This window comes from Anomaloglossus baeobatrachus, chromosome 8, assembly GCF_048569485.1.
Source record: "Anomaloglossus baeobatrachus isolate aAnoBae1 chromosome 8, aAnoBae1.hap1, whole genome shotgun sequence".
Lineage (NCBI taxonomy): Eukaryota > Metazoa > Chordata > Amphibia > Anura > Aromobatidae > Anomaloglossus > Anomaloglossus baeobatrachus.
In genome coordinates, this window is record NC_134360.1 from 246,584,745 (window position 1) to 246,873,102 (window position 288,358).

The 288,358-nt window shown below is 48.2% G+C and overlaps 3 protein-coding genes and 1 long non-coding RNA gene across 8 annotated transcripts; 1 reads left to right on the forward strand and 3 right to left on the reverse strand.

Annotated features, from left to right (window-relative positions):
• Window positions 1–6,792: 6,792 nt before the first annotated feature.
• MCOLN3 (mucolipin TRP cation channel 3) lies at window positions 6,793–47,085 on the reverse strand. The gene is made up of 14 exons (XM_075320513.1): window positions 46,830–47,085; window positions 37,353–37,582; window positions 33,842–34,009; window positions 31,710–31,863; window positions 29,012–29,096; window positions 28,837–28,933; window positions 23,989–24,088; window positions 23,718–23,830; window positions 20,883–21,032; window positions 15,270–15,371; window positions 13,334–13,456; window positions 12,975–13,181; window positions 10,394–10,524; window positions 6,793–7,578 (listed from the first exon to the last, which is right to left on the reverse strand). Exons 2-14 carry the CDS (start codon window positions 37,578–37,580, stop codon window positions 7,575–7,577), a joined length of 1,662 nt encoding a protein of 553 aa, XP_075176628.1. The 5' UTR covers window positions 37,581–37,582; window positions 46,830–47,085; the 3' UTR covers window positions 6,793–7,574.
• Window positions 47,086–47,270: 185 nt separating this feature from the next.
• Window positions 47,271–179,889, forward strand: DNAI3 (dynein axonemal intermediate chain 3). 4 transcript variants are annotated; one of them, XR_012724973.1, is made up of 27 exons: window positions 47,271–47,350; window positions 76,485–76,589; window positions 79,518–79,622; window positions 82,372–82,410; window positions 88,760–88,944; window positions 89,030–89,134; window positions 93,395–93,538; window positions 94,678–94,877; window positions 95,114–95,230; window positions 95,654–95,844; window positions 100,573–100,697; window positions 105,208–105,297; window positions 106,002–106,079; window positions 110,827–110,949; window positions 116,731–116,804; window positions 137,293–137,440; window positions 141,207–141,294; window positions 144,324–144,454; window positions 150,649–150,712; window positions 150,963–151,093; window positions 158,376–158,580; window positions 159,225–159,316; window positions 160,837–160,959; window positions 161,153–161,335; window positions 175,185–175,660; window positions 178,635–178,747; window positions 179,056–179,889. XR_012724973.1 is itself a non-coding variant. In XM_075320515.1 (25 exons), exons 2-24 carry the CDS (start codon window positions 76,487–76,489, stop codon window positions 161,294–161,296), a joined length of 2,805 nt encoding a protein of 934 aa, XP_075176630.1. In that variant the 5' UTR covers window positions 47,271–47,350; window positions 76,485–76,486; the 3' UTR covers window positions 161,297–161,335; window positions 179,056–179,889. The 4 variants fall into 4 exon arrangements, 2 of the variants coding, with proteins under 2 accessions (XP_075176630.1, XP_075176629.1); XR_012724972.1 differs by having other exon boundaries at window positions 178,635–178,751; window positions 179,056–179,888; XM_075320515.1 differs by lacking the exons at window positions 175,185–175,660; window positions 178,635–178,747.
• LOC142248989 (uncharacterized) lies at window positions 159,168–172,405 on the reverse strand. Its single transcript, XR_012724974.1, has 3 exons — window positions 172,292–172,405; window positions 163,257–163,393; window positions 159,168–161,251 (listed from the first exon to the last, which is right to left on the reverse strand). It is a non-coding gene; the product is annotated as an uncharacterized LOC142248989 (long non-coding RNA).
• A 61,447-nt stretch (window positions 179,890–241,336) lies between the features above and the next one.
• On the reverse strand, window positions 241,337–282,557 carry SYDE2 (synapse defective Rho GTPase homolog 2). Of its 2 annotated transcripts, none has more exons than XM_075320517.1 (7): window positions 282,229–282,557; window positions 267,271–267,891; window positions 258,986–260,079; window positions 256,483–256,609; window positions 248,207–248,388; window positions 247,830–248,061; window positions 241,337–245,045 (listed from the first exon to the last, which is right to left on the reverse strand). In XM_075320517.1, the coding sequence occupies exons 1-7, from the start codon at window positions 282,314–282,316 to the stop codon at window positions 244,585–244,587; spliced, it is 2,805 nt and encodes a 934-aa protein (XP_075176632.1). In that variant the 5' UTR covers window positions 282,317–282,557; the 3' UTR covers window positions 241,337–244,584. The 2 variants fall into 2 exon arrangements, with proteins under 2 accessions (XP_075176632.1, XP_075176631.1); XM_075320516.1 differs by lacking the exon at window positions 282,229–282,557 and adding an exon at window positions 279,979–281,434.
• Between the last annotated feature and the right edge of the window lie 5,801 nt (window positions 282,558–288,358).

Genomic DNA, 288,358 nt, shown 5'->3' on the forward strand with positions numbered 1-288,358 from the left:
AATAGGGGGCACATGTGCAATACCCGGGCGTGTTCACTATCCAGTTGATGGAGCAGCTATGTAACTGAGCACTTTCAGCGAGTAGCGGTAACAGCTTATCGGCGACGGTGCCGGGTGTCAGACCCCCACCAAAAAGATATTGATGATAACATATCCTAAGGATGGGTCAAAGTACCAGGCAACTGCCTCAAATAAGGGGATGTGATGGGACGATGGAGCTCGTGTGGTGTAAATGTGAAATGATGACGTTTTGGCATATTACTGATTTCATTTTTGAAGTGTTTGGGAAAAGCTATTGCTCCAGGGAGGAAGGAGATGAACTCTAGCGCTACCTATTGGAAGTAGCAATCCTAAAAGTCAAAAGTGGCCCTTTAATGAGCCTTTTCATATAACTAAGGATTTATAGCAGATCAGAACCCTAATTGAACCCCTGGGAAAAGATGGGAATCCATGTATAAATCACATAAACTTTGCATTATCAGGGAGGTTTTTGGTTGCTGTTTTTTGTAGCGTAGAACCCTGCTCGAAATCTGTGAGAAGTGACTGCCCCCTTGTGGTGACAGCAGGGTGCTACCAGGAGCCACACAAATGTCACAGATATCTGACCTAAACAATGTGTGAATAAAACTGAATTAAAAATTGCTTATATTGCTGTTGGAAAAAAATATTATAATATTCAAATGGATTTTCTGTCATTTCATTAGATTAACACATTCGCACTTTGTCACGGTATGATGGAAAGGTAGGGATTTAGGCCCAGAGTTATCATTTTTGTTTCTTTTTGTTGGGTTTTTTTTTAGGTGTGGCGGAGGATTTTTATTTTTTTTTGCCAAATTCATCCAAATGGACCAAATTTGTGCATGGTTTGATTTTATTTATTTTTTTTTTCATGGAACCGGTTGGTGTGGAGAGTCGTCCATGTGTACCGACACACTGGCTATAATGGGTCACTGGTGGAATGGTTATATACTCGTGTGAACGAGCCCTTATTCTGGATTGGGAAGTGATGCGTCTCGCCGCAGGTGAGTTTGCAAATCAGAGACAGGAAGGTGAGACCACGCGATCTGATGAATGTCTCTTGTGCTAATACATGAAATCTCGGGCAAGAATGAAGGACAATTGATGGGGGGGAGGAAGAGGGGAGGGGAAACAAGCAAAAAAAAACAAAACCCAAAAAACTAACAGAAATGCACAAAAGAAAACAACCAAACAGTATTTTTAAACAAAGAATGAATAAATAAAAAAAAAAGAAAAAGAGGAAAAAAAGTGAAAAAAAATTACAAAAACAATTACAATTTTACCTAATGATGAAACACAAAAGTAAGAGAAATGATGGAAATATTTATCTTCACAGTAAAGAAGCTGCAGGTCCTTATGGATTTTGCATATTTTAATTTGAAGGTTCAGGGTTTTAATTTAAACTTGTCTTAAGACAATCCCTGTGGAGATGCTGCGTCTCAAACTGATGAGCGGATATCATGGGGCGCCCTCTGTTGGCAGCCATGGCAGCTGTTTTGGGGCACTCACAAACACATCTGTGTACCACAGAACTATGTGCTGACCCCTAAATGCCTTAAAAGGGGATTCTTCACTACCGTTTTAGGATCTTGACATGGCTAACTGCTGTGGACCAACCACCCCTAAAAATAAAGGGGCCCCCCACGTCTTTGTAGTATGTGATCCTAATTTTAAGAATAAAAACCAAGCAAATGTGCAACCACGATCTTAATACATGAGAAATGGAGGCCGAGCGCTTACTATTGAGGGTAATGACGGCAAACAAATCTCATTCAACTGTAGAAAGAAGGCCTCATTCAGACGGACATTTTTCATATACGTGTGTCCTATCCCTGGCTTTCACAGGTAGATCACATACCCATTATATTCTATTGGGCTGGGCCCATGTCCATGTGATTTTGCAGAACAAGTGTCCCAAAAAAATAAGAAAATAAAAAAAATATTTTTTTATCAGAGGTGCGGAGCTGTGTGAGATGCCGAGTTGTATGGGCCTCCCTGCAGAGCTGTATGTGCCCTCCCCAAGAGCTGTGTGCATTACCACCAGAGCTGTATGTACCCCCTCAGAGCTGTATATGCCCCCTCAGAGCTTTATGGGCTCCCACCCCCAGATCTGTATGTTCGGCCCTCCAGAGCTGTATGCTTCTCCAGCAATATGTAATACATACCCCACAGTAACGTATATGCCCCCGCGATGTAAATACTGTAGCCCCCAGCCACTCCTATGATGTTAATACTGTAGTCAAAGCCCCTCCTGTGATGTATATGCTGTAGCCTCCAGCCCCATCCTGTAATGTATATACTGTAGCCCCCACCCCTTTTGTGATGAATATATACTGTAGTCCCCACCCCTCTTGTGATGTGTATATATACTGTAGCCCCCAGCCTCCCGTGATGTATATGTTGCAGTCCTCAGCCTCCCCTGTGATGTATATGCTGTAGCCTCCAGCCCCTCCTGTGATGTATATGCTGTAGCCCCCACCCCTCTTGTGTGTATATATTGTAGCCCCCAGCCCCTCCTGTGATGTATATGCTGCAGCCTCCAGCCCCTCCTATGATGTATATACAGCAGTGTCAGTGTGCACTGTGCACGGCCACGTCTGTTAGTGACGGCCATCATGCAGCACAGCTACATGCCGAGGAGGAGTTATATGGAGACAAGCGAGGAGGTGAGTGAGTCTGCTGCCGGCTTCCCTGTATTAAAAATATCTTTAATGTTTCTGTGTGTGCATGTATGATGTGTATCTATGTAGGTCAGTGTGTATGGTTGTGTGTATATTTATCCGTTTATATGTATTTTTGTGAATTTGTCTTCATATATGTATATGTGTATGTGTATATGTATCTGTATCAGTGTATGTGGATGGAGCCTACTAAGACTCTTTTGCTCAGGGCCCACGAAAACCTGGAGCCGGCCCTGATCTGTAATCTCGGACTCCTAACAATTACCAAAATTTTGCAGTTTGGTTCCAATGGAGACAATGGGCCTAGGCTGCAATACGACATACAACTTATGGACAGGGGGGTGCTGTTTCTTGGGAAATAGAGCAGCAACATCTTTTCGGTTTTCCCATAATGGGATAGGTAATTTTGATGTTTGTTTTTTTACATCACTGGAGCCGATTTATTAAGATTGGTGCTGGAGAAAGATGCTCTTAAAATTAATTAAGAGGCATGCAATTCTTTACGGTCTTGGCACATCCTTCAGCTGTCTTATGCCAATTCAAGAAATTAACTCCTGTCATGGACTGCTGTACAGTTCCATCCCAATTTAGGATATTTGATGAATATGTCAGGGTGCACTCAATCACATCTTATTGCACTAAATTCTGCCCAATTTTTCAAAGAAAAAAAAATTACAAAAAAATGTACACATCAAACCACCCCTCCCCCCCGAGGAAGTCAAATTACGACGAAACGCGCGTTGGGCCGCAGGCACGCAGATTTAACAGACCCTTGGTAGTACAGGTGATTACAACATTAACTCTTTCTAATGCAAATATGCTATTTTGGTCACAGGACTACTATTTACATTGACGGTTTTATACTTTAAAGGCATCACATGAATTTCCAAGACCGATCTTATACACTAAGGTTCTATTGGCAGCTTCATACTATTTAATGTGGTTCCTGTATTGGTTATTGATTACTATAATGTGATTCCTGTATTGGTTATAGATTACCTACAATGGTCCTTTATTTTCCATCAATTTCTGCTATTGCCATTTGAGAAACACTGTCCTTAATTACATTGACCCTAGACACTGTATTATTACTTGAGAAATATTTTAAATTTTTTATTGTATTTAATAAAATATGTATTTTAATATCCCTTTGTGTTCGCGGTGGTGTTTTGACCTACATGCTTAGCATTTGCCTATTGCTATTACATGGAAGGTATTTTTTATATATTTGGTCTTTGCATGACACCTAAATTAGAGATTTTTTGATTCTACACTGTGTCCACCCATATCCTGTATACACTGCACCTATATACAGTGTGTCCACCCATATCCTGTATACACTGCACCTATATACAGTGTGTCCACCCATATCCTGTATACACCGCACCTATATACAGTGTGTCCACCCATATCCTGTATACACCGCACCTATATACAGTGTGTCCACCCATATCCTGTATACACCGCACCTCTATACAGTGTGTCCACCCATATCCTGTATACACCGCACCTATATACAGTGTGTCCACCCATATCCTGTATACACTGCACCTATATACAGTGTGTCCACCCATATCCTGTATACACTGCACCTATATACAGTGTGTCCACCCATATCCTGTATACACCGCACCTATATACAGTGTGTCCACCCATATCCTGTATACACCGCACCTATATACAGTGTGTCCACCCATATCCTGTATACACCGCACCTCTATACAGTGTGTCCACCCATATCCTGTATACACCGCACCTCTATACAGTGTGTCCACCCATATCCTGTATACACCGCACCTATATACAGTGTGTCCACCCATATCCTGTATACACTGCACCTATATACAGTGTGTCCACCCATATCCTGTATACACTGCACCTATATACAGTGCGTCCACCCATATCCTGTCCACCGCCATTAACTTGAGAACGGCGGCAGCTATAGGCATAGAAGTGGTGTCTAGGTATAGTAAAGTATCCATGCGCTACGCAGTGAAGCCACCTATAGCGCCACCTGGTGGAAAACAACGGAGTTAGTATTTTAATCTCAAAAATAGAACGAGATAGAGAAAAAAAGTGAATTACAAAGTTGTCGGGCATCATCAATTCAATACGAATCGACACCTTGCATACAGAAATGCTATGATTAGAACGTGTAAACCTCACAAGGCTGCGGACGTGAAGCGATACCTCATGGAGACCTTCCTACAAGTCATTGGGTATGGTGGCTGTGTGGAGCGGCCTCCGCTCACCTGACCTGACCCCATTGGACTTCTTTCTGTGAGGTCACATCAAACAGCAGGTGTATGCGACCCCTCCACCAACATTGCAGGACCTACGACCACGTATCACAGATGCTTGTGCAAACGTGTCACCTACCATATTGCACACCGCGCAGCAAGATACAGTATGCTGTGCAGAGGCCAGATGTGCATTGCAGCAAGATACAGTATGCTGTGCAGAGGCCAGATGTGCATTGCAGCTGACGGGGGACACTAATGAGCGCCATATGCGTGACCAGCATTCAATGTTTTGGTGGGGTCATGGGTTTCATATCATAGCATTTCTGTATGCAAGGTATCGATTCGTATTGAATTGATGATGCCCTACATTTTTTTTAATTCACTTTTTTTCTGTCTCATTCCGTTCGAGATAAAAATGCTAACTCCGTTGTTTTCCACCAGGTGGCGCTATAGGTGGCTTCATTGCGTAGCTCATGGCTACTTTACTATACCTAGACACCACTTCTATGCCTATAGCTGCCGCCGTTCTCAAGTTATTGGCGGTGGACAGGATATGGGTGGACATGTGCCGCCCCCGTGCCAGCAGCCGACGCTACTCGGATCCGGGCCTTCAGGGGTGGTGGCTTGAGGGTCTCCGGACCCGGGGGTCTCGCGGACACGCCAAATAAATGGGGGGACGTATATGTACGGGCTGGGCCGTATTAAATTCGTGACGCCACCCACGGTGTGTGGTGAGGTGGGACACCACTGCTGCAGTTACAGGGCACCGGGGGAAGATGTTGTGCAGCAAGTTGTTAACCCCTCCGTGGACAGGGATAGTGGCCCCGGGACCTGGTTGGTGCGTGCAGGGGATGGTGACCGCAGGGGGTGCTGGTGTAATCACAGTTAGTAAAACACACAAGTCTCTGGTAAACCAAGGAGATGGTGGCCGGTGCCGCGGCCGGTTGTGTTCTGGTCCCCCATCTGGCTGGTGGTCTCTATCCTTTTCCTTCACTGCTGTATGTAAGATGGACTTTTCTACTGTGAAACTCAGAAGTCCGCTCCCGGCTGGATGTGGCCTAAGGAGCCGTGCCCGCAGATGCTGGCCCGTGGGATCTATGGGCCCTGGCGGTAACCTCTTATCCCTAATCGGTGAGCTGTTGCCTTCTATGAGGGACTTTGGGTGGGACAGGACCTCTAGTCCTGGCCTCAATTGGTTAATTAACCAGCTCCAGTTGGTTTTGGTCCTGGCTTCAGGGTCCGAGTACCCCCCTTTGTGCTATGGTTTCCGGGTCGGTTCCCTGTGTCGGTACCGGCGGGCTACAACCCTGTCCCGGTCCACCTCGGTTCCACCGAGCCGTCTTCCCGTCTCCTGTTGACGGAGACCATCTGCCTCTTAGCCAAAGACACCAGGGCTCCTATCCTGGTACCGTTCAACTTGGACTTCACTGCTGGAGCTACCCCTAGCTCCAGCCCACACTGTTCTCCAAACTGAACTTCAGACTGATCTGCTCCTAACTGACTGTTTTCCCGCCCTGGGCTGTCTGGACCCCTGGGTGGGCGTGTTCCAACCGCCTGGTCACGCCCACTGGTGTGTCTATCTGTCCCTAAGGGGGGGGTGACTAGGGTTTCTGGTTGGCTGTGTGTTTCCTAGTGAGGGAAGGTGTTATGCAGGGGCCTATCTGTGACTACCTGGTTTTGCCAGGGCGTCACAGACACACTGTATAATTTTTCAAAAAGTTGGCATAAAAAGACCTCAATCCTCCTGGATCTCCCCTGCACAGTCTTGTCCGCTGCCTATATTTGCCACTTGTGGTTGTCACGCATGCGCGGGATGCCTAGACAGTTTACTAAGCAAAAAGAGTAAAAAATGTAGTCATGCGCCAAATTTATTATGTGCTTTTCGACACGTTACACCGACCTCAACAGTTCTGTAAAGTTTGAAGAGAAAGGTTGGATAGTAACAGGATACACCATATTTTTCACGCAAATTACTGGTACAGATGTTCAACAGTCATGAGGCGGTATAAGCGAGAGATGTGCGTCTAACATGACCAACGAGCTGCAGCATTGTGACACATTTGGTGCCATTTGTGCCATGTTTGCCAACCTGGACATTACAGCGTCATTAATAGAGCTCCCCATTATTCAGAGTTACTCAATAAAAGACCGAGGTTCGTGCAATAGGCATTGCTGAAGGCTCCCCCACATCGAAGAGCTTATGCCGCCATACTGTACACATGCCGTACAATCAGGTTTGATCCTCGGACATGACACTGGGTTTACACTACTTTTTCATAAAAACAATGCCCATTGGAAACTGTGTGCTGACACCAGGGACTCCAAACTTTAGAGTCTATTTGTTGTGCAGTTGAATACAAGCTATCCTTCTCTGGTATCAGCCATCTGAGGTTTCACAGAGAATGACTGTAGCGTTCTTCAATGAGATGAATGCCAGAAAGTCTGGAAAAGTCCCTGCGTCCCTATTCACCGCTTTAGGTCCCTATTCTCCAGTTCTGAAAAAGTTGCAGCGGCTCCTCTCTTTAGGATGCACTTCAGGGTGAAACCTCCTTTTAACACATTTTTCTGATCTTGAAGCTAGAGATATTCTACAGATGGAGGCGGACAACAATCGTCATCTTCGGAGTTACTTCTACCTACAAAGATAAAGCAAAAATACATACAGATTTGAGACTATTGGAATTAAAATGATCTACTTTATTTTTGAGTGCCACTTCTTTCCATACCAAATATGTGTATTTTTTTAAGTTTTATAAAAGGAGGAAAAAGTGGGTGTTTCAAACTTTTAGATTTGTTTATTTTTTACTATTTAGCCCATGTAAGAGAAGAGAGAGTCTTCATTTTTATGCTGACCACTTTGGAAGGAGCCAGTCTCTGGAAGAAGCTGAGGAGTCATGAAAATTGCAGCTGGGGTGTTTAGATGCATTGGAGGAGCTTGGAGTGTTTTCCTTTAATGTCAATTTTCCCCCTGTCCGTCTCTCTTCCCTTGTGTTGTATTATTGCAGTGATGAACTCAGTGTGGAAACGTAAGCTAAGGCACTTGAACTGGTGATCGTTTGATTGCTTATTCTATATGCGTTAGGCCCCTTTCACACGTCAGTGATTCTGGTACGTTTGTGCTTTTTTTTAAACGTACCAGAATCACTGACATACGCAGACCCATTATAATGAATGGGTCTGCTCACACATCAGTGATTTGTCACTGCACGTGTCTCCGTGCGGCGACCCGCGTGTGCGTGATTGCCGCACAGAGACACGTTCATTTTTTTCTGGCATCACTGATGTCCCACGGACCACGCAGTGGTGTGGTCCGTGAAACACGTGCCGGAAAAAAACGTGCTTTTAAAATAAAAATCATTTTTACTCACCCGGCTTCAGCGGCGCTCTCTGCAGCCCGTTCTCCCTGCTGCTTCTGAGCCGGCTCATTACTGTCGCGCATATTCATGATGCACGACACAGCCGACCCGGAAGCAGCTGCTGCAGGGGTCAGGGCCAGCCGGATGCTGCACCGCGGGAGCGATCAGCACCATGGAGAGCGGGAGCGCGCACAGGTGAGATGATTACTGAGTGCAATCACGGGCCACGGATAACGGAGCCCGGATTGCACTTAGACAACCCACGTGTGCCGTGATTCACGGCACACGGAGGGACATGTGCGTGTTTTACACACCAGTGAAAAACGTCAGTGTTTTTCACTGACGTGTGAAAAAGGAATTATATAGAGAAAACCGCGTCCTCCTACGAGGCTGAACTTGTGGTTGGCCAGATTGTGGCATTTAAATGGTTAAGCAGTAATTGGCGCTTACTCCGGTGGATGCCGTTACAGACAGATGATGGCTGCATAACCCAGCCGCTATCTTACCAGGTATGTTGCAGTCTCAGCTTGAGCCTATTTGTCCGAACCTCATGTAGAACATACCATCAGGGCCTATATGAGTAAGATTTTTTTTGTTTTTAAAAAAAGGGGTAAATAAGTGGTTTGGATGAAAAAAAAAAAAAAAATGGACATGTCAATTCCTTTCTGCGTTTTTCACCCATGCAATGCATTGGAAAAACGCAGTGATCAAAAACGCAGCAAACCGCAGCCAAAAATGCATCAAAACGCGGTAAAAACGCATGCGTGTTTTTTACTGGTGCATTTTTGCCGTGGGTGTGTTTTTTTGCGGACAAAAACGCAGCGTCAAAAAAACGCTGTGTGCGCACATAGCCTTACAGTGCACACACTGCTCGCTGTGAGGATTCACCGGTGTCAGTCACGTAACCTCAGGTATGAGATTTGATTACTTCCAGCCACATTCCCACTAGACATGTTAAAATCACTTGCATTGAGCAAAGCCGTGGATGTCTAGTTGGCATGTGACCACATGTATGCAAATTGCTGGAGAATCCTCACAGCGTGCAGTGCGCGCACTGTGAGGGTTCACAATCTGCAGTCACATCGAGTCCCTGCAGACTTGTATCCTAAAGCCAGACAACACCCTTTAATAGTAAACAATGGCTCACAAGATATATTGTATTGCCCTTATTTTGAGAAAATGTCCTGCCATGTAAAGGCCCCGTTACACGCAACGACATCGTTAACGAGATATCGTTGGGGTTATGGAATTCGTGGCGCACGTCCGGCCTCGTTAGTGATGTCGTTGCGTGTGACACGTACGAGCGATGTAAAATACTCACCAAATCGTTGATCGTTGACACGTCATCCATTTCCCAAATATCGTTGCTGGTGCAGGACGCAGGTTGTTTGTCGTTCCTGAGGCAGCACACATCGCTACGTGTGATACCCCGGGAACGATGAACACTGTACCTGCGTCCTCCAGCAACAAGGTGGGCGTGACTTTCTGCGGCTGCTCTCCGCCCCTCCGCTTCTATTGGACGGCTGCCGTGTGACGTCGTTGTGACGCCGCACAAACTGCCCCCTTAGAAAAGAGGCTGTTCGCTGGCCAGAAAACAGCCTCTTTTCTAAGGGGGCGGTTCGTGCGGCGTCACAGCGACGTCGCTAGAAAGGTAAGTACGTGTGACGGCTCCCAGCCATATTGTGCGCCACGGGCAGCGATTTGCCGGTGACGCACAACCGACGGGGGCGGGTGCTTTCACCAGCGACATCGATGGCGCTGCGTGTAAAGCCCCCTTTAGGCTGGAGCTAGATGGTCACAACACAGGTTGGGCGGTCAGTTTCCTCCGTGCTGCTGCTACGTCACTGTGTTATGCAGAATTGCAACCTACACGGTACTGCGCCAAAACACAAAAAAAAAATCCAACTGGTTCTGACTTCTTGTGACTCGCCGGTCGCAGTGGCGGTTCCTTGTGGATCGCAATGGTGCATCATTCATCGTCATTGCACAACAAAGTAGCAGCTTCGATTTTTGGTCGCGTGACTCTAAACACGAATCTGATTGGTAATTTAAGGATGTATTTATCCCCCTTCTCCCCAGTAAATATAACACTCACCGTTCACAGCAACACAGCAGCGACGTGGACATGTCCTCCACTTCTCTGTAGCGTCCGGACGTCGGTAAGTCCTTACACTCCGACACAAAAGAGTGAAGCTCGGACTGCGGAAAGCCGCCTATCTGGTAATTCTAAGGCACATCAAATGGACATTATATGAGCATTGTTTGTGAAAGATAAAGTTCTACTCAGATACAAATTGTACAGATCTACATTGAAAATTTGGTTGTGGCTCCATTTAGATCCATCATGGAAATATTCCGCCGCGCCCGGACCAAACTCTAACGTTGTGACATCGCAAGACGATGCTAGCGATGCCGAGCGCGATAGTCCCCGCCCCCCGTCGCACATGTGACATCTTGTGATAGCAGCCATAGTGAACATTATCGCTACGGCAGCTTCACACGCACTTACCTGCTCTGCGTCGTCGCTCTGGCCGGTGACCCGCCTCCTTCCTAAGGGGGCGGGTCGTGCGGCATCACAGCAACGTCACGCAGCAGGCGGCCATTAGAAGCAGAGGGGCGGAGATGAGTGGGACGTAACATCCCGCCCACCTTCTCCCTTCCGCATTGCCGGTGGGGGCAGGTAAGGAGATGTTCCTCGCTCCTGCGGCTTCACACACAGCGATGTGTGCTGCCGCAGGAACGAGGAAGAACATCGTAACATCGGTCTTTCCCAATTTATGGAAATGACCGACGCTACACAGATCGCCGATTTTCGACGCTTTTGCGATCGTTTATCGGTGCATCTAGGCTTTACACGTTGCGACGTCGTTACCGGCGCCGGATGTGCGTCACTTTCGATTTGACCCCGACGATATCGCAGTAGCGTTGTCGCAACGTGCAAAGTACCCCTAAGGAATGTTCACACTGTGGAGGTCAAACACTAATAATTTTTCAAGTGGAAAGAAGAAAACAACACCAGTTTGTGTTTTTGTTAAGGATAAATACAAAAATAAAGTTTTGGGTTTTTTTTAGCTTTGTTCAGGTTGATGTTATTTTTTTGTAATCCATTAAGCAATAAAAGGCTACTTTTTTTTTTGGTGGTGGGGGGGGTAAAAAAGCTTTCAAAATTACCTAAAGATGCCCAGAGATCTGGCGAGGTTTTATTTTTTTCATGCTTGCCATTGACTTGTACTGTCAGGCCTCTTTCACACATCCGTGTAAAAAACACACACACACACACACACACACACGTGTTTCACAGTCCGTGGTGTAGGTGCGTGTGTCCATGTGTATGTTCTACGTGTGCTGTCCCTGTGCTATCCATGTGACATGCGGATAGCACACGGATAGCATGAGCTGGTATTAGACGCTGTTCAGACTACAGGCTCTGACATGCCACATTATGCTTTCTCTGGTGTTTCTGAGTTGCACAGACAGGATCGGGCGTCAAGCAGCTGTGTGCTGATTCATGATTGGACTAGCAGGAGTTAATTTCTGCTAGCCTGCTGGTTACCATTTGGATCACATGTTGTGGCAGACCTATCACAGGTACTCCCCGCCTTTTTAAGATGGGGGAATCCGTTTTCCCCTGCCGACTACAGCTTTCAATTACCCAGTCTGTGTGCTGTTGTTGTGGTCCTGTTGCTGGTGATTTATTGCATGCTACTTGGTGTGCTGTGGAAATCCTCTTGTCATTTGGATATTTCCTCCCTGCTCTTTATTTCCTCCTGATCACTTATTGTCTGATATCTCAGTGTGTGCTAGCTGTGTGGTCGAGTTTTGGTTTCCTCCTTTGTTCATATCTGTGGGTTCACCACTCCTGTCCTGGTCCTCCTCTGGGATGGCTGAGATTGGGTATTAAATTGGGGTTGGTCAGGAGTAGGGTAAGGAAGGAGGCTCAGACATAGTCACCATTAGGGTACGGTTCCACTTATGCACAGTTGCCAATGCGAAACCTTCGGAAGTGATATGCTAATGACCCTCTGCTGCGAGTGTGATCCGAGGGTCATGCGACTATGATGCGATCTTGCGATCGTATCACAGCTGTGGAGGAGAGGAAGGGAGCACTTGCTCCCCATCTCCTCCGCTGTCTGTCTCTTCATATATCACACTGCGGTTGGATGACATGCGAGTGCAGTGCGATGTTTCACATGCTCTCATAGATTTGTATGGGGGTGCATGAGCCGAGAATCACTGCCAAATGCAGCATGCCGCTATGCCATGAGAAATCAATCTCAGATGAACACTGCCCCATAGTTTTGTACTAGAGTGACAGGAATCTGATGTTTTATCAGATTGCACTCGTCTGTGCAAAACGCAAGTGTAACCGAACCCTTAGATATCTCTCTGGGAGTACGGACAGCTAAGGCTCCTTATCCTGAGGGCCAGTCTAGGAGCCCCCTGTTATCCCCTGTCACCCCGTGACACAACCAATTGATTTGAATAGGTCTTGTGTAATACCTCATTTGTCCTGCGGAGGCGCTGCAGAGAAAATAAAAACTTACTACCCCCGTTTCCTCACAGATTACAGAAAGTCCCGCTTTGGACATTTTGGACAATTCCAACATTTTAGAACGATCACAAAGTCTGAGATCCCCTTTAACCACGACAGCAGAGAAATCCAGAATGGCACCCACCTTAATAGTTTCATAGGTGTCAGTGATGAGGGCGATGAACAGGCTGAGGACCATGTAGATGAACAGACTGATGAAGGAGTACAGATACACCCGGCTGAATAACCACACCAAGTAGCTCTTCTGCTGCATGATGGAGAACGTGGTGAACATGTCGTCTCCATTAATGAGGGAGAACAGACACTCGGAGACCATGTTCAGGGACCTAAACTGAAGAAGGAGAAGAGCACAGATCACCGGCGAGCAGCGGACGGGCCGGACGAGGACGGACGGGCCGGACGAGGACGGACGGGCCGGACGAGGACGGACGGGCCGGACGAGGATGGACGTGCCGGACGAGGATGGACGTGCCGGGAACTTACCTTGGTGTGATACGGCCCCAGCACAATCCAGCCGCAGAAGCAGTAACCCAGATAGATCATGGCCACGCAGCAACAGAACCGAATCACGTTAGGAAGAGCCGCCCGCAGCGTCAGGATCAGAATCTGGAGGAGATGGAGGAAAGCAATAATCACGGCTTATCTAATTTATCATCTGACCAAATACTAGAATTTAAGGGTTTTAATGAAGATCTAAAAGGTTTTTGAAAAAAATAAAAAAAAAAAACACATAAATCATTATTTTTTTTTTACATGGGTACTGAGATGAATAGCTGTTGGATGGCATCCGTTATAAGCATCAGTCACATAAAAAAAAAACATATGTTACAGTGCATCTGTCACAATATTTTGCAATACAAAGATCATGGAGACCTGATGAGGCTGGTTTGCTTACATTACAAATTATGTATAATTCTTTGTCAAAGTTTTTCTGCTTATTCTAGTGGTGGACAACAACTTCTGATTCCAAGTTTCCTCCATGTAAACTAATAAAGACTATACTCTCCTCCCGTTCCTGTCCCATTCCAGCGGTGTCCGATACCGCAATGCCGGGGCTCATGTGGGGTTGTGACGTCACGCAAGCCTCGCATCCAATCTGTGCCGGCGTCAGTCAGAAGGGGTTGTCCTAGTAGTGGACAGCCACTTTCATACAAAAATGAGCATTTTATGAACCCTCTAGCTGTACTGAATTGAGCCCTTTCATTTGTGCATTATGCAACCATTCTGATGTGGATTATCAAAGTAAGCACACCAGCCCCATCCGGTGCGCACCGTTTGGTAAGTGAAGATGACTTCTCTAGTTTTAGGCTATGTGCGCACGCTGCGGATTTGCGGCAAAAAATGTTTCTAACATTGCTGCAGTCATTCCCCAGCAAAACCTATGGGTATAAAAAAATGTTGTGCGCACACTGCGTTTTTTTTATACCTGCAGATTTAACCGCGGAATTTCCATTGCAGGATTAAAGAAGTTGTCCAGTTACCAAAACTGATTTTTTTTCTTCTCATAAATCTTGCTAATATGTGCCTCTCCACACATCTATTATGTTATTTCAGCAATATTACCTTTTATCGTGCTCTAGCAGCACATCCTCATTGCTGGCTCCAGCTCTGATGGGGTTAATCTCTCTTCTGACTTCCTGGGTTCAGTTACTACAACATGTCACTTCTTTTCCGCAGGTACCTGCGATTTTTTTGCCATAATGGTAAAAATCCGCAGGGAAAACCGCGGCAAATCCGCACCAAAACCACACCAAAACTGCATGCGGATTTCATTGCGGTTTTGGTGCGTTTTTTTACCGCAGATGCGGTATTCTATCAGAGGGTCCAGATTTTCCCTAAGAAAAAGTCAATTTCTAGTGCGCACATGGCCTTAAAGGGGATCTATCAACAGAATTCATAATAAAACATTATACATAATAAAATAGATTGCGTAGACCTGATGGGGCTGATGCACTTACTAGTTGGATAAAGCTTTATGAAAGTTTTCCTACTTGAAATTGAATTGAACATTTTAAAAAGGTCCATATAGAGGTTGTCTTAATATCAGGATTATTCAACTGTTTAGACATGGATTTTAAAAGGTAAGTACATCAGCCTCATCAGGTCTAAAATGTATTTAATAATGTATGTAGTTTACATCGAGAAATTTAGCGACAGGTCCCTTTTAATAGGATTCAGTTTAGAAGGATTGACACATTATATATATACACACACACATGTATGTGTATATATATATATATATATATTTTTTTTTTTTCTTCTTCTGAAGCTCTTCTGTATCAGACAAAGAAAACTGAAGCTATCTAAGCTGAAATCAGACATCGGGAGGGGGCAGCTGACACCCATAGACATCAGATTGTTAAAAATACTTGCAAAACCTCATAGGGATTTTAATCTTTTAGAACAATCGGGCTCTTACGTTGTATTTCTGGAAAAACCCTAAATAGCGAATAACGCCGAGCCAGACCAGCATGGTCGACGTTCCCAGGAGAATGCTGCACACGTCATAACTCGTCAGACTCTGTTGGAGAGAAATATACTCATTATTAATGTACATAGTATATAAGTTGACAAACAATATCGAATATTGAAAATGTTAAAATATGTGGTATATATACCGGTATATATACCGGTATATATAAAATATTTTCTTTATATATATATATATATATATATATATATATATTTATATATTTATTTATATATATATATATATATATATATATATATATATATATATATATATATATATATAAATAAATATATAAATATATATATATATATATATATATATATATATATAAATAAATATGTGTATATATATATATATGTTTTCCTCACCAAGTAATCTGATATCATCCACCAAACAAGCGATTTGCACAGGCTGATATTGACAGCAAACATTTGCTGATTCTTGTCTTTTTTACGTGCTCACATTTCCAGAGATCACCCGCTGACTTTACCTAGGATTCCTCAAAAGCTCCTGCCAAGCAACGATTCCCGAGTGGCATATATATGCATTAGAGTCTGTATTGGAAACACTGTTTCTATGGCAGTAGGAATATATCATATACAAAGGCCCAGCATAGATACAGACTAAGCTTAGGCAAGGTGACAAATGAAATTAAAAACATTAGGGACATATATGAAGTAATCGTGCCAGGTATAAACAGAATTCTAGATTGTTCACCGTATAATCCCTGTTCTCAAAATGCACCTGACCTGATTTGTTCCCACGGTCCCTAATAACATTGCATCACCATGGCAACCCCCTTTTTAGACTGAAGTCAGCATTAGAGTAGCTGATTTTTCTTATGGAGATCAGCTACATAGTCCCTGTTCTCAAAATGTATCTGAGCTGATTTGTGCCCATGTCAATTTCACCTTAAAAAAACAGAAAATAAAAATAAATAACAACTAGTGCAGCAACAGGTGACAGATGGAGCAAATAAAAAAATGTCTTGTGACAATTTTTATATAAACAGGGGTCTATACGGTGCCCATCACGGTCCCTAATAACATTGCATCACCATAGCAACCCTCTTTTTAGATTGAAGCCAGCATTAGAGTAGCTGATTTTTCTTATGGAGATCAGCTATGCCTGGGGTTTATTGGTAAAGCTTCACAGGAAAAAGAATGCAAATGATCTCTATCCCTTAGAGAAGGAATACTATATTGGAAGAGATGAACTAGCTATCCTATAAGTGATAATACTGTAGCTACCTCAAAAGAAGGGTACTAGAGAGAATTGTATTTTTTCATTAAAGGAGCCAGCTAATTTGCCTAGATTAAAGCTAAACTATCAGCTGCTTGCAAGGAGTCTAAATGCAAAAACCGCCAGAGATAGAATTTGGGCTCAATGGGAAAACTTGTGGGGCCTTACGATTACTTTGCAGTGGCCTGTACAGTGCAAGTGTATTATTACCTGCCACCATTCAAGTGGCCAAGTATGCAATACATAGGATAGGTTTACTGCAGCCACTCTTTACAGTGGTTCAAAGGGGAAAGTCTCTATCATGGGATCATCCTTTATAATGTGTAATACTAGCGGTGTGGCCCCATTGCACTACGGACTGGGCTTACCCTGGAGGGGCGTTAATACGTGCCTACTGGGTTTTTACCAGAGCCTCTGATGGTGAAGTTGGGCTGGGCTTCCGGTACACACCAGGTACCACTCCAGGTCAGTCCCTTGTACTGCAGCAGCTGACCCAAAGTTCAGGGACGCAGGTATAGAGGGCAGGCAAGACGGAGAGGATAGTGGAGGCTGACTGGGCGAAGTACGTATAAGAGACAGGCTGGATGGTCAGGTACTAGAAGAAGGCAGGTCGTGATCATAGACACGTACATGCAGGACGGATTCAGTAACACGGACAGGCAGGTTGGATAAAAAAGGTACTGAAGACGGGCTGGCAGGACGGATTCCAGATCACAGAACGGATTCCAGAAGACGGGATGGGTTCCGGATCACAGGAGTATGGGTTCAGATACACAGAGGCCAGACAATGTTACTAGCAGGCAAAGAAACTAACTACGAATTAAATAAACTTGTTCAGGCACCTTACTACATGGGAGGGTGCCTTAAATAGTGTCTGCCTCAGAACCACAGGCTCCCAGAGTGTGCACGCTGCCCCTTTTAGAAGCAAGGATTGCACACATCCTAAGCAACTGTGCAGGCCCTGGGAGCCGGGACAGGAGGAACACGAGGGCGGTCGCAGTGGTGAGTGTGTCAGCATCCCTCTCAGAAGAGGGAAGTGGGGCAGTGCAGGGACCGCTGCGCTACATAAAATGTTTCTATGCCCCACCAAGGGTATATGGTTCATCAAATGCCTGAGAATGTTCATGCCAATCAGCACATCAGCTCAGCATTGTGTCTTCATAAATATGGTAGTGCCTGAGCAGATGGTCGCTGCTAAAAAACGAAATGACGAAATGCTTGGAAAACATGAAATTAGGTCAGGCAACAGCAGATGAGTGTAATGGTGAGAGCCAGGATCAGAGTATAGAGCAGGTGGTGGAAGGAGGTAATTCTGGTAATGGGCACTATGGACAGATATTAGAGTCGCTGATGCAGGGAGCGGGGTACAATAATGGATAATAACAGCTAACAGAGCTAGTCGTGCGGAGACTCGTGCTGATAATGCCAGTCATTAACAGTCATCAGGTGTCCCGCCGTCTCATCACACAGGCACAACGGGTACAAAATCCGCTGCGGAAGTCACCGCTTTACAAATAAAAAGGAGAAAAGACGTTCTGCAATTTTAAACAGGCATTTCTGCAAAAATAATATTTTTTTGTATATGGTCTAAGTGCATGACAACTGGAATAAATGCAGGATGGAGCCAGCAATGGCTGCAAATGTTACCCCAAACTGATCAGAAATCTGTCCACAGGAGGCCGGGGCACCAGGAGGAACCCGTGCCCACTGCTCCAGCGTGAGGTCTCACAACGGCTCTGAAGAGTTGATCCTGGTGGTTAGGGTAAAATTGACTACAAAGTAGATGTTTTCATGACCCTCCAAGGATATGCCTGCCCAGACCATCACTAACCGATGGCCGGACCGATCATGCTGCATGAGGTTACAGGCATAATGATGTTCATCCCACTGTCTCCGGCTTAGTGGGAATTTGCTTACGTCTGTGAAGCGAACAAGGTGCCAATGGTGGACCTGACAATTCTGGTGGCTCTCCTTATGTCATGGTGTCTGCTCCATGTTCTTCGAGATTGTGCTAGGAGACAATGCAAAGCTTGTGACGGCACGTATGGACGTGCCACCCTGGAAGATCGGTGCTACCTGGATGGGCTAAATCAGTGGTTCCCAAACTCCAGTCCTCTCGACCCCCAACAGGTCATGTTTTCAGGATTTCCTTACTATAGCACAGGTGATGCCTTGATAATGATCCCATCACCTGTTCAATAGTAAGGAAATCCTGAAGACATGACCTGTCGGGGGTCGTGAGGACTGGAGTTTGGGAAACACTGGGCTAAATGGTACCGCCTCATACAACCAGTAGTAACAAGGACAAAAGAAAAACTAATGAAGAACCAATCAAGAAGAATAAGAAGAGAGGCACGGTCTGTGGCCACCACAGGACAAAAACAACCATTCTCTTTTTGGGTGTTTTCTTGTTGTTTTCCATGCCCCTGTTATCCCTTTCATATGCACTAAAGCCGGTGACATTAATTCACAATCACTTCTGCTTCCTAAATGAAAAGTGAGATCTCTGAAGCTTAAAGGGAATCTGTCACCAGGTTTTTGCCGCCTAATCTGAGAGCAGCAGAATGTAGAGGCAGAGATCCTGATTTCAGCGATGTGTCACTTACTGGGCTGCTTAGTGTAGTTTTGATAAAATCACTTGTTAATCAGTAGGAGATTATCATTACCGGACTACTTGGACTGCTGTAGGTAGTCCAGCATATTAAACTAAGAAAAAGACTGATGACACATCCTACCTTTCTAATGTGAACAGCTGCAAACTGAACATGAAACATAGCAACAAAAAGGAAAGAGGTCCAGCATATTCCTGAGCTCTGTATTAATGCTAGATCTGCAGCAGAGAAAACATTGATTTTATAAAAAAAACAGCAAACAGCTCAGTAAGTGACACATCGCTGGAATCAGGGTCTCGGTCTCTACATTATGCTGCTCTCAGATGGCAAAAACCTGGTGACAGATGCCCTTTAACCCTAGAACGCGCAACCATAGAAATCTACCATAGAAAACAAATAACATAGCAGGCCTGCGAGGCCCCAGGTATGCGTTCTAGGGTTAATTCTCTTGAGTTACGCTATGATGTGCACCCTTTTTGAGCAGTGAGTGTACGGTAGTAGTATTATTTAGAATTTAAAGGATTGTATAATATGGGAACTATATGGTGGTATAATGTCACTACTCATGACAATCTCATGACTCATTCAATGACTAAGGCCACAAGAAGGATCGAAACGCGTAAGATCGCTGCATTGTATTGTCTGTTCTACATGTGTTTATATGAACTAAAAAAGAAGGTCTTTTAAAGGGAATCTGTCAGCAGGTTTTTGCTACATCATCTGTGAGCAGGATAATGTAGGCAAAGAGATTCAGAATCCAACTATGTATCACTTAGATTAATGGGTGCAGCCGTTCTGACACAATCAGATTTTTTAGATTTAGTCATGTAGCAGAGCTGAGAGAGCTGCTCCCGCCCGCACCAGGCTCTCTATAGACATTGTACATTAACAGTGAGGTGTCAATCAGAAAAGGAGTGCACGTGACTTTGTATTCCATGCAATGATAAGTCCTTTTGCTTAAACAAGAATAGCAAATTAATAACAGATTGGACCTTGACAAGACAGGCATCCCTGAGTTTTGTGTAAACTGTTGCAGCATGCTGGCTTCAGCTTACATAGCAAAAACCTGCTGGCAGATTCCCTTTAAGTATTACCTAATGTAAGCAGAATAAGGCAGTAGTATTTTGTTACGTTATGGGCAGTATATAGCAGAAGTATCCATTCATTATAAGGCAGTAATAAGTTGGCACTAAATGGCAGTATTATTTGTGAAGTACTTGGTAGCATTAACTAATATGGCAGTATTATAAAGACAGAATAAGGCAGTATTATTTTGGTATATTATGGGCAGTATATGGCAGATGTATAAGGCAATAATAAGTTGGCAGTATTATGTGTGCAGTACTTGGCAGCATTATCTAATATGGCACTATTGTGGAAACGGTATAAAGCAGCATTATATTGGCACTCTACTGTATTATGAAGGCAGAATATGACAGTTTTTCCTGTAATTTCAGCCTACACAATACTGTGTAAATTGGATCAGATTTAAAATAAAATGGTTAAACGTCTGCAGAATTTTTGTAGGTTCCAGTATCTGGGTCCAAACCAATCGGAATTTATCAAATTTATATTTGGGACATATTTTAGCCATAAAACCAAACAATGCAGTCCCTCTGCAGTAGTACATGATGTCCCCCAGATCCTTCACCCTATACACGCTTTCTCTCTATATACAGTATATACAGTGTGCGCTGACACTCACCTTCGCCTGGATTTCCATCTTGAGAATGGAGCCCACGATGGACAGGATATCGCTCACAATAATTAGGATGTACCAGCCATTGACAAACTCCATCTGGTCTGACCACGGCACGCTCTTGGAGAATCGTTGATGGACAAAGCCTACGTATTCCTTAGGATAATAAAGAGGGATTTCCCACCATTACATATCAAATCATCTGTGTAGATTATTAAAAAATAAATAAATATTTATAAAATTTATAATATATACAAGATATATATATCTATAATTGCCTTATTCTGTCTGTCTGTCTGTCTTGCTCCAAAATTGTGTCCTTACGGTGACAAACAGCGGATTGGCCGCTAGGCTTGACATGGCCCCCCCCCCCGCACGGATTGGCCGCTCGCCTCGCCTCCTCCCCCCCGCACGGATTGGCCGCTCGCCTCGGCTCCATCCCCCCCCCCTCGCACGGATTGGCCATGTCCTTACGGTGACAAACAGCGGATTGGCCGCTGGGCTCGCCATGGCCCCGCCCCCCCGCACGGATTGGCTGCTCGCCTCACCTCTGCCCCCACACACGGATTGGCCGCTCGCCCAGGCTCCGCCCCCCCCACACGGAATGGTCTCTGAGCGCATGATGAGCGCATCAAGGTCCTGCAGCGGCGGAACACACACACACGCACACACATAAGAACAGACACACACACATCAGATCGCATCCACACACTCACAACATCCCGTGATATCGCTTGCTTCTCGGCGGCGATACTGTGCAGTGACCTTCCAGGACCTGCCGGAGGATCACATGGCCGGAAGCATGTGGTATCTCAGGATGTTGTGATTGTGTGAGCGCGTATGTGCGATATCGTCAGTGTGTGTGTGTGTGTGTGTGAGTGTATGCGATCGGATGTGTGTGAGTGTGTTCTGATGTGTGAGTGTGTGTATGTGAGTGTATGCGATCGGATCTGTGAGTGTCGGCAGAGGAGCACGGCGTGCAGCACAGCTGCTGGGACCGCCCACCGATGGGCACAGGGAGAAGTGGGGTGTGTGTGTGAGTGTATGCGATCAGATGTGTGCGTGTATACTGTCTGATGTGTGACTGTGGAGCACGATGGGGGGTGCACAGCATGGGGGATGGAGCACGATGGGGAGTGCGCAGCATGGGGGATGGAGCACGATGGGGGGTGCGCAGCATGGGGGATGGAGCACGATGGGGAGTGTGCAGCATGGGGGATGGAGCACGATGGGGGGTTCGCAGCATGGGGGATGGAGCACGATGGGGGGTTCGCAGCATGGGGGATGGAGCACGATGGGGAGTGCGCAGCATGGGGGATGGAGCACGTTTGGGAGTGCGCAGCATGGGGGATGGAGCACGATGGGGAGTGCGCAGCATGGGGGATGGAGCACGTTTGGGAGTGCGCAGCATGGTGGATGGAGCACTAAGGGGGGTGCGCAGCATGGGGGATGGAGCACGATGGGGGGTGCGCAGCATGGGGGATGGAGCACGATGGGGGGTGCGCAGCATGGGGGATGGAGCACGATGGGGAGTGCACAGCATGGGGGATGGAGCACGATGGGGGGTGCGCAGCATGGGGGATGGAGCACGATGGGGGGTGCACACCTCCCCCCAAAACACACACACACCGCCACACACGCACTGCACAACACACCACACACACACTGGGAACCACAAACACCGCCCTACACAGACACCCACACACAGACAACGCCGCACACACACACAACACCCAACACACAAACACCGCAGCACACACAAATATACGCACATACCGCACAACACACACATTGCACAAAACATACCTCCCACCAAAACACACACACACACACCCCACACCCACACAAACCGCGCAACACACACACACAACGCTACAGACACACAGCGCTCCACAAACAACGCAACACACACAACGCAACACACAAACAACACCGCTCTCACCCCCCGCCACACCCAGAACATGTACAGCGCCCTACACAAACACTTGGTAACTACACACAACAACATCTATATATATAACAAAAATCATACATTAACTACACAATACGTAAATTCTAGAATACCCGATGCGTAGAATCGGGCCACCTTCTAGTATATATATATATATATATATATATATACGCAAAAACAATATTTTCCATCACATGCTGTTAATAAAATGATCCAATGAGGAGTTCTGACATTTTCTTATACGCTATAGCACCAACTTGTGTTCATAGTGTATATCAATGTGTACGTCCAGCTAATGACCGAGTGCTGGTGGTCGCACATGCTCAGTTGCTCTCCCCACGGTCTGATCACTGCAGGGTAGCCAATAAAAATTGCTTCCTGCTTTACTTCCCTTTTCTATTGTCTAATCTACAAGGATCATATTGCCTCAAATAAGGGATCTAGAATTTGATCTCCATGATGGATACAGATTTATATTGCAAATATTTATATAGCAAACATGAAACAAAAGAACACTTTGGGATCCTTGCATATTCTTAAAGGGAATGTACCATCAGAAAATTATTTTTTTTTGTGCTAAATATATGTTTTAAAACATTTTTTCAACTGAACTCTTGCAATTTTTGTTTTTTAAAAAAATATATTTAAAACATAAATACGTGATCTAAGCAGTAAGTCTGACTGCATTGCCTTTAAGTTACTTGCAGTTCCATTTCTAACCACATCAATGGACTGGTTATTTCCATAGACAACAATGCAACAGCGCCACCACCAGTGTATAGCTCAAAATAAACAAGCTGACCTTCCTATTTTCACGCAGGGTGAATATTGTTTTCTTCCATGGGATATAAACTGAAATGGTAAATGAATGATTTTATCCAAAGACTTACTCTCTGAAGGTGAATGCCTCGAACCACTGATCGTATGCAAAGACTTATGGAAGATATACAAGTGACGATTATGACGGCATCAAAAATCATCATGTAGTGAGTATTCTTCTGTACTAAAAATCACAACAAACACAACACTATTATTTTTTATTGAAGGCGTATGTATTTTTTTTCCCAAATTTATATACTGGAAAGTGACTGAATCGTACTGGGAAATCCTACAAAAATTGTGGTCAGGGAAATGGCTCGACTTCAATAGTCATTAACTTACTTGACCCGGACACGTGCCAGTCTCTGCATTCCTGGATGCCAACATCATTATCTAGGCGTATTTTAATACGGCCACTGTGTGCTTTATTATCAAAGGTGATCTGCAAAAAACAAAGCAAAGCAGGGGCCCCAATTACACCTTCTTATAGTGCACAGACATCACATCCAGCCTATATTACTGGGAGAGACACACAGAGCTCACATCCAGCCTATATTACTGGGAGAGACACACAGAGCTCACATCCAGCCTATATTACTGGGAGAGACACACAGAGCTCACATCCAGTCTATATTACTGGGAGAGACACACAGAGCCCACATCCAGCCTATATTACTGGGAGAGACACACAGAGCTCACATCCAGCCTATATTACTGGGAGAGACACACAGAGCCCACATCCAGCCTATATTACTGGGAGAGACACACAGAGCCCACATCCAGCCTATATTACTGGGAGAGACACACAGAGCCCACATCCAGCCTATATTACTGGGAGAGACACACAGAGCCCACATCCAGCCTATATTACTGGGAGAGACACACAGAGCTCACATCCAGCCTATATTACTGGGAGAGACACACAGAGCTCACATCCAGCCTATATTACTGGGAGAGACACACAGAGCTCACATCCAGCCTATATTACTGGGAGAGACACACAGAGCTCACATCCAGCCTATATTACTGGGAGAGACACACAGAGCTCACATCCAGTCTATACTACTGGGAGAGACACACAGAGCTCACATCCAGCCTATATTACTGGGAGAGACACACAGAGCTCACATCCAGCCTATATTACTGGGAGAGACACACAGAGCTCACATCCAGCCTATATTACTGGGAGAGACACACAGAGCCCACATCCAGCCTATATTACTGGGAGAGACACACAGAGCCCACATCCAGCCTATATTACTGGGAGAGACACACAGAGCCCACATCCAGCCTATATTACTGGGAGAGACACACAGAGCCCACATCCAGCCTATATTACTGGGAGAGACACACAGAGCTCACATCCAGTCTATACTACTGGGAGAGACACACAGAGCTCACATCCAGCCTATATTACTGGGAGAGACACACAGAGCTCACATGCAGTCTATACTACTGGGAGAGACACACAGACCTCACATCCAGCCTATATTACTGGGAGAGACACACAGAGCTCACATCCAGCCTATATTACTGGGAGAGACACACAGAGCTCACATCCAGTCTATATTACTGGGAGAGACGCACAGACCTCACATCCAGCCTATATTACTGGGAGAGACACACAGAGCTTACATCCAGCCTGTATTACTGGATGAGACACACAGAGCTCACATCCAGCCTGTATTACTGGGAGAGACACACAGAGCTCACATCCAGCTTATATTACTGGGAGAGACACACAGAGCTCACATCCAGCCTATATTACTGGGAGAGACACACAGACCTCACATCCAGCCTGTATTACTGGAAGAGACACACAGAGCTCACATCCAGCCTATATTACTGGGAGCGACACACAGACCTCACATTCAGCCTGTATTACTGGGAGAGACACACAAAGCTCATATGCAGCCTATATTACTGGGAGAGACACACAGAGCTCACATCCAGCCTATATTACTGGGAGAGACACACAGAGCTCACATGCAGCCTATATTACTGGGAGACACACACAGACCTCACATCCAGCCTATATTACTGGGAGAGACACACGAAGCTCATATCAAGCCTAAATTACTGGGAGAGACACACAGAGCTCACATCCAGCCTAAATTACTGGGAGACACACAGACCTCACATCCAGCCTATATTACTGGGAGAGACACACAGAGCCCACATCCAGCCTGTATTACTGGGAGACACACAGACCTCACATCCAGCCTATATTACTGGGAGAGACACAGAGCTCACATCTAGCCTATATTACTGGGAGAGACACACAGAGCTCATATCCAGCCTAAATTACTGGGAGAGACACACAGAGCTCACATCCAGCCTATATTACTGGGAGAGACACACAGAGCCCACATCCAGCCTATATTACTGGGAGAGACACACAGAGCCCACATCCAGCCTATATTACTGGGAGAGACACACAGAGCCCACATCCAGCCTATATTACTGGGAGAGACACACAGAGCTCACATCCAGCCTATATTACTGGGAGAGACACACAGAGCTCACATCCAGCCTATATTACTGGGAGAGACACACAGAGCTCACATCCAGCCTATATTACTGGGAGAGACACACAGAGCTCACATCCAGCCTATATTACTGGGAGAGACACACAGAGCTCACATCCAGTCTATACTACTGGGAGAGACACACAGAGCTCACATCCAGCCTATATTACTGGGAGAGACACACAGAGCTCACATCCAGCCTATATTACTGGGAGAGACACACAGAGCTCACATCCAGCCTATATTACTGGGAGAGACACACAGAGCCCACATCCAGCCTATATTACTGGGAGAGACACACAGAGCCCACATCCAGCCTATATTACTGGGAGAGACACACAGAGCCCACATCCAGCCTATATTACTGGGAGAGACACACAGAGCCCACATCCAGCCTATATTACTGGGAGAGACACACAGAGCTCACATCCAGTCTATACTACTGGGAGAGACACACAGAGCTCACATCCAGCCTATATTACTGGGAGAGACACACAGAGCTCACATGCAGTCTATACTACTGGGAGAGACACACAGACCTCACATCCAGCCTATATTACTGGGAGAGACACACAGAGCTCACATCCAGCCTATATTACTGGGAGAGACACACAGAGCTCACATCCAGTCTATATTACTGGGAGAGACGCACAGACCTCACATCCAGCCTATATTACTGGGAGAGACACACAGAGCTTACATCCAGCCTGTATTACTGGATGAGACACACAGAGCTCACATCCAGCCTGTATTACTGGGAGAGACACACAGAGCTCACATCCAGCTTATATTACTGGGAGAGACACACAGAGCTCACATCCAGCCTATATTACTGGGAGAGACACACAGACCTCACATCCAGCCTGTATTACTGGAAGAGACACACAGAGCTCACATCCAGCCTATATTACTGGGAGCGACACACAGACCTCACATTCAGCCTGTATTACTGGGAGAGACACACAAAGCTCATATGCAGCCTATATTACTGGGAGAGACACACAGAGCTCACATCCAGCCTATATTACTGGGAGAGACACACAGAGCTCACATGCAGCCTATATTACTGGGAGACACACACAGACCTCACATCCAGCCTATATTACTGGGAGAGACACACGGAGCTCATATCAAGCCTAAATTACTGGGAGAGACACACAGAGCTCACATCCAGCCTAAATTACTGGGAGACACACAGACCTCACATCCAGCCTATATTACTGGGAGAGACACACAGAGCCCACATCCAGCCTGTATTACTGGGAGACACACAGACCTCACATCCAGCCTATATTACTGGGAGAGACACAGAGCTCACATCTAGCCTATATTACTGGGAGAGACACACAGAGCTCATATCCAGCCTAAATTACTGGGAGAGACACACAGAGCTCACATCCAGCCTAAATTACTGGGAGACACACAGACCTCACATCCAGCTTATATTACTGGGAGAGACACACAGAGCTCACATCCAGCCTATATTACTGGGAGAGACACACAGAGCTCACATCCAGCCTATATTACTGGGAGAGACACACAGAGCTCACATCCAGCCTATATTACTGGGAGATACACACAGAGCTCACATCCAGCCTATATTACTAGGAGATACACACAGAGCGCACATCCAGCCTATATTACTGGGAGAGACACACAGACCTCACATCCAGCCTATATTACTGGTAGAGAGACACACAGACCTCACATCCAGCCTATATTACTGGGAGATACACACAGAGCTCACATCCAGCCTATATTACTGGGAGAGACACACAGAGCTCACATCCAGCCTATATTACTGGGAGACACACAGAGCTTACATCCAGCCTATATTACTGGGAGAGACACACAGAGCTCACATCCAGCCTATATTACTGGGAGATACACACAGAGCTCACATCCAGCCTATATTACTGGGAGATACACATAGACCTCACATCCAGCCTATATTACTGGGAGATACACACAGACCTCACATCCAGCCTATATTACTGGGAGAGACACACAGAGCTCACATCCAGCCTATATTACTGGGAGATACACACAGACCTCACATCCAGCCTATATTACTGGGAGACACACACAGAGCTCACATCCAGCCTATATTACTGGGAGATACACACAGACCTCACATCCAGCCTATATTACTGGGAGAGACACACAGAGCTCACATCCAGCCTATATTACTGGGAGAGACACACAGAGCTCACATCCAGCCTATATTACTGGGAGACACACACAGAGCTCACATCCAGCCTATATTACTGGGAGAGACACACAGAGCTCACATCCAGCCTATATTACTGGGAGAGACACACAGACCTCACATCCAGCCTATATTACTGGGAGAGACACACAGACCTCACATCCAGCCTATATTACTGGGAGAGACACACAGAGCTCACATCCAGCCTATATTACTGGGAGAGACACACAGACCTCACATCCAGCCTATATTACTGGGAGAGACACACAGAGCTCACATTTGCTTGCAGTCCATTGGAAAAAAATGAAATGCAATACAAACAATGCATTTTTTGTCTTCAGCAGTTGTTTATCATATTTAACATATTAATGTTGCCTGCAGGTGGAGCAGAGACAGTGTAAATGTCCGGTGTGTTTCCGCTGAATGTTGCGGACGCACACGGCCCGTACTCACTGTGACGGTGAAGTCGTAGCAGTCCGGCAGCTCATGGTGACGGATGGTCTGTAGATTGATCGCCTTCAGCTTAAACATGATCTCCACCGAGACGAGCCTGGGGGAGTAAATAATTCACATGAAAAGCCACATGACCTGGGGTAACTGGGACGCTGCCTGTGACGCTGGCACTCACCGGTAGAAGTCCAGTGTCATGTTCCAGAACTTGTCGTCCAGGGAGAGATCACTTATCGGGGTCATTGGCTCCACACTGAAGCATTCTAGAAGGAGAGAGGCTCTTACCAGCTGTTTCCATCCTCTAATATCCCCCTGTATCACGTTATTACCCCACATGTCACGAGTCTACAGCAATGATCGCACTCAACAAACAATACTGCTATATAGAAGTCAATATATTACTATGAGAGAGGGACATTTAGCAACTAGAGAGATGTATTTAGGGACAAGAGAGGGGCGTTTTTTTCATGGGAAATACCCCCCACATAGATGGAGATGAGGCATAGGTGGGTTATAGGAGAAGAACTATAAGTGATGCTTTAGAGGAAGAGTAACATAATTTTATTTTTACCACTTACTCTACATACTAAAAAAATAAAAAAGGAGGAGTGGACATGGTTTGGGGGTTCACTGATGTTCTGTATGGTACAGAAATTTGTTTCATGTAAGATGGAAATCGTGACACTAAGGTTCATGGTAATATCAAGGTGCCCCAGGCAGAATTGTGCACAAGTGATGAGCGGGCACTACCATGCTCAGGTGCTCAGTACTGGTAACTAGTGATGAGCCGGCACTACCATGCTCAGGTGCTCAGTACTGGTAACTAGTGATGATTGGGCACTACCATGCTCAGGTGCTCAGTACTGGTAACTAGTGATGAGCGGGCACTACCATGCTCGGGTGCTCGGTACTGGTAACTAGTGATGAGCGGGCACTACCATGCTCAGGTGCTCAGTACTGGTAACTAGTGATGAGCGGGCACTACCATGCTCGGGTGCTCAGTACTGGTAACTAGTGATGAGCGGGCACTACCATACTCAGGTGCTCAGTACTCGTAACTAGTGATGAGCGGGCACTACCATGCTCGGGTGCTCAGTACTGGTAACTAGTGATGAGCGGGCACTACCATGCTCAGGTGCTCAGTACTGGTAACTAGTGATGAGCGGGCACTACCATGCTCGGGTGCTCAGTACTGGTAACTAGTGATGAGCGGGCACTACCATGCTCAGGTGCTCAGTACTGGTAACTAGTGATGAGCGGGCACTACCATGCTCAGGTGCTCAGTACTGGTAACTAGTGATGAGCGGGCACTACCATGCTCAGGTGCTCAGTACTGGTAACTAGTGATGAGCGGGCACTACCATGCTCGGGTGCTCAGTACTCGTAACTAGTGATGAGCAGGCACTACCATGCTCGGATGCTCTGTACTGGTAACTAGTGATGAGCGGGCACTACCATGCTCAGGTGCTCAGTACTGGTAACTAGTGATGAGCGGGCACTACCATGCTCAGGTGCTCAGTACTGGTAACTAGTGATGAGCGGGCACTACCATGCTCGGGGGCTCAGTACTGGTAACTAGTGATGAGTGGGCACTACCATGCTCGGGTGCTCTGTACTCGTAACTAGTGATGAGCGGGCACTACCATGCTCGGGTGCTCAGTACTGGTAACTAGTGATGAGCGGGCACTACCATGCTCGGGTGCTCAGTACTGGTAACTAGTGATGAGCGGGCACTACCATGCTCGGGTGCTCAGTACTGGTAACTAGTGATGAGCGGGCACTACCATGCTCGGGTGCTCTGTACTGGTAACTAGTGATGAGCGGGCACTACCATGCTCGGGTGCTCTGTACTGGTAACTAGTGATGAGCGGGCACTACCATGCTCGGGTGCTCAGTACTGGTAACTAGTGATGAGCGGGCACTACCATGCTTGGGTGCTCAGTACTGGTAACTAGTGATGAGTGGGCACTACCATGCTCGGGTGCTCAGTATTCATAACTAGTGATGAGCGGGCACTACCATGCTCGGGTGCTCAGTACTGGTAACTAGTGATGAGCGGGCACTACCATGCTCGGGGGCTCAGTACTGGTAACTAGTGATGAGTGGGCACTACCATGCACAGGTGCTCAGTACTCGTAACTAGTGATGAGTGGGCACTACCATGCTCAATTACCGAGCACCCGAGCATGGTAGTGCCCGCTCACTAGTGCACAGTCCTGCAACAGGAAACCTATCAGTGGATACGTGGTCAATGCTCAGGACAGACTATTAGACCGGTGCGTGCCTGGCCTGGTGTGGTCCTAGTGGGCACAGTTTTGCAGCCGGTGCAGGCACGGTCCACATGAACCCACCTTTTTAACTTTTGCCAACTACAATTTATTCTTGTGCATCATATTTTCGTGGAGGAGACATGGACCCGCAGATCTCGCAGTCATCCTTCTCTGTCCGGTTATTACGACCACTTGCTCACCTCCATTTCCAGAAAAGATCATCGACAACTAATGTTTAATGACAAATCTGTCACTTAGGGCATGTTCCCGCGATGGTAAAGCCACTTTTTTTTATTGTTTAGTATGAATCCATGTAGTAGTAAAATTGGAAAAAAGTGGAAAAAAAATTAAAAAAAAATTAAGCTGTCACTTCTTGAGGTGGATCTCGGGGCAGGCAGCCATGCATTGGCCTTGTGAACTATAATAATAATATAATATAATAATAATATTTATTCATTTATATAGCACTGTTAATTCCACAGCGCTTTACATACATTGGCAACTCTGTCCCCATTGGAGCTCACAATCTAGGTAAAGCTAATCCATAAACAGATCGGTGCAAACTACAGATCCAGCACCCGATATTTCCCCTTCGGGTTACATTACCTGTCTCAATTTTAGGATCAATATCAAAGGTTTCATTTCCAGGAAAGATGCTGCCCTGTTTGTAGAAGTACTTGCAGACCGTCATCCCATGCTGCCCCCCTGCCATCCGCTCATAGGCGTGATTCCCCACGGACACATTTCTGAGCTCCAGGTACTGTGGAAACGAGATTAAAGAATCATCACGCCCTTAAAGCGATTGTAGTAAGTTAATCAGGGGTAATGATTTGATTACTGGAATTTTTATTTTTTTTAATTAAAATTAAAAAAAAAAAATGCTCTTAAAACCCTTCACGATGTAGGATGTACCAAGTTTCCCAGAAAGTAAGACAAGGTCTTATTTTATTATTAAAGTTAATTATTATTAAGGTCTTTTTTTATTTACTAATTATTTTTAACTCTAAAAAATGCGCTAGAGCTTATTTTTAGGGGGATGTCTTATATTTTATATTGGCGTCAGTGATTGGGTCGCCTGTTATTGAAAAATGAATATTCACTCCCCTCCCCTGCCAATAATACTGCCCACTCCTCTGTTCTGCCATCAGTGATTGGATGGTGTTAATTGCAAATGAATATTCACCACTTCCCCCGCACATAATCCCACCCACTCCTCTGCCAGCATCAGTGATAAGAACTTGTGTTAATGGAAAAATGAATATTCACCCCCTTCTTCCGCCCACTCCTCTGCACAACGTCAGTCATTTTCCATAATACTGCCCCAGGATCGCAGCACAATGCTCGCACTGACCGGCGAATCTTCTGACCTGAGCATGTCACCGCGTATTACTATGCAGCGGTCACGCTCAGATTGTGCTGCGACCCTCATGCACTAATAAGTCTGACTGAATCACTAATACCAATACAAAAGGAGTGGACGGGGGAAGGGGTGAATATTCATTTTTCTTTTACACAAGTTCTAATCACTGACGCCGGCAAGGGGGTGGGTGAGGTTATAGGCGGGGGAAGGGGTGAATATTTATTTGCAATTAACACAGTCCAATCACTGATGCTGGCGCAAAGGGATGTGCGGGATTATTAGCGGGGGAAGGGGTGAATATTTATTTTTTCAGTAACAATCACTGATGCTGGCAGAGGAGTGGGCAGGATTATGGGTGGGATTTTCTATGGGAGCCGGTAGCTCCAGTCACTGCCATCTTGGTTCTCCAATAAAGCCTAGTTAATTGAAGGTACTAGACCCCCTAGCAAGACTAAAAAATAAGGGAACAAATAACAATAAATGCTTAAAAAAAAAAATGTATGTATATATGTATATATATACACACACATACATACACACATATATATACCGTACATATATATATAATTTTTTATATAGATAGATAGATATATATATACACATACATGTACATATATATATATAATTTTTTATATAGATTATATATATATATATATATATGGATATATATATATATATATATATATATATATATATATATATATATATATATAAAAATATATAATATGTAGCAGTTTGAATTATATATCTTTTTAGCAGTTTAACCCCTCCATGACCTACTGGTACCGCAACTCTGGAATTGCAACTAAATAGAAAAAAAAAAGCACATTTGTGCATACCGCAAAATTGTATTTATAAAAACATTAGCTACCGCACGACAAACAAATAAGCCCACATAAAGGTCCACTGATTGATTGTGTTAAAAAAAAAAAAAAAAAGGAAAAAAAAAATTTGTTTGTTTTGCCATTTTTTTTTTTTTTTTTTTTTTTTTTTAAGAGACGCAATTTTTTTTTATTTTTATTTTTAATATTATAACCCACTTGGAGCTTTTTTCAGTACAAATTATGGTAAAGCAAACGGTGTCATTTAAAACAACAACTTGTTTTGCAAAATACAAGCTCCGGAGAGAGATGTCGACTGAAGAATAAGAAGAGTTACTCTTTTAGGGAAAAAAAAATAATAAAGCAAAAATGAAAATTAAAAAAAATATATATATAATATAAAAAATTAAAATAAAAAAAAAACAAAACAAAAAAAAAAAAAAAAAAAAAAATCGCCCGATCTTTAACGAGTTACTTCCAAAATCTGCGGTTTCCCCTGTGTATCCCGAGAATAAAAGCGGAAAGTCAAGAACTGTGAAATTACCCTTTGAACGTACCCGCTGAATTGTGAAGGTGATGTGGTCATAGACGTCCTCCTGCCGGTAGACGGCGTACGTATCGTCCCGTGCGTCCTTGTAGCCCTTCAGAAACAAGTGTTTGAAGGCCACCGTGTTCTCCTCCTTGAAGCTGACGACCATCTCATTGCTGAGCCCGAATAACACCAGCTGCGGGAGACACGCACACACAATGCCGGCATTCACCGTGACCGCAGCTCAGGACAACAATGGCTTTGTTATTCCCGGGTGAAATAAACTTTGCTTAATTCCCTGAATGTGCACTTTTGTCCGGTAATGCGGAGGACATATTGGCTTTTCAAACACCCCCCTCCCGAATCGGGGATTTACTAATAAGAGATTTCGGGGGTTGTCTGAAAGAATAAGAAATTAAATGATCTGCAGCTGATAAGTCCCTGCTGGTCCAGTGCTGATATCTGGTGCCCCGACCGGTCTTTGTTTTTTTCCTAGTGAGCATACCTTTCAGTTATACATTGCCTAAAAATTGGTGCTCCGGCGCTTCTTACTTCTGCATCGGGGGGTGAGCGGCACGCATGATGTCCTGTCTGCAGGTGTACATGGCCGGCAGGTATCGTACATGCATCCTATGCTATGCACAATACCCGGCAGCCTAACACACGTCATGGCAGGACAACAGTGACGCTCACTTTCCGATGTGACAAAGCAACCCTTTACGCCATATTTTTGGATGTGGCCCTAAATCAATCATTGCAGTTTTCAATACCGTTTTAAAGGGAACCTGTCAGGTGCAATATGCACTCAGAGCCACGAGCAGTTCTGGGTGCATATTGCTATTCCCTGCCTGACCCTCCCTGTATACACTAGCATAGATAAAGAGATGATCTTTAGAAAAAGTATTTCAAAAGATACTTTATGACATGCTAATGAGCGTGGGGACTAGCCCAGGAACTAACGCCCTTGTGACTAGTCCCCACGCTCATTAGCATATCATAAAGGATCTTTAGAAATACTTTTTCTAAAGATCCCTTAATCTATGCTAGTGTATACAGGGAGGGTTAGGGGCACTTTGCACACTACAACATCGCAAGCCGATGCTGCGATGTCGAGCGCGATAGTCCCCGCCCCCGTCGCAGGTGCGATATCTAGTGATAGCTGCTGTAGCGAACATTATCGCAACGGTAGCTTCACACGGCACATACCTGTTCTGTGACGTCACTCTGGCCAGCGACCTACCTCCTTCCTAAGGGGGCGGGTCGTGCGGCGTCACAGCGACGTCACACGGCAAGCGGCCAATTGAAGCGGAGGGGCGGAAATGAGCGGGACGTAAAAATCCCGCCCACCTCCTTCCTTCCGCATTGCAGCCGGGACGCAGGTAGTAGATGTTCCTCGCTCCTGCGGCTTCACACACAGCGATGTCTGCTGCCGCAGGAACGAGGAACAACATCGTACCTGTCGCTGCAGGAAATTCATTAAAATGACCGACGCTGCACCGATCAACCGATTGTGATGTTTTTGCGATCGGTGTATCTAGGCTTTACACGCTGCGACATCATTACCGGCGCCAGATGTGCGTCACTTTCAATTTGACCCCAACGAGATCGCAGGTGCGATGTCGCAGCGTGCAAAGTGCCCCTTAGGCAGGGATTAGTAATATGCACCCAGAACTGCCCATGGTTCTCACTGCATATTGCACCTGACAGGTTCCCTTTAGGGTTTGTCTCATGATTTCAAGAATTACCATAAGCAACTATGAGGCAAACAGACTGCATTTCATCTGCAGCATTGGAGGAGCGCAGGCACAATGAAGCTGCGTGGATTCAGCAATTAGGCAACTTTCAGAGCAGCGCTCGTAAGCTTTATAACAAAGTGCTTGTAAGCGCTGCCCTCCTTGCCTAGGAGACTGGCCACTGCAGAGGTGGGCGGTTACCTAGACAACGAACTATAACATTAAAAATCTTCTTGTTCTTAAGAATGCAAAGAACTTTTAATAAGAAATATATTTAAAAGTTGCCAGTCTTTACATGCACTTTGCAACTTCATCCATTAAATAGTTCTTAAAAAGGTCCAATGTCTAAATTTTTCTGCAGTTTTTCATGCAACATCTCGTTTTATGGCAAAAAATACAAAACAAAACTCAGCAACAAACCCATGGGGGAGAATTGTCAATGGTGCGGTCAGTTACAGGCAGGTACACGCTGCCAAAAGTGGATCTAATTGTGCCAAAATAGTGCACGTATCACCTGGCACATGTAGCATTCACACTGCTCACACCTTTGCTCCTCGCTGACAGATTTGTACAAACCCTTTTAGTCAAACCCCTTTTACAAAACTGTCCAGGTAGTAAAATATCAAAGTCACATAAGGAACTTGGGGTGCACTCAGTGACGTAGCAACTGCTTTTGCCGCCCGGGGCAGTCGTCAAATATTCCGTCCCCCTCTGTTTGCCATCGATAATCCAGAATATATATAACTTGGGTATCTTGGGTATTGGGTGACAGATGGAGGGGGCAGCGGCTGATGGGGAGAGCGGTGGCGGATGCAGGGGGGCAGCGGCTGATGGGGAGAGCGGTGGCGGATGGAGGGGGGGCAGCAAATGGAGGAGGGCGGTGGCAGATCGGAGGGAGTAGCGGCGGTGGATCAGGGGCGGTGACTACTCCTGCTGCGGCGGTGGCACAGCTGAAAGGGGCAGTGGCGGGTGCAGCGGTGGATCGGGGGCACCGGTGGATCGGGGGCTGATCGAGGGCAGCGGTGGATCGGGGCGGTGACTACTGCTGCTACGGCTGAAAGGGGGCAGTGGCAGGGGCAGCGGTGGATCGGGGGCATTTACCAAATGGCACTTGCAGGGATCACTCTCCTCAGCTTTCACAGATGAAGCGAAGCTGAGGGTAGTGGTCACCTACAGGTCACTGGCCCCAGATCCAAGGTGATTGGAGAGATCGATCACAAGGCCGATCTCTCCAATCAGAGCTGGGGGCGGGTGAAACAAAGTTCACCCAGCTCCAGCCAGTGATCAGGGCTATAGCTGCACTGATCAAGGCTGGATTTCAATGTTTCAGCCATTTTCAATGGCTGAAATATCACAGTGGCTGTGATTGGCTGAGCGGCGTTCGTCAGCCAATCACAGCCTCCGTAGGTCCGGGGGGGGGGGAGACACCACCCCTCCTGAGGTCAGGCAGAGGTCCCCTCTTCCCCGAATCTAAGGTTTTTGCACACCCATCGCAGCCACCAAGGCTCCGGGGCCGCAATTTCGCCATGACGTACTGGGTACGTCATGGGTCGTTAAGTACCAGGTCACCATGACGTACCCAGTATGTCATGGGTCGTTAAGAGGTTAATAAACAATTATTATTTCTTCTGTTTTTCTATTTTTTATTTTTTACCCCCCAAATGCCACCCCCCTGACACATAACACCTGGAGCGGACCGCCCCCTCCGCCCCCCCCTTTGCTACGCCACTGGGTGCACTCCAAAAATAGAAGGAAACCCCCCACCGCAATGGACACAGAGCCTTCTTTACTCATTTCTGCGCTCACCTGGATGGTCACCAATGCGATCTTTAAGATCTGAATACAAAGCTTCCACGGCTTGCGACCACGAGCTCGAAATTTTTCACAGGGATTCATAAAATAAAATTTTAGCTTCCTCTTCAGCATGTCTTCTAGGAGCAGCTCCTCGGTTATGGAGCAGGTCTTACTCAGGTAGGGGCTTTCATGCTCATCCGGGGAAGGGGACGGCTTCACCGTTACATCTGGGGTCTCCATTACTTTAGGGGAGAAGGAAACAAAAGCAAAACAGAAGAGTTGTGTTACAATGTGTAAAATCAACAGAAGGTTTGATGGAAATTTCATTTTTAACTAGAAAATATAACATAATGGTAGATATTTAAACTATAATGATACCGCTGCTCAGGGGCGGGATTCAGCTCCTTAGGGGTGGGGCTTAAATATTAGGAGGTATTTAATAGGACCTGCTCATGTATAAGTAACACTTCAGTAGTTACTAAAATTGAAGAAGAAAAAAACTCACTATTTTTGAGAGACAAGTCACCACTTTTTTATCCTTATGAAATCAACATTTACAGTCATGATCAAAAGTGTTGGCACCCTTGAAATTGTTCCAGAAAATGAAGTATCTCTCCCAGAAAATTATCACAGTTACACATGTTTTGTTATAGATATGTTTAAAGTGGCATGTAAAAGTCTGGGCACCCCTGGTCAAAGTTGAAGATGAAATGATCTCTAAAAGGCATACAGTTATAGATGACACATTTCCTTTGTTTTGGGAGAAAAAGTATAAAAAAGTATATCTTACATTTTAAATGTAACAAAAAAGAAAACTGGGCTGATGCAAAAAAGAGTTGGCACCCTGCAAGGTTAGTACCTAGTAGCACCCCCTTTTGGCAAGTATCACAGCTTGTAAATGCTTTTGTAGCAGCCAAGAGGCTTTCAATTCTTGTTTCAGGGATTTTCATCCATTCTTACTTGGAGACGTCTTCCAGTTCTGTGAGATTCCTGGCTCGTCTTGCATGCACTGCTCTTCCTTGGAGATGTCTTCCAGTTCTGTGAGATTCTTGGCTCGTCTTGCATGCACTGCTGTTCCTTGGAGTTGTCTTCCAGTTCTGTGAGATTCTTGGCTTGTCTTGCATGCACTGCTCTTCCTTGGAGACATCTTCCAATTCTGTGAGATTTTTGGCTCGTCTTGTATGCACTGCTCTTCCTTGGAGACGTCTTCCAGTTCTGTGAGATTTTTGGCTCGTCTTGCATGCACTGCCCTTCCTTGGAGACGTCTTCCAGTTCTGTGAGATTCCTGGCTCGTCTTGTATGCACTGCTCTTCCTTGGAGACTTCTTCCAGTTCTGTGAGATTCCTGGCTCGTCTTGTATGCACTGCTCTTCCTTGGAGACGTCTTCCAGTTCTGTGAGATTCCTGGCTCGTCTTGTATGCACTGCTCTTCCTTGGAGACGTCTTCCAGTTCTGTGAGATTCCTGGCTCGTCTTGCATGCACTGCTCTTCCTTGGAGACGTCTTCCAGTTCTGTGAGATTCCTGGCTCGTCTTGCATGCACTGTTCTTTTGAGGTCTAGCCACAGATATTCAATGATGGCCAGATGAGGCTACTGTGAGGGCCATTGTAAAACCTTCAGCTTGCGCCTTTTGAGGTTGTCTATTGTGGATTTTAAAGTGTGTTTTGGATCATTATCCATTTGTAGAAGCCATCCTCTTTCCTCCTCTTTTCTCCTCCTTTCAACTTCAGCTTTTTACAGATGGTGTTATGTTTGCATCAAGAATTTGTTGAAACATCATTGAATCCATTCTTCCCTCTACCTGTGAAATATTTCCTGAGCCACTGGCTGCAACACAACCCCAAAGCTTGATTGATCCACCCCTGTTGTGAATGTCATCCGAGTGGGTGCTGGTGTGGAGCTCCCTCTGGTGGCCAGGAGTGGTAATTAGGCTGAGTCTGAATCTGTGACTCAGACAGGTGTTGCAGTCAATTGGGAATTTAGGAAGTCATATTGCAGATCAGCCTAGTGTATTTAGAAGAGCATTTTCTGCCTGGCGGTCGCCGGTGATACATGTTTTCTGCCTGCTTCTGAAGATGGCTGGGAGTTTTCCCTTCAGTTTCTCCCATTTCTCCTGTGCCTGAATCTACTCCAGATAGGTTTGCTATTTTCTGTGCTTAATTGCTGAAATTGCACTTAAGGTTGTTTCTGCTTATTCCATTTGGTTCTGTGTTTGGTTTCTTGTATATGAGGATCTGTCTTTCTGCTTTTGTGAGCAGGGTAGCTCCTCCAGCAAGAAAGGCAGCTTGCTCCATGTTCATGTTTGGATTATTTGCACTTTAGAATATTGTTTGTTCTGGGATTTTGTTTCTTCCCATTATATCTGCAGTTCACTTTAAAGTGTCTGGCACAAGAGTACCTGATATAGTGGGGAAAGACCCAGTGGTCTTAGTATTTTTGTCCTGCTGGAACACCCATTACCTAGGACACAGACCAAACTTTGTGACACTGGGCACCACATTGTGCCCCAAAATTCTTTTGGTAATCTTTAGATTTCATGATGCTTTGCACACAGTCAAGGCCCCCAGTGCCAGAGGCAGCAAAACAACCCCAAAACTATCTGTGACCCTCCACCATATGTGACTGTAGGTCCTGTGTTCTTTTCTTTGTTCGCCTTATTCCACTTTTTGTAAACAGCAGAATGATGTGCTTTACCATCATCTGTCCACAAGAGGCTTCCCAGAAGGATTTTGGTTACTCATATAAATTTTGGCAACCTGCAGTCTCAGTGTCAGCAGTGGGGCCTCCTGGGTCTCCGCCATAGCGTTTCATTTTATTCAGATGTGGAAAGACAGTTTTCGCTGACACTGATGCACCTTGAGACTGCGTGACAGCTTGAATTTCATTGGAACTAGATTGCGGTGGCTTATCCACCATCCAAACTATCCTGCGTTGCAATCTTTCATCAGTTTTTCTCTGCCGTCCACATCCAGGTAGATTAGTTACAGTGCCATGGGTTGTAATCTTCTTGATTATGTTGCGCACCATGGACAAAAGAACATCAAAATCTCTGGAGATGGCCTTGAAACCTTGATATTTTTCAACAATTTTGTCTGTCAATCTTTAGACAGTGCTCTTCTCTTTCAGTTATTAATTTTTAATGTGGCACAAACAGACATATAATGCAAAGATTAAGTCAACTTCTCCCCTTTTTATGTGGTTTTAGGTGTGATTTTCATATTGCCCACACCACAGGTGAGTTTGAATGAGCATCACATGCTTGTAACAAAGTTGTTTACCCACAATTTTGGAAAACTGCTAACAATCTTGTCTGGCCCATTTTTGGGGTTGAGTGTGAAATTATGTCCAATTTACCTTTTTTCTGTTTGTTTTGTTTGTTTTTTTTTACAAAAGAAATAAAAATATGTATAACAAAACGTGTAAATAAACAAACAAAACGAAAAATAGATCTTTGGCGCTACTCACATGCACGATGTAGCACAATTAAAGGACACCCCGTGGAGTTGCAGGATGTTAGTGGTGCTCAACCACAAAGAAGTCTTGAAAAATTCAGGCAGAGATGAAAAAATGTAAGTGCCACTCACCGTCCTAAAATATGTTACTTTATTGGATTTTTCTTAAAATCCTGCTTGTGCGAGACGCAGGGACAACATGGACGACAGCTGTTTCGTGTTCACAGGTTACACTTCAGCAGGTCCATCCTATATCATGTGTAATTGCAATATTTTCAGGGAGCAATACTTCATTTTCTGGAATAATATCAAGGGTGCAAACACTAGAAATTATTGATATTTTTCAGCACTTTTGGTTCTCCAGTCCTCAGACTGTTCTCTTCTCTTCTTGTTTTCCATGCTTTGTGTGGCACATACAGACACTTCTAAGCCAAAACAATCAGCCAGAGAAAACACTGCCGGGAGCCAACAAAGGCGCTCAACACAGTGAAATCTTAGGTGCATTGCCCCCTGGGAAGTATGCAAATCAAAATCAAATTTCAAAGCTGCACAGATCTTTTTTGATTTGCATACAGACACATTTGCTTGCAGATGGGAGAGTGCACAGTTCACACCAACGATGGTCCGAACTGTCTATCTTCAGGAGTACACCATCTGGAAAAGGAGGAGGCCTTCCATGTGCACAAAGAACAAAATAGGTGCACCGCATGAATAAGGCTGCTTTCACACATCCGGTTTTTGCTGAGCGGCACAATACGGCGCTTTGCAGAAAAAAGCAACCTTTTTTTTTTGCCGCCGGCTGCGTTTTTTCCTGCATAGACTTGCATTAGCGCCGTATTGTGCCGCATGGCCTTGCGTTGCGTCCGTTTTTTGCCGGATGCGGCATATTTAGCCCATTAGGAGGCGGGATGGAACGTTGCCTAGCATGTTTTTTTGTACGGCGAAAAAAGACACATCGCGCCGGATCCGGCGTGATTTACAGTGCTAGCCTATGGACGACGGAGGTGGCGTCCAGCGGCAAAAACCGCATCTGGCGGCCGGATGCGTTTTTTTGCACTGCGCATGCTCAGTATCAAGCCGCATCCGTCAAAAACGGACGGGCAGCATGGAAAAACTTATGCAACGGATCCGTTTTTTTCGCCGCATCTCCTGCATAGGTTTTTGAGCCGGATTGAGCCGCACTGCAAAAACCGGAGGTGTGAAAGCAGCCTAAGGGGATATTGCAGGTGCTCGACCAATGCGGATGGCTTATGCTTGTACCAGTATATACACTCTTTTCTCTTGTATACTGACCAACTCCATTCATTGTCTATGGGACTGGCAGAAACAGCAGTGTACAGTGCTCAGCTCTGGCATTCCCATTGAGAATGAATGGAGTTGCACATGCTCCACCCCAAGGGTCTGTTCAGAGGGGGCTATTCCGAGGCTCATTTTTGGGATCAGTGGGGTCCCCAGATTTTGAACCACCAACAATTGGAGACTTATCCTTTTTCCTATGGATAGGAGATAACTTTCAAACTTGGCACAAACTCTTTAACCTTTCAGCGTCCATAACACCCATCACTTGCTGGTAATGATACTGTCATGGGGTGGGAACAGGTATGTAATCTGCCCTATGCTTATTTTAATAAAAACCAGAGGACACTGTATGCATTATACAAGCCTGCCCTGTGCAGAATATGTGCCAGCACCTGCAGTCTCTCTGCATAAAGCAAAGGAGATAGTGGGAGTCCGACCACCGGGACCAGCACTAAATGACAGAACGGGAACTAGAGAGGAGTGACGCTGCGCACGCTCACCCACCGCTGCATTCACTCCCTATGCTGCTGCGCTCAGCATTTTCCGGCAACTCCATACAGAATGAATACAGCAGCGGTCAATTGTCCGACCTGTGGCTTCACTTTGGAAGTGGGATAAAGGTTTCCCGTTCTGCCGATCGGTCGGATTCCCACTGATCAGTAAGTTAATATCCGTCCACACAAAAAGTGATAAACCTCTCCAGACAACCCCTTCAAAGAAACATTTGCACAACACTGATACATGATACATATTTAAATGTAACATTAAAAAGTGGCACCGCACAATCCAGCTGCATCTCTTAAGGGTTAATATCTTCTCCATTCTCCATCTCTTAAATCATTGGGTTGGGAAAACTTTTTTTTTTTTTTTTTTTTAATAAACCCTGCGGCCGGGGACAATGAAGCTCTTGTAGTTCTATCTACGAAGCGTCCACTCTTCTGCGGCTGACCCCAGAGTCCTCGTAATAATAGAACACGTCTCTCAGTTATTGGAAGTTATCAAACGGAACTTTTGCAACTTTTTGGAACTTTTTATTTTGTATAGTTAATAATCACAGAAACTTTTTCATTAACGGAATTAAAGGGGTGGGCTCTGGTCGCGATGTGAAGTTATACATGTCTGACTTACATAAGTCATATTCCTGGAGTGCTGCCCCCTATGGAGCGAGCAGTCTCTGCCGCCATATTCCTCTTATGGCTGCCTGCACAGTATATGGGGTATGAAGCTTTATTCTGCCTTCTATTTACTATGTGACGCTGACATTTCGAAGGCCAAGTGCACACACTGCATTTTCTATGCGTTTTTGGGTGCAGATTTGTCACAAGTCTCCATGCCTATCTTTATGCCAGCAAGTCAATGAGAATTTTGAAGCGCTGTGCACATGCTGCTTTTATTTTCCCTACAAGACTCGGTGCAGAAAATAATCTGCAGCGTCACCTCTAGGTGCTTTTTTACCTGCGATTTTCAGGCCTTACACCCATTGCCTTAATTATGAAAACGCAGAAAAAGTGCACAGCGTTTTTGGTGTATTTTTCTGCCAGAAGATGCAGAAAATTTCTGCACCAACTAGCGTGCCTTAAAGGGAACCTGTCAGTAGATTTGGGGCCTATAAGCTGCGGCCACCACCACCGGGCTCTTATATACAGCATTCTAATGGAGATGAGCGGGACGTAACATCCCGCCCACCTCCTTCCTTCCGCATTGCCGGTGGACGCAGGTAAGGAGATGTTCCTCGCTCCTGCGGTGTCACACATAGCGATGTATGCTGCTGCAGGAACGACTAACAACATTGTACCGGTGGCAGCAGCGATATTAAGGAAATGAACGACGTGTCAACGAGCACCGTTTTTGAACGATTTTTCTATCGTTGATTGTTAAAAAACTTGCTCTGTATGGGTTTTTTTAACTGCAGGTGAGGTTACACATAGGTTAGGGACTCCAAAAATAAAGATTACCTTGGCGTTTGGTTTTAGGGCTCCTTTGCATTGATCAATACAATGGCTAATCATCTCTCATTCCTATTATTCATAGCAGTTATGCATGTTCTATTTTCAGGTTTTTCACTTTTTTCAGATAGTTCATTGTATTTTTCAGTCTGGTATTCCCATAGCAGCTCTGCTTTTCAGTATTTCCCTATACATTGTGACTGGTGTGCAACTCTTTATCCTATTGTTTAGTTGTATATTTTTGAGTCTTGCACCTTGTTCACACCATGGTGTTCCAGACGTATATTCTTTAATTGCCATCCATAGATTCTGTCAGTTACTTGATCTGTTTACGGTCAACATTGCGTGCAGCAGCCACCACAGCCTCCAGACACTGCTCCCAGAGGTGGACTGTTTTCCCTCCCTGTAGAGCTCACATTTTATGAGGGACCACAGGTTCTCTATGGGGTTCAGATCAGGGGAACAAGGGGGCCATGTCATTATTTTTTCATCTTTTAGACCTTTACTGGCCAGCCACGCTGTGGAGTAGTTGGATGCATGTGATGGAGCACTATCCTGCATGAAAATCATGTTTTTCTTGAACGATACCGACGTCTTCCTGTACCACTGCTTGAAGAAGTTGTCTTCCAGAAACTGGCAGTAGGTCTGGGTGTTGAGCTTCACTCCATCCTCAACCCGAAAAGGTCCCACAAGTTCATCTTTGATGATCCCAGCCCATACCAGTGCCCACCTCCACTTTGCTGGCGTCTGAGTCGGAGTGGAGCTCTCTGCCCTTTACTGATCCAGCCTCTGGCCCATCCATCTGCCCATCAAGAGTCACTCTCATTTCATCAGTCTATAAAACCTGTGAAAAATCAGTCTTAAGACATTTCTTGGCCCAGTCTTTAGGTTTTATCTTCTGTTTCTTGGTCAGAGGTGGTGGTTTTCAGCCTTCCTTACCTTGGTCATGTCCCGGAGTATGGCACACCTTGTGCTTTTTGATACTCCAGTAACGTTGCAGCTCTGAAATATGGCCAAACTGGTGGCAAATGGCATCTTGGCAGCTTCACGCTTGATTTTCCTCAATTCATGGGCAGTTATTTTGCGCCTTTTTTTGCCCAGCACGCTTCTTGCGACCCTGTTGGCTATTTGCCATGAAACGCTTGATTGTTCGGTGATCACGCTTCAAAAGTTTGGCAATTTCAAGACTGCTGCATCCCTCTGCAAGACATCTCACAATATGGACTCTTCAGAGCCCGTCACATCTCTCTTCTGACCCATTCTGCCAAAGGAAAGGAAGTTGCCTAATAATTAAGCACCCCTTATATAGGACATATGTCATTACACCGCACCCCTCCTCATTACAGAGATGCACAGCACCGGATTTACTTCATTGGTAGTTGTCTCTCAGCCTATACAGCTTGGAGTAGGACGACATGTATAAAAAGTGTCAGGTTATCAAAATACTCATTTGCCTAATAAGTCTTCACACGGTGTATTAGTGATGAGCGGGCACTACCATGCTCGCGTGCTCTGTACTCATAACCAGCAGTTGGACACTCAGATGGGTGAGAATCGAATACCGGAGTATAATGGAAGTCAATGGGGAACTCACGCATTTTTTCTTAAAATTTTTCGGAAAAATGCTCGGGTTCCCCATTGACGAGTACACAAGTCGTGCCCATCCGAGAATGAAATATATAAGTATATATATATATACACACACATACATACACACATATATATATACACATACATACATACATACATACATACACACACACACACATACATACATACATACATACATACATATATATATATATATATATATACACATACACACACACACACACACACATATACATACATACATACATACATACATACATATATATATATGTATATATATATATATATATATATTACAGCAGGCACCGTTTTCTTCTCTTGAATCTTCCCAATTTAAGTTTATGCATAAAAATAAATAAATAAAACGGATCACATAAGGATTTTTTCTGGATACATTTCTATTGTAACCTTTAGAAACTGTATCTGGTCACATACATTTTTTTTAATGTAGTTTTATGAAAATGGACATATGGATGACAATTGCAGGAAAGTTGACCAAGTTTTCTGGATGAACATTGGACGATATTTCACATGTTCATCTGCAGCTGCCCTAAAAGATACAGGAGATACAGGACTATTATAACACAGCCGGACTGTGGTTCGGGCAAGAACATGAATCTAATGACCGGCTCCGTTTTTAAAAATAGTTCGAAAATCGAAAAGAAGTTTATAAAAAAAATCTGGGTCTGTACCTGTGTAATTACACAGATACAGCGATATTCCACAATGATCGTTTTCGTTGGCTGTTTTCGGACCATTATTACATCTGCGGCCGAATATTATACCTTATAGATCTCGCGTTCTTCTTGAAGGCCTATTCTGAGGAAGCAGTGGTGAATTACTTCGAAACGCGTCAACGCGCCCTTGCTTTTATACTACAGATTGAACCATCATCTTAATCATCTTGTTTTGCCAGGTTCTTGTTTGCTTTGATGCAGATGTGGTAAATTTGCACCACAGTCTCCAAAATAATAAAATATTTATATATATATATATATATATATATATATATATATATATATATATATATATATATATAATAAATAATAATAATAAATAATAATAATGCATAAGCAAGAAAAATATAAACAAATATAATTAAATACAACGATATATAAATAACATAAAGAATAATATAACATGTGATGCATATAAGCAGGAATGCATAGGATGGACGCTCACCTGTAATGAGAGATGCCTTTGTCCCAGGATCCTCCTATTCTATCTCCTCTCCAGCCTCATTTTTGTGGCCTCCAGTGTGCAGCCTCCAGTGCGCAGCCTCCAGTGTGCTCAGCCTCCAGTGCGCAGCCTCCAGTGCGCAGCCTCCAGTGCGCAGCCGGCGCTGTGCTCCTCCGGTGACCGGCTTCCCCTCGGTCCGGCTTCCCTTCTGCCAGTCTCCCCCTCTCTCTGCGCATCTCTGTCAAATTCTCCGTCACGTGACCTGCGCCGCTGCTGCTGCAACCAGAGGGCGTGTTCAAACGAGAAAGAAAAGCCGCCTCCCCAAATTCATTGGCTCGTACCTCTGTCAATCATTTGGTGGCTCTGCCCATCAGGCAGCAGGGTCGTCTATTGGTCGGGGAGTGTATCGTGCTCATCACGTGGCTTAGTAACAATTACTAGGGACGCTGGAGGACAACACTTACCCCCGTGTCTCTCCGAGGACCTCCTGAGTCGGGAGAAGAGCCCCCCGCAATAAGACTGAGGTATTTCTGTTCAGGTGGTCTGAGATAAAGGATAAAGAGAGAAAAAGAGAGAAAGTGTAATGTTAGCTGCACACATAAGGTATGGGACAGACTCTTATTTAAAGGGGTTTTCCACTAGTGGACAACCCAAGTGTTTTTGCGTATATATCCCCCCAAAAATTAAAAAAAGATATAATTATGGCGGTGCTCCTGCGATGGCGGAGCTTTGTGATCTTGTTATATCACATGACCGCTGCAGACAATCAGTGGCAGTCTTCACTATTCCGTCAGAGCCGCACAAGATAATAATATTTATTAATTTATATAGCACTGTTAATTCCGCAGCGCTTTATATACATTGCAAACACTGTCCCCATTGGGGCTCACAATCTAGGTTCCCTATCTGTAAGTCTTTGGAGTGTGGGAGGAAACCGGAGTACCTGGAGGAAACCCACGCAAACACAGGGAGAACATACAAACTCCTTCCAGATGGTGTCCATGGTGGGATTTGAACCCAGGACCCCAGCGCTGCAAGACTGCAGTGCTAACCACTGAGCCACCACAAGACTGTAGTGCTAACCACTGAGCCACCACAAAGACTTCAGTGCTAACCACTGAGCCACTACAAGACTGCAGTGCTAACCACTGAGCCACCCTCTGCTACAGTGCTAACCACTGAACCACTACATGACTGAAGTGCTAACCACTGAGCCACCACAAGACTGCGGTGCTAACCACTGAGCCACCACAAGACTACAGTGCTAACCACTGAGCCACCACAAGACTAGAGTGCTAATCACTGGGCCACCGTGCCCCAAATTGTGTGAATCTATTGCACATTTCTTGCACAAAAAAAAGCAGATTTGCAAAACAGTGAAATCCCAACAAAACCAAATTCCAAACTACCTTAAAAATTCTATAAACTTTATTAAATATATATGCCACAACACAATTGTACATACAACACTTAATAAAATAAATTAGAAGGAAAGGAAAATAAAGGGGGGATACGATGGATACTATCCCTTTACTTTCCCTTCCTGACGATAACGACGCCCCCGTTCAACGACGACTGTTCCCTACTAGTTCCCTCCCTTACTCTAGACACCAGTGCTCCTTTATAGCAGTGAGAAAAGTGTTTCACCAATGGAGCCCAGAGACAGTAAGTGCACAGTCTACAGCGGGTCAGTGTATATTGCAACTGAATACCTAAGCTGCAATGCCCTGCACATGAGGTAAGAGACATGGCTAATCAGTAGAACTATACTACATTTCTAATTGGAGATACAGTATTTGCTAATATTTATAGTATTACACCTACTACATATTGGGACAGGATCTTGCAGATTGGAATACCCCTTTAAGATGAATTTTTATACTACAGGAGCATCCCTTTAAAAGGAAATCTGTCAGCAGGTTTTTGCTGTGCAATCTGAAGACAGCAGGAAATAGAGGCTGACACAGAGTCAATGATGTGTCATTTATTATCCTGTGTGATGTTGTTTATTTATAGGGAAGGTTTTATCACCTGAGATTATCATTGCCTTGACTATACTAGTCCAGACCACCCCCTCCATATCTGATTAGCACCTCACTGTCTATAAACATTGTACATAGAGAGCCTGGTGTGGGCAGGATTAGGTGTGGTGTGGGCAGGATTAGGTGTGGTGTGGGCAGGGTCAGCTGGGGTGTGCGCAGGGTCAGCTGGGGTGTGCGCAGGGTCAGCTGGGGTGTGCGCAGGGTCAGCGGGGGTGTGCGCAGGGTCAGCTAGGGTGTGCGCAGGGTCAGCTGGGGTGTGGGCAGGATTAGTTGGGGTGTGGGCAGGATTAGTTGGGGTGTGGGCAGGATTAGGTGTGGTGTGGGCAGGATTAGGTGTGGTGTGGGCAGGGTCAGCTGTGGTATGCGAAGGGTCAGCTGGGGTATGCGAAGGGTCAGCTGGGGTGTGCGCAGGGTCAGCTGGGGTGTGCGCAGGGTCAGCTGGGATGTGCGCAGGGTCAGCTGGGGTGTGCACAGGGTCAGCTGGGGTGTGCGCAGGGTCAGCTGGGGTGTGCGCAGGGTCAGCTAGGGTGTGCGCAGGGTCAGCTGGGGTGTGCGCAGGGTCAGCTGGGGTGTGCGCAGGGTCAACTAGGGTGTGTGCAGGGTCAACTAGGGTGTGTGCAGGGTCAGCTGAGGTGTGCGCAGGGTCAGCTGGGGTGTGCGCAGGGTTAGCTGCAGTTTGGCAGGATTAGCTGTGGTGTGGGCAGGTTCAGCTGGGGTATGCGCAGGGTCAGCTAGGGTGTGCGCAGGGTCAGCTAGGGTGTGCGCAGGGTCAGCTGGGGTGTGCGCAGGGTCAGCTGGGGTGTGTGCAGGGTCAGCTGGGGTGTGCGCAGGGTTAGCTGCAGTTTGGCAGGATTAGCTGTGGTGTGGGCAGGGTCAGCTGGGGTATGCGCAGGGTCAGCTGGGGTTTGTGCAGGGTTAGCTGCGGTATGCGCAAAGTCAGCTAGGGTGTGCGCAGGGTCAGCTGGGGTGTGGGCAGGATTAGTTGGGGTGTGGGCAGGATTAGGTGTGGTGTGGGCAGGATTAGGTGTGGTGTGGGCAGGGTCAGCTGTGGTATGCGAAGGGTCAGCTGGGGTATGCGAAGGGTCAGCTGGGGTGTGCGCAGGGTCAGCTGGGGTGTGCGCAGGGTCAGCTGGGGTGTGCGCAGGGTCAGCTGGGATGTGCGCAGGGTCAGCTGGGGTGTGCACAGGGTCAGCTGGGGTATGCGCAGGGTCAGCTGGGGTGTGCGCAGGGTCAGCTAGGGTGTGCGCAGGGTCAGCTGGGGTGTGCGCAGGGTCAGCTGGGGTGTGCGCAGGGTCAGCTGGGGTGTGCGCAGGGTCAGCTAGGGTGTGCGCAGGGTCAGCTGGGGTGTGCGCAGGGTCAGCTGGGGTGTGCGCAGGGTTAGCTGCAGTTTGGCAGGATTAGCTGTGGTGTGGGCAGGTTCAGCTGGGGTATGCGCAGGGTCAGCTAGGGTGTGCGCAGGGTCAGCTAGGGTGTGCGCAGGGTCAGCTGGGGTGTGCGCAGGGTCAGCTGGGGTGTGTGCAGGGTCAGCTGGGGTGTGTGCAGGGTCAGCTGGGGTGTGCGCAGGGTTAGCTGCAGTGTGGCAGGATTAGCTGTGGTGTGGGCAGGGTCAGCTGGGGTATGCGCAGGGTCAGCTGGGGTTTGTGCAGGGTCAGCTGGGGTGTGCGTAAGGTTAGCTGGGGTGTGCGCAGGGTCAGCTGGGGTGTGCGGAGGGTTAGCTGGGGTGTGCGCAGGGTCAGCTGGGGTGTGCCGAGAGTTAGCTGGGGTGTGGGTGGGGGCACCTGGGGTATGCGCAGGGTTAGCTGGGGTGTGCGCAGGGTTAGCTGGGGTGTGCGCAGGGTCAGCTAGGGTGTGCGCAGGGTCAGCTAGGGTGTGCGCAGGGTCAGCTGTGGTGTGGGCAGGATTAGTTGGGGTGTGGGCAGGATTAGGTGGGGTGTGGGCAGGATTAGGTGTGGTGTGGGCAGGGTCAGCTGGGGTATGCGAAGGGTCAGCTGGGGTGTGCGCAGGGTCAGCTAGGGTGTGCGCAGGGTCAGCTGGGGTGTGCGCAGGGTCAGCTGGGGTGTGTGCAGGGTCAGCTAGGGTGCGAGCAGGGTTAGCTGCAGTTTGACAGATTAGCTGTGGTGTGCGCAGGGTCAGCTGGGGTGTGCGTAAGGTTAGCTGGAGTGTGCGCAGGGTCAACTGGGGTGTGCGCAGGGTCAGCTGGGGTGTGTGGAAGGTTAGCTGGGGTGTGGGTGGGGGCAGCTGGGGTATGCGCAGGGTTAGCTGGGGTGTGCGCAGGGTTAGCTGGGGTGTGCGCAGGGTCAGCTGGGGTGTGCGTAAGGTTAGCTGGGGTGTGCGCAGGGTCAGCTGGGGTGTGCGCAGGGTCAGCTGGGGTGTGCGCAGGGTTAGCTGGGGTGTGCGGATGGTTAGCTGGGGTGTGGGTGGGGGCACCTGGGGTATGCGCAGGGTTAGCTGGGGTGTGCGCAGGGTTAGCTGGGGTGTGCGCAGGGTCAGCTAGGGTGTGCGCAGGGTCAGCTAGGGTGTGCGCAGGGTCAGCTAGGGTGTGCGCAGGGTCAGCTGTGGTGTGGGCAGGATTAGTTGGGGTGTGGGCAGGATTAGGTGGGGTGTGGGCAGGATTAGGTGTGGTGTGGGCAGGGTCAGCTGGGGTATGCGAAGGGTCAGCTGGGGTGTGCGCAGGGTCAGCTAGGGTGTGCGCAGGGTCAGCTGGGGTGTGCGCAGGGTCAGCTGGGGTGTGTGCAGGGTCAGCTAGGGTGCGAGCAGGGTTAGCTGCAGTTTGGCAGGATTAGCTGTGGTGTGCGTAGGGTCAGCTGGGGTGTGCGTAAGGTTAGCTGGAGTGTGCGCAGGGTCAACTGGGGTGTGCGCAGGGTCAGCTGGGGTGTGTGGAGGGTTAGCTGGGGTGTGGGTGGGGGCAGCTGGGGTATGCGCAGGGTTAGCTGGGGTGTGCGCAGGGTTAGCTGGGGTGTGCACAGGGTCAGCTGGGGTGTGCGTAAGGTTAGCTGGGGTGTGCGCAGGGTCAGCTGGGGTGTGCGCAGGGTCAGCTGGGGTGTGCGCAGGGTCAGCTGGGGTGTGCGCAGGGTTAGCTGGGGTGTGCGGATGGTTAGCTGGGGTGTGGGTGGGGGCAGCTGGGGTATGCGCAGGGTTAGCTGCGGTATGCGCAGGGTTAGCTGGGGTGTGCGCAGGGTTAGCTGGGGTGTGGGTGGGGGCAGCTGGGGTGTGCGCAGGGTTAGCTGGGGTGTGGGTGGGGGCAGCGTTCTCAGTCTGCTGCATTGCTAAATGTAAAAACTCGGATTGCGTCAGAATGGCTGCACCCAGTAATCTAAGTGATACATCGTTGGATTCAGGATCTCTTTGCCTATATTATGCTGCTCTCAGATGAGGTAGCAAAAACCTGATGATAGATTCCCTTTAAACAATCAAATCCCCACATTTTCTTCTAGTTTCTGTCTATGGCGCCCCTTTTACACAGCACTGTGTTTTTTAATTTGTGATGTTTCTTCTTGTATCGCACATTGCATCATTTCTGATTCATTGTTTCTCCACATTAAACAAACACTGCACACAGGAGTCACGGATCCGCAGCGCCCCCGGCCCCGGCCGCTGTGTGTCTTGGCTTCAGATAAATGGCGGCTTGTCATATGACCTGGAAGATACAAGAGAAAGGGAAATTTCCAGGAAAAATCCCTATAACATAGCACTGAACCGCATTATAGCCTCAGGTCTGTAATGATGTCCTGGTGCTCTATAGGGAGCCATCACATGAGCGTCACACTTATCTATTCTCATTATACAACATGTAATTTCTAGGAAAATATGTTCTAATAATACCAGGAACAGACACAGCTAAAAGTGCCCCTTCCAACAGCTGATGTGGGACCCCCACCGATATAATATATGAAGGTGTTATACAACTGACACATTGAAAGATGTTTAGCCGGATATAACATTAATGGTATTACATCTCCCCTGATGAGGTGGACCCTCGAAACCTTAGGTCTGGATGGCACAGCCATGTAGCAGAGCTGTCTGAGCAATGAGGACCCCTTGTAGAAATGGTACGCCGGCCTTTGAGTTTAATGCAGGAGAGACCAATGGAGCAGAGTGGAGTCAACAATGTAGCACGGTACAGAGTGACAGTATAGACGCCTGCTACCTGAATACTCTGGTGGTGTGCTGCGACCTGAGCCGGCCTGTAAGGCCTGGGAAAGTGATATTCACAGAAGAACAGCGCCATCTGGTGGCTGAAGACTGAAGGGCACAGTGCCCGACGCTTGATCCAGGAAAGGTGAGTAACAGATGGAAGGTCCTTAGGATAAACCGTGAATAAGGGGATTGATACCCTCAGACGGACAAAGAGCCAGTAACCCCTGAAGACTAGTACTTACTGCAGAGACATCCGTGCCAGTGTGGCAGTGCCCAAACTGCAGCACCTCCGAGGCTTGCAGGAAAGCAGGAGGCATCCCTGACGTCTGATGGAGATGGCCAATCTCTCCGCTGCCTCCCAGAAAGCAAAATACAGGTTCAAGAGGTGGCAAAGGACTCGAAAAACAAGACATCAAGACGCGCCCATTGAAAAAATGCCCCACAGAGTTGGGCTTTAATCTGAGCAAGCATTTTATACCCATGAGATAAGTGGTATTGCATATATATGGCTGCCACTTACCACCCTAGGATGAGGGGGCAAGTGTCCGAAAAAATGGAGAAGCTGCAGCGGTAATGAATTGTGCATTGTCTTCTGGTGTCACTCAACGCTTCAATACAAATAACCGATAGATTGTCGGGGGGATAAATAGCAAAATTCAGAAATATATTCCCAGTATGTTTTTAATAAGATATAACCTTTAATAATATGTTAAAAATAGGGATATGCAACAATATAGCCTTAGACATAGAACAAAATACAAAAACACAGGAGCAAAGCACCCAGGGCCACCACCAAGGCATAAAGTGCCCTAGATACTGCCCCCTACCTACCAATGGAGGTTTAGCACCCTATACAGCACCCAGTGGTGATCCCGTTCCACGGCGGCTACCCCTTTCCTATCCCTATTCTTGGTACAGCCAAGATAAGTGGCCTAGGACCCAAGGTACAACAAAAGGCTCAATAATTACACCAATAAATAATAATAATAATAATAATAATAAATATTGCTAAGATAAGTTCTCAGTTGATTAAATAAGCTTCGATTGTATATGTGCAACGCGTTTCGCACCCTTACTTTCCACCTGACTTGGAAATAACAGGCTCATCAGGAGGCTACAGGATCAGATGGTATCACAAATTGATGTCCAAAGATATGCATCAATCATGGTCCATCACAAATGGCTCCCAAAATATTCAGGCTGCATCTTAACAGTAGACCCAAGGAGGGTTAACTTCACAGATATAGCCGCAAAGTCATCTGTCCTGGAGATACTGGCTGTGACACAGCGTGCACGGCTGCAACACAATGGCAATGGAAGCACTCAAAGGTTGTAGTCCCAATCACTGGCGGGCACAGACAGAGAAGGGCCCCTGTGCAAGAACAATATATGGGCCGTTTGCAGACCAAGAGATCATAAAAATGCTAAATTGCACTTGTTTTGGAGGTAGAATTGGCCCCCTCACCTCTTGGGCCCCTGTACAGCCGCACAGGTTGCACCAATGATATGTCCACCCCTTCTCCCAATGCAAAATCTTCCACAGGTCCCCAACTAGTACTGATTTTCCAAGGACCTATTATGCTCCCCAGCATCCATGGCTGGGTGCATCTGCTACTTCTGCACCCCCTATGGTTATGCTATATACAGTCATGGCCAAAAGTTTTGAGAATGCTACAAATATTAATTTTTACAAAGTCTACTGCTTAAGTTTTTCTAAAGGCAATTTGCATATACTCCAGAATGTCATAAAGCGTGATCAGCTTAACAGCAATTACTTGCAAAGTCAATATTGGCTAAGAAAATGAACTTTAACCCCCAAAACACATTTCAACATCATTGCATTCCTGCCTTAAAAGGAGCAGCTAACATTGTTTTAGTGATTGTTCCAGTAACACAGGTGTGGGTGTTGATGAGGACAGGGCTGGCGATCAATCAGTCATGATTAAGTAAAAATGACACCACTGGACACTTTAAAAGGAGGCTGGTGCTTGGTATCATTGTTTCTCTTCAGTTAACCATGGTTATCTCTAAAGAAACACGTGCAGCCATCATTGCTCTGCACAAAAATGGCCTAACAGGGAAGAGTATCGCAGCTACAAAGATTTCACCTCAGTCAACAATCTATCGCATCATCAAGAACTTCAAGGAGAGAGCTTCCATTGTTGCCAAAAAGGCTCCTGGGCGCCTAAGAAGGACCAGCAAACGCCAGGACCGTATCTTAAAACTGTTACAGCTGCGGGATGGGACTACCAGCAGTGGCGAGCTAGCGCAGCAATGGCAGCGGCTGGTGTGAGGGCTTCTGCACGCACTGTGAGGCGGAGACTGCTGGAGCAAGGCCTGGTTTCAAGGAGGGCAGCAAAGAAGACACTTCTCTCCAGAAAAAACATCAGGGACCGACTGAAATTCTGCAAAAGGTACAGGGAGTGGACTGCTGAGGACTGGGGGAAAGGCATTTTCTCAGATGAATCCCCTTTTCGATTGTTTGGGACATCTGGAAAACAGCTTATTAGGAGAAGAAGAGGTGAGCGCTACCACCAGTCTTGTCTCATGCCAACTGTTAAGCATCCGGAAACCATTCATGTGTGGGGTTGCTTCTCAGCCAAGGGAATCGCACCACTCACAGTCTGGCCTAAAAACACAGCCATGAATAAAGAATGGCACCAGAATGTCCTCCAAGAGCAGTTTGGCCCCAACAATGCCTTTTCCAGCATGATGGAGCACCTTGCCATAAAGCAAAGGGGATCACTAAATGGCTCATGGAACAAAACATAGAGATTTTGGGTCCATGGCCTGGAAACTCCCCAGATCTTAATCCCATTGAGAACTTGTGGGCAATCATCAAGAGACGGGTGGACAAACAAAAACCAACAAATTCTGGCAAAATGCAAGCATTGCTTATGCAAGAATGGACGGCGATCAGTCAGGATTTGGTCCAGAAGATGATTGACAGCATGCCAGGGAGAATTGCAGAGGTCCTGAAGAAGGGTCAACACTGTAAATATTCACTTGCTGCATTAACTCATTCTAACTGTCAATGGAACCTTTTGGTCTCATAATATGATTGCAATTATATTTCTGTATGTGATGTAAACATCACACAAACACAATTAAAACCAGAGGGAACAGATCATGTGAAAGTAGCATTGTGGTGTCATTCTCAAAACTTTTGGCCATGACTGTACATACAACTTTACCAAAGTCAGTGGTCAGCACTAAACCATCATTAAGAGAGGTCTTCCCATCAGGGCATGGGGTTATTTTCCAGATTTTATTACTAATATGCACATATATATATCCTAGAAGGTGGCCCGATTCTACGCATCGGGTATTCTAGAATTTACGTATTGTGTAGTTCATGTATGATTTTTGTTATATATATAGATGTTGTTGTGTGTACTTAGCAAGTGTTTGTGTAGGGTGCTGTACATGTTCTGGGTGTTGTCTGGGTGTGGCGGGGGGTGAGAGCGGTGTTGTATGTGTGTTGCGTTGTTTGTGGAGCGCTGTGTGTATGTAGCGTTGTGTGTGTGTGTTGCGCGGTTTGTGTGTGTGTGGTGTGTTATGGGGGGAGGTATGTTTTGTGCAATGTGTGTGTGTTGTGAGGTATGTGCGTATATTTATGTATGCCGCGGTGTTTGTGTGTTTGGTGTTGTGTGTGTGCAGCGTTGTCTGTGTGTGTGGGTGTCTGTGTAGGGCGGTGTTTGTGGTTCCCAGTGTGTGTGTGTGTGTTGTGCAGTGCGCGTGTGTGTGTGTGTGTGTTGGGGGGAGGTGTGCACCTCCCATCGTGCTCCATCCCCCATGCTGCGCACCCCCCATCGTGCTCCATCCCCCATGCTGCGCACTCCCCATCGTGCTCCATCCCCTATGCTGCGCACTCCCAAACGTGCTCCATCCGCCATACTGCGCACTCCCAAACATGGTCCATCCGCCATGCTGCGCACTCCCAAACGTGCTCCATCCGCCATACTGCGCACTCCCCATCGTGCTCCATCAGCCATGCTGCGCACTCCCAAACGTGCTCCATCCGCCATGCTGCGCACTCCCAAACGTGGTCCATCCGCCATGCTGTGCACTCCCAAACGTGGTCCATCCGCCATGCTGCGCACTCCCAAACGTGGTCCATCCGCCATGCTGTGCACTCCCAAACGTGGTCCATCCGCCATGCTGCGCACTCCCAAACGTGCTCCATCTCCCATGCTGTGCACTCCCAAACGTGGTCCATCCGCCATGCTGCGCACTCCAAACGTGCTCCATCCGCCATGCTGCGCACTCCCAAACGTGCTCCATCCCCCATGCTGCGCACTCCCAAACGTGGTCCATCCCCCATGCTGCGCACTCCCAAACGTGGTCCATCCCCCATGCTGCGCACTCCCAAACATGCTCCATCCGCCATGCTGCGCACTCCCAAACAAGCTCCATCCTTCATGCTGCGCACTCCCCATCATGCTCCATCCCCCATGCTGCGCACCCCCCATCGTGCTCCATCCCCCATGCTGCACCAGCATCAGCCTCTCTGCCCGCAGCATCAGCCTCTCTGCCCGCAGCATCAGCCTCTCTCCTCCCAGCATCAGCCTCTCTCCTCCCAGCATCAGCCTCTCTCCTCCCAGCCTACCCTAGCCTCAGCCTCCCCCAGCATCAGCCTCTCTACTCTCAGCCTCCCCCTCCCAGCCTTCCCCAGGATCAGCCTCTCTCCTCCCAGCATCAGCCTCTCTCCTCCCAGCATCAGCCTCTCTCCTCCCAGCATCAGCCTCTCTCCTCCCAGCATCAGCCTCTCTCCTCCCAGCATCAGCCTTTTCTGTCCCCAGTATCAGCCTCTCTCCTCCCAGCCTACCCCAGCCTCAGCCTCCCCCAGCATCAGCCTCTCTTCTCTCAGCCTCCCCCTCCCAGCCTTCCCTAGGATCAGCCTCTCTCCTCCCAGCCTCCTCCAGCACGCCGTGCTCCTCTGCCGACACTCACAGATCCGATCACATACACTCACACACACCCGATCGCATACACCCGATCGCATACACTCACACACACCTGATCGCATACACTCACACACACCCGATTGCATACACTCACACACACCCGATCGCATACACTCACACACACCCGATCGCATACACTCACACACACCCGATCGCATACACTTACACACACCCGATCGCATACACTCACACACACACACACACACTGACGATATTGCACATACGCGCTTATACTCACAACATCCGGAGATACCACATGCTTCTGGCCATGTGATCCTCCGGCAGGTCCTGGAAGCTCACAGCACAGTATTGCCGCCGAGAAGCAAGCGATATCCCAGGATGTTGTGAGTGTGTGGATGCGATGTGATGTGTGTGTGAGGTGTGTGTGAGAGTGAGTGTGATCTGATGTGTGTGTGTGTGTGTGTGTGTGCGTGTGTGTATGTTCCGCCGCTGCAGGACCTTGATGCGCTGGTAACTATGCTACCATGGTTACCAGCGTATCCCGTCCCCCACTCGCACGGGAGCCCACACCAGCATACGGCGGCAACCCCAGCAATGCGAGGGTATGTGTCGGCTGGGTTGGCGGCGTACGCTGATGTCGGCTCCCGGGGGTACAGTACTCACCTGGGAGTCGTGGCTCCGTGTCGGTCGGTTCGGGGAATGCGTGCGGGGCCAGAGAGAGCGTGCATTGCGTGGGGGGGCGGGGCGTGGGCGAGTTGCCAATGCCTGCAGGGTGCCGGGGCGAGAGGCCAATCCGTGTGGGGGCGGAGCCTGGGCGAGCGGCCAATCCGTGCGGGGGGGCGGGGCCATGGCGAGCCCAGCGGCCAATCAGCTTTGTGTCACCGTAAGGACACAATTTTGGAGTAAGACAGACAGACAGAATAAGGCAATTATATATATATATATATATATATATATATATATATATATACACACTGTATATATATATATATATATATATATATATATATATATATATTAAAAAATATACATTTATATATATACAGTATCTCAACTCCATGACAATTTGGGCCCCGTGTTTGTGGGCCCCCAGCAGCTGCTCCTCCTGCTGCCCTGTGGTTTTGTCTCTGAGTGCCGGTCAGTGGATTATTCCTAGACATTAGCACTGCAGTGACCCATTGATCCTCAGCGGCACACGCTGCACATCTTCACATTTCACAATTGTTTTTACAGCCCTCTGCCAACAAACATCGCTTCTCCCTTTGTTTCCTCCGCAGCGTGCCGGCCGCATGATGCCAGCATGTTAATAAATGATAAATCCCATGAAACCAGTGAATGGCGGACAATTGTAGCTAATATAATTACTTTATTCTCAAAATGCGTGTGTCTTTGGTGGAGGGAGGTCTCGTGGTAAAGTAAAAAAATAGAGATCACAGTGACCATTTAAAAGCTTTGCGTTACTTACACTACACAGTGAGGCCTCACTGAAATGTCCAAGTCTATAAAACTTAAATGGAATCTGTTAGCAGGTTTTTGCTATTTAATCTGAGAGCAGCATAATGTAATTCCAGCAATGTATCACTTATTAGGCTGTGTGCTGTGGTTTCAATACAATCAGTGTTTTATCAGGTGATTATTACTGCAGGACTAGGTCTTCCCTTCAGGCCAGTCAGGCTAATCTGTCTAAGCCCGCCCTCACCACTGATTGGCAGCTTGCTGACAATGCCACTCAGTGATGTGGGCGGGGTTATACTCAGCACAGCATTCAGAGCTCTGCTACAACTACAGGAGAGAAAACAGGGATTCTATCAAAACTTCACCAAGAAGCCCAGTAAGTGACACATACCTGGAAACTGGCTCTCTGCCCCTACATTATGTTCCTCTCAGATTTCATAGCAAAAACCTGGTGACAGATTCCATATAAGTGAAACTTTTAGATACACAGCACTTTTGTTGTGGCGTTTTGGTGGTCGGCATCTATTTCAGGCTACAACTGTGGCAACAATATGTTGTGGGTTTTTTTGCAGCAATTGCAGCAAAAACATTAATTTGTCGGGATTATCCAATATCGCTGCAAAAACAAAGCAGAGAATAAGATCTCAATGTAGCTACAGTGGCTGAATATGTTCCACGTTAAAGATCCACTTTTGAATGGGCGGTGGATCAGGAGGTGTTTATACCGTATATCTGAATCCATAGGATCTGGTCCTATATTCATAGTGACAGCGAGCAGTGCAAGGAGCAGACGTCAGGGTATACAGCAGGGTATACAGCAGGGTATACAGCAGAGCATACAGCAGGGCATACAGCAGGGCATACAGCAGGGCATACAGCAGGGTATACAGCAGGGTATACAGAAGGGTATACAGCAGGGTATACAGCAGGGCATACAGCAGGGTATACAGCAGGGCATACAGCAGGGCATACAGAAGGGTATACAGCAGGGCATACAGCAGGGTATACAGCAGGGCATACAGCAGGGTATACAGCAGGGCATACAGAAGGGTATACAGCAGGGCATACAGCAGGGTATACAGCAGGGCATACAGCAGGGTATACAGCAGGGTATACAGCAGGGCATACAGAAGGGTATACAGCAGGGCATACAGTAGGGTATACAGCAGGGCATACAGCAGGGTATACAGCAGGGCATACAGCAGGGTATACAGCAGGGTATACAGCAGGGCATACAGCAGGGTATACAGCAGGGTATACAGCAGGGCATACAGCAGGGTATACAGCAGGGCATACAGCAGGGTATACAGCAGGGCATACAGCAGGGTATACAGCAGGGTATACAGCAGGGCATACAGCAGGGCATACAGCAGGGTATACAGCAGGGTATACAGCAGGGTATACAGCAGGGTATACAGCAGGGCATACAGCAGGGTATACAGTAGGGCATACAGCAGGGTATACAGAAGGGTATACAGCAGGGTATACAGAAGGGTATACAGCAGGGTATACAGCAGGGCATACAGCAGGGCATACAGCAGGGCATACAGAAGGGCATACAGCAGGGTATACAGCAGGGTATACAGCAGGATATACAGCAGGGTATACAGCAGGGTATACAGAAGGGTATACAGCAGGGCATTCAGCAGGGTATACAGCAGGATATACAGCAGGGTATACAGCAGGGTATACAGAAGGGTATACAGCAGGGCATTCAGCAGGGTATACAGCAGGATATACAGAAGGGTATACAGAAGGGTATACAGCAGGGTATACAGAAGGGTATACAGCAGGGTATATAGCACTTTCTTCTCCTGATCTCAGTCCTGTTGCACAATGTCATCTGGATCAGGTCACGCTGAGTACAAAGTGCTCTGATTTAGTTACTAATTAGTAACCAGCAGCACAATCTCTTTCTGATCCCTACATTGGGGAATCGTTTGCCCTCCTTTAGGCCGGTATATAGCTATATACTTTCTTTCTATTGAATAGAGAAGTGCAGCAGATTGAACTTTCCAACCTATTCCAATACTGGTATATGATGTCCATTGACAATGCCCTAATGTATACTGCAGGGTAAATGGTATATTGCGGGGTATTTTTCTACAGTGACAGTCAATTAGCATTATATGCCAGTGTTGGTTTATACAGTCCCTGACAAAATTCTGTCGCTTATCCATGTTATGTAACTAAAAGCTAATAACCTGACTTTAAATTCATCCATTGGTTTCATAAATTACTCTTTTGAAAGCTGACACAGGGACTTGAGGTGACCAGGCCTGTTGGAGCTCTGCTGCAGTGGAAGAGGGGCTGTCTTTGGCTTTTCTAACCAACAAACGTTCTTCCTGAGCAGTTGTCTTGCGGGGTCTGCCGGACCTGGACGTGTCAAAAACATCTCCAGTCTCTTCAAATCTTTTGTTAATTCTTTGTACTTGACGCTCGTATTAAAGGTGCCAGCCACCTCTGCAGTGGATCTGGTGTTCAGCCTCTTGGTAATCAAGGCTTTGGTCGCAGGGTGGATTTTTGGCATGTTGTCAGAGGTCAAGCTGCAGTTCAACTGAAGGCCTGGGGTGCTGGGTTTCTTTTTATTCACACCCACTAATTAACCGATCAATTAGTGAGCACAGATGAGGATGTAAACTAGGATTGGGTGCATGATATGACAAGGCGATAAAACTTTTATCTTGCCAATATCTGACTTTTCTGTGTTCATTAAATGATCAATATTTCAGCTTTGCAGCAACTTTATTTTCATAACCTAAACCAAATTTGGGAGGGTTTCAGCTTTCAAAAGAGTAATTTATAAAACCAATGGATGAATTTAAAGTCAGGTTATAAGCTTTTATTTACATAACAAGCAACAGAACATTTTGTCAGGGACTGTACAGCGGCGTATACTGGAGATACAGATCTGTGCAGTGTTACATGTTGGACACCACCTGTGACGCATCTCATAAAATATAGTTATAGCAAATATTACCAAACTAAAAAGAAAAAGAGGGGAAATTCTTCATGAATCGATAACATCATGACTCAAAAAACAAACCATGAATATTCGATAACCTGTTAAATTCCTACCTAGTCCTGCCCCAGCAACATCTACCATCTTCATTCTGCGGGTGACTGGTGCTGAAGGAAGTGGCATTGCACACATTACTGGGTAGGACAAGCGATGATCAGATGGGAGTACTGGTGTGGCTGTGACTTGTGGTGTCAATTAGTGTGCGTTTGCAGTCCCGCTGTTCAGCAAGGGGTAATCTGTTCCCTACTTTGGATTATGGGACAGCGCCACATCTTATTTAAACTCCCAGGACTATGCTGGGAGTTTCCGGTATTGTATTTAGTGTCTTACGGTAATCCAGTTCTTGTTTCTGATTCGTCTTGTTTCCTGATCTCATATTCTCTATAATCCCTCCGCACTTTGATCCAGGCTTGTCCGACCTCGCTCATTACTGACCTCCTGGTATCTGACCCCGGCTATTTCTGAGACTACAGGTTTGTCTCCTGCTTCTGTCCCTCCATTTACAGACCCAGCTATTTTGACAACCTCTCGTTTCTCTGTGGCGCCCCTGTGGCTCCAGTCGCCACAGAGTGTTGCACCTTTATTTAAGGTGCAGTATTCACCTTGGGTAAGGAGGGAGGTAATCACCGGTGTTCCACATACACTTCACATACAGCTTAGGAGCCTTCTCACTGTGGAGCTGGACTAGGGTAGGCAGGGGGGTTGGCCAACATGAAGCTTGGGACTTCTCCAGTCACTAGGACAACCACCTGGGGGTGGGTTCCACTTGGGGTAGAAGTAGGAGCAACTTCACACAATCTTCAGTCAGTCTACCCGGGACTTCAGTTCTGACGACACGACACCTCCACCTTCTTTTTTCTTCTTTCACGGGGCCTGTGGCTTGGAGCGGAACGCTCAGCCCGGGTTCCTCGCTAATGGAGGGGCAACTCTTAGAAAGGACATTTTCCAAACACCGGTGGCTTCTACCAACTTATCCGTGGTCGATGGGGCCCATCACAGCGGGTGACCGGTACTACCCAGGTGCGCGGCATAACAGTGAGTAAAACAACCTGGAACTGCAGCAGCCGACTTGGACTCTTATTACTGGCGCCCTGCGCCCTGACGCCAGCGGCCCCTTCCACCACTACAGCTCTCATCATCCTCCCCGAGGCCCGCTCCACCTGTAGGGAGCAGAAACACCTCGGCTGCTACTACCATCTGCCCCGGAGGATAGCGGCAGCAGCGGCCGCTAATTTCCTGGCCGCGTACCACAGGTGGCGTCATGACAACAACCTCCACCATCACCCTTATCCACCCATCCCTCTCCGTGTACACATCGGGGTCACGAAACCGGGCAGGGCCACCCGTGACATCCCCTGATCCACACCGGCCTGGTGACGAGTATTTTACCCCGACCCCCTGGGGTGCTACACCTCCATTCAGTAGACTCGCCATGGCTGCAACCCAGAAGGCTTCATTGTAAATCCTGAGGCTGTTGAGTTCAAGTCAGAAGATACACAGCCGGTCCGGACATCATTGTCCACACTCGGACCGTGAATGTCGGACGTGTGAAGCCTTAGGGCTTATTTATTTCTTGCAGCCATGTCGTGGGTTCTCCTAGTTGGAACTCCTGCCCACATTGCCCTGTGTTTGTCCCATAGAGAAGCTATATGTGTATATTTCCTCTCTCACCATTTTCTGGGCAGCTGTGAAGCTGAGACGAATTTTCCATCTTATGTCTGAAGCTTCCAAACATAATGGACGTGAGTCACCGCTAAGTCACAGTCTGGCGAATGCTCAGCGGCCGCCATAATCACCGCAGGTTTTACTTCTGCTTACAGAAACCCGGCTACCACATCACTGCATAAAGGATAGCATTATTTTTTATCTCAAAATACTTTCCCCATTTTTTTTTAAATATTGTACAGTACAAAGTAGTTTACATTGTGCCCTCTGATGAGAGAATATATTGTAGAAAGTCTGTATACAGCATGTAAGGGGAAGGGATCACCAGAAAATACCTATTGTTTACATTTTTTTTAATATATATATATATACAGTATAACTGAACTTCTTCCCTCCCTCTCTGTGTGCGGCACCATGATAAGTCCTAGGCCGCGGGCCCGCTGTCTGGGGGTTATACTTGACTCCGATCTCTCCTTCACCCCCCACATACAATCTCTTGCCCGCTCCTGCCGCTTGCACCTCAAGAACATCTCTAGAATCCGCCCCTTTCTCACAATGGAAACGACAAAAACCCTCACCGTGGCCCTGATCCACTCTCGCCTTGACTACTGTAACTCTCTATTAATTGGTCTCCCCCTAACTAGACTCTCCCCTCTACAGTCCATCCTTAATGCAGCAGCAGGGTCACCTATCTGGCTAACCGCTACTCGCATGCCTCTGCTCTGTGCCAGTCATTGCACTGGCTGCCCATATATCACAGGATCCAATTCAGACTGCTTGTTCTCACCCACAAAGCTCTCCCCAGAGCGGCACCCCCCTACATCTCCACCCTCCTCTATCACCACAAAGCTCTCCACAGTGCAGCACCCCCTACATCTCCACCCTCCTCTCTATCACCACAAAGCTCTCCACAGTGCGGCACCCCCTACATCTCCACCCTCCTCTCTATCACCACAAAGCTCTCCACAGTGCGGCACCCCCTACATCTCCACCCTCCTCTATCACCACAAAGCTCTCCACAGTGCAGCACCCCCCTACATCTCCACCCTCCTCTCTATCACCACAAAGCTCCCCACAGTGCGGCACCCCCTACATCTCCACCCTCCTCTCTATCACCACAAAGCTCTCCACAGTGTGGCACCCCCTACATCTCCACCCTCCTCTCTATCACCACAAAGCTCTCCACAGTGCGGCCCCCCTACATCTCCACCCTCCTCTCTATCACCACAAAGCTCCCCACAGTGCGGCACCCCCTACATCTCCACCCTCCTCTCTATCACCACAAAGCTCTCCACAGTGTGGCACCCCCTACATCTCCACCCTCCTCTCTATCACCACAAAGCTCTCCACAGTGCGGCCCCCCTACATCTCCACCCTCCTCTCTATCACCACAAAGCTCTCCACAGTGCGGCCCCCCCTACATCTCCACCCTCCTCTCTATCACCACAAAGCTCTCCACAGTGCGGCACCCCCTACATCTCCACCCTCCTCTCTATCACCACAAAGCTCTCCACAGTGCGGCACCCCCTACATCTCCACCCTCCTCTCTGTCTATCACCACAAAGCTCTCCACAGTGCAGCACCCCCTACATCTCTACCCTCCTCTCTGTCTATCACAACAAAGCTCTCCACAGTGCAGCACCCCCTACATCTCCACCCTCCTCTCTGTCTATCACAACAAAGCTCTCCACAGTGCAGCACCCCCTACATCTCCACCCTCCTCTCTATCACCACAAAGCTCTCCACAGTGCGGCACCCCCTTACATCTCCACCCTCCTCTCTATCACCACAAAGCTCTCCATAGTGCGGCACCCCCTACATCTCCACCCTCCTCTCTGTCTATCACAACAAAGCTCTCCACAGTGCAGCACCCCCTACATATCCACCCTCCTCTCTATCACCACAAAGCTCTCCACAGTGCGGCACCCCCTACATATCCACCCTCCTCTCTATCACCACAAAGCTCTCCACAGTGCGGCACCCCCTACATCTCCACCCTCCTCTCTATCACCACAAAGCTCTCCACAGTGCGGCCCCCCCTACATCTCCACTCTCCTCTCTGTCTATCACAACAAAGCTCTCCACAGTGCAGCACCCCCTACATATCCACCCTCCTCTCTGTCTATCACAACAAAGCTCTCCACAGTGCAGCACCCCCTACATATCCACCCTCCTCTCTATCACCACAAAGCTCTCCACAGTGCGGCACCCCCTACATCTCCACTCTCCTCTCTGTCTATCACAACAAAGCTCTCCACAGTGCAGCACCCCCTACATCTCCACCCTCCTCTCTATCACCACAAAGCTCTCCACAGTGCAGCACCCCCTACATATCCACCCTCCTCTCTATCACCACAAAGCTCTCCACAGTGCGGCACCCCCTACATCTTCACCCTCCTCTCTATCAACACAAAGCTCTCCACAGTGCGGCACCCCCTACATCTCCACCCTCCTCTCTGTCTATCACAACAAAGCTCTCCACAGTGCGGCACCCCCTACATCTCCACCCTCCTCTCTGTCTATCACCACAAAGCTCTCCACAGTGCGGCACCCCCTACATCTCCACCCTCCTCTCTATCACCACAAAGCTCTCCACAGTGCAGCACCCCCTACATCTCCACCCTCCTCTCTGTCTATCACAACAAAGCTCTCCACAGTGCAGCACCCCCTACATATCCACCCTCCTCTCTGTCTATCACAACAAAGCTCTCCACAGTGCAGCACCCCCTACATATCCACCCTCCTCTCTATCACCACAAAGCTCTCCACAGTGCGGCACCCCCTACATCTCCACTCTCCTCTCTGTCTATCACAACAAAGCTCTCCACAGTGCAGCACCCCCTACATATCCACCCTCCTCTCTATCACCACAAAGCTCTCCACAGTGCGGCACCCCCTACATCTTCACCCTCCTCTCTATCAACACAAAGCTCTCCACAGTGCGGCACCCCCTACATCTCCACCCTCCTCTCTGTCTATCACAACAAAGCTCTCCACAGTGCGGCACCCCCTACATCTCCACCCTCCTCTCTGTCTATCACCACAAAGCTCTCCACAGTGCGGCACCCCCTACATCTCCACCCTCCTCTCTATCACCACAAAGCTCTCCACAGTGCGGCCCCCCCTACATCTCCACCCTCCTCTCTATCACCACAAAGCTCTCCACAGTGCGGCACCCCCTACATCTCCACCCTCCTCTCTGTCTATCACCACAAAGCTCTCCACAGTGCAGCACCCCCCTACATCTCCACCCTCCTCTCTATCACCACAAAGCTCTCCACAGTGCAGCACCCCCTACATCTCCACCCTCCTCTCTGTCTATCACCACAATGCTCTCCACAGTGCAGCACCCCCTACATCTCCACCCTCCTCTCTGTCTATCACCACAAAGCTCTCCACAGTGCAGCACCCCCTACATCTCCACCCTCCTCTCTGTCTATCACCACAATGCTCTCCACAGTGCAGCACCCCCTACATCTCCACCCTCCTCTCTGTCTATCACCACAAAGCTCTCCACAGTGCGGCACCCCCTACATCTCCACCCTCCCCTCTGTCCATCACCACAAAGCTCTCCACAGTGCAGCACCCCCTACATCTCCTCCTCTCTATCACCACAAAGCTCTCCACAGTGCAGCACCCCCTACATCTCCACCCTCCTCTCTATCACCACAAAGCTCTCCACAGTGCAGCACCCCCTACATCTCCACCCTCCTCTCTATCACCACAAAGCTCTCCACAGTGCGGCACCCCCTACATCTCCACCCTCCTCTCTGTCTATCACCACAAAGCTCTCCACAGTGCGGCACCCCCTACATCTCCACCCTCCTCTCTATCTATCACCACAAAGCTCTCCACAGTGCGGCACCCCCTACATCTCCACCCTCCTCTCTGTCTATAACCACAAAGCTCTCCACAGTGCGGCACCCCCTACATCTCCACCCTCCTCTCTATCACCACAAAGCTCTCCACAGTGCAGCACCCCCTACATCTCCACCCTCCTCTCTATCACCACAAAGCTCTCCACAGTGCAGCACCCCCTACATCTCCACCCTCCTCTCTATCACCACAAAGCCCTCCACAGTGCGGCACCCCCTACATCTCCACCCTCCTCTCTGTCTATCACCACAAAGCTCTCCACAGTGCGGCACCCCCTACATCTCCACCCTCCTCTCTATCACCACAAAGCTCTCCACAGTGCGGCACCCCCTACATCTCCACCTCATCTCTGTCTATCACCACAAAGCTCTCCACAGTGCAGCACCCCCTACATCTCTACCCTCCTCTCTGTCTATCACCACAAAGCTCTCCACAGTGCAGCACCCCCTACATCTCCACCCTCCTCTCTGTCTATCACAACAAAGCTCTCCACAGTGCAGCACCCCCTACATATCCACCCTCCTCTCTGTCTATCACAACAAAGCTCTCCACAGTGCAGCACCCCCTACATATCCACCCTCCTCTCTATCACCACAAAGCTCTCCACAGTGCGGCACCCCCTACATCTCCACTCTCCTCTCTGTCTATCACAACAAAGCTCTCCACAGTGCAGCACCCCCTACATATCCACCCTCCTCTCTATCACCACAAAGCTCTCCACAGTGCGGCACCCCCTACATCTTCACCCTCCTCTCTATCAACACAAAGCTCTCCACAGTGCGGCACCCCCTACATCTCCACCCTCCTCTCTGTCTATCACAACAAAGCTCTCCACAGTGCGGCACCCCCTACATCTCCACCCTCCTCTCTGTCTATCACCACAAAGCTCTCCACAGTGCGGCACCCCCTACATCTCCACCCTCCTCTCTATCACCACAAAGCTCTCCACAGTGCGGCCCCCCCTACATCTCCACCCTCCTCTCTATCACCACAAAGCTCTCCACAGTGCGGCACCCCCTACATCTCCACCCTCCTCTCTGTCTATCACCACAAAGCTCTCCACAGTGCGGCACCCCCTACATCTCCACCCTCCTCTCTATCTATCACCACAAAGCTCTCCACAGTGCGGCACCCCCTACATCTCCACCCTCCTCTCTGTCTATAACCACAAAGCTCTCCACAGTGCGGCACCCCCTACATCTCCACCCTCCTCTCTATCACCACAAAGCTCTCCACAGTGCAGCACCCCCTACATCTCCACCCTCCTCTCTATCACCACAAAGCTCTCCACAGTGCAGCACCCCCTACATCTCCACCCTCCTCTCTATCACCACAAAGCCCTCCACAGTGCGGCACCCCCTACATCTCCACCCTCCTCTCTGTCTATCACCACAAAGCTCTCCACAGTGCGGCACCCCCTACATCTCCACCCTCCTCTCTATCACCACAAAGCTCTCCACAGTGCGGCACCCCCTACATCTCCACCTCATCTCTGTCTATCACCACAAAGCTCTCCACAGTGCAGCACCCCCTACATCTCTACCCTCCTCTCTGTCTATCACCACAAAGCTCTCCACAGTGCAGCACCCCCTACATCTCCACCCTCCTCTCTGTCTATCACAACAAAGCTCTCCACAGTGCAGCACCCCCTACATATCCACCCTCCTCTCTGTCTATCACAACAAAGCTCTCCACAGTGCAGCACCCCCTACATATCCACCCTCCTCTCTATCACCACAAAGCTCTCCACAGTGCGGCACCCCCTACATCTCCACTCTCCTCTCTGTCTATCACAACAAAGCTCTCCACAGTGCAGCACCCCCTACATATCCACCCTCCTCTCTATCACCACAAAGCTCTCCACAGTGCGGCACCCCCTACATCTTCACCCTCCTCTCTATCAACACAAAGCTCTCCACAGTGCGGCACCCCCTACATCTCCACCCTCCTCTCTGTCTATCACAACAAAGCTCTCCACAGTGCGGCACCCCCTACATCTCCACCCTCCTCTCTGTCTATCACCACAAAGCTCTCCACAGTGCGGCACCCCCTACATCTCCACCCTCCTCTCTATCACCACAAAGCTCTCCACAGTGCGGCCCCCCCTACATCTCCACCCTCCTCTCTATCACCACAAAGCTCTCCACAGTGCGGCACCCCCTACATCTCCACCCTCCTCTCTGTCTATCACCACAAAGCTCTCCACAGTGCAGCACCCCCCTACATCTCCACCCTCCTCTCTATCACCACAAAGCTCTCCACAGTGCAGCACCCCCTACATCTCCACCCTCCTCTCTGTCTATCACCACAATGCTCTCCACAGTGCAGCACCCCCTACATCTCCACCCTCCTCTCTGTCTATCACCACAAAGCTCTCCACAGTGCAGCACCCCCTACATCTCCACCCTCCTCTCTGTCTATCACCACAATGCTCTCCACAGTGCAGCACCCCCTACATCTCCACCCTCCTCTCTGTCTATCACCACAAAGCTCTCCACAGTGCGGCACCCCCTACATCTCCACCCTCCCCTCTGTCCATCACCACAAAGCTCTCCACAGTGCAGCACCCCCTACATCTCCTCCTCTCTATCACCACAAAGCTCTCCACAGTGCAGCACCCCCTACATCTCCACCCTCCTCTCTATCACCACAAAGCTCTCCACAGTGCAGCACCCCCTACATCTCCACCCTCCTCTCTATCACCACAAAGCTCTCCACAGTGCGGCACCCCCTACATCTCCACCCTCCTCTCTGTCTATCACCACAAAGCTCTCCACAGTGCGGCACCCCCTACATCTCCACCCTCCTCTCTATCTATCACCACAAAGCTCTCCACAGTGCGGCACCCCCTACATCTCCACCCTCCTCTCTGTCTATAACCACAAAGCTCTCCACAGTGCGGCACCCCCTACATCTCCACCCTCCTCTCTATCACCACAAAGCTCTCCACAGTGCAGCACCCCCTACATCTCCACCCTCCTCTCTATCACCACAAAGCTCTCCACAGTGCAGCACCCCCTACATCTCCACCCTCCTCTCTATCACCACAAAGCCCTCCACAGTGCGGCACCCCCTACATCTCCACCCTCCTCTCTGTCTATCACCACAAAGCTCTCCACAGTGCGGCACCCCCTACATCTCCACCCTCCTCTCTATCACCACAAAGCTCTCCACAGTGCGGCACCCCCTACATCTCCACCTCATCTCTGTCTATCACCACAAAGCTCTCCACAGTGCAGCACCCCCTACATCTCTACCCTCCTCTCTGTCTATCACCACAAAGCTCTCCACAGTGCGGCCCCCCCTACATCTCTGCCCTCCTCTCTATCACCACAAAGCTCTCCACAGTGCGTCACCCCCTACATCTCCACCCTCCTCTCTGTCTATCACCACAAAGCTCTCCACAGTGCGGCACCTCCTACATCTCCACCCTCCTCTCTATCACCACAAAGCTCTCCACAGTGCAGCGCCCCCTACATCACCACCCTCCTCTCTATCACCACAAAGCTCTCCACAGTGCGGCATCCCCCTACATCTCCACCCTCCTCTCTATCACCACAAAGCTCTCCACAGTGCAGCACCCCCTACATCTCCACCCTCCTCTCTATCACCACAAAGCTCTCCACAGTACAGAACCCCCTACATCTCCACCCTCCTCTCTATCACCACAAAGCTCTCCACAGTGCGGCACCCCCTACATCTCCACCCTCCTCTCTGTCTATCACCACAAAGCTCTCCACAGTACAGCACCCCCTACATCTCCACCCTCCTCTCTATCACCACAAAGCTCTCCACAGTGCAGCACCCCCTACATCTCCACCCTCCTCTCTATCACCACAAAGCTCTCCACAGTGTGGCACCCCCCTACATCTCCACCCTCCTTTCTATCACCACAAAGCTCTCCACAGTGCGGCACCCCCCTACATCTCCACCCTCCTCTCTATCACCACAAAGCTCTCCACAGTGCAGCACCCCCTACATCTCCACCCTCCTCTCTATCACCACAAAGCTCTCCACAGTACAGCACCCCCTACATCTCCACCCTCCTCTCTATCACCACAAAGCTCTCCACAGTGCGGCACCCCCTACATCTCCACCCTCCTCTCTGTCTATCACCACAAAGCTCTCCACAGTGCGGCACCCCCTACATCTCCACCCTCCTCTCTATCACCACAAAGCTCTCCACAGTGCAGCACCCCCTACATCTCCACCCTCCTCTCTGTCACCACAAAGCTCTCCACAGTGCAGCACCCCCTACATCTCCACCCTCCTCTCTGTCACCACAAAGCTCTCCACAGTGCAGCACCCCCTACATCTCCACCCTCTTCTCTGTCTATCACCACAAAGCTCTCCACAGTGCGGCACCCCCTACATCTCCACACTCCTCTGTCTATCACCACAAAGCTCTCCACAGTGCGGCACCCCTCTACATCTCCACCCTCCTCTCTATCACCACAAAGCTCCCCACAGTGCAGCACCCCCTACATCTCCACCCTCCTCTCTGTCTATCACCCACAAAGCTCTCCACAGTGCGGCACCCCCTACATCTCCACTCTCCTCTCTGTCTATCACCACAAAGCTCTCCACAGTGCGGCCCCCCCTACATCTCCACCCTCCTCTCTATCACCACAAAGCTCTCCACAGTACAGCACCCCCTACATCTCCACCCTCCTCTCTGTCTATCACCACAAAGCTCTCCACAGTGCGGCACCCCCTACATCTCCCCCCTCCTCTCTATCACCACAAAGCTCTCCACAGTGCAGCACCCCCTACATCTCCACCCTCCTCTGTATATCACCACAAAGCTCTCCACAGTGCGGCACCCCCTACATCTCCACTCTCCTCTCTGTCTATCACCACAAAGCTCTCCACAGTGCGGCACCCCCTACATCTCTACCCTCCTCTCTATCACCACAAAGCTCTCCACAGTACAGCACCCCCTACATCTCCACCCTCCTCTCTGTCTATCACCACAAAGCTCTCCACAGTGCAGCACCCCCTACATCTCCACCCTCCTCTCTATCACCACAAAGCTCTCCACAGTGCGGCACCCCCTACATCTCCACCCTCCTCTCTATCACCACAAAGCTCTCCACAGTGCGGCACCCCCTACATCTCCACCCTCCTCTCTATCACCACAAAGCTCTCCACAGTACAGCACCCCCTACATCTCCACCCTCCTCTCTATCACCACAAAGCTCTCCACAGTGCAGCACCCCCTACATCTCCACCCTCCTCTCTATCACCACAAAGCTCTCCACAGTGCAGCACCCCCTACATCTCCACCCTCATCTCTGTCTATCACCACAAAGCTCTCCACAGTGCGGCACCCCTACATCTCCACCCTCCTCTCTGTCTATAACCACAAAGCTCTCCACAGTGCAGCACCTCCTACATCTCCACCCTCCTCTCTATCTATAACCACAAAGCTCTCCACAGTGCAGCACCCCCTACATCTCCACCCTCCTCTCTATCACCACAAAGCTCTCCACAGTGCGGCACCCCTACATCTCCACCCTCCTCTCTATCTATAACCACAAAGCTCTCCACAGTGCAGCACCCCCTACATCTCCACCCTCCTCTCTGTCTATCACTACAAAGCTCTCTACAGTGCAGCACCCCCTACATCTCCACCCTCCTCTCTGTCTATCACCACAAAGCTCTCCACAGTGTGGCACCCCCTACATCTCCACTCTCCTCTCTATCACCACAAAGCTCTCCACAGTGCGGCACCCCCTACATCTCCACCCTCCTCTCTGTCTATAACCACAAAGCTCTCCACAGTGCAGCACCCCCTACATCTCCACCCTCCTCTCTGTCTATCACCACAAAGCCCTCCACAGTGCGGCACCCCCTACATCTCCACTCTCCTCTCTATAACCACAAAGCTCTCCACAGTGCGGCACCCCCTACATCTCCACCCTCCTCTCTGTCTATAACCACAAAGCTCTCCACAGTGCAGCACCTCCTACATCTCCACCCTCCTCTCTATCTATAACCACAAAGCTCTCCACAGTGCAGCACCCCCTACATCTCCACCCTCCTCTCTATCACCACAAAGCTCTCCACAGTGCGGCACCCCCTACATCTCCACCCTCCTCTCTGTCTATAACCACAAAGCTCTCCACAGTGCGGCACCCCCTACATCTCCACCCTCCTCTCTATCACCACAAAGCTCTCCACAGTGCGGCACCCCCTACATCTCCACCCTCCTCTCTATCACCACAAAGCTCTCCACAGTGCGGCACCCCCTACATCTCCACCCTCCTCTCTATCACCACAAAGCTCTCCACAGTGCGGCACCCCCCTATATCTGCACCCTTGCAAGCGAACACTTTCCATCTACCACTGAGGTCAGCGATCACATGCCATCTACCACTGAGGCCAGTGATCACGTGCCATCTACCACTGAGGCCAGCAATCACATGCCATCTACCACTGAGGTCAGCGATCACGTGCCATCTACCACTGAGGCCAGTGATCACGTGTCACCTACCACTGAGGCCAGCGATCACATGCCGTCTACCACTGAGGCCAGCGATCACGTGCCATCTACCACTGAGGCCAGCAATCACGTGTCACCTACCACTGAGGTCAGCGATCACATGCCATCTACCACTGAGGCCAGTGATCACGTGCCATCTACCACTGAGGCCAGCAATCACGTGCCATCTACCACTGAGGCCAGCAATCACGTGTCTTCTACCACTGAGGCCAGTGATCACGTGTCACCTACCACTGAGGCCAGCGATCACGTGTCATCTACCACTGAGGCCAGCGATCACGTGCCATCTACCACTGAGGCCAGCAATCACGTGCCGTGTACCACTGAGGCCAGCGATCACGTGCCATCTACCACTGAGGCCAGCGATCACGTGCCGTGTACCACTAAGGTCTGCAATCACGTGCCGTGTACCACTAAGGTCAGCAATTGCGTGGCCTCTATTGCTGGGGCCAGTGATTGTCTTTGGTGGTCACAAGTTGCCAATTCTTGTACTCGGCTACAAGTAAATACAGACTGTCAGTGACCAGAGCAGCGGTGACATTATAGCAGCGGAACTCAAGGAGTAATGGTTATATTTTCCTACCATTTGAAAAATATATTTATATTCCAAGACAACCCCTTGTCTGTCGCTATTGTCTTTTTTTCGGGGAGGCGCGTTTCTATTTTGTACATTTCTGGTGCACGCAGCGGTCATCCTATTCATTAGATGCTTGGTAAATAACCGGACCCCATGATTACCGAGTCACGCACACAACCAGGTGCATTTCTGCTTCAACGACTCATAAATAAGGGTTTACCTGCTGTTATTAGTGTTAGGACAGAGCCCTGTGTCTCTGCGCCAGGCCCCGCGGATCTGCACAGTACACGCATTCTGCACACCGCTATATACTATGTCCATAGGGCGCTGTGTTACATAGCGATGGTGGAAGGTGCCATTCAACTAATGGAGTGATGGCGTGTGGTTGTACCCCATCACCCCAAAGACTAAGGCTGCTGTAATAAACCCGATCTGTCACCTCTCCTGACATGTCTGTCTGTCTGCAATGTGTGAACAAGCCATATAGTGGATATGTATCTTTACACTTCTCTTGTTTAGCCATTTACTTAATAACAGTCTTGGACAAGTGGGCGGAGTGTTCTGCCAATAAGGAGGCCGTCACTTTTATTTTTTGCAATAACTATATATACAGCTGGTGAAATTAGTATTGAACACATCACCAGTTTTCTAAGTAAATATATTTCTAAAGGCACTATTGACATGAATTTCTCCCCAGATGTCGGTAACAACCCATCCAATCCACACAGGCAAAAAAATCAAAGCATGGATGTCCATAAATGTAGAGACGTGTAATTATGAGAAATGACACGGGGAAAAAGTATTAAACACATGAAGAAAGAGAGGAATAAAAAGCCATGGAAAGCACCAGCTGAAATGTATCAGTTATTAGAAAGCAATCCTGCCACCTAGTGATAAACGAGATGAGCGAACCTGATGTTCGGAGTTCAAGTTCGGAAACTGACTTCCAAAAAACAAACTTCCATAGGTTCGCTCATCTCTAAAAATAATAGCTGGTTCAAATGATGACCTATGAAAAGGTGTCTCATTACCAAGGTGCCACACAAGAAACATCTCACGATGGGTAAAACCAATGAGCTGTCTCAAGACCTTTGCAACCGTATTATTGCAAAAGATACTTATTTTACCCGCTGTATGTCCATAAAATGACTGCAGGTGGAGGAGTATTATATCACCCTCTGTATAAGGTTTATTTTTTTGATGCCATTTGCCCAATCTAAGACCTTCTGGTCTAAGGACACACAGGTGGGATGTATTCCTCCTGCCATGGAGTTCCCTGGCGGTAATTATCCTTCTATTGCAAAAATCAAGTCTAATGATGACAGGTGATGCCGCTTATCTCTATAGCGCAGTAGGTAATTTGCACTCCAGGGGTTCATAATATAGTGCCTCCAAAGTCATGTAATATGTTTCCATTTCATATATCTCACCACTTGCTTCTTGTTTCGCAGACATGTCCACTAGAGATTCATCCAGATCTCTGTCTGGAGGTTCCAGGTCCTCCTCCCGTAAAAGCAAAAAGAAGGAGGGTGCAGAGCAGAAGGCGAAACACTCAGGTGACTCTTCTTACAAGATTTCGATATCACTGTTATACATCTATATGGCAGATTGTATACAAAAAAGAAAAGGGGGAATATGAGCACCACCTAAGGAATTCTGGGCCAGATACCTAACATGTGAAGACTACAGCAAAAGAAGGTGTAATCAAAATCATCCGAAAAACCATTTTTAACAATATAATGGAAAACTCCTACATGAATAGACCTCAGAAAAAATGGAGTCAAAATCCATATTAATCATGAATATTTTTATTAAGCAAATAAAAAAAATACATATAAAAACATCAATTGATATGTATAACAAAAATGGGGGGGATATGAGGTGCAAAAAGAAATTGTAAACAAAACCTTGAGGACACGGTACGGATGGGGTATACAGTATGGATCAAGAGATTTTCATAAATATATCAAATACCTGTAATACTTGGACTAATTAAATGTGCAAAAACCGTTTCAGTAATTAAAATAAATATTAGTATTGCACATAACCCAATAGGACACAATTAGTAATGATAGGGCCTGTAGTAACTACCCACGGCCATTAGGGGGCAGTCCAGTACCACAAATATATGAAAAGAATAAATTAGTATAATGATCCAACTTACCCATGTAATCCTGCCTCAGGAATGTAAACAATTACCGGCCCCGACGCACGTTTCGCGTTAGGCTTCCTCGGGGGGCCATTATAATGAGATGATGCAGTACTGTTAATTCCATCTGGGATTGCCTGCATCTTCTCCCTATATTGTTGCCATTTATTGTTCAGGAACCCAGCTTTCTTATTGCTTCCTATCTGTATAGGTTGGGTCTATATTAATACATCATTCATTGTATACCGGGAAAGTATCCTTGATGTTATATTAACCTTTGTGAGAAGATGCAGTTGTGTATAATCCATTGTCATGGAATGATTTTAAATGTTTTTAACCCTGTACACACATGACTTTGTTACAATAAAATTTAATCTTTTGCACATGTTATTTCCAGCATATATTTGACTTATTTACCAATATGGAATTACTGGTGCTGTTCAGATACCACCTTCTTTTGTTGTAGTCTTCACAGATTGTATACAAATCACAGCGGCTATGAACTGCTCTTCTCATCTTTGGCCTTTGAGTTACATGAGGGCTTCCATGCTGTTCACATGCTGTCTGACCACATGGCGGCGATATCACGTGAATTACACATAATGTGAGGCTGCGCTGCAGGCAGTGCGAGGATGAGAAGTGAATGTATATCTATAGATATGGACGTACGCTGCATACAAGTCTCATTATTAATGGGGGGGGTCCCCGCATAGACTAAATTTGGATTGCCAATATACACACTCTACACCGTATATTAAAAGTAAAATCTAATATATAAAGCTGAGTGTATGTATATGTGTGTGTATGTATGTATGTATGTATGTATGTCTACTAAAGGAATCGCATTTACAATCACAAAATTTTGTACAGATGCCTCATGTGAGTCAGGGAGCATCATAGACTATGTTTTGACAGGAAAATTTAACCCCGCACTTTACAGTTACTCTCCAAAAAACCTGCCTCCATTAAAGTCAATGGAGATAGGAGCTACAGGTTATTAATAAGAGCTGTGATTGGTTGCTATAGGAAGAAAATAAATTGTTAGTGTCAGAAGCGTCTGTGTTAGGTAATAAGATGTCGGTGGGGAGACAGAGACAGACAGAGACAGAGAGAGAGACAGTCAGAGAGACAGACAGAGGCAGGCAGACAGGGAAAGAGACAAAGACAGGGAAAGAGACAGACAGGGAAAGAGACAGAGAAGGTAAGAGACAAAGGGGGAAAGAGACAGACGGAGAGAGACAGATGGAGAGAGACAGATGGGGACAGAGACAGACGGGGACAGAGACAGACGGGGACAGAGACAGACGGGGACATAGACAGACGGGGACATAGACAGACGGGGACAGAGACAGACGGGGACAGAGACAGACGGGGACAGAGACAGACGGGGACAGAGACAGACGGGGACAGAGACAGACGGGGACAGAGACAGACGGGGACAGAGACAGACGGGGAAAGAGACAGACGGAGAGAGACAGACAGAAAGAGACAGATGGGGAGAGACAGACGGGAAAAAGACAGACCTGGAATGAGACAGACCTGGAATGAGACAGACCTGGAATGAAACAGACGGGCAAAGAGACAGACGGAGAAAGAGACAGATGGAGAAAGAGACAGACGGGCAAAGAAACAGACCGGGAAAGAGACAGACCGGGAAAGAGACAGACAGACACACTTAGACACAGAGATAGAGACAGACAGAGAGACTGATACAGAGACAAACAGAGAGATAGACACAGACAGACAGACATGGATAGAGACATAGACACACATGGATAGAGACAGACACACAGACAGATAGGGAAAGAGACAGACAGAGACAGACAGACAGAGCCACACACACAGAGACAGAGAGACTGGGAGAGAGACAATGAGACAGTTACTATCCTGGGCATCGCCGGGTGCTACAATTAGTACATAATAAAAAATAAGCTGTAAAAAAACACCATGGGTTTTAGAAGCCCTGTCTGTGTGAACAAACCCTAATAAGGTATATCCACATGTGACAGGGAACAATCCTTGTAGGTTTTATTGCAGATTTTACCTTATTCATTTCAAAGAGTGAAATTTGTGTGAGAATCCACTCAAAGAATTGACATTTTGGAGATGTAAACGCGCAACCAAGATCAGGTTCTGCGCAGGAATCATCCGCAGCGCGAGGATCACAATGTTTTCACAATTCAGTTTCCATTTGTTTCATCATTTGCAGATCAGTGACCGGCCTCCCTTCAGTGATTCACACAATGCCACAGCTTTTCCTTCTTGGTTTTGCAGTTTCCATGTCGAGTGTCTGTTTTTATTTCATGCATCTCACAAATTGCTTCTTGTTTCGCAGACATGACCGCCAGAGAATCCTCCCGATCTCCATCCGCAGGTTCCAGGTCCTCCTCCCGTAAAGGCAAGAGGAAGGAGAGCGCCAAGAGGAAGGCCAAACCCTCAGGTGACTCTTCTCACAAGTTACACATCTTATGTGGCAGATTGTACAGAAATCTGAAGTTTTCTGCTCCTCGTAACCTTAGCATACGGCCTCATTCACACCTCATTGCTTTTTCTCTTAGGCTATGTGCCCACTCTGCGGAAAATGCGCGGATTTTCCAGAAATCTGCAGCACAGCTACTCCCCAGCCATTTCTATGGCATTTGGGAAATGCTGTGACCACGCTGCGGATTTTTCCGCAGCAGAAATCGTGCGGATTTTCGTGCGGAAAAATCTGCAGCATGTCAATTATTGTAGCGGATTTTCGTGCGGATTTTGCTCATTCAATTGAATTAAAAAAAAAAAAAATCGCAAAATCCGCGTCAAATCCGCACAAAATCTGCACAAAATCCGCACCTATGAAAAGGTGCGGATTCCGGGGGAAAGCTGCAGATTTTGATGCAGAAAAATCCGCAGATACAGAGGATCCATAGTCCATAGTCATCTGACTTTGGTTATTGTGTCAGTTTTTTCCATTAGAATTTTATGTTTTTCTTATATGGAAAAAACAAACCTATTGACATTTCTTCCATTTCTACTTCTGCGTTTCCCCAAAAATAAGACTGGAAAGACCGGGTCTTATATTATTTTCGCTCTGAAAGATGCGCTAGGGCTTATTTTCAGGAGACGTCTTATACTTCCCCATGAACAACAATCCACATTTATTCTTGAACAAAAAAAAAAATCAACATTTATTCAAATATAATTATCATCACATTCTGGAACATCAACATTTTGTGTTAAAGGGAACCTGTCACCAGATTTTGACCTTCTAAACTAAAGCTAGCACCTTAATCAGAACCTAGTCCCCATTCTATAAAGGTGCACATTACCCCCTGACCCCCCCTGTAGACCTCAGAAATACCTTTATAAAATCTCCTACCCTATTTGTAAATTGTCCGGTCCGGTCTGATGGGCCTCCTAATCTGCACCTCCTGTCCCTCCTATTGCCCTGCTCCTATGCTGATTGATGTGGATGACGGCTCGGATGCCATCCACGGAGGCAGGAAAAAAATCTCCATATTCCTGGCTGTGGCGGGCACAGCCGAAAACATAGGTGCGCCTGCGCGAACCACCAAATTCTCCGCGCAGGATCAAGATTTTGACCAGCGATGTGGATGGCGTCTGAGGCGTCATCCACGTCAATCAGCACAGGAGAAAGGTGAAAGGAGGGAAAGGAGGCGCAGAGTAGGATGCACAGGCGCTGCTTAAAGTGCTAGTTTTAGATTACAAGGCCAAAATCTGGTGACAGGTTCCCTTTAATCCTATTACTGGATCAGATGCACATTTTCTTATCTGAGCTGCTATTCTCATGGTGCAGAATAAGTCATATAGTGGTGGGTACATACTGTATTTATAAAGGGTTAAATTGCCTGATTACATTTATTATTCCCTATGTATTGCTAAGTTTATACCCAAAATAAAGAAGAGACCCCCTAAAAGAATCGTACTCACAAGACACCAAAGAATTAGAGTTGGCACGTGAATGGGCTCTCACATACAAATCTGCGTTGCTGTCAGATCTCCCTGCATTCTACAGCGATTGGCTCCCCCTAGTGACCAGAAGCAGTATCACTCGCATGGAGTGATACTGGTACCCGATCTGTTTGTGAGAGCTGCAGTTAATGCAGCTGGAACAGCAAGGGAAATGACAGAAATGCAGATCTCTGTGTGAGAGCCCATCCACCATCACAAATTGCCAACTGTCATTGTTTGGGGTCTAGGAAGTGCGTTTTTGTTTGTTTTTTTGTAGGAGGAAGTTGTCTTCTTTCTTTGATGAAGAGTCCTGCTTTATTTTTTGAGTTTTCTAGCTGCTTGGACACTTCCTTATGGAACCGCAACTAGGACTTATTTTTGGAGTGGGGCTTATATTTTAAGCATACGCAAAAAAGCTTCCAAAATCCTACTAGCGCTTATTTGCAGGGTAGGACTTATTTTTGAGGAAACAAGGTATCAGTGAACAATGGAACACTGATAACCGCTGTCAATTATTTCATAGACCCACAGCCCCCCCCCTCCCCAATCATCAAAGTGGATACGTCAGAATTCTAATGTAAAACACTTTGAAAGTTATGATTTTTTTTTGCTTTTTCACAACAAAATGTGCATGTGTCAAAGCTGTGGCGTTGCTTACTCCACAAATTTTACTCCAGTCCCTGACCAGAGTGAGATTTCTGCCGAGGCGCACACCACTTTTAAGACGCGCCTGAATCATTAAGAGGAGTAAATTAATCCGGAGGATCTGACTCCTACACGTCCTCAAAATCGAGCTCAGAATGGATGTTGTCGTTCTCGATGAATTGGGATCATATACCCGCGTTACTGAGCTTGATATGTGGCCCAGATCAGAATTGTACATGCCTAAATGTTTTGATGCCGACTAATAGGTCTGTAAAAATACACGGACGTGTGGACAGCCCCATAGGTTAAACAGGTACGAGTTTGATCTGACAAAAACAGAGGACTTGTAATTCCATGCTGTACACTGTCTGACCACATGGTGGCGATGTGTAGTCACGGGTTCAGTAGCTGTATACTGGTGTACTTGCCATTATACCTGCTGGCGTTACATGACTGGCCACTACGGATCCATGTTGCTGCGTCATTCAGGACTACTGCTCGTCTTCGTATTTGATCATTAACCAGTTGTCTCCCTCAGGTCTGACTGTCATATTTCGGATTGTCTGATTCTTACTTTTTGTTATTCCTTTTAGCTAAAAAGCGCGAGGACTCGGCGGCTTCCACCCACTCAGGTACGTCCTCGCTGTATAATGTTTGGGATTTTAGGAGAAGGATTTCCTAGCTTATCGATTGACCCCTGGGGAGGTCATTACAAAAGTCTAAGAGGACCTGTCTCCTTTCTTAGTATGTACAGTTAGGTCCAGAAATCTTTGGACAGTGACACAATTTTCGTGAGTTGGGCTCTGCATTCCACCACATTGGATTTGAAATGAAATCTCTACAACAGAATTCAAGTGCAGATTGTAACGTTTAATTTGAAGGTTTGAACAGAAATATCTGATAGAAATTGTAGGAATTGTCACATTTCTTTACAAACACTCCACATTTTAGGAGGTCAAAAGTAATTGGACAAATAAACCAAACCCAAACAAAATATTTTTATTTTCAATATTTTGTTGCGAATCCTTTGGAGGCAATCACTGCCTTAAGTCTGGAACCCATGGACATCACCAAACGCTGGGTTTCCTCCTTCTTAATGCTTTGCCAGGCCTTTACAGCCACAGCCTTCAGGTCTTGCTTATTTGTGGGTCTTTCCGTCTTAAGTCTGGATTTGAGCAAGTGAAATGCATGCTCAATTGGGTTAAGATCTGGTGATTGACTTGGCCATTGCAGAATGTTCCATTTTTTTGCACTCATGAACTCCTGGGTAGCTTTGGCTGTATGCTTGGGGTCATTGTCCATCTGTACTATGAAGCGTCGTCCGATCAACTTTGCGGCATTTGGCTGAATCTGGGCTGAAAGTATATCCCGGTACACTTCAGAATTCATCCGGCTACTCTTGTCTGCTGTTATGTCATCAATAAACACAAGTGACCCAGTGCCATTGAAAGCCATGCATGCCCATGCCATCACGTTGCCTCCACCATGTTTTACAGAGGATGTGGTGTGCCTTGGATCATGTGCCGTTCCCTTTCTTCTCCACACTTTTTTCTTCCCATCATTCTGGTACAGGTTGATCTTTGTCTCATCTGTCCATAGAATACTTTTCCAGAACTGAGCTGGCTTCATGAGGTGTTTTTCAGCAAATGTAACTCTGGCCTGTCTATTTTTGGAATTGATGAATGGTTTGCATCTAGATGTGAACCCTTTGTATTTACTTTCATGGAGTCTTCTCTTTACTGTTGACTTAGAGACAGATACACCTACTTCACTGAGAGTGTTCTGGACTTCAGTTGATGTTGTGAACGGGTTCTTCTTCACCAAAGAAAGTATGCGGCGATCATCCACCACTGTTGTCATCCGTGGACGCCCAGGCCTTTTTGAGTTCCCAAGCTCACCAGTCAATTCCTTTTTTCTCAGAATGTACCCGACTGTTGATTTTGCTACTCCAAGCATGTCTGCTATCTCTCTGATGGATTTTTTCTTTTTTTTCAGCCTCAGGATGTTCTGCTTCACCTCAATTGAGAGTTCCTTAGACCGCATGTTGTCTGGTCATAGCAACAGCTTCCAAATGCAAAACCACACACCTGTAATCAACCCCAGACCTTTTAACTACTTCATTGATTACAGGTTAACGAGGGAGACGCCTTCAGAGTTAATTGCAGCCCTTAGAGTCCCTTGTCCAATTACTTTTGGTCCCTTTAAAAAGAGGAGGCTATGCATTACAGAGCTATGATTCCTAAACCCTTTCTCCGATTTGGATGTGAAAACTCTCATATTGCAGCTGGGAGTGTGCACTTTCAGCCCATATTATATATATAATTGTATTTCTGAACATGTTTTTGTAAACAGCTAAAATAACAAAACTTGTGTCACTGTCCAAATATTTCTGGACCTAACTGTATTTTAGTAACTGCTTTACCCCCCCAAAAAAAAGGGGCACTTTCCACGTTGCGACATCGCTACTGCGATATCGTCGGGGTCAAATCGAAATTGACGCACATCCGGCGCCGGTAACGACGTCGCAACGTGTAAAGCCTAGATGCGCCGATAAACGATCACAAAAGCGTCGTAAATCGGTGATCTGTGTAGTGTCGGACATTTTCATAATGTCGCACCAATAGGAGATACGATGTTGTTCCTCGTTCCTGCGGCAGCACACATCGCTGTGTATGAAGCCGCAGGAGCGAGGAACATCTCCTTACCTGCCTCCACCGCCAATGCGGAAGGAAGGAGGTGGGCGGGATGTTTACGTCCCGCTAATCTCCGCCCCTCTGCTTCTATTGGACGGCTGCCGTGTGACGTCGCTCAACACGCCCCCTTAGGAAGGAGGCGGTTTGCCTGCCAGAGCGAAGTTGCAGGGCAGGTAAGTGCGTGTGAAGCTGCCATAGCGATAATGTTCGCTACAGCAGCTATCACAAGATATCGCAGCTGCGACGGGGACGGGGACTATCGCGCTCGACATCGCAGCATCGGCTTGTGATGTCTTAGTGCGCAAGCAAAGGGCCCCTTAGACTTGAAAGATCATGCATTGGTCCGGGGGAAAAAAATTAGACATTGATTCGACTGCAATCTGATTTATTGACACACTAAAAATATGGCCGTCTGCGCGAGCTCTTAGGCGGGCTTTGCACGTTGCGACATCGCAAGCTGATGCTGCGATGTCGCACGCGATAGTCCCCGCCCCCGTCGCAGCAGCGATATCCTTGTGATAGCTGCCGTAGCGAACATTATCGCTACGGCAGCTTCCCATGGACTCACCTGTCCTGCGACGTCGCTCTGGCCGGCGACCCGCCTCCTTATTAAGGGGGCGGGTCGTGCTGCGTCACAGCGACGTCACACGGCAGGCGGCCAATAGGAGCGGAGGGGCGGAGATGAGCGGGACGTAAACATCCCGCCCACCTCCTTCCTTCCGTATATCCTACGGAAGCCGCAGTGACGCCGGTAGGAGATGTTCCTCGCTCCTGCGGCTTCATACACAGCGATGTGTGCTGCCGCAGTAGCGAGGAACAACATCGGACTGTCGCAGTCGCGTAATTATGAATTACGCCAACGCTGCACCGATGATACGATTACGACGCTTTTGCGCTCGTTAATCGTATCATCCAACCTTTACACACTACGATGTCGCATGCGATGCCGGAAGTACGTCACTTTCAATTTGACCTCACCGACATCGCACCTGCGATGTCGTAGTGTGCAAAGCCCGCCTTAGCCAAACACAACAATGTCCACATCCTTCCCGGATTACATAGTGACAATTGAAGCAGATCTGTCACAATATAAACTTTGCGAACCAATAAATACATTTCTTAGACCTGATGAGGCTGGTGTACTTACTTTGAAAAATCAGGTTCACAACACTGCGGTGCAAGGGTCAAGCCACTCTGTATCAGACACAGTATAAAGCAACTGTATGCCGCCTGGTATGTGCCAAGCGAAAGACCAGGCAAAGGATAGGAGGACACAGCCGTGACCGAATCTGCAATGATCGCAGTCGTGTATCTATGGTTCAGTTTTGACGCTGCTGTAAAAATAAATGGGTTGATATTACAGGATCCTGTTGAGATGTCCCTGTAAGGCCGCGTTCACACATAGCGAGAACACTAGCGAAAATTTGACATGTATCACTGATTGTCAGAAAGACATAAGAAAAAAAATACAAGATTTATAAATCACACTCATTTTGCTATTACTGTTAGTTCACACAAAAAAAAAAAAATGCACAGAAAAAAATGGATCAAAACCGCTAGGTGTGAACAAGCCCGAGGGGTGACAGGTCCTCCTCATATCTTTGTAATCCTTAATCCCCAAGGATTAATTGCTGTGCACATTCAGATCTGATTTCTTAGAAGTCATTCTCAGGTTAAAATCCCACATCAGACAGAATTCCCATATAGAAAACAATAGGGATTTTTGTACGGTGCACAGACGCCGGCGGCGAGATGAACCTTCTCATTTTTCTACATTGCCCCGAACCGGCGGCGGGATCAAACATAACATCGTATCACACGTATCATGTGCGGGGACCAGAGGGGTCTGTAAAAAAAAACTTCATTCATCCGTGACCCTACCCCGACTGCCAACACATTGCAGATGAGCCGTCGGCCCCTCGCCGGGTGTAAACTGAGGGTGAGGTTTATGGCCACACATTACACCCAGCAATATGTGTGCAGGGCCCCTGGAGGTGAGGGACCTAGAAATAAAAATGCCTGTGTGCCCCCAAAAGTAATAGTGCCCGTGACCTACCTGTAAAAAATAATAATGCTCGCTAGATACTAGTGCCCCCTATGTCTCTCTGTAGCTTATAATGCCCCCTATGTGCCCACTTCAATAGTAATATTTTCATCCCAGTGTCCCCTTCAATAGCATTAATGTTCCCTGAGAGCTATGTAGTCAAAAAGCAATGTGCCAGTTAACAGGAAATAATGCCCCTTTTGTTGGTCAGATTTCATAAGTTCTGTAGCGCCACCTGGTGGAAAACAACGGAGTTAGCATTTTTATCTCGAAAACGGAACGAGATAGAGAAAAAAAGTGAATTACAAAGTTGTAGGGAATCATCAATTCAATACGAATCGACACCTTGCATACAGAAATGATATGATTAGAAGGTGTAAAACTCACAAGGCTGCGGACGTGAAGTGATACCTCATGGAGACCTTCCTACAAGTCATTGGGTATGGAGCTGTGTGGAATGGCCTCCGCTCACCTGACCTGACCCCATTGCACTTCTTTCTGTGAGGTGACACCAAACAGCAGGTGTATGCGACCCCTCCACCAACATTGCAGGACCTACGACCACGTATCACAGATGCTTGTGCAAACGTGTCACCTACCATATTGCATAACGTGCAGCAAGATACAGTATGCTGTGCAGAGCCCAGATGTGCATTGCAGCAAGATACAGTATGCTGTGCAGAGTGCAGATGTGCATTGCAGCAAGATACAGTATGCTGTGCAGAGGCCAGATGTGCATTGCAGCAAGATACAGTATGCTGTGCAGAGTGCAAATGTGCATTGCAGCAAGATACAGTATGCTGTGCAGAGGCCAGATGTGCATTGCAGCAAGATACAGTATGCTGTGCAGAGTCCAGATGTGCATTGCAGCAAGATACAGTATGCTGTCCAGAGTCCAGATGTGCAATGCAGCTGACGGGGGCCACTAATGAGCGCCATATGCGTGACCAGCATTCAATGTTTTGGGGGGGGGTCATGGGTTTCATATCATAGCATTTCTGTGTGCAAGGTGTCGATTCATATTGAATTGATGATTCCCTACAACTTTGTAATTCACTTCTTTTTTCTATCTTGTTCCGTTTTCGAGATAAAAATGCTAACTCCGTTGTTTTCCACCAGGTGGCACTATAGGTGGTTTCATTGCGGAGCGCATGGCTACTTTACTATACCTAGACACCACTTCTATGCCTATAGCTGCCGCCGTTCTCAAGTTAATGGCGGTGGACAGGATATGGGTGGACACACTGTATATAAAATAGAAGTCAGTAGAAGAAACCATCTGGTCCATGGAGACAGAGGTTCCAGCACAGGGTGACCCCATCGCTGGGGATTTGTGAACCTGACACCCCATGTCTGGATTTGTAAAGTTGCTGAACTAACTCACCACCCTACTACAAAGCATTAAAGGGAGTTTACTAAAATTTACGCTTTCCACCTATCCATAGAACAGGTGATAATTTATGAACCGAAGGGATCCGAGACTTAGAAGCCCACAGATCACGAGAACGGGAACACTCGAGTCCCTTGTGTGAATGGAGCAGTATGGACTTTAGGAGGGGTAATGATTCCACTTATGGAGACCACCACGTGGCACATGTGGGGGGTCAGAAAATTCTCTCTGGGGATAAAAGGTTTGCATATTAGATCTCCTCCAGAAGGAAAAAAAAAAAACTGTGACAGATTTCTCAAGACTGGTGTTTGGATGACAGATGCTCCGGAGTAAGATGCCCAAAATCTATGACCCTATTAATGAATTTGGCAAATCTTTCAGCTGTCAGAGACTGAGTTTTTTCCGGCCATGCTTTGCCGGAACGGTGTAAAAAAACACAACACAGAGTCACAATGTTTTTTATACACAACCATGAATTGGGCACTTTTTTTTGCTACATTTCCAACATTTTTAGTCCAGAAGAGTGATGTATCGGCCTTGTGTCTGCAGTGCCACCTAAATGAATAGTGGCCTCACCGCACCGCCGAACTATCCAAGGTCTATAGGATGGCAGAAGATAAAGGAGCTCAGAGCCCGGATATCTCCAGCAGTCCCATGGTCAGTGGTTAGGGTGGCGGTCACACACGTGCACCACTGACACAGGGGACACAGGAACCACCAGTCTTCTGATCAGTCGGGACCCCCAATAATCAGACACCTATAAGTTTTGATCACGGTTGGTGATGTGGGCCCCCCAATTTTAGATGCAGGGGGAATTAGATGGCATCTAATGAGATAACGTTCTATCTGCACAGGTCACCCCGAATATATCGTTCCTCTGGTTCTAACCTCCAAGACTCAGGAGATCTTCAGCTGTCGAATTGATGAGGATGTCACCCAAGAAAACCCATTCAGACTATTAAAGAAAGAGGAAATTCTCAGCGATCTGAAGACCAGAGCGGCGGTTTCTGACTTCAGCCCCTTTAAGTCTATAATTACGGTACAATCGATGGTCATTGTCTCCGTATATCCTCAGGGTGAATGTTCTAGACTGTTACCATTTTGCATTCTCTCTGAATATACAGGAGTACCCCGGAGAAGAGCTGCTGCTGGTTTTCGATAGAGATTTCACCTACGGTCAGAACTTCTATCTCGTCGTAACAGAAGAAGCCAAAGAGTCAATCCTGAGGGTAAGAGGTTTGGATTCACATACGATAGATATGTCCTCCGGTATATCTGCCAATAGCAAGATCAAAGTGACAGCAGCATGACATTTCCAAACCCTTCTCATTTTTTCTTCCATGTGGATTTTTTTTTTCTACATGTGAATGTCATTTTTAAAACTCCCTCCATAAGCATTGCATTAAAAATGGCTGCTGGTGCAAAATCCACCGGGAACCTGCAGCTTCTGAACCAACCCTCAATGTATCTGAACAGGAGGATGTTCAGCACTTAATTAGCTGTAGAAGGCATCTGGGGCACATCCGGAACCTTCCTCTATGAGCTGGGATGGTCTTTTTTTTTTTTCTCAATGGCTGCCATGTAATGCTAAAATTTAACTTTCACAGATGAAAACTGATTCATGAGGGTTAAAGAAGCCTCATCCGTAGTGTTGTGTTAAGGGGCTCATTGTACAAAACAATCATTCTCAACAACTATCTCTACTGCTTCTGTACTGCCCCACGGGCTCGGCTGCGACTGCCGAGCCGCTCGGATCCGTGCTCGTACGGTGGGTGGTGGCTCGAGCCTCTCACGGACCCGGGGGTCACGTCGCTCTGCAAGGGAGTTGGCACTACACGCAGGGACTTGACGGGGTGGTTCCACGGCCGGGGCCGCGGTGGTTTGGTTTGGGATGTAAGTTCGTGACGCCACCCACGGGTTGTGTTGAATAGATGGACACCACCGCTGCCGTTAACTAGGCCTCCCGGGGACGGTGTTGCGCAGCTTGGTGTTGACCCCTCCGTGGGTAGGGGAGCGATGGTCCCGGGGGCCCGAGGGAGGTGCAGAGGCCCGCAGCCGGCTGCAGCTTCTCCCAGAATAGGTTGGTGGTTTCCACCTTTCTCCTGCACCTCTTTGTATGAATGTTTGACTCCTATGCCTAAGCAACGGTAGTCCGCTCCCCGGCTGGTATATGCCGTAGGAGCCCGTTTGCCCACAGACGCTGGCCCTTTGGGTCTCTATGCCTTGGCGGTGGCTTTACCCTGTATGACTGGGCTGTTGTCTTCTAACAGGTCTTGTGTGGGATAGGTCCTTAAGTCCAGTCCTTAATCAGTTGATTTGAATCGGCCCTGTCGGTTCAGGGCTTTGTACTGGGTCTGAGTACCCCTCCTGGTGCTCCAGTTTCCAATCGGTTCCCTGGTTCGGTACCGGCGGGCCACCGCCCGATCTCGGTCCCTACGGTTCTACCGGCTGTAATCCCAGCTCCTGCAGGCGGCCACCACCGTCTGCCTCCTTCCCAAAGGTGACTGTGCTCCGACCCAGCCACCGGAGAAGTCTGTTGGCAGGCCTGGTCACAGGTCTGCCCTTGAACTCGTCCTCCCTCCTTCACTGTCAAGGCTACTCCTCCCACTCTGCCCTAGAACTTCTCACTGAACTTGTGTCTTTCCCGCCTCCAGGCCTGTGAACTCCTCGGTGGGCGGAGCCAACTGCCTGGCTCCGCCCCCTGGTGTGGACTTCAAACCTGGAGGGTGGTGACAAGGGTTTCTTGGTTGGCTGCTGTCACCTACTCGGCGAGGGGGTGTGATGTGTGTGTGACTACCTGGTACGACCTGACTAGTCCAGGGCGTCACACAACCGCCATTGACATGGACACTCTGCTTGGTAGAGGAGAAGGAGGAGCGCACCAGAAGTAGATGACAATTAGAAAAAAGGGGTGCTAAGAGGTGCAACAAGGGGAGCTATGCAAAGGGGAGAAAAAAAGATGTTGCACATAGCACAAGCACGACCCATAATAGTGTAAATAGTAGAAAAACCTTTATTGAACTACAATAAAATCAATTAAAATACAAGAAGGCAAACCCTGTACCCCATGGTCTCAAACAACCTCATATGATAATATCACAGTACAAAAAATCATCAAGGTGTAAACACTGAATAACAGGATCATAGGAAATAAGGGGGCACCTTTCCCCAATTGGGATCACCACCAGCAACAATAGACCATATCAAGAAAGAAAGAAAAAGAATTGCTGTATATAGGGATCAACCAATAAGATTTTGTTCAGATCATCAAAAATATATTTTATTGGCACAAATTTTATACATACAAAAATATCCACACAGAACAGTGGAAAAAAAACCAAAAATATCTAAAAACAGTCAATGAACACCCCAATACATAGTTCCACGTTAGGAACCCAGCACCAAGATCCTGAATAAAACTCCACTAGACGTACAAATCAATAATATTCACAGGCATAAATGCAGGACCTGTGTGCAAATTGTCACTGCAAACCCTATGCCATATAGTACTCTAGAGAATCGTACCCCATCTGGCACCACCATCAATAAATACAATCTAATAAGTACAAAATACTAGCAAAAGAAGGGGATGAAGATAACCTTGTAATGAGGAAATCAATACACCCAGGTCAATAGTCAAACCAGGTAAGTCACAGACTATCCAGAATCATCCAGAAAGTCATCACCAAGATGTATTACCTCTTGGAGCTAGAACTCCAAGTTTAAGGTGGTGTGAGGCCTCAGGATCGGTGCAAGTATGGGGTGTTGCCCCACGCGTATCGCCACTGGAGATGTGGCTTCCTCAAGGGCCAAAAAATTAAAAATGTCCAGTTTGACACTTTCCCTGACGAAGCCGCGGCAGCGGCGATACGCGTGGGGCTCGGCTGCCCACCCGCTTACCCACCTTGGCCTCTCCACACAGGAGTTCCTTTCTTTGTATCGGCGCCTCCACAGGGTTCCGTTCTCCACCTTGCTCTGCATTAACCCAGGTGTTCCTGTGTCTCTATTCACCTTCATGCAGAGCCCCTGGCTGGTTATCTCCTTCTTCAGGTTTGCTGGTCATTTCCAGGGCTTCTTGCTATTTCCATTCTCTATTCTTTACCCCTGTTCCTATTTTCATGATAGAACTACCATTTTTTGTGGTATTTTTGTAGGTATTAATGATTGGTATAGTTGTCCTACTGTTTGAATCATTGTTATATCGTTATTTGGTTACAGGGTTGTATAATATATTTGCCTACTTTTGTTCATCCACACTGGGGTTTGTTACTCCTATGTAACGCCTGCCTGGATCCACAGACTCAGGTGGGATGTAAAGGGGAGGCTAGAGGGAAGCCACTCACCAGGCAGGACCCCCAGAACCCTGAAACCCTTTAACCCCTATACAAGGATTTGGAATTACACAGGGCCCTGGAGATCACTACCTGTGGAAGGCAGCAGTCCGATGAGAGTAGTCGTCAGGCAGGGTCAAACCAGGAACAGCAGAACAGGGACAGAATCGGCAGACAAGGACGTAATCAGAAAACGTAGCAGAGGTCAAATCCGGAATCAGGCAGCGAGGTACAAAAACAGCAGGCAGAAGGGTAGTCAGGAAACACGCAGAAGTCAGCACACAGGAATCACAAAACAGAATAGGACGTAACAGGAGCTAGGAAAATCAGAACTATCTCTGGCAGTGGTCATGTGACAGGAGGGAGAATAAGAAGGGTGTGGTGTCTTCCCATTGGCTGTAGCTGAACACTGGCAACTTCAGCTGGAAGACACACGACACCCACAGTTAGCCAGCGGCACTGCAGATCCCAAGATAACCCAGCCCAGTGGATGATCGGAGCCTGTGCCCACCGGTGCCGCTGGCATCGACTCCTCTCCCATCACCAGCACCATCCACGGCAGGAACACGGCGTCGCCTGGCGATCGGAGCAGAAGTCGCTGAAGCAGACTCCGGCGGTGACGTAACATCCTGTTATTCAGTGTTTACACCTTGATGATTTTTTGTACTTCGATGATGTTATCATATGAGGTTGTTTGAGACCATGGGGTACAGGGTTTGCCTTCTTGTATTTTAATTGATTTTATTGTAGTTCAATAAAGGTTTTTCTACTATGTACACTATTATGGGTCGTGCTTGTGCTATGTGCAACATCTTTTTTCTCCCCTTTGCATGGACACTCTGCTTGACTGAGCACGCATGTGTTTTAAGTAAGGATTAGAGAGTAACCCACTATCCAACATTAGGAAAAGGATCCGGTATATTGAATGTCTTCTATGGAGGGAGTGTCACTTGGCCCCATACACATTAGATGGCCGTCTGATCCCACCAGAATGGATGACTTTAATGTGCACGGGGCCTTTCCTGTTCTCTATCGCAGAGGACACTATTTCCTTCTGTATGACCGAGGAGCCACCAGTGATGTGGGTAGTCAATTGATAAAGAAAATGAGGACAATGGCTGCCATTTGTTACAGAGGGTAATTATGATTGAATTGTAGCCACCAGAACCCGTAACCGATGAAGAAGAGAAAGATGATGATTCGGAAGATTTCACCTACAGCTCTCCGGTTCCCCGACCTTGGATCTCTTTAGGCAGCGACCTGGAGGTCGAGGAAGAAATGGTGAAAGAATCTCAGACCAAGGTCAGATGATTTGCACGGGACGATATACGGTATGAGACGTCACTTTATACAACCCCTTGCCTCCCGGTCGTCACTCCACTGGAAGGATGCTTTCGGCACAGTCCACACTTGTACTGAGTTAATAAATCAGACACGGATATGTTCTCTTCAAACAGCAGAACTTTACTTGAATTCTTTACAGGGAAACTTTCATCTCACATACCACAGACACCGCTTCTGACCACGACAGGGTTCCCTCCCGACTTAATTCCATCATTTAATTTACCGGCCGACCGCTTTCCTGGCACCTGAGCTCCCTTGGATACTGCTAGGCCCCTCTTTCTCCTGTCTGACGTCACACTGCACGAGCCCATTCAAATAGTCCTTTATCCTCTCCATCCCACCCACAGGGATTAGCTGGTCTTATTGAAGGAGTTTATTCCGACAGCACTACTCCGCCCATGCTTCTGGCCAGGACCTACTCTCCTCCTTTAAGAGCCCACTGACCTTCAGTCTTGCAGGTAATTTTGTTGGGTTTTCAATCTAGGAAAGATGGACTTCACCCCAACCGATCAGACTCAACCCCTCTTCTGAGGATACAGTTACAACAATCCTCTCAAGAGCATGACCCCGCATGTCCGCTGTTAAAGGGTTGACCCTTAGGATTGTTAATTAAATATTTTGGCTTGTTCTCTCTTTCTCCTACTGGGGACTCTCGTACCCTCCTTCAACATCCTGCCCTATTTATACTCTATACTCCTCCTTTTACTTAACCCTTTTTTTGCCTACCTAGGTGCCAGGACGCTGTCACTGAGTCACACTGCCACCTGGTGGCCATTTACAAAACACACATTACAATGTAATACACATCCTATCCCTTCCTGTGTGTCGGCTACTTCTGCAGGGGGGGGTGGCATAGCCTGGACCCCCCTATAGGGTTCTCGCTGTTGCAACTTCAAGCTCAGTTTTCGTGGAGCTTGCACCCTACAGGGTGGGGTGTTGGTAGGAACACCCCTGTAAAAGAAAACAACTTATACAGTAAAGAAAAAGAAAAATGGCTAAATAGTTGGCACTGAGACAGCGCCAAGGGGAAATCATCCTCAGGGACAATAATGGCATCTACTATATAGTAAGATTCAGCCACCCCATTTATTTCACAGATCAAATTCATGATTTCCCGGGTGCACAGAGAGTTCGGATCACAGGTCACTTTCAGTGATTGCAACGCGTCAGATGTAAAGGATGGGTACATGGAGTGCGCCTCTTACCCGGACAAACGGTTCAGCGTTAAACCCAAAGAGCGGGACACCGGCGTACAAGTGGTGCCATCATTGCAGGAGCAGAGCACCCAGACCAAGTGGTAAGATCTCAATCGCTAGCTCTTTGCTCTAGTGACAATTTTAGGAGGGGTTGTCTGTAATAGAACGTCAGCACAGTCTACGTCCATGTAGGTGATGGGCACAGAGTGTGTCACTCACAACATCTACCCACCCATTCATCAAGTGGGCACGACGAGAACCCACGGGGCTCCGAACCGTCTCAGTGCGGTCGTCCATAACATATCCAACCCCCTAATTCTGTATTTATTTGATCTAGGACTTACCCGCAAAATGCCTGTACCCAGTACACACCGCGGGAGTTTACCGACGAGCAGAAGCGGGAATACCTCTCATCTAAGAGTCTGAAGGAATTCGTCAACTCCGTGTCATTAAGGTAAAACCGCCAGATTAAAGGGTTCATCTAATGGATAGGCCATGAGTGCTGTATTGGTGGACAGCCGACATCTTGTTTGGAGGAGCCATGACTCTGATGATCCGCATGTCACTGATTGATTACCCCTGCGCCTGGTGTTGTAGCTCGTATTGCAGATGCATCTGTAGGTTCTGTAATACCGGGCAGTCAGTGCAGCTCGCTGGTGCCCCCATAATCAGCTGATCGGCAGGACCCCCGATAGTCGGACCCCTCTGGTCTTATGTTATTGCACACTATGAGTCTGCTATCTGTGACACTTTACCTATTGTGAAACTACAACTCCCAGCATTCAGCTGTCACGCAGCCGACCGGAGCCCACATATACCATAGCAGTGTCCTCCTTTTGTGATTCCTCATTTGCTTCCTTCTGTTTCTTTTCGGCAGACTGGAATTGGCTTTACAGCAAAATGAAATAGTGAACGCCTTTGTGGATGACTGGGGCGCGCTGAGCGAGCAGGAGAGCGCGTTCGGGGGCAAATCCGACTCCCACCTTAAAGAATATCAATCTTTTACCGAACACCAGTCAGGCAAAGAGAAAACCATCAGCTGCGTGAGCTGGCACCCGATGCTGCAGGGTAAGTGCTGGCACCCGACGCTGCAGGGTAAGTGCTGGCTCCCGACGCTGCAGGGTAAGTGCTGGCACCCGACGCTGCAGGGTAAGTGCTGGCACCCGACGCTGCAGGGTAAGTGCTGGCACCCGACGCTGCAGGGTAAGTGCTGGCACCCGACGCTGCAGGGTAAGTGCTGGCTCCCGACGCTGCAGGGTAAGTGCTGGCACCCGACGCTGCAGGGTAAGTGCTGGCACCCGACGCTGCAGGGTAAGTGCTGGCTCCCGACGCTGCAGGGTAAGTGCTGGCACCCGACGCTGCAGGGTAAGTGCTGGCACCCCATGCTGCAGGGTAAGTGCTGGCACCCGACGCTGCAGGGTAAGTGCTGGCACCCGACGCTGCAGGGTAAGTGCTGGCACCCGACGCTGCCAGGTAAGTGCTGGCACCCCATGCTGCAGGGTAAGTGCTGGCACCCGACGCTGCAGGGTAAGTGCTGGCACCCGACGCTGCAGGGTAAGTGCTGGCACCCCATGCTGCAGGGTAAGTGCTGGCACCCGACGCTGCAGGGTAAGTGCTGGCACCCGACGCTGCAGGGTAAGTGCTGGCTCCCGACGCTGCAGGGTAATGCTGGCACCCGACGCTGCAGGGTAAGTGCTGGCACCCCATGCTGCAGGGTAAGTGCTGGCACCCGACGCTGCTGGGTAAGTGCTGGCACCCGACGCTGCAGGGTAAGTGCTGGCACCATCGGTCTCTAGTGGTATTATTTCCGCTAAGGTTTCCCATGACTTCCAGTAAGGCCGGTCTCAGACGTCCGTGTTTCAGGTACATTTAGTAAGATCTGGCTTTCTCCTACATAGTTTGTCCAGACACTGCACAGTCCAGCACAACAGAAGTCTGGACTTTACGATCACCCCAATTGAGCAGATCAGTCCCCTGATTCACAATAGATCAGAGATGCTTAGTCGCAAGGAGACCTTTTGGATCCACAAATTAAATACTCTAACCCCCTTTGGATTGAATGAAGTTGTAGATCTGTTTTATTAACTGCTAGCCATCAGTTTTTAACGGGCAACAATATCATGAGTTATCCTTTTTAATTGTCACCAATTTTTACATTTTAAATCCATAAATTTTAGTTTATATATCTTTATATTGCTCTTTTCAGTAATGGGCAAATATATTTCCATATATGCATTGATGAATTTCATGTGATGCTTAAGGAGATCAGCATAAATTTCTCCTTACATGAATTTTTTACACATTTATATATATATTTTTATACACATGATGTTATATGATTATTAAATATTATTATTTATGCATAATTATTAGAACTTTAATGAATGTTGGATTTTAATTGAAGTTTTTATCCCAGCGCGTTTCTATGTTATGTGGACTTAGTCTCATTTAAATGGCAGTCCTCACTAATCATCAAATATTAATTATAAATGATTCAATCCCAATATATATATATTTTTATATTTTTATATTTATATTTTTATACATGAATTTTTATATGGATACATATGTCCTTTTCACATTTTTTACATCTATATATGTATTTTTATATATATTTATATAATTATATATATATATATTTTCCATATAAACATGTACATTCGTTATGTTGTACATATGTATGTACATTTTTCATCTAAGTGATCTACAGTTATACAAGTTTTGATTGTTAATCTTCGTATCATAATTTTCATTCACTCTTTCATATTTTGTATGTCTGTTTCCTGCACTCAAGATGTTGGTGCGGCATTTGCACCCGAGTTACCTTCACTGTGTTTTTCACGCATGCGCCTCCCCCTTTTTTCCCACGGGTTGAACTCAGTTCACCCTGGTTCTCATTGAAGAACTAGCTTAGTGTCTCTGCGCAGGCACTTTTCTTTCACTATAAGTTCATAGCCTTTGCTTTCTAGGAATCCCTCGGAAGTTTTGTTTCTGATTTATCAGTAACTATATACGCACGTTCTTTCTAAATCATTAGTTTATGATATTCAAATGCACATTCTTTTTATTAAACTGACACAAATAGTCATTTTTTGCACAAATTCCAAATGCACATTTCTTTTTCAAACCGACACATTTATACTACACATTAACACCTGTAGTTTTGGTGTTTTTGACATCCATATACACAGCGTATTTGCACGTTATGCTGTTACACCTTTAACCCCTTACTACGGGGTTATTCAATAGTTGTTTGTTTCTTTCCCCTTCAACAAGCAGTCAGCCATAGAGTAATGGATAGTTACGAGCTATTTGGAGTTAGGACTCAGGGAAATACTCCTTCTTTGGGGTTCTAGTACCACATTTAACAGTGGTCTTTTATGTCTACCATCACATTTACGCGCTTAGAAAAAAACCAAATAGTTTCAATAATTTTTATTTTTACACTTTTATTCATCATTATCTTTTATTTTGCAGTCATTTTTATGATGTGAAAAAGTCAGATGCTTGTATACATGTATATATATATATTTTTTAAAAAAACTAACACGATTTCGTTGTAGTCTTCACGTGCTCATGAGTCATTCTGTTACCATGAGAGCATTGACGTCACTGTGATCAACGTGGCTTTTAATGGACTCCTATATAACCAACTGGTCTGCATACTGGGTGTACATTTTCTTTTTTCCCTGAAGAAGGAGACGGTTTATGTCTCTGAAACGCGTTGGAACTGTAATAAAAAAGAGATCTTAAATTCAACATCTTGGAAATATCGTTTCTTTAGCGCGGCTTAAACCCGTTTTTCTCATATATGTATATACATATATAAAATATCCTTTCAGGTACATTTGACATCTGTTTTTAACACGGATGCCACACGTACCATGTTATTCTCTGGAGTTACACACACGTCCGTGTTTGCAGTGACGTTCAGAAGGTCATCAGAGTTCCCAATGAACTCTGATGAACCCGTGAAGTCACCGTCCTGACACTCAATGTAGCGTGGTTGTCGCGGGAGTGTCATCAGAAGGTCATCAGAGTTCATTAGGAACTCTGATGACCTCCTGGATGTCACTGCAGACACACTGCTTGCTGAATACTCACCTCGTACTGGCAATGCTGTCCTCGGCAATGCTCCGGCTTCCAGCTCCTTGGTGCAGTGAATATTCAGTGAGTATAATTAGCGGGGGTCAGAAGCAGGAGACAGCAGAGCCGAAGAAAGCAGCACTGGATACAGGTGAATATAGAAAATCTTTTTATTACAAAGACGTGTTTTCTCCGGTACGTGTCACACTGATGTCACATGTATGCAAACACAGATGTCACACGTATGACACACATACAGTATGGCTATACCCATGTGTGTGGCTTGTACCAGATTAAACACAGACGTCTGAAACTGACCTAACTTAGGCCTCTTTCACACGTCTGTGAAAAACCACGCACGTTTTTCACGGACGTGTCAAAGGTGCGTTTTGCCCTCCGTGAGCCGTGTTTATGGCTCACGTGTGTTCTGCGTGTGTTATCACACGGAGAACGGGATCTTTCTGCTCACCTGTCCCTGGCGTCGCTGTCCGTGGTGCTGATCTGCGGTCTCCGGTCCTGCTGACTCCCCGCTGCTGCTGCTTCCAGCCGTAGTGAAGTGAATATTCAATGAGCATAATGAGCAGCGGTCGGCAGCAAGTGACAGCAGCGGCAGAGACTGCAGGGCTGGAGAAGGTGAGTAAAGTTTTTTTTTTTTTTTTTTTCTCGCACATACATGTGTTTTCTTTGGTGCGTGTCACACGGAAAACATCCGTGTGGTCCGTTTGTGTTACCTGTGACCCGTTTGCGATCCGTGTGACTCCCGTGATGCTGGAGAAAAACGGACATGTCTACGTGTGGATCACATGGACACATATATGTTCCACACTTACACACGGTCCATGGCAGAATACGCACGTGAGCGCAGACCCATTGATTTTAATGGGTCTACGTGTGCCCGTGTCTCCGGTACGTGAGAAAACTGACCATACACGTACCGGAGACACGGACGTGTGAAGGAGGCCTTAAAGGGATTGTACCAAGTTTTTCAGTTCTCCCCTATATGGTTTAGAGATGCACATGTGCCACCTCCTCTTCATCCATACTGATGTGTTGTTGGGGGTCCCAAAGTTTAGACCCCCATTTATCAGTAAATTGTACCCTATTCTGTCTATCTAAAAAAACGGAGCAAAAACCGTTAGCTTCAGATCTATGTATCTGGATGGCTTTAAGGCTACGTTCCTACAATGAGCGTTTGGTGAGTTTTGACGCTGTGTGTTTTCTCATATCGCAGCGTCTCACCGTTCCAGCAAAGTGGATGGGATTTATAGAAATCTCCTGCCTTTTTTGTTGCGCTGTGTAAACTGACCTGCGGTGCGTGGTTCATATCCGCAGCATGTCAGTCTCTTATGTGGGTACACTGAGTTTTCTGTGCAGATTTTCCCCATACACTTGCATTAGATGCAGAAAATCCACAGGAAAAAACGCAAATACGTTTTTAGTGCATTATATATTGATCCAAGTATGTCTCTACCCAATTGTTGTGTTTGTGGCCACATTGACATCTAATGATTCCCTGCAGTCTCATCACACGGGTGTGAGATAATGGATGAGCAATGGTCGCAACCAGAGGAAGCGCAGATTGTTACTATTAGTGGCAGGTGTCAGGTGTATTGCACAGCCGGCACCGCCCGGGTATGGAGCGGCTCTGCTCCTGTCGTGCGGCTGCTCACTTTGCAATCCGTTATGTTATGCTTCTTATTTCTTCGCCAGGGTTAGTCGCGGTGTCACTCACAGAACGACTGTCGCTGGAAGATCGAGTGAACGTTTCCTCGAAACTCATCTTGACGCCATCGCTGATTCTCATTTGGAGCCTGAATGATCCCATCCATCCGCAGGTCAGACATCATTTCAGGGGGGGTTTGTATATTCTAATGTGATACCTTCTCCTCTTGACTTCTCATTAGTGATCAGTGACCTCTACCATGCTCAGATGCCCGGTATTCATAACAACAAGTTAGATGCTCGCATGGATGCAATTCAAGTACCCGAGTATAATTGAAGTCAACGTGGAACTCTTCCAGAAAAATGCTAGAGCTCCCCATTACTCAGTACACGAGCCGTGCCCATCCATGTGTTCAACTGCTCGTTACTGCACCTGAACATGGTAGTGCCCGCTCATCACTAGTTACCAGTACTGAGCACCTGAGCATGGTAGTGCCCGCTCATCACTAGTTACCAGTACTGAGCACCTGAGCATGGTAGTGCCCGCTCATCACTAGTTACGAGTACAGAGCACCTGAGCATGGTAGTGCCCGCTCATCACTAGTTACCAGTACTGAGCACCTGAGCATGGTAGTGCCCGCTCATCACTAGTTACCAGTACTGAGCACCCGAGCATGGTAGTGCCTGCTCATCACTAGTTACGAGTACTGAGCACCTGAGCATGGTAGTGCCCACTCATTATTATTATTATTATTTATTATTATAGCGCCATTTATTCCATGGCGCTTTACAAGTGAAAGAGGGTATACGTACAACAATCATTAACAGTACAAGACAGACTGGTATAGGAGGAGAGAGGACCCTGCCCGCGAGGGCTCACAGTCTACAGGGAATGGGTGATGGTACAATAGGTGAGGACAGAGCTGGTTGCGCAGTGGTCTACTGGGCTGAGGGCTATTGTAGGTTGTAGGCTTGTTGGAAGAGGTGGGTCTTGAGGTTCCTCTTGAAGCTTTCCACGGTAGGGGAGAGTCTGATGTGCTGAGGTAGAGCGTTCCAGAGTATGGGGGATGCACGGGAGAAATCTTGTACACGATTGTGGGAAGAGGAGATAAGAGAGGAGCAGAGAAGGAGATCTTGTGAGGATCTAAGGTTGCGTGCAGGTAGGTACTGGGAGACTAGGTCACAGATGTAGGGAGGAGACAGGTTGTGCATGGCTTTGTATGTCATGGTTAATGTTTTGAACTGGAGTCGTTGGGCGATGGGAAGCCAGTGAAGGGATTGGCAGAGTGGCGAGGCTGGGGAGTAGCGAGGGGAGAGGTGGATTAAGCGGGCTGCAGAGTTTAGGATAGATTGGAGGGGTGCAAGAGTGTTGGAAGGGAGGCCAGAGAGCAGGAGGTTGCAGTAGTCGAGGCGGGAGATGATGAGGGCATGCACTAATGTTTTTGCAGATTCTTGGTTAAGAAAAGCACGGATCCGGGAGATATTTTTGAGTTGTAATCGGCATGAGGTGAAGAGGGCTTGGATGTATGGCTTGAAGGATAGAGCAGAGTCGAGGGTCACTCCAAGGCAACGAGCTTGTGAGACTGGGGTGAGTGAGCAACCATCAAGTTTGATGGAAAGGCTTGTTGGAGGAGATGAGTGAGGAGGAGGAAAGACAATGAACTCTGTTTTGTCCATGTTAAGTTTTAGGAATCGTGCAGAGAAGAAGGATGAAATAGCAGACAAACATTGTGGTATTTTGGTTAGTAGAGAGGTAATGTCAGGTCCAGAGAGGTAGATCTGTGTGTCATCGGCATAGAGATGATACTGGAAGCCGTGGGACTCTATGAGCTGTCCCAAGCCGAAGGTGTAGATGGAGAACAGCAGGGGTCCAAGAACTGAGCCTTGAGGGACACCGACAGATAGGGGGCGAGATGAGGAAGTGGTGTGAGAATGGGAGACGCTGAAAGTTCGGTCGGTTAAGTATGAGGAGATCCAAGATAGGGCCAAGTCTGTGATGCCCAGAGATGAGAGAATCTGTAGTAGGAGGGAATGGTCTACTGTGTCGAAGGCAGAAGACAGGTCCAGGAGGAGGAGGATAGAGTAGTGTCGCTTGGCTTTGGCGGTTAGTAGATCATTGGTGACTTTGGTTAGGGCAGTTTCGGTAGAATGATGTGGTCGGAAGCCAGATTGAAGCCGGTCAAAGAGGGAGCAGGAGGAGAGGTATGAGGACAATTCAAGATGGACATGCTGTTCCAGTAGTTTTGAGGCGTAGGGGAGAAGGGATATGGGGCGATAGTTTGACACAGAGGATGGGTCAAGGGAGGGCTTTTTGAGGATGGGTGTAATAGAGGCATGTTTAAAGCATGAAGGGAATACACCACTTGCTAGTGATAGGTTGAAGAGATGGGTTAGGGCTGGGATGAGGACTGCGGTGATGTTGGGGATGAGGTGCGATGGGAACGGGTCCAGTGCACAGGTGGTTAGATGTGATCTTGAGAGTAGAGTGGAGAGATTGTTTTCTGTCATGGTGGAGAAGCTGGATTTGGAGGAAGAGGGATGAGTAGCTATGATGAGGGGCTGTGGTGATTGTGGGCCAAAGCTTGCTCTGATGTTGTCAATCTTCCGCTTGAAGAAAGAGGCAAAGTCTTCAGCTGAGATGAGAGGAGAGGGAGGTGGTGCCAGAGGACGGAGGAGAGAATTGAAAGTGTTGAATAGCTGTTTAGGGTTGTGAGAGAAAGAAGATATGAGGGATGAGAAGTAGGTTTGTTTTGCAGCAGTGAGTGTGGACTTGAAAGTGGTGAGGGACTCTTTATATGCAATGAAGTGCTCAGTGGAATGAGACCTCTTCCATCTGCGCTCAGCAATTCTGGAAGCCCGTCTCAGTTCTTTAGTCTGCCTTGTGTGCCAGGGTTGCCTGTTGATTGTGCGGGTTTTGGTGTGTGTGAGGGGGGCAGCTGATTCGAGAGCTGCAGAGATTGTAGTGTTGTATAAAGTTGCAGCGGCATCTGCATCATGTAGAAATGCAATGTCTGTGAGGGGGAGAAGGGACTGAGAAAGGGCGTGTAAATCAATGTGTTTGATATTTCTGCGAGGGTGTGAAAATTTGTGGAGGGGGGGTTGGATACTTGGAGAAGAGAGGGAAGAGAATGTGAGTAGGTTGTGGTCAGACAGGGGGAGAGGCGAGTTAGAGAGGTTAGATAGGGAACAGAGGCGAGTGAAGATGAGGTCCAGCGTGTGGCCATCTTTGTGAGTAGCTGCAGAAGACCATTGGGTGAGGCTGAAGGAGGAAGTGAGTGTTAGAAGTTTGGAGACAGATGAGTGGGAAGTGTCAATGGGGATATTGAAATCACCCATGATGATGGTGGGGATGTCGGTGGAAAGGAAGTGTAGTAGCCAGGTGGTGAAATGGTCAAAAAAGGCAGTGGCTGGCCCTGGAGGGCGGTAAATGACAGCCAGTTGAAGGTTGGAGGGGGCGTAGATGTGTACGGAGTGCACCTCAAAAGAGGGGAGAGTAACAGAGGGTGGTAGTGGAATTGTTGTAAAGGAGCATTGGTCGGACAGGAGCAAACCAACTCCTCCACCATGCTTGTTGCTGGGGCGGGGGTGTGAGAGAGTTGGAGACCACCATAAGAAAGTGCAGCAGGCGAGGCAGTGTCAGAGGGGGTGAGCCAGGTTTCTGTGATGGCGAGGAAGGAGAGTTTATTAGTGATGAGCAGATCATGAATGTAGGATAGTTTGTTGCAGACAGAGCGAGCGTTCCATAGAGCTCCTGTTAGTGGGACTAGAGGAGCGGGGCCTGGGTGAATGGGTATGAGGTTTGCGAGGTTGCGGAAATTTGTGTTAGGTTGTTGAAGAGGGTTTGAAGTGACAATAGGGATGTGGTGAGGAGGACCAGGATTTGGAGCAATATCCCCAGCAGTGAGGAGAAGCAGTGAGAGTGTTAGTAAGTGGGAGCAGGAGAGGCCATGAGATGGACGTGTGTGTCTGGAGACACTGGGTGAAATGTGGAGGAAAATGTCTGAGGGGAAGGTAAGATGGGTGGGGAGGATGGAGGGAGAGATGAATAGTTCATTACTGGCTTTAGGGATCAGAGGGAGCGATAAAAAGTGAAGTATTATAGGGGTGAGAGTGAATAGAAACACAAACATTGTTTACAGTGACTATGTATGCAGTTACCTTCCGGTCACTTCCGGCCCAATTCTGGCCTAATTCAATGCATCATACTTATATGGTGCAGACTTGTCATGGTGCAGATGAAAAGTCTTGTGCAGACTTTTAATTGCCCCACTATATACACATACAAGTGCACTCAGCTGTGAAGGGGTGGGTTGCAAGACTAACCCCTTGATCACTCAAAAAAAAAAAAAAAAATGCAGCTTAACATAGGCAACATAAACAAAGGTCATAAAAGGGGGGTGCTAAACAGGGGGGGAAAGATCACACAGATGCTGGAGGATGTCAGGAAGATATTGAAGCAAAGAAAGAACAGGTCAGATACAGTGCAAAAGTAGAGTGCATGAATTGACATACCAGGTATTAGCACACACAGCAGAGCAATGTGGAGTGAAGATCAGTTCATGGGAAAGTAGAGTGCATGAATTGACATACTTATATGGTGCATACTCATCACTAGTTACCAGTACTGAGCACCTGAGCATGGTAGTGCCCGCTCATCACTGTTTCTTCTCTCATACTCTCTAGCTGATGCTCGAATGCCCAGATGACATTTATTGCTTCCAGTTCTGCCCAAGTGACCCCAATATCGTCGCTGGAGGATGTATGAATGGTCAGGTACTGAGAACAACAATATTATACAAGTCGTATTATTAAAGGGAAGGTTCAGCTCTCTGTGAGACAAAACTAACTGCACATGTAACATCAGATTTATTTTATTTTATCAAAGCAGTAAATGATCATGTGTAATTGGATGATCGTGCCGTGCACATTTTTGGCAAATGGAAGTTTGATGTTGTCAACCATGAACAATCGTTTGCACACCGCCCACACCACTGATTAGCTGCTTTCTGTCAATATACAGTGTACACAGTAAGCTGCTAATCAGTGGTTGCGGCTTGGTTGGACCAAGAGGCAGGAAACACCTAGTCCTGTAGTGATAATCTCCTGCTGATAAAACATTGATTTTTATTGATGCAACAGCACACAACCTAGTAAGTGACAAATCCTTACAATCAGGGTCGCAGCCCCTACATCATGTTTATCTCAGATTACATAATAAAAAACTGCTGACAGATTCCCTTTAACTAGGAAATAAACCCAATTATGACCACGGTGTTCACCCCGTATCAGATCCCGAAGCATCACCGCCGCTCGCGAGTTTCGTGTGACCTCCTTGTCATACAGCAGCTTAAATCTCAGCTTCATTGAACCCAAAAGTGTGAAATATTTCTGAACAGAAGGAGGACGGTGCGTGTCACACCGACGTCCATGTATTACTGCTCCATCTGGACCCTCCTGACATTGTGTTTCCCTCTAAGGTCGTGCTGTGGGATATCTCCGCGCACTATGAGCTGCTGTCAGCAAAAACTGCGGTGACCAAGAACACTGCCTCAAAGGTGAGAAACGAAGGACTGGCGATTTACTATTTCACAGTCATTATCCTTCTGGCCAGTAGGGGGCAGTGCTTCTATAGATCGTCTGCAGCGGTTCTTTGCATTGTCAGGTTATGGGCGCCTATGGAGAACACAGATTATAATGGAAATAGCAATGTGTGCTCTATATAATGTGATAAGAATATACGGCAGATTTACTAAGGTCTTTATGCCTAGAACTTGGTAAAAAACGCTCCAGCATTTGGTACATTTCGGTGCATATTTTAATGTCACGTTTTATACCCATCATTATGTGCTTTAGACACTTTATTACAGTCAGAGAATAAGAGGTAAGACCTAGATGAAGTGGTATAGAGTGACATGGGATGTCGCCACCAAATCTGCACCAATATTTAGCTGCGAAAATGTGACACAAAGTTGGGGCTCATTCACACGTCAGTTTGTCGCATCCGAGTACAATTTGTGGTTTTCACGGATAGCGCTCTCACCTATGATAGTCTATGGCGTAGCTCCATGTCAGAGTTTTATTCCTCGGACAGAGTCGTCCGCACAGAAACACAAAGACTTGTCCAATATTGATCCACGGATCAAAGTGAAAATGGTCTCTTACTGGTATTATTAATACCGCCTGGTCTATTACTGGCATTATTAATACCGCCTGGTCTATTACTGGCATGCTTAATATCGCCTGGTCTATTATTGGTATTATTAATACCGCCTGGTCTATTATTGGCATTATTAATACCACCTGGTCTATTACTGGTATTACTAATACCGCCTGGTCTATTATTGGCATTATTAATACCACCTGGTATGTTACTGGTATTATTACCGCCTGGTATGTTACTGGTATTATTACCGCCTGGTCTATTACTGGCATGCTTAATATCGCCTGCTCTATTATTGGCATTATTAATACCGCCTGGTCTATTATTGGTATTATTAATACCGCCTGGTCTATTACTGGCATGCTTAATATCGCCTGGTCTATTATTGGTATTATTAATACCGCCTGGTCTATTACTGGCATTATTAATACCGCCTGGTCTATTACTGGCATGCTTAATATCGCCTGGTCTATTATTGGTATTATTAATACCGCCTGGTCTATTACTGGCATGCTTAATATCGCCTGGTCTATTATTGGTATTATTAATACCGCCTGGTCTATTATTGGTATTATTAATACCGCCTGGTCTATTACTGGTATTACTAATACCGCCTGGTCTATTATTGGCATTACTAATACCGCCTGGTCTATTATTGGCATTATTAATACCACCTGGTCTATTACTGGTATTACTAATACCGCCTGGTCTATTATTGGCATTATTAATACCGCCTGGTATGTTACTGGTATTATTACCGCCTGGTATATCACTGGTATTATTACCGCCTGGTATGTTACTGGTATTATTACCGCCTGGTATGTTACTGGAATTATTACCGCCTGGTATGTTACTGGTATTACCGCCTGGTATGTTACTGGTATTATTACCGCCTGGTCTATTACTGGCATGCTTAATATCGCCTGCTCTATTATTGGCATTATTAATTCCGCCTGGTCTATTATTGGTATTATTAATACCGCCTGGTCTATTACTGGTATTACTAATACCGCCTGGTCTATTATTGGCATTATTAATACCGCCTGGTATGTTACTGGTATTATTACCGCCTGGTATATCACTGGTATTATTACCGCCTGGTATGTTACTGGTATTATTACCGCCTGGTATGTTACTGGAATTATTACCGCCTGGTCTATTATTGGTATTATTAATACCGCCTGGTCTATTAATGGTATTACTAATACCGCCTGGTCTATTATTGGCATTATTAATACCGCCTGGTATGTTACTAGTATTATTACCGCCTGGTATATCACTGGTATTATTACCGCCTGGTATGTTACTGGTATTATTACCGCCTGGTCTATTACTGGCATGCTTAATATCGCCTGCTCTATTATTGGCATTATTAATACCGCCTGGTCTATTATTGGTATTATTAATACCGCCTGGTCTATTACTGGTATTACTAATACCGCCTGGTCTATTATTGGCATTACTAATACCGCATGGTCTATTATTGGCATTATTAATACCACCTGGTCTATTATTGGCATTACTAATACCGCCTGGTCTATTACTGGCATGCTTAATATCGCCTGGTCTATTATTGGTATTATTAATACCGCCTGGTCTATTACTGGCATTATTAATACCGCCTGGTCTATTACTGGCATGCTTAATATCGCCTGGTCTATTATTGGCATTATTAATACCGCCTGGTATGTTACTAGTATTATTACCGCCTGGTATATCACTGGTATTATTACCGCCTGGTATGTTACTGGTATTATTACCGCCTGGTCTATTACTGGCATGCTTAATATCGCCTGCTCTATTATTGGCATTATTAATACCGCCTGGTCTATTATTGGTATTATTAATACCGCCTGGTCTATTACTGGTATTACTAATACCGCCTGGTCTATTATTGGCATTACTAATACCGCATGGTCTATTATTGGCATTATTAATACCACCTGGTCTATTATTGGCATTACTAATACCGCCTGGTCTATTACTGGCATGCTTAATATCGCCTGGTCTATTATTGGTATTATTAATACCGCCTGGTCTATTACTGGCATTATTAATACCGCCTGGTCTATTACTGGCATGCTTAATATCGCCTGGTCTATTATTGGTATTATTAATACCGCCTGGTCTATTACTGGCATGCTTAATATCGCCTGGTCTATTATTGGTATTATTAATACCGCCTGGTCTATTATTGGTATTATTAATACCGCCTGGTCTATTACTGGTATTACTAATACCGCCTGGTCTATTATTGGCATTACTAATACCGCCTGGTCTATTATTGGCATTATTAATACCACCTGGTCTATTACTGGTATTACTAATACCGCCTGGTCTATTATTGGCATTATTAATACCGCCTGGTATGTTACTGGTATTATTACCGCCTGGTATATCACTGGTATTATTACCGCCTGGTATGTTACTGGTATTATTACCGCCTGGTATGTTACTGGAATTATTACCGCCTGGTATGTTACTGGTATTACCGCCTGGTATGTTACTGGTATTATTACCGCCTGGTCTATTACTGGCATGCTTAATATCGCCTGCTCTATTATTGGCATTATTAATTCCGCCTGGTCTATTATTGGTATTATTAATACCGCCTGGTCTATTACTGGTATTACTAATACCGCCTGGTCTATTATTGGCATTATTAATACCGCCTGGTATGTTACTGGTATTATTACCGCCTGGTATATCACTGGTATTATTACCGCCTGGTATGTTACTGGTATTATTACCGCCTGGTATGTTACTGGAATTATTACCGCCTGGTCTATTATTGGTATTATTAATACCGCCTGGTCTATTAATGGTATTACTAATACCGCCTGGTCTATTATTGGCATTATTAATACCGCCTGGTATGTTACTAGTATTATTACCGCCTGGTATATCACTGGTATTATTACCGCCTGGTATGTTACTGGTATTATTACCGCCTGGTATGTTACTGGAATTATTACCGCCTGGTATGTTACTGGTATTATTACCGCCTGGTATGTTACTGGTATTATTACCGCCTGGTATGTTACTGGTATTATTACTGCCTGGTATGTTACTGGTATTATTACCGCCTGGTATGTTACTGGTATTATTACCGCCTGGTATGTTACTGGTATTATTACCGCCTGGTATGTTACTGGTATTATTACCGCCTGGTATGTTAGTGGTATTATTACCGCCTGGTATGTTAGTGGTATTATTACTGCCTGGTATGTTACTGGTATTATTACCGCCTGGTATGTTACTGGTATTATTACCGCCTGGTATGTTACTGGTATTATTACCGCCTGGTATGTTACTGGTATTATTACCGCCTGGTATGTTAGTGGAATTATTACCGCCTGGTATGTTACTGGTATTATTACCGCCTGGTATGTTACTGGCATTATTACCGCCTGGTATGTTACTGGTATTATTACCGCCTGGTATGTTACTGGTATTATTACCGCCTGGTATGTTACTGGTATTATTACCGCCTGGTATGTTAGTGGAATTATTACCACCTGGTATGTTACTGGTATTATTACCGCCTGGTATGTTACTGATATTATTACCGCCTGGTATGTTACTGGTATTATTACCGCCTGGTATGTTACTGGTATTATTACCGCCTGGTATGTTAGTGGAATTATTACCGCCTGGTATGTTACTGGTATTATTACCGCCTGGTATGTTACTGGCATTATTACCGCCTGGTATGTTACTGGTATTATTACCGCCTGGTATGTTACTGGTATTATTACCGCCTGGTATGTTACTGGTATTATTACCGCCTGGTATGATACTGGTATTATTACCGCCTGGTATGTTACTGGTATTATTACCGCCTGGTATGTTACTGGTATTATTACCGCCTGGTATGTTACTGGTATTATTACCGCCTGGTATGTTACTGGTATTATTACCGCCTGGTATGTTACTGGTATTATTACCGCCTGGTATGTTACTGGTATTATTACCGCCTGGTATGTTACTGGAATTATTACCGCCTGGTATGTTACTGGTATTATTACCGCCTGGTATGTTACTGGTATTATTACCGCCTGGTATGTTACTGGTATTATTACCGCCTGGTATGTTACTGGTATTATTACCGCCTGGTATGTTACTGTTTTTTCTTCCTGCAGACAACTCTAGAACCAAAGCAATCCAATGATTCGCAGCTGGTGAGATACTGCGCAGTGTCCTCCATAGAGCACGGGCACCGCGAGGTGATCACTGACATACACTGGCTCCCGGACTACTTTGAGGTAAAATCTGGCCACCAACAATTGTGTCATTTTTTTTTCCAAAAACTAATCTGATGAGCCCCAGGACTCAGAATAAGGAGGCCGGGATAAGTGCACTTGTAACGCCTCAGATTCCTCTGCAGAATATTGCAGACATGCCTCCACCATGGTGTGTCATGTAATGTATGTACACAGTGACTGCACCAGCAGAATAGTGAGTGCAGCTCTGGAGGATAATACAGGAGGTAACTCAGGATCAGTAATGTAATGTATGTACACAGTGACTGCACCAGCAGAATAGTGAGTGCAGCTCTGGAGTATAATACAGGAGGTAACTCAGGATCAGTACAGGATCAGTAATGTAATGTATGTATGTCGGGCCCCGGGCACGCTGCGTCGGTGCATTACCTTCAGGGACTCCGCTGTCAGTCTGGATCTTGTCACTGGTAGGAGATCTTCTATCTGTCGTGACGCCACTCTCAGTATTGCGGTCAGTGGGGACCGCCACTGCAGGTTGAGGGACGCCTGGGGCTGATGGTAAGTGCAGTTAGTTGGAATAGCCTCCTGAGAGTGAGGCAAGCCCCAGGGCCCTGTGTAGGTGCGTAGTACCACAAGGCGCAGAATAACTCCACACACGCAGGATGTCTTTCAGGGGTTTTACTCACTTCAGGTGGCAGGGTGAGTAACCCGGGCGTAGCTGGGATGAACCAGGCGGGAACCAGGTATCCTTCAGGCTGACTTCTGATGGTGACTACCAACTCGCCTTCCTTAGCCCTTGATGGTTTGGGGTAACCCCGACTTTTAGTCCCTATGGGGGTCACCCAGGGAAGTTGCTGAAGCCTCTCTCCCCTTCGTTTGCCGTTTGCTTGTTGCCTGGGCCAGATCACTCCAGCTGCTTGCCTCCTGTGAACTGTGGGCCCTAACTGTGGCTACGTGGCTGCGGCTTTTAGGTGTTGTGGTGTGGGCTTTGAGGGCCCCACACCGGCAGGTTTAGCCGGGAAAGGTGGATCTATCCCCGCTCCGGGATCTGCCGCCCGTTTGGGCCTGGTTCTCCCTAGCAGTCTCCTTACTTCCCACTCTGTGCTCTCTCTCTAGCTGGAGATGGGTTTCGGGTAGCCCTCCTAGGTGACCGTTCTCCCCCGTCGGTAGCCACTGCGCGGACGCTGTCAGACTGCAACAGCCCAGGGGAAGGGGTCAGCTCTCCTCGGAGCTCCCTGGACTCTGCACTGAACCGGCTCACTGCTCCTCCTCTCCTGTTCTTGCCTACGCCACCTAGCAACCAGGCTCTCTTACCACACCCCTTGAGAGGAGATGGAGGCTTTTGGCCCCCTCCACTATTCTAGTGAAGGTGAAGGCTTTTCCCCCTCCTGGGATCCCCAGGGGTCCTCTCATAGGTACATGTGTGAGACCTGATCACTATGCGCCTGTGTAGTCACACCTCGGTCAGCCTTCTGGATTACCTGTATTGTACTGTCCCCAGCATGGGTGCAGTACTCAGTGGTGCCTGACCAGGTCAGGGGCGTCACATTCCCCCTTAGTTATCACCAGCACGTCCTCGGGCTGCAAGACAACATTTTAAAATGCATAAAACATTAAAACATGGTAAAACGTTTTAAAAGCACCAGGTACCATACATCACCACCCTCCACCCACAAGTCCGTTAACCCACCCAGAACCCTCTCACGTTGGCCGCGCCTTCAGCCACTTCTGGCAGGATGTAGAGGCGGCTTTCATGGTCTGGTGGTCTTCAGGGCATACCTGGCCTGGTGAAGCCGCGCCTTCAGCCACTTCTGGCAGGATCCAGAGGCGGCCTCCACAGTTGGTGCTGACCAGGTACCCTCTTTGTGGTGGAGAGCCAGGCCCCATAAACAGGCATGCTCTCTGGTTGCAGGTAAGCCAAGGCCCTATATACGGACGTGCCCCCTGGTTGCAGACGAGCCAAGCCCCTAAACAGGCTGACTCTGGTGGTGGTGGTGCCCTCTGGTGTAACTATTTACACTGCGAGAGTTTGTGGCTATAGCCAGTTCATAGCCTTAAGGTTCATTTCTCACATTAGTTTATGTGGGCACATCTCTTAAACAGTAACGTTGCAAACTTCAAAACTGGTAACTTGCTTTACTTTACATGAACTTTATGCAGACTCCTCCTCACCAGGGCTTGGGCCTGTAAGGCTGCGGCACCTGTTGCTTCCTTGACCTCTTTCTTCATCTGTGGTAGTCTCATCAGTGGGTCCTTTGTCTTTTCTTTCTTTATCGCTGTCTTTCCTGTCTTCTTCTTTAGGACATGGTGCTACATCTAGCGCATACCACCCTCTTTCTCCTTGATGCATGGTAAATTGTACGGAGTCTCCCATCTTTAAGTTTCTGCCAGGGTGTCCTCTGGGCAAATGAGCTCTCACATCTCTTCTATTGACGAAGATACCTTCCTTTATACCTGGTGCCACTATAAAGCCATATCCGCTCTTCAAGTTAAAGTCTTCCACAACTCCTCTACAAAGGGGTCCTCTGACCTGTGCTTTGGCTCTTCTCAGGAACCGTTTTTCTTCTAGGTCTCGGGTCGTGACTTCTCTCTGCTCTGGGGATGGCGGTGCAGGGAAAGACTGGGTTCTGCTACGGCGCCGTGTCTTGCGGACTGGATTCTGCGAGGTACAGCTTACCAGCTCCCAGGTGAGGCTTTTGGGCAAATCTTCTTCAGCAGACGGTGTTAGGTCTTCTTCATCCCAGCGGGAATAGGGCAACATCTCCGGCTCGGGGTATGAATCCACTGCTGGTGGCTCCTGAGTCAGCTCCTCAGCTTCCTGGCCTCCCCTCCCCCTTAGTTCTTCTGAGCACTCCTTTGGTGGTAGTGCTGGGGATGGACTTTCTTCAGCAGGCCCAGGCGGGGGACTCTTTGGCGTGGTTGCTGCAGGGGTTGCCGGAATCCTCTTGGGGGTATGCGGAGGGAGCATGTACTGATCCACCATCTCCTGTGGGAACTTGGCCTCCATGTCAGCCTTCAGCTGCCAGTATGCAGGGTCCTCCCCCAGCGTGGGCTTCCTAGCAGGGACCTCCTTGGACTGGGGAGCAGTGTCTGCTCTGGCCTTGCAGGCCGGGGAAAATGGTGATGCAATCTTGTCTCGGCGGGCCGCGCCTGACATGGCGGCGGCCTGGTCTTGGCGGGCCGCGCCTGGCATGGCGACGGCCTGGATGGGCGTTTCTGGCGCAGCTTGGATCGGCGTCGCAGCTGCGATGGGGTCTTTGCAGGCTGGGCTGGGCGTCGCTGCCTCGATCGGAGCTTGGCGGGCCGCACCTGACGGGGCTGCGGCCTGGTTCAGCACCTCACTTGCGCGCGCGGACGAGCGTTGCTGCTGCGGTGGGGTCTCGGCGGGCCGGGCCTAGCAAGGCGGCGGCCTGGGTCAGCGTCACACCTGCGGCGTGGATGAGGGTCGCGGTGGCTGCCGGTTCTCTGCGGGCCGGACTGGGCGTTGCTGCAGGGACCGGGTCTTGGTGGGCCGAGCAGGGCATCGCTGCGGCGGCCGGGGCTTGGCGGGCCGCACCTGGCGTGGTTGCGGCCTGGCCCAGCGTCGCCGCGCCGGGCGCCTCTTCAGGGACTGCGGGCGTGGTAGCAGGGGTCGGGGCACTCGCGCCGGCAGGGGCATCACTGGACTCACCCATCGGTGGCAGCATCGGGGTCTGAGTCGTCACCGCCCGGTCTGGCACTCGGCGCGCGGCTCTCCCCTCATAGGCCTGAACCGCCGCGGTCATCCACAGAAACTCCGTCCGTCCCTCTCTAATCAGCCTTCCGACCCTGGCCTCCAGTTGATCGCAGAACTCGGCGAGCTCCCGACACCACCAGGCAGCGGAGCCTGGCTCTGGGTCTCTGCCTTCAGACGCCATTTTCTCTAGCCACAAGCTGCTGGCCTCTTTTCCGTTCCGCCGTCTCTGGACGCTTCCGCTCTCTTCACAAGCGAGGTCAGAACTCTGCAGGGGATCTCTGGGTAGCCACACCTCTTCGTGGGCGGTAACTTCTCCCAGCGCGGGCTGCTGTTGTTTTTCAGCGCGCTTTTCATGGTGGCAATATGGCGGCGCTTCCAATTTTTCAAGCGGACCGCCCAGGCACATGGTCACCTGTCTGAACAGGTCTAGTCCTTATCCTGTTCGTGACGCCAGATGTCGGGCCCCGGGCACGCTGCGTCGGTGCATTACCTTCAGGGACTCCGCTGTCAGTCTGGATCTTGTCACTGGTAGGAGATCTTCTATCTGTCGTGACGCCACTCTCAGTATTGCGGTCAGTGGGGACCGCCACTGCAGGTTGAGGGACGCCTGGGGCTGATGGTGAGTGCAGTTAGTTGGAATAGCCTCCTGAGAGTGAGGCAAGCCCCAGGGCCCTGTGTAGGTGCGTAGTACCACAAGGCGCAGAATAACTCCACACACGCAGGATGTCTTTCAGGGGTTTTACTCACTTCAGGTGGCAGGGTGAGTAACCCAGGCGTAGCTGGGATGAACCAGGCGGGAACCAGGTATCCTTCAGGCTGACTTCTGATGGTGACTACCAACTCGCCTTCCTTAGCCCTTGGTGGTTTGGGGTAACCCCGACTTTTAGTCCCTATGGGGGTCACCCAGGGAAGTTGCTGAAGCCTCTCTCCCCTTCGTTTGCCGTTTGCTTGTTGCCTGGGCCAGATCACTCCAGCTGCTTGCCTCCTGTGAACTGTGGGCCCTAACTGTGGCTACGTGGCTGCGGCTTTTGGGTGTTGTGGTGTGGGCTTTGAGGGCCCCACACCGGCAGGTTTAGCCGGGAAAGGTGGATCTATCCCCGCTCCGGGATCTGCCGCCCGTTTGGGCCTGGTTCTCCCTAGCAGTCTCCTTACTTCCCACTCTGTGCTCTCTCTCTAGCTGGAGATGGGTTTCGGGTAGCCCTCCTAGGTGACCGTTCTCCCCCGTCGGTAGCCACTGCGCGGACGCTGTCAGACTGCAACAGCCCAGGGGAAGGGGTCAGCTCTCCTCGGAGCTCCCTGGACTCTGCACTGAACCGGCTCACTGCTCCTCCTCTCCTGTTCTTGCCTACGCCACCTAGCAACCAGGCTCTCTTACCACACCCCTTGAGAGGAGATGGAGGCTTTTGGCCCCCTCCACTATTCTAGTGAAGGTGAAGGCTTTTCCCCCTCCTGGGATCCCCAGGGGTCCTCTCATAGGTACATGTGTGAGACCTGATCACTATGCGCCTGTGTAGTCACACCTCGGTCAGCCTTCTGGATTACCTGTATTGTACTGTCCCCAGCATGGGTGCAGTACTCAGTGGTGCCTGACCAGGTCAGGGGCGCCACATGTACACAGTGACTGCACCAGCAGAATAGTGAGTGCAGCTCTGGAGTATAATACAGGGTGTAACTCAGGATCAGTACAGGATCAGTAATGTAATGTATGTACACAGTGACTGCACCAGCAGAATAGTGAGTGCAGCTCTGGAGTATAATACAGGATGTAACTCAGGATCAGTAATGTAATGTATATACACAGTGACTGCACCAGCAGAATAGTGAGTGCAGCTCTGGAGTATAATACAGGAGGTAACTCCAGATCAGTACAGGATCAGTAATGTAATGTATGTACACAGTGACTGCACCAGCACAATAGCGAGTGCAGCTCTGGAGTATAATACAGGAGGTAACTCAGGATCAGTATCAGTAATATATTTATAAATTGTTTCCTTCCATCCCGGGCTTTAGGCCTTTACAGTAAATAATGGCTTTTGTAACCCTAAGTTCATACAAACAATATTTTTTTTATTAGATTCATATATGTTTGTGTGATTTGTGCTTTTCAGATAACGCGGACGGGCTATCCATACGAGAATAAGAGCGGTTACTGCGTGCAGCTCGCCACATGTTCTCCGGACTGGTATGTGCAGCTTCCATTAGACGAGGCGCTGGTAGTAAAAGTCATTGATTGTTCTTTTGTCTTACATTGTGACGATTATTATCCTCTATATCTGGTGACTGTCACCAGGGATCATCCTCCATCTCTATAGATGCCGCACAGCAATCAGGAGAGCGGGGGCAGAGCTGCACTATTTCATCCTCCAGCTCTATAGATGCTGCACAGCAATCAGGAGAGCGGGGGCAGAGCTGCACTATTTCATCCTCCAGCTCTATAGATGCCGCACAGCAATCAGGAGAGCGGGGGCAGAGCTGCACTATTTCATCATCCATCTCTATAGATGCTGCACAGCAATCAGGAGAGCGGGGGCAGAGCTGCACTATTTCATCATCCAGCTCTATAGATGCTGCACAGCAATCAGGAGAGCGGGGGCAGAGCTGCACTATTTCATCCTCCAGCTCACTAGATGCCGCACAGCAATCAGGAGAGCGGGGGCAGAGCTGCACTATTTCATCCTCCATCTCTATAGATGCTGCACAGCAATCAGGAGAGCGGGGGCAGAGCTGCACTATTTCATCATCCAGCTCTATAGATGCCGCACAGCAATCAGGAGAGCGGGGGCAGAGCTGCACTATTTCATCATCCATCTCTATAGATGCTGCACAGCAATCAGGAGAGCGGGGGCAGAGCTGCACTATTTCATCATCCAGCTCTATAGATGCCGCACAGCAATCAGGAGAGCGGGGGCAGAGCTGCACTATTTCATCCTCCAGCTCTATAGATGCCGCACAGCAATCAGGAGAGCGGGGGCAGAGCTGCACTATTTCATCATCCAGCTCTATAGATGCCGCACAGCAATCAGGAGAGCGGGGGCAGAGCTGCACTATTTCATCCTCCAGCTCTATAGATGCCGCACAGCAATCAGGAGAGCGGGGGCAGAGCTGCACTATTTCATCATCCAGCTCTATAGATGCCGCACAGCAATCAGGAGAGCGGGGGCAGAGCTGCACTATTTCATCCTCCAGCTCTCTAGATGCCGCACAGCAATCAAGAGAGCGGGGGCAGAGCTGCACTATTTCATTATCCAGCTCTATAGATGCCGCACAGCAATCAGGAGAGCGGGGGCAGAGCTGCACTATTTCATCCTCCAGCTCTATAGATGCCGCACAGCAATCAGGAGAGCGGGGGCAGAGCTGCACTATTTCATCATCCAGCTCTCTAGATGCCGCACAGCAATCAGGAGAGCGGGGGCAGAGCTGCACTATTTCATCATCCAGCTCTCTAGATGCCGCACAGCAATCAGGAGAGCGGGGGCAGAGCTGCACTATTTCATCCTCCAGCTCTATAGATGCCGCACAGCAATCAGGAGCGCGGGGGCAGAGCCGCACTATTTCATCATCCAGCTCTATAGATGCCGCACAGCAATCAGGAGAGCGGCGGCAGAGCTGCACTATTTCATCTTCCAGCTCTATAGATGCCGCACAGCAATCAGGAGAGCGGAGGCAGAGCTGCACTATTTCATCATCCAGCTCTATAGATGCCGCACAGCAATCAGGAGAGCGGGGGCAGAGCTGCACTATTTCATCATCGAGCTCTCTAGATGCCGCACAGCAATCAGGAGAGCGGGGGCAGAGCTGCACTATTTCATCATCCAGCTCTATAGATGCCGCACAGCAATCAGGAGAGCGGGGGCAGAGCTGCACTATTTCATCTTCCAGCTCTTTAGATGCCGCACAGCAATCAGGAGAGCGGGGGCAGAGCTGCACTATTTCATCATCCAGCTCTATAGATGCCGCACAGCAATCAGGAGAGCGGGGGCAGAGACACTATTTCATCCTCCAGCTCTATAGATGCCGCACAGCAATCAGGAGAGCGGGGGCAGAGCTGCACTATTTCATCATCCAGCTCTATAGATGCCGCACAGCAATCAGGAGAGCGGGGGCAGAGCTGCACTATTTCATCATCCAGCTCTATAGATGCCGCACAGCAATCAGGAGAGCGGGGGCAGAGCTGCACTATTTCATCATCCAGCTCTCTAGATGCCGCACAGCAATCAGGAGAGCGGGGGCAGAGCTGCACTATTTCATCCTCCAGCTCTATAGATGCCGCACAGCAATCAGGAGAGCGGGGGTAGAGCTGCACTATTTCATCCTCCAGCTCTATAGATGCCGCACAGCAATCAGGAGAGCGGGGGCAGAGCTGCACTATTTCATCATCCAGCTCTATAGATGCTGCACAGCAATCAGGAGAGCGGGGGCAGAGCTGCACTATTTCATCATCCATCTCTATAGATGCTGCACAGCAATCAGGAGAGCGGGGGCAGAGCTGCACTATTTCATCATCCAGCTCTATAGATGCTGCACAGCAATCAGGAGAGCGGGGGCAGAGCTGCACTATTTCATCATCCAGCTCTATAGATGCCGCACAGCAATCAGGAGAGCGTGGGCAGAGCTGCACTATTTCATCATCCAGCTCTATAGATGCTGCACAGCAATCAGGAGAGCGGGGGCAGAGCTGCACTATTTCATCATCCAGCTCTATAGATGCCGCACAGCAATCAGGAGAGCGGGGGCAGAGCTGCACTATTTCATCATCCAGCTCTATAGATGCCGCACAGCAATCAGGAGAGCGGGGGCAGAGCTGCACTATTTCATCATCCAGCTCTATAGATGCCGCACAGCAATCAGGAGAGCGGGGGCAGAGCTGCACTATTTCATCATCCAGCTCTATAGATGCCGCACAGCAATCAGGAGAGCGGGGGCAGAGCTGCACTATTTCATCATCCAGCTCTATAGATGCCGCACAGCAATCAGGAGAGCGGGGGCAGAGCTGCACTATTTCATCATCCAGCTCTATAGATGCCGCACAGCAATCAGGAGAGCGGGGGCAGAGCTGCACTATTTCATCCTCCAGCTCTATAGATGCCGCACAGCAATCAGGAGAGCGGGGGCAGAGCTGCACTATTTCATCCTCCAGCTCTATAGATGCCGCACAGCAATCAGGAGAGCGGGGGCAGAGCTGCAGTATTTCATCATCCAGCTCTATAGATGCCGCACAGCAATCAGGAGAGCGGGGGCAGAGCTGCACTATTTCATCATCCAGCTCTATAGATGCCGCACAGCAATCAGGAGAGCGGGGGCAGAGCTGCAGTATTTCATCATCCAGCTCTATAGATGCCGCACAGCAATCAGGAGAGCGGGGGCAGAGCTGCACTATTTCATCATCCAGCTCTATAGATGCCGCACAGCAATCAGGAGAGCGGAGGCAGAGCTGCACTATTTCATCCTCCAGCTCTATAGATGCCGCACAGCAATCAGGAGAGCGGGGGCAGAGCTGCACTATTTCATCCTCCAGCTCTATAGATGCCGCACAGCAATCAGGAGAGCGGGGGCAGAGCTGCACTATTTCATCCTCCAGCTCTATAGATGCCGCACAGCAATCAGGAGAGCGGGGGCAGAGCTGCACTATTTCATCCTCCAGCTCTATAGATGCCGCACAGCAATCAGGAGAGCCGGGGCAGAGCTGCACTATTTCATCATCCAGCTCTATAGATGCCGCACAGCAATCAGGAGAGCGGGGGCAGAGCTGCACTATTTCATCCTCCAGCTCTATAGATGCCGCACAGCAATCAGGAGAGCGGGGGCAGAGCTGCACTATTTCATCCTCCAGCTTTATAGATGCCGCACAGCAATCAGGAGAGCGGGGGCAGAGCTGCACTATTTCATCCTCCAGCTCTATAGATGCCGCACAGCAATCAGGAGAGCGGGGGCAGAGCTGCACTATTTCATCATCCAGCTCTATAGATGCCGCACAGCAATCAGGAGAGCGGGGGCAGAGCTGCACTATTTCATCATCCAGCTCTATAGATGCCGCACAGCAATCAGGAGAGCGGGGGCAGAGCTGCACTATTTCATCCTCCAGCTCTATAGATGCCGCACAGCAATCAGGAGAGCGGGGGCAGAGCTGCACTATTTCATCATCCAGCTCTATAGATGCTGCACAGCAATCATGAGAGCGAGGGCAGAGCTGCACTATTTCATCCTCCAGCTCTATAGATGCCGCACAGCAATCAGGAGAGCGGGGGCAGAGCTGCACTATTTCATCCTCCAGCTCTATAGATGCTGCACAGCAATCAGGAGAGCGGGGGCAGAGCTGCACTATTTCATCCTCCAGCTCTATAGATGCTGCACAGCAATCAGGAGAGCGGGGGCAGAGCTGCACTATTTCATCCTCCAGCTCTATAGATGCCGCACAGCAATCAGGAGAGCGGGGGCAGAGCTGCACTATTTCATCATCCAGCTCTATAGATGCCGCACAGCAATCAGGAGAGCGGGGGCAGAGCTGCACTATTTCATCATCCAGCTCTATAGATGCCGCACAGCAATCAGGAGAGCGGGGGCAGAGCTGCACTATTTCATCCTCCAGCTCTATAGATGCCGCACAGCAATCAGGAGAGCGGGGGCAGAGCTGCACTATTTCATCCTCCAGCTCTATAGATGCCGCACAGCAATCAGGAGAGCGGGGGCAGAGCTGCACTATTTCATCATCCAGCTCTATAGATGCCGCACAGCAATCAGGAGAGCGGGGTCAGAGCTGCACTATTTCATCCTCCAGCTCTATAGATGCCGCACAGCAATCAGGAGAGCGGGGGCAGAGCTGCACTATTTCATCATCCAGCTCTATAGATGCTGCACAGCAATCAGGAGAGCGGGGGCAGAGCTGCACTATTTCATCCTCCAGCTCTATAGATGCTGCACAGCAATCAGGAGAGCGGAGGCAGAGCTGCACTATTTCATCATCCAGCTCTATAGATGCCGCACAGCAATCAGGAGAGCGGGGGCAGAGCTGCACTATTTCATCATCCAGCTCTATAGATGCCGCACAGCAATCAGGAGAGCGGGGGCAGAGCTGCACTATTTCATCCTCCAGCTCTATAGATGCCGCACAGCAATCAGGAGAGCGGGGGCAGAGCTGCACTATTTCATCCTCCAGCTCTATAGATGCCGCACAGCAATCAGGAGAGCGGGGGCAGAGCTGCACTATTTCATCATCCAGCTCTCTAGATGCCGCACAGCAATCAGGAGAGCGGGGGCAGAGCTGCACTATTTCATCATCCAGCTCTATAGATGCCGCACAGCAATCAGGAGAGCGGGGGCAGAGCTGCACTATTTCATCATCCAGCTCTATAGATGCTGCACAGCAATCAGGAGAGCGGGGGCAGACCTGCACTATTTCATCATCCAGCTCACTAGATGCCGCACAGCAATCAAGAGAGCGCGGGCAGAGCTGCACTATTTCATCATCCAGCTCTATAGATGCCGCACAGCAATCAGGAGAGCGGGGGCAGAGCTGCACTATTTCATCATCCAGCTCTCTAGATGCCGCACAGCAATCAGGAGAGCGGGGGCAGAGCTGCACTATTTCATCCTCCAGCTCTATAGATGCCGCACAGCAATCAGGAGAGCGGGGGTAGAGCTGCACTATTTCATCATCCAGCTCTATAGATGCTGCACAGCAATCAGGAGAGCGGGGGCAGAGCTGCACTATTTCACTATTTCATCATCCAGCTCTATAGATGCCGCACAGCAATCAGGAGAGCGGGGGCAGAGCTGCACTATTTCATCATCCAGCTCTATAGATGCCGCACAGCAATCAGGAGAGCGGGGGCAGAGCTGCACTATTTCATCCTCCAGCTCTATAGATGCCGCACAGCAATCAGGAGAGCGGGGGCAGAGCTGCACTATTTCATCATCCAGCTCTATAGATGCCGCACAGCAATCAGGAGAGCGGGGGTAGGGCTGCACTATTTCATCCTCCAGCTCTATAGATGCTGCACAGCAATCAGGAGAGCGGGGGCAGAGCTGCACTATTTCATCATCCAGCTCTATAGATGCTGCACAGCAATCAGGAGAGCGGGGGCAGAGCTGCACTATTTCATCCTCCAGCTCTATAGATGCTGCACAGCAATCAGGAGAGCGAAGGCAGAGCTGCACTATTTCATCATCCAGCTCTATAGATGCTGCACAGCAATCAGGAGAGCGGGGGCAGAGCTGCACTATTTCATCCTCCAGCTCTATAGATGCCGCACAGCAATCAGGAGAGCGGGGGTAGAGCTGCACTATTTCATCATCCAGCTCTATAGATGCCGCACAGCAATCAGGAGAGCGGGGGCAGAGCTGCACTATTTCATCATCCAGCTCTCTAGATGCCGCACAGCAATCAGGAGAGCGGGGGCAGAGCTGCACTATTTCATCATCCAGCTCTATAGATGCCGCACAGCAATCAGGAGAGCGGGAGCAGAGCTGCACTATTTCATCCTCCAGCTCTATAGATGCCGCACAGCAATCAGGAGAGGGGGGGCAGAGCTGCACTATTTCATCATCCATCTCTATAGATGCCGCACAGCAATCAGGAGAGCGGGGGCAGAGCTGCACTATTTCATCCTCCAGCTCTATAGATGCCGCACAGCAATCAGGAGAGCGGGGGCAGAGCTGCACTATTTCATCATCCATCTCTATAGATGCCGCACAGCAATCAGGAGAGCGGGGGCAGAGCTGCACTATTTCATCCTCCAGCTCTATAGATGCTGCACAGCAATCAGGAGAGCGGGGGCAGAGCTGCACTATTTCATCATCCAGCTCTATAGATGCCGCACAGCAATCAGGAGAGCAGGGGCAGAGCTGCACTATTTCATCCTCCAGCTCTATAGATGCCGCACAGCAATCAGGAGAGCGGGGGCAGAGCTGCACTATTTCATCCTCCAGCTCTATAGATGCCGCACAGCAATCAGGAGAGCGAGGGCAGAGATGCACTATTTCATCCTCCAGCTCTATAGATGCCGCACAGCAATCAGGAGAGCGGGGGCAGAGCTGCACTATTTCATCATCCAGCTCTATAGATGCCGCACAGCAATCAGGAGAGCGGGGACAGAGCTGCACTATTTCATCCTCCAGCTCTATAGATGCCGCACAGCAATCAGGAGAGCGGGGGCAGAGCTGCACTATTTCATCTTCCAGCTCTATAGATGCTGCACAGCAATCAGGAGAGCGGGGGCAGAGCTGCACTATTTCATCATCCAGCTCTATAGATGCCGCACAGCAATCAGGAGAGCGGGGGCAGAGCTGCACTATTTCATCCTCCAGCTCTATAGATGCTGCACAGCAATCAGGAGAGCGGGGGCAGAGCTGCACTATTTCATCCTCCAGCTCTATAGATGCCGCACAGCAATCAGGAGAGCGGGGGCAGAGCTGCACTATTTCATCATCCAGCTCTATAGATGCCGCACAGCAATCAGGAGAGCGGGGGCAGAGCTGCACTATTTCATCATCCAGCTCTATAGATGCTGCACAGCAATCAGGAGAGCGGGGGCAGAGCTGTACTATTTCATCCTCCAGCTCTATAGATGCCGCACAGCAATCAGGAGAGCAGGGGCAGAGCTGCACTATTTCATCCTCCAGCTCTATAGATGCCGCACAGCAATCAGGAGAGCGGGGGCAGAGCTGCACTATTTCATCCTCCAGCTCTATAGATGCCGCACAGCAATCAGGAGAGCGGGGGCAGAGCTGCACTATTTCATCATCCAGCTCTATAGATGCCGCACAGCAATCAGGAGAGCGGGGGCAGAGCTGCACTATTTCATCATCCAGCTCTATAGATGCCGCACAGCAATCAGGAGAGCGGGGGCAGAGCTGCACTATTTCATCATCCAGCTCTATAGATACCGCACTGCAATCAGGAGAGCGGGGGCAGAGCTGCACTATTTCATCATCCAGCTCTATAGATGCAGCACAGCAATCAGGAGAGCGGGGGCAGAGCTGCATTATTTCATCATCCATCTCTATAGATGCTGCACAGCAATCAGGAGAGCGGGGGCAGAGCTGCACTATTTCATCATCCATCTCTATAGATGCTGCACAGCAATCAGGAGAGCGGGGGCAGAGCTGCACTATTTCATCATCCAGCTCTATAGATACCGCACTGCAATCAGGAGAGCGGGGGCAGAGCTGCACTATTTCATCATCCAGCTCTCTAGATGCCGCACAGCAATCAGGAGAGCGGGGGCAGAGCTGCACTATTTCATCCTCCAGCTCTATAGATGCCGCACAGCAATCAGGAGAGCGGGGGCAGAGCTGCACTATTTCATCATCCAGCTCTATAGATGCCGCACAGCAATCAGGAGAGCTGAGGCAGAGCTGCACTATTTCATCATCCAGCTCTATAGATGCCGCACAGCAATCAGGAGAGCGGGGGCAGAACTGCACTATTTCATCATCCAGCTCACTAGATGCCGCACAGCAATCAGGAGAGCGGGGGCAGAGCTGCACTATTTCATCATCCAGCTCTATAGATGCCGCACAGCAATCAGGAGAGCGGGGGCAGAGCTGCACTATTTCATCATCCAGCTCACTAGATACCGCACAGCAATCAGGAGAGCGGGGGCAGAGCTGCACTATTTCATCATCCAGCTCTCTAGATGCCGCACAGCAATCAGGAGAGCGGGGGCAGAGCTGCACTATTTCATCATCCAGCTCTCTAGATGCCGCACAGCAATCAAGAGAGCAGGGGCAGAGCTGCACTATTTCATCATCCAGCTCTATAGATGCCGCACAGCAATCAGGAGAGCGGGGGCAGAGCTGCACTATTTCATTATCCAGCTCTATAGATGCCGCACAGCAATCAGGAGAGCGGGGGCAGAGCTGCACTATTTCATCCTCCAGCTCTATAGATGCCGCACAGCAATCAGGAGAGCGGGGGCAGAGCTGCACTATTTCATCCTCCAGCTCTATAGATGCCGCACAGCAATCAGGAGAGCGGGGGTAGAGCTGCACTATTTCATCCTCCAGCTCTATAGATGCCGCACAGCAATCAGGAGAGCGGGGGCAGAGCTGCACTATTTCATCATCCAGCTCTATAGATGCTGCACAGCAATCAGGAGAGCGGGGGCAGAGCTGCACTATTTCATCATCCAGCTCTATAGATGCTGCACAGCAATCAGGAGAGCGGGGGCAGAGCTGCACTATTTCATCATCCAGCTCTATAGATGCCGCACAGCAATCAGGAGAGCGTGGGCAGAGCTGCACTATTTCATCATCCAGCTCTATAGATGCTGCACAGCAATCAGGAGAGCGGGGGCAGAGCTGCACTATTTCATCATCCAGCTCTATAGATGCCGCACAGCAATCAGGAGAGCGGGGGCAGAGCTGCACTATTTCATCATCCAGCTCTATAGATGCCGCACAGCAATCAGGAGAGCGGGGGCAGAGCTGCACTATTTCATCATCCATCTCTATAGATGCCGCACAGCAATCAGGAGAGCGGGGGCAGAGCTGCACTATTTCATCTTCCAGCTCTATAGATGCCGCACAGCAATCAGGAGAGCGGGGGCAGAGCTGCACTATTTCATCATCCAGCTCTATAGATGCCGCACAGCAATCAGGAGAGCGGGGGCAGAGCTGCACTATTTCATCATCCAGCTCTATAGATGCCGCACAGCAATCAGGAGAGCGGGGGCAGAGCTGCACTATTTCATCATCCAGCTCACTAGATACCGCACAGCAATCAGGAGAGCGGGGGCAGAGCTGCACTATTTCATCATCCAGCTCTCTAGATGCCGCACAGCAATCAGGAGAGCGGGGGCAGAGCTGCACTATTTCATCATCCAGCTCTCTAGATGCCGCACAGCAATCAAGAGAGCAGGGGCAGAGCTGCACTATTTCATCATCCAGCTCTATAGATGCCGCACAGCAATCAGGAGAGCGGGGGCAGAGCTGCACTATTTCATTATCCAGCTCTATAGATGCCGCACAGCAATCAGGAGAGCGTGGGCAGAGCTGCACTATTTCATCATCCAGCTCTATAGATGCTGCACAGCAATCAGGAGAGCGGGGGCAGAGCTGCACTATTTCATCATCCAGCTCTATAGATGCCGCACAGCAATCAGGAGAGCGGGGGCAGAGCTGCACTATTTCATCATCCAGCTCTATAGATGCCGCACAGCAATCAGGAGAGCGGGGGCAGAGCTGCACTATTTCATCATCCAGCTCTATAGATGCCGCACAGCAATCAGGAGAGCGGGGGCAGAGCTGCACTATTTCATCCTCCAGCTCTATAGATGCCGCACAGCAATCAGGAGAGCGGGGGCAGAGCTGCAGTATTTCATCCTCCAGCTCTATAGATGCCGCACAGCAATCAGGAGAGCGGGGGCAGAGCTGCAGTATTTCATCATCCAGCTCTATAGATGCCGCACAGCAATCAGGAGAGCGGGGGCAGAGCTGCACTATTTCATCATCCAGCTCTATAGATGCCGCACAGGAATCAGGAGAGCGGGGGCAGAGCTGCACTATTTCATCCTCCAGCTTTATAGATGCTGCACAGCAATCAGGAGAGCGGGGGCAGAGCTGCACTATTTCATTATCCAGCTCTATAGATGCCGCACAGCAATCAGGAGAGCGAGGGCAGAGCTGCACTATTTCATCCTCCAGCTCTATAGATGCTGCACAGCAATCAGGAGAGCGGGGGCAGAGCTGCACTATTTCATCATCCAGCTCTATAGATGCTGCACAGCAATCAGGAGAGCGGGGGCAGAGCTGCACTATTTCATCCTCCAGCTCTATAGATGCTGCACAGCAATCAGGAGAGCGGGGGCAGAGCTGCACTATTTCATCATCCAGCTCTATAGATGCCGCACAGCAATCAGGAGAGCGGGGGCAGAGCTGCACTATTTCATCCTCCAGCTCTATAGATGCCGCACAGCAATCAGGAGAGCGGGGGCAGAGCTGCACTATTTCATCCTCCAGCTCTATAGATGCTGCACAGCAATCAGGAGAGCGGGGGCAGAGCTGCACTATTTCATCATCCAGCTCTATAGATGCCGCACAGCAATCAGGAGAGCGGGGGCAGAGCTGCACTATTTCATCATCCAGCTCTATAGATGCCGCACAGCAATCAGGAGAGCGGGGGCAGAGCTGCACTATTTCATCCTCCAGCTCTATAGATGCCGCACAGCAATCATGAGAGCGAGGGCAGAGCTGCACTATTTCATCCTCCAGCTCTATAGATGCCGCACAGCAATCAGGAGAGCGGGGGCAGAGCTGCACTATTTCATCATCCAGGTCTATAGATGCTGCACAGCAATCAAGAGAGCGGGGGCAGAGCTGCACTATTTCATCCTCCAGCTCTATAGATGCCGCACAGCAATCAGGAGAGCGGGGGCAGAGCTGCACTATTTCATCATCCAGCTCTATAGATGCCGCACAGCAATCAGGAGAGCGGGGGCAGAGCTGCACTATTTCATCATCCAGCTCTATAGATGCCGCACAGCAATCAGGAGAGCGGGGGCAGAGCTGCACTATTTCATCCTCCAGCTCTATAGATGCCGCACAGCAATCAGGAGAGCGGGGGCAGAGCTGCACTATTTCACCATCCAGCTCTATAGATGCTGCACAGCAATCAGGAGAGCGGGGGCAGAGCTGCACTATTTCATCCTCCAGCTCTATAGATGCTGCACAGCAATCAGGAGAGCGGGGGCAGAGCTGCACTATTTCATCCTCCAGCTCTATAGATGCCGCACAGCAATCAGGAGAGCGGGGGCAGAGCTGCACTATTTCATCCTCCAGCTCTATAGATGCCACACAGCAATCAAGAGAGCGGGGGTAGGGCTGCACTATTTCATCATCCAGCTCTCTAGATGCCGCACAGCAATCAGGAGAGCGGGGGTAGGGCTGCACTATTTCATCATCCAGCTCTATAGATGCTGCACAGCAATCAGGAGAGCGGGGGCAGAGCTGCACTATTTCATCATCCAGCTCTATAGATGCTGCACAGCAATCAGGAGAGCGGGGACAGAGCTGCAGTATTTCATCATCCAGCTCTATAGATGCTGCACAGCAATCAGGAGAGCGGGGGCAGAGCTGCACTATTTCATCATCCAGCTCTATAGATGCTGCACAGCAATCAGGAGAGCGGGGGCAGAGCTGCACTATTTCATCCTCCAGCTCTATAGATGCCGCACAGCAATCAGGAGAGCGGGGGCAGAGCTGCACTATTTCATCCTCCAGCTCTATAGATGCCGCACAGCAATCAGGAGAGCAGGGGCAGAGCTGCACTATTTCATCCTCCAGCTCTATAGAGCTCTATAGATGCTGCACAGCAATCAGGAGAGCGGGGGCAGAGCTGCACTATTTCATCCTCCAGCTCTATAGATGCCGCACAGCAATCAGGAGAGCGGGGGCAGAGCTGCACTATTTCATCATCCAGCTCTATAGATGCCGCACAGCAATCAGGAGAGCGGGGGCAGAGCTGCACTATTTCATCCTCCAGCTCTATAGATGCTGCACAGCAATCAGGAGAGCGGGGGCAGAGCTGCACTATTTCATCCTCCAGCTCTATAGATGCCGCACAGCAATCAGGAGAGCGGGGGCAGAGCTGCACTATTTCATCCTCCAGCTTTATAGATGCCGCACAGCAATCAGGAGAGCAGGGGCAGAGCTGCACTATTTCATCCTCCAGCTCTATAGAGCTCTATAGATGCTGCACAGCAATCAGGAGAGCAGGGGCAGAGCTGCACTATTTCATCATCCAGCTCTATAGATGCCGCACAGCAATCAGGAGAGCGGGGGCAGAGCTGCACTATTTCATCCTCCAGCTCTATAGATGCTGCACAGCAATCAGGAGAGCGGCGGCAGAGCTGCACTATTTCATCATCCAGCTCTCTAGATGCCGCACAGCAATCAGGAGAGCGGGGGCAGAGCTGCACTATTTCATCCTCCAGCTCTATAGATGCTGCACAGCAATCAGGAGAGCGGGGGCAGAGCTGCACTATTTCATCCTCCAGCTCTATAGATGCCGCACAGCAATCAGGAGAGCGGGGGCAGAGCTGCACTATTTCATCCTCCAGCTCTATAGATGCCGCACAGCAATCAGGAGAGCGGGGGCAGAGCTGCACTATTTCATCCTCCAGCTTTATAGATGCCGCACAGCAATCAGGAGAGCAGGGGCAGAGCTGCACTATTTCATCCTCCAGCTCTATAGATGCTGCACAGCAATCAGGAGAGCAGGGGCAGAGCTGCACTATTTCATCCTCCAGCTCTATAGATGCCGCACAGCAATCAGGAGAGCGGGGGCAGAGCTGCAGTATTTCATCATCCAGCTCTATAGATGCCGCACAGCAATCAGGAGAGCGGGGGCAGAGCTGCACTATTTCATCATCCAGCTCTATAGATGCCGCACAGCAATCAGGAGAGCGGGGGCAGAGCTGCACTATTTCATCATCCAGCTCTATAGATGCCGCACAGCAATCAGGAGAGCGGGGGCAGAGCTGCACTATTTCATCATCCAGCTCTATAGATGCCGCACAGCAATCAGGAGAGCGGGGGCAGAGCTGCACTATTTCATCATCCAGCTCTATAGATGCCGCACAGCAATCAGGAGAGCAGGGGCAGAGCTGCACTATTTCATCATCCAGCTCTATAGATGCCGCACAGCAATCAGGAGAGCAGGGGCAGAGCTGCACTATTTCATCATCCAGCTCTATAGATGCCGCACAGCAATCAGGAGAGCGGGGGCAGAGCTGCACTATTTCATCATCCAGCTCTATAGATGCCGCACAGCAATCAGGAGAGCGGGGGCAGAGCTGCACTATTTCATCATCCAGCTCTATAGATGCCGCACAGCAATCAGGAGAGCGGGGGCAGAGCTGCACTTTTTCATCCTCCAGCTCTATAGATGCTGCACAGCAATCAGGAGAGCGGGGGCAGAGCTGCACTATTTCATCATCCAGCTCTATAGATGCCGCACAGCAATCAGGAGAGCGGAGGCAGAGCTGCACTATTTCATCATCCAGATCTATAGATGCCGCACAGCAATCAGGAGAGCGGGGGCAGAGCTGCACTATTTCATCCTCCAGCTCTATAGATGCCGCACAGCAATCAGGAGAGCGGGGGCAGAGCTGCACTATTTCATCCTCCAGCTCTATAGATGCCGCACAGCAATCAGGAGAGCGGGGGCAGAGCTGCACTATTTCCACTATTTCATCATCCAGATCTATAGATGCCGCACAGCAATCAGGAGAGCGGGGGCAGAGCTGCACTATTTCATCATCCAGCTCTATAGATGCCGCACAGCAATCAGGAGAGCGGGGGCAGAGCTGCACTATTTCATCCTCCAGCTCTATAGATGCCGCACAGCAATCAGGAGAGCAGGGGCAGAGCTGCACTATTTCATCCTCCAGCTCTATAGATGCCGCACAGCAATCAGGAGAGCGGGGGCAGAGCTGCACTATTTCATCATCCAGCTCTATAGATGCTGCACAGCAATCAGGAGAGCGGGGGCAGAGCTGCACTATTTCATCATCCAGCTCTATAGATGCTGCACAGCAATCAGGAGAGCGGGGGCAGAGCTGCACTATTTCATCCTCCAGCTCTATAGATGCTGCACAGCAATCAGGAGAGCGGGGGCAGAGCTGCACTATTTCATCCTCCAGCTCTATAGATGCTGCACAGCAATCAGGAGAGCGGGGGCAGAGCTGCACTATTTCATCCTCCAGCTCTATAGATGCCGCACAGCAATCAGGAGAGCGGGGGCAGAGCTGCACTATTTCATCCTCCAGCTCTATAGATGCCGCACAGCAATCAGGAGAGCGGGGGCAGAGCTGCACTATTTCATCATCCAGCTCTATAGATGCTGCACAGCAATCAGGAGAGCGGGGGCAGAGCTGCACTATTTCATCATCCAGCTCTATAGATGCTGCACAGCAATCAGGAGAGCGGGGGCAGAGCTGCACTATTTCATCCTCCAGCTCTATAGATGCCGCACAGCAATCAGGAGAGCGGGGGCAGCGCTGCACTATTTCATCCTCCAGCTCTATAGATGCCGCACAGCAATCAGGAGAGCGGGGGCAGAGCTGCACTATTTCATCCTCCAGCTCTATAGATGCCGCACAGCAATCAGGAGAGCGGGGGCAGAGCTGCACTATTTCATCATCCAGCTCTATAGATGCTGCACAGCAATCAGGAGAGCGGGGGCAGAGCTGCACTATTTCATCATCCAGCTCTATAGATGCTGCACAGCAATCAGGAGAGCGGGGGCAGAGCTGCACTATTTCATCCTCCAGCTCTATAGATGCCGCACAGCAATCAGGAGAGCGGGGGCAGCGCTGCACTATTTCATCCTCCAGCTCTATAGATGCCGCACAGCAATCAGGAGAGCGGGGGCAGAGCTGCACTATTTCATCCTCCAGCTCTATAGATGCCGCACAGCAATCAGGAGAGCGGGGGCAGAGCTGCACTATTTCATCATCCAGCTCAGTCCCGTAACCTGGGATTTACGGCAGCCTTTGTGTAATCAAATTCAGAGGCTGAAATCCTGTCCTGATGATTTTATACACTGTATCCGGGAGCGGTACATCAACAAAATGGGTCCGAGCTGCGGAATCACCCGGCAGAACCAGAACCCTGTGTCCTCCGATGTGATTCTGAGACATGTGATGGGCCCTTGGCGTATTCTGCAGCAGAGTAGCCCCTTAATTCTGCAGATCAACAGAAACCATAGAGGAGAAACCCACCAGTCAGTCATATAGACCCTTCAGCACTGATGTTGGACATCATTGCTCAGATTTCAGGGTCCAGCTAGTAATACAGTGTGTCCACCCATATCCTGTCCATCGCCATTAACGTGAGAACGGCGGCAGCTATAGCCATAGAAGTGGTGTCTAGGTATAGTAAATTAGCCATGCGCTACGCAATGAAACCACCTATAGCTCCACCTGGTGGAAAACAACGGAGTTAGCATTTTTATCTCGAAAATGGAACGAGATAGAGAAAAAAAGTGAATTTCAAAGTTGTAGGGCATCAACAATTCAATACGAATCCACACCTTGCATACAGAATGCTGGTCACGCATATGGCGCTCATTAGTGGCCCCCGTCAGATGCAATGCACATCTGGCCTCTGCACAGCATACTGTATCTTGCTGCAATGCACATCTGGCCTCTGCACAGCATACTGTATCTTGCTGCAATGCACATCTGCACTCTGCACAGCATACTGTATCTTGCTGCACGTTGTGCAATATGGTAGGTGACACGTTTGCACAAGCATCTGTGATACGTGGTGGTAGGTCCTGCAATGTTGGTGGAGGGGTCGCATACACCTGCTGTTTGATGTGACCTCGCAGAAAGAAGTGCAATGGGGTCAGGTCAGGTGAGCGGAGGCCACTCCACACAGCCACCATACCCAATGACTTGTAGGAAGGTCTCCATGAGGTGTCGCTTCACGTCCGCAGCCTTGTGAGTTTTACACCTTCTAATCATAGCATTTCTGTATGCAAGGTGTCGATTCGTATTGAATTGATGATTCCCTACAACTTTGTAATTCACTTTTTTTCTCTATCTTGTTCCGTTTTCGAGATAAAAATGCTAATTCCATTGTTTTCCACCAGGTGGCGCTATAGGTGGTTTCATTGCGTAGCGCATGGCTACTTTACTATACCTAGACACCACTTCTATGCCTATAGCTGCCGCCGTTCTCAAGTGAATGGCGGTGGACAGGATATGGGTGGACACACTGTATATAGGTGAGGTGTATATGTCACGCTCCCCGGCTCCCCTGCTAGGCTCCCCGGCTCTCCTGCCATGCTCCCCGGTCCCTCTGCCTTGCTTACCCGCTCCCGTGCCAGGCTTCCCGGTCCCCCGCTCCATAGCCTTCCTGTCCCATCGCCTGCGGTCCCCAGGCAGCCCGGTTCCCGCTCCCGGCGCCCGTCGGCATCTCTGCCTCAGCCCGGCTCGCCTGCTTCCTCCTCACCGCTCCCTCCTCTGGCTTCTGGCACCCGGGCCTCGCGCATGCGCATTAGGGCGCGCGCGCGGTCATTGACCCTCTCTTAAAGGGCCAGCACCGAGAAACAGGAAATTACATAGACAGGTACAGGGTATATTAAGAATCACTTTCCTGGTGGGCGGGGCCTGTTCTACGTGTTTAGTAAGCTAGTGTTCAGGTCCCCTGTTGCTTTGTCTTGTACCTTGCCTGCATTAACCCTGTCCTGTCTCGTAGAGCCTGTCCTGCCACGCCAGCCGCTCCGAACCACGCTCATTCCCGTACCTTGACGGTGACTTCGGCGGATGTGCCACCACCTCTGCAGCTCCGCCAGTCTCCAGTCCCTGGCTCCGCTTGGTGACCCGTTCCATCGCTCAGCAAGTCTCGGATCCCGCCTGACCTTACCACCTGGCCTCGGACTCTGAGCCTCGTCACCCGGACCACCGTCCAGAACTCCATCCACCTTTCCTGCTCCCCTACGGACTGTCTGACTACCACCAGTGCTTCGGCTACCGTGCACCCGGACCCTCTGGCGGGGTGACCTGCCTGGCTGCCTCCTCAAGGGAAACCGGTGTACGGCCCAGAGGTTCCACCACCCGGACGTTACAGTATACAGGAGATGGGTGGACACACTGTATATAGGTGCGGTGTATACAGGATATGGGTGGACACACTGTATATAGGTGCGGTGTATACAGGATATGGGTGGACACACTGTATATAGGTGCGGTGTATACAGTATATGGGTGGACACACTGTATATAGGTGCGGTGTATACAGGATGTGGGTGGACACACTGTATATAGGTGCGGTGTATACAGGATATGGGTGGACACACTGTATATAGGTGCAGTGTATACAGGATATGGGTGGACACACTGTATATAGGTGCGGTGTATACAGGATATGGGTGGACACACTGTATAGAGGTGCGGTGTATACAGGATATGGGTGGACACACTGTATATTGGTGCGGTGTATACAGGATATGGGTGGACACACTGTATATAGGTGCGGTGTATACAGGATATGGGTGGACACACTGTATATAGGTGCGGTGTATACAGGATATGGGTGGACACACTGTATATAGGTGCGGTGTATACAGGATATGGGTGGATACACTGTATATTGGTGCGGTGTATACAGGATATGGGTGGACACACTGTATATAGGTGCGGTGTATACAGGATATGGGTGGACACACTGTATATAGGTGCGGTGTATACAGGATATGGGTGGACACACTGTATATAGGTGCGGTGTATACAGGATATGGGTGGACACACTATATAGGTGCGGTGTATACAGGATATGGGTGGACGCACTGTATATAGGTGCGGTGTATACAGGATATGGGTGGACACACTGTATATAGGTGCGGTGTATACAGGATATGGGTGGACACACTGTATATAGGTGCAGTGTATACAGGATATGGGTGGACACACTGTATATAGGTGCGGTGTATACAGGATATGGGTGGACACACTGTATAGAGGTGCGGTGTATACAGGATATGGGTGGACACACTGTATATTGGTGCGGTGTATACAGGATATGGGTGGACACACTGTATATAGGTGCGGTGTATACAGGATATGGGTGGACACACTGTATATAGGTGCGGTGTATACAGGATATGGGTGGACACACTGTATATAGGTGCGGTGTATACAGGATATGGGTGGATACACTGTATATTGGTGCGGTGTATACAGGATATGGGTGGACACACTGTATATAGGTGCGGTGTATACAGGATATGGGTGGACACACTGTATATAGGTGCGGTGTATACAGGATATGGGTGGACACACTGTATATAGGTGCGGTGTATACAGGATATGGGTGGACACACTATATAGGTGCGGTGTATACAGGATATGGGTGGACGCACTGTATATAGGTGCGGTGTATACAGGATATAGGTGGACACACTGTATATAGGTGCGGTGTATACAGGATATGGGTGGACACACTGTATATAGGTGCGGTGTATACAGGATATGGGTGGACACACTGTATAGAGGTGCGGTGTATACAGGATATGGGTGGACACACTGTATATAGGTGCGGTGTATACAGGATATGGGTGGACACACTATATAGGTGCGGTGTATACAGGATATGGGTGGACACACTGTATATAGGTGCGGTGTATACAGGATATGGGTGGACACACTGTATATAGGTGCGGTGTATACAGGATATGGGTGGACACACTATATAGGTGCGGTGTATACAGGATATGGGTGGACACACTGTATATAGGTGCAGTGTATACAGGAGATGGGTGGACGCACTGTATATAGGTGCGGTGTATACAGGATATGGGTGGACACACTGTATATAGGTGCGGTGTATACAGGATATGGGTGGACACACTGTATACATCCCCATGTATACACCATGCAGCCTGTACATTACGCTATATTGCGCACATAGCAGTGTCGCTCCTGAAGGATCAGTAAGGGGATGTTCACACAGTGCTTTTTAGCAGCATTTTCTTCTGCATGAATCATGCAGCGAGTTGGCAGGAAAGTCACTTGCGTAATGCTACAATTGAAGAAGTCTGGAGGAGAGGGATTTACACAAGATCCCAGAACAGAATTTGCAGCTGCGGATTTTAAGGATCAGAAAGGCTGAAAGCAAAATTAATTTCTTTGTCTATGAACGACATTTAAGACCTGTCACTAGCGAAGATAATCCTATCCATGAACGTCATCGGCTACAAGACTCTTCTTTTTAAGTATTTCATCTTTTATGAAAAGTCGACCTGAAGGCAAAAGTGACTTAAGCTGAATACAGACCATGAAGGAAGACGTGGCCGCAGGCCTCCTTTCCTGCACTCGACATCCTCATGTCACAGGTGGCAGACAGTCATGTGGTTTCTGGCAATAGAAGGTCACCTTGTTTGGCTGTGCAAAATGCTCCATGTCAGTATTCATTGGTATAGGTAGCTTTCCTGCTGGGTTTTCATCTCTTCCCCTTTATGACCCAGCAGAGCTCTCCTTCCACCCAGCTGCTGATTATCAATATTCTCCTTGCGCTTAAATACTCCCTTCTTTCCCGGGCTTGTGCTGATGATATTATTTAGTTCATTCAAGCTCTGGTTGCAAGCAGGCGGCTTGCTCTCATCTGTAGTATTGTTGCTGAAGCTTTGCTGATCTTCTACCTGAGTCATCTGTGGATAAGTAGTTCATGCTTTTCCTCCTGTGTGTTCTCCTTGTGTCCTCCTAGTGTTTGATAAAGAGCTCATCCCACCCGTCCCCTATTTAGAGCCCAGCACTAGGGATACCTAGGGTCAGGTATCCGGCTTGATGCATAGTTGCAGAACCTATCTAGGGTGGTGAGGGATCCCAGGGACCAACGGTAAGTTTGGTCAGGGGTCACCATCTCCAAGACACAGGGTCCCCTTCCCTTTCGCCGTTCGCTGGGTACTTCGATGTACCTAGCATCAGGAGACCCAGGGGCCGCAGCCAGTTAATGCATGGACCATAGTACATGGATGTCTGAGTTCAGCCTTATATTGGAGGAAGCAGGATACTAAATCCATTCCGTTTCCAGACCCCTTGGTCTGGCCGCCATTCGTCTCCTGTATGTCTAGTTAGTTTTCTGGAGATCACTATTGATCTCATGTCTGTTCTCCTATGAATAGTTGTCAGGATTTCCATTGACGCGGTCTCCTCTTTACCCTACAGCTCCGTGATGTTCTGGGACATCCGGTCACACAAGTCTCATCTACAGACCCCGACAAGCAGGAAACAAGAGGAGAGCCAGCGCGCGGCTCCTCTCGGGGGGCCGGACACCTTCAAGCACCTCGATCTTGTCTGGAGGCCACTTCTCAAGGTACAAGATCATACTTGACTAACAGCTTGATGGTCACATAAAAGACCTCCAAAAAATCTGCTCCTTCCTCCCAGACCGGCATCGCTCCTCTGCTCTGAGCCCCGTGTTCCCCACCGGTCTCTTCATACCAACAGTTTCTGGTGACCTCACAGTAGAGGACGATGCCGGGCCCGGAGGGGAGGACAGATTTATTTTTTTTACTTATTTAGCACTTTGGGGCCATTAATAAGGGGTCGTCCAACCTTTTTAATGTGGAGGATCGAGTCTCCGAAATTCAGTCTTGCCATTTACCAACAGATGATATAAGGATTACTTGGCATGTCTGTACATAAACAGGTATATAATGTAATATATGCCTCAAAATAACAAAAATAGATATTTTTACTGAAAAATCTGAGTTGACGGAAGACATGAAGAATTTGGATTCCTTGGGGCCTCCCTGGTGTATTATGCAAAAACGTTCACTTGTTAAGGAGTGACTACAGGAATAACCAGAATAACCGGAGGCCGCTTATAAGGGGATGGCTGTATACAAAGCATATACTATACTTTTTGTTTTATAAGACACATGAAATGATAAGGTGCACCCCAAATTAGGAGAAAAAAAGGGAAAAAATATGGGGTCCGTCTTATAATCTGGTGCAGTGGTGGTGGAGTGGGGTCACAGGAGGCAGGGGCGGTGGTGGAATAGCTTGATGCTGCGGGCGGTGCTGCGGGTGTCCCGGATGCTCACTGCGGGCACTGTGAGGCAGGAGGAGCATCCAGAAACTGTCGGTGGTGCGGGCTTCAAAGAAATGGCGTCCGGAGTCGGCGCGTGCGCAGATGGAGCTTTCAGCTCAATGAGAAGCCGAGATCTCGTCTGCGCACACACCACCTCCTGGCGCCATTCCATTTTCTTTAAGTCCTTGGCAGGGAATCAATTGGCTCAGCTAAAGATCTCATCGGTGCATGCGCAGATGAGATCTTGAGCCGAGAGCTCAATCTGCGCACGCGCCAACTCTGGGCGACATTATTTGAAGCTCTCACTGCCGACATTTTCAAAATGACGAGCCCCTGCCTCACCGTTTGCACAGCTGACCAGCACAGCCCGCAGCACCACCCGCAGCACAGCCCGTAGCACGGTGCCCAGCACCACCCGCAGCACAGCCCATAGCACAGTGCCCAGCACAGCCCATAGCACAGTGCCCAGCACCACCCGCAGCACAGCCCGCAGCACAGTGCCCAGCACCACCCGCAGCACAGCCCGCAGCCCAGTGCCCAGCACCACCCGCAGCACAGCCCGCAGCACAGTGCCCAGCACCACCCGCAGCACAACCCGTAGCACAGTGCCCAGCACCACCCGCAGCACAGCCCGTAGCACGGTGCCCAGCACCACCTGCAGCACAGCCCGCAGCACGGTGCCCAGCACCACCCGCAGCACAGCCCGCAGCACGGTGCCCAGCACCACCCACTGCACAGCCCGTAGCACGGTGCCCAGCACCATCCACAGCACAGCCCGCAGCATCTCTCCTGCCTCCTGTGACCCCTCTCCACCAACCCGGTAAGCTACAGTCAGCCTATAAGACACACTCCTCATTTTCCTCCCAAATATTACTCGTCCAACCCCTTCTCCATCCCTATATTTCCCCCCAGTAAAGTAATAACACCTATACTTGCCTCCGCAGTCAGTGCCGTTCCAGCGGTGACAGCACTGGCATTCTCAAGTCTTGCGTGACATTGGCCAATCATCGCTAGCGTCATTCTCTTGGCGCTGCAGCCAATCACAGAGCTCAGTGGCAATATCCAAGTTAACGGCACAAGCCGCTCAGAGCTGCTGAGCTCTGATTAGCTGCAGTGCTGCCATCGTGACATCAGCGCTGCAGACAATATCAAACACTGGGAGATTATCACTCCATCACTATACATTTGTATCCCCACATACACGGCTGTATACACGCAGCCTCAGGGGCCCTCTAATCACAATATCCGACGCTGCAGCCCTCATTGTGGAATGTGCATTAGATTATGAAGAAAAGCAGATCCAGAAATGACCGGAAGACGGATCAGCGGATAATCCCCGGCCAGGATTATTGTCATATTAGCGCGGCTCCTGCAGGTTCTCCGTTATGTGCGGTCGCTGTCACTTGTGCTGGATGCACGAAAAAAAAAGCATTTCCTCCTCATTTACTTCCCCGGCCGGAAACTTCTAGCAGCTTTGTCCCCAGTCGGGGAACTTATTGTAGCCAGGACGAGCGGATGTGCCGGCGGTGACGACATTTCAGATCAGTGTGCGGAATATCTGCGCCGCCGGGATCTTTGAAATCTCATGCACACGTTTTTTTAAATCTGTAGCTTTTCGATTCTTTTTATAATTTTTGCAGCATTTTTTACTCCAAATGTATGGGGAAAAATTCTTACTTGCATTTTTCCCCATATATTTGGAGTAAAAAATGCTGCAAAAAAAAACAACACATCGAAAACACAAAAAATGCATGAATTTTGTGCTAACACTTTGGGGTTTTTTTGCTGTAGAAGATTCTGGAGCAAATATTCAATGTGTGCACGTACCTTTATCTCCAGAGCTGCCTTCATAATTCTGTTGGTTTTAACAAACTGAATGTCACGCGAGTGACAGGGAAAATATGATGCACGACGTGACACAGTACACCTGGGACACTTTAACAAAGGTGGGCCCTAGCGCTAGTGAGGGAATAGATGGGACACCTCCTTCACTCACCTGCAGCTGTACCCTACATTCCTAGTCAGTCCCTATACAGTTTCCGCACCTGTCGCCGAACAGGATACCTGATTCCCTGGCAGATTCTGTAATAACCCTGGCTAGTGAGCTGGCAGGTGAAGGACACTAGCCCCACCGCTGCACTAATAACACACCAAGGGAAGAATAGACAGACAAGGGAAAACACAACAACAGACTGCTGTAGTCAGAACCAGGACTGCAGCCTACACAGCAACTTGCAGAGAGGGCTCCACCAGCTCCTTCCACCTCCACACCAAGCATCCAAATGAGTAAGAGAATAACCAGCACCCTCTACTGGGAGCACAGGGTATACATAGGGACTGGGACTGGTCCAGACCCAAAATACCTGAGAAAGTGATGAGAATGCTTGCTGGCAAGGAAAACTGACATTAACCCTCTCCTCCCCAAAGGAAATGTATTTAAACTGAAGAGTTTCAAAGCAAAGAGACTCTGGTCCCAAACCTATCACTAGTCTCTATAACAGACAGACGACCGTGACACTGAACTCCTGTGATGCAGTAATAGTGGAAATTACTGTTTTGGTGCATTTGGGGTATATGGAGAGATTTCAGCTCTAAAAGATACAGAATAGTGAATACAGTCCTATAAATTATCATTCGTATAAGATATGTAATAAAATATGTATACAAAGTGACCCAACTTTTTCTGTGGGTGAATTGAAGGGAATATCAATAACATTTAATGGTTTTGCATTATTACTTTCTATAACCACTTTCTGCTTTCCCTGCAGTTATATGACAGCATTGTGACTATCTTCTACCCCCACTAGAGGGCGCTCATGAGCTGACTGTTTTCTGACCTCAGTGTGTGCACAGTATTCTCTCAGCTCACAAGCTCCCCCTAGTGGTGACTTGAGGCAGCCATATTTTACAACTACAGCGTTGCATGGGGTTGCACATCTTCTAATATCAGAAAGCAATTGAGTTTTGCATCCCTACAGATCCAGCAGTCGTCCACTGTGTTTTGTTCTTATAATGATCATTTGCTGTTATTTCTTTCTCTGTTAAGACCTCAATTCCTAAAATTGAGACAGGAGGAGAGTTCAGCCCCATTAAAATCAGCATGAGGGACGAGCATCATCATTGCAGGATGGCAGGTAAGACCACCTCTGTTCCTTTCTCCGTTGAACCCACCTAGATTGGTGACCTGGCACATGGTGTGATTAAAGTGCTCCATGATGCACGAGTGAGGCAGGATACCAGGGAAAGCTCATAGTCCGGGGCTGGATCACGATCTATGGAGACTACTGCCATTGTCTGTAAGGATACAAAAAGCTGGTAACAATACAATGCAAATAATAGTGCAACACTGTGCCAAATATAATATCACCTAACACTGGCAAATATAATAATGTCGCTGTACATTGCTAAATATAATAATGCTGTCATACAGTGCTAAATATAGTTATGGTGTGATACTGTATAAAATATAATCCACCATACAGTGCTAAATATTATAAAGCTGCCATAAAGTGTTAAATGTAATAATGCCGCCATATAGTGCAAAGTATAATAATTCCACCATACAGTGCCAAATGTACTAATATCACCATGCAGGGCCAAAGTATAATAATATATAATAATGCCATACAATGCAGTACAAAATTGAATATTGTAGCCATACAGTGCCAAAAATAATATTGCCAGATATAATACAATCATATGGTGCCAAATATAATACTGCCATATAGTGGCAAATATAATAATAGCAACATACTGTGCCAAATGTAATCATAGCGCCATACAGTGCCAAATGTAATCATAGCGCCATACAGTGCCAAATGTAATCATAGTGCCATACAGTGCCAAATGTAATCATAGCGCCAGACAGTACCAAATGTAATCATAGCGCCATACAGTGCCAAATGTAATCATAGCGCCATACAGTGCCAAATGTAATCATAGCGCCATACAGTGCCAAATGTAATCATAGTACCATACAGTGCCAAATGTAGTCATAGTGCCCTACAGTGCCAAATGTAATCATAGCGCCATACAGTGCCAAATGTAATCATAGCGCCATACAGTGCCAAATGTAATCATAGTGCCATACAGTGCCAAATGTAATCATAGCGCCATACAGTGCCAAATGTAATCATAGCGCCATACAGTGCCAAATGTAATCATAGTGCCATACAGTGCCAAATGTAGTCATAGGGCCATACAGTGCCAAATGTAATCATAGCGCCATAAAGTGCCAAATGTAATCATAGCGCCATACAGTGCCAAATGTAATCATAGCGCCATACAGTGCCAAATGTAATCATAGCGCCATACAGTGCCAAATGTAATCATAGCGCCATACAGTGCCAAATGTAATCATAGTGCCATACAGTGCCAAATGTAATCATAGCGCCATACAGTGCCAAATGTAGTCATAGCGCCATACAGTGCCAAATGTAATCATAGCGCCATACAGTGCCAAATGTAATCATAGCGCCATACAGCGCCAAATGTAATCATAGCACCGTACAGTGCCAAATGTAAGCATAGCGCCATACAGTGCCAAGTATAATAATACCGCCATACAGTGCCAAATATAACAATGCCGCAAAACAGTGCCAAATATAACAATGCTGCCGTATAGTGCCAAATATAATAATAGTGCCACACTGTGAAAAAAAGTACAGACCATTGATTAAGCACTGTTGTCACTAGATACATCCTTTTCTAACCAAAGTGGGTGGTAATAATACCCCTTTAAATTCGAGTGCCTCAAACCAGTTGCCCCTTTTAGCCATGTCATAGTCCTGCTCTGTGCATCTGTGAAATGAGTTTAGCTTTCTGTAAATTAGGACTTTTTTTTAGGACCATGTTTGTGTATATGGTAGGGGTTATATTTTGTGGCACCATAAGTCCCATTATTGGGGTCCATATACAGGGGGCCCCTGTTCCTGCAGTTCGGAGCTGTATCCCCGGGCCGTGCTCGCAGTATATGAGGACAATAGGGTCCACACTTCCCGGGAGGAATGCGGCAGCCTCAGGCTCGTTTTACAGCCAAACTCGGGCATTCCGGGGCCTCGGCCAACGTTTCCCCGACTCGGGCCCTTCTCCTGCTGAGTCTATTCTGTCATGTTGTCACTCAGCGCCTGGATCTCAGGATATCACAATACAGGAACTCACAGCTCCTCCAAGTGCCGGAGATACAATCTGCGGCCTGTAATAGCCCGGGGCTGGCCGTCCTCGCAGGAACCGTTACTAATTAGATTTGGGATATTGTAACATTGGTGCAAAAGATAAAGCACTAGGAAATGATCTATTCTGTGCGTTCAGAGCCCAGGACATAAAACCACAATTCCTCATTGATTTTAAAGCATCGAGAGTGTCCCTAAACAGGACGACAATGGGAAGGATGGAAACAGCCGAGTGCTGTAATCTTCTTTCTCCGGCAGTCCCATAGGCAATGAATGGAGCGGATGTTGAGGATTTGCACCTCAGCTCCATTCTGCACAGGACCCTGCATGGGATCTCTAATGTCAACAATCGCTATAGGATAGAGAAAAACTAAAGGGAATTTTTGTAAAACGCATCAATTTTCTGAAGGGGTCAAATTGACAGTCCATTTCCCTTGAGGTCCTGGCACATGGGAGTATGTAGTGCTTTGTTCACCTGCGGTGGCGATGCTAGGAAATTGAACACTCGCTGTGGGTTCTCCTGCAGACGAGATGATCACTTGGGTCCCCAGTAGTGGGGTGACTTTCCACTTATAGGAGTTCTTCATGACAGCAATACCCATCAGTGTTTTATTAGTGGGGGGTCTGACCTGCAGGACACCGCTAGTACCTCCATAGCTTTTTCTATTCATATGGCCAAGGAGAAGGGAAAGCGGCAGGACACCCAAATATTAAACGATGGCCCATCCTAAGGAAAAACCATCTATATAATCGTCTTGGAGGATACAGTGTGATGTGCTCTAAGGTGAGGATAATATGTAGTCAGTTATGGCCATCAGCCAGCACCACTGCTGCCACCGCCCGTTAATCAACACTCTGCCAGTCAGGTGCCTTCTTGGCCTCTATGATTAGTGGCTGTATGGGTCTGACAGATCTCGGGGATCACATAGCCATATATACTCTTAGTGCATCTGTGATATCACTTATCCGCTCCTTTCTCTCCATTGTTGTAGATAAACTACAGACTCCGATCAAAGAGGAGAAATCCGAGGGAGCCATTCACTACAGCAGCTTAAGAGCGACCTCCGCCAAGAACAGCAAAATCCTGGAGGACGTCAACACCAGTTACTTTACTGGAACCGAAGTGAGTTCACAACTATTACCACCAGCCGTGCAACTGACATCACTACTGCTTGTGTCGCGGGCGGAGGGGACGCGCTCGCCACACTCGGGTCCGGGGCTTCTGCTGCTGCTGCTCGGTGGCTCGAGCGGTGGGCCGGACCCGGGGACTCGAGCAGCGCTCCTCACCCGTGAGTGAAATGGGGATGGTATGTTTAGGGAGATTGTTCATGACGCCACCCATGGGTCGTGGTGATAATGGCACCACCGCTGCTGGTAACGGGGATCCCGGGAGAGATGGTAGGGTGCAGCTGAGATGTTGTCCCCTCCGTGGGCAGGGGTTGGTGATCCCGGGGCCCAATGGTGTAATGGGGAGGCCGAATGGCTGGGGTGCAGGGACTGCGCGGCGCGGTGCCGGATGGCACTGGTGTACTCACTCAGACAATCACTGACAGAGTCGTAGGTAAACCAAAACGACCGGATGGATGGGTCCCGCAGCCGGCTCCAGTGTTGTGCTCTCTCCGGACGGCTGATGGTGGCTGTCTTTCCCTGCACCTTTGAGAATGTTCTTGACTCCTGTGGTTGCACACCGGTGGTCCGCTCCCCGGCGTATAGGTGCCGTAGGAGCCCGTTTTGCCTGCAGGCGCTGGCCCTTGGATCTCTAGCCTGTGGCGGTGGCTGTATATCCTCTCTGGGGGGACGGTTGCCTTCAATTGGGACTTTAGTAGTTGAGAAACCCCTGGGGTTCCTGTCACATTCGAATTTGACTATTGACGGCGGCTCCAAGCCTGGTCGGGGTCCGATGGCCCTGCCTGTGTGCTTAACTTCACTCCGTTCCCTGGTCCGGTACCGGCGGGCCGACGCCCGACCCCGGTCCTTACGGCTCTGCGGAGTTCCACCAACTCCTGCAGACAGCCACCACCGTCTGCCAACCTTGCTGTTAGTGTCTAGGCTCCAACCCAGACACTTCAAGTGCTCACTCCTCTCACTTTCACCTCCAAGACTGAACTCTCCCTTTTCCCGCCTCCAGGCCTGTGAATGCCTCGGTGGGTGGGGCCAACCGCCTGGCTCCGCCCCACCTGGTGTGGACATCAGACTCTGGAGGGAGGCAACAAGGGTTTTTGGTTTGGCTGTTGTAACTGCCTAGGGTGGGGGTGTGTATGTTGGTATGTTTGTGACTACCTGGCTAGTCCAGGGCGTCACACTTGTACCACCACTACCATCATCACTCCTTGTACTATCACTACCATCATCACTCCTTGTACTATCACTACCATCATCACTCCTTGTATCACCACTACCATCATCACTCCTTGTATCACCACTACCATCATCACTCCTTGTATTACCACTACCATCATCACTCCTTGTATCACCACTACCATCATCACTCCTTGTATCACCACTACCATCATCACTCCTTGTATCACCACTACCATCATCACTCCTTGTATCACCACTACCATCATCACTCCTTGTATTACCACTACCATCATCACTCCTTGTATCACCACTACCATCATCACTCCTTGTATCACCACTACCATCATCACTCCTTGTATCACCACTACCATCATCACTCCTTGTATCACCACTACCATCATCACTCCTTGTATCACCACTACCATCATCACTCCTTGTATCACCACTACCATCATCACTCCTTGTATCACCACTACCATCATCACTCCTTGTATCACCACTACCATCATCACTCCTTGTATTACCACTATCATCATCACTCCTTGTACCACCACTACCATCATCACTCCTTGTATCACCACTACCATCATCACTCCTTGTATTACCACTACCATCATCACTCCTTGTATCACCACTACCATCATCACTCCTTGTATCACCACTACCATCATCACTCCTTGTATCACCACTACCATCATCACTCCTTGTATCACCACTACCATCATCACTCCTTGTATCACCACTACCATCATCACTCCTTGTATTACCACTATCATCATCACTCCTTGTACCACCACTACCATCATCACTCCTTGTACCACCACTACCATCATCACTCCTTGTATTACCACTACCATCATCACTCCTTGTATCACCACTACCATCATCACTCCTTGTATTACCACTACCATCATCACTCCTTGTATTACCACTACCATCATCACTCCTTGTATTACCACTACCATCATCACTCCTTGTATCACCACTACCATCATCACTCCTTGTATTACCACTACCATCATCACTCCTTGTATCACCACTACCATCATCACTCCTTGTATTACCACTACCATCATCACTCCTTGTATCACCACTACCATCATCACTCCTTGTATTACCACTACCATCATCACTCCTTGTATCACCACTACCATCATCACTCCTTGTATCACCACTACCATCATCACTCCTTGTATCACCACTACCATCATCACTCCTTGTATTACCACTACCATCATCACTCCTTGTATTACCACTACCATCATCACTCCTTGTATCACCACTACCATCATCACTCCTTGTATTACCACTACCATCATCACTCCTTGTATCACCACTACCATCATCACTCCTTGTATCACCACTACCATCATCACTCCTTGTATCACCACTACCATCATCACTCCTTGTATTACCACTACCATCATCACTCCTTGTATCACCACTACCATCATCACTCCTTGTATCACCACTACCATCATCACTCCTTGTATCACCACTACCATCATCACTCCTTGTATCACCACTACCATCATCACTCCTTGTATCACCACTACCATCATCACTCCTTGTATTACCACTACCATCATCACTCCTTGTATCACCACTACCATCATCACTCCTTGTATTACCACTACCATCATCACTCCTTGTATCACCACTACCATCATCACTCCTTGTATTACCACTACCATCATCACTCCTTGTATCACCACTACCATCATCACTCCTTGTATCACCACTACCATCATCACTCCTTGTATCACCACTACCATCATCACTCCTTGTATCACCACTACCATCATCACTCCTTGTATCACCACTACCATCATCACTCCTTGTATCACCACTACCATCATCACTCCTTGTACTATCACTACCATCATCACTCCTTGTATCACCACTACCATCATCACTCCTTGTATTACCACTATCATCATCACTCCTTGTATCACCACTACCATCATCACTCCTTGTATCACCACTACCATCATCACTCCTTGTACTATCACTACCATCATCACTCCTTGTATCACCACTACCATCATCACTCCTTGTACTATCACTACCATAATCACTCCTTGTATCACCACTACCATCATCACTCCTTGTATCACCACTACCATCATCACTCCTTGTACTATCACTACCATCATCACTCCTTGTATCACCACTACCATCATCACTCCTTGTACTATCACTACCATCATCACTCCTTGTATCACCACTACCATCATCACTCCTTGTATCACCACTACCATCATCACTCCTTGTATCACCACTACCATCATCACTCCTTGTACTATCACTACCATCATCACTCCTTGTACTATCACTACCATCATCACTCCTTGTATCACCACTACCATCATCACTCCTTGTACCACCACTACCATCATCACTCCTTGTATCACCACTACCATCATCACTCCTTGTATCACCACTACCATCATCACTCCTTGTATCACCACTACCATCATCACTCCTTGTACTATCACTACCATCATCACTCCTTGTACTATCACTACCATCATCACTCCTTGTACTATCACTACCATCATCACTCCTTGTATCACCACTACCATCATCACTCCTTGTACCACCACTACCATCATCACTCCTTGTATCACCACTACCATCATCACTCCTTGTATCACCACTACCATCATCACTCCTTGTATCACCACTACCATCATCACTCCTTGTACTATCACTACCATCATCACTCCTTGTATCACCACTACCATCATCACTCCTTGTACTATCACTACCATCATCACTCCTTGTACTATCACTACCATCATCACTCCTTGTACTATCACTACCATCATCACTCCTTGTACTATCACTACCATCATCACTCCTTGTACTATCACTACCATCATCACTCCTTGTATCACCACTACCATCATCACTCCTTGTATCACCACTACCATCATCACTCCTTGTATCACCACTACCATCATCACTCCTTGTATCACCACTACCATCATCACTCCTTGTACTATCACTACCATCATCACTCCTTGTATCACCACTACCATCATCACTCCTTGTACTATCACTACCATCATCACTCCTTGTATCACCACTACCATCATCACTCCTTGAATCAACACTACCATCAACACTCCTTGTACTATCACTACCATCATCACTCCTTGTACTATCACTACCATCATCACTCCTTGTATCACCACTACCATCATCACTCCTTGTACTATCACTACCATCATCACTCCTTGTACCACCACTACCATCATCACTCCTTGTATCACCACTACCATCATCACTCCTTGTACTATCACTACCATCATCACTCCTTGTACCACCACTACCATCATCACTCCTTGTATCACCACTACCATCATCACTCCTTGTATCACCACTACCATCATCACTCCTTGTACTATCACTACCATCATCACTCCTTGTACCACCACTACCATCATCACTCCTTGTACTATCACTACCATCATCACTCCTTGTACCACCACTATCATCATCACTCCTTGTATCACCACTACCATCATCACTCCTTGTATCACCACTACCATCATCACTCCTTGTACCACCACTATCATCATCACTCCTTGTATCACCACTACCATCATCACTCCTTGTACTATCACTACCATCATCACTCCTTGTACTATCACTACCATCATCACTCCTTGTACTATCACTACCATCATCACTCCTTGTATCACCACTACCATCATCACTCCTTGTACTATCACTACCATCATCACTCCTTGTACTATCACTACCATCATCACTCCTTGTATCACCACTACCATCATCACTCCTTGTATCGCCACTACCATCATCACTCCTTGTATCACCACTACCATCATCACTCCTTGTACTATCACTACCATCATCACTCCTTGTATCACCACTACCATCATCACTCCTTGTATCACCACTACCATCATCACTCCTTGTATCACCACTATCATCATCACTCCTTGTATCACCACTACCATCATCACTCCTTGTATCACCACTACCATCATCACTCCTTGTATCACCACTACCATCATCACTCCTTGTATCACCACTACCATCATCACTCCTTGTACTATCACTACCATCATCACTCCTTGTATCACCACTACCATCATCACTCCTTGTATCACCACTACCATCATCACTCCTTGTACTATCACTACCATCATCACTCCTTGTACCACCACTACCATCATCACTCCTTGTATCACCACTACCATCATCACTCCTTGTATCACCACTACCATCATCACTCCTTGTACTATCACTACCATCATCACTCCTTGTACCACCACTACCATCATCACTCCTTGTACTATCACTACCATCATCACTCCTTGTACTATCACTACCATCATCACTCCTTGTACTATCACTACCATCATCACTCCTTGTATCGCCACTACCATCATCACTCCTTGTATCACCACTACCATCATCACTCCTTGTATCACCACTACCATCATCACTCCTTGTATCACCACTACCATCATCACTCCTTGTATCACCACTACCATCATCACTCCTTGTATTACCACTACCATCATCACTCCTTGTATCACCACTACCATCATCACTCCTTGTATCACCACTACCATCATCACTCCTTGTATCACCACTACCATCATCACTCCTTGTATCACCACTACCATCATCACTCCTTGTATCACCACTACCATCATCACTCCTTGTATTACCACTACCATCATCACTCCTTGTATCACCACTACCATCATCACTCCTTGTATCACCACTACCATCATCACTCCTTGTATCACCACTACCATCATCACTCCTTGTATTACCACTACCATCATCACTCCTTGTATCACCACTACCATCATCACTCCTTGTATCACCACTACCATCATCACTCCTTGTATCACCACTACCATCATCACTCCTTGTATCACCACTACCATCATCACTCCTTGTATCACCTTTAACACTTGTGTATAGATTAGTGAGAATATACCAGGCCAATGACCCTTCATCTCATTACAGGACGGGGAGCTGGTGTACACAGACTGGAAGATGGAAAAGGACGGAGACACCGGAAGACTCATCAGTGAGCTGTCTATATATACAGTGTATACATTGGGGGTCTATACACCCATCCTGGACCCTCCTCTAATTCTTGGGTATAGACCCTTGGTTGGGTTATTACATACTTTTAGCATAGTATGTTTTTTTCATAGGTGAACTTACCACATGCACACAGCGACATCAAATGTCTAATATATTGGATGTCATGTAACGTGCCCCACAGCGTCATATTAAGTGTAACCACTGACTGGATTCATTTTTGGCATTTGCAGGTGCTAAACCCTCACAGAGACACGTCATCCATGATGGACTGGTCCACACCGTGCAAAGATCTCCATTTCTAAAGGATTTTGCACTCACTGTCGGGGGCTGGAACTTCGCTATTTGGAAGGAAGGAGTCACTGTGAGTATTACTATTCTGGGCAGATGGACCATGGTGCGGGATCATATCCCTACCACATAATATGGGGGATCAGGGAAGTACACACCTCTCAGAACATACTCCGGGGATCCATCAATACAGTTAGGTCCAGAAATCTTTGGACAGTGACACAATTTTGGCGAGTTGGGCTCTGCATGCCACCACATTGGATTTGAAATGAAACCTCTACAACAGAATTCAAGTGCAGATTGTAACGTTTAATTTGAAGGTTTGAACAAAAATATCTGATAGAAATTGTAGGAATTGTCACATTTCTTTACAAACACTCCACATTTTAGGAGGTCAAAAGTAATTGGACAAATAAACCAAACCCAAACAAAATATTTTTATTTTCAATATTTTGTTGCGAATCCTTTGGAGGCAATCACTGCCTTAAGTCTGGAACCCATGGACATCACCAAACGCTGGGTTTCCTCCTTCTTAATGCTTTGCCAGGCCTTTACAGCCGCAGCCTTCAGGTCTTGCTTGTTTGTGGGTCTTTCCGTCTTAAGTCTGGATTTGAGCAAGTGAAATGCATGCTCAATTGGGTTAAGATCTGGTGATTGACTTGGCCATTGCAGAATGTTCCACTTTTTTGCACTCATGAACTCCTGGGTAGCTTTGGCTGTATGCTTGGGGTCATTGTCCATCTGTACTATGAAGCGCCGTCCGATCAACTTTGCGGCATTTGGCTGAATCTGGGCTGAAAGTATATCCCGGTACACTTCAGAATTCATCCGGCTACTCTTGTCTGCTGTTATGTCATCAATAAACACAAGTGACCCAGTGCCATTGAAAGCCATGCATGCCCATGCCATCACGTTGCCTCCACCATGTTTTACAGAGGATGTGGTGTGCCTTGGATCATGTGCCGTTCCCTCTCTTCTCCAAACTTTTTTCTTCCCATCATTCTGGTACAGGTTGATCTTTGTCTCATCTGTCCATAGAATACTTTTCCAGAACTGAGCTGGCTTCATGAGGTGTTTTTCAGCAAATTTAACTCTGGCCTGTCTATTTTTGGAATTGATGAATGGTTTGCATCTAGATGTGAACCCTTTGTATTTACTTTCATGGAGTCTTCTCTTTACTGTTGACTTAGAGACAGATACACCTACTTCACTGAGAGTGTTCTGGACTTCAGTTGATGTTGTGAACGGGTTCTTCTTCACCAAAGAAAGTATGCGGCGATCATCCACCACTGTTGTCATCCGTGGACGCCCAGGCCTTTTTGAGTTCCCAAGCTCACCAGTCAATTCCTTTTTTCTCAGAATGTACCTAACTGTTGATTTTGCTACTCCAAGCATGTCTGCTATCTCTCTGATGGATTTTTTTCTTTTTTTTCAGCCTCAGGATGTTCTGCTTCACCTCAATTGAGAGTTCCTTAGACCGCATGTTGTCTGGTCACAGCAACAGCTTCCAAATGCAAAACCACACACCTGTAATCAACCCCAGACCTTTTAACTACTTCATTGATTACAGGTTAACGAGGGAGACGCCTTCAGAGTTAATTGCAGCCCTTAGAGTCCCTTGTCCAATTACTTTTGGTCCCTTGAAAAAGAGGAGGCTATGCATTACAGAGCTATGATTCCTAAACCCTTTCTCCGATTTGGATGTGAAAACTCTCATATTGCAGCTGGGAGTGTGCACTTTCAGCCCATATTATATATAGAATTGTATTTCTGAACATGTTTTTGTAAACAGCTAAAATAACAACACTTGTGTCACTGTCCAAATATTTCTGGACCTAACTGTAGGTGCAGGGTCGGCCTCTATAACCCTACATAGGATTCTCCTTAGTCTCCGGCTCAGGGGCTTCAGAAAGGGAATAACACAACACTATTGTGGTGGACAGACCCCTTTAGTTTTTTTTCATCTTTATCTCCTGAAAATGGAGAAACATTTGTTTGGGTTGTTCTTTTGGGGGTTTTTTTGGAGTTGAGCTTTCTATGGTATTCACTATACATAGTATGAATGACTATATATATATATATATATATATTTATATATATATATATATATTTATATATATATATCTATGTATGTATCTATGTATGTGTATATATATATATATATATATATATATATATATATATATATATATATATAATATATCTATCAGCTGTAGTACCCAGGCGTCGCCCGGGATAGTAACTGTCTCTCTCCCAGTCTCTGTGTGTTGCTGTCTGTCTCTTTCTTTGTCTGTCTGTTTCTATCTCAGTCTGTATTTGCATCAGTCTGTCTGTCTCAATCTCTGTATCTGTCTGTCTCTCTCTCTGTCTTTTTGCCCGGCTGTCTTTTTGCCCGGCTGTCTCTTTGCCCGGCTGTCTCTTTGCCCGCCTGTCTGTCTCTAGGGCTGTCTCTTTTGAGGGCTGTCTCTTTCCAGGTCTGTCTCTTTGCCTGGCTGTCTGTTTCTAGGTCTGTCTCTTTCCAGGTCTGTCTCTTTGCCCGGCTGTCTCTTTCCAGGGCTGTCTCTTTGCCTGGCTGTCTGTTTCTAGGTCTGTCTCTTTCCAGGTCTGTCTCTTTGCCCGGCTGTCTCTTTCCAGGTCTGTCTCTTTGCCCGGTTGTCTCTTTGCCCGGTTGTCTCTTTGCCCTGCTGTCTCTTTGCCCGGCTGTCTCTTTGCCCAGCTGTCTGTTTCTAGGTCTGTCTCTTTGCCCGGCTGTCTCTTTGCCCGGCTGTCTGTTTCTAGGTCTGTCTCTTTGCCCGGCTGTCTCTTTGCCCGGCTGTCTGTTTCTAGGTCTGTCTCTTTGCCCGGCTGTCTCTTTGCCCGGCTGTCTGTTTCTAGGTCTGTCTCTTTGCCCAGTCTGTCTCTTTGCCCAGTCTGTCTCTTTGCCCGGGCTGTCTCTTTGCCCGGGCTGTCTCTTTGCCCGGGCTGTGTCTTTGCCTGGGCTGTCTGTTTCCCGGGCTGTCTCTTTCCCGGGCTGTCCGTCTCTTTCCCGGGCTGTCCGTCTCTTTCCCGGGCTGTCCGTCTCTTTCCCGGGCTGTCCGTCTCTTTCCCGGGCTGTCTCTTTCCCGGGCTGTCTCTTTCCCGGGCTGTCTCTTTCCCGGGCTGTCTCTATCCCGGGCTGTCTCTATCCCGGGCTGTCCGTCTCTTTCCCGGGCTGTCTGTCTCTTTCCCGGGCTGTCTCTTTCCCGGGCTGTCTCTTTCCCGGGCTGTCTCTTTCCCGGGCTGTCTCTTTCCCGGGCTGTCTCTATCCCGGGCTGTCTCTATCCCGGGCTGTCTCTTTCCCGGGCTGTCTCTTTCTCGGGCTGTCTCTTTCCCGGGCTGTCTCTATCCCGGGCTGTCTCTATCCCGGGCTGTCTCTATCCCGGGCTGTCTCTTTCCCGGGCTGTCTCTATCCCGGGCTGTCTCTATCCCGGGCTGTCTCTTTCCCGGGCTGTCTCTATCCCGGGCTGTCTCTATCCCGGGCTGTCTCTTTCCCGGGCTGTCTCTATCCCGGGCTGTCTCTATCCCGGGCTGTCTCTATCCCGGGCTGTCTCTATCCCGGGCTGTCTCTTTCCCGGGCTGTCTCTTTCCCGGGCTGTCTCTTTCCCGGGCTGTCTCTTTCCCGGGCTGTCTCTTTCCCGGGCTGTCTCTTTCCCGGGCTGTCTCTTTCCCGGGCTGTCTCTATCCCGGGCTGTCTCTATCCCGGGCTGTCTCTTTCCCGGGCTGTCTCTTTCTCGGGCTGTCTCTTTCCCGGGCTGTCTCTATCCCGGGCTGTCTCTATCCCGGGCTGTCTCTATCCCGGGCTGTCTCTTTCCCGGGCTGTCTCTATCCCGGGCTGTCTCTATCCCGGGCTGTCTCTATCCCGGGCTGTCTCTATCCCGGGCTGTCTCTATCCCGGGCTGTCTCTTTCCCGGGCTGTCTCTTTCCCGGGCTGTCTCTTTCCCGGGCTGTCTCTATCCCGGGCTGTCTCTATCCCGGGCTGTCTCTTTCCCGGGCTGTCTCTATCCCGGGCTGTCTCTATCCCGGGCTGTCTCTATCCCGGGCTGTCTCTTTCCCGGGCTGTCTCTTTCCCGGGCTGTCTCTTTCCCGGGCTGTCTCTTTCCCGGGCTGTCTCTTTCCCGGGCTGTCTCTTTCCCGGGCTATCTCTATCCCGGGCTGTCTCTATCCCGGGCTGTCTCTGTCTGTGTCTCTGTCTCTCTTTATCCGTCTCTCCACCGACATCTTTTTACCTCACACATAAGCTTGTTATACTAACAGTTTATTTTGTTCCTATAGCAACCACTGACAGTTGCTATTTATAGCCTGCAGCTCCCAGCTCCATTCAGTTTAATGGCTGCAGGATTTTTGTAGAGTAACTGGAAAGCACGGGGTTAAATTTTCCCGCCCAAACGTGGTCTATGACGTTCCCTGAGTCACATGGGGCGTCTGTGCAAAATTTCGTGATTGTAAATGCGACGGTGCAAATTCCTTTAGCGGACATACATACATACACACATACACTGAGCTTTATATATTTTATATATATATATATATATATATATATATATTAAATTACAAAGCATTTTAATTGTTTTGTTAGTTTTTTTTTTTTTTATTATTTATTTCTAATTATTTCTTTTTGCATTTTTAACTTTTAATTTCCTCTTTACTTTTTTTAGTTCCACCATATAAGATCTCTATGATTGTTTGGGGATGATGGGGGGGTCACAGCGAGGGAATGGCCCCAGGGCGGCTTTGCACGTGCGATGTCGGTGGGGTCAAATCGAAAGGGACGCACATCCAGCGTCACTTTCGACATCGTACTGTGTAAATCCTAGATGATACGATGAACGAGCGCAAAAACGTCGTTATCGTATCATCGTTGCATTCACCGACATTTCCATAATGCCGGTGCCGCGACAGGTACGATGTAGTTCCTCGTTCCTGCGGCAGTGCACATCGCTGTGTGTTACGCCGCAGGAGCGAGGAACTTCTCCTTACCTGCCGCCGTCGGCTATGCGGAAGGACGGAGGTGGGCGGGATGTTTACATCCTGCTCATCTCCGCCTCTCCGCCGCTATTGGCTGCCTGCCGTGTGACGTCGCTATGACGCCGCACGACCCGCCCCCTTAGGAAGGAGGCGGGTCGCCGGCCAGAGCGACAGTCGCAGGGCAGGTGAGTGCATGTGAAGCTGGCGTAGCGATAATTTTCGCTACGCCAGCTATCACACGATATCGTACCTGCGACAGGGGCGAGGACTATCGCGTGCGACATCGCAGCATCGGCTTGCGATGTCGCAACATGCAAAGCCCGCCTTAGATTCCGCGGTCGTGATTGACTGCTGCTTCTAAAAGGGAAAATGGCCGGTATTTGAGTTTTCTTTGCTCCACTACATTAGTAAGGAGCTTTACCAGGTGAGGATGAGGACCTGATAGGAGAACGCCAGGAATAAACACAAAGTGCCACATTCTGGTATAATTAGACTTTCTTGGAAATGGGTAACACTACGAAATGTATGACTGATAAGGACAGGGATGATGCTCTGTAGGTAATTGTTTGCAGGATTGTACTGCGCTACTCAAACTAACTAGTACCAATTTGTACTGTATGGTTAATACTCTTAATTACCTCAATTCCCCCTTCATAATATCGTGGTCATTAAAGGGAATCTGTCAGCAGGTTTTGCTAGGTAAGCTGAGGACAGCATGATGAGGGGTTAAAAATACAAAAAAAACAATTGTGTCTCTCTTCTCTGTGTGTAAGCTATTGTTTACTTGAACTAAAGGGTTTATTACCCATTGATTAACATTACAGAACTAGAAACTCACATGCATGCTCACTGTCATTGTATAATCTCTATTGAAAGCCCGGGGTGGGTGAGGACAGCTCTCTGGGTTCAGCTATATGGTGTGGACGGGGACAGGTCCCTGGGTTCAGCTATATGGTGTGGACGGGGACAGGTCCCTGGGCTCAGCTATATGGTGTGGGTGGGGACAGCACCCTGGGTTCAGCTACATGGTGTGGGTGGGGACAGCACCCTGGCCTCAGCTACATGGTGTGGGTGGGGACAGTTCCCTGGGCTCAGCTGCATGGTGTGGGTGGGGACAGTTCCCTGGGCTCAGCTGCATGGTGTGGGTGGGGACAGTTCCCTGGGCTCAGCTATATGGTGTGGACGGGGACAGGTCCCTGGGCTCAGCTACATGGTGTGGGTGGGGACAGCACCCTGGGTTCAGCTACATGGTGTGGGTGGGGACAGCACCCTGGCCTCAGCTACATGGTGTGGACAGGGACAGCTCCCTGGGCTCAGCTACATGGTGTGGGCAGGGAAGGCTCCCTGGGCTCAGCTACATGGTGTGGGCGGGGACAGCTCCCTGGGCTCAGCTACATGGTGTGGGCGGGGACAGTTCCCTGGGCTCAGCTATATGGTGTGGACGGGGACAGGTCCCTGGGCTCAGCTACATGGTGTGGGTGGGGACAGCACCCTGGGTTCAGCTACATGGTGTGGGTGGGGACAGCACCCTGGCCTCAGCTACATGGTGTGGACAGGGACAGCTCCCTGGGATCAGCTACATGGTGTGGGCAGGGAAGGCTCCCTGGGCTCAGCTACATGGTGTGGGCGGGGACAGCTCCCTGGGCTCAGCTACATGGTGTGGGCGGGGACAGTTCCCTGGGCTCAGCTATATGGTGTGGACGGGGACAGGTCCCTGGGCTCAGCTACATGGTGTGGGTGGGGACAGCACCCTGGGTTCAGCTACATGGTGTGGGTGGGGACAGCACCCTGGCCTCAGCTACATGGTGTGGACAGGGACAGCTCCCTGGGCTCAGCTATATGGTGTGGGCAGGGAAGGCTCCCTGGGCTCAGCTATATGGTGTGGGCGGGGACAGCTCCCTGGGCTCAGCTACATGGTGTGGGCGGGGACAGCTCCCTGGGCTCAGCTACATGGTGTGGGCGGGGACAGCTCCCTGGGCTCAGCTACATGGTGTGGGCAGGGAAGGCTGCCTGGGCTCAGCTACATGACTAAAACTCAATTCTTTGATTATCTGAGAAAGATTACTGGGTGCAGCCATTCTCAGATCATCAAAGAATTGAACATAATGTAGGCATAGATTCCCTGAATCCAACGATGTATCACTTAGATTACTGGGTGCAGCCAAAGTGATACATCGTTGGATTCAGGGCCTGTTTGCCTACATTATGTTGCTGTCAGATGAGGTAGCAAAAACCTGCTGACAGATTCCCTTTAAGGCTGTGCTTTTATGGCACTCTAGATTTGAAGACCACAGGGATGGTCTTGCAGGAATTAAAGGGTTAATATTTGTATTCTCGTTATATGTTTTTCTCATTGTATCTGTCTCTCTCAGAGCGGACCGATCCTGCAGTCGTGTTGCACTCAGAAGAGGTACACTGCAGCCCACTGGTCCCTGTCCAGGCCCGGCGTGTTCTTCATTGGCAAGGAAGATGGGAATGTGGATATCTGGGACTTACTGGAGAAGACACATGAGCCGTCTCAGACGCAGAACGTATCAGCAGCCGCCATCACCTGCATTAAACCCTGGATCATCTCAGGTAAGCGGCGATAAAATACAAACTGATGATGATGATGATGATGATGATGATGATATGGCCGTTTTGTGTACGCAGCCGCAGCGCAGACCAATGTGTCTTTATGGTTACAAGCGCAGTCTGATCCTGTAGTCATGCGTTACTCTCATCTATCTGCCGCCTTTTCTGCGTAATCCACAAACAGAAGCGGAAAGACTTCAGATACCCGACCGGATCAGACATTGCATTCTCACTGTTGCTGGAGTGGGAGCTGCGTGTACAAGTCAGCTCTCGTTTGGTGCATAGATGGGGGGGGGGGGCTGGCGACATTTGTTGACCCCCATCTACCATGTCTATGGACATATGTCATACCGGGGCATATACAATATACATAAGGGTTGTTTTTGTTAGACAACCTCTTTAAGCATTTCTCATAAACTTGGCGCTCGCAAATTCCCAAAGATAGGGAATTAGATTGTGAGACACAAACAGATGCACACTCAAGATTATTATTTTTTTTTTAAACAGATACATTTTTATTGAGCATTTTTTGCATATTCATATCAAATAAAGGACATAAAAAAAGAGGCAAAACAACCTCCAGCCCCCCACCCCAAATCAAGACGATCCTTGAACTGCAACAATTAATTGCATTTTTATTATTGCAGCAAAGCAGCATTTTCTGGCTGTGGCCGATGACAGCGGCACCCTCCATGTATTACAGATCCCATGGACCTTACATCACCCGTCCGCTAATGAGGTTGGTTCAGGGGCAAATTCTTTATCTATTAAGCACCTTAATAAACACATAAAACCTCATTTCATTTTTACTGATGTTACTTTATCCACTCTTCTACATTTCACTGATGTTACTTTATCCGCTCTTCTATATTTCACTAATGTTACTTTATCCGCTCTTCTACATTTCACTGTTACTTTATCCGCTCTTCTACATTTCACTGATGTTACTTTATTCGGTCTTCTACATTTCACTGATGTTACTTTATCCGGTCTTCTACATTTCACTGATGTTACTTTATCGGTCTTCTACATTTCACTGATGTTACTTTATCGGTCTTCTACATTTAACTGATGTTACTTTATCCGGTCTTCTATAGACCTTTGCAATGTTTGATTTTCTCCCTTTTTTTCTATTACATTTCACTCTTGTATCTTTCTGCGGCGGTATGTAAATTGGTTTTAATACGGGGGAAGATGCAGGAATTAAAAGAATCTTTTGACTAACCTTTTTGGACTCTATACCAACCAGTTTAGATGGTTCCCATGAATCATGGGCTGCAAGAATTAGTAGTGATACTTCAATTTGGTCTATGGTGGCGCTGCAATTAATTTAAGTTCTGCTGCTAAGTTTTTAGGGGGGGGTTTTGCAATATACCAGTGATCCCTAGAGGTCCTCGTATGGGACACCATGGGATCATGACATTTTAAAAGGATCCCTGTATTGTAAAGGGATTCGTCAAGGCTGAAAACCCCTTTAAAGCCTTTTAGGGTCTCTACTATAAACATAGAGTGACTGTCAGAAATACTAATCAGTCCTAATTCCTCTTGTTTTTTTCTAGGAAATGTAAGAGCATTGGACAATAAAAGGGGAAACTTGTTGAGTCCTTGTCCGCCCCAAGGCAAACCAAGTGCCCTATAAGGTTCACAGCCCCGTTAAAGCCTTTTAGGGTCTCTACTATAAACATAGAGTGACTGTCCGAAATACTGATCAGTCCTGATTCCTCCTGGTTCTTTCTAGGGAATGTAAAACAATTGGACTATAAAAGGGGCATCTTGTTGAGTCCTTGTCCGCCTCAAGGTAAACCCCATATACTATAGGTAAATCCTATAGATATAAATGTCTTCCACCACATATAGTATGTGTCTGTGCCCAGCTTCACAACTTGCTCTTTGGTCACTGGTTCCTAAATTGAAACAGTTTAGCACCAATTTGCAGCTGTGACTCAATGAAATTTTGATAGGAAAAACATGGGCACTAGTGGAGTAAATGAGGACGTAGTATGGACCCTAATAACTAGAGACCATGCAAGGGTCTTATCTGGAGGTCTGCTGCTAAAGCCGCCGGTTCTATTGAATTGGTGAATTACTTCTTCCCGACGCAAGGCTACTTCTACCATTTGTCGCCAGGTCTATGGGGAAATTTCCCGGGGATGACATTGGCAGTTTCCATTGCAAGATCCGCTAAGGGACAGCGCATTTTTGCTTTGCGTTGTCCCATTTGCAATTGTTTGCAGCAATATTCTCCTTTCTCTTCTGCAGAGCTCCGGGGTCCAGCATTATTTGGACAGGGAGGTCAGTCATCTGGAGTATTACGAACAAAGAAAGACATTTCGGGCTTCAGAAAAGAGAACGTTGGAGCTGAAGAACCACAGCAAGAAAAGCGTAAGTGTCTTCCAGACTCCAGACCCCACGTCCAGCTCTATTGTGCACCCGTAGAGCTCGCGCCACTTCTCGGCCCCTGGTCTGAGTTTCCTTTGTGGTGTCCATTTCTACCAGTTTTCATATCCATGAAGAGATCACATAAGATGAGAGCAGAACGTCTCCGAGTATAATTCTGTTCTGTTTGTGCCTGTAGGAAATCTCTCCACCGGTGAAGTCCAAGGAGCAGCTCGAGGAGGAGATAAGCCGAGAGTACGGCGCATACTTGGCCCTGGAGAGCTCCGCGCTGATCAGTCTGGGGATTAAGAAAGACAACGAAGAAGAAACTGTGAAAAACTAATTCTTTTAGGGACCAGATGCTGTAAAGTTGCATACAATGGTAAAACCCCAGAGAATATTGTGCCAAGGAGCAGTGCAATGACCCCCAAACCCAGGGCTCTCCAGCTGTTGCAAAGACTACAAATCCCAGCAAGTCCTAACAATGTGCTGATAATCTTAGTTTTTGCAATTGTTGGAAAATGGTGGGTGTATAATATATAATTCTATCCACCACTGGTCTAATATATCACATAAAATGTGTTCTTTTGGAAAGTATAAAAAAAAAAACGTTGCGTTGAAAAGAACTCTACGTGTCCTGACAGTATTCACGTGAGCCCATCACATCCCCCTGCATCTCCCCAATGTGCGGGATAAATCAATGAATTGTGACCCAGTAATCCAAGTAGAGACATTTTTATCTCAATTAATTTATTAAAATTAGGGGTGCTTTACACGCTGCGACATCGCTACCGATATATCGTCAGGGTCACATCATTAGTGACGCACATCCGGCGCCGGTAGCGACATCGCAGCGTGTAACACCAAGGAGCGACGATCAACGATCGCAAAATCGTTCCAAAACGGTGTTCGTTGACACGTCGCTCCTTTCCTCAATATCACTGCTGCCACAGGTACAATGTTGTTCCTCGTTCCTGCGGCACCACACATCACTACGTGTGACACCACAGGAGCGACGAACATCTCCTTACCTGCGACTGCCGGCAATGCGGGAGGAAGGAGGTGGGCGGGATGTTACGTCCCGCTCATCTCTGCCCCTCCGCTTCTATTGGCCGGCTGCTTAGTGACACCGCAGTGACGTCGCTATGACGCCGAACGCACCTCCCCCATGAGGGAGGGATTGTTCGGCGGTCACAGCGACGTCGCTGGCCATGTAGTGCATGTGATGCTGCCATAGTGATAATGTTCGCTACGGCAGCGATCACCAAATGTCGCCCGAGCGACGGGGGCGGGTGCTATAACACTCGACATCGCTAGCAATCGCTAGCAATGTCGCAGCGTGTAAAGTACCCCTTAGAGTTGAGCAAAAAGATTAGAAGGACTCTGGTCCGGTGGTGCCGTTGGAAGTCTGTGGCTGCGGGATCAGAGCCCGGTGAATCCCCCTCTTATCGGACGACATCCTCGGTGCCTCTTCTGATTAGTTGGTCCAGTGCTAACATTACGTTATGACTAGGGATGATCGAATACCACAAATATTCGGCTTCGCGAATATCCGACGAATAGGTCGCCGCTATGCGAATATTCGATGTGCAATGTAAGTCTATGGGAGGGCCCAATTGTTGTTATTCGAGTTTCTCATAGACTTACATTGCGCATCGAATATTCGCGAATAGCGGCGATCTATTCAACGAATATTCGCGAAGCCGAATATTTGTGGTATTCGATCATCCCTAGTTATGACACAATGCAGAAGAGGCATGGGGATACCGGAAGGTGTAAGAGGAGGTTTGCAAGGACTACCAACAGGGTCACTGGATTTTCCTAATTTTCCCCATCAGAAACTCAATTCACTTCTATAGGAGCAGTAGTGCACGTGTGTGACCACCACCCCCATGACCAGTGAATGGAGCCGTGGTCATACATGTGCATTACTCCACAATCAGGCGACTATGGGTCTCCCATTCTCATGATGGGTGAAGGCCACTGCACTCTGCATCCCATTGATCATATGGTGACGGTTATGGCACGACCCCTTTAGGAGCTGCCTTGTTCAGACAATGCTGGCGTGGATCGACGTCCATTAGGGAACTGCGATATAAGCCGTGCAAGCAAGGAATTACACAAATGTGGCCCATGGGATATTACCACATAATCATATTAGAATTAATGAATCATCTACATGATTTTTTTCTTTAGTTAGAGGGTCTGACGTTCTCCGTAATCCCAGTATTATGTATTGGGCGCTTGGACGTACATACACATGTGTGGGTAGGTGGGCATGGGTACATAAGGCACGGACATACCATTTATCCTCCCATTGTGATCTCTCGGAATCCAGCTGCCTGAACTCTTCGGGCAAAACGTCTTCTTTGCCGGTCGTCAATTATTGGTCTTCTACGTCTTAATGTTGGCATTAATGCCCAAAGGTTAATATCCAAACCTGCAGGAAATAAATATTACAATTATTATGTATGGAGGAGCATTCATCGGGAATACGGGGTGTCACTCTGCTCACACCAGGGGTTTGTTGGCTACATCCCATGTGGAGAGAGCGGCCCATAGGCCTTTACCGTCCCCTCGTATTGTGGTGCCTACTGAGAGGGGTAGCCCCATGTGCATTCAGTCCATAGTAAAGGGGGATGAACCTCCCGAACCTTAGGAAGTTCTGGAGCAGAACTGTGCGGCAGGGGTGGTGGTTTGGAGGGCAAAAAACACCTGAGGGGTTCCCGTATATTTTCCATGGAAAGAGGTTGGGCTGCAATACCAGACCCAGCCTATGGACAAGAATGGAGCCAATTCCTGCCATAATTAATAAAAAATCTATTGGTCTCATTGTGGCTATCCCCCCAAATCTATGAGCAGGTTTTTGCTATGTAATCTGAGAGCAGCATGGTATAGGGGCAAAGACCCTGATTCCAGCAATATCACTTACTGGGCAGCTTGGTGCAGTTTTGATAAAATCCATTATTTCTCTGCCATAGATGTAGCAGTGCTCAGAATGCTGATCTCTGTATAACCCCGCCCACACTCCTGTTTGGGAACTCCTTGTATACCCTCTAAATTGTCAGCAGGCAGCCAATCAGTGGTTGGGGCGGGGTTACACAGATTAGCCTGACTGGCCTGCATGCGAGTCCTGCAGTGATAATCTACTGCCGAAAACACCACTATGTTGAAACTACAGGAAGTGGCTGGAATCAGGGTCTCTGCCCCTACACTATGCTGCTCTCAGATTACATAGCAAAAACCTGCTGACAGATTCGTTTTAGCACCACAAAAATGTAAGAAACTTTCCTCAGTGTCGACAAGCAAGAGGAAGTTTCTATTTTTTTGCAAAAATATGATGCGCACGAAAGAAGGGAATTTTGTTTACTTACCGTAAATTCCTTTTCTTCTAGCTCCAATTGGGAGACCCAGACAATTGGGGTGTATAGGCTATGCCTCCGGAGGCCGCACAAAGTATTACACTAAAAGTGTAAAGCCCCTCCCCTTCTGCCTATACACCCCCCGTGCTCCCACGGGCTCCTCAGTTTTGGTGCAAAAGCAAGAAGGAGGAAAAAATTATAAAACTGGTTTAAAGTAAATTCAATCCGAAGGAATATCGGAGAACTGAAACCATTCAACATGAACAACATGTGTACACAAAAAAACAGGGGCGGGTGCTGGGTCTCCCAATTGGAGCTAGAAGAAAAGGAATTTACGGTAAGTAAACAAAATTCCCTTCTTCTTTGTCGCTCCATTGGGAGACCCAGACAATTTGGACGTCCAAAAGCAGTCCCTGGGTGGGTAAAATAATACCTTGTAAGAGAGCCGTAAAACGGCCTCTTCCTACAGGTGGGCAACCGCCGCCTGAAGGACTCGTCTACCTAGGCTGGCATCCGCCGAAGCATAGGTATGCACCTGATAGTGTTTCGTGAAAGTGTGCAGGCTCGACCAGGTAGCCGCCTGACACACCTGCTGAGCCGTAGCCTGGTGCCTCAAAGCCCAGGACGCACCCACGGCTCTGGTAGAATGGGCCTTCAGCCCTGATGGAACCGGAAGCCCAGCAGAACGGTAAGCTTCGAGAATTGGCTCCTTGATCCACCGAGCCAGGGTTGATTTTAAAGCCTGTGACCCTTTACGCTGGCCAGCGACAAGGACAAAGAGTGCATCCGAGCGGCGCAGGGGCGCCGTACGAGAAATGTAGAGTCTGAGTGCTCTCACCAGATCTAACAAGTGCAAATCCTTTTCACATTGGTGAACTGGATGAGGACAAAAAGAGGGTAAGGAGATATCCTGATTGAGATGAAAGGGGGATACCACCTTGGGGAGAAATTCCGGAACCGGACGCAGAACCATCTTGTCCTGGTGAAACACCAGGAAAGGGGCTTTGCACGACAACGCTGCTAGCTCAGACACTCTCCGAAGAGAAGTGACTGCTACTAGGAAAACCACTTTCTGTGAAAGGCGTGAGAGAGAAATATCCCTCATTGGCTCGAATGGTGGTTTCTGAAGAGCCATCAGCACCCTGTTCAGATCCCAGGGTTCTAACGGCCGCTTGTAAGGAGGAACGATGTGACAAACCCCCTGCAGGAACGTGCGTACCTGTGGAAGTCTGGCTAGGCGCTTCTGGAAAAACACAGAGAACGCTGAGACTTGTCCCTTAAGGGAGCCGAGCGACAAACCCTTTTCCAGTCCAGATTGAAGGAAGGACAGAAAAGTGGGCAAGGCAAAAGGCCAGGGAGAAAAACCCTGAGCAGAGCACCATGACAGGAAAATTTTCCACGTCCTGTGGTAGATCTTGGCGGACGTTGGTTTCCTAGCCTGTCTCATAGTGGCAATGACCTCTTCAGATAATCCTGAAGACGCTAGGATCCAGGGCTCAATGGCCACACAGTCAGGTTGAGGGCCGCAGAATTCAGATGGAAAAACGGCCCTTGAGACAGCAAGTCTGGTCGGTCTGGTAGTGCCCACGGTTGGCCGACCGTGAGATGCCACAGATCCGGTTACCACGACCTCCTCGGCCAGTCTGGAGCGACGAGGATGACGCGGCGGCAGTCGGCCCTGATCTTGCGTAACACTCTGGGCAACAGTGCCAGCGGAGGAAACACATAAGGGAGCTGAAACTGCGACCAATCCTGAACTAAGGCGTCTGCCGCCATAGCTCTGGGATCTTGAGACCGTGCCATGAACGTCGGTACCTTGTTGTTGTGCCGGGACGCCATGAGGTCGACGTCCGGCACCCCCCAGCGGCAACAGATCTCCTGAAACACGTCCGGGTGAAGGGACCATTCCCCTGCGTCCATGCCCTGGCGACTGAGATAATCTGCTTCCCAGTTTTCCACGCCTGGGATGTGAACTGCAGAGATGGTGGAAGCCGTGGCTTCCACCCACATCAAAATCCGCCGGACTTCCTGGAAGGCTTGCCGACTGCGTGTGCCGCCTTGGTGGTTGATGTATGCCACCGCTGTGGAATTGTCCGACTGAATTCGGATCTGCTTGCCTTCCAGCCACTGCTGGAACGCTTTCAGGGCAAGGTACACTGCCCGTATCTCCAGAACATTGATCTGAAGTGAGGACTCTTGCTGGGTCCACGTACCCTGAGCCCTGTGGTGGAGAAAAACCGCTCCCCACCCTGACAGACTCGCGTCCGTCGTGACCACCTCCCAGGATGGGGGTAGGAAGGATTTCCCCTTCGATAATGAAGTGGGAAGAAGCCACCACCGAAGGGAAGCTTTGGTCGCCTGAGAGAGAGAGACGTTCCTGTCGAGGGACGTCGGCTTCCTGTCCCATTTGCGTAGGATGTCCCATTGAAGAGGACGCAGGTGAAACTGCGCGAAAGGGACTGCCTCCATTGCTGCCACCATCTTCCCCAGGAAGTGCATGAGGCGCCTCAAGGGGTGTGCCTGACCTTGAAGGAGAGATTGTACCCCTTTCTGTAGTGAACGCTGCTTGATCAGCGGAAGCTTCACTATCGCTGAGAGGGTATGAAACTCCATGCCAAGATATGTCAGCGATTGGGCCGGTGTCAGATTTGACTTTGGAAAATTGATGATCCACCCGAAACTCTGGAGAGTCTCCAGAGTAGCGTCGAGGCTGTGTTGGCATGCCTCCTGAGAGGGTGCCTTGATCAGGAGATCGTCCAAGTAAGGGATCACCGAGTGACCCTGAGAGTGGAGGACCGCTACTACAGTAGCCATAACCTTGGTGAAAACCCGTGGGGCTGTTGCCAGGCCGAACGGCAGTGCCACGAACTGCAGGTGTTCGTCTCCTATGGCGAAGCGCAAGAAGCGCTGGTGCTCTGGAGCAATCGGTACGTGGAGATAAGCATCTTTGATATCGATCGATGCAAGGAACTCTCCTTGGGACATTGAGGCGATGACGGAGCGGATGGATTCCATCCGGAACCGCCTGGTCTTTACGTGTTTGTTGAGCAGTTTCAGGTCCAGGACAGGACGGAAAGACCCGTCCTTCTTTGGGACCACAAACAGGTTGGAGTAAAAACCGTGACCCTGTTGCTGAAGAGGAACAGGGACCACCACTCCTTCTGCCTTCAGAGTGCCCAGCGCCTGCAGAAGAGCCTCGGCTCGCTCGGGAGGCGGGGATGACCTGAAGAATCGAGTCGGGGGACGAGAGGTGAACTCTATCCTGTAACCGTGAGACAGAATGTCTCTCACCCAACGGTCTTTTACCCGTGGCAGCCAGGTGTCGCAAAAGCGGGAGAGCCTGCCACCGACCGAGGATGCGGATTGAGGAGGCCGAAAGTCATGAGGAAGCCGCTTTGGTAGCGGCACCTCCGGTGGTCTTTTTAGGACGTGACTTAGACCGCCATGAATCAGAGTTCCTTTGATCTTTCTGAGGCCTTTTGGACGAGGAGAATTGGGACCTGCCCGCGCCCCGAAAGGACCGAAACCTCGACTGCCCCCTCCTCTGTTGGGGTATGTTCGGTTTGGGCTGGGGTAAGGATGTATCCTTTCCCTTGGATTGTTTGATGATTTCATCCAAACGCTCGCCAAACAATCGGTCGCCAGAAATTGGCAAACTGGTTAAGCGCTTTTTGGAAGCAGAATCTGCCTTCCATTCCCGTAGCCACAAGGCCCTGCGGAGTACCACCGAATTGGCGGATGCAACCGCCGTACGGCTCGCAGAGTCCAGGACAGCATTAATAGCGTAAGACGCCATTGCCGACGTCTGAGCGGTTATGGACGCCACCTGCGGCGCGGAAGTGCGTGTGGCTGCGTCAATTTGCGCTTGACCTGCTGATATAGCCTGTAGCGCCCATACGGCTGCGAATGCTGGGGCAAAAGAAGCGCCGATAGCTTCATAGATGGATTTCAACCAGAGCTCCATCTGCCTGTCAGTGGCATCTTTGAGTGAAGCCCCATCTTCCACTGCAAGAATGGATCTAGCCGCCAGTCTGGAGATTGGAGGATCCACTTTGGGACACTGAGCCCAACTTTTGACCACGTCAGGGGGAAAAGGATAACGTGTATCCTTAAGGCGCTTAGAAAAACGCTTATCTGGACAATCATGGTGATTCTGGACTGCCTCTCTGAAATCAGAGTGGTCCAGAAACATACTCGGTGTACGCTTGGGAAACCTGAAACGGAATTTCTCCTGCTGAGAAGCTGACCCCTCCACCGGAGGAGCTGAGGGAGAAATATCCAACATACGATTGATGGACGCAATAAGGTCGTTCACTATGGCGTCCCCGTCCGGAGTATCAAGATTGAGAGCGGCCTCAGGATCAGACTCCTGATCAGCTGTCTCCGCATCATCAACCAGAGATTCCCCCCGCTGAGACCCTGAACAATATGATGATGTCGAGGGAATTGTCAAGCGAGCTCGCTTAGACAGTCTGGGACTGGGGTCTGTGTCAGAGCCCTCAGCCAGGTATCTATGAGAATCCCCGGGGGGACATTGTTGGTCCAACTGAGGGGGGCCAGGGAACAATGATTCAACAGAGTCCCTGTGCTGAGATACCGGTCTGGACTGCAAGGCTTCTAGTATCTTAGCCATAGTCTCAGAGAGTTTATCCTTAAAGACTGCAAACTCCGTCCCTGTCACCTGTACAGTGTCAGCAGGTGGAGCCCCCTGGGCCCCCCCTAGCAGAGGCTCCGGCTGAGTAAGTGCAGCAGGGGCCGAGCAGTGCACACAGTGAGGGTCAGTGGAACCTGCCGGTAGCGGCGTCGTACATGCGGCGCAGGCAGCATAGTAAGCCTGTGTTTTGGCACCCCTGCCTTTTGTGGGCGCCATGCTATGTCTTCCCTGAGTAACACAATAGGGAATATAGCCAGAAAAACAACTGTGCACTATACAGTGTAAAATATATACCATAAACATATAATTACACTTCTGCACAATGGGGCTAGCACCACAGGTGCTGCTTACCACCCGCTTAAAGCGGTTGTGAGGCCACCAGAATCCCTGCCTGGGTCTCCCAGAATTTGTCCCCCTCTGCAGCGTCCGAGGAGCTGACAGGAATGGCTGCCGGCGTCCTGAGGAGATGAGGGAGCCGTGGGTGTGACCCCGAAAGTGCGGGAACTGGTGCCTCACAGTGCACAGTGAGGGGGGTGGAGTATGCAAAGCATGCTCCAGCCCTCACTGCTGCACGTCTGTACAGCGTCCCGCCCTACCCCTGCCTGTCAGGGCTGTGGGCGGGAGGAGGAAACACTAGGCCGTACAAGCCGGGGACTCAAGTAATAAGCGCGGCTGCCATAAAAGCGCGGAAGTCCCCGGCGCACTACAAGTCCCAGCCGCGCCGCAGTGTTAAAACATGGCGGCGGCGGTAGTGCGGTAGTCCCCCTACATAAACACACTCAGCGACGCTGAGTGTGTAATGGCACATTAACCCGGTCAGCGCCGCGGTCCCCGGTGCACTAGCACACCCAGCAATGCTGGAGTGTTGCTGTGCGCGGTCCCCACAGGGACACAGAGTACCTCCAAGTAGCAGGGCCATGTCCCTGAACGATACTCGGCTCCTATCCAGCAGGCTCCCAGGAGTTGTGGATGAAGCACGGTCTCAGTGCCTGGAGACCGATAGGATCCCACTTCACCCAGAGCCCTAAGGGGGATGGGGAAGGAAAGCAGCATGTGGGCTCCAGCCTCCGTACCCGCAATGGATACCTCAACCTTAACAACACCGCCGACAAGAGTGGGGTGAGAAGGGAGCATGCTGGGGGCCCTATATGGGCCCACTTTTCTTCCATCCGACATAGTCAGCAGCTGCTGCTGACTAATCTGTGGAGCTATGCGTGCATGTCTGACCTCCTTCGCACAAAGCAAAAAACTGAGGAGCCCGTGGGAGCACGGGGGGTTTATAGGCAGAAGGGGAGGGGCTTTACACTTTTAGTGTAATACTTTGTGCGGCCTCCGGAGGCATAGCCTATACACCCCAATTGTCTGGGTCTCCCAATGGAGCGACAAAGAAAATTTTATTTTTTTTTACACCACAATAATTTCTTAAAAAAAATCTTTCTATATTCCAGTTGATGGGGTACATAATTGAGTATGCATCTAGTCTCTGATCACCCCATATAAACCTCTAGTGAGTGACCATCCGAGTGCATGAGCCCATGGCTAACTGAAAGCATGGCGGCTGTTAAAGACAGTTTAAGACCAACCCAAGGAGGAAGGAGGATCTGCTGGAAGGAAGGTTAGAGGGGTACAGGGGTCCTGCTCAGGGTGACTCCATTAGGAGCTGAATTTATGATAAACATTGGAATATCTAAAATAATTATCTTCTTCGATTTTAGATGACACTAATTCTAATATTGGGCCAGAATAGTTTTGGGTTGAGGAATTTTTAAGAACCTGGAAGAACCCAACACAACCATGGAGAGACCATACAATGCTGAGGATTTGCAAAGTCCCGTTTATCCATATAAAATAACATGGTTACTTTCTGCACACTTGTTTTTAGATGATGGTGCAAATTTTAATTTATAAGGACATAAAGAAAAAATCTCCTAATTCTGAGCTAATTAGAGATTGTGCATAAATGGCAAATTTGATGACCTCTTCTAGGTTTTCCAGCTTCCCTCTTTGTATACTGAAGTAGCAGGATGTTTTTGAGATACTTTAAATTTTAACGTGCCCTTTAATGTTGAGTTCAGATGTCCTGTAACTATCCTTTATCACAGATCCATTAAAGATCTGTTTGCAAAAAAGTTTGCAAATCACAACTTTTTTTACTGTGTTTAATAACGAATGTCGGACAGATCCCTTTTTAACATGTGGAGTCAAGGAATGGATCTGTTAAGGAAACAACAAATCTGTTACAAATCCAAGTACAATGAATGTCTAAATAACAATCCGTTAATGGATCCATTAAACAAAAAGACTGATGGCACTCATCAAACTGAAGTGTGAAGACTGATGGCACTCATCAAACTGAAGTGTGAAGACTGACGGCACTCATCAAACTGAAGTGTGAAGACTGATGGCACTCACCAAACTGAAGTGTGAAGACTGATGGCACTCACCAAACTGAAGTGTGAAGACTGATGGCACTCACCAAACTGAAGTGTGAAGACTGATGGCACTCACCAAACTGAAGTGTGAAGACTGATGGCACTCACCAAACTGAAGTGTGAAGACTGATGGCACTCACCAAACTGAAGTGTGAAGACTGATGGCACTCACCAAACTGAAGTGTGAAGACTGATGGCACTCACCAAACTGAAGTCTGAAGACTGATGGCACTCACCAAACTGAAGTGTGAAGACTGATGGCACTCACCAAACTGAAGTCTGAAGACTGATGGCACTCACCAAACTGAAGTGTGAATAGGTGCATTACTGAACATGACATGGTCGTTGCTATATGCTAAATATCTCATTTTTCTCAGCTTTCCCTTGGCAGTAATGCAGGTCTATATTCACACATTCATAGTTTTCATACTTTAGCATTTTAGAGTGCAAACTGTCTTTTTTGTATGTTAATGGATCCTTTGTCCATAGACTCCAATGTTAAAAAAAAAAAATGGATCAGGCAGAAATCCGTTTCCAAATCGATCTTTGCAGGATCCGTTCTAACGGATGACAACAGGACATGTGAACACTAAGATACTTACAAGTCCTGTATCCCAACATCTTCACTGTCAGTATTTAGGTAAAACCTAAAAATAATGTTGGTCACTTATTTTTGGAGCAAGAAGAATTTGTCTCATTTGTTTTCATTTTCAAATTTTTGGACAAAAGCGTCAATAGGAAGCCCAAAAGCCACCAACGGCCTCCGTGCATGGAGGGCATCTGACCACAAAGATTCCTAGTTGGCAGTTAAGCAATACCAATGGATGTTTTTTATTTTTCCCCTCCGAATATTTCTACATTTTGTGTAAATTTGCAGCTAAAGATCTGACCTGACGTGAGGACGTACTGCCCATCTGAAAATCTCAAGGCATTCAGAAACACATCAAATAAAACACGAAACATTTTCCAAAATTTGGGAAATCGCAAAAAGTGATGCAGTCTCTCCAACCACTGCCGCTACATCAACAGTTTGTTTCCGCGGCGACGATTATGAAGTATCTACTCGAGCATTCTAAAAGGGAGGGACTTACAGCAGCCAATAGGAATCAGGTATTCATTTTGAAATGTAAACAGTCTGCATAACTTGGTCTTTTGATAAGTTGATTTACCGTAAAAAGGAAATGGTCCAATAATAAAGAAAATGTTGAATAAGATACTGCTGCCATTAGTTCCAGGCCTGAATAGTGCCCTCTAACCACTACCATAGGGGCAGCAAACTTGATGCTCTTTTACCTTTACCATAGCGGCAACCCATGGGCTGCTTTTATGGGGTCATTGGGAAAAGCAAGACTGGCATATGGCAGCCGGGGGACCAGATATTGCACTGGGTCCCAGACACCATAAGTACTGACAGTGAAATAGTGGACAGTGCGATTCCTCCACTTGATTTGGGAAAGTTAAAGAGAAACCATTGTTTTAATCTTTTTTTGTTTTAGATTAATAATTAATAGTTCATGTGAAGATGAGATATCTTGTAATGTCTTATCAGGAAAATCTGCTGCTTTTTCCTCCTGGACTGATCAACCATTCTCAATGTCACATTACTGAGAGAGGAGGTGACAGTTGGTGCTCATAAAATTCTATGGAGGGGGAGGAGCTAGAGGGCGATACAGACATCCTGCTGCAAGTTCTTCTGAAATGTCAGTTACACTTTAGCCCCTTACTGACATCACATACATTTACGTTATATGACGACTCCCTAACTTTGATGCGGGCTTGCATGCCAAGCCTGCATCTTTCCTGGCAGATGATGGCTGTGATATTCAGCCATCATCTGCCTCTAACAGCAGCTGGTTAACCTGTTGAATGCCACTGTCAATATTTGACAGTAGCCTTTACAGTGTGCCAGCATGCAGTACATCAATGTATGTGATAGCAGAGTGTCGATAAGTTGCCGTGATGGGCAGGGGCCTGCTAAAGACCAATAATGGTACTCCTATGAAAGTCGGCCTGTAGTTGGCGTTAATAGGAGACTGTGATTTTCACTATACACAGCAGTACTGTGATATTGCTGTGTAAAGTACAAGCAATCGGATGATCGCAGATTAAAGTCCCCTAAGGGGACTACAAAATTTTCATTTGTAATTTGCCTGAAGAAGGAGCCTCTGTGCTCTGAAAGCTGCTAATATAATTTTTCTGGTTAGCCTATAAAGGTATCACTCCTAAAATACTTTTATCATTCTTGGGACATAGTATTTCAAGTAAAAAGTGAAGAAATATTAAAGAAATAAAAAGAGTTAAGAATCACCCCCCTTTTCTCCCATAGAAAATACACATATTTGGTATTGCTACATCTGTAAAGGTCCTATCTATCAAAATCTAAAACAAATTAAAAAAAAATAAAAACTCCAGATTTACATTATTTTGGCTGCCGCAGCACTGCGATTGAATGCATTAAGAGACAATCAAAACATTGTCACTACCCCAAAATGGTATTGGTGAAAGCATCAGCTCAGGGCGCAACAAAAGTCACACAGCTCTATGGACCAAAAATGTATTTAAAATGTTATGTCATTATGTCATTTCGAAATTTGTTATGTATGTGTATATATATATATATATATTTGTCTTATTCTGTCTGTCTGTCTGTCTGCTTTCGCATTGGGTGCTTGCCTCGTCCCGACCTCGCCTCCCGCACACTTTGCCTGTTCGGCCACGCCCCCCATGTAATTACCAGCAGGTGACGGGATACGCAAGGACTGCACGGAACGGATTAACCAATGCAAAATTAATAACGTATTGCACGACACAAGTGGGGGAAAAGAGCGGGAAAGGAGGGGGAGAGAAGCGGGAAGGTGCACAGCAGTGAATATAATGTAATATACATACAAATACTTTAACTAGTTTGTCAAAGCTGCAAAGCCTCAGATTGTCCTCCAAAAGCAAAACACAGTATCCTAATTAAGCAAAACGCTGAGTCCTTGTTACTTTACTCGTGAAACACAATGCAGAGTCTTTTCCTAGCTGTCCCTAACTAAAAGTAGTGTGCACACTTAACTGCCGGTTTTAGCGTGGGATACCTCGTCACCGTTGGGGCCCGTATTCCGCCAATAGACACCTCTAAAGTTCAGTCTTTGTCCCGGATCTGTAACTTGCCCGTGCTGTCTGGCTCCTTGCTCCACATCCAGCCTCTTTGGATCTGTGTCTTGGGGAGACGCCACGCAACACTCTCAGGTACTTGGACCTCGTTCAGCAGGGCAGACTGCGGCCTTCTATCTTTCAGCACAGCCGAGCACACTCCTTTTTCCAATCAGCCACATGTAGACTCCCTCCTCCTCCTGTTCAGGACTGTACCAAGTCACTCAGAGCAGCAGGGGCTTTTTGCCCGCTGTTCTCTGTTTTGACAGCAGGTGGCAGCATAACATAAGGAAAAGTCCACAAAACAGTCTTTTAACCTATATATATAAATGTTAACAGGTCTTACACCCACACACTTTGCCCGCTCGGCCACGCCCCCTGCAACATACAAACACCGCTCTCACACACTCCCACACCCAGACAACACCCAGAACATTTACAGCGCCCTGCATAAACACTTGGCAACTACACACAACAACATCTATATATATAACAAAAATCATACATTAACTACACAATAAATTCTAGAAAACCCGATGCGTTAGAATCTGGCCACCTTCTAGTATGTAAATATTTATATATGCATGTTTGGTATCCGTGTAATCGTACTGACCTGGAGTATCATATTTCCATTTCTTTTTACAGTACAATGACAGATGTGAATTAAAGAAAAAAATGGAAATTGTCTGCTGGAATGAGTCAAAGACAGTCTGATATCCGACCCATGTTTACACCAACGTCACACATCTGAAAGGCAGAGAACTAATGGCCGCAGGGACATATTCTTCATTTTTTATTTCCTTCATTTTTTATTTAAGTCAACAAATCAAATGACTGTTCAGCAAATTACTAAAACATGCCGCCTATTTACATTTAAAAACTAATACTTGATTCCAATTGGCTGCTGGAAGTCTCTCCCTTATAAGGAGATAGAATGCGCGACACGAGATCTCAAAATCATCACCATGGAAACAAACTGTTACTGCAGTGACGACGACGATGACGGATAGGGACAACACCTCTGTTTAGGATTTCCCAAAATTTGAAAATGTTTTGCGTTTTATTTAATTTGTGTTGGAATGTCTTGCGGTTTTCAGAAGGGCAGTACGTCGTCATGTCAGGTTAGATCTCTACTGTTTACTGTGGACTGGACCTGTACGAACAATAAAGGAATTATATTAATATCAAATTGATTGGAAACAGCTACTGGGGAAGTACCGTGAAAAGGATGATAGAACAATTACATGAAAAAAAGTACCTTAAAACATAACTTTTAATATATCCCTTTTATAAGGGAGCAAGGAACACCTTACCCCTGTTAAAATCTAATTGTTCGCTGCTAGGGATGCTATTATGTCGCTGCTCACCCTAATAAATTTAGGGGCTCGTACACCCTATAACAGTTTTATGTAACAGATGGTAATCAATCAAATGTCTAAAGGCCCCGTCACACGCAACGACGTATCTAACGATATATCGCCGGGGTCACGGATTCCGTGACGCACATCCGGCATCGTTAGCGACGTCGTTGCGTGTGACAACCATTAACGATGGAAAATACTCACCAAATCGACCATTGTTGACACGTCGTTCATTTTCAAAGAATCGTTGATTGTAGAGGACGCAGGTTGTTCGTCGTTCCCGAGGCAGCACACATCGCTACGTGTGACACCTCGGGAACGATGACCTACAGCTTACCTGCGGCCGCCGGCAATGAGGAAGAAAGGAGGTGGGCGGGATGTTACAGCCGCTCATCTCCGCCCCTCCGCTTCTATTTGGCGGCCGCTTAGTGACGCCGCTGTGACGCCGCACGAACCGCCCTCTTAGAAAGGAGATGGATCGCCGGCAACAGCGACGTCGCTAGGCAGGTAAGTATGTGTGATGGCTCCCAACGATATTGTGCGCCACGGGTAGCGATTTGCCCGTGACGCACAACGGATGGGTACGCTCGCTAGCGATATCGCTGCGTTTAAGTCTGAATCATACAAATTAGAACGGATTAGTTCCAGAAACCCATATGTAAGGACTATGCACAATATTGATCTATGGAATAACCAGAGATCAGTGTTACATTCTCCCAGAGAAAGAAAACTGGGAATGGCAGAAATTTCATTTAAAGGGATTGTCGTGAGTCCAGATATAGAGGGACCGCTGAGACGCCTATAATAATGAAAATCCTATCTGCTTAAAATATGAATGCACCAGAACGGGTGAGATAATTCCAATTATATTGCTAAGGATATTGCTATGAATGTAACACTGATCTCTGGTTATTCCATAGATCAATATTGTCCATAGTCCTTACATGTAGGTTTCTGGAACTAATCCGGTCTAATTGGTATGATTCAGACTTAAGGGGGCTTTACACGCAACGACATCGCTAGCGATGTCGCTGGTGAAAGCACCCGCCCCCGTCAGTTGTGCGTCACGGGCAAATCGCTGCCCGTGGCGCACAACATCGCTAACACCCGTCACACGGACTTACCTGCCTAGCGACGTCGCTGTGGCCGGCGAACCACCTCCTTTCTAAGGGGGCGGTTCATTTAGCGTCACAGCAACGTCACTAAGCGGCCGCCCAATAGCAGCGGAGGGGCGGAGATGAGCGGCCTTAACATCCCGCCCACCTCCTTCCTTCCTCATTGCCGGCGGCCGCAGGTACGATGTAGTTCCTCGTTCCTGCAGTGTCACACATAGCGATGTGTGCTGCCTCAGGAACAACCAACAACCTGCAACAGCAACGATATTCGGGAAATGAACGACGCGTCAACGATCAACGATTAGGTAAGTAAAATTGATCATTAACGGTCGTTCCTGCGTTTCACACGCAATGACGTCGCTAACGAGGCCGGATGTGCGTCACGAATTCCGTGACCCCAACGACATCTCGTTAGCGATGTCGCTGCGTGTGAAGCCCGCTTTAGACATTTGATTGAATACCATCTGTTACATACAACTGTTATAGGTCCAGGTGATACCAGGTGTTATCAAACTGCAGACAGGCAACATGTTCTTTTTGGATTACAGTGTATTTTTCCTTACAATTCTGCCATGGCCACTACTGTTCTGTGTTAAACAACTAATATTAGTTATATGCTTCCCCTTCACTTCATAGTTACAGCTGGAAAATCCAAGAAGTTAAATACTGAAAGTTACACAACTCCACAATCTTCAAGGGAACATAATAAAAACAGAGTATCTCAAAAACATCCCCCTTCTCCATCAGTATACATAGACGGGGCCATCGGTGGACACAGACTGAAAAGGGCCCCTGTGCAAGAACAATATATAGGCCCTTTGAAGTCCATGAGATGTTAGATGTTATTAATATTTCATAAAAATGTCCCATTTTAAAATTTCCTAAAAAGCAAATCATCTACTAAAGTGTGAAAGAATGACTCATGGAAAATCATGGTCGGGGTTAACAGGCAAGGGCATGGCCACAATTATTGTAGTAACTGGCACAAATTATACTACAGTCTCAATTTCTGCATTTGTAAGAGACATAGATTTGTTAAATTAACTCGTGGCGGGGGGGGGGGGGGGGGTGTCTGCTCATAAAGTGTGCTCATTCTACAACCAATGTAAAAAATTCCAGTCATAACAAGTCTACATCGACCACGATACTTTCAGATACTTGCATATAACAGGATCAGTACATTGGATCTGAAACAGTATCATGGTTGTATTTGTTTTCCATAAACAGCGCCACTCTTGTCCATAGGTTGGGTCTGGTATTGCAGCTCATACTCATTTTGGCTGTTTCTGAAAAAAAAAAATACAGGAATCGGTCAGGGTTTTTTTTTTCTCCCAAACCACCACCACCACCACCACCACCACAGTACAGTTCTGCTCCAGTTCTTTCTAAACTCAGGAGGTCCATCACTCTTTACTATGGACTGAATTTACCACTCTCTATAGGTACCACAATACGAGGGGACGGTAAAAGCCCAAGGGTCGTTTTATGGCCAGACTGTGTCTCCTCCTGGGATGTAATACACAAATTTCTAGTGTTCCTGTCCCAAAATGGGGTAAACAGCGTGACACCCGTATTCTCTGTGTATGTTCCTCCATACATAATAATGTAATTTCCTGCAGGGCTGGATATAACCCCACCAGCAGTGCCGAAACGCCGGAGACCGCTAATTAAATATCGGCAAAGAAGAGCTTCTATCCAAAGAGCCAGAAAGCTAACAATGGCAGGATGAAGAGTAGGTCAGTGCCTTATATACACAAGCCCCCCTATATTATTATTATTATTATTATTTATTTATTTATTTATTTATTTATTATAGTGCCATTTATTCCATATATTCTATATATGTGTATGTACCACCTGCTGCATAAATCATCAGGGAAAACTCCGGACCCTCTCAAAAAAAAAAAAAAAGAAGAAAAATCATATATATAATTTTCTAATAACGATAGCATTATGTGATTGTGCAGATCAATCCACATCAAAATCAGTTTGTTTAATGTATTTCATGTGTTTCATATATTTCTGCTTTGTGTTTTACAGACGAGTCCACCAGAGACGCATCCACAAATAAAACACTGGAAACGATATCAAACCTAAGAGCAGTCACTTTGTCTCACCGGGTGCAAGAAAAGTGAAGAAAACCTACTCTTTTATATTCCAGAAAGCACAAATATATTATTAACCCACCTATTGCATTGTACCAGATCCCATGGCAGAAAAGTCAGGAAATTCCACATCTTCTTTAGGCCCCCTTCACACGCATGTGAAAAAAAATAACCGTTTTTTCACGTACGTATTAAAGGGGTGGCTTGCGCCCCGTGTGCCGTGTTTGTGGCACATGCGTGTTCTTCGTCTGTTATACGTAATAACACAAAGAATGGAAAGTCCCGTCTTACCTGATTCTTCCGGCGCTGTCTGTGGTGCTGAATGACAGTGTCCGGCACAGGCCACGCCCCGCTGACGCTGCTTCCGGCCCCCAGTGAAGAAGATGCGTTGTTCAAATTCACTGGGTGTCGGATGCAGGTGACAGCCGCGGCAGAGAGTGCAGGGACGGTGGAGGTGAGTGTGTGTTTTTTTTATTTTTAAAATGACACGTGTGTTTCTCCGGCGCGTGTCACGTGGGCCCGCAACCACACTACATCCGTGCGGGCCACGTGACACCCGTGCTGCCGGAGAAAAAACGGACATGCATCCGTGTGGAGCACACGGGCACACGTTTGTTCCACACGTAGGCACGGGCCAATGGCTGAACACGTGCGTGCACATATACCCATTGATTTTAATGGGTATACGTGTGCCCGTGTCTGCGGTACATGCGGAAACTGACCTAGCACGTACCGGAGACACATGCATGTGAAGGGGGCCTTAGGCTGTGCGCACATGGAGTTTATGGAGCTGAAACTGAGCAGAAAGTCTCAAAAATTCATAACAACTCAAAAATTTGGAGTTTCTGCTCCAAAAAGTTCTGTGCACATATCTATACTGTCCCAGGAATAAAGGCCACTTTACACACAGAGATAAATCTTTGGCAGATCTGTGGTTGCAGTGAAATCATGGACATATTGTTCCATTTGTACACAGCCACAAACCTGGCACTGATTGTCCACAATTTCACTGCAACCACAGATCTGCCACAGATCTACCACAGATCTGCCACAGATCTGCCACAGATCTGTCACAGATCTACCACAGATCTACCACAGATCTACCACAGATCTGCCACAGATCTGCCACAGATCTGCCACAGATTTATCTCTGTGTGTGACAGGGCCTTTACACTAGAAGTCCCAGAGAGGGGTCTTTTGACATTTCTACCATTGGAACCCTATGGAGCTCAAAATTCCTGGGACTTCTAGTGTTAAGTGAGAAATCCCACTGAGTCCAGCAATAATCCTCGTTTCACACCTCATCTGCTAGTTATCCTCATAGGAAACAAAGCAGCTAGTCAGCACGGAGGAGGGTGGGAGGGGGGAAGACATCTGAGTGGGACCCAACCGGATAACACATTTTAATAGTGATGGAGGCACATCCTAACTACTGTATAATGGGCACCTAAACAGACGACTATGCTGTTACTGAATAAACACCACCATAGGCCCGTTTCACACGTCAGTGAAAAACACTGCCGTTCTTCACTGACGTGTAAAACACACCCGTGTCCCTCCGTGTGCCGTGAATCTCGGCACACGTGGGTTGTCTAAGTGCAATCCGGGCTCCGTTCTCCGTGGCCCGTGATTGCACTTAGAAATCAACTCACCTGTGCGCGCTCCCGCTCTCCATGGTGCTGATCGCTCCCGCGGTGCAGCATCCGGCCGGCGCTGACCCCCGCAGCAGCTGCTTCCGGGTCGGCTGTGTCGTGCATCATGAATATGCGCGACAGTAATCAGCCGGCTCAGAAGCAGCAGGGAGAACGGGCTGCAGAGAGCGTCGCTGGAGCCGGGAGTTAAAATGCTTTTTATTTTAGAAGCACGTTTTTTTCTGGCACGTGTTTCACGGATCACACCACTGCGTGGTCCGTGGGACATCAGTGATGCCAGAAAAAAATGGACATGTCTCCGTGCGGCAATCACGCACACGCGGGTACGCCGCACGGAGACACGTGCAGTGACAAATCACTGATGTGTGAGCAGACCCATTCATTATAATGCGTCTGCGTATGTCAGTGATTCTGGTACGTAGAAAAAAAAGCACAAACGTCCCAGAATCACTGACGTGTGAAAGGGGCCTTAGAAAGACCAAGACCAAGAATACAAACCATACAGTGAACATATAGCGGTAGACACTAGAGAGGAGACAAGCTTTTGAAATGTAAATATTCCAGCTTCATAAAAAAAATATTTTAAAAAAGTTCAAAGGATTGCACAAGAAATGCAAAAACTTAATACAGTCGCCTGTGACAAGCAAAAACATTGTGTATGACTGACACTCATTTCAGATTATTATTTTTTTTTTTGTAAAACGTATTAAGCTGGCATGCTGCTGCTTTCTAGTGCATTTAGGCTATGTGCGCACTTTCAGTTTTCACCTGCGTTTCAGGTGCGTTTAGGGTCAGTTTTGAACTGCAGCGTTTTTGTGCCCAAATGCATGCGTTTTGGTTTTCCATTATAGACAATGAGAATTCATGATTTCTTGTCCGCACTTTGCGTTTCAAAACGCATCTCAAAATTTGCATAAGTTTGGTCAAAAACCATGCGTTCAGAAAAGGACCCTGTCAATTGTTTTTGCCATTTGTGGTGCGTTTTGTTAACATTGAAGTCAACGAGAAGTAGCAAAAAGCAAGAAATATCAAAATTCCTGCGTTTTACCTGCTTTTTCATTGCAGAAAACATGCGTTTTGGACATCAAAATAATTATTTGATATGTCCCTTTACACACACACATAGTCCGACAATTAAATTTAAGAATAATATGCATTTATTGCTATTTTACCGATAAAATGTATATTAACACTATAATTTTATTAAATATATCTTTTTCCATTATTTTTACCATTAATATAGATTTGTCCCTTTTTTTTCTCTTTTTTCATTCTGTTTGACTATTTAATTTTTACTTAGCAGTGTCTTGATGTTCAAAACGCATCTGTGAAAATGCATGTGGAAACGCATGGAAAAAGTGCTAAAAACGCATCTAAAACGCGGTAAATACGCATGCGTTTTCTGCGCTAAATTTCTGAAAAAGGCAACTTTGGCTAAATCAATTAAGGCTAAAACGTGCGTTTACAACTGCATGTAGGACGACGGAAAGTGCGCACATAGCCTAAGAATCAAGAAAAAAAAAAGCAGCTTTAGGGCAAAGGAGGAGGAAAATATGGCCGCAGCTTCAGAGCGACACAACTAGTGTAACTACTGTGCGATGTTCAGTGTGGACGGTGCTAATTCGCTCTACATTATTGACAGCAGCCAAAAAGTTGTGCACAGTGTGATGAGACCCGGCGGCTAATTACACAGCAGGCAGGCAGCTTTATGACCAGCAGTCAATGTCAGGCCAAACCGAGCCTTCTACCAGAGGTGCCTGCTTGTTCTGTAGCCATCAGTATTGGTAAAGGTCTGCAGCTCCTGACCGTTAGTATCTGCTCCCACCTGGACCCATCCATTGTGTGCCAGACATGTAGTAGGGTCGGCCAGGCTGCAGCGTGCCCACCTTGTCCCCATCCTATAGACATGTGCCCACCTTGTCCCCATCCTATAGACATGTGCCCACCTTGTCCCCATCCTATAGACATGTGCCCACCTTGTCCCCATCCTATAGTCATGTGCTCACCTTGTCCCTATTCTATAGTCATGTGCCCACCTTGTCCCCATCCTATAGACATGTGCCCACCTTGTCCCCATCCTATAGACATGTGCCCACCTTGTCCCCATCCTATAGACATGTGCCCACCTTGTCCCCATCCTATAGTCATGTGCCCACCTTGTCCCCATCCTATAGTAATGTGCCCACCTTGTCCCCATCCTATAGACATGTGCCCACCTTGTCCCCATCCTATAGACATGTGCCCACCTTGTCCCCATCCTATAGTCATGTGCCCACCTTGTCCCCATCCTATAGTCATGTGCCCACCTTGTCCCTATCCTATAGTCATGTGCCCACCTTGTCCCTATCCTATAGACATGTGCCCACCTTGTTCCCATCCTATAGACATGTGCCCACCTTGTCCCCATCCTATAGTCATGTGCCCACCTTGTCCCCATCCTATAGTAATGTGCCCACCTTGTCCCCATCCTATAGACATGTGCCCACCTTGTCCCCATCCTATAGTAATGTGCCCACCTTGTCCCCATCCTATAGACATGTGCCCACCTTGTCCCTATTCTATAGTAATGTCCCCATCCTGTAGTAATGGGTGGCGGCGGCCTGTGAAAGGGGGCGCTATAATTTACCGATCGCTCTCGGCTTCCACCCACGGACGCTGGAGTGAAGCTGAGGGGGCGGTCTCCGGCCCCAGATCCACAGTGTTTGGAGAGACCGGCCCTGTAACCGATCTCTCCAATCAGAGCTGGGGGCGGGTGAAACTGAGGTCACCCAGCTCCAGCCAATGATCAGGGCTACAGCTGCACTGATCAGGGCTGGATTTCAATGTTACAACCATTTTCAATGGCTGAAACATTACAGTGGCTGTGATTGGCTGATGAACGCCGCACAGCCAATCACAGCCTCCGTAGGTCCGTAGCCCCTCGTGAGGCTCCCTCCTCCCCGAATCTAAGGTATATTTGCTATTTGCAATGCAAACAGCGATCGTAGCCACCGGGGCTGCGATTTCACCATGACGTACTGGGTATGTCATGGGTCCTTAAGTACCAGGGAGCCATGATGTACCCAATACGCCATAGGTCGCTAAGGGGTTAATGTGCCGTCCTTCACATACACAAAAAATAAAAAACCACCATTCTTCTCCCCTGTCCCGCGCTCCCTCGGCTCCTCACCTCTGCTTCTTGCTGTCTGCAGGCTGTGCCCCGGTGACTGCCCCTGGCAGCGATTTATGTCAGATGAATGATTTGCCGGCGCTGCACGCGCACAGTCCTTGCCTCTGAGAGCGCAGCGCCGGCAAAACACTCATCTAACAAAGTGCAGACAGTGGCTGCAGCCCCTGCACCGGCCGCGATAGTGACCAGGGGCACGGGCCTGGGGGCCGCACGAAGCAGCCTGACGGGCCGCGTGTTTGAGACCCCTGATCTAGCCCTACCTTCCTATGGAGGTTGGCACCCTAAAATGTGATATGTGGCGCCTGGCTTTTCGACAGTTCTCTCTCACTATAAACCTATAAAATCCCTAATATACCTCACCTGTATAATAATACAATAATAATAATAATAATAATAATAATAATACAATAATAATAATCACCTGTAAAATCCCTAATATAGAGAAAACAGGGGAGGGGAATATATACAGCATTATCCTGGGGCACATCAACATTATATTGTAATCAGAGCCGCAAGCATAAATATATGAAATAGTTACTTATCTTCAAAATGGATTAAAGGGCTTAAGGCCGCTTTACACGCTACGACATCGCTAATGCGAACTCGTTGGGGTCACGGAATTGGTTACGCACATCCGGCCGCATTAGCGATGCCGTTGCGTGTGACACCTATGAGCGATTTTGCATCGTTGCAAAAACGTGCAAAATCGCTCATTGGTGACATGGGGGTCCATTCTCGAATATCGTTACTGCAGCAGTAACAAAGTTGTTCCTCGTTCCTGCGGCAGCACACATCGCTCCGTGTGTGACACAGCAGGAACGAGGAACCTCTCCTTACCTGCCTCCCGGCCGCTATGCGGAAGGAAGGAGGTGGGCGGGATGTTACGTCCCGCTTAGCTCCGCCCCTCCGCTGCTATTGGGCGGCCGCTCAGTGACGTCACTGTGACGCCGCACAGACCGCCCCCTTAGAAAGGAGGCGGTTCGCCGGTCACAGCGACGTCGCCGGGCAGGTAAGTATGTGTGACGGGTCTGGGCGATGTTGTGCGGCACGGCCAGCGATTTGCCCGTGTCGCGCAGCAGATGGGGGCGGGTACCCACACTAGCGATATCAGGACCGATATCGCAGTGTGTAAAGCCCGCTTTAGGCTAGAATAGTGGCCCACAAAATAAAAAAATCTTCATAAGTAAAGTCACTTGTAACAGTTGGAGTAAAGGGGGCTTTACACGGTAGTGATATCGCTAGCAATTTCTAGCGATATCGAGCGTGTAAGTACCCGCCCCCGTCGCGCATGCGATTGTTTGTGATCGCTGGCGTAGCGAACATTATTGCTACGCAGCGTCACACATACTTACCTGGTCGGTGTCGTCGCTGTGACTGCCGAACAATCCCTCCTTCAAGGGGGAGGTGCGTTCGGCATCACAGCGACGTCACCGCAACGTCACTAAGCGGCCGGCCAATCAAAGCGGAGGGGTGGAGATGAGCGTGATGTAAACATCCCGCCCACCTCCTTCCTTCCGCATTGTGGCCGGTGGCAGGTAAGGAGACGTTCCTCGCTCATGCGGTGTCACACATAGCGATGTGTGCTGCCGCAGGAGCGATGAACCACAACGCTAAACAACCCTTACCGATTTTTGAGTTTGGGACGACCTCTCCATGGTGAACGATTTTCACCATTTTTGAGGTCGCCTAAGGTCGCTGGTAAGTATCACACGCTGCGATATCGTTAATGACGCCGAATGTGCGTCATTAACAATGTGACCCCGACGACCAAACATTAACGATATCGTAGCGTGTAAAGCCCCCTTTACTTAGCTTCTAAGCAAAATCGTCTTGCTTTGCAATAAGTGACCAGATCCAGGTGGACCTCAATGAAAAAGAAGATGGACAATGCCAGATCACACTTCACCTCTGGACAATGCCAGATCACACTTCACCTCTGGACAATGCCAGATCACACTTCACCTCTGGACAATGCCAGATCACACTTTACCTCTGGACAATGCCAGATCACACTTTACCTCTGGACAATGCCAGATCACACTTCACCTCTGGACAATGCCAGATCACACTTCACCTCTGGACAATGCCAGATCACACTTCACCTCTGGACAATGCCAGATCACACTTCACCTCTGGACAATGACAAATAACACTTCACCTCTGGACAATGCCAGATCACACTTCACCTCTGGACAATGCCAGATCACACTTCACCTCTGGACAATGACAAATAACACTTCACCTCTGGACAATGCCAGATCACACTTCACCTCTGGACAATGCCAGATCACACTTCACCTCTGGACAATGCCAGATCACACTTCACCTCTGGACAATGCCAGATCACACTTCACCTCTGGACAATGCCAGATCACACTTCACCTCTGGACAATGCCAGATCACACTTCACCTCTGGACAATGCCAGATCACACTTCGCCTCTGGACAATGCCGGATCACACTTCACCTCTGGACAATGCCAGATCACACTTCACCTCTGGACAATGACAAATAACACTTCACCTCTGGACAATGACAAATAACACTTCACCTCTGGACAATGCCAGATCACACTTCACCTCTGGACAATGCCAGATCACACTTCACCTCTGGACAATGCCAGATCACACTTCACCTCTGGACAATGCCAGATCACACTTCGCCTCTGGACAATGCCAGATCACACTTCACCTCTGGACAATGCCAGATCACACTTCACCTCTGGACAATGCCAGATCACACTTCACCTCTGGACAATGCCAGATCACACTTCTCCTCTGGACAATGCCAGATCACACTTCACCTCTGGACAATGCCAGATCACACTTCACCTCTGGACAATGCCAGATCACACTTCTCCTCTGGACAATGCCAGATCACACTTCACCTCTGGACAATGCCAGATCACACTTCACCTCTGGACAATGCCAGATCACACTTCACCTCTGGACAATGCCAGATCACACTTCACCTCTGGACAATGCCAGATCACACTTCACCTCTGGACAATGCCAGATCACACTTCACCTCTGGACAATGCCAGATCACACTTCACCTCTGGACAATGCCAGATCACACTTCACCTCTGGACAATGCCAGATCACACTTCACCTCTGGACAATGCCAGATCACACTTCACCTCTGGACAATGCCAGATCACACTTCACCTCTGGACAATGCCAGATCACACTTCACCTCTGGACAATGCCAGATCACACTTCACCTCTGGACAATGACAAATAACACTTCGCTTCGACGCGTTTCTCCTTATAACGCTTCATCAGGAGGCTCTGGTATAAGAACAAAAATCATGTATTATAACAACTGCAATATATGTAGCTGATACCCTTAAATTGCAACCAAATATTAAGTTGAAGGTGCCAACACTTTTATAGGTCCCATTTTGGGGTGTTTGTGTGAAATTATGTCCAATTTGCCTTTTTTTCTCTTTTTTTCTTTTGTTTTTCCAATACATACAATGGAAATAAGCATGTGTATAACAAAGCTGGTGCAATTGCAATAATTCTCTGGGAGAAATACTTCATTTTCTGGACCAATTTGAAGGGTGCTCACACTTTCGGCTCTGACTGTACATGGCAAAGGAGCCATCGGCAGTCATGTTAGGTCAATGGGCATTGAAAGTGAATCCTACCCCCTTTTCCCGATCTCTGCTTGATATGATTGACAGCGGCACCTACTTATAATCATTGTATAGATTATGACTTTTATTAATTGTGTCATCATGGAGCAATGTTATGGTTGTATGAATTTGATGTAAATTTTTCATGTCACTGATTGGTCCCTATGGCCGCCGCGCCGCTGTGTACGGTCAGATCTTATTTCTTAGAAGTCATTCTCAGGTTAAAATCCCACATCAGACAGAATTCCCATATAGAAAACAATAGGGATTTTTGTACGGTGCACAGACGCCGGCGGCGAGATGAACCTTCTCATTGTTTCACATTGCTCCGAGCCGGTGGGATCAAACAAAAATCCAACATAACATCGTATCACACGTATCATGTGCGGGGACCAGAGGGGTCTGTAAAAAAGGACTTCATTCATCCGTGACCCTACCCCGACTGCCAACACATCGCAGATGAGCCGTCGGCCCCTCGCTGTATGCAGATACAAGGGTGTATATATCACTTTCCGCGTCGCACTCTGTATGCGCCTTGATGTTATAAGCGCAAAAAATGTTACTGTCTCATGGGGGTGGGAATATCGCAGCACCAACATAAATGCACAATTTTTGTACTAATTTACTTTAAAAAAAAAAAAAATACAATCGGTTCCAAAAACCATGAAAAAGCATGGTGTCACACAGAGGTTTGTACAAACTTTGCCCACTGTCATGGCGGCGTTGTGCGCTGTTCAGACTGCAGATTCTGACACTCACCTGAGAAATTCTCTGGTGTCTGGGATCAACACAGGCAAACTCGAGAGTCGACCTGCTGTGTGCTGATTCATTGGCAGGCTAGTAAGAGTTAATCTCTGCTGGTGTGCTTGCTCCTTTGGTCCCATGTTGTGGGGAGGCCAATCACATCTCCTCCCCTCCCATTTATGCTGGTTGAATCCTTCCACCCATGCCAGCTATGGTTTGTTCTACCTTGGTCTATGAGGTGTGGTGTACCATGCTATCTGGTGAACGTTGTGCCTATTGCTTGGAGCGGTTATGGAGTTTACCCCTGTTTTTGTGTACAGTACTTCCTTCTTGCTCTTGTTTTTCCTCCTGAATCTCTTATTGTCTTTACCTTTTGTGTGACAGAGTTTTGGTTTTTCCTTATATGTGTTTATCTGTGAGGTTTCATCACACTCCTGTCCCGTCCCTCCCTGGGGGAAGGAGGAATCAGTTCAGGACTGGTCAGGAGCAGAGCCAGGGAGCAGACTCAGGCCTCTCCACCATCAGGAGTATACCTGAGGTTAGGGATAGCATAGGGTCCCCTAGCTTGAGGGACAGATTAGGTGCCCCGGTTCCCCCGCTATCCCATAGTCATCATGATACATGGATGTGCTGTCTATGTAAATGGCAAACTGATTGGAGATGCTAAGACTAAATGTATAGAGTTCTAAACCGAGGATGAGGTATATATCCGCAGATTACACCCAGCAATGTGTGTGCCGCTACACCAGGCACCTAGACATATTAATGCCCACTTTATTAAGTAATAATGACACCCACTGATTTGTTGTTTTTTTTTTTTTTTTAAAAAAACCCCACTGAGTGCCCCCTAGACACAGCTATGGCATTTGTAGGATGTAATGTCACCTGAGCACACTGTATATGTCCACACTGCATGAGATGCCATTACTTTACAGCTGGCGTCTCTATACACTGACCCATAGTGATCAAATTTCCTACTATATAATTCAGTGTTGTTCCATTTTCATGTGTACTTGCCGAGACTCTAACTCAGAACATCTAGTATGAAAGGCAGAAACTCTATAAGTGAGCCACAGTCTTCCTTCTGCTCAGGCAATGTTCCCCAACTCTGAGGACTAATATTTCCAGCAGGAAAATGCGCCGTGCCACACAGCTAGGTCAATCAATGTGTGGATGAAGGACCACCACATCAAAACCCTGTCATGGCCAACCCAATCTCCAGACCTGAACCCCATTGAAAACCTCTGGAATGTAATCAAGATGAAGATGCATAGTCACAAGCCATCAAACTAAGAAGAACTGCTTACATTTTTGCACCAGGAGTGGCATAAGGTCACCCAAAAGCAGAGTGAAGACTGGTGGAAAGCGACGCATGAAAGCTGGGATTAAGAATGGTTATTCCACAAAATATTGATTTCTGATTGTTAATATTGATTAACATTATTAGTATTGTTGTTTCTAAATGATTATGGACTTGTTTTCTTTGCATTATTTGAGGTGTGAAAGCGCTGTGCATTGTTTTTGTTATTCTCACCATTTTTCATTTTCAGAAAATAAATACAGAATGTATTGCTTGGAAATTCGGAGACGTCGTCAGTAGTTTATAGAATAAAAGAACAATTCACATTTTACTCAAAAATATAAAAGAGAAAAATCAGAAAAACTGAAACTTTTGCAGCGGTCTCTTAGTTTTTGCCAGATATATATAAATTTTATATATATATATATATATATATATATATATATATATATATATATATATATATATATATATTGCTCTTACATAATAACATCTCCTGAGTGCCCGGACGTCTTGCACCTTTCTGCAGTATATCATTCCTCCAGCAGGGGTCGCTCTGCCCTTCCTCCTTTTTCCTGTGCGTTTTCCTCACCGATGACGTCCGATCTGCGGTGCTCGGAGCCACCTACATCCACTCTGTAATCACAGACCCAAGAATACGTCTGATATTTTTATTTCCTTTTTCTTTTATACTAAAATGAGAACAAAAAAATTAAAATTAAACGTTTGGTGACAGCGGCGCCACAAAACTTGCTTTCACCTTTTTTTCTTGCACTAATTTAACTCTCCCAGTTTGGAACTCTAAGGAGCAGCCCTGATATCTCTATTCTCCATCACGTATGACATTTTTAATATTAATATCAGCGGTGTCTGAAAATGAATTAATTCTGAAAATATTTTGCAATAAATCGTCGAATGTTATGGAGCTACAAAAGTAGCATTTCTAAAACATTTTAAAAATTGCAGCACGAAAAAAGGAAAAGTGGTGGAATTTTTGAAAGCACCGGATGGATAGACAGGTTACTGATCTGCAAATAATGAAAAAATGAAAACAAAATTTCCAAAACCTCTCAATTTATTCAGTCCGGAGTATGAGCGCCACGTGCAGAAATCCTGGCTCTTATAGCCTTGGCTGCTATCAATGAGGTTATTAATGGTCATCTTAGAGGAAGGTTCTATTGCGCTGAATGTACTTGGGCAAATCATCAAGATTCTCTGCTGGCAGCTCCTGTGTAATCACCGACCAGTGTCATCCCAGATGTGCTCGATGGGAGACAAGACCGGAGACGCTGCAGCCATGGGAGACAAGACCGGAAACGCTGCAGCCATGGGAGACAAGACCGCAGATGCTGCAGCCATGGGAGACAAGACCGCAGACGCTGCAGCCATGGGAGACAAGACCGGAGACGCTGCAGCCATGGGAGACAAGACCGGAGACGCTGCAGCCATGGGAGACAAGACCGTAGACGCTGCAACCATGGGAAACAAGTCCAGAGATGCTGCAGCCATGGGAGACAAGACCGGAGACGCTGCAGCCATGGGAGACAAGTCCAGGGATGCGGCAGCCATGGGAGACAAGACCGGAGACACTGCAGCAATGGGAGACAAGTCCAGGGATGCTGCAGCCATGAGAGACAAGACTGGAGACGCTGCAGCCATGGGAGACAAGACCGGAGATTCTACAGCCATGGGAGACAAGACTGGAGACGCTGCAGCCATGGGAGACAAGACCGGAGATTCTACAGCCATGAGAGACAAGACTGGAGACGCTGCAGCCATGGGAGACAAGTCCAGAGATGCTGCAGCCATGGGAGACAAGTCCAGGGATGCGATAGCCATGGGATACAAGACCGGAGATGCTGCAGCCAAGGGAGACAAGACCGTAGACGCTGCAACCATGGGAAACAAGTCCAGAGATGCTGCAGCCATGGGAGACAAGTCCAGGGATGCGATAGCCATGGGATACAAGACCGCAGATGCTGCAGCCATGGGAGACAAGACCGCAGACGCTGCAGCCATGGGAGACAAGACCGGAGACGCTGCAGCCATGGGAGACAAGACCGGAGACGCTGCAGCCATGGGAGACAAGACCGTAGACGCTGCAACCGTGGGAAACAAGTCCAGAGATGCTGCAGCCATGGGAAACAAGACCGGAGACGCTGCAGCCATGGGAGACAAGTCCAGGGATGCGGCAGCCATGGGAGACAGGACCGGAGACACTGCAGCAATGGGAGACAAGTCCAGGGATGCTGCAGCCATGAGAGACAAGACTGGAGACGCTGCAGCCATGGGAGACAAGACCGGAGATTCTACAGCCATGGGAGACAAGACCGGAGACACTGCAGCCATGGGAGACAAGACCGGAGATTCTACAGCCATGGGAGACAAGACTGGAGACGCTGCAGCCATGGGAGACAAGACCGGAGATTCTACAGCCATGAGAGACAAGACTGGAGACGCTGCAGCCATGGGAGACAAGACCAGAGATTCTACAGCCATGGGAGACAAGACTGGAGACGCTGCAGCCGTGGGAGACAAGACTGGAGACGCTGCAGCCATGGGAGACAAGACCGGAGATTCTACAGCCGTGGGAGACAAGACTGGAGATGCTGCAGCCATGAGAGACAAGACTGGAGATGCTGCAGCCATGGGAGGCAAGACCGGAGATGCTGCAACCATGGCAAACAAGTCCAGAGATGCTGCAGCCATGGGAGACAAGACCGGAGATTCTACAGCCGTGGGAGACAAGACCGGAGATTCTACAGCCGTGGGAGACAAGTCCAGGGATGCTGCAGCCATGAGAGACAAGACTGGAGATGCTGCAGCCATGAGAGACAAGACTGGAGATGCTGCAGCCATGGGAGGCAAGACCGGAGATGCTGCAACCATGGCAAAAAGTCCAGAGATGCTGCAGCCATCAGAGACAAGACTGGAGATGGTGCGGCCACGGGAGACAAGACCAGAGATACTGCGGCCATGGGAGACAAGACTGAAGACGCTGTGGCCATGGGACACAAGACCGGCGATGGTGCGGCCATGGGAGACAGACCAGAGAGGCCATGAGAGCATGTTTAGACCCTGAATGAGCTACATGCAACCTGGGATGGCACCCACAACCGAAGATACTTTCTATCTGTGCTGAAACAAACCATACTATAAGACAAGTCTTCAAAGTTTGCAAAAATTCTGCTTTTGATCCTCGCTACAAATCTCCTGCGACTTTGCAACAAATGCACGTGTTTTCCACTAGGATTTTATTGTGCTGTACATTTATTATGAGCTTGAGAATCTCTGCACTTCCCCCTTGTAATGATATCACTAAGCTTCTAGCATTGCAGTTAAAATTGCTGATGATTTGTGATGCAAAATCCTCAGTGAACCTGCAACTCGTGAATTCAGCCTTCCAGCAGGCGGACAGCCAGCACTCGCAGTTATCAGCCTCCCCTCCGCTACCAGCTGGAAAACACATTTATACTGAACAAAAATAGAAACACTTGTTTTTCTCCCATATTTCATGAGATTAGCTCAAAGATCGAAGACTTTCTATGTGCACAAAAGCCTTTTTTGTTTCATATATTTTTCACTAATTTGTCTAAATCTGTGTTAGTGAGGACTACTTCTTTGTCGAGATAATCCATCCATCTCACAGGTGTGAAATATCAAAATGTTCAAAATATTGATCAAATAGCGTGATTATTGCACAGGTGTGCCTTATTATTGCACAGGTGTGCCTTATTATTGCACAGGTGTCTCTTACTATTGCACAAGTGTGCCTTATTATTACACAGGTGTGTCTTATTATTGCACAGGTGTGCCTTAGGCTGGCCACAATAAAAGGCCACTTTAAAATGTGCAGTCTTACATTTTTGGGGATGTCCGGGGGATCAGAAAACCAGTCCGTATCTTGTGTGACCACCATTTTGCCATCTGCACTGCACAGTGAAAACCAGGATTCATCCATGAAGAGAACACCTCTCTAATGTGCCATACATCACCAAATGTGAGCATTTGGCCATTGAAGTCGGTTACGATGACGAACTGCAGTCAGGTGGAGACCTCAGATGATCTTGGAGGTGAAGATGCTGGATGTTGAGGTCCTGGCCTGGAGTGGTTACACATGGTCTGCGGTTGTGAGGTCCTTTGGATTTATTACCAAATTCTCTGAAATGGCTTATGGTAAAGAGATGACCATTCAATTCACGGGCAACAGCTCTGGTGGACATTCATGCAGTCAGCAGCTAATTACACGCTCCCTTAAAACTTGCGACATCTGTAGCATTCTGCTATGTGATAAAACCTTTTAGAGTGGCCTTTTAGTGTGGCCAGCCTAAGGCACACCTGTGCAATAATCATGCTTCCTAGCCTAAGGCACACCTGTGCAATAATCATGCTTCCCAGCCTAAGGCACACCTGTGCAATAATCATACTTCCCAGCCTAAGGCACACCTGTGCAATAATCATGCTTCCCATCCGAAGGCACACCTGTACAATAATCATGCTGGCCAGCCTAAGGCACACCTGTGCAATAATCATGCTTCCCAGCCTAAGGCACACCTGTGCAATAATCATGCTTCCCAGCCTAAGGCACACCTGTGCAAGAATCATGCTGGCCAGCCTAAGGCACACCTGTGCAATAATCATGCTTCCCAGCCTAATGCACACCTGTACAATAATCATGCTGCCAGCCTTAGGCTCACCTGTGCAATAATCATGCTGGCCAGCCTAAGGTACACTTGTGCAATAATCTTGCTTCCCAGCCTAAGGCACACCTGTGCAATAATCATGCTTTCAAGCCTAAGGCACACCTGTGCAATAGTCATACTTCCCAGCCTAAGGCACAACTGTGCAATAATCATGCTTCCCAGCCTAAGGTACACCTGTGCAATTATCATGCTGGCCAGCCTAAGGCACACCTGTGCAATAATCATTCTTCCCAGCCTAAGGCACACCTGTGCAATTATCATTCTGTGTAATCAGAAACTTCATATGCCACACCTGTGGCATATGTGGATCACCTGTGGCACCTGTGGATCATCTCGGCAAAGGAGAAGTTCTCACTAACAGATTTAAACAAAAGCCTCTTGTGTACATGAAGTCCTACATCTTTTTGAATTCAGCTCATTAAAAATTGGAGCAAAACCAAAAGTGTTGTGTTTATACTTTTGTTCAAAATATTTTGGGAAATTATTCTGCGCAGAGCGGCAAAACCCAAATGATAGAATAAAGCTTCGGTCTTCAGATAGTGGCTTTGGAGGCCACATTCGTAGATTAGATTATTTATGACTCTTTTTCTTAACATGATAAATGTTGTTAATGGCGCTTGGTCCTGGGCTTTAGTTGCATTATTAATGTACATGGTGGGAGGATAGATCCTGCTCCTGCACAAACAGCAGCAGGTGGGCTCTGATGTCCGACACAGCCGGGGTCTCTGGGGAGAAAACTGAAATTATCCATTCTTTTTTCCCTCTTTTGCGTTATACATAGCGCTCATTGAGCTGGCAATGCTCCTGTAGGACCGGGCGATCGCGGGGATCTGACCCGCACAGCGCAGCTCTGCCAGTGATTTCTGTCACTGTAATGCGCTTCTCCAATTCTGAACAAAAAATGTAATAATAAATAAAGTCCCCAATACAAAAAAAATATATATTTTTTTCTATATAAAATGCTTCTTATTACATTCCTATAACAAAAAAAATAAACAAACAAAAGAAAAATTGAACATTCGCACCATCATAATACCCTGGAGAATTCATTCAACAAGTCACTTGGTGTCAAATGTGAAAGTAGAGAAAAAAACTGTTTGTTTTTTTTGCAAAGCCGAAAAATATATGTATAAATTACACAATAATTAATAAGCACCCCAAAAGAGCGACGAAAAAACACAATTTGTATCGCGTAATACAAGGCATTTTAGAACAACAATATTGAAAAAAATAAAAAGTTATGGCTGCTGAGAAATGGGAGGTAAAAATATGAAAAGTGAAACTATTGGCTGGTCATCCTGGCATTCACCCAACCACACTCGTCCATCAGACGCAGACAGATCAGTGTGATCCTTCACTGCACAAAACACGTTTCCGCCAGACTCCAATGGCTCCATCCGACACTTGGCATTGTGCTTGGTGATGTACGGCTCGGCATTGTGCTTGGTGATGTACGGCTCGGCATTGTGCTTGGTGATGTGCGGCTCAGCATTGTGCTTGGTGATGTACGGCTCGGCATTGTGCTTGGTGATGTACAGCTCGGCATTGTGCTTGGTGATGTACGGCTCGACATTGTGCTTGGTGATATATGGCTCGGCATTGTGCTTGATGTACGGCTCGGCATTGTGCTTGGTGATGTACGGCTCGGCATTGTGCTTGGTGATGTATAGCTCAGCATTGTGCTTGGTGTTATACGGCTCGGCTTTGTGCTTGGTGATGTATGGCTCGGCATTGTGCTTGGTGATGTACGGCTCAGCATTGTGCTTGGTGATGTACGGCTCGGCATTGTGCTTGGTGATGTATAGCTCAGCATTGTGCTTGGTGTTATACGGCTCGGCATTGTGCTTGGTGATGTACGGCTCGGCATTGTGTTTGGTGATGTACGGCTCGGCATTGTGCTTGGTGATATATGGCTCGGCATTGTGCTTGATGTACGGCTCGGCATTGTGCTTGGTGATGTACGGCTCAGCATTGTGCTTGGTGATGTATGGCTCAGCATTGTGCTTGGTGATGTACGGCTCAGCATTGTGCTTGGTGATGTACGGCTCGGCATTGTGCTTGGTGATGTACGGCTCGGCATTGTGCTTGGTGATGTACGGCTCGGCATTGTGCTTGGTGATGTACGGCTCGGCATTGTGCTTGGTAATGTACGGCTCGGCATTGTGCTTGGTGATGTACGGCTCGGCATTGTGCTTGGTGATGTACGGCTCGGCATTGTGCTTGGTGATGTACGGCTCGACATTGTGCTTGGTGATGTACGGCTCGGCATTGTGCTTGGTGATGTACAGCTCAGCATTGTGCTTGGTGATGTACAGCTCAGCATTGTGCTTGGTGATGTACGGCTCAGCATTGTGCTTGGTGATGTACAGCTCAGCATTGTGCTTGGTGATGTACGGGTCGGCATTGTGCTTGGTGATGTACGGCTCAGCATTGTGCTTGGTGATGTACGGCTCAGCATTGTGCTTGGTGATGTGCGGCTCAGCATTGTGCTTGGTGATGTACGGCTCAGCATTGTGCTTGGTGATGTATGGCTCAGCATTGTGCTTGGTGATGTATGGCTCAGCATTGTGCTTGGTGATGTACGGCTCAGCATTGTGCTTGGTGATGTATGGCTCAGCATTGTGCTTGGTGATGTATGGCTCAGCATTGTGCTTGGTGATGTACGGCTCAGCATTGTGCTTGGTGATGTACGGCTCAGCATTGTGCTTGGTGATGTACGGCTCGGCATTGTGCTTGGTGATGTACAGCTCGGCATTGTGCTTGGTGATGTACGGCTCGGCATTGTGCTTGGTGATGTACGTCTCGGCATGTGCTTGGTGATGTACGGCTCGGCATTGTGCTTGGTGATGTACGGCTCGGCATTGTGCTTGGTGATGTATGGCTCGGCATTGTGCTTGGTGATATACGGCTCGGCATTGTGCTTGGTGATGTACGGCTCGGCATTGTGCTTGGTGATGTATGACTTGGCATTGTGCTTGGTGATGTATGGCTCGGCATTGTGCTTGGTGATGTACGGCTAGGCATTGTGCTTGGTGATGTACGGCTCGGCATTGTGCTTGGTGATGTATGGCTTGGCATTGTGTTTGGTGATGTACGGCTCGGCATTGTGCTTGATGTACGGCTCGGCATTGTGCTTGGTGATGTACGGCTCGGCATTGTGCTTGGTGATGTACGGCTCGGCATTGTGCTTGGTGATGTACGGCTCGGCATTGGGCTTGGTGATGTACAGCTCAGCATTGTGCTTGGTGATGTACGGCTTGGCATTGTGCTTGATGTACGGCTCGGCATTGTGCTGGGTGTTGTACGGCTCAGCATTGTGCTTGGTGATGTATGGCTCAGCATTGTGCTTGGTGATGTATGGCTCGGCATTGTGCTTGATGATGTATGGCTCAGCATTGTGCTTGGTGATGTACGGCTCGGCATTGTGCTTGGTGATGTACGGCTCGGCATTGTGCTTGGTGATGTACGGCTCGGCATTGTGCTTGGTGATGTACAGCTCAGCATTGTGCTTGGTGATGTACAGCTCAGCATTGTGCTTGGTGATGTACGGCTCGGCATTATTCTTGGTGATATACGGCTCAGCATTGTGCTTGGTGATGTACGGCTCTGCATTGTGCTTGGTGATGTACGGCTCAGCATTGTGCTTGGTGATGTACGGCTCGGCATTGTGCTTGGTGATGTACGGCTCGGCATTGTGCTTGGTGATGTACGGCTCGGCATTGTGCTTGGTGATGTACGGCTTGGCATTGTGCTTGGTGATGTATGGCTCGGCATTGTGCTTGGTGATGTATGGCTCGGCATTGTGCTTGGTGATGTACGGCTCGGCATTGTGCTTGGTGATGTACGGCTCGGCATTGAGCTTGATGTACAGCTCAGCATTGTGCTTGGTGATGTACAGCTCAGCATTGTGCTTGGTGATGTATGGCTCAGCATTGTGCTTGGTGATGTACAGCTCAGCATTGTGCTTGGTGATGTACGGCTCAGCATTGTGCTTGGTGATGTACGGCTCGGCATTGTGCTTGGTGATGTACAGCTCAGCATTGTGCTTGGTGATGTACGGCTCAGCATTGTGCTTGGTGATGTATGGGTCAGCATTGTGCTTGGTGACGTACGGCTCAGCATTGTGCTTGGTGATGTATGGCTCAGCATTGTGCTTGGTGATGTACGGCTCGGCATTGTGCTTGGTGATGTACAGCTCAGCATTGTGCTTGGTGATGTACGGCTCAGCATTGTGCTTGGTGATGTATGGGTCAGCATTGTGCTTGGTGACGTACGGCTCGGCATTGTGCTTGGTGATGTATGGCTCAGCATTGTGCTTGGTGATGTATGGGTCAGCATTGTGCTTGGTGACGTACGGCTCGGCATTGTGCTTGGTGATGTATGGCTCGGCATTGTGCTTGGTGATGTATGGCTCGGCATTGTACTTGGTGATGTACGGCTCGGCATTGTGCTTGGTGATGTACGGCTCGGCATTGTGCTTGGTGATGTATGGCTCGGCATTGTGCTTGGTGATGTACGGCTCGGCATTGTGCTTGGTGATGTATGGCTCGGCATTGTGCTTGGTGATGTATGGCTCGGCATTGTACTTGGTGATGTACGGCTCAGCATTGTGCTTGGTGATGTACGGCTCGGCATTGTGCTTGGTGATGTATGGCTCAGCATTGTGCTTGGTGATGTACGGCTCGGCATTGTGCTTGGTGATGTACGGCTCGGCATTGTGCTTGGTGATATACGGCTGTAGCTGCTCGGCCATGAAGCCCCCGGCGGGTGCAGTGTTTGTGTTGATGTTACCAGAGGAGGTCTGGCCTCTGCAGTTATGGGGTCAGCAGAGCGGTGGTGACATTTCTGCCCTCTGCTTTTCAGCACTTGGCCCCCCGCTCTGTAACATTACGGGGTCTCCACTTCTTGGCTGAGTTGCTGCGGTTCCTTCCACTTCTCAATAATATCAGTCACAGGTGATGGGGAATATTTAGGAGGAAGGAATCTCATGATTGGACTGGTACCCGCAGTGTGGTATGGACGGATGGATCGGTTGCACGTTGTCACCTACGTCTTGTTCCTCGCATTGTCCCGGAGGATTTGACCACAGAGTTGTGATACTGTAACCTGCGCTATAACCGTCTCCTGCCTCTATAAAGCTCCAGAAACCGGAATTATCTCCGCTTTATAAGAGAATAATCTAGACACCTACAATCTGGACGAGCAGCTCCGGGTCCAGTGTTGTGAATGCCGAGTGTCCGGATGGGCTCCGCTCTTGGGCTCCCTCCGGTGGTCGCTGGTGTTGGTGCATTGAGGTGTGTGACTGGCGGGTTGCACGGCTGATTTTCAGTGCTGGCTTGGTCTGGATATAGGGTGTTTGGACCGCATGCTGCTGCCAGTCGTCTGATAGCTTCAGGCCCGCGTGGTTCTGCTCTTCACTAAGATAAGGCCATCACTTTTGTTTCATACGTTTGCTTTGTGATTCTTGCGTTTGCAGATTATTTCTGAAGGTTTTTGTGTTATACTTAGAAGCGTTTGTACCTTCAGAAAGGGGGAATTTCCTCCCTGGTAATCCACGATGGAGATCTTAGTTGCAGGGTTTTTGTTAGTCATTTTTCTGCAGTGTAATGCGGCGTCACACGGTACGATCTATCGAGCGATCGTACCCACCCCCGTCGTTTGTGCGTCACGGGCGATTAGTTGCCCATGGCCCACAAAGTCGTTAAAACCCCGTCACACGTACTTACCTGCTGAGCGACCTCGCTGTGGGCGGCGAACATCCTCTTCCTGAAGGGGGAGGGACATTCGGCGTCACAGCGACGTCACACAGCCGCCGCCCAATAGAAGCGGAGGGGCGGAGATGAGCGGGACGTAACATCCCGCCCACCCCCTTCCTTCCGCATAGCCGGCGGGAGCCGCGGGACGCAGGTAAGCTGTGTTCATCGTTCCCGGGGTGTCACACGGAGCGATGTGTGCTGCCACGGAAATGAAGAACAACTGGCGCCATTAAAAATAAACAATTTTTTAAAAATAAGCGACGAGTACACGACTCACGATTTGTGAGCGATTCAGCGTTGCTCGGAGGTGTCACATGAAACGACGTCGTGAACGATGCCGGATGTGCGTCACGAAAACCGTGGCCCCGACGATGCATCGCGCGGTAGCTCGTCTCGTGTGACGCCCGCATTACCCGAGCATTGTACGGAGTACGTATATATGGTACCACGTTACTCACCCCTTTTTGCATAGTCCGCGCAGGATATTAGGGTTTTTATGCGGACTGCAGAGTTCACTGTCCAGCAGAGTGAAGGCAGATAGCCGTAACGTACATGACTGAGGCAGTGATAGATCCAGGAAAGGGTTAAGGAGTAAGGGATGGGGTTTTTACCTAAGGAATGTGGTGGGGGGGTCAGCGAGCAGGAGGAGAGATGGGGGCAGGGGCCATATAAGAAATAGGTCCCATGTTAAGGTGTCATTCCTTTGTCCTGGACTCAAAGACTGAACCAGCAGTTGAGTGCCCGGGATACAGCATCTGTCCCTTCTGAACTTTCTGAACATCAAACTTTAAGAAGATCCAGACCTCCTGAGAGACTAACTTCTGAAATGGCCAATAGGACTCACAATAGGATCATCAGTCCTTCTGTTACTTCTAGGAAAAGAGCAAAGCGCAGCACGGCCTCTGATCCATCTTACAGGCCAGGAGGAAAAATACAATATCAGAAGAACAAGGTACAGAGAAAAGAGCCAGATCATCTAACCAGAGAGACACCAAGAAGTCCAAGGAGAAAGTCCAGCTCTACTGAGGTGCCAGCCAGAGAAGCAGCCACACAAGCTACAACTGACGTGACCACAGCCCACCATGAATCCTTAGAACTTCCTCAACAATCTTTGCATCATTCTAGAGGACATCATACGGCCTCACCCCAGGAACTAAACCAACACGGGGGGATGGGCTTAGGACACACAACATTTCCGGATCCGGGTTCTCATTACACGAGGAGTGGTAGGAATCCAAAAAGACAACTGCGCAAAAGTACTTTAACCAGACAAAGACTTCATCGGCCGGCTCAGGATTGGAGTCAGGCAATAAATCTACAGCTACAAGACTCAGCAGAGATTCCAGACAATGACTATGACACAGATAACGACTCCCCACTAGAGGGCAGCAGCACGCAGCACTTCAATAATGAAGGGGCTGTAGAGACTATAACTAATACGTCACGGACGGCTGGTCAACCTAGGACGCAGCCAGGTATTGGTGAGAACACTTTTTCTTGTCCTATATCTAGTGTAACAACACCTGTAATGAATCCAGTGGGCGCAGTTGGGGGTACGGGTCCCGGCAATGTAGGATGGGATCTTAATTCAGTAGTACAGCAATTAGTGTCCGGGGTTAAGGAGGCTTTGAGTCAGTCTAGCTTACCCATAACTTCTTCTCCTATTGCTGCATGGTGTGGAAATGGTCGCCGGACATCGGAGGTGGTAAGTCAGTCGTGTGCTGACCCAGAGACACAGGAGGATGCAGTAATTTCACAAGGGGTTACATTATCTGATGCAGCAAAAGGAGAATTATATGTATGTTTTGAGGGTCCTCTAGGAATTCATTTGAAACAGGAGGTTAGGGAGAAGATTTGGGCCGACGAATATGTGGAAATATTTTCATTATTGCCCTTAGAAAAATATAACTTGGATAGAGTCAGGTTTGATGAGAGGAAAAGAGAGGAACAAGAAAGACGGTATTGTCTCATCCCCCAAACATTTGCCAATTGGTTCCAGGCCTTTGCCATATTAGCAAGTGTAATAGGCCAAAAAACTCCTGAACATTGCTCTGCCTTATTTTGTTACATGAATTCTATCGGGGAGGCGCACCGTGTGTATGGAGGTTTAGCATGGCTGCGCTATGATGAGCAGTTTCGCCAACGAAAGGCTGGTCGCCAAGGGATTCGTTGGGATCACAAAGATATTAGTTTATGGATGCGTCTCATGACAGCGCCACGTGGGGTTAATCAGCCCTTTCAGGGCTATGTCGGCAGATCATCAGCAATCGGATTGTCGGCAGCAAACAGAAAAGGTTGCTGCTGGCAGTTCAATGATAGCCAGTGCAGATTCGGAAACACATGCAGGTACAAACATGAATGCAGCTTCTGTAGTGGAAACCATAGCCTATCCAAATGCTTTAAACGAAAAAAAACCCCAACAGCAGAGATTAACCAAAAAGGGGGAAACCCCAATTAGACTCGGGGAGATGGCGGGCTATCTAAGCAGGTACCCAGATAGAAAAGCAGCACAATTGCTGGGGGAGGGTTTCTCAGAAGGTTTTAAGATCCCATCTACTTCAGGCCCATTAACCTGTTCTCGTAACCTTGCTTCAGCTTATACATATTCTCACATTGTCTCCACAAAACTAAACAAAGAAATTGACCTGGGCCGCATGGCAGGCCCATTCCCCAAAATGCCAATAGAAAACTTAAGGGTCTCTCCATTGGGGGTGGTCCCAAAGAAGGAACCCAATAAGTTTAGGCTGATCCATCATCTGTCCTTCCCTCATGGAAGCTCAGTTAATGATGGAATCGATCAGGAACTTTGCACAGTCTCGTATACTTCATTTGATACAGCGATTGCATGGGTACAGAAGTACGGCAGAGGAGCTTTAATGGCAAAAACAGACATTGAAGCTGCCTTTAGACTCTACCAGTCCATCCAGAAAGCTTCCATCTCTTGGGTTGTCAGTGGCAGGTTTTATGTAGACTTGTGTTTACCGATGGGCTGCTCCATCTCATGCTCCTTGTTTGAATCATTTAGCACATTTTTGGAGTGGGTAGTAAAGAAGGAAGCCGGCGTGCGTTCCGTCCTGCATTATCTAGATGATTTCCTATGTATTGGTCCACCAAAGTCATTTGTTTGTGCTTCATTATTGGCAGTGATTCAGTCGGTTTTTAAGTGTTTTGGAGTACCGTTAGCATCAGATAAAACAGAAGGCCCGTCTACACTTATCAAGTTTTTAGGAATTTTGATTGACAGTGAGACAATGGAGTGCAGATTACCGGATGACAAGGTCAGTGATCTGCTGGAGGCAGTCAGAGAAGCTAGATCTCACCGTAAGATCAGATTAAAGGATCTACAATCGCTGTTAGGAAAAATGAACTTTGCGTGTCGCATTATTCCAATGGGTAGAGTTTTTTGTAGGCGCCTAGCTGCAGCTACCTCAGGCATAACCTTTCCACATCACTTTGTGCGGCTGGCTAGAACATTAAAGGACGATCTGGCGGTATGGGAACAGTTCTTAATGGAGTTTAATGGGAGGTCATTGTGGATCAGACCACCGGTTTCAAATTTTGATCTAGACATCCACACTGATGCAGCGGGGTCAACTGGTTTTGGTGCATATTGTTCGGGACAGTGGTGTGCAGATAGGTGGCCAGAGAGTTGGAGAAACAATGGGTTAACACGAAACTTAGTACTCCTTGAATTGTTCCCCATAGTGGTTGCTTGTGAAATTTGGTGCAATATTTTCCAAAACCGAAAAGTGAGATTTCATTGTGATAATTTGGGAGTTGTAGAAGTCATCAACAAACAATCAGCGTCTTCCCTGCCTGTTGTTACGTTGCTGCGTCATCTAGTGCTGCGCTGCTTAAAGTCAAATTGTCAGATTACAGCTGTGCATGTCCCCGGTGTTTGCAATTCTGTGGCTGATGCTCTGTCTCGTTTTCAGTGGGACAGATTCCGTTCGTTAGCCCCGATGGCAGAGGTACAAGGCAAGAAGTGTCCGGTTTTTCTGTGGTCACTGCCAGTGACACCGCATACGCTCTGATAGAACGGTCTGTGGGTGTAAGCACATGGCAGAGGTACCAGTCAGCATGGAGGGAATGGGAAGACTTGTGTGCTCTAGTGGCACATGATGCCAGTGTACATGACAATGTTTCCTTGTTGTTATTTTACATTAGCAGGGCCTTTGTGGATGGTACTTCATTGTCCAGTATTGATAGTAAAATGTCTGGATTAGCTTTTTGGTTTAAGTTGCACGACTTCACTGATTACACAAAGCATTTTTTAGTTAAGCAGGCCCTAAAGGGTTACAGAAAAAGTTGTAAGAAGACCAGAGATAAACGGCGTCCGATTTCTTTCCAGTTATTGCAGCAGATACTGAGTGTACTAGGCCGAGTCTGGAGCAGTCCCTTTGAAGTGTTTCTCTTTAGTTGTGCATTCACACTGGCCTTCTTTGGAGCTTTTAGAGTCAGTGAGTTAGTGTCGAGTAGCTCCACCAGAAGTGGGGGTCTACAAGCCGAGGACGTGCATCAGTACACAGACAGATTAGAATGTTTTCTGGCAAAGTCAAAAACTGATCAACAGGGTAGAGGAAAATGGATCACATTGTTTCCTTTAAGCGGTTCCAGGGCCGGCCCGGTCATCTGTTTTAGAAACTATGTCTCAAGAAGGCCAAATATCCAAGGTTCATTACTAATTCATGAGGATTGTAAGTCATTGTCACAATTTCAATTCACAGCAGTTCTTAAAAAATGCCTGACAATATTGGGAGAGTCTCCAAATGCATTCACTTCACACTCATTTAGGATAGGAGCAGCCACAGAAGCTGCTAGATGGGGCTTAGAGCCTGACATAGTTAAAAAAATCGGGAGATGGGAATCGAGCAGATTTAAGAGCTACATTAGATTACATTTATTATAAATGGCGTACATGTATATATATGTGTACATTTTGGTAATCTTATAGTAGTTGTGTCTTCATTTAGACAATTGTGTGATAATTGTGTTTTTTGTTTTTTGTTTTAGCTGAACAGCAATGCCTGGTTTGGATCATGGGACATTCATTTGTTTTTTGGGGGGCCTTACGTGCAGCAGTCAGGCCTAATGGCAAACAGTTGGGGTTGCCCAGTTCCTTGGCACGGGTGACATGGATAGGAAAGAGGGGAATGCAGTGGCATCAGCTGTTAAAAGAAATCCAGTATCATGTGGAGTTCTACCGCCCCCCGGGCGTCTTACTTATCCATTTAGGTGGTAATGATTTAGCAATAAGAACATCAAGACATTTAGTTAGGAACATAAAGCTCGATATGTTGAATTTATGGAGGTCTTACCCAGAAACAGTGGTGGTCTGGTCGGATATAGTAGCTAGACAAATGTGGAGAACAGCGCGATCAGTGGCTCGCATCAATAATACAAGGATAAAGGTTAATAAAAAAATAACAAAATTTGTGTTGGAAAATGGAGGGGTGGCCATACGTCACCAGATGCTGGAAAATACAAAGGAACATTTTTGGAGAGATGATAAGGTACATCTTAATGACATTGGCATTGATATATGGATGTTGGAAATACAAGAAGGAGTAGAACGAGCCATTAAGTTGTGGAGGAACTCACTCTTGTAAGGTGTCACAAGAGCGAGTCTTGGCGGGATGTGGTTGTTTAAACCCCCTCTTTGTTGGTTGGAGAATTATGTTTTTAATGGGGTCCCTGGGCCAGAGCTCAGCGGACAGTGGAATATGGGTCCCTGGGGAGGAGCTCAGCGGACAGTGGAATAGATGGGTCCCTGGGGAGGAGCTCAGCGGACACAAGGAAAATGATCAAGGGGTATACCCAGAATCCCCCTTGAGCTAGGTGTACACGGCGGAGGGGGATATGGGGCTGGGATTTATAACAACCACATCTCTGGGCCGATAATCTTGTTTTTTCTTGTTGATGTTTTTTCTTATAAAAATAAAGGGCTGCTGTGGCCAAAATTTTAATCCATGTCACGCAGTGTGTGGTGTCTTATTTATTAGGTTACCAGGAGCGCAATTCACTAGTCCATCAGTCATGTCCTTTTTGTATCCTAGAGATTAGCACAGGCCTCGCTTTGCTCAATCGAGCTCTGGCTGCGCGGCCTTCATCTTCTAACCGGTCTTATATGAGGCAGGATAGCCTTTCCACTTTCTGCCTTTAGGTTTATGTCGTTCTGCGGCTGGGTTTGCGGTACATGGGGAGCGTTCGGCACGCCGCCCGGCTGCTTCGAGTTGGCGTTCGGTTCAGGGCTGCGGTCAGCATTAGGCCCTATGGCTCGGGTAAACTGCTCCATGGTAATTGTTAAACATCGTATCATAACAGTCCAGATTCTGCAATCAGCTCAGTCCCAGGCACCTCGGAAATAATCGCCCGGTCACCGGCTTCACTGCACATTCATTCCATATAACACTATATATCCTGCTTATTTATGGGCCAGTGTTTACTAATGGGAAGTATTTATACAGTGACTCCCCCTGCAGAATAGTGAGTGCAGCTCTGGAGTATAATACAGGATGTAACTCAGGATCAGTAATGTAATGTATGTACACTGTGACTGCACCGGCAGAATAGTGAGTGCAGCTCTGGAGTATAATACAGGAGGTAACTCAGGATTAGTACAGGATCAGTAATGTAATGTATGTACACAGTGACTGCACCAGCAGAATAGTGAGTGCAGCTCTGGAGTATAATACAGGATGTAACTCAGGATCAGTATTGTAATGTATGTACACAGTGACTGCACCAGCAGAATTCTGAGTGCAGCTCTGGAAGATAATACAGCATGTAACTCAGGATCAGAACAGGGTAAGGCTACTTTCACACATCCGGATTTTTGCTCTGCGGCACAATACGGCGTTCTGCAGAAAAAACGCAACCGGCTTTTGTAACGCCGGTTGCGGTTTTTTTTGCATAGACTTACATTAGTGCCGTATTGTGCCGCAGGGGCTTGCGTTCGGTCCGGTTTTTGCCGCATGCGGCAGATTTAGCCGATGCGGCGGCCGGATAGAACGTTCCCTGCAACGTTTTTTGCTCCGGCAAAAAAACCCGCATCGCGCCGCATCCGGCCGCTGCGGCGCATTTTCAATGCATGCCTATGGATGCCGGATGCGGCGCGATGCGGAAAAAAACGCATCCGGCCGCCGCATGCGGTTTTTTTCCACTGCGCATGCTCAGTAGCGTGCCGCAACCGGGAAAAAACGGACTGGCCGCATGTAAAAACTTATGCAAAGGATGCGGTGTTTTCGCCGCATCCGTTACATAGGTTTCACAGCCGGATTGAGCCGCACTGCTCAAACTGGATGTGTGAAAGTAGCCTAAGTAATGTATGTACATAGTGACTGCACCTGCAGAATAGTGAGTGCAGCACTGAAGTATAATACAGTGACTGCACCAGAGTGCAGAAAAATAAGTGCAGCTCTGGAGGGCTAAAAACATATTTGTTTGATTTTTTTGTTTTTCAGAGAACTGTCCTGGATATGCATTCAAGAATAGCAGTGGTTACAGTATCTAGCTTCTCAAATGTTCAGTTCATCAGTAGAATAAGTGATTGCAGATGGCTGAATCTTGACAGTATACATCATACACACACTCAGCACTCCCCTGAATCACCAGATTGAGCGGGTGGTCATGTGATGCATATTTGCATACAGTCAGTCACTTGCCTGTCCATACGATTTGGTAATTGAGGGCAGTGCCGAGTGTGTGCATGATGCAAACTGTCAGGATTCACCCATCTGCAGTCACATAGAGAGACTGTAGAAATAGTCCTTTGGCTCTTAACAATCCTTTAATGCTTTGGTGAATTGATGTTTCTTACCATGAACATGACCCTTGGAGCGTGATTGAACCTGCCTCCGCTGCTCCGGAGAAGATATGGAAATTACATGTTTTTTGCTTTCAGTCCTGAATTCGCCTCCGCAGATTGATTTATGTGGATTCCTAATGAGTAATGTAGTCAGATGAGAATAGAACAGAGACGGTTCCCCCCAAAGGTAAATACTGTATATGCTGTAACATAGGGAATGGCTGTATATGGCCCCCGTGCACCCAGCTCCTGGGGTCGGCTGCTCCGTCCCATCAGGCTCAAGGCTTGTGTCCTGAAGACGTCCTCTGCAGTTTCACCCCTCACTGCTGATTTTGGGCACCGTTGCTGTAGTTCTTATTTTTCGTTGTCCATATAGTAATGTACATCCCCTCGTAGACCCCACACGACCTGCACATGATACGCTTGTGTCGCCCCCCGGGGATCAGACAGAAGTCGCACGACGCAACTTCCAAGAACCGAATTTTCAGCCGCAGATTTTAAGGATCAGAAAAGCTGAAAGCAAAATTTATTTCTTTGGCTCTTAAAACCCGTCACTACCAAAATAATCCTGCCCCAGAACAGAACCAGCGCCAAGACCTTCCTATAAGAACCTGCTTTATTCTATCCTTTATGAACAGTTGGAACGAAGCAAAAGTGACAGTGATAACACGGCAGAAAGCGGGGAGCGCGATCCAGACCCCCCCACTCTCCATAGACACATTCATCCAATTCCAATGTGTATGTATAATATATATACCCGAGCATGGTAGTGCCCGCTCATCACTAGTTACCAGTACAGAGCACCTGAGCATGGTAGTGCCCGCTCATCACTAGTTACCAGTACAGAGCACCTGAGCATGGTAGTGCCCGCTCATCACTAGTTACCAGTACAGAGCACCTGAGCATGGTAGTGCCCGCTCATCACTAGTTACCAGTACAGAGCACCCGAGCATGGTAGTGCCCACTCATCACTAGTTACCAGTACTGAGCACCCGAGCATGGTAGTGCCCGCTCATCACTAGTTACCAGTACTGAGCACCCGAGCATGGTAGTGCCCGCTCATCACTAGTTACCAGTACAGAGCATCCGAGCATGGTAGTGCCCACTCATCACTAGTTACCAGTACTGAGCACCTGAGCATGGTAGTGCCCGCTCATCACTAGTTACCAGTACTAAGCCCCCGAGCATGGTAGTGCCCGCTCATCACTAGTTACCAGTACAGAGCACCCGAGCATGGTAGTGCCCGCTCATCACTAGTTACCAGTACAGAGCACCCGAGCATGGCAGTGCCCACTCATCACTAGTTACCAGTACTGAGCACCCGAGCATGGTAGTGCCCGCTCATCACTAGTTACCAGTACAGAGCACCCGAGCATGGTAGTGCCCACTCATCACTAGTTACCAGTACTGAGCACCCGAGCATGGTAGTGCCCACTCATCACTAGTTACCAGTACTGAGCACCCGAGCATGGTAGTGCCCGCTCATCACTAGTTACCAGTACTGAGCACCCGAGCATGGTAGTGCCCGCTCATCACTAGTTACCAGTACTGAGCACCTGAGCATGGTAGTGCCCACTCATCACTAGTTACCAGTACAGAGCACCCGAGCATGGTAGTGCCCGCTCATCACTAGTTACCAGTACTGAGCACCGGAGCATGGTAGTGCGCGCTCATCACTAGTTACCAGTACAGAGCACCCGAGCATGGTAGTGCCCACTCATCACTAGTTACGAGTACTGAGCACCCGAGCATGGTAGTGCCCGCTCATCACTAGTTACCAGTACTGAGCACCTGAGCATGGTAGTGCCCGCTCATCACTAGTTACCAGTACTGAGCACCTGAGCATGGTAGTGCCCGCTCATCACTAGTTACCAGTACTGAGCCCCCGAGCATGGTAGTGCCCGCTCATCACTAGTTACCAGTACAGAGCACCCGAGCATGGTAGTGCCCACTCATCACTAGTTACGAGTACTGAGCACCTGAGCATGGTAGTGCCCGCTCATCACTAGTTACCAGTACTGAGCACCTGAGCATGGTAGTGCCCGCTCATCACTAGTTACCAGTACTGAGCACCCGAGCATGGTAGTGCCCGCTCATCACTAGTTACCAGTACTGAGCACCCGAGCATGGTAGTGCCCGCTCATCACTAGTTACCAGTACAGAGCACCCGAGCATGGTAGTGCCCGCTCATCACTAGTTACGAGTACTGAGCACCTGAGCATGGTAGTGCCCGCTCATCACTAGTTACCAGTACTGAGCACCTGAGCATGGTAGTGCCCGCTCATCATTAGTTACCAGTACTGAGCACCCGAGCATGGTAGTGCCCGCTCATCACTAGTTACCAGTACTGAGCACCCGAGCATGGTAGTGCCCGCTCATCACTAGTTACCAGTACTGAGCACCCGAGCATGGTAGTGCCCGCTCATCACTAGTTACCAGTACAGAGCACCTGAGCATGGTAGTGCCCGCTCATCACTAGTTACCAGTACTGAGCACCTGAGCATGGTAGTGCCCGCTCATCACTAGTTACCAGTACAGAGCACCCGAGCATGGTAGTGCCCACTCATCACTAGTTACCAGTACTGAGCACCCGAGCATGGTAGTGCCCGCTCATCACTAGTTACCAGTACTGAGCACCCGAGCATGGTAGTGCCCGCTCATCACTAGTTACCAGTACAGAGCATCCGAGCATGGTAGTGCCCACTCATCACTAGTTACCAGTACTGAGCACCTGAGCATGGTAGTGCCCGCTCATCACTAGTTACCAGTACTAAGCCCCCGAGCATGGTAGTGCCCGCTCATCACTAGTTACCAGTACAGAGCACCCGAGCATGGTAGTGCCCGCTCATCACTAGTTACCAGTACAGAGCACCCGAGCATGGCAGTGCCCACTCATCACTAGTTACCAGTACTGAGCACCCGAGCATGGTAGTGCCCGCTCATCACTAGTTACCAGTACAGAGCACCCGAGCATGGTAGTGCCCACTCATCACTAGTTACCAGTACTGAGCACCCGAGCATGGTAGTGCCCACTCATCACTAGTTACCAGTACTGAGCACCCGAGCATGGTAGTGCCCGCTCATCACTAGTTACCAGTACTGAGCACCCGAGCATGGTAGTGCCCGCTCATCACTAGTTACCAGTACTGAGCACCTGAGCATGGTAGTGCCCACTCATCACTAGTTACCAGTACAGAGCACCCGAGCATGGTAGTGCCCGCTCATCACTAGTTACCAGTACTGAGCACCGGAGCATGGTAGTGCGCGCTCATCACTAGTTACCAGTACAGAGCACCCGAGCATGGTAGTGCCCACTCATCACTAGTTACGAGTACTGAGCACCCGAGCATGGTAGTGCCCGCTCATCACTAGTTACCAGTACTGAGCACCTGAGCATGGTAGTGCCCGCTCATCACTAGTTACCAGTACTGAGCACCTGAGCATGGTAGTGCCCGCTCATCACTAGTTACCAGTACTGAGCCCCCGAGCATGGTAGTGCCCGCTCATCACTAGTTACCAGTACAGAGCACCCGAGCATGGTAGTGCCCACTCATCACTAGTTACGAGTACTGAGCACCTGAGCATGGTAGTGCCCGCTCATCACTAGTTACCAGTACTGAGCACCTGAGCATGGTAGTGCCCGCTCATCACTAGTTACCAGTACTGAGCACCCGAGCATGGTAGTGCCCGCTCATCACTAGTTACCAGTACTGAGCACCCGAGCATGGTAGTGCCCGCTCATCACTAGTTACCAGTACAGAGCACCCGAGCATGGTAGTGCCCGCTCATCACTAGTTACGAGTACTGAGCACCTGAGCATGGTAGTGCCCGCTCATCACTAGTTACCAGTACTGAGCACCTGAGCATGGTAGTGCCCGCTCATCATTAGTTACCAGTACTGAGCACCCGAGCATGGTAGTGCCCGCTCATCACTAGTTACCAGTACTGAGCACCCGAGCATGGTAGTGCCCGCTCATCACTAGTTACCAGTACTGAGCACCCGAGCATGGTAGTGCCCGCTCATCACTAGTTACCAGTACTGAGCACCTGAGCATGGTAGTGCCCGCTCATCACTAGTTACCAGTACTGAGCACCCGAGCATGGTAGTGCCCGCTCATCACTAGTTACCAGTACTGAGCACCCGAGCATGGTAGTGCCCGCTCATCACTAGTTACCAGTACTGAGCACCCGAGCATGGTAATGCCCACTCATCACTAGTTACCAGTACTGAGCACCTGAGCATGGTAGTGCCCGCTCATCACTAGTTACCAGTACTGAGCACCCGAGCATGGTAGTGCCCGCTCATCACTAGTTACCAGTACTGAGCACCCGAGCATGGTAGTGCCCGCTCATCACTAGTTACCAGTACTGAGCACCCGAGCATGGTAGTGCCCGCTCATCACTAGTTACCAGTACTGAGCACCCGAGCATGGTAGTGCCCGCTCATCACTAGTTACCAGTACTGAGCACCTGAGCATGGTAGTGCCCGCTCATCACTAGTTACCAGTACTGAGCACCCGAGCATGGTAGTGCCCGCTCATCACTAGTTACTAGTACTGAGCACCCGAGCATGGTAGTGCCCACTCATCACTAGTTACGAGTACAGAGCACCCGAGCATGGTAGTGCCCGCTCATCACTAGTTACCAGTACTGAGCACCCGAGCATGGTAGTGCCCGCTCATCACTAGTTACCAGTACTGAGCACCCGAGCATGGTAGTGCCCGCTCATCACTAGTTACCAGTATTGAGCACCCGAGCATGGTAGTGCCCGCTCATCACTAGTTACCAGTACTGAGCAACCGAGCATGATAGTGCCCGCTCATCACTAGTTACCCGTACTGAGCACCTGAGCATGGTAGTGCCTGCTCATCACTAGTTACCAGTACTGAGCACCCGAGCATGGTAGTGCCCGCTCATCACTAGTTACCAGTACTGAGCACCCGAGCATGGTAGTGCCCGCTCATCACTAGTTACCAGTACTGAGCACCCGAGCATGGTAGTGCCCGCTCATCACTAGTTACCAGTACTGAGCACCTGAGTATGGTAGTGCCCGCTCATCACTAGTTACCAGTACTGAGCACCCGAGCATGGTAGAGCCCGCTCATCACTAGTTACCAGTACTGAGCACCTGAGCATGGTAGTGCCCGCTCATCACTAGTTACCATTACTGAGCACCCGACCATGGTAGTGCCCGCTCATCACTAGTTACCAGTACTGAGCACCCGAGCATGGTAGTGCCCGCTCATCACTAGTTACCAGTACAGAGCACCCGAGCATGGTAGTGCCCGCTCATCACTAGTTACCAGTACTGAGCACCCGAGCATGGTAGTGCCTGCTCATCACTAGTTACCAGTACTGAGCACCCGAGCATGGTAGTGCCCGCTCATCACTAGTTACCAGTACTGAGCACCTGAGTATGGTAGTGCCCGCTCATCACTAGTTACCAGTACTGAGCACCCGAGCATGGTAGTGCCCGCTCATCACTAGTTACCAGTACTGAGCACCCGAGCATGGTAGTGCCCGCTCATCACTAGTTACCAGTACAGAGCACCCGAGCATGGTAGTGCCCGCTCATCACTAGTTACCAGTACTGAGCACCCGAGCATGGTAGTGCCCGCTCATCACTAGTTACCAGTACTGAGCACCCGAGCATGGTAGTGCCTGCTCATCACTAGTTACCAGTACTGAGCACCCGAGCATGGTAGTGCCCGCTCATCACTAGTTACCAGTACTGAGCACCTGAGTATGGTAGTGCCCGCTCATCACTAGTTACCAGTACTGAGCACCCGAGCATGGTAGTGCCCGCTCATCACTAGTTACCAGTACTGAGCACCTGAGCATGGTAGTGCCCGCTCATCACTAGTTACCAGTACTGAGCACCCGAGCATGGTAGTGCCCGCTCATCACTAGTTACCAGTACTGAGCACCCGAGCATGGTAGTGACTGCTCATCACTAGTTACCAGTACAGAGCACCCGAGCATGGTAGTGCCCGCTCATCACTAGTTACCAGTACTGAGCACCCGAGCATGGTAGTGCCCACTCATCACTAGTTACCAGTACTGAGCACCCGAGCATGGTAGTGCCCGCTCATCACTAGTTACCAGTACTGAGCACCCGAGCATGGTAGTGCCCGCTCATCACTAGTTACCAGTACTGAGCACCCGAGCATGGTAGTGCCCGCTCATCACTAGTTACCAGTACTGAGCACCCGAGCATGGTAGTGCCCACTCATCACTAGTTACCAGTACTGAGCACCCGAGCATGGTAGTGCCCGCTCATCACTAGTTACCAGTACTGAGCACCCGAGCATGGTAGTGCCTGCTCATCACTAGTTACGAGTACTGAGCACCTGAGCATGGTAGTGTCTGCTCATCACTAGTTACCAGTACTGAGCACCCGAGCATGGTAGTGCCCACTCATCACTAGTTACCAGTACTGAGCACCCGAGCATGGTAGTGCCCACTCATCACTAGTTACCAGTACTGAGCACCTGAGCATGGTAGTGCCGGCTCATCACTAGTTACCAGTACTGAGCACCCGAGCATGGTAGTGCCCGCTCATCACTAGTTACGAGTACTGAGCACCTGAGCATGGTAGTGTCTGCTCATCACTAGTTACCAGTACTGAGCACCTGAGCATGGTAGTGCCCGCTCATCACTAGTTAGCAGTACTGAGCACCTGAGCATGGTAGTGCCCGCTCATCACTAGTTACCAGTACTGAGCACCCGAGCATGGTAGTGCCCGCTCATCACTAGTTACTAGTACTGAGCACCCGAGCATGGTAGTGCCCACTCATCACTAGTTACCAGTACTGAGCACCCGAGCATGGTAGTGCCCGCTCATCACTAGTTACCAGTACTGAGCACCTGAGCATGGTAGTGCTCGCTCATCACTAGTTACGAGTACTGAGCACCTGAGCATGGTAGTGCTCGCTCATCACTAGTTACCAGTACTGAGCACCCGAGCATGGTAGTGCCCGCTCATCACTAGTTACCAGTACTGAGCACCTGAGCATGGTAGTGCCCGCTCATCACTAGTTACCAGTACTGAGCACCCGAGCATGGTAGTGCCCGCTCATCACTAGTTACCAGTACTGAGCACCTGAGCATGGTAGTGCCCGCTCATCACTAGTTACCAGTACTGAGCACCCGAGCATGGTAGTGACTGCTCATCACTAGTTACCAGTACAGAGCACCCGAGCATGGTAGTGCCCGCTCATCACTAGTTACCAGTACTGAGCACCCGAGCATGGTAGTGCCCACTCATCACTAGTTACCAGTACTGAGCACCCGAGCATGGTAGTGCCCGCTCATCACTAGTTACCAGTACTGAGCACCCGAGCATGGTAGTGCCCGCTCATCACTAGTTACCAGTACTGAGCACCCGAGCATGGTAGTGCCCACTCATCACTAGTTACCAGTACTGAGCACCCGAGCATGGTAGTGCCCGCTCATCACTAGTTACGAGTACTGAGCACCTGAGCATGGTAGTGTCTGCTCATCACTAGTTACCAGTACTGAGCACCCGAGCATGGTAGTGCCCACTCATCACTAGTTACCAGTACTGAGCACCCGAGCATGGTAGTGCCCACTCATCACTAGTTACCAGTACTGAGCACCTGAGCATGGTAGTGCCGGCTCATCACTAGTTACCAGTACTGAGCACCCGAGCATGGTAGTGCCCGCTCATCACTAGTTACGAGTACTGAGCACCTGAGCATGGTAGTGTCTGCTCATCACTAGTTACCAGTACTGAGCACCCGAGCATGGTAGTGCCCGCTCATCACTAGTTACTAGTACTGAGCACCCGAGCATGGTAGTGCCCACTCATCACTAGTTACCAGTACTGAGCACCCGAGCATGGTAGTGCCCGCTCATCACTAGTTACCAGTACTGAGCACCTGAGCATGGTAGTGCCCGCTCATCACTAGTTACCAGTACTGAGCACCTGAGCATGGTAGTGCTCGCTCATCACTAGTTACCAGTACCGAGCACCCGAGCATGGTAGTGTCTGCTCATCACTAGTTACCAGTACTGAGCACCCGAGCATGGTAGTGCTCGCTCATCACTAGTTACCAGTACTGAGCACCCGAGAATGGTAGTGCCCGCTCATCACTAGTTACCAGTACTGAGCACCTGAGCATGGTAGTGCCCGCTCATCACTAGTTACCAGTACTGAGCACCTGAGCATGGTAGTGCCCGCTCATCACTAGTTACCAGTACAGAGCACCCGAGCATGGTAGTGCCCACTCATCACTAGTTACCAGTACTGAGCACCCGAGCATGGTAGTGCCCACTCATCACTAGTTACCAGTACTGAGCACCCGAGCATGGTAGTGCCCGCTCATCACTAGTTACCAGTACTGAGCACCCGAGCATGGTAGTGCCCGCTCATCACTAGTTACCAGTACTGAGCACCCGAGCATGGTAGTGCCCGCTCATCACTAGTTACCAGTACTGAGCACCTGAGCATGGTAGTGCCCGCTCATCACTAGTTACCAGTACAGAGCACCCGAGCATGGTAGTGCCCGCTCATCACTAGTTACCAGTACTGAGCACCTGAGCATGGTAGTGCCCGCTCATCACTAGTTACTAGTACTGAGCACCTGAGCATGGTAGTGCCCGCTCATCACTAGTTACCAGTACTGAGCACCCGAGCATGGTAGTGCCCGCTCATTACTAGTTACGAGTACTGATCACCCGAGCATGGTAGTGCCCACTCATCACTAGTTACCAGTACTGAGCACCCGAGCATGGTAGTGCCCGCTCATCACTAGTTACCAGTACAGAGCACCCGAGCATGGTAGTGCCCACTCATCACTAGTTACCAGTACTGAGAACCCGAGCATGGTAGTGCCCGCTCATCACTAGTTACCAGTACTGAGCACCCGAGCATGGTAGTGCCTGCTCATCACTAGTTACGAGTACTGAGCACCTGAGCATGGTAGTGTCTGCTCATCACTAGTTACCAGTACTGAGCACCCGAGCATGGTAGTGCCCACTCATCACTAGTTACCAGTACTGAGCACCCGAGCATGGTAGTGCCCACTCATCACTAGTTACCAGTACTGAGCACCTGAGCATGGTAGTGCCGGCTCATCACTAGTTACCAGTACTGAGCACCCGAGCATGGTAGTGCCCGCTCATCAGTAGTTACGAGTACTGAGCACCTGAGCATGGTAGTGTCTGCTCATCACTAGTTACCAGTACTGAGCACCTGAGCATGGTAGTGCCCGCTCATCACTAGTTAGCAGTACTGAGCACCTGAGCATGGTAGTGCCTGCTCATCACTAGTTACCAGTACTGAGCACCTGAGCATGGTAGTGCCCGCTCATCACTAGTTACTAGTACTGAGCACCCGAGCATGGTAGTGCCCACTCATCACTAGTTACCAGTACTGAGCACCCGAGCATGGTAGTGCCCGCTCATCACTAGTTACCAGTACTGAGCACCTGAGCATGGTAGTGCTCGCTCATCACTAGTTACGAGTACTGAGCACCTGAGCATGGTAGTGCTCGCTCATCACTAGTTACCAGTACTGAGCACCCGAGCATGGTAGTGCCCGCTCATCACTAGTTACCAGTACTGAGCACCTGAGCATGGTAGTGCCCGCTCATCACTAGTTACCAGTACTGAGCACCCGAGCATGGTAGTGCCCGCTCATCACTAGTTACCAGTACTGAGCACCTGAGCATGGTAGTGCCCGCTCATCACTAGTTACCAGTACTGAGCATCTGAGCATGGTAGTGCCCGCTCATCACTAGTTACCAGTACTGAGCACCTGAGCATGGTAGTGCTCGCTCATCACTAGTTACGAGTACTGAGCACCTGAGCATGGTAGTGCTCGCTCATCACTAGTTACGAGTACTGAGCACCTGAGCATGGTAGTGCCCGCTCATCACTAGTTACCAGTACTGAGCACCTGAGCATGGTAGTGCTCGCTCATCACTAGTTACGAGTACTGAGCACCTGAGCATGGTAGTGCTCGCTCATCATTAGTTACCAGTACCGAGCACCCGAGCATGGTAGTGCCCGCTCATCACTAGTTACCAGTACTGAGCACCTGAGCATGGTAGTGCTCGCTCATCACTAGTTACCAGTACTGAGCACCCGAGCATGGTAGTGCCCGCTCATCACTAGTTACCAGTACTGAGCACCTGAGCATGGTAGTGCTCGCTCATCACTAGTTACCAGTACAGACCACCCGAGCATGGTAGTGCCCGCTCATCACTAGTTACCAGTACTGAGCACCCGAGCATGGTAGTGCCCGCTCATCACTAGTTACCAGTACAGAGCACCCGAGCATGGTAGTGCCTGCTCATCACTAGTTATGAGTACTGAGCACCTGAGCATGGTAGTGCCTGCTCATCACTAGTTACCAGTACTGAGCACCTGAGCATGGTAGTGCTCACTCATCACTAGTTACCAGTACTGAGCACCTGAGCATGGTAGTGCCCGCTCATCACTAGTTACCAGTACAGAGCACCCGAGCATGATAGTGCCTGCTCATCAGTATGGTAGTTATAAGTACTGAGCACCTGATCTGAATGTGTATGTGGAGGATATGGAGAAGTATCTATTGGCTGGGTTGAAGTATATGGGCTTCTTCACAGCTGCATTACAGTTAGTGAATCTATATATTAATAGAATTGGACGACAGTGAAGACTGACGCTGCCATTACCCAGAGATGTAACCTAATCCCCCCTTCACTATACATTTCTATCTCCACATACATGCGTATATGACACAGCCGTGGGCCCCTCTGAATAGCAATATCTGATGTTACAGCTCGCATTATGCAATGTGCATTAGATTATGAAGAAAAAAAGCAGATCCAGAAATGACCGGAAGAAAGATCAGCGGATAATCCCCGGCCAGGATTATTGTCATATTAGCGCAGCTCCTGCGAGTTCTCCGTTATGTGCGGTCGAACAAAAAATATACATTTCCTCCTCAATTTCTTGGCAGGAAACTTCGATTTTTTTCTAGATTAGAGACCTCAGACCGGACGCTTGTTCTTGCAGGTAATGGCGACATTTCAGGTGCTACATAAGGTTTTTTTTTATCAGAATATCAGAGCGCACCGCTGACTAATGGCGTCCAGTTCATACATATATTACGTGCCGTATCTACTTTTCATGATACGCCGTCCTGCTTGTATGTGTGGAATTGGGGTCTGCCAAAACAACACCTTATTCAGTCGGTTCAGTCCCGGAAACCTCCTGAAAAAGCGCTGAGGAAACGCTCAACAGAATGAACATATACATTTGTATGTAAGGCCGGTGTCACACTTGTGAGTGACTCGCACGAGAATCGAGTCGCATCACCCAACACGGCTGCACTCTTCAGACAGGAGCGTGCAGCTGCATTTCTATGTGGGTTGCATGTATTTCTATGCAGCTGCACGCTCCTGTCCGGAGAGCGGCCATACCGGCTGATATGAATTGATTCTCATGCGAGTCACTGGCAAGTGACACCGGCCTCAAAAGCGACTTACTCCTCATATGTTCAGACTTTTGTGTACGATCCCTTTTTTCTCTCCCATCACACTTCTTGTATTTATACGCTAGTGTGAGTGAGCCCTAGTACAAATAATAGTGCCATACAGTGTCAAATATAATCCTACCTCTATACAGCCTCTGTCCGCCCCCAGCCTGCTCCTGCAGTTCGGAGCTGTATCCCGGGCCGTGCTCGCACTATATGAGGACAATAGGGTCCACACTTCCCGGGAGGAATGCGGCAGCCTCAGGCTCATTTTACAGCCAAACTCGGGCATTCCGGGGCCTCGGCCAACGTTTCCCCGGGCTCGGGCCCTTCTCCTGCCGAGTCTAATTCTGTCATGTTGTCATTCAGCGCCTGGATCTCAGGATATCACAATACAGCAACTCACAGCTCCTCCAAGTGCCGGAGATACAATCTGCGGCCTGCAATAGCCCGGGGCTGGCTGGGCACAAAGCACAGGAAAAAGGAAAAGGAAATGATCTCTCATTGGCAAACTGTGAGCAAAAACCTCCCCAATATCGATATACCCCGACTGTAATAATCACTGAGTAATTAACACCATAGACTCAATATAAGAAGGTCTCTCACGCTGTCTCTTTCTTTAGGAAACCCGGCAGATGGGTGGATTACATGTAAAGCAGCGAGCAGCTTGTAATGCTTTGCTTCACCTGCAGGAGATCAAACACTCACTGCCGGACTCTCCTGCTGATCGCAGGGGTTTATTGCAGCAGGATCTATTTTTCTATACTCAATATAATTCTAACACCATTAATATTTTAACAGCACTAGTATTACCACCCTTATTATTACATTATCAACACCAATTCTAGTACTACTGTACACCATGTTCCAAATTATTATGCAAATTGGATGTAAGTGTCCGAATGATTAATAATGAAGCTCATTGCTGGTTTTGTGTCTCAGGGTCTTTGGGTCACTGAAATCAATCTCAGATCCCTGTGATAATCAGTTTGCCAGGTGAGGCCCAATAAATGGAAAACTGTTCCACAATATTAAGCAGCCACAGTTTTCAAGTAACATGGGAAAGAAAAAGGATCTCTCTGCTGCCAAAAAGCAACAAATAGTGCAATGCCTGGGACAAGGGATGAAAACATTAGATATTTCATGAAAACTTAAGCGTGATCATCGTACTGTGAAGAGATTTGTGGCTGATTCTGAGCACATACGTGTTGGTGCAGATAAAGGCAGAATGAGGAAGGTTTCTGCCAGGCAAGTTCATCGGATTAAGAGAGTAGCTGCTAAAAAGCCATTACATACCAGCAAACAGATATCTGTAGCTGCTGGTGCCTCTGGAGTCCCTCGAACCTCAAGGTGTAGGATCCTTCAAAGGCTTGCTGTGGTGCATAAACCTACTATTCGGCCAAACCTAACCAGTGCTCACAAGCAGAAACAAATGCAGTGGGCCCAGACATACATGAAGACCAGTGGCGTAACTAGAGTTTGATGGGCCCTGGTGCAAAATTTGGACCGGGGTTCCCCTCCGCATACACCGACACTTAGGGTATGGGATACTGACACTGACACTCGGGGTACAGGATAATGATGCTGACACTTGGCTTTTACCCTCCGCACCCAGGTTTCCTATGATCTGAAATCCCTCTATCAGCACCCAGCTTTCAGATGTTCTGATATCCATCTTGTCCTTGGCACCCAGCTTTCCCATGCTCTGCTATACATCTTTCCCTCAGCACCCAGCTTTCCCATATCAGAGCATGGGAAAGCTGGGTGCAGAGAGATGTATAGCAGAGCATGGGAAAGCTGGGTACTGAGGGAAAGAGCCTTTTTCCCTCAGCACAAAACATTCCTATCCCATGCTTGTATCTTTGTCCCCCCTTGTATATAGATCTCCAAATACTATAATGGCCCCCACATAGCCTTCCATATAATATAAAGGGTCCCACATAACCCGTCATATATTATAATGCACCCCCATCGTTCTCCATGTATTACAATGCATTTCCCCAAAGTTCTCCATGTATTATAATTCACCCCATAGTCCTCCATGTATTATACTACACCACATAGTCCTCCATGTTTTATAATGCACCCCCATAGTCCATGTATAAGGTAGGCTCCATAGTCCTCCATATATTATAATGTGTCCTATATGTATTATAATGCAGCGCCATAAATCATCATATTGTATTATGCTGCCCCATACTCCTCCATGTGTAATGCACCCCTATATTCCATGTATAAGGTGTCCTTCATGTTTATTATGAAGTCCCATAGACCTCCATGTATCATGGAGTCAGCACCCCCAGGCCTCCATGTGTCATGCAGCCAGCAAAATAAAAAAACAAGTACCTCTCTTCTCCTTCCGACCCCTGCAACCGCGGTAGTTACGCCCCTGCCCCCATATGTCACACACCCTGCTCCCCATAAAGCCTGCACCCCCCAGATCACACACTACACCCCCATATGTCACACACCCTGCTCCCCATACAGCCTGCACCCCCATATCACACACACTACACCGACATATGTCACACACCCTGCTCCCCATATCTCACACACCCTGCTTCCCATACAGCCTGCACCCCCATATCACACACACTACACCCCCATATCTAACACATCCTGCCCACACATCTCACCCTGCCTGTACCCCAACTTACCCCTCTCAAACACTCTGCACCCCTTCACATCCTTCTGTCACAGTCTGCAGCCCTCATATACCCCTCACCCTGCACCCCGCTCACCCTGCACCCCCCTCCCCCTCATGTCCCCTCTTTTCTTATTACCAGTCATCATGTGTCCATTTCTCCTTCAGGATTCAGTATCTCTTGCTTTCTGCCCGGCATCCTGTGTCTCCTCCCACACAGTCACATGGGCGTGACATCATCGCAGGTCCTGCAGGATGGATTATTCCGTCTGCTATGCAGGTCAGGAACACTCCTGCTCTGCTGCAGCTCAGAAACGGCTGGTGGGCCTCTCCAGGTCAGGCCCCCCTGCTGACACCGGGCCCCCCTGCTGACACCGGGCCCCCCTGACGATCGCATTGTCAGCCACTACACAGCGGAACTACACATAGGAGCCCGGCAGCCGCCTCTGCAGAGTGGCTGCCGGGCCCCTATAACCCTGCGGGCCCAGTCGCAGTGACGACCTCTGCGACCGCGGTCGTTATGCCCCTGATGAAGACTAATTTTCATACAGTCTTGTTTACTGATGAGTGTAGAGCAACCCTGGATGGTGCAGATGGATGGAGTAGGAGATGGTTGGTGGATGGCCACCATGTTCCAACAAGGCTGTGACGTCAGCAAGGAGGTGAAGGAGTCATGTTTTGGGCCGGAATCATGGGGAGACATCTGGTAGGCCCCTTTAGGGTTCCTGAAGGTGTGAAAATGACCTCTGCAAGTATATAGAGTTTCTGACTGACCACTTTCTTCCATGGTAGAAAAAGCATAAACGTGCCTTCAGGAGCAAAATCATCTTCATGCATGACAATGCACCATCTCATGCTGCAAATAATACCTCTGTGTCATTGGCTGCTATGGGCATAAAAGGAGATAAACTCATGGTGTGGCCACCATCTTCCCCTGACCTCAACCCTATAGAGAACCTTTGGAATATCATCAAGCAAAATGTCTATGAGGGTGGGAGGCCAATCACATCAGAACAGCAGCTCTGGGAGGCAATTCTGACATCATGCAAAGAAATTCAAGCAGAAACTCCCCAAAAACTCACAAGTTCAATGGATGCAAGAATTGTGAGGGTAATATCATAGAAGGGTTCCTATGTTACATGTAACTTGGCCTGTTAGGAGGTTTTGGATTTAAATTATTTCAGTGAATGTGACCTCCTAATGCTGCAAATTCCACAAATTTCCACAAATCAGCATTTTCAGTTCTTTAAAACATATAAAATGTTTAGATACTCTCCTGTGCATAATAATGTGGAACAGGAAGATGATACTGTTATCATTGGGAGGTGACTATTATTAGACTGACTGTCATTTGCACCGACCATTTAGGAAAATCAGAGAAAAATATCATTTGCATAATAATTTGGAACATGGTGTATTACCACTACTAATACGACCCATAATTGACCTAAAACGGGAAAGGTTTATTGTACTAATGACTTTGAGCATTAATTTTTGGCATTTGCAGGTGCTAAACCCTCAGAGACGTCATCCATGATGGACTGGTCCACACCGTGCAAAGATCTCCATTTCTAAAGGATTTTGCAATAACCATCGGGGGCTGGAACTTCACTATTCGGAAGGACGGAGCGTCTGCGGGACGAGTCCAATATTCCGCACTGCACAGTATGGCTAGGTTCGCACACTGCGTCTTTTTGACGCTGCGTTTTTGTGCGTTTTTTTCCGCTAAAAACGCACAAAAACGCACCTGCGGCGAAAAAACGCATGCGTTTTTACCGCGATTTGGTGCGTTTTTGGCTGCGTTTTGCTGCGTTTTTGATCTCTGCGTTTTGCTGCGTTTTTCCAATGCATTGCATGGGGGGAAAACGCAGAAAAACGCAGGAAAGAACTGACATGTCCATTTTTTTTTTCAAGCTCAAAAACGCAGCAACAGTTGTGTGCGGACAGCAAAATTGAAAACTCCTAGACTTTGCTGGGGAAGCAAAGTCATGCAGTTTTGAGGCCAAAAACGCACCCGAAAAACGCGCAAAAACGCCACGAAAAACGCACTGTGCGCACATAGCCTATTAGTGCCATGTTATCTTTATTACTGGGATCAGTTAGATTAAGCTGACACCACTTTTTTTGGGGAGGGTTGAATGATGAAAAAACAAAAAATCTGCCATTGATTTCTACTCCACTTTCAAGTCAGGTTAAAACTACAATAATATTAATACTTTAGGAGACAAAAATACCAATTCTGTGCCTTGTGCTGCAGGGTCAGCAGTTATATGTGGCAGATACCCGCTGCTAATGGCTCTACGTGTGCAGATTGCTCCAAACCCCTTGGTGGCAACTCTATGTATACAGTGTGTCCACCCATATCCTGTATACACCGCACCTATATACAGTGTGTCCACCCATATCCTGTATACACCGCACCTATATACAGTGTGTCCACCCATATCCTGTATACACCGCACCTATATACAGTGTGTCCACCAATATACTGTATACACCGCACCTATATACAGTGTGTCCACCCATATCCTGTATACACCGCACCTATATACAGTGTGTCCACCCATCTCCTGTATACACCGCACCTCTATACAGTGTGTCCACCCATCTCCTGTATACACCGCACCTATATACAGTGTGTCCACCCATCTCCTGTATACACCGCACCTATATACAGTGTGTCCACCCATCTCCTGTATACACCGCACCTATATACAGTGTGTCCACCCATCTCCTGTATACACCGCACCTCTATACAGTGTGTCCACCCATCTCCTGTATACACCGCACCTATATACAGTGTGTCCACCCATCTCCTGTATACACCGCACCTATATACAGTGCGTCCACCCATATCCTGTATACACCGCACCTCTATACAGTGCGTCCACCCATCTCCTGTATACACCGCACCTATATACAGTGTGTCCACCCATCTCCTGTATACACCGCACCTCTATACAGTGTGTCCACCCATCTCCTGTATACACCGCACCTCTATACAGTGTGTCCACCCATATCCTGTATACACCGCACCTCTATACAGTGTGTCCACCCATATCCTGTATACACCGCACCTCTATACAGTGTGTCCACCCATATCCTGTATACACCGCACCTATATACAGTGTGTCCACCCATATCCTGTATACACCGCACCTCTATACAGTGTGTCCACCCATATCCTGTATACACCGCACCTATATACAGTGTGTCCACCCATATCCTGTATACACCGCACCTATATACAGTGTGTCCACCCATATCCTGTATACACCGCACCTATATACAGTGTGTCCACCCATATCCTGTATACACCGCACCTATATACAGTGTGTCCACCCATATCCTGTATACACCGCACCTATATACAGTGTGTCCACCAATATACTGTATACACCGCACCTATATACAGTGTGTCCACCCATATCCTGTATACACCGCACCTATATACAGTGTGTCCACCCATCTCCTGTATACACCGCACCTCTATACAGTGTGTCCACCCATCTCCTGTATACACCGCACCTATATACAGTGTGTCCACCCATCTCCTGTATACACCGCACCTATATACAGTGTGTCCACCCATCTCCTGTATACACCGCACCTATATACAGTGTGTCCACCCATCTCCTGTATACACCGCACCTCTATACAGTGTGTCCACCCATCTCCTGTATACACCGCACCTATATACAGTGTGTCCACCCATCTCCTGTATACACCGCACCTATATACAGTGCGTCCACCCATATCCTGTATACACCGCACCTCTATACAGTGCGTCCACCCATCTCCTGTATACACCGCACCTATATACAGTGTGTCCACCCATCTCCTGTATACACCGCACCTCTATACAGTGTGTCCACCCATCTCCTGTATACACCGCACCTCTATACAGTGTGTCCACCCATATCCTGTATACACCGCACCTCTATACAGTGTGTCCACCCATATCCTGTATACACCGCACCTCTATACAGTGTGTCCACCCATATCCTGTATACACCGCACCTATATACAGTGTGTCCACCCATATCCTGTATACACCGCACCTCTATACAGTGTGTCCACCCATATCCTGTATACACCGCACCTATATACAGTGTGTCCACCCATATCCTGTATACACCGCACCTATATACAGTGTGTCCACCCATATCCTGTATACACCGCACCTATATACAGTGTGTCCACCCATATCCTGTATACACCGCACCTATATACAGTGTGTCCACCCATATCCTGTATACACCGCACCTATATACAGTGTGTCCACCCATATCCTGTATACACCGCACCTATATACAGTGTGTCCACCCATCTCCTGTATACACCGCACCTCTATACAGTGTGTCCACCCATCTCCTGTATACACCGCACCTCTATACAGTGTGTCCACCCATCTCCTGTATACACCGCACCTCTATACAGTGTGTCCACCCATCTCCTGTATACACCGCACCTCTATACAGTGTGTCCACCCATCTCCTGTATACACCGCACCTCTATACAGTGTGTCCACCCATCTCCTGTATACACCGCACCTATATACAGTGTGTCCACCTATATCCTGTATACACCGCACCTCTATACAGTGTGTCCACCCATATCCTGTATACACCGCACCTCTATACAGTGTGTCCACCCATATCCTGTATACACCGCACCTATATACAGTGTGTCCACCCATATCCTGTATACACCGCACCTCTATACAGTGTGTCCACCCATATCCTGTATACACCGCACCTCTATACAGTGTGTCCACCCATATCCTGTATACACCGCACCTCTATACAGTGTGTCCACCCATATCCTGTATACACCGCACCTATATACAGTGTGTCCACCCATATCCTGTATACACCGCACCTATATACAGTGTGTCCACCCATATCCTGTATACACCGCACCTATATACAGTGTGTCCACCCATATCCTGTATACACCGCACCTATATACAGTGTGTCCACCCATATCCTGTATACACCGCACCTATATACAGTGTGTCCACCCATATCCTGTATACACCGCACCTATATACAGTGTGTCCACCCATATCCTGTATACACCGCACCTATATACAGTGTGTCCACCCATATCCTGTATACACCGCACCTATATACAGTGTGTCCACCCATATCCTGTATACACCGCACCTATATACAGTGCGTCCACCCATATCCTGTATACACCGCACCTATATACAGTGCGTCCACCCATCTCCTGTATACACCGCACCTATATACAGTGCGTCCACCCATATCCTGTATACACCGCACCTATATACAGTGCGTCCACCCATATCCTGCATACACCGCACCTATATACAGTGTGTCCACCCATATCCTATATATACCGCACCTATATACAGTGTGTCCACCCATATCCTGTATACACCGCACCTATATACAGTGTGTCCACCCATATCCTGTATACACCGCACCTATATACAGTGTGTCCACCCATATCCTGTATACACCGCACCTATATACAGTGTGTCCACCCATCTCCTGTATACACCGCACCTATATACAGTGTGTCCACCCATCTCCTGTATACACCGCACCTATATACAGTGTGTCCACCCATCTCCTGTATACACCGCATCTATATACAGTGTGTCCACCCATATCCTGTATACACCGCACCTATATACAGCGTGTCCACCCATATCCTGTATACACCGCACCTATATACAGCGTGTCCACCCATATCCTGTATACACCGCACCTATATACTGTGTGCCCACCCATATCCTGTATACACCGCACCTATATACAGCGTGTCCACCCATATCCTGTATACACCGCACCTATATACAGCGTGTCCACCCATATCCTGTATACACCGCACCTGTATACAGTGTGTCCACCCATATCCTGTCCACCGCCATTAACCTGAGAACGGCGGCAGCTATAGGCATAGAAGTGGTGTCTAGGTATAGTAAAGTAGCATGCGCTACGCAATGAAACCACCTATAGCGCCACCTGGTGGAAAACAACAGAGTTAGCATTTTTATCTCAAAAACGGAACAAGATAGAGAAAAAAAGTGAATTACAAAGTTGTCGGGCATCATCAATTCAATACGAATCGACACCTTGCACACAGAAATGCTATGATTAGAATGTGTAAACTCACAAGGCTGTGGACGTGAAGCGATACCTCATGGAGACCTTCCTACAAGTCATTGGGTATGGTGGCTGTGTGGAGTGGCCTCCGCTCACCTGACCTGACCCCATTGGACTTCTTTATGTGAGGTGACACCAAACAGCAGGTGTATGCGACCCCTCCACCAACATTGCAGGACCTACGACCACGTATCACAGATGCTTGTGCAAACGTGTCACCTACCATATTGCACAACGTGCAGCAAGATACAGTATGCTGTGCAGAGTGCATTGCAGCTGACGGGGGCCACTTTGAGCATCAAAGTTAAATGAGCGCCATATGCGTGACCAGCATTCAATATTGGGTGGGGGGGGGGGGGGGTCATGGGTTTAATATCATAGCATTTCTGTATGCAAGGTGCCGATTCGTATGGAATTGATGATGCCCTACAACTTTGTAATTTACATTTTTTCTCTATCTCGTTCCGTTTTCGAGGTAAAAATGCTAACTCCGTTGTCTTCCACCAGGTGGCGCTATAGGTGGTTTCATTGCGTAGCGCATGGCTCCTTTACTATACCTAGACACCAGTTCTATGCCTATAGCTGCCACCGTTCTCAAGTTAATGGCGGTGGACAGGATATGGGTGGACACCCTGTATACATGGTGTCATAGATGCGGCCCCTTTCTTGTACACCTGTCTATGGATTGTGTATCAATTGTAGTATATGGGGCTGCAGTACCACCCACGACCTGTGGACTGGAGTGGCGCTGCTTCCCAAATTAAACCACCATACTTTTATAAGGTTGTGCTTTATGTACAAATAAAGATGTGTCAATTACGGCTCGAGAACTCCTTAAAACATGAATCATTCCTCCTAAGAGAGAGCTGCGTCATCAGATCTCTCCACATTAGTGACCGGAGCTCTCCCAAAACAGCCACCACTTGAGGCTGAGGAGCTGATAGGAGGACGCCTGGAGCAAAGTACAACATTGCTAGACCGTCGTGGAAATCAGTAAAACTAAGAAATGGAAGACTCCAAAAAAATCCTACCGTTCCGTGTTCACAGCTCCCATGCAAAGCAAACAAACCGGGTGATATCCATATGTCACAATAGGACATATACCTATGACCTGCTTAAAAGGGAACCAATCAGCCCGGCCACACCAAGGGCGCACCGCACCCAATATTTTGTGCCGATTCATTCGCCATTATGGGTTTCATTTAAAATTAGAGCCAAGGTAAAGAATTAGATCAGGGGTGGGAAACCTGCCGGGGCCATTTGGAAATTTCTACCAACCTTCAAAGAACGCACAAAATAATCAACTTCAAAATTCTCCTAATATTATTGGTCAAATAATTAATTCACCCCAATTGTGGTGTTTGCAGCTGCTTCTCTTTGGTGCGGCTGCGATGTTCGGTGAGGATATTGATCATGTGGCTTCTCACAACTGCTTTTCCAGGTTTGGCTCGGTCTGGAGAGCAATATTTTAATTATAAGATTTGTAAATCACATATATCACATAGGAGACGCTGGGACTGCTGTATATACATCACATAGGAGACGCTGGGACTGCGGTATACTGCAGTATATACACATCACATAGGAGACGCTGGGACTGCTGTATACTGCAGTATATACATCACATAGACGCTGGGATTGCGGTATACTGCAGTATATACATCACATAGGAGACGCTGGGACTGCAGTATATACATCACATAGGAGACGCTCGGATTGCGGTATACTGCAGTATATACATCACATAGGAGACGCTGGGACTGCTGTATATACATCACATAGGAGACGCTGGGACTGCTGTATATACATCACATAGGAGACGCTGGGACTGCTGTATATACATCACATAGGAGACGCTGGGACTGCGGTATACTGCAGTATATACACATCACATAGGAGACGCTGGGACTGCTGTATACTGCAGTATATACATCACATAGACGCTGGGATTGCGGTATACTGCAGTATATACATCACATAGGAGACGCTGGGACTGCAGTATATACATCACATAGGAGACGCTCGGATTGCGGTATACTGCAGTATATACATCACATAGGAGACGCTGGGACTGCTGTATATACATCACATAGGAGACGCTGGGACTGCTGTATATACATCACAAAGGAGACGCTGGGACTGCGGTATACTGCAGTATATACATCACATAGGAGACGCTGGGACTGCTGTATACTGCAGTATATACATCACATAGACGCTGGGATTGCGGTATACTGCAGTATATACTTCACATAGGAGACGCTGGGACTGCAGTATATAAATCACATAGGAGACGCTCGGATTGCGGTATACTGCAGTATATACATCACATAGGAGACGCTGGGATTGCGGTATACTGCAGTATATACATCACATAGGAGACGCTGGGATTGCGGTATACTGTAGTATATACATCACATAGGAGACGCTGGGATTGCGGTATACTGCAGTATATACATCACATAGGTGACGCTGGGACTGCTGTATACTGCAGTATATACATCACATAGGAGACGCTGAGTGCTGTATACTGCAGTATATACATCACATAGGAGACGCTGGGACTGCTGTATACTGCAGTATATACATCACATAGATGCTGGGATTGCGGTATACTGCAGTATATACATCACATAGGAGATGCTGGGATTGCGGTATACTGCAGTATATACATCACAGACGCTGGGATTGCGGTATACTGCAGTATATACATCACATAGGAGATGCTGGGATTGCGGTATACTGCAGTATATACATCACATACACTGGGATTGCGGTATACTGCAGTATATACATCACATAGGAGATGCTGGGATTGCGGTATACTGCAGTATATACATCACATAGGAGACGCTGGGATTGCGGTATACTGCAGTATATACATCACATAGGAGACGCTGGGATTGCGGTATACTGCAGTATATACATCACATAGGAGACGCTGGGACTGCGGTATACTGCAGTATATACATCACATAGGAGACGCTGGGACTGCGGTATACTGCAGTATATACATCACATAGGAGACGCTGGGACTGCTGTATACTGCAGTATATACATCACATAGACGCTGGGATTGCGGTATACTGCAGTATATACTTCACATAGGAGACGCTGGGACTGCAGTATATAAATCACATAGGAGACGCTCGGATTGCGGTATACTGCAGTATATACATCACATAGGAGACGCTGGGATTGCGGTATACTGCAGTATATACATCACATAGGAGACGCTGGGATTGCGGTATACTGTAGTATATACATCACATAGGAGACGCTGGGATTGCGGTATACTGCAGTATATACATCACATAGGTGACGCTGGGACTGCTGTATACTGCAGTATATACATCACATAGGAGACGCTGAGTGCTGTATACTGCAGTATATACATCACATAGGAGACGCTGGGACTGCTGTATACTGCAGTATATACATCACATAGATGCTGGGATTGCGGTATACTGCAGTATATACATCACATAGGAGATGCTGGGATTGCGGTATACTGCAGTATATACATCACAGACGCTGGGATTGCGGTATACTGCAGTATATACATCACATAGGAGATGCTGGGATTGCGGTATACTGCAGTATATACATCACATACACTGGGATTGCGGTATACTGCAGTATATACATCACATAGGAGATGCTGGGATTGCGGTATACTGCAGTATATACATCACATAGGAGACGCTGGGATTGCGGTATACTGCAGTATATACATCACATAGGAGACGCTGGGATTGCGGTATACTGCAGTATATACATCACATAGGAGACGCTGGGACTGCGGTATACTGCAGTATATACATCACATAGGAGACGCTGGGACTGCGGTATACTGCAGTATATACATCACATAGGAGACGCTGGGACTGCGGTATACTGCAGTATATACATCACATAGGAGACGCTGGGACTGCGGTATACTGCAGTATATACATCACATAGGAGACGCTGGGACTGCGGTATACTGCAGTATATACATCACAAAGGAGATGCTGGGGGCACATACATCACAGGAAGGGCACAGACAGCGCTGGAGGAGCATGGACATCATTTGGGGCACACAGCACTGGGGGGCATGTACTGCCGCTCCTCTTCTACTGTGGGATGGGAGCGCATTGTGCACTTCCACACCAACAAAGTACATTCTCAGCACACTGGCAGCGCACGCTTGGGTTTAAATAGCCAGCAGCCAGCAAGATGAGAACTGCGGTCTTCGGCAATGTGCCCAGGAGCCGCAAAAAAGACTAAATTACTTACCGGTAATGGGATTTTCCTGAGTCCACAACAGCACCCACGAGAAAGGGATCCGCCCCCTTCAGGACAGGAAACCTACAGAAAAAAAGGGGCGGTCCCCCTCCCTCATCAGTTGGTTGCAGAGAAACGGGAGAGGAACCGCCAATTAATTAATACACAAAACAGACGAATCCCAGGACACCGAATGGTGAAAAACAAACAAGAAAGGGCAGGGGTGTAAAGGGTGCTGTCGTGGACTCAGGAAAATCCCATTACCGGTAAGTAATTTAGTCTTTTCCTTTCGTCACGACAGCACCCACGAGAGATTTAGAGAGAATACACTCAGAGGATGGGATAACCGCGTGAAGGGCCAAGCCTCCAACGGAAGACAGTGGAAGAACAAAGGCCAACCGGCAGAGCCCGGAAAAGGCGGACGGAGAGGACCAGGGCGCAGCCGTACAAAAACAGTCGATGGAGACACCGGCCACAGCCACCCAAGGGGGAGGCCACCGCCCAGGAGAAGGATCCGTCACCGAGGAGGCCAGAGGAACTTGCTTCACCACAGATGAGACGGAAACAGCATCCCACAGCCATCGGGACAAGGGACGCCACGCCACGCGAGGACCACAGCCGGAATCCTGAAAGACAAGAACAAAGACCAACCCCGCCGCCAAGGGGCCGACCGAGCGACACAGGCTAGGACAGAGCCCCCCCCCACGATCAGGCAGCGAAACGAAGGAATGGAGAAAGCACCCAGCGTGGGAAAAAACCCGGACGCCACCCCGGGCAAGACACCCTGCTCGGCAGAAGAACAACCTGAACCGGAACACCCCAAGGAAGGGAGGACCAACGGACAGGGCCGGACGGGCGCTAACACGCCCGGCAGAAGCAAGGGCGACCAAGAGACAGAGGAACAGGGACAGCACCGCACCGGACGAGGAGGAGAAGAGAGGGCATCGTGACCACAGCAGGGGAGGAAGCAGGAAGGGAGGCAAGGAAAAACATCCACAGCTGACCAAAGGGCAAGTGGGGAGGGGCCGTCAACCAAGCAGCAAGGACGGGATGGCAGGAAAGTCCGTCAAAAGGCACGCCGGCAAGCGGGTCCCGTGACGCGGCGAGGAAGGAAGACACAGGGACAGGAGGGCCGGCCGGGACAGAAGACCCCAGGGGCCCAGGACAGGCACGCGACGCAGGAGGGAGAACCAGGGATGCCCGGGCCCGAAGGGAGCAGGAAGGAACACCGGAGCCAGGCCCTCCCGCTGCCCCGAGAGAGGGATCCGCCCCGGGAGGCCAGTCTGAAGAAAAAGGGCGGCACAACACCCCCCCCTATGCCGGGACGCAAGACCAGAGATTCAGAGGCGAAGCAGGAAGCCCGAGGCGCCAGGCCAGGAGGAAGGCCAGGGAGGCGCAAGGCGTCAGAGGCGCAAGGCAGGAGTGCCGCAAGGAGCAAGCACAAAAGCGCAAGGCCTAGAGACGCAGGACCAGAAACACAGGCCCACACGTCCAGGAGGCCCCGAGGCACAGAGGGCAAGAGGCACAGAGGCCAAGAGGCACAGAGGTCAAGAGGCACAGAGGCCAAGAGGCACAGAGGCCAAGAGGCCCAGAGACCCAGAGGCCAAGAGGCACAGAGGCCAAGAGGCCAAGAGGCACAGAGGCCAAGAGGCACAGAGACCAAGAGGCCAAGAGGCCCAGAGGTCCAGAGGCCCAGAGGCCAAGAGGCACAGAGGCCAAGAGGGACAGAGGCACAAGGGCCAAGAGGCACAAGGGCCAAGAGGCACAAAGGCCAAGAGGCACAGAGGCCAAGAGGCACAGAGGTCAAGCTGCCAAGAGGCACAGAGGCCAAGAGGCACAAGGGCCAAGAGGCACAAAGGCCAAGAGGCACAAAGGCACAGAGGCCGGAGCCAGGAGGCCCAGAGGCCAGGAGGCCAGGAGGCCACAGAGGCCAGGAAGCCACAGAGGCCAGGAAGCCACAGAGACCACAGCGGCCAGGAGGCCCAGAGACCAGGAAGCCCCAAGGCCAGGAAGGTACAGAGGCCAGGAAGTACAGAGACCAAGAAGCACAGAGGCCAGGAAGCACCGAGGCAAGAGGCACGAGGCCAGGAGGCAACCGAGGCACGCGGCCAGGAAGCACAAGACACAGAGGCAGGACACACAGAGGCCCGAAGGCAGGAGGCACCGAGGCCAGGAGGCGCAGAGGCTCGAGGCCAGGAGGGACAGAGGCCCGAGGCCAGGAGGCACAAAGGCCCGAGGCCAAGAGGCACAAAGGCCCGAGGCCAAGAGGCACAAAGGCCCGAGGCCAGAAGGCACAGAGGTCCGAGGCCAGAAGGCACAGAGTCCCGAGGCCAGAAGGCACAGAGGCCCAAGGCCAGAAGGCACAGCGGCCCAAGGCCAGGAGGCACCGAGGACCAAGGCCAGGAGGCACAGAGGACCAAGGCCAGGAGCACGAGGTCCGGAAGCACGAGGCGAGGAAGCACGAGGCCAAGAGACACAGAGGCAGGAGGCCCGGGGGCCAGGAGGCACAGGGACCAGGAGGTCAGGAGACCCAGAGACCCAAAACCAGGAGGCGCAAAGGCCAGGAGGCTCAGAGGCCAGGAGGGCCAGAGGTCACAGAGGCCAGGAGGTCCAGAGTCCACAGAGGCCAGGAGGTCCAGAGTCCACAGAAGCCAAGAGGCCCAGAGGACGCAGAAGCCAAGAGGCCCAGAGGACGCAGAGGCCAGAAGGCTCAGAGGCCACAGAGGCCAGAAGGACACACACCGGCCACAGAGGCCAGGAGGACACACAGGCCACATGGGCCAGGATACACAGAGGCCAGGATACACAGAGGCCACAGGGGCCCCGAGGCCACAGGGGCCCAGAGACCACAGAGGCCACAGGCGCCAGGAGCCCACAGGGGCCAGGAGCCCACAGAGGCCACAGGGGCCAGGAGCCCACAGAGGCCACAGGGGCCAGGAGCCCACAAAGGCCACAGGGGCCAGGAGTCCACAGAGGCCACAGGGGTCAGGAGTCCACAGAGGCCACAGGGGCCAGGAGTCCACAGAGGCCACAGGGGCCAGGAGTCCACAGAGGCCACGAGTCCACAGAGGTCACAGGGGCCACAGAGGCCCGGAGTCCACAGAGGCCAGAAAAGGCCCCGAGGCCAGGAGACCACAGGGGACACAGGGGCCAGGAGGCCCAGCCGCCGTCCATGCGGCAGAATCCTAGCTCCAAAGGCCCGCTCCCGGGCCTGAAGCAACGCACCGACCCCGGACGGGCGACAGGGGGAAGGGCAGGCAGAGACTCTTTGATGATCCACCGTGCACTGCCGGGTCACCGTCGAGGAGACAGAGCGCGGACGCGGCCCCGGACACATCGCACACGCCGTGCAGCCGGAAGGCGCAGCCCGCGACACAGGGAGAGGCGCCGGCCTCCGTGCACTGCCGGCGACAGACAGCAACTTACCGACCATGCCGCGTCCGGCTCAGGAGGAGGGGTCCACGGGCTTCACTAGGAACCTTCACGGTCCATTCCCACCGGAAGCGCTCCTGTGCACTTCCGGGTCACGGCAGCAGAGAGCGCGCGCTGACGCGGCAGGGCCCCCCCTGCCGCGCACGAGCAGAGCAACCCGGAAGAAGCAGGCACGCACATGTGCAGGCGTCATTTCCCTGGAGGCAAAGCCGGACCAAAGGAAAGAGGACGAGGTGCACCGGAGGACGGAGTCCACGAGGGGAGCTCCGCCGTTCCCTCGGAGAACGCACGGACTCAACCGGACCCAGGTACTGTAGGTTCCTCTCCATGCAGGACAGGAAACCAACTGATGAGGGAGGGGGACCGCCCCTTTTTTTCTGTAGGTTTCCTGTCCTGAAGGGGGCGGATCCCTCTCTCGTGGGTGCTGTCGTGACGAAAGGAAAAAAAAAAGGGCATTGTAAGACACAAACTCTAGCTTGCCTCTTTATTATTGTAGCAATGACTGCGCCACCCTCCATGTATTACAGATGCCATGAACCTTACCTCGGGGTTTGTACGGGGACAGCTTCTTTATATCTTAAGTACTTAAAATATGTAAAGTGTCATTTTATTGCCGCCAATGCGTTTTGATCCGACTTGCACAATGTTTGCTTTTCTCCATTTTTTTTTTTTTTTTATTTCTTCGTAGTGGGGGGGGGGGGAGCCGAAATTACAAGAATGTTTTGACAAAACCCTTTTTCGGTTTCTATACCAACCACACGTGGCGGTTTCGATGGTTCTCATGCATCAGGCACTAGTAATGCTCTATGCAAAAAAAAATAAATAAAATACAAAGATCAAACTTTATCTTTGAAGACAGCTCCAACCCTTGTTGCCAGGTACAGAAAATTACCACCAATTCCTGGGGTCCCGAGTATGGGACATGCTACTTCTATTTCAGTTCTTCTATTCTGAAAAGTGGATGACCCCTCTAAATCCTTCACCTTCTATTTTGCACTAGGGCTAAGGGAAGATCTGCAGCAGTGGCCAGAGGAGCCTGCGTTGCACAATCGGCTATGGGACAGTTCACCTTTTCTTGCGGGTGTCTACCACCATGATCTTTCTTCTCTGCGGAGCACCGGGGTCCTGCATTACCCAGAGCGGGAGGTTGTTCATTTATGTGGAATATTATGAATGGAGAAGGAGATTTGGGGCTGCATAAACTAGCGCAGGAGCTCAAGCACTACAGCAAGAAAAGCTTAAACGTCTCACTCCAGCTGTATCGGCCCCGGCTCAGACTTTACTTTTCACTGTCACTTCTACTTGTTTTTATGTCTGTGAATATTCACGTAGGACAAGAAAGCGCTGAGTATAATTAGCTTTGTATAATCAGATTCTGTTTATGTCTGTAGGAAATCTCTCCCCCGGTGAAGTCTATGGAGCAGCTTGAGGAGATAAGGCGAGAGCACAGCACATACTTGGCACCGCAGCGCTCCCTGCTCAGATCACTCTGAGGATTAAGAAAAAGAACGAAGAAGGAACTGTGACATTCTTCGAAGGACAGACGTTTGGACTTTTACCATTGTCGCTTTCCAGAATATAGATTATACCATGGTGACCGCCAACCTGGAAATCTCACAGATGTTGCAAGAACTCGAATCCCATAAACGCAAATAGGAAGTTGAAGATTTCACAACAGCTGGAAAGTCACTGGTATATATCGTTTTATACACTACTTGCAGCCACTATAAAAGTGATCTGCATTGTATAATGCTGTAGTGAGAAGAATGCTACGTGTACTAGAGACTGAAGGCACCCGGCCAGCAGGTTGTTGGGTTTTCTTTTTCCCCTCCGCTGCATTGTTGCTCCTAATCTAAATCCCGACACTCGCTCTTAGGCTGGAAACACATCTATGCGAGTAAAATCGGTCCGACTGGGCTGGAAAAAAAACTCGGCTGATTTTAGTTCACGTTAGGTCCGAGTGCAACGCAAGTGCAATGCTTTTTCTGAATAAATTAATGATTTTACAAGCGTGTGTAATGCGTATTTTTTTACTATGTCAGCTGCCATTCAGCTCTGCTACATGGCCGCTGACAGCAGACACAGACAGCCATGTAGCAGAGCTGAATGTCCGCTGACAGCAGACACAGACAGAGCCGCACGATCAGAATGAACTCGGGTTAACTTCACCTGACTTCATTGTCATGCTGCGGCTCTGTCTGTGTCGCGTTCTGATTAGCGGTCACCTGTGAAGGACTCACCGGTGACCGCTAATCCCCTGAGTGACTGAAGTTAGCAGCCCTCTCCCATACTTACCGTTCCCCGATCCCCGGCTCTGCACGGCGTTCACACTGCTGCGGCAGCTTTTACTATTTTCTAAAAGCCGGCCGCTCATTAAACAATCTCCTATTCCCTGCTTTCCCCGCCCACCGGCGCCTATGATTGGTTGCAGTGAGACACGCCCCCACGCTGAGTGACAGGTGTCTCACTGCACCCAATCACAGCAGCTGGTGGGCATGTCTATACTGTGCAGTGAAATAAATCATTAAAAAAAAAAAACTGGCGTGCGGTCTCCCCCCCCCCCCAATTTCAATACCAGCCAGATAAAGCCATACGGCTGAAGGCTGGTATTCTCAGGGGAGAGGGGTTATTTACTGTAACTTGCAGATTAATCATGGAAGATTTCTCGGGGAGACGCCTGACATGATTAATCTAGGACTTATTGGCAGCTATGGGCTGCCAATAACTCCTTATTACCCCGATTTGCCAACGCACCAGGGTAAATCGGGAAGAGCCGGGTACAGTCCCAGAACAGTCGCATCTAATGTATGCAGCCATTCTGGGCGGCTGTTGGCTGATATTGTTAGGCTGGGGGGCTCCCCATAATGTGGAGCTCCCCATCCTGAGAATACCAGCCTTCAGCCGTATGGTTTTATCTGGCTGGTATTAAAATTGGGGGGGGACCGCACGCCGTTTTTTTTTAATTATTTATTTCACGGCACAATATAGACACGCCCACCGGCTGCTGTGATTGGGTGCAGTGAGACACCTGTCACTCAGCGTGGGGGCGTGTCTCACTGCAACCAATCATAGGCGCCTGTGGGCGGGGAAAGCAGGGAATACGAGATTGTTTAATGAGCGGCCGGCTTTTTCAAATTAGTAAAAGCCGCCGCAGCAGTGTGAATGCCGTGCAGCGCCGCGCCGGGGATCGGTGAGTATGAGAGAGGAGGGGGGGGGAAAATGACCGACAGACTGTGAGAGAGGGACAGAGATAGTGATGGACCGACAGAGAGAGACTAGTGATTGACAGACATTGTGAGACATCACTCGTTTCCAGTGTTTTAGGAAACATGCGAGAAATGTATTTAGAAAATCGGATGTCACTAGGATGGTGTGAGTGCGACATCCGATTATTTACACGCTCCCATAGACTTGCATTGGAGAGACTCGCAGTAGAAACTCGCAAAAAAGCAGCATGCCGCGATTTTTTTCTCAGTGCGATTTGGACTGAGAGAAAAAAAAAAAAATCGCAGAGGAGAGCTGAATCATTCACTAACATGTGTCCGATTCCAGTGCGAGTTTTTCTCGCATTGCTCTACTGCGAGAAACTTGCAAGTGAGAAGCAGCCCTTACACTTGCCCTCTGGTGTTTTCACCTATCACAAGCGTTCTGTTCTGTCTTCTGCAGTTTAGAACTCCAATAATGTGAACAAGGTGCAAGACTCAAAAACATACAACTGTACAATAAGGTAAAGAGTTGCACACCAGTCACAATGTATGGGCAAATAATGAAAAGCAGAACTGCTATGGGAATACTAGACTGAAAAATACAATGAACGATCTGAATAATTGAAAAGACTTCAAAATGGAACATACATAACTGCTATCAATACAAGACATGTGTAGCCATTGTATTGATCAAAGCAAAAGAGCCCCAAAACCACACCAAGGTAATTTTTGGGTTCCCTAAACTTACGTGTAACCTCACCTGCAGTTAAAAATCTTGCTCTGTATGGGAAGCAAAGAACCAAGCTATATATGTGAAACGAAACAAATGTCTGTGGGTGGGGCAGGGTTCTGAGACAAAAAGTGCAAACTAACTAAAGAATATGTCTGGAACACCATGGTGTGAACAAGGTGCAAGACTCAAAAACATACAACTATACAATAATATACAATGCTTATTGTATGTTTTTGAGTCTTGCACCTTGTTCACATTATCTGAGATCCAGGCATACATTAATTAGTATGCACTTTTTGTCCGAGAACCCTGCTCCACCCATAGCCATTTGTTTCATTTAACATATATAGCTTGGTCCATTGCTTCCCATACAGAGCAAGCTTTTTAACTGCAGGTGAGGTTACACATAAGTTTAGGAATCCCAAAAATAGAGATTACCTTGGCATAGTTTTGGGGCTTTTTTCTTTTTTGCATTGATCAATACAATGGCTATACATCTCTTGTATTCCTATTATTCATAGCAGTTATGCATATTCCATTTTTAAGTCTTTTCAATTTTCAGATAGTGCATTGTATTTTTCATTCTAGCATTCCCATAGCAGTTCTGCTTTTCATTATTTCCCCATACATTGTGACTGGTGTGCAACTCTTTACCTTATTGTATATTCTGCAGTTTAGGACTGGGCGGCTGCTCCAGTGTTTCAAGGTGACAACTCAGTACAAGTCTATAAGAGCCTCGTTCTGGCTCTCATAGACTTTTATTGAGCAATTAAGACGCAACCAAGTTGTAGAAGCACAGGGGGATTGGAGCAGCATAGAAAAAAAAAAAAAAAAAAGTGACTATGTCAGGGGAGAATGTGATACTAAGGGAAAGGGACTTAGGTTAAAAGCACCACTGCAATGGAGGACAAAAAAAACCCTCAAAACAGTGGTGAATTAATAAATGCACGCAGTGATATATTTCTGTCCATATTACTCTTCTCAGGGATCCTAGTCCCTCGCTGATCTTCATGGATTCATTACCAGTTACCTAAACTTCTAGATCCCATTTCTATTAATGAGGTTTTACCCACAATGGCACAGGTTAGAGGAGGTCTGAACAAGCTCATCATCAAAACGATAGGTGAATAGGGACAATTAAGTATTTAAAGGGGTAATCTGGCTCTACCCACAGCCGGGGTCAGTGATGTCACCATTACAGATGGCTATTGCTCAGGCACCTGACACCATAGATTGTGTACTTAGCCCATACAAATGACTGGGACCAGTGCATGATCGCTGCCGCTCATGTGTTCAAGTTTTCAGATCGCATCGGAAGTGATTGAGGCCGGTCTCAAAGAGCCGGAACAGTCCTTTAATTAGAAAGAACAGTGTAATGGTATTTTGCAAACAGTTTGCCATCCTCAGCCGGTTGTGCCATGCCGGCCAGGGAAAAAAAAAATAAATAAAAAAATAAAAAAAAAAAACGCACTTCACGTCATTGGACCCTTCCATCCCCACAACTGCTCCTCCTGATCACCTCCAAGAACCAGACCAGACGTTCGATATTACGTTTGTATTGTAACAGTTGAGGAATACAAGGAACAAATATATACAGTATATATATTTCTTATATAAATTACAAAAATGGAAAATACATTGGAGGCTTTCCCGTACGAGCGGACGCCTTCTACATGTCAATCGCATGACGCAAGTTCACATTGGTTGGTGTAAACAAATCAGAAGTGGGATCTTGCAGCCCGACCGATGGAGGACGCTTTTATCAGGTTACAACATGGCACTCGCTGCTTCAAAAATATACTGTTCTATACAAAAATAGAGTAAGAAAAATCATATTTGGTACCCTCCTGCCTTTTTTCAGAATCATCTCCTTTTGTAGTGGTCGTCTAGCACTTGGTGGTACAGAAAGGTGGTTGGATTTAGTAATAACCTTTGCTGTATAAAGTCATTTAATGCCATTTTGCTTCCCGGATGATGGCAGTAGCCAGTACTGTACGTCCGGGGGGGGCCGTATACACCTCGGCAGTGAATGTAGCGTCCGGCAAGTGTCTGGTATTTCTTCATTATAGCAGATCCTTGACCCTACATTTTGGTGGCACCTAAATGGCTAATACTACCAGATTAATAGGAACCGGGAGAATCCCTAAAACATCAGATTTGGATGCCCAAACCATGATGGGAGTTGTAGTTTTTAAGCAAGTAATGGGAGTCACAGGCCAGGGAAGGTAAGCTGCGACTCTTTATCTGCTGCGGGGGGACTACAACTCCCATCATGCCGGAGGCTGCAGTCTGCTGGGATCCAGACGATAAAAAAAACAGATCAGAAAAAAAAAAAAAAAGTGTATCCTGAAAAGTCAGAAATGTTAATAACCGGAGCACTAATGTCCAATGTCTAAGCGGAGGCGCCTCGCACCTTTATAAAATATTCACAATATTAAACAATTGTACATTATTATATTTAGATTTATGTACATTATATATAAAGTTATTAAATAGCCACATGAATTATTTTGTCGTATATTTAGCGTTTCTCTATATATTTATATATATATTTATAAAATGCATCATTATTTCGGGTACCTTAGAAAATACAGGACTTCACTGGTTATATGCACAAAAGTACGGCAGCTGAGGTTATAGAAGGACGTGGAGATGGGCGGTCTGTACTGGCCGGATGACTACGAGGTCAGAGCACACCGGGCAAGTCACAAAAATTAGGTCGGGCGGCTGGGACACAGATTTGGAGAATTAGCAAGTCCTGGACCTGCAGATGAGCGATTGAGTGTTAGGCTGTGTGGCCATGGGAGAAAGTAACTGCGGATTTTGCTGTGGAAAACCCGCGGATTTCTAGATTTTCCAGATAAATCCACGATTTCCGCAAGTACAGACACTCCCCATGTTATCCTATGGGATTTGGGGAGTGCTGTTTCAATGCTGCGGCTTTTGCGGCTGCAGAATATGCTGCGGATTTCCCGCAGCCGCACATAACTGCATGTCAATTATTCATGCGGAATTATCTGCGGAATTCCTGCCTTTCCACTATGGAGATACAGGGCAGGAAATCTGCAGGAACTCCGCAACAAATTGTACAGAAATATCGCAGCGATGGATAGCTGCGGATTCCGGGGAGCTGCTGCGTGAACCTGCGGAAAAACCTGTAGAAAAGTCCGCAGGTACTTTCTCCCGTGGGCACAGGGCCTATGACTGCGTGCCCATGATCAGTGTTTGCAGCAGTTTGGATGCAGCATAGTACAGCTGCGTCCAAAACACTGCATTGTACAGTACAAGCACAGAGGATGGGATCTCTAGCAAGTGTATGTATGTACACATATACGCACATATATATATATGTGTATATATCTATATACACACATACATATATATACACACATACATATATACATACGTGTGTGTGTGTGTGTGTGTGTGTGTGTGTGTGTGTGTGTGTGTGTGTGTGTGTGTGTGTGTGTGTGTGTGTGTGTGTGTGTGTGTGTGTGTGTGTGTGTGTGTGTGTGTGTCCCGCAGCAAATTTGGACCTGCGGTGCGGCTTTGCAACTTCCAAGCATGTCATTTTCTTGCTGCGGAGTCGCAAAGAGTCCTCCGTATGGAGAACACAATGAGACCACAGAGCCCCGAACCCTGATCGTGGGCACAAGCAGTTGCGGTCTCTTGCGCAGGAGACTCGTGGCCCCACAGGTCAGGACCCACCCCGCATCCACATCGTAGGCACGTACCCTTAGGATCTGTTCCCACATCACGTTTGATGCGTTTCCTTTAACCAACGAGAAGGGGGGGGGGGGGTTGGGAGGTGTTTCCTTTAACCCCCAAAAAGGAGAGGGGGGGTGGTTAGGACCCCACTAAAACGACAAGCCAATTACTGCACCCCCACCATAATTTTTAAACCTACTCCACGGCCATGTAAGATGTCTAAGGACTACTTCACCCGACATAATCGAGAGACCATGAAGGAGGCTTCTGACAGGACAAGAAATACACAAGGCAGGGGGCATACACCTTTGATGGTGGTCTTCCTCGCCACCCCACCCCCCCAAAATTTTCAGACTTGGCCTAAGTTCTTTAAGGAGTAACAGAAGACCCCACACACATCTAGCGGCAGCTTCTCTCCCTTGAGAACCGGGTTGGACATACTGAGACCCATCAGCCCAATCCTCTCACTTAGCCACCAATTGGTCAATGGCCACCATCACAAATCAGTGGATTCTGCGGACCATTATTTATGGTGTATGGTTCGGCCGCTTTTGGATTTCAACCACGTGATGCCATACATTGCAGATATCGCCCCAGCAGCTTCACCATGTCAGGGGGCTGCTGTATAGACACCAGGCACTTGGGTGCTTCCATTTTTTTTTTTTTTTTTTTTAACCTCAAGATACCATAAATTATTACATAATAGGTAGCGACAGATAAATGCTGCCTCAAGTTCAGGTTAGAAAAAGAAGAAAAAAAAAAAATATATATAATTTTCAGTTTAAAAAAAAAAAAAAAAAAAAGTCGTGTCCGTTCTGCATTTCAATGGCAGACCAGCAGCCACGGCGGTGTCGGGGCCGTCCGTACAGATGACCCCGGTCACATCGCCGGCGTTGTGCTTTCCTCTAAGAGGATACGTACCAAGTGACTGTTTCCTGCCTCGTATACGGCAGGAAGGGCAGGAGAGGCGGCTGTGCTCCGCTGCGGGGTCCCACCAGACGGCTGTACACTAGTAGACCCTCATAGGGTTAAAGGGGAAGGTTTCTTCTAATGAGAAGAGATAATGAAGGGCAGGAACGTTTACACGGCGACGTTTAATTTATTTTTGCCAAGTTCTCTCTCCAGATTGCCTATCAGGGTGTCGATGCTCTCCTGCAGGTCGTGGAGGTTGACATCCGGTGCCTCGGAGCCGCCCTCCGTTATCAGGGCACACAGCGGATGGTCTTTGGCTGTAAGATTTAGGATGACGGTCCCTTCAGTCCGTAGGGTCTCGCTGGGGCTGTCGGAGGGGATGTCCGCGTAGTCCGGCTCCTCTTTTGGCGTGGTCGTTATTAAGTAGCTGCCCTGACAGCTGCTCCAATCTCCGGCGTAGCGGTTACTGGAGGGACTGTCCAGACGCGCGGCTCTCGGACGCAGGACGCCGGACACTTCCGAGCTGGTCAGATTCAGCATTTGTGGCCGCGGCTTCTTCCTGCGCAGGCACGGCTGCGCCTCCGTCTGGACGTTGCTCGGAGGAGCTTCTTTGGAAGATTCACTCTTCACTATAGAAAGAAATAAAAATAAAATTAATAAAAAGTAATAAGGATGATCAATGGTTTTTAGTAACAACTCAATATGGCACAATCGGAGGCAAGAAACCTGTACAGACCACGCCTCTCTAGTATCGGATACATGCGCCCACACGGGTTAAGGCCATTAAAGTCAGATCTCTGTTGGGTTAAGGTCTGGATTAGCTCGGGGCGCACCGTCCCGCAGGGTCACAGCTGGTACATGGCTTACCGCACTATGCTCATACGTTAGTCAGCCCTTAGCTTTGGGTATCCAGCGGCCGGCGCATCCACCCATCCGTGAGCTGCATGCGCTCAACCACAGTAACCAACGCTTCAGAAGCCGTAAAGGATGGTGCCTCGGGCCACCATACACTGCCAGGCCGTACATCACCGCACTAATGAAGCTCCGACATCGCACACACTCTCCGCCATGCAAGTACATCATTATCCAAGCTCCATGCCAGCCCAACACGCCACTGCAAACCCAGGCAATGAGGGGTTACCTGGACCATGGCTGCTCATGTACACCAGCGTGTCACCTGCCTGTGTGCAAACACCACAGCCCGCTTTATCCACTGATGATAGAACAGCTATTATATAGAAATGACAGCTGGACAGTGAGGTACGCTGCACGGGGCTCGGGCTGCATGAACCCATTCTCACTGTGTATATAGATTTGTGACATTAATGTGGTTCATGCATCCTGAGCCACGTGCAGCGTACATCAACGTCCGGCTCATTCGTCACCATCCGACTCTGTCATTTCAGCCGGGTCTGTTCTACCATGAAGCTCTGCAGCGCTTCACAGAAAAACAAGTCGATAATCAGTTAAAAGTGTAGGTCCCCGGCAGCTTCTCCCTGCACCCCGGCGACTGGTCTTTGGGACCGGTCATCTGAGCCGCACGATCGCTGGACAAAGAGCCCTCAATATCACACAGAGGAGCCTGGGAACACTAAATAGCAGCACAGACTTAGGGGTACTTTGCACGTTGCGACATCGCTACTGCGATATCGTCGGGGGTCAAATCGAAAGTGACGCACATCCGGCGCTGGTAACGACGTCGCAACGTGTAAAGCCTAGAAGCACTGATAAACGATTGCAAAAGCGCCGAAAATCGGTGATCTGTGTAGTGTCGGTCATTTCCATAATGTCGCACCAATAGGAGATACGATGATGTTCCTCGTTCCTGCGGCAGCACACATCGCTGTGTATGAAGCCGCAGGAGCGAGGAACATCTCCTTACCTGCCTGCACCGGCAATGCGGAAGGAAGGAGGTGGGCGGGATGTTTACGTCCCGCTCATCTCCGCCCCTCCGCTTCTATTAGCCGCCTGCCGTGTGACGTCGCACGACCCACCCCCTTATGAAGGAGGCGGGTCGCCGGCCAGAGCGACGTTGCAGGGCAGGTAAGTGCGGGTGAAGCTGCCGTAGCGATAATGTTCACTAGGCAACTATCACAAGATATCACATTTGCGACGGGAGCGGGGACTATCGCACTCAGCATCGGCTAGCGATGTCACAACGTGCAAAGTACCCCTTAGGGGTGGGGAGAAAGAAAAAAAAAAAATGTATGCATATTCTGTCTCTTAAATTCATGTATTCAGCTCAAAACATGTTCCATGGTGTACTGGAAAGCGGGAAGAAATTCCAAGCGTGATGAAATTGCAAAAACGGGGGGGGGGAAAAAAAAAAAAAAAAAAAAAAAAGTGCAATGCCATAAAGTTTGATTTTTAAATTTTCATAATGTGTACTATATGGTAAAAAAAAAAAAAAAAAAAAAAAAGTGACCTGGCATTAGGATTCTCTACGTCAGAAAGTTCGTAGATACCATAAATAAAAATACAATATATATTATATATAATTAAAATTGGAACAAATGTGAATTCTTTGAGACCTTTATAGTTCATTTTTTTGGAACCTGGATTGGGTGAAGTCTTATTTTTTTGCGTCCTGAGCTGACTTTTTTACGGATACCATTTTGGGGCATTTTAATGCAATGTTGTGGCAATCAAACAAAAAAAAAAAAAAAAAATTATACAAAATAAATCTGGTGTTTTGATTTTTTTTTTCCTCGTTACGCCATTTACCAATCAGATAAATTAATCTTAAATTGTGATAGACATCGCACATTCCTGAACGCAGCAACGTGTGTATTTTCTTTGTTTTATTTTTAAATGGGGTAGAAGGGGGTGATTTGAACTTTTTTTAAATATTTAAAACATTTTATTTTAACTTTTTACAGTGCGTTTGGCTTTTTAGGAGATTTGAAGCTGCAATTGTCCAATCGCCTGTGCTCTACAAAGCAGGGCAATAGCATCAGCACCACAGATATCAAAATCTATGAATGCCAGCTACAGGCCGGCATTCACAGGATGATTGTGACGACAGACAAGGGGTCCTCAGCAGACCCCCGACTGTCATGACAATCCATCAGCTCCCCCGAGATCACATGACAGGGGCACCAATAGGCGGGATTAATACCTTGTTTCCTGCCTGAACATGTTAAATCCCACTGTCAGTGATTGATTACATCAGCCGACAAGAGCAGGGACAGATGCGGGCTCAGCATATGAGCCCGCATCCATGGCAGGGACACAGCTGATGACCAGACTTAATAGAGCTCTATAGATATAGATGGATATCTATATATCTCTGTTAGGTATGGTGATCAGCCATGTCCCTGCCGTTGATGCGGGCTCATACACAGAGCCTGCATCTTTCCCCGATATATATATATCAGCATGGCTGAGTTTACAGAAGCAGAGCTGGACCTCACCTGGCCATAGCTGCAGTAAGTAGTGCAGGACCTCGATGTGCTTCTTGAAGTCTAAGGCGCTGGCCAGCTCCTCCGAGTCAATGAACACGCGGTTATTGTGATTAGACGTTTCTTGTCTTTGACTTAACAAGACGGGACCGAAACAGACGGCCAGGTTCTGGCAGGTCATCTTGTTCACTTCATGGTAAGAGGCAACGAGCTTCAGATGATCCAGCAGCATCTTCAAGGTCGCCTGGTGGAGAGAACAAGGCGTTTTGTTTTTTTCCCTTCCGAATAATCAAGATCTAACCAAGAACCTTGTGACATATCTGAGCCGTGCATATTCCACCAGGGGGCGATGTACAGATTCAGCGACTATTGGGGGCGGCAGATCTTACCCTTTCCACATCGGGCAGACAGTTCAGAAGCTCCACCGTGAGCTCCGAATCTCTGGGATCATTCTCACAGCCGTTGCCCGACATCCGGAGCGGCTTCTCCGCCATGGCGTGCAGCACCGCCTCATACAACTGCTTCGTGATCAGCGGAGACGGGAGCTCTCTAAGGTAATCCTTCAAGACCCCTGCGAGGGAAGATCAAGAGGTAAAGAAACGTTCTCCCGGTATCGCGTAAAAGTAATCTGAAAACCATGTATGCAAAAAAAAAAAAGGCCATATCTGTCCACGGGTTGTATCTGATATTACAGATCAAGCCCATTAAAGTAATTGGAACGGAGCTGCAATACCACATACAACCTGAGGACAGGTGTGGCACTGTTGCAATAAATCCGCTATTTTTATTTATTTTTTTTAATCCAAGATGACCCCTTAAAGTAAGTGGTTCTTGGAAATAATGCAGCCATGTAAAAAATGCTTATCTACTCCTGGGAAAGCTGGGTGACAACGCACTACCATTGTTTCTTAGCTAAGATTTGCAGCAGACGTATATACAGCTCATAACTAAACACAGATTACGCTCAGGAGCCCCAGAAAGCTATATTATAATTATATATATATATATATATATATATATATATATATATATATATATATATATATATATATATATATATATATATATATATATATATATAAAAATATATATATATATATATATATTATATAAAAATATATATATATATATATATATATATATATATATATATATATATATATATATATATATATATATATATATATATATATATATATATATATATATTTTACACACACATATATACACACATACATATATATTTTGAGACCTGGGAGCTCAGCAGGGGTTGATATATATTTTTTTAATATTCTGGCTCTGCTCTTATAGGGTTAATAGGCCGTGCAGGAGCCTGCAGGTCACCCCTGGCGGAGGGTAAATTCCTCCATTGACCGCAGTCCGCTCCCATTGTCACGCGAGTCGCTCACAAGCCTCTGGAGTATTTGACACAAATATGCGAAAGCGAGAAATTCTTCGGTGTGTCGTGTTGTGACACGAGCACGGAGACAAGACTCCAGTCATGCTTGACCTCCCCACACAATGTACTGGAAATAAATCACCCGAGAAGCCTCCGCTCCTGGACGTCTCGTATGAGGACTGATCGCTATGCAACAGATTACTAAGATGGCAGCCGCTATAAAGGACAGGATAGAAATCCCCAGAGAAGAGTCGTAAAGTTAGAAATTATTTTTCCCTGTTTAGCCTCTTTTAGAGGAGTTCACTGGACATGGCAGATACTGGTGATTACCACCATAAAACAAGTAAAATAAATCTAGCTGCATGTAGCCACCACCAGGGGGAGCTCTGGAGCTTACTGGTTATACTGCAGCTCCCTCTGGTGACGACTGCACAGAATGCAGGAAGTGAAAACTTGCTGTCCCAGCTCTTCCGGACCAGTCCAGGACCGCTGCCAATCAGCGCATGCCCACAGCAGTAACAGACATCCCGGTCCACCACCCTGTACACACTGTGATGCCAGGTACTGCTATGGCATTCTTTCCCCCCACATGCAGTGGTGCTGATTTATTAGCACTGGTTCTGGACTAGTCATGGAGAGCTGGGCCAGCAATAGTTTCCACTTCCTGCATTCTGTGCAGTCACCACCAGAGGGAGCTGCAGTATAACCAGTAAGCTCCAGAGCGCCCTCTGGGGGAGACTGCACAGAATGCAGAAAGTGGACCCTATAGTCCAGTAAGCTCCAGAGCTCCCCCTGGTGGTGGCTGCACACAACTAAACTTAGCGGTGGTCCCGAACTAGTCAGGAAGAGGCACAGGAAAAAAAAAAAAAAATAAATACATGCTGGATGTATGTGTCTTTTTAAAAAATTATGTAAGTGCTAACACAAACAGTCCCAGCACCCTCAAGGGTTAAATCCCGATAAGTTCCCTTTGAAGAATTAAAATAATCAGTTTGTTAGAGATACTCCAATACATGAAAGACGTCTTACTGGAGAGAGAAATAAGGATCGCTGCCGGTTACATGTGAACTGTGCAGCCAGGACCCCGGCAGTTACACTACAAAGGGGGCAGCGGCCGGTGAATCATTCCACATAACCATTTACAGCAATAAGGAATACACTAATCCGGAATCACAGACTTCCAGCACATTGTATACCCGGGGGGCGGCCAGTAACCATTTATAGACACCGGGGACACTCTGTAAACCGAATTAGATAGAAGGGGTCAATGGTGACGGCTGTAAAATATTTATAGATACTTGGGAAAAGATTAGACAATGGGTGTTACATTACATGGGGCCTAACCGCCGCCAATACGCACCGAAAGGTTACAAATCACCTGGTGTCCAAAAAAAAAAAAAAGAAAAAAAAGAAGACTATGGGAAAGTTTATCTACTTAATGCCTCTAGAAAAAGTAGTCATTTTCAAAATAATTATGTAGTGATCCTGAGTTACATCCTGTATTAAACCCCAGAGCTGCGCTCACTATTCTGCTGGTGCAATCACTGTGTACATACATTACTGATCCTGAGTTACATCCTGTATTATACTCCAGAGCTGCACTCACTATTCTGCTGGTGCAGTCACTGTGTACATACATTACATTACTGATCCTGAGTTACATCCTGTATTATACCCCAGAGCTGCACTCACTATTCTGCTGGTGCAATCACTGTGTACATACATTACTGATCCTGAGTTACATCCTGTATTATACTCCAGAGCTGCACTCACTATTCTGCTGGTGCAATCACTGTGTACATACATTACATTACTGATCCTGAGTTACCTCCTGTATTATACCCCAGAGCTGCGCTCACTATTCTGCTGGTGCAGTCACTGTATGTATACATACATTACATTACTGATCCTGAGTTACATCCTGTATTATACCCCAGAGCTGCACTCACTATTCTGCTGGTGGAGTCACTGTGTACATATATTACTTATCCTGCATTCTACTCCAGAGCTGCACTCACTATTCTGCTGGTGCAGTGTGTACATACATTACTTCTTCTGCACTGATTCTTCCAGTTTCATGTAATCCTGGATGACGACTTGTAAGGATAAGCAGTTTATGCGACGACAGAAAAACAACAACCAACTACAACTGCACCGTGTACTATTGCGGCAGTATTTGGGCGGTGAGTGGCGGACACAGGAGTGCAGGAGCTGGTGACAGCACAGTGTACTATTGTGGCAGTATTTGGGCGGTGAATGGCGGGCACAGGAGTGCAGTATTGCGGCAGTATTTGGGCGGTGAGTGGCGGGCCCAGGAGTGCAGTATTGCGGCAGTATTTGGGCAGTGAGTGGCGGACACAGGAGTGCAGGAGCTGGTGACAGCACCGTGTACTATTGTGGCAGTATTTGGGCAGGGGGTGGCGGGCACAGGAGTGCAGGAGCTGGTGACAGCACCACCGTGTACTATTGCGGCAGTATTTGGGCGGGGGGATGGCGGGCACAGGAGTGCAGTATTGCGGCAGTATTTGGGCGGTGAGTGGCGGGCCCAGGAGTGCAGTATTGCGGCAGTATTTGGGCGGTGAGTGGCGGGCCCAGGAGTGCAGTATTGCGGCAGTATTTTGGCGGGGGGTGGCGGGCACAGGAGTGCAGGAGCTGGTGCTTATCGCACGGTCACACTGGGCCCGGCACATTGCACTTTTATTGCTAGAAGAAAAGCCCGTGTGTGTCCGGGCGACAGCTGCCAAGAAATAAAATTACAAACAGGAAGTCAATGTATCAAAGGCCTGTGTTTGCTGCGCTGGAGGTGCGACTGCCAAGCGAGAATTGCTAATCCCCAAAAGCATGACAGAAATACCATCTGTGCTCGCTGCAAAACAAAGGGAGACTTGTTCCTGTAGTGGATGTGGTCTGGAGTCATCCGCACAAGACAGCGCTCACAATCAGAATCTTATTAACCCTCCAGAGCGGGGCGGATGTCCAGATGGAGGCCGAGCCGCCGGGATGTGGACCGATCCGCCGGCTATTAGGATATATACGATCCAGGCTGCCCGAACAACATCACAGATGAACTCCAGAAAAGAAGGATCGGGCATGTCGCAGTCGAGCAACCTGATCCTTTTGTTTTCAGTGGAGATAAGCGGCCACCAGGTGCCGGGCAGCAGTTTACTCCTCTCCTCAATGAGCCACTCATTCATGCTCAGCCGAACCGAGCGTGCATCCATCTACCGCCAGAGGAGTCCGGAGGAACAGCGGCTCTTACTATACAGAGTGTATGGACACCATCAGGAAAAGGCTTTACTAGAGGAGTTACCAAGGTACTATATCCGCCCAGAAAGGGTCCTATGTATATACAGTGCCTTGCAAAAGTATTCAGCCCCCTTGAATTTGTCAACCTTTTCCCACATTTCAGGCGTCAAACATAAAGATAAAAATGTTAATGTTCTGGTGAAGAATCAACAACAAGTGGACACAATTGTGAAGGTGAATGAAATTTATTGCATATTTTAAACTTTTATAAAAAATAAATACCTGAAAATTGAGGCGTGCAATATTATTCATCCCCTGTAAGTTAATACTTTGTAGCGCCCCCTTTTGCTGCGATTTACAGCTGCAGTCTCTTGGGGTATGTGTCTATCAGTTTTGCACATGGAGAGACTGAAATTCTCGCCCATTCTCCCTTTGTAAACAGCTGGAGCTGAGAGGTTGGATGGAGGAGTTTGTGAAGAGCAGTTTTCAGCTCTTTCCACAGATTCTCGATTGGGTTCAGGTCTGGGCTGTGACTTGGCCATTCTAACACCTGGATATGGTTATTTGTGAACCACTCCATTGTAGATTTTGCTTTATGTTTGGGATCATTGTCTTGTTGGAAGACAAATCTCCATCCTAGTCTCAGGTCTTTTGCAGACTCCAACAGGTTTTCTTCAAGAATGGTCCTGTATTTGGCTCCATCCATCTTCCCATCAATTTTAACCATCTTCCCTGTCCCTGCTGAAGAAAAGCAGGCCCAAACCATGATGCTGCCACCACCATGTTTGACAGTGGGGATGGTGTGTTCAGGGTGATGAGCAGTGTTGCTTTTACTGCAAACATATTGTTTGCATTGTGCCCAAATAGTTTGATTTTGGCTTCATCTGAGCAGAACCACTTCTTCCACATGTTTGGTGTCTCCAGGTGGCTTGTGGCAAACTTTAAATGACACTTTTTATGGATATCTTTGAGAAATGGCTTTAGATTTGTGCAGTGTACGACTGATTGTTGTCCTATGGACAGACTCTCCCACCTCAGCTGTAGATCTCTGCAGATCATCCAGAGGGATCATGGGCCTCTTGGCTGCATCTCTGATCAGTCTTCTCCTTGTGTGAGATGACAGTTTGGATGGACGGCCGGGTCTTGGTAGATTTGCAGTGGTATGATCCTCCTTCCATTTCAATATGATCGCTTGCACAGTGCTCCTTGGGATGTTTAAAGTTGTGGAAATCTTTTTGTAACCCAATCCGGTTCTCCACAACAGTATCACGGACCTGCCTGTTGTGTTCCTTGGTCTTCATGATGCTCTCTGCGCTTTACACAGAACCCTGAGACTATCACAGAGCAGGGGCATTTATACGGAGACTTGATTACACACAGGGGCTTATATTTATCATCATCAGTCATTTAGGACAACATTGGATCATTCAGAGAGCCGCAATCAACTTCTGGAGTGAGTTTGCTGCACTGAAAGTAAAGGGGGCGAATAATATTGCACGCCACAATTTTCAGTTATTTAAAAAAAAAAGTTTCAAATAAGCAATAAAGATCATTCAACTTCACAATTGTCTCCCGCTTGTTGATTCTTCACCAGAACATTAAAAGTGTTATCTTTATGTTTGAAGCCTGAAATGTGGGAAAAGGTTGAAAAATTCATCAAGGGGGCTCAATACTTTCACAAGATAATAATAATAATAATAATAATAATAATAATAATAATAATAATAATAATAATAATAATAATAATAATAATAATAATAATAATAATAATAATAATAATAATAATAATAATAATAATAATAATAATAATAATAATAATAATAATAATAATAATAATAATAATAATAATAATAATAATAATAATAATAATAATAATAATAATAATAATAATAATAATAATAATAATAATAATAATAATAATAATAATAATAATAATAATAATAATAATAATAATAATAATAATAATAATAATAATAATAATAATAATAATAATAATATATATATATATATATATATATATATATATATATATATATATATATATTAAATGATATATATATAATAAATGATATATATATCATTTATTATATATCATATAATATAATATATATATATATTATATTATATCATTTATTATATATATATATATATCATTTAATATATATATATATATATCATCAGCCCAAACCTTCATCGTGTCCTGATACATCGTCACAATGTATCGGTGCAGTCAAGACGTATCCAACCAGCACATTAAGTGTTTTCCAATAGAGGGGCATAAATCCGTCATCTCATTATGATGCCGGCGTCTGACATTTACAGGACGGTCAATAAAGCGAGAGTAACAGTCTTGTCATTGGACGCAACATCCACAAACCCGCAGGAAACGCTCCCCGCTGGGAAGGTGAAGTAGCGGAGCCAAATAAAACAGTAATTACTTCTCTCCATGAACAATACAAAGTGTCATTCTTCCATTTTTCAGTTCCTCCTCTAGTGACTTTTGCCTTGTTAATCCCTCCACAAAAGGAATATTGTAGGACCCGGGGGATGCCCTTTGCCCTCGGTTAATCCCCTGCAAGCTAGCTGGTAAATTAGCTCTGTTCCAGGCCTGGCTTATTTTTTCTAGATGTAAGCTGCTCGGACCCTCGCTGCCCGGCCCCTCGCTGCCCGGCCGGCTCTGCTGCATTCTCTTCCGCGCAAAGTACATTTAGACAGCAAGCAAAAAGCGCCCTCCACTTCATTAATTCCTCATTTTTCAGGGGCAGTGAACTGTTAAGTCTATGACATGCTTTACTTGGAATCAAATTCACATGGGTGAAGACAGACATGATGCAACGGCAGAACTATGAGACCCTCGTCATATCCAGCAGAAAGCCGTGATCCACACCGAGGGAAAGGACGCCCAGTACACCGCAAATACACAGACAGGCGTTACAAGAGACCACAAAACACAGAAAGGTGTCAAGGACACCCAGGTACACTCCAGGAAATCTAGGGGGGAGACAGATTTCTATATTCGGAAGAGGATTTTAAAAAAACTGTGGGTACAACATAAAAAAAAAAAAATAATAATGATGGAGTATCATTGTACAAAAAAAATTTATCCTATACCAATTCTGAGTTACCTCCTGTATTATACTCCAGGGCTGCACTCACTATTCTGCTGGTGCAGTCACTGTGTACATACATTACATTAATCCTATATTGATCCTAAGTTACATCCTGTATTATACTCCAGAGCTGCACTCACTATTCTGCTGGTACAGTCACTGTGTACATACATAACTGATCCCGAGTTACCTCCTATATTCTGCTTCAGAGCTGCACTCACTATTCTCCTGGTGCAATCACTGTGTACATACATTACTTATACTGAATTACATCCTGTACTATACTCCAGAGCTGCACTCACTATTCTGCTGGTGCAGTCACTGTGTACATACATTACATTACTGATCCTGAGTTACATCCTGTATTATACCCCAGAGCTGCACTCACTATTCTGCTGGTGCAATCACTGTGTACATACATAACTGATCCCGAGTTACCTCCTATATTCTGCTTCAGAGCTGCACTCACTATTCTCCTGGTGCAATCACTGTGTACATACATTACTTATACTGAGTTACATCCTGTACTATACTCCAGAGCTGCACTCACTATGTACATTACATTACTGATCCAGAGTTACCTCTTGTATTATACTCCAGAGCTGCACTCACTATTCTGCTGGTACAGTCACTGTGTACATACATAACTGATACCGAGTTACCTCCTATATTCTGCTTCAGAGCTGCACTCACTATTCTCCTGGTGCAATCACTGTGTACATACATTACTTATACTGAGTTACATCCTGTACTATACTCCAGAGCTGCACTCACTATGTACATTACATTACTGATCCAGAGTTACCTCTTGTATTATACTCCAGAGCTGCACTCACTATTCTGCTGGTGCAGTCACTGTACATACAAGAGATTTCCAATGGTCTCCATGGAAGGTTCAGGGGGTCTCTACCTGTTATAACGTTGATGTCGGGGTAGTCGTTCTCACAGAGCCCCACGGATTTACTGTCCTTCTCGAACGCTTCCCGCAGTTCCTTCTTCACAGCTGCAGAGCCGCACAATCGGTACAAGCCGACCACCTGCAACATGAATGAAGAGGATGACGCACGAGATACGGTGTTACTGCCGCCAATATACAGCAGATGAATTCCCTATGGCAACACTAACTTTGCACTGCGGGGACGCGCACATATGGTCTGGCATAGGAGCAATGCTTGGACAGAAACATAAGTATTGAATGCTACAAAGTCTGTTAATGGATCCAGAATCTCAGTTTTTATTACAACCCAGAGCTGCATTAAAAATTGACTGTAAATGGGTCAGCGAGTGAGACGCATCCGGTCCAGCTCCGCAGAGCTGCTGTAATATAGCGGGGGTGTAGGAAATTACACCGGGCGCTGCACAGTAATATAATCTGGGGAAATCTAAGCTCTGACTGCAGAATTGTGAATGCAGCTCTGGACTCATCTTGCACAATTTGTGTTACTGAACGTCTTGAGATTAATTCCGTAATATAAAGTAAAATGAAGACGACCTCTACTTCTGGATGAGCAGTTCCCTCCTCCCCGGTAACTCCGAGGACGTGTATCCTAGCAGTGCTGTATTTGTTCCAAAACTGTCCTAGTGTTTGCACAGACTTTGCACCTTCAGCGGCGGGGGACGATGGCCCATAACAACCCCCCAAGAGGCCGACATCTGCCACCAACATGTGCAAACACTTATGTACAAGGACACCTGGCAGGTGCGAAATCAGAGAGCATCAATATTATCCTGAGCAAACACCACGGAGCGCAACGTGCTCACTGTCAGGACAGATGCCGAGACTGCGCTGCAGGGTACTCGTAGGAGAACCGCAGGCCAAATATACAGCGCTGGTCCAAAACCCGTCTATAGTCAGGCGACCATCCCGCTGGGTCAACCAATGACGGAAGTGCCTAAATTTAAAGGGTGTCCATAAAGGCGCTGTCCACCTTACTCCATGTATTAGGGGCTAGAAAACATTTTTGCAATTTTTTTAGAAAAATTTTGCAGCATTTGCTGTTTATGATCTAACACACTGTAACAGTATGGCAGAGATGTTTGATGTTGTCTGAGGTCATAAATCTGCTGCGAGAAGATCCGAAAAAAAAAAAAAAAAAAAATTTAGCCTTTAAAATGAAACCAGCCATCAGGATTTTCATATAGAAAGTAAAGCCAGTGCTATACTGGGCTCAGAAGCTGAATGTGAGCAGAGCTGTTCAGAGATTGGAGGTTTTATTTCAGTAATATGTGCAAGTAAAGTTCCAGCAATGCACTGCTACTTGATTGACAGGTGCAACAGGAAGGGAAAATGGGAGTTGGATCTAGCTATTACCGTCCATCTGCCTGGTCTTCTTCCTCTCAGTCGCTGTCAGACATTAATTCTGGCACAGACAGACAAAGGAGGGAATAGATATAGCTAGACCCGACCCACATATTCCCTTCCTGTTGCACCTGTCAATCAAAGAGCATTGCAGCAACTTTACTTGCACATATTTCTGAAATAAACTATCCAATCTCTGAACAAAAGCTCTGCTTACACTCAGCATCCGAGCGCCAGTATAGCACTAGCTTTACTTTATATATGAAAATCCAGTTGGTTGGTTCCCTTTAAATATATGCATTTAGGAGGGGGGAAAAAAAAGAACCGAACATTTTCCCGAAGGTGTTCAAAGTCTAATTGGTGCCAATTGTGCATTTAAGTGACCCTGACAGCAGATACATGCAGCACAATCCACGGGCAGCATGTATCACACACTGGCAGCACAATTTCAACCCGGTATGTTTGAAACACAGCAGTTTTCAGAATCAGAGAAAAAGAAAAAAAGTTTTTTTTTTTACTGGGGGAATGGGGTATAGAAGTGGGGGAGGGGGGGTACAGCAGTGGTCACAGGATGCAGGGGCGGTGCAGCGGGCATCCCAGATCCTTGCTATGGGCGCTGTGAGGTAGGCAATATCCAGAAACTGTCGGCAGTGCGGGCTTTAATAAAATGGCATCCAGAGTTGGCACATGCGCAGATTGCGCTATCGGCTGAATGACAAGCCGAAATTTCATCTGCGCACACGAAACCTCCGGGCACAGTTTTCCTTGAGACCGCTTCTGGGAGATCAAGGTTCTGAAGGCAGCATGTGCGCAGATTAGATCTTGAGCCACAGCTCCATCTGCGCACTTGCCGACTCCGGGCGCCAATATTTGAAGCCTCACCGCCGACAGAGGATGGCACCTGCCTCCCTGCTCGCAACATAGCAGCCCACAGCACAGCACCCGCAGCACCCCCAACATTTGTCCTGCCTCCGTAAACTACAGTCGGATTAGAAGACGCACCCCTCATTTTCCTCACAAATTTTTGTGAGAAGTGCGTCTTATAATCCGAAATATCGGGTACATATGAAGATAAGCCATTAGGAGTTGTAGCCGTGAGTAGACGGCCGCTTACCTGGCAGCCTCTCTTTTCTATTTCCATTATACATTTGTCCATGAGAAGTGGGACCATCAGTCCCGAATTTTCCTTCTCAACAACTTGTCGAGCGTCGACCCCAAATATAATGGGTTCTCGATCCACTCCAAGACGGTCTGCTGAGTTCTCCCACTGCTCCAGGAGGTTCAGCTTCACATAGATTAGGCCCCGGGGCTCCAATTTCACCGCCAGCTGATGGGTTTTTGTGACCCTAAAAAGTGCCGGCAAGATGACAGTCCCGTGGCAACAGACTCTGTTCTTCTTTGGGGTTGGGTCCCAACTGAACACTACGAGTTTTAGGTGCTGGGCATTCTCCAGCTCAATATTAAAAGTGTGATCCATATCTAGGAAGGAAGTCCTGCAGGTCAGCAAAGCCGTTCTCGCTTTATTCACAGAGTCAACCTGGATAGCGCAAAACACATCCTTGGAGTCGATTCTCGGAGGCTTTAAGTCCTCGGCTCCGTAGAAATGAACGCTCATGAGTCCAGACACGTACTGGAAACACTTTGGTTGATCGGAAAAGCTGTAGTGCCGGAAGGCATCAATGTCCAAATCCAACTTTGCGTTATTACCCGATAGGGACTCCTTTCCCTTGGTGGGCCTGCCCTCTCCTCCTCCATGCTTTCCTGACTTGGCGATAAGCTCGGGGGAGTCGCCATCGCTGAGATATCCCCCTTTACTGGAAGATTTGGACGTCCCAGAATTTTTCTTCTTATAGCTATGCTGGGAAGAAACGCTGCTATCCAGGTGATAGCGGCTGATAACGTTCCTGCTGGCGGCAGCCGCGGCTTGCCCGGAAGACGATAACGAGGTTGCGTGGCCCGTTTCCTGACCGTTTCCTTTCGAGGCGGAAGACGGATGGTCGGAGCTTGAATGACTCCACGATGTTCCTTTGACGCTCAACTTTCTGCTGAGCTCCGGCAATTTTTTCATCTTCATAGACAATTTCCGCACCGTCCTTGGAGATTTTATTTTATCTGGGAGAGACCAATTGATGCTTCCTCCTTTCTTTCCGGGGTTGGGACTGCAAGGTGGAGAGAAGTCACCAGATACCGGAGAAATAACCTTTGGACCTAAGGAAAAAAAATTAAAAAATTAAAGTATGAGATTTTTTGCAAAAATTGATCTTTTTTTGTTAACCCATATATAGGCTTTATACCACGCTGATACTTTGCACATTAACCCATTCACTCTTGGACACTTGTATGCTGTAGGGAACGGAAAAGCCCTGCAGCAGCTCTCCTCCAACCATAAATGGTGGCCTTTTAGAATTTATTTTATAACGACATCTCAGAACTTCCACCTTCATTCTAAAGACATTTTCCCAACAAACTAAAAATACTCCGGAGCGATCGGTCCACATCGTTTCATAACAGACATAAGAGGTTTCCAGGAAGAATTTTAAGAGGGTCCTGGCGGTCAATCAGGAGAAACATTTTTACGAGGGGAACGTGCTGTGCAATAACAGAAACCGGTGCAATGCTCGCTCTGGGATTAGGAGGCGGACGGAAATAATCCAACAATTCTCATGATTCCCAGGATTCTAGATTGAAATTTATGAGTTATCGCCATCTGCAAATTTGTTATTCTGGTATTCATTTTGCAATTTCTATTTTGACGACAGCGGAGTGGCAGCAGCCAGCTTATCTTTCTCTTGGCCCAAGGACGACTCGAAGAGAGGGCCCAAGGACGACTCGAAGAGAGGGCCCAAGGACGACTCGAAGAGAGGGCGCAAATCGATTAACAGGATCCGGTCCATGGATAGGATCCCATAGAACCACTTCTTAATTGACGGCATCTTCATTGGATTAGTCGGCCTGGCGCATGTCATATGCATGTGTGATGTCATGCCAGGCCGGCTAATCCGTATAAGATGCTGTCCGTTAAGACGTGGGTCTCAGATCTCCCTTCATTGACCACAGATCAGTGACGAGGCCGATGGACGGCATCCTGAAAATCGATTTGAAGCAAACTACGCCAGGCATGAGAGACACTAACGCAAAATTAGGTGAAAAGTATTTATAAGAGTTGGCGGGCTCCATGAGAGTACCCATACCCGTCTACACTTATTACATCTATGAAAGTGCTCACTGCTCAAGAAAAAAAATAAGTTTTGTAGTGTCTAGAAGATGATGTTCCATCCAAATATATCTAATGAATGATCAAAACCCATAATTTTATGCCCCCACCCCCATACCAAAAAAAAAAAAAAAATAATATGCACAAAAATTAATACAGATTTGCAACTGAAATGGCAAAATAATATATGGCATTTCAGCTGCAAATCTGCGTGTAAAGTCCCCATGCACATTGGATGGCTGTGAGCCGCTCTCTTCCGACCCCTCCATACACCCCTCGCTCTGCCAGAACCCCCAGTGTTCTCCATGAGAGAGACATTTTCAGGCGTCTCCAATGGTGGTTTTCTCTCAAAATAACAAAAGGAATGGAAACAAGAGATCGGACATGCCAGATCCTTAACTTCTTGGACAATAATTAGTCCGCGTTGCCCCATACAGTAGTCTGTAGGGTGAACTAGTCTCCATTGGCAGGCCTGACAGTCTAAGGCTATGTGCGCACTAGGCCGTTTTTACCTGTGTTTTTACCCGCGGTTTTGCTGCAGAAATTTCTTGAGAAATGTTTAAAATCTTTCTGCAGACATTTCCCAGCAAAACCTATGAGAAAAAAAAATAGCTGTGCGCACGCTGCGTTTTTTTCCTCAAGAAAATTCTTTGTGAAGATTTTCTTGAGAAAATTTCTTGAGAAAATGAGCATGTCACTTCTTTTCCGCAGGTACCCCTGGAATTTCACGCCATTCACTGTAATGTAATCGCGAAATACTGGGGGTATACCGCAGGTAGCAAATAATGTGTGGTATACCCCAGGTATAGCCACGGTTTACCTGCGGTAATGCTCATCGCTGCCTGCGGTTTTGCAGGAAGTGATGTCATTATGACAAGAGGAAGCGGAGCAGAGTAAACACACGTCACACTCCCTGGACGCCGCACAGAAGCACTTATGTGTGACCTCCAGGTGCCCGTGCAGTCTGTGTCCCGCTCCAGCCCCGCGGCTGCCTGCCCTGCAGTGTGTCAGTGTCTGCCCGCAGTATTAGCAGCTTGTCACGCTGACGAGCGTTGACTTCAGGAGGTGAGATGAGATCATTACCTGCTGTGATCTCCTGCCTCCTGACGTCAGCGCTGTCACTGCCTTCTATGCCCGTCTCGCGAGCGGCCCGAGACGGTCACTAGTGGTGACTTCACAGGCTCTCGCGATACTGCTGAGAACGCGGCGGGCATAGAAGGCAGTGACAGCGCTGATGGCAGGACTGCAGGAGATCATCACAGCAGGTAATGATCTCATCTATGCTCCTGACAGCAGCGCTAGTCATCCCCTGCAGTGACCTGGGCTGACCTATTGATGTTAGCTCAGGTCACTGCATTACTCTCCCAGCCAATGGGGAACCTTCTGTTCTTCACTTACTGGGACAGTGACTATGGTATGGATCGTCGTGGAACCCCCCCCTTATTGGATTACGCCGGACCCGGATTTGATTGTTCTTGTCAATAAATTGGTGAAAGAGGGAATGTGGGGAGTGTTTTTTCAAACAAACTTTTTTTGTCGTCTATTTTTTATTTCTTACTGACTGGGTTGGTGATGTCTGGTATCTGATAGACGCATGACATCACTAACCCCAGGGCCTGATGCCAGGTGACATTACACATCTGGCATCAACCCCATATATTACCCAGTTTGCCACCGCACCAGGGCAACGGGATGAGTTGGGGCGAAGAGCCAGAATTGGTGCATCTTATGGATGCGCCAGCCACTTCTGGGGCAGCTGCAGCCTGCTATTTTTAGGCTGGGGAGTGTCCAATAACAGTGGACCTCCCTAGTCTGAGAATATCAGACCCCAGCTGTCTGCTTTACCTTGGCTGGTGATCCAATTTGGGGGGGGAATCCCACGTTTTTTGTTTTAAATTATTTATTTAAATGTAAAATAACAGCGTGGGGTGCCCTCTGTTTTGGATTACCAGCCAAGGTGAAGCTGCCAGCTGTGGTCTGCAGGCTGCAGCAGTCTGCTTTACCCTAGCTGGCTACAAAAGATGGGGGGGACCTCACGTCATTTTTTTTTTAATTATTTATTTTTTGGCTAAATACAAGGCTAAGCACCCTTTAGTGCCACATGAAAGTCACTAAAGGGTGCCAGCTTAGAATATGCAGGGAGGTGGGACATTATATATGTCTCTCTCATCTATCTATTCATCTATCCATCTTTCCCTCTATCGATTATCTATATTATTTATTGCAGTTAAGCATAAAAAACGCAGGGACCAACCTGCGGAAAAACCACGACAAAATCGCATGCGTTTTTTCCCACAGTTTTGGTGCGTTTTTTTACCGCAGGTGCGGTACTCTTCAACTCCCAGAAGTTTCTCAAGAAATTTTCTTGAGAAAAATCACTTTTCTAGTGCGCACATAGCCTAAGGTGTATGGGGGTCTTTAGTTGTGGGGGGGGGGGGTGTCTTTAGTTATAGGGTGTTTGTAGCAGGTTTGTCAAGGACAAAATTACAGCTTGAGTGAATGCAAGAAAAATTGGAGAGATATAGTCCTGTGAAAAACAAAGATTACAAGAGAAGTGACCCTGAGCGATCACAGCCTTGTATCCGGACACCGGGCGACATGTAAAATTCCTCAATCCAGGGTCAGAGCCGCAGATTTTCCAGGAATAGCTACAACAGCAAAACAGTGAAGAAAAAAAAAAAAAAAAAAAAAAAAAAAAAAAACCACAAACACAAAACCCACATTTGAAGCATGCGACTATATATATGATAACATAATAAACGGCCTTGAAGACATTCCTTCCTCTCAACCACATGTGTCAAATTCTGGCCCGTGGGCTGATTTTATTTGGCCTTCTATGCTAGGGGCCCACTAACCTGTCCAGAGGGCCATGCGTGGGCCCACTAACCTGTCCAGAGGGCCATGCGGGGCCCACTAACCTGTCCAGAGGGCCATGCGTGGGCCCACTAACCTGTCCAGAGGGCCATGCGGGGGCCACTAACCTGTCCAGAGGGCCATGCGGGGGCCCATCTTTGCATCTAAACCAAGCAACCTGCTGCACTGCATCTGTTGGGAATCTATAACTCCCAGCATGTCAGACTGACGGATAGTGGTAGTTCGACAACAACTTGAGTCCCGCAGGTTGCTGAACCCAAGTCCAAAACACGACCTTCTCGCTAATGTGAAACGATCTCCATTATTGCATTTAAACAGCTACGGAATCACACCACCACCCAAGCATGCAATCCAGCAGCTGCAACTACGACTCCCAACATCCCCCGAATCTGGATCAGAAGGACGGCGCTGATGCAGCATTAAGGACAAACGTCGCTTCTATCCATATTTTCGCTATGTATACACGTGGAGCGCCTGTCCGCAGCGGTTTATGGGGGCGGGGGGCGCTCACGTCGCAGACGCTCTATTTACCAGAGCAGGACAAAGCCCCTCTCATACTGCAGGAACAAGTCACAGAAAAGCAGGATATTAAACTTTCCCCGCTCTTCTGGCTCCGTTAACATAACATCGCTCAGATTAGATTACATAACAGAAGACGACCCGAGAGCGGCAAAGAACATTTATTGAGAGACATGTATTTTATTTTCTCTTCCCCTAAAACTGCCTCAACAGCATAAAGGCCGCGGACATGTGAGGAAGAGAGAGAATATAATATATACGTGTATACAGACCATTAGGCCCAATAATATGCCGGGATCAAAAAGCCCTGCCTGAAAGAAAAACTGCTGCCCATAGCAACCAATAGGAGCAAAGCTTTCATTTCTAAAACAGCTCTGGCAAAATGAAACCTGGGCTGTGATTGGTTGCTATGGGTATCCAACTTTTAATTGAGGCCTAGTGTTTCTCCCCTCCACCCCCAACTTCCAGTCTAAACCTTGTGGAACCAAACGTGCCCTTAACAGGTACCATCTATACAATGTGCATGGGAGAAACCCCGGATCATTTGTTTTGGAGGAAGTTCCATGGAAATAAACATGATTTGGGAAAAGCTCAGACGCTGTCCATAGCAACCAATCAAAATGGTTTCCTTAAGGCAACTGCTCTACTTTTCTATGGCTACATTTGATAAATCTCCATCAATGATACCAGAAAAATATTTCAGAAACTTACCAGCAGCCCTAGGACCACCCAATACCATGTTCCCCAGCAGCCCTAGGAGCACCCAATGCCATGTGCCCCAATGGCCCCTGCCAGCAGCCCTAGGACCTCCCAATGCCATGTGCCCCAATGGCCCCTGCCAGCAGCCCTAGGACCTCCCAATGCCATGTGCCCCAATGGCCCCTGCCAGCAGCCCTAGGACCACCCAATGCCATGTGCCCCATTAGCCCCTGCCAGCAGCCCTAGGACCACCCAAACCCATGTGCCCCATTAGCCCCTTCCAGCAGCCCTAGGACCACCCAATACCATGTGCCCCATTGGCCCCTGCCAGCAGCCCTAGGACCACCCAATACCATGTGTCCCAATGGCCCCTTGCCAGCAGCCCTAGGACCACCCAATACCATGTGTCCCAATGGCCCCTTGCCAGCAGCTCTAGGACCACCCAATACCATATGCCCCATTGGCCCCTTCCAGCAGCCCTAGGACCACCCAATACCATATGCCCCATTGGCCCCTTCCAGCAGCCCTAGGACCACTCAATACCATGTGCCCCATTGGCCCCTTCCAGCAGCCCTAGGACCACCCAATACCATATGCCCCATTAGTGACTGCCAGCAGCCCTAAATACGGTTTTAGTCACTGTACACTGAAAGGAGTGCACAAATATGGAACCATAACTCCCATTCTCTTCAATGGAAGCTTTCCGTAACCAAATTTTCTCTCATTGTAACACAACACTACTTACAGGAGCTGCACGAGATCGTGCAGCTGTGGAAGCAGAGAGCCTGGGGTCAGAGGTAGCCGCACTCCCCATACAGAAGGCAGAGACTGTTTATTACAGTCACTGCCTTCTCGATCGCTGTATACATAGCGCTGAATAAGTGGAGTCTAAAAAGGAAGTGTTAACAGCACGTGTCTCAGATCTACTGTGCATGGGGAGGTAGCAGAAGCTGCTGGCTACTATACCAGCCCTTGTTATACAGAAAATCAGGTAAGAAAAAAAATAAGAGGGGTGTTGAAATACACTCCAAAAAGGCCTTCTCTGACTTAATAGGGAGTACAATCAGTAAAACAAAAAAATAAAATAAAATAGCATAACTGGTGAGGAACATTCTTAAAAAACGTATTTCAGTGATCCCCGCATATCAGAAAATAATGTATTATATATATATACACATACATACATATTATACATACCTAAACCTCATTTGCATATCCAGGCTGAGGTTTTTTTTTTTTTTTTTTTTTTTACACACACACACACACACACACACACACCTTTTTATACCATATGTATGACAAACAAACAAGAAAAAAAACACACATACCTGATCAGGGACAAGGTTAAATGGTCTGGTCATGTACTGGATAAAGGGCGTTGTCTACTTTTGGAAATTAAATGCATGTATTTGGGGATAAGAAAAAAAAAAAAAAAATTGCAATTTTGTTTCATTAAACTTTTTGCACCGTTTGGCTTTTCTGGACCCTTTATTCCCCCGCACAGTCAACCATGATGTGGTTGTGGTCAGAAAACAGCAGGGAGCTCAGAAAAAGATGGATAAACGAGTTACAAAATCCTCCCATTCAACAGACAGAAGCTCACTGATGGATTCTCAGTTAACCCATCATGCAGCCAGAATAGACAGTGCAGCACACAGGCTATAAGGCAAATATTGTAAAAAAAATAAATAAATAAATAATAAAACCCAATTACAAGATTAATTTTTAGCCCAAAATACATGCATTTATTGGGGGGGGGGTGTTACCCAAAAGGTATTTATCCCCACAAGTGATCATAAAAACAAGTGAGAGAAAAGTAGTGGCTCATTCACTTTGGTGTTAATTGGTTTTCCTGATGAACCTCTAGAATTAGCAGAAGGGGCACAAATCACAGAAAAGTGGCATCTTTTTTGGCCTCACTAGAAGCATGCACACGTCTGATGTCGGATTATTTGGACCACACGGATAGAAGCGTGCTGCTCGTATGTTATATGCATGTTATGCTGACGCTTTGAGCTTATGCAAAACCTCAACCAGAACAGCCAAGTGCAAGTTATAACATCTCAAAGGCCCAAACACACAGAGGGTCCTACCAGGGTCCAGAGCTCCGCACGCAGGTGGCTCCTCTGCAGACGGGGGTGCTGACGTCTTGCACACAAATCTCTGCTTGCACAGCTGCACGCCATAGTCCATGGAATCCAAGGAATCTCCATTCTGATCCGTGGCTGGAGCCTGCGGCTCGCCCGGACCTGGCCTCGCAGGTACCTCCGATATGTCATGTCCAGGTTCACAAGCGTTCAGGTCCGTAAAGCTTTTGTGGCCGATGTAAGGTTCATCGTCCTCGGGGATTGGATTGTACCAAATTTCCCCTTCATCATCGGCATCATTGTCTTCACTCAGATCAGAGGTGGCAGCGGGCGCTCGTGGCACGGCTGGTGCCGGGAGTGCGGTCTCCGGAGCTTTGCTGGACACGTCTCTGTCCGGTCGCGATAGTTGGAGCACAGTCTCTTTAATGACCACATGGCTGGCGTTCCAGGTCTGATGGCTCCGTTTCTGGCCCTCGGACACGTGTGGGTACTTGTGGGTGCTCTGCGTCAGCCAGTTGCGTTTTTTGGAGACTGTGATGTGGTTGTTTTGCAGGTTGTGTTGGTTCACCTCGGTGACTTTAAGATCTCGTCTGATGACTGCCGAGGTGTAGGTGTTCTCGATGAAGTCTGTACCAGAGAGAAAACAAATCGTGAGAATCAACCATTGTATAGTCAAAAAACAAGTGCAAGGAGACTTTGCGGAGGCGTGAAAAGGGTCACCACGGATAGAGGAGGTCAGAGAAGTCGCTTTATTGTACGCTTATATTCAGTATTGAGAATAGGGGTCTGAAGTCTCTGGTATCGGGGGCTTGCCATCTCTCACTATGGCCCGGCTTTGCAAACACGAGACCCCATTCTGCAGATTATTGGGGAAATCTTCACGCAGACCTTTAATAATGCTGCCATCTTCCACTGATTAGCTACCAGCTCTGCACAAATTCAAGAAGTGTCTGCAAGATGCTATTAAAGAGGACCCGTTCCCATAAATATACTTTTTACTTTGTGCAAATGCCGCTGTTCTCCTGAAGGGTTTCTTCAGTTCCTGAGATAACGCCCCCTCTTCCCTTTATATAGATGTAGTCTTGTTAGCCAACTGGGTGTGGACCTGAATTTGTCCACTGAACCGTTAAAGACCACTCCTACTTGGCTAAAAAAAAAAAAAAAAAAAAAAGACACTTTATGTACAGGGAACATAGGTCGATATCTCAGGAACAGAAAGGAGCAGGAACAAAAGCAAAAAAGAAATATTCAAGAGAACAGCGGCGTTTACAAGAAGAAGAAAAAAAAAAACAAAACAAGATTTATGGGAAATGACAGGATTTAAGATCTGTAAATAGATTAAAGTGTATGGTATCCGACTACAGCGCCCCCACTAGAGCCAGGCCAGTATTGCATGGCCACTGGATGGGATCCCTACCTGCCATCACCCGCGGCTCCTCCTGATTAGCCGGCCTGGCACGATGGCTGACAGCGCTGCGCTGGCGACACGCAGGACCCAATCCAGCAGCCACAGACTACTGCAAATATACGCACTTCTCTCCATCTACCACCAATGAGAAGCTACAGTCCCCTGCACAACCAGATATCTATAGCACGGTACCCAAATACTCAGTACTGATGGATGGCAGGTGGACCAAACTCACTGTTTAAAACCTGTGTATAGTGGGATATACCGGTGCACAGCGATGGACAAGCCAGGCGGATACTGCTGTAAAGAGGTGTCATTTAGGAAGTTATACTACTAAGAAATACATACTGCACAGTATACAATTCTGCAAAAAAAAAAAAAAAAAAAAAAAAAGTATAATTGTGTATACTGGTGTGACAATCCTTATAGCTCCGTGGTACCAAAGTCCTGGAGCCCACGCTCCACAGTACATAGATCCACAGAGAACTATAAGTAGCACGGGCTCCAGATACAGAATTTAGCCCGAGCGACATCTCCGGCAGCGTTTCAGCACGTCACAATGGACGCGGAGATGACTGCACGGGATCTTGTTAATTGCATCCATTCATCAGCTATTAGCATCAAGGGCACGATTACGGCACAACATATGCTCTCCATTCATCGCTATCTACACGTCCTCACAGGCTGCACAATACCGCCGCATTAAACCCTTGTTTACCCAATCCCTTCTATTAATGTCGCCCTGGATAATACCGAGATTACAGCAGGCAATTTGTAGACACTGAGCAGGCCTCGAGCAGCGCGCAATTCTCATCCGGCCTCGCTCTCCGGGAGCAGGAGGGGGGTGGGGGGGGGGGTGAATATTGGCAGAATATAATTTGGCCATTCAGGTTATGTGAAGCCTGTGACAGCGCTGGGTACGATACCACGGACAGGTTTATACTTGTGCCGCATTCCTCCAAAATCTCAGTGCGGACTGGAAGCCATCGCTATCTCCAGCATCGGCAGAGGTGGCATTAATACTGACAATTAGGGCTACCAAATGCCAGACACGTCCTGGGGTCAGCAATAAAAAGAGCTGTACCCCAAAATCATAAAAATCAAGACCTTCATCTGTTGCCAAATTGTTACCAACTGTATTTCTAGGAAATATTCCATCATTACCAATACCATCCGGACTGCCTAGATTTACCAATCAGCAATTTCGAAAACTAATGGCCGGTTTAGGGTATTTTCACGCTTGCGTTTAGCGCAGTCCGTCACTATGCAGACTAGCGCAGTCCATTAACGCACTGCGCTATTCTCCATAGACTTGTATGGACGACGCACTGTAACGCAAGTGTCAGCAATGCATCCGCTGGACGACGCAGTGTCGTTCGGAAGGAACGCAGCATGTAACTTTTTTTTGAGCGGCAGAAACCATTATTTTTCACTGCGCATGCTTTTTTTTTTTTTAAAAAAAAAAAAATATATCATACTTTATTTTGCTTCTCAGTGGCCGAGCGCTCAGCTGAGCGCCCGGCCGCCGGCACGTGAGAGCGATCAGCTGAGCGCCCGGCCGCCGGCACGTGAGAGCGATCAGCTGAGCGCCCGGCCGCCGGCACGTGAGAGCGATCAGCTGAGCGCCCGGCCGCCGGCACGTGAGAGCGATCAGCTGAGCGCCCGGCCGCCGGCACGTGAGAGCGATCAGCTGAGCGCCCGGCCGCCGGCACGTGAGAGCGATCAGCTGAGCGCCCGGCAGCCGGCACGTGAGAGCGATCAGCTGAGCGCCCGGCAGCCGGCACGTGAGAGCAATCAGCTGAGCGCCCGGCAGCCGGCACGTGAGAGCAATCAGCTGAGCGCCCGGCAGCCGGCACGTGAGAGCAATCAGCTGAGCGCCCGGCAGCCGGCACGTGAGAGCAATCAGCTGAGCGCCCGGCAGCCGGCACGTGAGAGCAATCAGCTGAGCGCCCGGCAGCCGGCACGTGAGAGCAATCAGCTGAGCGCCCGGCAGCCGGCACGTGAGAGCAATCAGCTGAGCGCCCGGCAGCCGGCACGTGAGAGCAATCAGCTGAGCGCCCGGCAGCCGGCACGTGAGAGCAATCAGCTGAGCGCCCGGCAGCCGGCACGTGAGAGCAATCAGCTGAGCGCCCGGCAGCCGGCACGTGAGAGCAATCAGCTGAGCGCCCGGCAGCCGGCACGTGAGAGCAATCAGCTGAGCGCCCGGCAGCCGGCACGTGAGAGCAATCAGCTGAGCGCCCGGCCGCCGGCATGTGAGAGCGATCAGCTGATCGTTCACAATAGTCTGCTGCCGGTAAAACTGTAAAGAAAAAGAAAAAAAAAAAAAAAAAAAAAAAAAGCTTTCCGTTGTTTCGTACGATCCGATGCATCCGTTCTGCCATTATATGCAACACATCCGTTGCATCCGTCACAACGCAATGGATGCCGTTCAACGCAAGTGTGAAAGTAGCCGATCCAATAGCCGGGAACGAGCGTGCCTTCAATCTCACTCATTATTGGCTCATCTACATGGGCCAACAGTCCTAAGCAGTTATGGCTAATTATATACCAGCCATATTTCCTCGTCTGGATGACGGATAACACAAACCCCGGCCTATCTTGTGACCCAACCAGTCTGATTGAAAACAGATGAAAAAAAATTGTTAAAGAATTAAGTTTTAACAATAAGACAGGTCATAGCGCTTCATGATTTTTTTTTTCTTATGCAAGCAACGACACGAGTGTACCCAAGGCTATCGGAAACCTGAGACTTTAGTGGTTTTCAAACTTTTTTTGCAGCGATTTTTCAGTTTTTGCAAAACTATTTGCAAAAAAAAAAAGAAAATAGCCAAGAGGGGAAAACAAAAAACAACAACCTCAACGAGACAAATGCACCAACAGAATGGCTGTTTGCTAAGAAAAATAGCAACATGACTTGCTGTAACTGGGCCCGGCAAGCACAAATCTGAGGCTGCCAAGGATAGGGACGCACGGGAACGGAAACGCTCACTGGAGCAGTCAATTAACACTCCGTCTCCATAAGTGACCTTTAGGTTGTGCGCTTCCTCTTGGGATTATATTCACTGAGCTATTTTTATAATCCCAGTGGCCTGAATGTGGGAACGGCTGCTCTGTGCAGACGCTGCACTGATTTTCAGCAATCATTTTGCATTAAAGGGAACCTGTCAGGTCCAATATGTTGCACCCAGGACCACGAGCAGTCCTGTGCATATTGCTATTCCCTGCCTAACTGTCCCTGTATACACTAGCATAGATAAAGAGATCTTTACAAAAAGTATTTCTAAAGATCTTTTATCATATGCTAATGAGCGCAGGGACTAGTCACCTGGGCGTTGCTTCCCTTGCTAGTAACCCCCATTAACATGTTAGTACATCCCTGTGGACCCCTGTGGGTGTGCCAATGTACTAATGAATGCGCAGCGTCACAGGATGATCTCTCACCTCTCCGCCGCCATTGTGTCTGACGCAGTATTTCAGCTCAGTGCGCATGATCCCGGACTTCCGTCATGCGCACTACTTTAGTTTGAAGCCAGGACGCGTACACCCGGTTTCATAGTGCACGTGACTGGAACTCCGGGGTCATGCGCACTGAGCTGAAATCTAGCATCGTACGCGATGGCAGCGGAAAGGTGAGTGATATCATCCTGTGACGTTGCGCATTCATTAGCATGATAGCACACCCACAGAGGCATAGTGACTAGCAAGGGACGCAACGCCCAGGGGACTAGTCCCCGAGCTCATTACCATATGATAAAAGATCTTTAGAAATACTTTTTCTAAAGATCTCTTTATCTAGGCTAGTGTATACATGGACAGTTAGGCAGGGATTAGCAATATGTTCCCAGAACTGCTCATGGTCCTGAGTACATATTGCACCTGACAAGATCCCTTTAAAGCAGCCTGAAATGACATGGATCGGTAAAATAATGACATTGCTCCAAACGGCATAAGAACAGCCTGTAATAGTGCGGAGCGCGGCGTCCTGATCCTGGGACATCAAACATTGCGGAGGAAGAAGATGGCAGGAGCTGGACCTGACGGCAAAGAAATGTCAGCAGTAACGGGGGGGTGGGGGTCCTGATAAGGGTATATAAATCCGGGTTGTATTAAGTACCGTAATTCTGAGATGAAGGTTGCAATACTACCTATCCAAATGACTCAAATTAATGATCACTGAGGGATTCACTGATGAAACCCTCACGATCATACCAATGATCCCACACAGGACACTCGTTCTTGAGATCAGTGGAGGGCACAGAGGTGGGTTTCCTCCAGCGATCACAGGATAGGGGGGCCAGCTGTGACTGTGGGATCACCCCATTAATAAGTGGCGTCACCTTGCCAGGATCCTCATGCAGGAGAATGGGTAGGAATACAGAACAGTTTACAGCTGATCACTTGTGGTCCCAGCAGAGGGAGACTTGGTGATTGACTCTTCCCAGAGGACCTTATAAACATGCATTAGCCAAAGTGGAGATCCCCCTTTAAAAAAGGGACTGTCTGCACAGAATGAGTGGTCAATCCAAGTACAGGCGTTCGGTGCATTATGGTGCGGCTAATCATTAAGTGCTCCTTCCCACCTCCTTGTTGTCCCTCCATCTCTGGCTCTATAAAGCCAGAGCTGTAGAAATTAAAAAAGGTGGAGACAGAAAACAAGCAGGTGGCAATGTGCACTTTAGTGATTGACCCCGCCATGGTGCACCGAGCACCTGGATTTGGATTGAACAGTAATTCTGTGCGGACAAATTCCCTTTAAGGCTAGTTTCACGCTTGCGTTGAATCCGCTGGATCCGTTGCTGCGTCGTTTTGACGTATCCGTTATTTTTGTGGTGTCAACGGATCCGTTATTTCACAGGAATCAGTTAGCTGATTCCTGTGAAATAACGGACCCGTTGCATCCGTTTGGCGTCCGTCTAACGGAATGCGTCGGCTCTGTTTGTTTTTTTTTTTCCATTTTTTTTAATTCTGGGCATGCTCAGTAGAAATTAGCGGAATCCAGCAGCGAATTTGCACCATAGGGATCCATTATAACTATTGACGGATGTAACGGAATCCGCCGCTTGGCGTCATTTTAACGCAAGCAATTAACGTTACATCCTGCGTTCCTTCCACTCGGCGGAAGCAACGCAGCGTCGGCCAGCGGAAGCAACGCAGCGTCGGCCAGCGGAAGCAACGCAGCGTCGGCCAGCGGAAGCAACGCAGGTACTTTTGGCACAATCTGTCATCCATACAAGTCTATGGGAAACAGCGGAATCTGTTAACGGATTCCGCTGTTTTCCAAAACGGCGGATTGCAACTGAAAACAACGCAAGTGTGAAAGTAGCCTTACACTATGGAAACGTTTTCAGCCAAGTTTGATGTTGTATTGACAACTTACAATTCACGAGAGGAAAAAAAACAACCAAACGTGCTTTTTTGCATACATTTGGGGTGGAGAACGCTGAAAGAATTTAAACGCTGCAGTTTATTTTCTGCACCAAATCTGCAAGGAGAAAATACTCAACGTGTGCACAAGACTTCAGGATTCTCATGGACATTGCTGGCATAAGGATAGGCATGCAGATTTGTGACAAAACTGCACCTGAAAAACCATCAAAAACATATGCAGGTTTTTGTGGGAGTTTTTTTAAAAGAGGTTTTTGAGGTTTTGCTTCTAAAAATACTGCAAATAGCAAATCCAAAGAAACAAAATCCTGGCAAACAACATGGTATTTTTAGAAAACTTCCAAGTACCATATCACATGATACAAGCCTTACACCAGAGCTTGCTGGGAGTTGTAGTTTCACAACCTGCCAACAGCTGGAGATGTAAAGGGCTCTCATAGATTCGAGTCAGAATAGGGTCTTGGTGGTCACCAACTGCAGATGTAGTTTCTCCAACAGCTGGAGATGACGGCTAAGCAGCAAACAAGCCTCCACCAAGACAGCTGTGTATGCGGACGGCTCACACACAGCTCTCCTAACAAAGGGCCATTCACATCAATGTGGTGTCACAATTCCAGGAACTGACGTCTCCGTGTGGTGCCAAAGGGGTGAGAGAGTCACAGGAGCCTTCTTTCTGGAAAACAGCGGTGATCCCAGCACGTGGAGTTCACCGATGTGCCTGACGTGATCCACGAAAGATCATCGATGCCCGAATATTATTGACCGCTGCCGTTTACGGATTTGGCGCCAAACATCAATGTGTTCTTCGTTGTGGACATGTAAAAAGCGATGGCGCTGTACAGCCACACGGCACCGTACACCAACTGATGTAAACACTACGGCCAGTCACGGGAGCCGCCATATACTGCGAGGTTTGTTTTCCTTCCCTGGGTTGAATAAAAGGCCATTTAGACATTTCTGGCTGCGGGCGAGAGCCAAGTTTACAGCGTTAGCCGCTCTCTCTGCATAAAGACTCTTTTACTTAAGTGTTATGATAACGTGACTTTTGTGAACATGATCAATCCTCATCAAGGCTACGCCACACTCAATGCCAGGAGGCGGCACTGCAAGCCGAAGGGTCAAAACACAGAAGTCAGCATTTACACTACAGCTTTCATTACAGTGGTATTTTAGCCCAAACAAGTTATTCCCCTATAAACTGGAAAAGTGTGGGGGGGGGGGGGGGGGGGGGGAGGTAAAAAAAAAAAATATTATTATTATTAATAATATTATATTAATAAAAATAAATATAACATAAAAAATATATTGTATTATATTTATTAAAAAAAATACATAAAACTAAATATAAAATAAATAAATAATATATTGTATTATATATTTTATTTATATATTTTTTATTATGAATTGTATATTTTATTATATTTTTATTTATATATTAATAAAAAATACATAATGAAATACAATAAAAATATAAAATTAATTAAAAATAAATACATTATTATTATTAATATTGTATTATATTTTATTATTTATATATTAAATTATGATTATTATTATTTTTTATTTTATTATGTATTTCATTATGTATTTTTTATTTATTATTATTAATAATAATAAAATATAAATAAAATTATAATAAAAAAAATACAATATTATTTATTATTAATAATAAAAGATTATATTTTGGCCCCGTACTACCCCATTCAAGTCTATGGCATATCAGATACCAGAATACGGATTTTAATGGCGCAGCAGGGATCAAGTACAATCTGCTCACAAGGGATAGATCCCACAATCTGGGAATCAAGACACCCCTGTGAGAACTCCTATGGTGGCCATATACATGGTCACCCCACTTCCCACATAAAAAATAATCAACACTCGAAAAAAAAAAAAAAATTTGCAACGTGACAGATTTTAATGTATTATTTTTGGACATGAGGCGCAGGAGCACTTGGCAGCCCCTCCAGCTAATACCCTGGAATGAACCACACACAATATATCTGACTGTCCCACCACCGCTGGGAAAAAGGGATAAATCTTCCTGGAGCTGTCAGATAAGCCCAGGGGCCTGTGTGAACACGGCTCCACATTCCTGGTCTGCTCTGCCCACAGCACTGACATCTAAACAACTGGCACCGACCGCCTGGGATATTTACATTCACCACCGAGCCAATAATGGGATAACACTCACTGATCTGCAGGAGAGAAGGGTTTACTCGGCTTTACTTGCAGACAGAGGAATAACTGGGATGGACTTTTTTTTTTTTTGGAGGAAACTGGAATCATTTCAGCTCCCAAATAATCAGTCTCCAAAACCTCAAATGATAAGAAAACAGAGCAAACCCCAATACGGGTGTCAGATGCCACCTACTTGCCCCGTCTGCCAGGACTGGAGAGTGATATAGATCAGAAAGTCTGCATCATGGCCCATCTGGTCCAAAACGTGTACCTTACCGGGTGCAGGTGATGCAGGACTACAACTGCCGGATCTGTTTACAGAGGGCCATATGGAGAGAAAATTAAAAATTACAGACTCATTCTGCTGCTATGGTGGCTCTCGGCAGCATCGGAGCGATGGCGTCCAGTCCTCTGCGGCCAACTGCTGGCCTTAGTGGCAACTATTATACAATACATGACCACTGAGGCCAGTGATTGGCTGCAGCGGTCAGGTACCCCCCCCATTAGTCACTTAAAAAGGGAACCTGTCACCAGATTTGGGGCCTATAAGCTGTGGCCACCACCAGTTAGCTCTTATATATACACAGCATTCCAGAATACTGTATAAGAGCTCACTGGTGGTGGCCACAGCTTATAGGCCCCAAAACTGCTGACAGGTTCCCTTTAAGGATGGCATAGACACTAAGGGCAGCCAAAAATATAAGGATTGGGCAAGCAAAAAGCCCAATCCTTCTGTAATCAAGGGAAGGCAAGCAGCAGAGTTGTGCGATAGCGGCTTCATGTGGCCATACACAATAGTCTTCGAAAAACAGTCCATGCTCAGATCATACTACCGGGCCCGAACGCCGGGTGCTCTGACCGGAGCCAACTGTCTCATATATGTCTACGAGCAAGGTAGGTCAGGTCACGAGATCCAGCAGTCGGGCTGGGTATTGTGATCTGGGGACAGTCATTGACTCCTGGACGTGTCAACCTTGTCCCAGAAAATGCCCATCTCAGAGGAACCAGAAAACCTTCTGACCTATTATGTTTAAAAGAAAGGGGGGGGTGGGGACAAAAAAAAAAAAAAAACTAAAAAAAACCCCAAACATTAAAGGGGTTGTCCAAGATCAGAAAAGCGTTGCTGGCTTCTACCACCCAGTGTCTGGTATTGCATCTCATCTCCACTGAGGTTTATAGTGCACAGCTACAGTACCACGTGCATGTGCAGGGCAGGAGGAATAGCCATCAGCCAATACAAGAGTTGGACAGATGTAGTACAGTACATGGCTGCACACAAACAATGGTTAGGTTTTGTGTTTTTTGCAAAATGACGCAAATGTTTCACTATGCCAATACTGGACAAGATAGACAATTACACCACTCTCAGAAACTTAGGGATATTTGGCTTTCAGGTGAAATTTATGGAAAATGTAGGAGTTCACGTTACAATGAAATTATGTCACGACAGTCGTGCATTTAAATAGAAGCAGCAATAGGGATTTCCTCACCTCATACAATTTATTGAAACAAAAGCCAACACCAGCGGTGGGTATACCCCAAAAACCGTCAGTGTCTCAACTTATCAGCTGGAATTGATGCTCAAGGCCAAATGACAACGACGCCTCCTTCTGGTCACCAGTGGAGTTCTTGTCTGTTGAGGCCGGCATCCCTCTCTTCTTGAAGGGCAGCCCTCAGGTCATTGAGGTTATGGGGTACAGAGCTACGGCCTCTACATGGCAGCTCAGCTGATTCCATAGGTTTTCTATGGGATTCAGGTCTGGAGACTGTGCAGCCGCTTCATCTGAGGTCCCCCAGTCTCCAGCAGTTGTTCCCTAATGATGGGACCTCGATGAGCTGGAGCATGGTTGTCCACATAGATGAAATTAGGCCGGTGTTGATCATGCAGAGGCACAATGCCTGGATTAATGATGTTATTCCAGTAGTCGGGGCAGTCACTGTACAGTCACACAGTGTAGGGGCGTTCTATACTGCTTAGACACACCGGCCCACACTGTAACCACCACCATAGGCTCGTTTGGTGACAACAGTGGCTGATGCAGAGCGCTCTCCTTGACATCAACATCGTTGGCGGCCTCATTTCTGCTCAGTGCGACTAGACTTTCATCAGTGACCAACATTGAGGACCACTGGTCCCTCCTCCAGTGTAGATGAGGTCTGTGCCTGGTGGTGTGATGAGGTACGTAGATGACACCTGTGCCTGATGGTGCACTTATGTCCCCTTCCAAGTTGTCTAGCACGCAGACCGCGCTGATGTAAATAATGTGCATGGTCTAATGTGACCCTTGGCGCCTCTCACCTCCCTTAAAATGTGCCTGGAGTTGTGTGAAATTCATCATCCAGTTCCGAAGGGCATTGTTCAAAATGAAGTGGTCATCAGGGTGGGATGTAGCCAAAGGATGTCCACTTCTATACCTTTCTGTGACTCTTCCAGTCTCTCTGTATCTCTGTTGCAACCTGCTGGTGACACGAAGCTCACTGGCCACTTCCGTCTGAAGACATTCTGTTTAAAGCCTCACAATGGCGCGGTGCTGCTGATCAAGTGTTAGGTGTCGTCTTGGTCTCATGATGTCAAAATATGCCCAGCATGACGAGGAGGACTGTTGAAATACCAAGTCTACTTGAAACCCAAAATTTATTAAGCAATTTTTAGATCAAAACACTTGCGAACTTGTTAGAGAACAGCAAGTTGTGCAAAAAGTCCTGAAACAGCGAACAGTTTGACATGAGCATCCAAAGGGTTAGAGAAGGTCACATTAAGAGTACCTGAAAAAGGTCAGAGGGCATTGTAGGATCATCCTGAAATTTCACCTGAAAGCCAGATACCCCTAACTTTGTGAGTAGTGTATATCCAGGAAATATAGAATTCCCCCAACATCCCGGAGCCCGAAACGCTGCAAACGATTTCAGCAATTTAACCCTTTGCAAGAGGACGTCTGACCGCCAGCTTCCTCCTAAATCCGCAGCCACATATAAATGTATCCCCAGCCTAATTGTCTTACCGAGAAACAAATTAGTACCTGCACGGTCTATAATTTGCTGCTGATCTCCAAGCCTGGGAAACAATCCCGGGCTCAGAGTCCTAATCTGAAAAATAGGATGGATATCTCAGGTCTAAACGAGAGGAAAAAAACAAAACACTTCACTGGAAAAAGGCTAAATCATAGCGACCTACACTCCGGCTGGGTGCAAAGCGGTTAATGGGCACGGAGCGCGGCGGTGGCTATATCTTTATATGGTATGAACAGGCAGAGGGAACAAAGGAATCTGCTCTGTTTAGTCTGCTCCGTGACAGCTCCAGCTTCCTATACACAAACGTTACAAATATCGGATACATTGTATTTACTGCACAAGGAAATCATAAAGCACCCAGAAGATGAAGGGGGGCACATTGCCGGCTCCGGCACACCAAGGAGCACATTTACCGTCACCTTGGCGCGACGGGCGAACACTGTGCTGTGTATGCGGCCACAACGACTCTATATACCGTGTATCCGACGCCAATTAAGTGCTCACCACTAGATATACAGATATACATGCACGGAGGAGGATATATTATCCACAGGTCAGAGCGGGATATGTACAAGGCTACTCATGCAATACAGCACCATAAAACCCAAACGTAGGGACAGAATACGAGCCATCACCAAGTCACCCATTAGTACCAGCCCCACAAGAGAAGAGCTAGGGGTCATTGTTTGGGTCAGGCCTGGAGCTGGGCCCGTGCCCGGCTCGCCTACCTGATTTGTCCTGGAGAAGCTCAGATTTGGTGCTAGCCTCCGACTTGCCGAGCCCACCGCCGGCTTTCTGGGACGATCCGATGAGCCGTTCCTTCATTTCCAGAGACAATAAGCGTCCTTTGTACATCCACTTTTGCATTTTCTTGACGGTAAGCCCTGAAGGTTTGGGTGAAGAGCACCCCTGGTCTTCCACTATGGCATTATCATTATCATCGTTCCTGGTGATGCCAAAGTCCTCTGGCGTGCCATGATGGCGGCTGTGGGTGCCGCTCTCGGAGGCCCTCCAGTTGACAGCGGATAAAATGTCTCGGGGACTGCCCTCGCTGCTGTCCACGTCAGCCTGGTGGCCCATCGAGCCCTGACTGTGCCCGCACTCGGAGGACAAGCTGCTATTGACGGGGCTGTACTTGATCTGACTGTCACTGTGGCACTTATGGAACGGCTCCAAGGTCTGCAGGGTATATACCGTATCCACGCTCTTGCTAATTCTACGCATTCTGCTCAGCTGGGCCGTCATTAACGCGTTCAGGGACACCAAATCGCTATGGGAGACTTGTTTAGGACTGGCCTCATCGGAGGACCACACGTCGCTCTCCACGACCCTTGCGGAGGACTGGGAATAGACGCTGTCCTGGGACTGGGAGCTGGAGGGACAGTTCTCTAACCTGGCGCCCATCTTATGGCACCCCAGAGGCATGTCATGCATGGCATGAATCAATAAGTAATAGGCCTCCTGCAGCTGAGAGCGGAGCCGGTCAGTTTCCAGGTAAACGTCCACACTGCCTTTCCTGTCCGGGGGGCTGTAATCAGCCGCAGATTTGGGGGACAGGACCGCCGTCTCTGCATACTGGTTATTGCACTGGGAGGCGCTGGTTCTAGTGATCAAGAGATTCTGGTTGTCGTAATAATCGTCCTCCTCGCTGTCCTCAGAATGGTTCTGGGGGCCCCCATGAAAAGATCCCCCCACCAGCCCCAAAGGCGGATTACGGCCATTGACTATGCCCCCACCAGAGGCAAAAAACCCAACCCCCACATGGGGATCTTGGGGGACCCCGCTGTCTGGAAGATGAGGGTATATAAAGTTCAGGGGGGAGGGTGCACTGTGAGGGGGCCAGAGTTCATCAAAGTCAGGGCTCAGGCTGTAGAGGGCACTATTCGGGGGCTTTAGCACAGGGGCATCCAGGATCTGGTGCTCGGTGTAGGAATAACATCCTTGACTGTTCGAGAAGGGGGGAGGACAGGGGTCTTCAACGTCCACATTGCTGTAGTGAGAGTGTCTGCACCCCACAGAGTCCCTGCACCCCAAAGCTGCCCGCTCCCATTGGAAGGGTCGATTGTCATTGTTATTGTTGTGGTTCGAGGTGTTCCATCCACTGGGGGGCCCTGCACTGCTCCTGGGGGGATGCCCTAGAGACCCCAAAAGAATCTCTACAGGATCCTCCACCTTGCACCCCATCCCCTGCCCCCCAATGTCAGCCCGACACCCCATTCCCTGCCCCCTGGTGTTAGTCCTGCACCCCAGCCCCCCAGGGTCAACCCTGCATTCAAGTGCCTGCCCCATGCCCACGCTGCCCCCCATCTCTCGCCCCCCAGGGTGAGCCCAGGACCCCTTCCCCTGGCCCCCGGCTCTGCACCCCATTCCCTGCCCCCAGGTGTCTGTCCTGCACCCCATCCCCCCGTGGCCGACTCTGCACCCCAAACCCTGCCCCCCGGTGTCAGCCCTGCACCCCATTCCATGCCCCCCGGTGTCAACCCTGCACCCAATCCCCCCGTGGTCGGCTCTGCACCCCATCCCCTGCCCCCCGGTGTCAGCCCTGCACCCCAGCCCCTGGGCTCTGCACCCCGATCTCTGCCCCCCGGTGCCGGCCCTGCACCCCAGCCCCTGGGCTCTGCACCCCAATCCCTGCCCCCCGGTGTCAGCCCTGCACCCTAATCTCTGCCCCCCGGTGTCAGCCCCACACCCCAGCCCCTGCCCCCCGGTGTCAGCCCTGCACCCAATCCCCCCGTGGTCGGCTCTGCACCCCAATCTCTGCCCCCCGGTGTCAGCCCTGCACCCCAGCCCCTGGGCTCTGCACACCAATCCCTGCCCCCCGGTGTCAGCCCTGCACCCCAGCCCCCGGGCTCTGCACCCCGATCTCTGCCCCCCGGTGCCGGCCCTGCACCCCGCTATGTCCGGGGCTCCGCCGGTCACGCAGCCATTGCACTGCTCGGGGGTCCCGGTGCTGTCCGGCTGTCCGGGCTGCTCTTTACCTTCTCCGTTAGCGCGTCCCCCCGCCGGCCCCTTCTTGGATCTCTTCCCCCGCAGTTTGGATAAAGTCCTCCGCAGAGGATCAGCCATTCCTTCCCAGCGCCCTCAGCAGGAGCTGCTCCGGGCGGCGGAGGGTCCGTGAGAGCCCGGCTCCATAGTGCCCCGTGTCCCCGGGCGGTGTGGCGCATGCACTGGCTGCCGCGTCCGCTCCGGTGCCCGGCTGCGCGCTGTGTGTCGGGGCCGCTCTCCGGGGCTCCTCTCCCTGCACATACTTGGAATATTTCTGGGGTGAGAGGCCGCGGGTCGGCGCCTGCGCACTGCACCGGGGGGCGGGGCTGAGGGACCAGTCCAGGTTCTCTGCTCACGTGATCTACAACCTGTGGCTCGTCAGCAGCATCATGGGAGCTGTAGTTCCGGAGCGCAGCGGTGTGCGGCTGATGCTGCCTGTGCTGTGCAGAGCGGTGTGCGGCTGATGCTGCCTGTGCAGAGCGGTGTGCGGCTGATGCTGCCTGTGCCGTGCAGAGCGGTGTGCGCCTGATGCTGCCTGTGCCGTGCAGAGCGGTGTGCGGCTGATGCTGCCTGTGCTGTGCAGAGCGGTGTGCGCCTGATGCTGCCTGTGCCGTGCAGAGCGGTGTGCGCCTGATGCTGCCTGTGCCGTGCAGAGAGGTGTGCGGCTGATGCTGCCTGTGCCGTGCAGAGCGGTGTGCGCCTGATGCTGCCTGTGCCGTGCAGAGCGGTGTGCGCCTGATGCTGCCTGTGCCGTGCAGAGCGGTGTGCGCCTGATGCTGCCTGTGCCGTGCAGAGCGGTGTGCGCCTGATGCTGCCTGTGCCGTGCAGAGAGGTGTGCGCCTGATGCTGCCTGTGCCGTGCAGAGCGGTGTGCGCCTGATGCTGCCTGTGCCGTGCAGAGCGGTGTGCGGCTGATGCTGCCTGTGCCGTGCAGAGCGGTGTGCGCCTGATGCTGCCTGTGCCGTGCAGAGAGGTGTGCGCCTGATGCTGCCTGTGCCGTGCAGAGCGGTGTGCGCCTGATGCTGCCTGTGCCGTGCAGAGCGGTGTGCGGCTGATGCTGCCTGTGCCGTGCAGAGCGGTGTGCGCCTGATGCTGCCTGTGCCGTGCAGAGAGGTGTGCGGCTGATGCTGCCTGTGCCGTGTACTGTGCAGAGCGGTGTGCGGTAGTGATGGGAAATCTAGTTCATTTTGGTGATTAGTTCACCATGAACTAGTTCACTGAAAAGATTAGTTCAAAAGATTAGCTCATTTAGTTCATTTAGTTCAGTATTTCTCTCCACCCTATCCTGAGGAGCTGATAGGAAATGCATCATGTGACCTGTGAACTAAATGAACTATATGAGCTGCTGAACTAAATGTTCTACTGAGAATGAATCAGGACGGCCTAGTTCAGTCTGATGCATCTCACTGAGCCCAGCAGCGCCCCCTGTGGTAGTGTAGAGTACTGACTCGTAATGAATGTGTATGAGGGAGCCCAGCAGCGCCCCCTGTGGTAGTGTAGAGTACTGACTCGTAATGAATGTGTATGAGGGAGCCCAGCAGCGCCCCCTGTGGTAGTGTAGAGTACTGACTCATAATGAATGTGTATGAGGGAGCCCAGCAGCGCCCCCTGTGTAGAGTGTAGAGTACTGACCCATAATGAATGTGTATGAGGGAGCTGAGAAGCAGTTCAGCAGCCACCATTTTGAGAACAGAACAGGAGCCAGTGGTAAAGATTTTAGCAAGACTGATCTAGGCTACAGGAGGGTGATCCTCTACAGGAGGCTGATGCTCTACAGGAGGCTGATCCTATCACACAGACAGGTGAGGGGCATGAACCACACACACAAACTCTCTCATACACACATATGAGCTGTGTCTGTCTACTGTGCAATTTCAGTTTTTATTAATATTATTATTATTACTATTATATTTGTATTTGATGTGTGGTCTAGTGTTTTACTACCTTCTTTTCCAGCATCAGGGGCTATAAAGAGCAAGTGTGAGAGCAGGAGCCTCCTGGAGCTGTAGAGGAATCACTCTCTGTCTCCTCACACTGCTGTTTAGTTCAGTATTTCTCTCCACCCTGTCCTATGAGCTGACAGGAAATGCATCATGTGACCTGTGAACTAAATGAACTATATGAGCTGCTGAACTAAATGTTCTACTAAGAATGACTCAGGACAGTCTAGTTCAATCTGATGCATCTCACTGAGCCCAGCAGCGCCCCCTGTGGTAGTGTAGAGTACTGACCCATAATGAATGTGTATGAGGGAGCCCAGCAGCGCCCCCTGTGGTAGTGTAGAGTACTGACCCATAATGAATGTGTATGAGGGAGCTGAGAAGCAGTTCAGCATTCACCATTTTGAGAACAGAACAGGAGCCAGTGGTAAAGTTTTTAGCAAGACTGATCTTCTAGACTACAGGAGGCTGATCCTCTACAGGAGGGTGATCCTCTACAGGAGGCTGATCCTATCACACAGACAGGTGAGGGGCATAAACCACACACAGAAAAACTCTCTCTCATACACACATATGAGCTGTGTCTGTCCACTGTGCAATTTCAGTTTTTATTAATATTATTATTACTATTATATTTGTATTTAATGTGTGCTAGTGTTTTACTACCTTCAAGTGTGAGAGCAGGGAGCCTCCTGGAGCTGTATGAGGATCACTCTGTCTCCTCCCACTCTAGTTCATAATGAACTAATCTCTGCCAGGATGGTGAACTAGATGAACTAGTTCACTCTGAAGATTAGTTCATTTTGAACTACTCACTCACGAACTACCCATCACTAGTGTGCGGCTGATGCTGCCTGTGCCGTGCAGAGCGGTGTGCGGCTGATGCTGCCTGTGCTGTGCAGAGCGGTGTGCGGCTGATGCTGCCTGTGCTGTGCAGAGCGGTGTGCGGCTGATGCTGCCTGTGCTGTGCAGAGCGGTGTGCGGCTGATGCTGCCTGTGCTGTGCAGAGCGGTGTGCGGCTGATGCTGCCTGTGCAGAGCGGTGTGCGGCTGATGCTGCCTGTGCCGTGCAGAGCGGTGTGCGGCTGATGCTGCCTGTGCTGTGCAGAGCGGTGTGCGGCTGATGCTGCCTGTGCTGTGCAGAGCGGTGTGCGGCTGATGCTGCCTGTGCCGTGTGCTGTGCAGAGCGGTGTGCGGCTGATGCTGCCTGTGCAGAGCGGTGTGCGGCTGATGCTGCCTGTGCCGTGTGCTGTGCAGAGCGGTGTGCGGCTGATGCTGCCTGTGCCGTGCAGAGCGGTGTGCGGCTGATGCTGCCTGTGCTGTGCAGAGCGGTGTGCGGCTGATGCTGCCTGTGCTGTGCAGAGCGGTGTGCGGCTGATGCTGCCTGTGCCGTGCAGAGCGGTGTGCGGCTGATGCTGCCTGTGCCGTGCAGAGCAGTGTGCGGCTGATGCTGCCTGTGCCGTGCAGAGCGGTGTGCGGCTGATGCTGCCTGTGCCGTGCAGAGCGGTGTGCGGCTGATGCTGCCTGTGCTGTGCAGAGCGGTGTGCGGCTGATGCTGCCTGTGCCGTGCAGAGCGGTGTGCGGCTGATGCTGCCTGTGCTGTGCAGAGCGGTGTGCGGCTGATGCTGCCTGTGCCGTGCAGAGCGGTGTGCGGCTGATGCTGCCTGTGCCGTGCGCTGTGCAGAGCGGTGTGCGGCTGATGCTGCCTGTGCCGTGCGCTGTGCAGAGCGGTGTGCGGCTGATGCTGCCTGTGCCGTGCACTGTGCAGAGCGGTGTCTCCTTCCGCACACATCACAATGTGAGGAACTCAGCGCAACCAAGCACAGCGCTTACCATTGCCAGAGAGTAGACTAGCCCCTGGCCGGCTCTTACCATTGCCAGAGAGTAGACTAGCCCCTGGCCGGCTCTTACCATTGCCAGAGAGTAGACTAGCCCCTGGCCGGCTCTTACCATTGCCAGAGAGTAGACTAGCCCCTGGCCGGCTCTTACCATTGCCAGAGAGTAGACTAGCCCCTGGTGGCTCTTACCATTGCCAGAGAGTAGACTAGCCCCTGGCCGGCTCTTACCATTGCCAGAGAGTAGACTAGCCCCTGGCCGGCTCTTCCCAGCACTGCCGGAGGTGATTGACAGGTATTTCCCATAGCAAAAACCTGTCACTCAGGGTCCGTGTGGAGGGGGCACCGGACTAGTCTAGTCTCCATCTGTGGTCTCCTGACGGCTTTTCCCAGCACTGCTCTAGACCTGTCAATCACCTGCAGCAACGCTATGAAGAGCTGGAAAGTGAAGAGTAGTCTAGTCTCCAGATATGGTCTCATGACAGATCTTCTCATCACTGTTCTAGACCCGTCAATCACCTGCATCAACACTATGGAGAGTCGGCAAAGGGCGGCACCGGCGGACTAGGCTAGTCTCCAGATATGGTCTCATGACAGATCTTCTCAGCACTGCCCTAGACCTGTCAATCACCTGCAGCAACATTATGAAGAACCGGCCAAGAGCGGCATCGGACTAGTCTAATCTCCAGCTATCGTCTCCGGACTACTCTTCTCAGCAATGCTGTAGACCCGTCAATCACCTACAGCAACGCTAAGGAGACCGGCAAAGGGCAGTACTGGACTAGTCTAGTCTCCAGATATTGTCACCTGATGGCTCTTCCCAGCACTGCTCTAGACCCTTCAATCACTTGCAGCAATGCTATGAAGAGCTGGCCAATGGCGGCACAGGACTAGTCTAGTCTCCAGCTATGGTTCTCTGATGGCTCTTCCCAGCACTGCTCTAGACCTGTCAATCACCTGCAGCAATGCTATGAAGACCCAGCCAATGGCGGCACAGGACTAGTCTAGTCTCCAGCTATGGTCCGCTGATGGCTTGTCCCAGCACTGCTCTAGATCTGTCAGTCCCTTGCAGCAATGCTATGAAGACCCAGCCAAGGGAAGACTGGTCTAGTCATGGTCCCCTGGCGGCTCTTCCCAGCACTGCTCTAGACCTGTCAATCACCTGCAGCAATGCTATGACGAGGGCGGCACCGGACTAGTCTGCTATCCGGCTATGGTCTCCTGCTGGATATTCAAAGTATATTTTCTCTGAGAGCATTTGATAGAAATATATACCCGGATGCCGTTGTGCCCGCAGTGACAATGGGATACTGGGATAATGACAAGTTACTATAGCTGGATGGAGCATTGTCCGTCCACTCAACACCAAAATGGTCTCCACATAATGCTCCCGCGGTTGTCAGCTGTTTCCTATCTAACCATAAAAATGACCGCTAGGATCAGTCAGACATTTTGGGATAAGCGGCCATCAGCCTCCTCCGGCAGCATTTATCCAGCATGCCTGGCTCCTGCCCCCATATGTGTTAGTTGGTGACAATATTCCTCTGACAATCATGTATTGCATATTTCCAGCTGATGAATGTGATTGCAACATCTTGTACAGATAGCCAGGACATGCCTCAAGGTCAAATACCGCTGTCTGTGAGCGGTGACCTCTGTGGACTCCCACCAGGAAGGGGCCAAGGTTCCTCGGCATATTTGGAGATGTAAATAGACAGGAGACATTCCTCTGACTGCATTTTAAAGAGCATTAAATCATTTTTATGGGTCTATTCAATAGACTAATATAAAATAAAGTAAAACAGAAAAAAAATGCTGAAAACATAACCAATCGGGCGATCTGCTACATTCCTGCGCACACCATCAGGCTGGCAGCAGAGTGCACGATGGAGGCGTCTGCTTCCTCCTTGCCAGATGTGAGCATCTCCGGGCACAGACCTAGCCATGGATCTACTCTCCAGATGTCAGCCTCACCGGTGCTTCCTACACGTACGCTGGCTCCCATCCAGCTACAAGCGTCGCTTGCTTCCTCTGCTTTTCATCATATGCCGCTTCCTTCCATCCATCACTGGAGGAACCACTTATATTGGTCGGAAAAGAAGACATCTATTCACTGCGCGGAGTGCGGAAACCATGAAAATGATGTAAAATTCACAAGGGATGGTTCAAGATTAAAAAGCATGGCCGATCGCTTCCATAAGCAGCGCCACACCTGGTCCCTGGTTGTGCGTGGTATTACAGCTCAGACCAATTTATTTCTGGGGAACTGAAATGCTATCCAGCCCCTATCCCTTGGACAAGTCGGGCATTGCTAACGGAAGAAAGCAGCCATAACACTTTTAAAAAGTAA

Coding starts and splice junctions, on each gene's coding strand:
- DNAI3 (XM_075320515.1), top strand. CDS start 76,487: ATGTCCACTAGAGATTCATCCAGATCTCTGTCTGGAGGTTCCAGGTCC. Junction 88,945..89,029: donor CCTTTAAGTCTATAATTACG/GTACAATCGATG, acceptor CTGAATATACAG/GAGTACCCCGGAGAAGAGCT. Junction 158,581..159,224: donor TAAACCCTGGATCATCTCAG/GTAAGCGGCGAT, acceptor TTATTATTGCAG/CAAAGCAGCATTTTCTGGCT.
- MCOLN3 (XM_075320513.1), bottom strand. CDS start 37,580: ATGGAGACCCCAGATGTAACGGTGAAGCCGTCCCCTTCCCCGGATGAG. Junction 31,864..33,841: donor TCACCTTCACAATTCAGCGG/GTACGTTCAAAG, acceptor TCGTTTCCACAG/TACCTGGAGCTCAGAAATGT. Junction 29,097..31,709: donor TGATCCTAAAATTGAGACAG/GTAATGTAACCC, acceptor CTCTCCTTCTAG/AATGCTTCAGTGTGGAGCCA.
- SYDE2 (XM_075320516.1), bottom strand. CDS start 281,434: ATGGGGTGCAAGGTGGAGGATCCTGTAGAGATTCTTTTGGGGTCTCTA. Junction 267,892..279,978: donor GCTTCTCCAGGACAAATCAG/GTAGGCGAGCCG, acceptor TCTCTGGTACAG/ACTTCATCGAGAACACCTAC. Junction 260,080..267,270: donor GTGCGGAGCTCTGGACCCTG/GTAGGACCCTCT, acceptor TTTTTTCCTTAG/GTCCAAAGGTTATTTCTCCG.